The sequence below is a fragment of the Bufo bufo genome, chromosome 1, assembly GCF_905171765.1.
Source record: "Bufo bufo chromosome 1, aBufBuf1.1, whole genome shotgun sequence".
In the NCBI taxonomy this organism is placed as follows: Eukaryota; Metazoa; Chordata; class Amphibia; order Anura; family Bufonidae; genus Bufo; species Bufo bufo.
This window is the reverse complement of record NC_053389.1, coordinates 718,656,979-718,917,715: the sequence shown is the minus strand read 5'-3', so window position 1 is coordinate 718,917,715 and position 260,737 is coordinate 718,656,979. Positions and strand designations below refer to the sequence as shown.

The window sequence follows — 260,737 nt, the reverse complement described above, 5'->3', positions numbered from 1 at the left end:
CTTTGCATGCACTTCAGCCATTCGTACACCGCAAAGCACACCCTCCTTGAGCTGCAGCGGCAGAACGGCACCCCCCAAAATAGGCTGATATGCAACGTTTCCACCCCTTGGAATTCCACCCTCCATATGTTGGACCGACTATACGAACAGAGAAATGCCATGAACGATTTCTTGATGATCCAAGCGGACAGGAGTACTCCCCTGTGTAACTTCGAAGTCAGCCAGTGGCAGCTCATGTGTGACACCTGCCATTTGCTCAGGCCCTTTGAGGAGGCCACGTTATTTGTCAGTCGCTAGGACTCTGGGATGAACAACGTCATTCCACTGCTTTATGTCCTGGAAGAGATACTGGTAAATTTGGCTGGTCAGGGGACTGGAGACGTGGTGCCTAGATCTCAAGGCCACATGAGCCCTGTGGGGGCTGAACTAGAGGAGGAGGAGGACATTGGAGCACAAGCAATGTGTAGCGAAATGGGTGATTTTTCTACACAGGTGACAGGAGAGGAGGAGCCAGAGGAGCGACAGGGCCATCAGGCAGGGGACCCAGACACACCGTGGCAATATGCAGTGGAGATGGAGGCAGGGTGTCCCTCCGAGTCACTTGCACAAATGGCCCGATACATGCTCACTTGCTTGCGTAGTGACAGCCGAATTGTCACCATTCGGCAGAGGGATGACTTCTGGCTCTCCACCTTGTTGGACCCTCGCTACCGGTCCAAAATGGAGGCCTTTTTGACACCCGCTGAGAGGGAGGACAAACTGAACTACTATAGAGACATCCTATGTAGTGAGTTGGCCGCTGCCTATCTGCGCCATCGTCCATCCTCTCGCAGGTCTGACCGGGGGGCCCTCTGCACTCACGTTCCTCTGCCATGGCTGCTGTGGCAGGGTGGGGGGGGGGGGGGGGAGCAGTTCCAGCTCCATCAGCAGCAACTTGAGTCGCTGATGAGCAGCTTTCTTCACCCGCCTAGTGAACAAACTACTCACCAGCAGAAACTAGACCTGGAGCAGGACCTGAACCAGCAGGTGGTGGAATACTTGGACAGTACACTGCCACCCCACATTGAAGATCTGCTGGACTACTAGGCAGCCAAACTGGATTTGTGGCCGCAACTAGCAGAGTTTGCCCTGAAAAATCTGTCCTGCCCGGTCAGTAGTGTGGCATCTGAGTGGGTGTTTAGTGTGGCGGGGGCCATAGTTACCCCAAGAAGAACCTGTCCACCCAAAATGTGGAGAGACTGACATTTGTCAAGATGAATCAGGTGTGGATCAGCCAGGATTTCCACCCACCAATACCTGATGCATCAGACCAGATCATCCATGGTGCCACTCCAACACAGTTTTTTTCTGGCTACCTGCCTCAGCTACTATTCTTATGCTGCCCCCCGCCTGATGCCACACATCTGATGCCAAGTGCTTCTTCTTTCACCCACCATCTTCAGCTGGTACTCATATTGCCACCCATCTACCCACTCTATCACCGGGTCACTCTGTGGTCTCCTGATGCTGCTGCCACCTCCCCACTCTTTCACCGGGTCACTCTGCGGTCTCCTGATGCTGCTGCCACCTTCACACTATGTCACCTTGCCACTCTGTGGTCTCCTAATGCTGCTGCCACCTCCCCACTCTGTCACCGGGTCACTCTGTGGTCTCCTGATGCTGCCGCCACATCCACAATATGTCACCTTGCCACTCTGTGGTCTCCTGATGCTGCTGTCACCTCCACACTATGTCACCTTGCCACTCTGTGGTCTCCTGATGCTGCTGTAACCTCCCCACTCTGTCACTGGGTCACTCTGTAGTCTCCTGATGCTACTGTCACCTCCCCACTCTGTCACCTTGGTCACTCTGTGGTCTCCTGATGCTGCTGCCACGCCACACTATGTCACCATGCCACTGTGTGGTCTCCTGATGCTGCTATCACCTCCACACTATGTCACCTTGCCACTCTGTGGTCTCCTGATGCTGCTGTCACCTCCACACTATGTCACCTTGCCACTCTGTGGTCTCCTGATGCTGCTGCCACCTCCCCACTCTGTCACCGGGTCACTCTGTGGTCTCCTGATGCTGCTGTCACCTCCACACTATGTCACCTTGCCACTCTGTGGTCTCCTGATTCTGCTGTCACCTCCACACTATGTCACCTTGCCACTCTGTGGTCTCCTGATGCTGCTGCCAACTTCCCACTCTGTCACCGGGTCACTCTGTGGTCTCCTGATGCTGCTGCCACTTCCACACTATGTCACCTTGCTACTCTGTGGTCTCCTGATGCTGCTGTCACCTCCACACTATGTCACCTTGCCACTCTGTGGTCTCCTGATGCTGCTGCCACCTTCACACTATGTCACCTTCCACTCTGTGGTCTCCTAATGCTGCTGCCACCTCCCCACTCTGTCACAGGGTCACTCTGTGGTCTCCTGATGCTGCTGCCACTTCCACACTATGACACCTTGCCACTCTGTGGTCTCCTGATGCTGCTGTCACCTCCACACTATGTCACCTTGCCACTCTGTGGTCTCCTGATGCTGCTGTAACCTCCCTACTCTGTCACCTGGTCACTCTGTGGTCTCCTGATGCTGCTGTCACCTCCACACTATGTCACCTTGCCCCTCTGTCCTCCTGATGCTGCTGCCACCTCCCCACTCTGTCACCGGGTCACTCTGTGGTCTCCTGATGCTGCTGCCACTTCCACACTATGTCACCTTGCCACTCTGTGGTCTCCTGATGCTGCTGCCACCTCCCCACTCTGTCACCGGGTCACTCTGTGGTCTCCTGATGCTGCTGCCACTTCCACACTATGTCACCTTGCCACTCTGTGGTCTCCTGATGCTGCTGTCACCTCCACACTATGTCACCTTGCCACTCTGTGGTCTCCTGATGCTGCTGCCAACTCCCCACTCTGTCACCATGCCACTCTATGGTCTCCAGATGCTGCTGTCACCTCCACACGATGTCACCTTGCCACTTTGTGGTCTCCTGATTCTGCTGTCACTTCCACACTATGTCCCCTTGCCACTCTGTGTTCTCCTGATGCTGCCACCTCCACACTATGTCGCCCTGCCACTCTGTGGTCTCTTAATGCTGCTGCCACTTCCCCAGTCTGTCACCAGGTCACTCTGTGGTCTCCTGATGCTGCTGCCACCTCCACACTCTGTCACCTTGCCACTCTGTGGTCTCCTGATGCTGCTGTCACCTCCACACTATGTTACCTTTCCTCTGTGTGGTCTCCTGATGCTGATTCCACCTCCACACTATGTCATCTTGCCACTCTGTGGTCTCCTGATGCTGTTGCCACCTCCCCACTCTGTCACTGGGTCACTCTGTGGTCTCCTGATGCTGCTACGACCTCCAGACTCTGTCATTGTGCCACTCTGTGGCCTCCTGATGCTTCCGCCACCTCCACACTGTCATTGTGGCACTCTGTGGCTTCCTCCTGATGCTGCTGCCACATCCACACTCTGTCATTGTGCCACTCTGTGACCTCCTGATGCTGCCGCCACCTCCACACTTTGTCATTGTGCCGTTCTGTGGCCTCCTGATGCTGCCGCCACCTCCACACTGTCATTGTGCCACTCTGTGGCCTCCTTCTAAAACTGCCGCCACCTCCAGACTCTGTCATTGGGCCACTCTGTGGTCTCCTCATGCTGCTTCCACCTCACCACTATGTCATAGGGCCACTCTGTGGACTTCTCATGCTGTTCCCACCCTCCCCACTTCATGACTGGCCCACTATTTTGCCTTTCGGCCTGGCTGACATCATCATTTTTTTGACCCTTCTGATCTGTCAGAAGGAAGGAAAAATCAGACGCACAATGGATCCTGTCTGTGTAGAAGGTGTAAGGCCTGTATGGTCCCATCAGAATTGGCTGGTGATTTGGTAGCCAAAAGCAGGAGTGGGTACAAAACACAGAAGACATGCAAATATTCCATTCACGTGTCATCTCTGTTTTGGATCCACTCCTGTTTTTTTTGGCATTAACAATACTGATGGATTACAAATGCTGACTGAGTGAAGGCAGATGCTCAACAGACAGGATCCGTTTTTTTTGGGGTTATTGTTCTGACGGATCAGAGAAAGGGCAAAATAATCAGTGATGTCTACACAAACTTACTGCTGACACCCTCTCCACTCTGTTGGGGGGGCTCTACTTGTATAAGCATTTAATAGAACAGGTTCTGTAGACATCTATGTGGAATCAGCTGACAGTGTAAAAGGAGTGCGCTTCTTTTTGGTGCTAACATCGACCTGTAAGGCCTCATGCACATGACAGTTGTTATTATCGGTCCGCAAAACGGGGTTCCGTTGTTCCGTGATCCGTTTCCTTTTTTGTTTCCGTGTGTCTTGCTTTATTTTTGGAGGACCACCAGACATAAAGGAAAGTAAAAAAAGTCTAAGACAGGTTTGCCATGCAAATGATAGGAAAAAAACGGAAAAAATGACAATCTTGTGTGCCTCCGCGTTTTTTAGCGGTCCCATTGACTTGAATGGGTCCGCAAACCGTTTTCCGCGAAAATATTAGGACAGGTTATATTTTTTTGACGGACTGGAACCGCGGATCACGGACGGCAAACGGTGCATTAGCCAAGTTTTTAACGGACCCATTGAAAATCAATAGGTCCGCAGAAAATCAGGAAAAACTGCGCAACGGACACGGAATAAAACAACGGTCGTGTGCATGAGGCCTAAGGCTGGGTTTTAGCAGCACCTGGCTGTCCTTTAAATAGGCAGCTGGGCTCAGAATCAGAGTCTCTGTCTTGGGATCTGAGGCATGGTGCCGTACTAGAGGGCTGAGAGACGCATGCGGGGAAACAGGCCCCCTAAAGCCTGTTGTGGACGCTGAAAGAACCTGCTAACAAGGTGACTGTTTTTGTGCTTTGCACTTTCCTTTGTGTGAACGAACACTAAGACTGTCAAGGTTGCTTTGTTTTTTCCTCCTGTGTGAAAAAACACCGAAGTTTTGTTTTACAAACTGTTTCTTTTGCTTCTGTTCTGCGTCCGCTTACCCTGCCTACCAGAGTGAATCCTCACAAGGGATTAAAGGGTAAAGACAAGAGGGCTGCTAGGATAACGCCTTAGAAATAGCCCAAAGTCAAACCTGTTCAGTGGCACTATGGATTCACATCCACTTCCATAACAGAACTTTTCTAGAGGTTTAGAAAATACAAATTTGGTGATTCTAGCAGTCAGATTCCCTTTGATATGGAGGGAAAGTGACAGATGGATAATATTGAAGTTTGTGTAGCAGCATAACTGTACAAGAAAAAAAAATATGTCTCCTGCAAAATTGAAACTATTTGATCACAATGGATGACCACTAACCTTCCATCAGACAATCATCTGCTCTATCAAGCAGTGTAAAGGGGCCTTAATGATTATTGCACTGGTCATTAGTGATTATTGCACTGGTCATTAGTGATTATTGCACTGGTCATTAGTGATTATTGCACTGGTCATTAGTGATTATTGCACTGGTCATTAGTGATTATTGCACTGGTCATTAGTGATTATTGCACTGGTCAGTAGTGAGTATTGCACTGGTCAGTAGTGATTATTGCACTGGTCAGTAGTGATTATTGCACTGGTCAGTAGTGATTATTGCACTAGTTAGTAGGGATTATTGCACTGGTCAGTAGCGATTATTGCACTGGTTAGTAGTGATTATTGCACTGGTCAGTAGTGAGTATTGCACTGGTCAGTAGTGATTATTGCACTGGTCAGTAGTGATTATTGCACTGGTCAGTAGTGATTATTGCACTAGTTAGTAGGGATTATTGCACTGGTCAGTAGCGATTATTGCACTGGTTAGTAGTGATTATTGCACTGGTCAGTAGTGATTATTGCACTGGTGAGTAGTGATTTTTGCACTGGTCAATCCTGGTCCGTATGCCACTGAATCAACAAGGATAAAGGTAGATGACAAAGATTTACACTGGATATAAAGAGACAGAACCGATATGAATGAACACGAAACCACTAGATAATCATTTAAAGGAGACTGCACCACTGACAGCAGGAGACTGGGCACTGTACTACCGGATCACAAGAGACTGGGTACTGTACTACCGGATCACAAGAGACTGGGTACTGTACTACCGGATCACAAGAGACTGGGTACTGTACTACCGCATCACAAGAGACTGGGTACTGTACTACCGAATCACAAGAGACTGGGTACTGCCTCAATGGGTCAACAGATAGTAAAAACCCACCAATGGAACACTCGATTTTGCTAGACTCCACACTACAGGATAAGCAGGACCCAACAAGTGTCGTCATCTTTTGGCTTAATCAACAATTGTGAATAGCCAAAAATGTGTTTTGGGTTTGCTGGTTAGTAATAAGCTGAAAGTTCTTTGTAATATAAGGAATGATTTTTCATGGGTAAACTCATTCCCACTGTTGCAAATATTGTTATGAGCATTCCTGCGCTCTATTGTCTAAAACAAGAATTCTACAAATTTAATTTGGTTGGAGCCATGCGATTTTTCAATAAAGAATGCCTTTTACATTAATAATTGCTTTGTTTCTGGCTAGCTTCATGTTCCCCCTGCCAAAAACTTGGAGACTGTTCAATACCTGGGACTGACGATTATTCTCTCTATTGTTCATATGCTGACAGAGTAGAAAAAAGAATAACAATTTATTATTTTATGAAAATGTATAATTTATAAGACTCATATGGGTCAATTAAAAACTGCAAATGTTAACAATGTAACCAACTTCTTAACTAAATATTTGCATGGGAGCATTACAAGGATATTCCGGTCTACCGCATTTTTCACCTATCCACAAGGAAGGCAGAGCCGTTTCTCTTGTTCCCCCCCAGCCACTCGACAGCAGCTAGGAGGACTTTCAATGGAGCATGTGCCCAGCTGGTCAGTTTAAAGGGGTTCTCTGGGATTTTCATATTGATGGCCCATCCTCAGGATAGGTCATCAAGATCAGATCAGTGTGTGGGATGAGGGATGTCCAACTTCCTGCACCCCCGTGTGTTTTCTTATTACTATAGGAGCTCTGAGAACAGTTGAGTTGGTTTGCATGTTGGGAGCTGTAGTTTCACAACCGGAGGAGTGCCGGAGGTTGCTGACGCCTGCGCTAGTACGTGAAGTCGTACAGGCTCAATGTGCTGCAATAAGGCCTCTTTCACACGAGCGGGTTTGCTGGTCCATTCATTTCAATTTAAAAAAATCGCAGCATGTTCTATATCCTGCGTTTTTCACGCAACTCTGGTTCCATAGAAGTGAAGAGGCTTCCGTGAAAAACTGATTGCATCTGGATGCAATGTATTTTTCACTGATGGTTGCTTGGAGGTGTAGATTGTTAGGCCCCATTCACATGTCCGCAATTTCGTTCCGCAAACCTATTCATTTCTATGGGGCCGCACGATGTGCATGGATCCGCAAAACACACTACAGACGTGTGAATGGACCCTTATTCTTAATTATTTTTTTCACGCAAGTGAAAAACTTATCAAAAACTGATTGCAACCGAACGGAAAACACTGAAGCACTGAAAGCAATCCCAGACAAAACTGACTGAACTTGGGTGCAAAACCGTCAGATTTTTCCTGAATGGACCAGGAAAGAATCCGTAACGCTCCTGCCTAAAGCCTCATTCACACGTGTGTCACATGTGTTTGGTCAGTGATTTACATCAGTGATTGTGAGCCAAAACCAGGATTGGAGCCGCCACAGATATAAGGTATAAGGGAAAGATCTGCACCTGTTCTGTGTTTAGAGCCGCACCTGCTTTTGGTTCGCAATCACTGATGAAAATCACATGTAATCATGGTGAGCGCGGTGACGTCAGCGCAGGTCCTGCTGAATGAAGATAGAAATCATCTATCTTCATTCAGCAGGACCTGCGCTGACGTCACCGCGCTCACCATGATTACATCATCAAAGGTCAATTTTGCAGGTCCTGAAAGAAGAAGAAAGAAGAAGATGCCGGATGCGCAAACAACAGGATGAGGTGAGTTAATTTTTTATTTATTTATTAACCCCTAAAGCCACATTTTAGTTAGCATTCTGTATTAAGAATGCTATTATTTTCCCTTAAAACCATGTTATACAGAACAACTAACCCAAACCCGAACTTCAGTGAAGAAGTCCGGGTTCAGGTCTAGGTACCACAGTCAGTTTTTTATCATGCGCGTGCAAAACGCACTGCAATTGCGTACCTACTCGCACGATTTTCCCTGATCGCAGACGCAACGCATCCGGACCTAATCCGGACACGCTCGTCTGCAAGGGGCCTAAGAGTATGACTACATGGCGCACTCATCTCGTGGTTGTGACACTGCCACGCTCCGGTTGAGTAACGCGTGGCTCCGCGGGTCACAATGGGCTCTAATTAAACAAATGAAATCCTCAGTGTTTAGTCGGTCGGCATTGTTAATGGCCGTGGAGCAACTGTGATACAACTGCGCCATGCAGCAACTGTCAAGAACGAGCATTCAGGCAGAACGGTGGCTCAGTGGTTAGCACTGGCGCAATGCAGTGACGGGGTTCGAATCCGACCAAGGACAACATCTGCATGGAGTTTGTATGTTCTCCCCGTGTTTGTGTGGGGGTACTCCGGTTTCCTCCCACACTACTGATAGGGAACATAGGCTACATGCACACGACCGTAGGTGTTTTGTGGTCCACAAAAAAAACGGATGGCATCCGTCTTTTTTTTGCGGATACATTGTAACAATGCCTATCCTTGTCTGCAAACCGGACAAGAATAGGACATGTTATATTTTTTTTGTGGGGCTACAGAACGGACATTCGGATGCGGTTAGCACACCGTGTGCTGTCCGCTTTTTTTTGCGGACCCATTGAAATGAATGGGTTTGCATCCTATCCGCAAAACAAAAATGGCACGGACACGGAAACAAAATACGTTTGCGTGCACGAGGCCTTAGATTGTGAGCTCCACAGGGGCAGCAAGTGATGATAATGTCTGTAAAGATACAGATGTGGGAGAGCTACATTTCGAATTCACCTGTTTCTTTTGTGCATTGAGATCCTTTGTAAAACCATTGATTACTCATAGTGTTATCACAGCACATTGTGCCAAATGACAAAATCATCTCTGCTACTACATGTTTACCGGATTCTGTGTTTATGCAAGCTAGTAGATGTGGTTGGGAGGGTACAGCCACACAATCAAGTTTCCGGATACAGTTTTGGAAGCCAGGAGGGAATCATGAAAGGAAAGAAAGTTTAAAGGACAGATAGGACTTCTCTTTTTTTAATTCATTCCTGTTTTGGCTTCCAAAACTGCATCAGGAAACCTGACCGTGTGGGCGTCCCCTGAGTGGCATGCTGTATAATGCGAGCAGGCTTATGCAGGAGGAAGGCTGCTGGACGCTGTCTTGCAGTAATGAATGAGTTAACGCCCTGGTAGCTCTGGAGTCAGAATGACTGGCTCCGCCTCCTCGCTGTGTTTACTTGTCCATGGTGGCAAAAGTTCAGGCTTCTAAACCTGTCATTGGGTGTATGTGAGCCTGGCCACGCCCCCTCCTGTGATTGGTCCTGCTGGTAAAGAAAAGAGCAGTTGTCAATCAAAGCTCCATGTGCCCACAGTGAGTCCTGATGCCGCAGGGCTACAGCTATGGGACACATGACACGGGAACAGACATCGCGGGGGGAGGCAGAGGCTGGGCAGCGCTGTGTAGCACCCCAAGAAAGGCTTTGTATATGGGTATTGAATAATGATATGGCTGCACAGAGCCTTCTGCAAATGGGTGCAGTGCAATGTGGCTACAACATAATGATGTGCAACATTTCATCCTGTTACTGCAGCATCAATTTCTGTTATCTTTGCATTGTCGCACCTTAAAGGTAGGGATGCAGTAAACTATTATTTTAGTAATTGAGTATTCTATCGATTATTTTTTGCGATTAATCGAGTAATTTAATAAGAAAAAATGAATTAATAGACTGTTTTCCTTTATAAAAACTCATCAGACCCCCTGCCATCAGTCCCCAACACCCTTTGTTCACCCCTGTGCGATCAGCCCAAATACATCAGTTCCCCCAGTGCCATCAGCTCCACTATCTATCCCCCAGTGCCATCAGCTCCCCCCCACCTTAGTGCCATCAGCTCTGTTCCCCCAGTGCCTTCAGCTCTCTCCCACCCCAGTGCCTTCAGCTGCACTCCCCCAGTGCCATCAGCCCCTCCATGCCATCCACTGCCATGTTCCCCACTCCCCCAGTGCCATCAGATCAGCCCCTCCATGTCCCCCAGTGCCATCAGATCAGCCCTTCCATGTCCCCCAGTGCCATCAGATCAGCCCTTCCATGTCCCCCAGTGCCATCAGATCAGCCCTTCCATGTCCCCCACTGCCTTCAGCTGCACTCCCCCAGTGCCATCAGCCCCTCCATGCCATCCACTGCCATGTTCCCCACTCCCCCAGTGCCATCAGATCAGCCCCTCCATGTCCCCCAGTGCCATCAGATCAGCCCTTCCATGTCCCCCAGTGCCATCAGATCAGCCCCTCCATGTTCCCCAGTGCCATCAGATCAGCCCCTCCATGTCCCCTAGTGCCATCAGATCAGTCCCTCCATGTCCCCTAGTGCCATCAGATCAGTCCCTCCATGTCCCCCAGTGCCATCAGATCAGCCCCTCCATGTCCCCCAGTGCCATCAGATCAGTCCCTCCATGTCCCCCAGTGCCATCAGATCAGCCCCTCCATGTCCCCCAGTGCCATCAGATCAGTCCTTCCATGTCCCCCAGTGCCATCAGATCAGTCCTTCCATGTCCCCCAGTGCCATCAGCCCCTCCATGCCATCCACTGCCATGTTCCCCACTCCCCCAGTGCCATCAGATCAGCCCCTCCATGTCCCCTAGTGCCATCAGATCAGCCCTTCCATGTCCCCCAGTGCCATCAGATCAGCCCTTCCATGTCCCCCACTGCCATCAGCTGCACTCCCCCAGTGCCATCAGCCCCTCCATGTACCCCAGTGCCATCAGATCAGCCCCTCCATGTCCCCCAGTGCCATCAGACCAGTCCCTCCATGTCCCCCAGTGCCATCAGATCAGTCCCTCCATGTCCCCCAGTGCCATCAGATCAGTCCCTCCATGTCCCCCAGTGCCATCAGATCAGCCCCTCCATGTCCCCCAGTGCCATCAGCTCAGCCCCTCCATGTCCGCCATTCCCCCAGTACGATCAGCTCAGCCACTCCATGTCCGCCATTCCCCCACCGCCATCAGTCAGCCCCTCCATGTCCCCCACTCCCATCTGCCCCTCCATGCCATCCATTGCGGGCTGTCCCCCTTCAGTGCCATGTCCCCAGCGCCAGTGAAATAAAATACTTACCTTTCCTGTAGGGGCGCCGCTCCACAGCTCCTCCATCTTCTCTGCGCGCTGCACTGGATCCTGACATCAGACAGCGTCGGGTCATAGTGCGCGCTTACGTGCACTATGACCTGACGATGTGTCAGGATCTAGTGCAGCGCGGTACGGGCCAGCGGGTGACCATGGAGCGGAAGGTAATAGCAAGCGCTTCACTCCCGCTCCGTGGTCACATGACACAAATGAATCCTTGCATCAATGATTTTGTAGCCTTAGGCATTAGTTTGGGTTCACACCGGAATTATCATTTTCTGTTGCTCTCTTCTGTTAGGAGCAGAACAACAAAAATAAGTGAAGAGCCAGATTCAGCACAAAACTAAAGCATACGAAGCTGAGCAGACTCCATTGACTACAATCAGGTCCAATCAGTTTCTGTTTGGGATGCTGCGTTTTTTTACTGTACAAAAATGTCCTGCATGCCGATCCACCCTGAATCTTGATGGAGGCCCCAGAGTATAAATCACTGTAGTACGGAACGCTATAGGGATTAGATAAAACTAATACTTTATTAAATTTACAAAAAATATGTGAGGAAAGGAAACCTACTAGCTATATAAAATTCTAAGTGACCAGATCTATCCACGGATCCTGAGGCGGATCGAGGTAACACATGGAAAACCACGATCAGCGGTACCGCTCAGGTGTGGATAAGGTCACTAAGAAATCCACTTCTGGTGCACTACTAATGGTTGCAACACCATGCCTGCCGGCCGTAGTGATCTAACACAACCAAAAGTGTGTACCGTGGCACGGACGAGGTGCTCTGCTCAATCACCCAGTTTAGATGGCCCTGGACTAAATTAACAAACTAATCCATTGATAAACATCTACTCATTGGATCTGACCTGATCAAGAACCACCTGTTCAGGGATATGAACCAGATGTCTGAATGTCGGCCCTGTGAGCACGAATCAAGGGACACTAACTACCTGGGTGTGAGCAAAAAAGCTTGAGTGCACCTGTTCACATACTACAGAGGGCTGGATTGACGCAGACCACTTCTGTTGTGTGAACGCAAATCAAGCGTAGTTCAAAAAACATGGGTTTGCCCCCACTAATCGCTTGACGCGTTTCGCCATGTTTGGCCCGTCAGGAGCATAAAATATGGGTAGAAGGACAAACAAACAAGTGAGCTGCTGACCTCCGTTACCGAGGCTGCAGCTGTCAGCACTGAATGGCTGTACACGGCCGCAAGGACACGCGCTATATAAGGAGAGAACTCCTCCCCTCTTCTGGATCAAGCCCCTGGGGCGGCCAATAAGGAAGTAGGAGGCGTGGCAATGCCGCAACAACCAACCCGTCCCACTTACCCGCCCCCTCTATGAGACGATCACAGGCGAATGTCAAAACACTCGCATACTTAGTGTTGGAGTGACCAAACGGCGGCTTCAAATCAATAAGGCAGCATGGCAATGCAGGAACAGGGATCATTGTCTTATTATGGTAGGTGGTCAAGTGTAGTAATTATGATAATTAACTACTGTAGTTGTTGTTACCGAGTCAGGATAACCCCAAGACCTAAAAATTCCTGGATTGTCTTGAAAATGTAGAGGTGATGCATCCTGTGACTTGCCATAATGTTACAAAGTGACGCACAGCGTATCCAGTTCTCAGATGAAAATATATGATTGAGCAGGATATATTGTTTCCTCATTTAAATACTACCCAAAAGCACTCCCCAATTTAGTGTGGAACAAACTATATGCATCAGGACTCAAAGAAAGCAAACAAAAGAGTTATACTCATTGAGTCCCTGCGGTTGGAGTGTGTGCAAGCGGTAAATCCACTGTGTCTCTTTTTGCAACAATCGCTTGTCAAAGTCGCCTCCTCTTGGAGATCTTCTCACCACCTCTATGGCCTGAAATTTAATCACATCCGCATTGCCACCATGTAAGGTGGATGTATGTCTCGCAATTGGGGTGTCGGCACCCTTGCGAATGTCATTAAGATGTTCTGCGATTCTTCTGCGAATTCCGTAACGGTTTTCCCCACATACTGTTTTCCACAAATACAAGTGGCCAAATATACCAACCCTCTAGCCCTACAATTGACAAAGGATCTAATGGTGAACGTTTGCTCTGTTACACTTCAGGTGAATGTAGCACCTAACTGGACAGCAGAGCACGCCACACATCCTCCACAACGGAAGGTCCCCTTGAGGTTGGTACTCAGCCAAGTGGTTGTAGTGGGGGCCTGAAAGAAACTGTGGACCAGACGATCTCTTAGATTGCGTCCACGTCGGTACGTTATAAGAGGTGTATCTCCTACCAGATGGCCAATATCGGGGTCAGATGTTAAAATCCCCCAGTAACTGGTAAGTAACTCTCTTACCGTATCGTGTGCCTCGTCGTAAGTGGCCACAATGCGCAATTGTTCTGGCCCAGATGGTCCTGATTTGGGTTTCAGCAAGGTATCCCGATTCAAGGCCAAGGAGTGTTGGTAGGCCTTGGCTAACACATGTTGCGGGTACCCCCAGCTTCTGAATCTCAACTGCAGATCATTAGAAGCAGCCCTGAAATCAGACATCCTAGAACAATTGCGCCTCACCCTAAGGTATTGTCCTTTGGGAATTCCCTTCTTCAGGGGCAAGGGGTGGCAAACTCTCCCACCTAAGGAGACTATTTGTGGCGGTCTTCTTCCGAAATAGACGTGTGCCAACGTTGCCATCACAGTCCCTGAAGATGGTAAGATCAAGAAACGTGATTTGGGATTCCTGAATCTCAGAGGTGAAAATAGTCCCATTGTGTTGTTATTCAGGTCTGTAACAAAGCTGTTAAACTCAACTACACTTCCTGACCACAAAATCAGCACATCGTCGATGTAACATAGCCATAAATTAATATGGTCAGCCCATTTCTGGTTATTCTCAGCAAACACAACTTCCCGTTCCCACCAGCCCAGGTAGAGGTTGGCGAAAGTGGGCGCACATGGGTTCCCCATCGCCACCCCCCTGAGCTGGTGGTACATACGGTGGTCGAAAATAAATACATTGTGTTCAAGTATAAAACTCAAGAGTTCAAGAACAAATTCGTTATGCTGCCAAAGATGGATGCCACGTTGGTTTAAAAATAAGGCTACAACTCCACACCCCTTGTCATGGAGTATGGAGCTGTAGAGTGCCTCCACATCCAGACTGGCCAGCATAACGTTTTCACCAATATGGATTCCCTCCAATTTCTTGATCACATCCATTGAATCATGTACGTACGAGGATAGGGCCACCGCGAACGGTCGCAAAATCCGATCCAGGTACGTACTGATAGGATGTGTCAAGCTCTCTATCCCAGAAACAAACAGAGACTCCAATGCAGATGTGAATAAAGAGTATCAGATCAAAGCTTAACACACAAATACAGAACCAGAACCAGGACCACTACATGAATACAATACATTAATACAGCACCAGAACCAGGATCACTACATGAATACAACACTGGAACTAAGCATAGTACATTAATACAGCACCAGAACCAAGATCACTACATAAATACAACACTGGAACTAAGCATAGTACATCAATACAGCACCAGAACCAGGATCACTACATGAATACAACACTGGACCTAAGCATAGTACATCAATACAGCACCAGAACCAGGATCACTACATGAATACAACACTGGAACTAAGCATAGTACATCAATACAGAACCAGAACCAGGATCACTACATGAATACAACACTGGAACTAAGCATAGTACATCAATAAAGAACCAGAACCAGGACCACTACATGAATACAACACTGGAACTAAGCATAGTACATCAATACAGAACCAGAACCAGGATCACTACATAAATACAACACTGGAACTAAGCATAGTACATCAATACAGAACCAGAACCAGGATCACTACATGAATACAACACTGGACCTAAGCATAGTACATCAATACAGCACCAGAACCAAGATCACTACATGAATACAACACTGGAACTAAGCATAGTACATCAATACAGCCTCAGAACCAGGACCACTACATGAATACAACACTGGAACTAAGCATAGTACATCAATACAGCACCAGAACCAGGATCACTACATGAATACAACACTGGAACTAAGCATAGTACATCAATACAGCACCAGAACCAGGATCACTACATGAATACAACACTGGAACTAAGCATAGTACATCAATACAGCACCAGAACCAGGATCACTACATAAATACAACACTGGAACTAAGCATAGTACATCAATACAGAACCAGGACCAGGATCACTACATGAATACAACACTGGAACTAAGCATAGTACATCAATACACCACCAGAACCAGGACCACTACATGAATACAACACTGGAACTAAGCATAGTACATCAATACAGCACCAGAACCAGGACCACTACATGAATACAATACATTAATACAGCACCAGAACCAGGATCACTACATGAATACAATACATTAATACAGCACCAGAACCAGGATCACTACATGAATACAACACTGGAACTAAGCAATAGTACATCAATACAGCACCAGAACCAGGATCACTACATGAATACAACACTGGAACTAAGCATAGTACATCAATACAGAACCAGAACCAGGACCACTACATAAATACAACACTGGAACTAAGCATAGTACATCAATACAGCACCAGAACCAGGATCACTACATGAATACAACACTGGACCTAAGCATAGTACATCAATACAGCACCAGGACCACTACATAAATACAACACTGGAACTAAGCATAGTACATCAATACAGAACCAGAACCAGGATCACTACATGAATACAACACTGGAACTAAGCATAGTACATCAATACAGAACCAGGACCAGGATCACTACATGAATACAACACTGGAACTAAGCATAGTACATCAATACAGCACCAGAACCAGGATCACTACATAAATACAACACTGGAACTAAGCATAGTACATCAATACAGAACCAGGACCAGGATCACTACATGAATACAACACTGGAACTAAGCATAGTACATCAATACAGAACCAGAACCAGGACCACAACATGAATACAACACTGGACCTAAGCATAGTACATCAATACAGCACCAGAACCAGGATCACTACATGAATACAACACTGGACCTAAGCATAGTACATCAATACAGAACCAGAACCAGGATCACTACATGAATACAACACTGGAACTAAGCATAGTACATTAATACAGCACCAGAACCAGGATCACTACATGAATACAACACTGGACCTAAGCATAGTACATCAATACAGAACCAGAACCAGGATCACTACATGAATACAACACTGGAACTAAGCATAGTACATCAATACAGAACCAGAACCAAGATCACTACATAAATACAACACTGGAACTAAGCATAGTACATCAATACAGCACCAGAACCAGGATCACTACATGAATACAACACTGGACCTAAGCATAGTACATCAATACAGCACCAGAACCAGGATCACTACATGAATACAACACTGGAACTAAGCATAGTACATCAATACAGCACCAGAACCAAGATCACTACATGAATACAACACTGGAACTAAGCATAGTACATCAATACAGCCTCAGAACCAGGACCACTACATGAATACAACACTGGAACTAAGCATAGTACATCAATACAGCACCAGAACCAGGATCACTACATGAATACAACACTGGAACTAAGCATAGTACATCAATACAGCACCAGAACCAGGATCACTACATGAATACAACACTGGAACTAAGCATAGTACATCAATACAGCACCAGAACCAGGATCACTACATAAATACAACACTGGAACTAAGCATAGTACATCAATACAGAACCAGGACCAGGATCACTACATGAATACAACACTGGAACTAAGCATAGTACATCAATACACCACCAGAACCAGGACCACTACATGAATACAACACTGGAACTAAGCATAGTACATCAATACAGAACCAGGACCAGGACCACTACATGAATACAGCACCAGAACCAAGCATAGTACATCAATACAGAACCAGAACCAGGATCACTACATGAATACAATACATTAATACAGCACCAGAACCAGGATCACTACATGAATACAATACATCAATACAGCACCAGAACCAGGATCACTACATGAATACAACACTGGAACTAAGCAATAGTACATCAATACAGCACCAGAACCAGGATCACTACATGAATACAACACTGGAACTAAGCATAGTACATCAATACAGAACCAGAACCAGGACCACTACATAAATACAACACTGGAACTAAGCATAGTACATCAATACAGCACCAGAACCAGGATCACTACATGAATACAACACTGGACCTAAGCATAGTACATCAATACAGAACCAGAACCAGGACCACAACATGAATACAACACTGGAACTAAGCATAGTACATCAATACAGCACCAGAACCAGGACCACTACATAAATACAACACTGGAACTAAGCATAGTACATCAATACAGAACCAGGACCAGGATCACTACATGAATACAACACTGGAACTAAGCATAGTACATCAATACAGAACCAGAACCAGGACCACAACATGAATACAACACTGGACCTAAGCATAGTACATCAATACAGCACCAGAACCAGGATCACTACATGAATACAACACTGGACCTAAGCATAGTACATCAATACAGCACCAGAACCAGGATCACTACATAAATACAACACTGGAACTAAGCATAGTACATCAATACAGCCCCAGAACCAGGATCACTACATGAATACAACACTGGACCTAAGCATAGTACATCAATACAGAACCAGAACCAAGATCACTACATGAATACAACACTGGAACTAAGCATAGTACATCAATACAGCACCAGAACCAGGATCACTACATGAATACAACACTGGACCTAAGCATAGTACATCAATACAGCACCAGAACCAGGATCACTACATAAATACAACACTGGAACTAAGCATAGTACATCAATACAGCCCCAGAACCAGGATCACTACATGAATACAACACTGGACCTAAGCATAGTACATCAATACAGAACCAGAACCAAGATCACTACATGAATACAACACTGGAACTAAGCATAGTACATTAATACAGCACCAGAACCAGGATCACTACATGAATACAACACTGGAACTAAGCAATAGTACATCAATACAGAACCAGAACCAGGACCACTACATGGATACAACACTGGAACTAAGCAATAGTACATCAATACAGAACCAGGATCACTACATGAATACAACACTGGAACTAAGCATAGTACATCAATACAGAACCAGGACCACTACATGGATACAACACTGGAACTAAGCAATAGTACATTAATACAGCACCAGAACCAGGATCACTACATGAATACAATACATTAATACAGCACCAGAACCAGGATCACTACATAAATACAACACTGGAACTAAGCATAGTACATCAATACAGAACCAGGATCACTACATGAATACAATACATTAATACAGCACCAGAACCAGGATCACTACATGAATACAACACTGGAACAAAGCAATAGTACATCAATACAGCACCAGAACCAGGACCACTACATGAATACAACACTGGAACTAAGCATAGTACATCAATACAGAACCAGGATCACTACATGAATACAACACTGGAACTAAGCATAGTAAATCAATACAGAACCAGAACCAGGACCACTACATAAATACAACACTGGAACTAAGCATAGTACATCAATACAGCACCAGAACCAGGATCACTACATGAATACAACACTGGACCTAAGCATAGTACATCAATACAGAACCAGAACCACTACATAAATACAACACTGGAACTAATCAGTGGGGTCCCAGTGATAGGACCACCATTAATCAGAGACTTATCACCTACCTGTATATAGGGAATAAATCTTGGGACCCCCCCCCATAAGGCTACTTTCACACCAGCGTTTTTGCTGGATCCAGCAGGGTTCAGAAAAAATGCTTCCGTTACTGATAATACAACCGTCTGCATCCGTTATGAACGGATCGGGTTGTATTATCTTTAACATTGCCAAAACCGATCCGTCATGAACTCCATTGAAAATCCATAGAGGATGGACCCATTTTCTATTGTGTCAGAGAAAACGGATCCATCCCCATTGACTTTCCATGACGGAAAGAAAACCACAGCATGCTGCAGTTTGCTCTCCGGTATGCGAACGCAATTAAATGGAATGGAATACATTTTGCTGCATTCCGTTCTGTTCAGTTACGTTTTGTCCCCATTGACAATGAATGCGGAAAAAATTGAAGCGTTTTTTTCCCCGGTATTGAGACCCTATAACGGATCTCAATACCGTAAAATAGAAATGCTAGTGTGAAAGTCCTACTGTCATAAGCTGGGCTTACACATTAGATGTGCATCCCCTTAAGGCCTCATGCACACAACCGTATATATTTTGTGGTCCGCAAAAAACAGATCCGCAAAATATACGGATGACATCCATGTGCATTATGTATTTTGTGGAACGGAACAGCTGGCCCAGGGAACCTGTCATCTGGATTTTGGGTATAGAGCTGAGGACATGGGTTGCTAGATGGCCGCTAGCACATCCGCAATATCCAGTCCCCGTAGCTCTGTGTGCTTTTATTGTGTAAAAAAACCTATTTGATACATATGCAAATTAAGCTGAGATGAGTCAGAGCTTCAAAATATGACTCTTCTCTGGTCACACAAGTAAGATATGACTCTTTTATGGTAATTTGCATATGTATCAAATCAGTTTTTCTACACAATAAAAGCACACAGAGCTATGGATGGGGACTGCGTATTGCGGATGTGCTAGCGGCCATCTAGCAACCCATGTCCTCAGCTCTATGCCCAAGATCCAGGTGACAGGTTCCATTTAATAGAACAGTACTATCCTTGTCCGTAATCCGGACAATAATAGGACATGTTCTATTTTTTTGCAGAACGGAAATACGGAAACGGAATGCACACGGAGTAACTTCCGTTTTTTTTGCGGACCCATTGAAATGAATGGAACGGACAAGGAAAGAAAATACGTTTGTGTGCATGAGGCCTAACCCACTGATTTTGTCATGTTTGGCTGACTATCAAATGTGTATGGTTGCCTCCTCACTCTAGTGGGATTCAGTTGCCCGATCCTTGTGTTCGCAGGGACCAGAGGAGTCTCCCCTCGCCCCATTCACTACATTTGACTGCTCTGGAGGATAACTGTTGGCTGTCTAATGTGTATAGGTTTTGAAACTTAAGATAGAGGATTTATTTTCCATAATTCGTTGAAAAAATGGGGATTACAAGATGTAAGTATGTCATCTAGTCATCCCCATGACGACAGCCATCACCGAGGCCCGGTCTTATCAGAAGCACTGATTATACCCTTGAGGTCTAAATGCATGAAAGAAAGTATGCATGTTAATTGTCATGTAGGCCTGAATCCCCCATAAACACGAGTCTGTGCCTGGGGCACCGTTTAGTCATGAAGTCCCTTGAAGGGTCTGTAGCTAAGAACAGGCATCGAGCCTACAGCTTTCAGTAAAACCGTATTCATTACAGGAATGGAATATAATTAGTATTTCTCATAAAACCCTGACCTACAGAAATGTGCTGGTAGGTGTGGGTTCCAGAGCTTTTCCCGCTAGTCAGCAATGACCAGTAATTATCCTCGTCTATCACACTGCTAACAATTAGGCTAGGGCTACACGACGACATGTGTCGTACGACAATACGTCACAACTACACTGCTACATGTGTCGCATGACTTTGATGTTGCACCAATGTCGCGCGACAATTTTTATAATGATAGTCTATGGTGTAGCACTGCGACACCATAGACTATCATAATTGTCAGCCATTTCAGAACTATAGGAAGTTGCTTTAGGCCGGTGTCACACTTGGGGTTCGGCTACACCGTGATCTTGGTCGCGCAACAGCTGTTGCGCTGAAGGATTGCAGTATAGCGATGCTAGCATAGAAATGAATCTGGGTAGTAGCGCGACTCGCATGTGTGCCGCAACCGTGACCCCAGAATCGAATAAAAATCCAAGTTCCAAGATCTGCTGTCCGCATCTTTTGCTCCCCCATTGAAGTGAATGGGTCCGCATCTGAGCCGCCAAAACTGCGGCTCGGATCCGGACCAAAACAACAGCCGTGTGCATGAGGCCATATTCTGCGTTTTTCACGCAGTCCTGGCCCCATAGAAGTGAATGGGGCTTCAGTGAAGAACGCATTGCATCCGGAAGCAAGTGTGGGTGCGATGCGTTTTTCACTGATGGTTGCAAAGAGATGTTGTTAGCAAACCTTCAGTTTTTATCACGCGCATGAAAAACGCATTGCACCCGCATGGAAAAAACTGAACAACTGAACGCAATCGCAGACAAAACTGACTGAACTTGCTTGCAAAATGGTGCGAGCTTCACTGAACGCATCCTGAGCCAATCCATCACGCTCGTGTGAAAAAGGGCTAACACGTATGGCCAGCTTAAAGGGGTACTCTGAGACCAGTAACCAATAGGCATGGGGCCAGGTATGGTGCAGCCCAACACTGGCTCCATGTCTGGTTCCCTGAGCATTGGTTCCTGGTCTCAGAGAGCCCCGTTAAGGCCTCATGCAAACGGCCGCTGCCCGGCCATGGCCGTATTGCGGCCCGCAGTATGCGGGCACCGGCCGTGTGCTCCCCGCATCACGGATGCGGACCCATTCAATTGAATCCGGAGCTGCGGTGCGGAACAGAGGCACAGAACCCCACAGAAGCACTAAGGAGTGTTTCCGTGGGGTCTCTCTCCGTGCCTCTGCACCGCAAAAAAATCGAACAATATTTTTTTGCTGTGCGGACGGATCATGGGCTCATTCAAGTTGACGTGCTTTGGGGACCGCAAATTGTCAGCATATAATCCGTGTTAGGGTCCATTCACACGTCCGTAGTGCATTGCGGATCTGAAAATTGCAGATCCGCAATACCCCCGGCTGGCACCCCCATAGAACTGCCTCGTCTTGTCCGCAATTGCCGCGCTCCGGAAATGCAGATGCGGAGAGCACATCGTGTGCTCTCCGCATCCATTCCGTCCCCATAGAGAATGAATGGGTCCGCACCCGTTCCACAGAATTGCGGAACAGGTGCGGACACATTCACGGACGTGTGAATGGACCCTTAGGGCTCACGTACACAAACGTATTTGAGCCCGCAAACAGCGGGTCCATAGTGTACGGGCACCAGCCGTTGTGTGCACGAGGCCTTAGGTTCTGTTCACATTTCTGTCAGAAACATTGGGGGAGATTTATCTAAACTGGTGTAAAAGAAAATTGGTTTAGTTGCCCATAGCAACCAATCAAGATTGATCCTTTTCATTTCCAAAGGAGCTGTGAAAAATGAAAGGTGGAATCTGATTGGTTGCTATGGGGAACTAAGCCGGTTCTACTGTACACCAGTTCAGATAAATCTCCCCGGTTGTCTTATGTGATAGGAATAATTGTGCAATGCCAGTCACTATGATGGAAACCGAATGGACCCAGGTGCCATTGGTGTCCACCACAGGACTACTCCAGAGCTCTTATTTTTGTTTTTCTGCTCTTGTGATGGAGGTGTGAACACAGTGCCTTATTCACTTCAGCAGTCAGTGATCTTATATCCACAGCCGTGCTCCTTTCAATAAACTTTATTTGCAGTAACACTATTCTTCTACCACTTTTATGATTCATCCCCTCCCAGGTTTTCTTTCATACTTTTAACACTTCCCAGAGCAGAGACCGCTGGCAGCAGCCCGGCAGTGAGAGGGTTAACGGAGTGGCGCGCTCGTCTCCAGAGACAGCGCCGTCCGGTTTGCGGAGCCGTTATCAGCGGGCATCTGTGCAGCGTCTCCTCAGCCAGTGGGACTGACCCCGCGTCAGTGAGGGGTGACACGGGAGGAGGAGGCGGCGGCGCTGGCGGCTTTCCCACACCAAGAGGGGAGCCCGCCGCTTATCTCAGGAGCATGTCTCCAGGCTGCTCCCACACACTGATAACTCGGCAGTCTCGGGAATTCCAGTGTCCCTCTGAAGAGGGCAACCAGGCGCCAGCCTCATTAACCTCCTCGCTGCCATGCCCGGGCTGTTATTGCAGGCACTGCTTCCCCCCCTTACTCCATGTTTGTTTTCTCTTTCTTTTCTGCTTCCATGATCTGTCTCCAAGATGCAAAAATACCCAGGGGCTCCTGTATAAAGAGAGCAAGGGAGGGAACTGGCTTTAAAAATGGCGCAGTTGCTTGTACTGTATGCCTGAAGTGTGAGGTTGGCGTCACACGGTTAGGCCTCTTTCACACTACCGTTTTTCCATTTTGCGGGCCGTTTTTTTGCGTTCCGTATACGGAACCATTCATTTCAATGGTTCCGCAAAAAAAATGGAATGTGTTCCGTATGCATTCCGTTTTTCCGTTTCGTTGAAAGATAGAACATGTCCTATATTTGGCCGCAAATCACGTTCCGTGGCTCCATTCAAGTCAATGGGTCTGCAAAAAAAACGGAACACATACGGAAATGCATCCGTATGTCTTCCGTATCCGTTCCGTTTTTTTCTGAACCATCTATTGAAAATGTTATGCCCAGCCCAATTTTTTCTATGTAATTACTGTATACTGTATATGCCATACGGAAAAACGGAACGGAAACGCAATGGAAACCAAAAACCGGAACAATGGATCCGTGAAAAACGGAACGCAAAACACTGAAATCGACATACTGTAGTGTGAAAGAGGCCTTAGGGGGCCATTCACACAGAGTTTCTGTTTGTGCACTGCATCACTGATGCGGACCCATTCAAGTGCAATTCGGAAGGTGCGGAGCGGAGGCACGGAACCACTACGGAGTGACTCCACTTGCAGACGGATCACGGATCTATTTAAGTTGAATGGGTCTGCATCCATATGCGGTCCCCAGTGCACGGAACGGGCCACATGTGTTTGTGTGCATGAGCCCTAAAGCTGCGACCGTGCCGAAGAGAGACATACTGGTCGCAGAGTTTCAGCATAATGGGAGACATAAATGACACGTCCGCTGGTCTAATTTCGGTGTAGTGTCTGAACCAAAGTTCCACCGGGAAAAAAAAACCGCAGTGTGAACTGCATTTTTGGGTGATGAAACTCAAGATGCAAACATTTTTTGCCCCAAAGTACGGTTTTTAGTTAAAAAAATAAAAATGCCAGCTCCAAATTACATGGAAGTCTATGGGAAATATTAAACACACTGGGAAAAAAACTTTTTTTTGTAGTGGCATTTTTTCATCTTTGTGATGTGTTGTTTTTTTAACCACCTCCGGACCGCCTAACGCACAGACGCGTCCGGAAGGTGGTTGATTCATTCCTCCTGGACGCGCCGGCGCGTCATCTCGCGAGATGCGAGATTTCCTGTGAACGCGCGCGCGTTCACAGGAACGGAAGGTAAGCGAGTGGATCTCCAGCCTGCCAGCGGCGATCGTTCGCTGGCAGGCTGGAGATGTGATTTTTTTAACCCCTAACAGGTATATTAGACGCTGTTATGATAACAGCGTCTAATATACCTGCTACCTGGTCCTCTGGTGGTCCCTTTTGTTTGGATCGACCACCAGAGGACACAGGCAGCTCAGTAAAGTAGCACCAAACACCACTACACTACACCCCCCCCTGTCACTTATTAACCCCTTATGAACCACTGATCACCCCATATAGACTCCCTGATCACCCCCCTGTCATTGATCACCCCCCTGTAAGGGTCCATTCAGAGGTCCGTATGTGTTTTACGGATCCACTGATAGATGGATCGGATCCGCAAAACACATACAGACGTCTGAATGGAGCCTTACAGGGGAGTGATCAATGACGGAGGTGATCACCCCATATAGACTCCCTGATCACCCCCCTGTAAGGCTCCATTCAGACGTCCGTATGAATTTTACGGATCCACTGATAGATGGATCGGATCCGCAAAACACATACGGACGTCTGAATGGAGCCTTACAGGGGAGTGATCAATGACGGAGGTGATCACCCCATATAGACTCCCTGATCACCCCCCTGTCATTGATCACCCCCCTGTAAGGCTGCATTCAGATGTCCGTATGATTTTTACGGATCCACTGATACATGGATCGGATCCGCAAAACACATACGGACATCTGAATGGAGCCTTACAGGGGGGTGATCACCCCATATAGACTCCCTGATCACCCCCCTGTCATTGATCACCCCCCTGTCATTGATCACCCCCCTGTAAGGCTGCATTCAGATGTCTGTATGATTTTTACGGATCCACTGATACATGGATCGGATCCGCAAAACACATACGGACATCTGAATGGAGCGTTATAGGGGGGTGATCAATGACAGGGGGGTGATCACCCCATATAGACTCCCTGATCACCCCCCTGTCATTGATCACCCCCCTGTCATTGATCACCCCCCTGTCATTGATCACCCCCCTGTAAGGCTCCATTCAGACATTTTTTTGGCCCAAGTTAGCGGAAATTATTTTATTTTTTTCTTACAAAGTCTCATATTCCACTAACTTGTGTCAAAAAATAAAATCTCAAATCAACTCACCATACCCCTCACGGAATCCAAATGCGTAAAATTTTTTAGACATTTATATTTCAGACTTCTTCTCACGCTTTAGGGCCCCTAGAATGCCAGGGCAGTATAAATACCCCACATGTGACCCCATTTCGGAAAGAAGACACCCCAAGGTATTCCGTGAGGGGCATATTGAGTCCATGAAAGATTGAAATTTTTGTCCCAAGTTAGCGGAAAGGGAGACTTTGTGAGAAAAAAAAAATATATCAATTTCCGCTAACTTGTGCCAAAAAAAAAAAATTTCTATGAACTCGCCATGCCCCTCATTGAATACCTTGGGGTGTCTTCTTTCGAAAATGGGGTCACATGTGGGGTATTTATACTGCCCTGGCATTCTAGGGGCCCTAAAGCGTGAAAGAAGTCTGGGATCCAAATGTCTAAAAATGCCCTCATAAAATGAATGTGGGCCCCTTTGCGCATCTAGGCTGCAAAAAAGTGTCACACATCTGGTATCGCCGTACTCAGGAGAAGTTGGGCAATGTGTTTTGGGGTGTCATTTTACATATACCCATGCTGGGTGAGATAAATATCTTGGTCAAATGCCAACTTTGTATAAAAAATGGGAAAAGTTGTCTTTTGCCGAGATATTTCTCTCACCCAGCATGAGTATATGTAAAAAGACACCCCAAAACACATTGCCCAACTTCTCCTGAATACGGCGATACCACATGTGTGACACTTTTTTGCAGCCTAGGTGGGCAAATGGGCCCACATTCCAAAGAGCACCTTTAGGATTTCACAGGTCATTTACCTACTTACCACACATTAGGGCCCCTGGAAAATGCCAGGGCAGTATAACTACCCCACAAGTGACCCCATTTTGGAAAGAAGACACCCCAAGGTATTCAGTGAGGGGCATGGCGAGTTCCTAGAATTTTATATTTTTTGTCACAAGTTAGCGGAAAATGAATATTTTTTTTTTTGATTTTTTTTTTCCTTACAAAGTCTCATATTCCACTAACTTGTGACAAAAAATAAAAACTTCCATGAACTCACTATGCCCATCACGAAATACCTTGGGGTGTCTTCTTTCCAAAATGGGGTCACTTGTGGGGTAGTTATACTGCCCTGGCATTTTAGGGGCCGAATGCGTGAGAAGTGGTTTGAAATCAAAATCTGTAAAAAATGGCCGGTGAAATCCGAAAGGTGCTCTTTGGAATGTGGGCCCCTTTGCCCGCCTAGGCTGCAAAAAAGTGTCACACATGTGGTATCGCTGTACTCAGGAGAAGTTGGGCAATGTGTTTTGGGGTGTCATTTTACATATACCCATGCTGGGTGAGAGAAATATCTTGGCAAAAGACAACTTTTCCCATTTTTTTATACAAAGTTGGCATTTGACCAAGATATTTATCTCACCCAGCATGGGTATATGTAAAATGACACCCCAAAACACATTGCCCAACTTCTCCTGAGTACGGAGATACCACATGTGTGACACTTTTTTGCAGCCTAGGTGGGCAAAGGGGCCCACATTCCAAAGAGCACCTTTAGGATTTCACAGGTCATTTACCTACTTACTACACATTAGGGCCCCTGGAAAATGCCAGGGCAGTATAACTACCCCACAAGTGACCCCATTTTGTTAAGAAGACACCCCAAGGTATTCCGTGAGGGGCATGGCGAGTTCCTAGAATTTTATATTTTTTGTCACAAGTTAGTGGAAAATGATGATTTTTTTTTCCTTACAAAGTCTCATATTCCACTAACTTGTGACAAAAAATAAAAACTTCCATGAACTCACTATGCCCATCACGAAATACCTTGGGGTGTCTTCTTTCCAAAATGGGGTCACTTGTGGGGTAGTTATACTGCCCTGGCATTTTAGGGGCCGAATGCGTGAGAAGTGGTTTGAAATCGAAATCTGTAAAAAATGGCCGGTGAAATCTGAAAGGTGCTCTTTGGAATGTGGGCCCCTTTGCCCACCTAGGCTGCAAAAAAGTGTCACACATGTGGTATCTCCGTACTCAGGAGAAGTTGGGTAATGTGTTTTGGGGTGTCATTTTACATATACCCATGCTGGGTGAGAGAAATATCTTGGCAAAAGACAACTTTTCCCATTTTTTTTATACAAAGTTGGCATTTGACCAAGATATTTATCTCACCCAGCATGGGTATATGTAAAATGACACCCCAAAACACATTGCCCAACTTCTCCTGAGTACGGAGATACCACATGTGTGACACTTTTTTGCAGCCTAGGTGGGCAAAGGGGCCCACATTCCAAAGAGCACCTTTCGGATTTCACCGGCCATTTTTTTACAGATTTTGATTTCAAACTACTTACCACACATTTGGGCCCCTAGAATGCCAGGGCAGTATAACTACCCCACAAGTGACCCCATTTTGGAAAGTGGACACCCCAAGGTATTTGCTGATGGGCATAGTGAGTTCATAGAAGTTTTTATTTTTTGTCACAAGTTAGTGGAATATGAGACTTTGTAAGAAAAAAAATACATAAATCATCATTTTCCGCTGACTTGTGACAAAAAATAAAAAGTTCTATGAACTCACTATGCCCATCAGCGAATACCTTAGGGTGTCTACTTTCCAAAATGGGGTCATTTGTGGGGTGTTTGTACTGTCTGGCCATTGTAGAACCTCAGGAAACATGACAGGTGCTTAGAAAGTCAGAGCTGCTTCAAAAAGCGGAAATTCACATTTTTGTACCATAGTTTGTAAACGCTATAACTTTTACCCAAACCATTTTTTTTTTTACCCAAACATTTTTTTTTATCAAAGACATGTAGAACAATAAATTTAGAGAAAAATTTATATATGGATGTCGTTTTTTTTGCAAAATTTTACAACTGAAAGTGAAAAATGTCATTTTTTTGCAAAAAAATCATTAAATTTCGATTAATAACAAAAAAAGTAAAAATGTCAGCAGCAATGAAATACCACCAAATGAAAGCTCTATTAGTGAGAAGAAAAGGAGGTAAAATTCATTTGGGTGGTAAGTTGCATGACCGAGCAATAAACGGTCAAAGTAGTGTAGGTCAGAAGTGTAAAAAGTGGTCTGGTCATTAAGGGTGTTTAAGCTAAGGGGGCTGAGGTGGTTAATCTTTTTTTTTTTTTTTTTTTTTTTTTTTATATATATATTATATATTGTACCAGCTTTCAAACCAGCACCTGGATCTGAATACTTTTGTAATTGCATGTAATTAAAAATATAGCATAACCACTGAGTTATTCAATAAAATATATCTGTATAGCGCCACCTGCTGTTTATTCTTTTTCTTTGTCTGGCTCACTGAGAAGGCCGCATATGCTCAGTTTCATTAGCCTCCTGGGTTGTTATAGAGAGAGAGCGGTAGCAGAAAGGACACGCCCCCTTAGCTGCAGCAGAAAAGACACTCCCCTGAGCTGTCAGCTTGATATAAATCTAGCAGAGCAATGAATGGGGAGATCTCTGGATCCATGTGAGGTACAGGGCTGGTTCTAGCTTTGTAAGGGCTCATGCACACGAACATATTTTCTTTCCGTGTCCGTTCGGTTTCTTTTGTGGACCGTATACGGAACCATTCATTTCAATGGGTCTGCAAAAAAAACGGAAGTTACTCCGTGTGCATTCCATTTCCGTATAGAACATGTCCTATTATTGTCCGCATTACGGACTAGGATAGGACTGTTCTATTAGGGGCCAGCTGTTCCATTCCGCAAAATACGGAATGCACACGGACGTTATCTGTATTTTTTGCGGACCGCAAAATACATATGGTCGTGTGCATGAGCCCTTAGAAAGAGATTGTTATGTACTATATGATGTCTGATTTTCAGTTTTTACATTAGTCATGGCGTAACCCCTTTAAATTGCAGCATGTTCTGAGTCCGACGTGTTTTTTTTCTCTCATTGCCTGGCATCCGTAGACATCCATTGTTTTGTTTTTTTCCGCTCCTACAAAAACCACAAGTGTCCATGTGTGTTGCGTTTTTTGAGGTTGCTTTCACGCATAGTTTTTGTTGGCGTTTTGTGTTTTTTTCTTTTTTACATCTGCATTTTTTTGTGATAAAAACACCAGCTCCAGACATTAGCTGAAGGTCTTTGGGGCAATGACACTCCGGACACACAAGAGTTGTTTTGCTACTGGTGTTTTTTTGGTTTTAAAAAATGCATGCCCTAGCTCTTGCCGCTTTTTTTTTTTTTTAGGAGTTTTTACATCTTTTTCACTATAAGAAAAAAGGCAAAAAAATGCAGTTTACAGAAAATGCCACTGAAAAAGCCACAGTTGCCTTAAAAACCATATATGAGTATATTTTGGGATTTTTTACTGGCAAAAAAAAAGTCAATGCAAAATTCATGTGTGCAAAGACCCTAATTTTTGCATATCTTTTTTTTTGTACCACTGTTTTTAACCCTAACCCCAAATGGTTGTACGGAGGAAATTACATCTTAGGGGGTACATACTTTTCCTTTTAAAAAAAATGCAAGAAATCTAAAAAAAAATATATATATATAAAAAGTGCATTAAAAAACACTTTAAAAAATGTGATTTGAAAACGCTCCAACATGGAAAAGCATACTGCATTTTTGAAAAGCTAGAAAGACCAAATACCTCCTCATTAACTTAAACACAGGAGAAGAAAAAACTTGTGTCCCGCTTTTCCTATAGACCTTCAGCTAACATCTTGAGCTGCCATTTAAATTCCAAAAAACAGATGCACAAAAAGAAACTAAAAACACGCAAAAGTGCCAGGAAAAAAGCACCATCAAAATTCAAAAAACACAACACATGGGCACTTGTGTTTTTTCTAAAAGGAATAAATAAGCACCAAAAAAAGCCACTCGTGGCCACCACTTTCATGCAGAAAATCTCAAAGACCTATGTGTGAAAGCACCTTATGCCCCATTCGCATGGAGCCTTTTGTTGGTGGAATTTGGCGTGGGAGGCTGTGCTGCAATTCACGTGGCTTCTTGGTGTTTTGTCTACACAGAAACCTCTGCGGGTGTCCACTCGTGGTTTAGCTGCATTCAATGGGGCTAAACCGCTAGCAGGTACGTGGCATCAAAAGTGGGATTTCTGATGCAGAATACCTGCAGATTTTTTGTTTGCATTTATTTTTTATAAACACAGCTCCAGATGTTAGTAGAAAGTCTATGGGAAATATGAAATGCTGGACAGACATGCATTTTTTTTATTAGTGCCATTTTTATGTGTTTTTTCTGAACACCCCTTCCCCTATGGAGAAAAAAATACCTGAAAAAAAACAAACACAAGTTAACAAAACTGTACTAAAAAACAAGAACCCCCTACACAAATTATTTCTACCATAAAAAGTGCTATAGAAATCACTTGCGGTTTTTCCATACTGCTTACTTTTTATGGAGTGGCATTTGTTTTCAACACAGATGTGTGGATGATATTTTTTCAGTTTTTTCTCTACTATAGAGAAGGGGATGGAAGGCTCCATTGCTTCACCTTATATAAAAAAAAAAAACAACACAAAAGATGCCACCAGATTAAAGAAAAAAAAAACACAGCTAGGCAAAAACGCTTGTATGTCCTGCATTTAACATGGACTCATTTTTGCAACAAAAAACACACCAAAAACGCAGCAAAGGACTTTTGTCAGCAGATTAGTGCCTGTGAAACTGGGTGACCCTGGGGTGTTGCCGTTACTCCTTGAGGCTCAGATCTGCCTACAATGACTGATTGACTTTTGGAGAAGTCAGGGTCAGATGTGATGACGTTTTCACTGCCTAGCTCTGTCAATCAAAGTGGAGAGGGCACAGCAGTTGCAGAAAGGGCAGAGCCTCTAGGAGTAACGACAATGCCCACGTTGCTCTTATAGTCTCATTTGCATATATTAAAACATAATTTTTTTTCAGAAACATGGGACCAACACAGGTGCCTTCACCTACCAGGCACACATGCAGAAGGTCAGCCAGTTTCATAGGTAGAAATCTGCTGATAGATGCCCTTTAAAAGTGCAAAAGTTCTGAAAAACGGCACAAAATACCTCTGTGTGAATCCACCCTGAAAACTACACGTGATGTGCAAAACAACATGTAGTTTTAATGGCTTTTTTTTTTAGCAGTAAGAAAATGCCAAATCAAATTTGTGTGTGCGAAGGGGATCTTAGAGGAACATGTATCACAGGGTTATACAGTATGCGTTAATGTAGTCTGAACCAAAGTTTAAAAAGTCAAACTTTTTCTTAGGATGGGGCACAGCAGGGTACAGTGAACAAGGGGCACGTGTTGCAGCCAATGCCTCCATGCTTCTGTCTTCTTGAACTAATTCAAGACCAGGTCTTCCACATGCACACCACCTTCCCCCATCCTGACACATTTTACGTATTTTTTAGTACATGTGTCTTTGAAATCCATTTTAAAAAAATCCATTCGGCTATGCAACAAATTTTTGCGCTTTTTTTCGATGATACATGGAGATTTATTTTATTTTTATTTAATTATTTCTTTGTCACTTTTGTATACCTTTGAAAATATATTTAAAAAAAAGGAAAAATAGTTTTCACATTTTTTGTTCTTTTGTTACATCAAAGTGGTTACCAGCTCAAAGTGCAACTAGAATATTTTTTTTTAAATTATTTCCCCTTTGTATAAGGGCTCGTTCACACGAATGGTGTGAAGCCCATGCCCGTGCTGTGGACTGCAAATTGTGGTCCGCAATGCACGGGCACTCTCCGTGGGGCAGGCGCATGGGGATCGCAGACCCATTCACTTGAATGGGTTTGCGATCCCTCCGTTCCGCAAAAAGATAGAGCATGTTCTATCTTTTTGCGGTGCGGAGAAACGGAACTCCAGAAAGCACTCCGTAGTGTTCCATTCCGTGCTTCCGTTCCGCATCTCCGGATTTGCGGACCCATTGAAATGAATGGGTCCGCATCCGTGATGCGGAATGACAACGGAACGATGCCCGTGTATTGCGGATCCGCAAATGAGGTCCGCAATACGGGAACGGGACACCAACGGTCGTGTGAACGAGCCCTAACACTTATTTTGATATATGGTATGTATGTGTTATGGTTTCTATTAGTGGGGCTAGAAACTGTATTGTGGCCTTTTTTTTAATAATGTACTGTATTTTTGCCCTATAAGATGCAACGGCCCATAAGACGCACCAAGGTTTTAGAGAAGGGCAATAAGAAAAAAATATTTTTTATTAAACCTCAAGTCAGACCACCAATCAGACCCCCAATGTTAATCAGACCTCAGCTGACAGCCCCAATCAGACCCCCAATATTAATAAGACCCCAATCAAACCTCAGCTCAGACCCAATGTGAATGACCCCCAATCAGACCGATAAGAGCCCTAAAATAAATAAGACCTCAGATCAGCCCCCATGCCTCTCATCATCAGCCCCCATGCCTCATATCACATAAAATAAAACACTTACCTCTCCTGCTCCGGACGCTGCCGCTCCTCACCTCCAGCGATCTTATTCCTCCTGCCGTTGACTGTGCTGTGACCTGATGGGCATAGAGTGAGGTCACAAACTGCCCTCACGCTGTGCACAGCCAGAGCACAGCCGGCAGCCGAGGACCAGGAAGTGGTGAGTACAGAGTCTTCCCGGTCCTCCGCTCATTAGTATTCGCCCCATAAGATGCTGGGACATTTTGCGCCCACTTTGGGGGGAAAAAAATGTGTCTTATGAGGTGAAAAATATGGTATTTTTAAATTTTTGTCTGGAATGGGCTGTCGTCTGCCAGGTCAGTACATGAGCATACCGTTGTATATGTTTAGGGCATACGTTCAGCACAATGTTTTAAATGGTCTCACCATATGTAATTCACATTTTGGCCTCATGCACACGACAGTTGTTTTTCTCGGCCTCCATTCCGTTTTTTTTGCGGATAGGATGACCTATTCATTTCAATGGGTCAGCAAAAAAAATGCTGATAGTTCATCCGTCTGTGTCCCGCGTCCGTTGTCCGTGTTTCCCTTAAAAAAAAAAAAAGTGCATGTCCTACTTTTTTCACATTTGCGGACAAAGATAGCCATTTATTACAAGGGATATGTGGAAAAAAACATCAGTTTTTTTTGGCGGACGCACAATTTGCGGATGCAAAAAACAACTGTCGTGTGCATGAGGCCTTATTGTGTGAACCTAGCCTTAGGCCAGTGAGGCAGAAGCATTAGGTTAGGCAATGAAAAGAATACAAAGATGTCCAACCTTCTGAAGAGGTTACAATAGAAAACAAAAGGATGTACTGTACTTCATAGGGCATCACCTATGGAGATAATGTACTTACCTTAGGGTGTTAATGCTTGTGGGCACAACAGACTATCACAGTTTGCAGGAAACTAACCTGCAAATGGTTTTTGTTCTAGGTAAAGGCACAGCCACTTAGCACCAACTACAGGTTTAGGCGGCTGCCTCTGCTCTGCCGTGGGAAAGAAGTAAGATCTCACGAGACCACTCTTGGTCAGAGAGATCTTACGAAAGTCTCACAAGAGCAATCACTTTCTTCAGAATTTTTTCCCAGAGAGGCATGATGGCTTGTCCCGTCTCCCCATCAACTGCACATCTAAGGTATGATCGATAAAACAAAACTAGAGTTATGAGGTTTACTAAAACAGAAAAGAACTGCAATAAACTTTGAAATAGTGAAATAAACTGTGAAATTGTGTTTTTTAAAGTTTCTAAATAAATGCAGTTTAAGTAAAAACTCAGGAAGAATTCTCTATGGAGAATTAGTCTTGTGGCATTGGTAGTTGCCTCTACTTTTTGGACTCAGATTGAAGTTGAGGACCTTGTTTCTGATTCCTTTGTGTAACAGCGGCTTCTGTGCGCCGCTGTTCCCCTGCTTACCGCCGCGGTTCCGGGTGCTGTGTTCAGCGGTTGTCTGCGGCCGGTGCTTCTCATTTCACCGCTGCAGTCCTGGGCTCTGTCTGTGTGGGTGCTGTTGTTCTGGATCCGCTCCACAGTTTGCTCTCAGCCCTGGCCACAGCATACTTACTGTTTGTTCCTGCTGCACTTCCTTAAGGGCCGGCGCGCGTCACTTCCTGGGCTTTGTGGCTTAGGTCATGTGACCTCGCTGACCTATCCTAGCCCTCCTGTGCATATATAAGTGGCTCAGCCCCCTTCCCAGATGCCTCAGCGTCAAGGTCCTTGTGTCCTGCTAAGGTTCCTGATAACCACTTGTGTTCCTATGTTACTGACTCTTACTTGTGTTCCTGGATTCTGCTACCCGACTGATCCCTGCCTGTTTGCCTTGACTCTCCTGTTGCCGATCCGGATTGTCTGACCTGTACCTGTGCTGCCTGCCCTGACTTTTTGCCTGTCTGACTTCTCTTCTGCCTCATCCTTCGGTCCTGCACTGTTGATCCTGGTAACGACCCTGCCAGCTGACAATGCCTGTGCCTCTGGTACCTTTCTCCGGTACCTCCTGATCTGCCTGGACCAGTTGCCTTGTGTGCCTATCCTCCTCAAGAGGTAACGAGCTGGTGTTCCCCTCGGGGAGGTCTATCCCCACCATCAGGGGTACTGTGAAGAATCAAGGGGTTCACTTAGACAACGCCCTTAGAGGAGGTGGGACTCGTGGCACAGTGGGTTCACACCCGCTGATTCATGACACTGTTGGCCTAAGAGAAAGAAAGTGCTGGAAAAAATTAAGAGACCACTCCATGTGTATGGCAGCCACATGTATAGCAGCCATTCCATTACAGTGTGTTTTAAATTCCATCACAGGCACACGTCATTCTACTTTTTGAGGTGCTGATCAAGTGATCACCTACACCAAATCTTACTTAATGAGCAGTAGTATAAAAACCACTCCTGTGGTCATCACTATTCTCTTGTTATAGAACCAGCTAGATGGCAAAAGAAGTGTTAATAGTACCCAAAATGTAAGTGTAATAAAAAAATAACTACAGACCATGCCAAAAGAGTTGAAAAGAAAAGTTCTGAGTGAGTGAAAGAAAGAAGGGTTCAATTCTAGCTTTACTGACAGAGGCATACAGTAAGCGACAGGTTGCTTCCATCCTTAAAATTCCAAAGTTTAATAAGTTTATTAGAACAAGGTCAGGCAGCAAACATTGGGGACAACAAAGCTGCAGAGGGCGGAAATGACTCTCAACTGACCGTGATGACCGCCACCTGATCCGAATTATATCAAGTGACCTACAAAAAGAATGGCAAGGGGGAGCTGGGATGAAATGCACATCCAAGACGGTTCAAAGCTTCTAGTGGCAGGGCTTACGTTGTCCAAAGCTAGAAAAAAAGCCTTTAATCAATGAGAAGCAAAGAAGAGCCTAGCTAAATTTGTAAAAGATCATAAGGATTGGACTATAGAGTAAGGTCATCTGAACTGTCCTTTCACCCCTCATTCTGCTCCCTCTTTGACCGCCTACAATCTGGATTCGGACCCCACCACTCGACTGAAACTGCCCTTACCAAAGTCACCAACGACCTGCTAACTGCAAAAGCCAAACAACATCACTCTGTCTTCCTTCTTCTTGACCTGTCCTCTGCCTTTGACTCCGTCGACCACTCCCTTCTGTTACAAACTCTCTCATCTCTTGTTATCACAGACTTGGTGCTCTCCTGGATCACATCATACCACACAGACCGGATATTTATATTCCCACTCGCACACCACTTCCTCGTCTCATCCACTCTCTGTTGGTGTCCCTCAAGGCTCTGTCCTAGGACCCCTGCTCTTCTCATTCTACGCCTTCGGCCTGGGATAGCTCACAGTCTCATGGATTTCAGTATCACTTTTGGCTCTTCCTGAGGCTTGCTCTACTGAGTGGGCTTCTTATTAAGTGGAGTTAAAAAAAAGGAGTTCTAGTGCTGAGTGTGATTTTGTGGGAGTGATTGCAGGTGGCTGAGTGTGGTTTGAAGCAGAGATCCTTGAAAGTTAAGTTTTTGCATTTTAGTACTGCCATTTAAAACTTTTTTTTTCCTCTGCTGGGTGTTGCCATTTAAACCCATTTTTTTTCCTCTGCTTGATTAAGGGGAGTGGCCTGAGCAACCAGGTGCTATAAATTAAACCACTAAACTCCCTGAGCTTGCTCTTCCTGAGGCTTGCTCTACTAAGTGGGCTTCTTATTAAGTGGAGTTTAAAAAAAAAGGAGTTTAAGAAAAGGAGTTGGAAACTAAGGTTGGATATAATTTCCTTGTGTGTTGTTGGCTTAATTATAGGTAGTCCTTCAACTACAGCAGACAGGGTCTAATTCTAAATCATATTTACTGTTTTACTTTTTTACTGTTGTAATCCCCATTTAGTATGTGTTGCACAATTGACAACGCAGTCCAGTGCACATCTTGCATGATGTATGCAGTCCTGGAACAGCCGTTCGAGGGTGTATATCTTTGTTCAAGATGTGAGCAAATTACCCGTCTGGAATCGCAAATCGAGTCTCTAAACGGGCAAGTTGCAACACTGAGAGGCATTGACAATTTGCAAAAGAGTTTGATTCTCACCGAGCAAGCACTCTTTGGGTTAGATGAGGGGGAGGATGACAGAGGAGGCTGAGGAAAGTGAGGTAGCTAGCTGGGTAACAGTTAGAAAGCGGGGTAGAGGGAAGAGTTCCAGGGAGGCTAGCCCTGATCTGACACACCCCAAAAAGTTTGCACGTTTGGCAAATGAGGAGGATGTCAGTTCAGGGATAGCACTGCTGCAGCCAGACACTTCCTCTGCCAGTCAGGGGAATGTCAGCTCCGGTAAGCAGGGGACCAGGAGAGCAGGGCAGGCCATACAGGTGATGGTAGTGGGAGACTCCATTATTAGGGGAACAGATTGGGAAATCTGTCACAAAGACCGTGATTGCCGAACAGTGTGCTGTCTTCCTGGCGCTAGAGTTCGACACATCGCGGATCGGGTTGACAGATTACTGGGAGGGGCTGGAGAAGATCCAGCGGTCATGGTCCATATTGGAACCAATGACAAAGTTAGAGGTAGGTGGAGAGTCCTTAAAAATGATTTCAGGGATTTAGGTCAAAAGCTTAGGGCAAGGACCTCAAAGGTAGTATTTTCCGAAATACTGCCTGTACCACGAGCCACACAAGAAAGGCAGTGGGAGATTAGGGAGATTAACAAGTGGCTCAAGAACTGGTGTAGGAAGGAGGGGTTTGGGTTCCTGGAGAACTGGGCCGACTTCTCTATCGGCTACAAGCTCTATCATAGGGATGTGCTGCACCTCAATGGGGAAGGGGCAGCTGTGCTGGGGAGAAAGATGGCTAGAAGGTTGGAGAAGTGTTTAAACTAGGGACTGGGGGGGGGGAGGGAAATTACATTATAGGAGGGGAAGATAGTGCAGATAGAGACCGGGGGCAAGGTAGTGGGACTGGGGGAGGAATGGAAGGAGGGACTAGAACAGTTCAGAAGGAAAGGTGTAGGGTAAAAAATATACATAAACCTCTCAAATGTATGTATACTAATGCCAGAAGCCTGACTAATAAAACTGGGGAGCTGGAATTAGTGATGTGTGAGGAGGACTATGACATAGTGGGAATAACTGAGACATGGCTGGATGATAGCTATGACTGGGCAGTTAATGTACAAGGTTACAGTCTGTTTAGAAAGGATCGTCAAAACCGGAGAGGGGGAGGGGTCTGCCTTTATGTAAAGTCCTGTCTAAAGCCCACACTCCGGGAATATATAAGTGAGGGACATGAACATGTGGAGTCACTGTGGGTAGAGATACATGGAGCTAAAAACAACAATAAATTACTAATAGGAGTTTACTATAAACCACCTAATATACCAGAGTCCACAGAAAATCTACTACTAAACGAGATAGACCAGGCGGCAAATCATAATGAGGTGGTTATTATGGGGGACTTCAACTACCCAGATATAGACTGGGAAACTGAAACTTGTATATCTCATAAGGGAAACAGGTTCTTGGCAATAACCAAAGACAATTACCTCTCCCAACTGGTTCAGGACCCGACTAGAGGGACGGCCATACTGGACTTAGTATTAACCGATAGGCCTGACAGAACAACAGACGTGCAGGTTGGGGGACACCTGGGAAATAGTGACCATAAAGTAATAACCTTCCAATTATCATTCAAAAAGAGCGTTTCTACAGGGAGGAACAAAAATACCAGACTTCAAAAAAGCTAAATTTAGCCAACTAAGAGAGGCCATAGGCCTAACTAACTGGGACAAAGTCCTCAAAAATAAAAATACATCTACAAAATGGGATATCTTTAAAAACATCCTAAAATCTCACTGTGAGAGGTAAATACCGTATGGGAATAAAAGGTTAAGGAACAAAAATAAACCAATGTGGATAAATAGAACTGTAAAGAAAGCAATAAATGACAAAAAGAAAGCATATAAATCACTAAAACAGAAGGGTAGCACGGAAGCACTGAAAAACTATAAGGAAAAAAATAGAACATGTAAAAAACAAATAAAAGCGGCCAAACTAGAGACCGAGAGATTAATTGCCAAAGAGAGTAAAACTAACCCTAAAATGTTCTTCAATTATATAAATGTTAAAAAGTATAAATCTGAAGGTATCGGCCCTTTAAAGAGTAATGAGAGGGGAGTCGCAGAGAGCGACGAGGAGAAAGCAAAGCTGTTAAATATTTTTTTCTCCAATGTATTCACTGAGGAAAATAAACTGTCAGATGACATGCAGAATGTAAAAATAAATTCCCCATTAAAAGTGTCCTGTCTGACCCAGGAAGAAGTACATCAGCGACTTAAAAAGATTAAAATAGACAAATCGCCAGGATCGGATGGCATACACCCCCGTATCCTAAGGGAATTAAGTAATGTCATAGCCAGACCCTTATTTCTGATATTTGCGGACTCTATACTGACAGAGAATGTCCCACAGGATTGGCGCATAGCAAATGTGGTGCCAATATTCAAAAAAGGGTCCAAAAACAGAGCCTGGAAACTATAGGCCGGTAAGTTTAACATCTGTTGTGGGTAAACTGTTTGAAGGTTTTCTGAGAGATGCTATCTTAGAGCATCTCAACGGAAATAAGCAAATAACGCCATATCAGCATGGCTTCGTGAGGGATCGGTCATGTCAAACTAATTTAATCAGTTTCTATGAGGAGGTAAGTTCTAGACTTGACAGCGGCGAATCAATGGATGTCATATATCTGGACTTCTCCAAAGCATTTGACACTGTACCACATAAAAGGTTAGTATATAAAATGAGAATGCTCGGACTGGGAGAAAACGTCTGTATGTGGGTAAGTAAATGTCTCAGTGATAGAAAACAGAGGGTGGTTATTAACGGTACACACTCAGATTGGGTCACTGTCACTAGTGGGGGTACCTCAGGGGTCAGTATTGGGGCCTATTCTCTTCAATATATTTATTAATGATCTTGTAGAAGGCTTGCATAGTAAAATATAAATTTTCGCAGATGACACCAAACTGTGTAAAGTAATTTACACTGAAGAGGACAGATTGGAGGCTTGGGCAGAGAAGTGGCAAATGAGGTTTAACACTGACAAAATGTAAAGTTATGCACATGGGAAGGAATAATGCAAGTCATCCGTACATACTAAATGATAAAACACTCGGTAACAATGACATGGAAAAGGATCTAGGAATTTTAATAAACAGCAAACTAAGCTGCAAAAAACAGTGTCAGGCAGCTGCTGCCAAGGCCAATAAGATAATGGGTTGCATCAGAAGGGGCATAGATGCCCGTGATAAGAACATAGTCCTACCACTTTACAAATCTCTAGTCAGACCACACATGGAGAACTGTGTACAGTTCTGGGCTCCTGTAAACAAGGCAGACATAGCAGAGCTGGAGAGGGTCCAGAGGAGGGCAACTAAAGTAATAACTGGAATGGGGCAACTACAGTACCCTGAAAGATGATCAAAATTAGGGTTATTCACCTTAGAAAAAAGACGACTGAGGGGAGAGCTAATTAATATGTATAAATATATCAAAGGTCAGTACAGAGATCTATCCCATCATCTATTTATCCCCAGGACTGTGACGAGGGGACATCCTCTGCGTCTGGAGGAAAGAAGGTTTGTACACAAACATAGAAGAGGATTCTTTACGGTAAGAGCAGTGAGACTATGGAACTCTCTACCTGAGGAGGTGGTGATAGTGAGTACAATAAAGGAATTCAAGAGGGGCCTGGATGTATTTCTGGAGCGTAATAATATTACAGGCTATAGCTACTAGAGAGGGGTCGTTGATCCAGGGAGTTATTCTGATTGCCTGATTGGAGTCGGGAAGGAATTTTTTTATTCCTCTAAAGTGGGGAAAATTGGCTTCTACCTCACAGTTTTTTTTTTGCCTTCCTCTGGATCAACTTGCAGGATAACAGGCCGAACTGGATGGACAAATGTCTTTTTTCGGCCTTATGTACTATGTTACTTTTATGCTGATGACACGCAAATGTACCTCTCGGGTCCAAATATCACCACTGTACTATCCAGAATCCCATAATGCCTATATTCTATATCTTGTGCTCTCACTTTCTAAAACTTAACATGGATAAAACAGAATTTATCATCTTTCCCCCTTGTCACTCAAACCCCACAACAGACCTATCTATCACGGTAAATGGCTGCACACTCTCCCCTGTCAACCAATTCCACTGCCTTGGAGTAACCTTTGATTCTGCTCTGCCCTTCAAACTGCATATCCAAGCCCTTTCCACCACCTGTCACCTCCAACTAAAAAATATCTCTTGTGTCCGCACACTCCTCAGCCAGGAGTCTGCAAAAATGCTTGTACACACCCTCATCATCTCCCACCTAGACTACTGTAACATCCTCCTCTGTGGCCTTCCATCTAGCACTCTCGTACCCCTCCATTTTATCCTCAACTCTGCTGCCCGACTAATCCACCTCTCCCCCCTTTACTCCTCTGCCTCTCCCCTTTGCCAGTCCCTTCACTAGCTCCCCATTGCCCAGCGCCCAAACTGAATGTTTGATTTATCTTTGTGAATAGGTGTTGTTTGAATGCTACAGTTGATATTTTCTCTCTAGACTAGGTATCTGCTACTTTGTTGCATTGTCCAGGTACATATTGTGCCCTTAGGTTTAGGTTTTGATCTATAGCCCATCTCTATGTCTCTAAAAAGCTCTAGAGATATGGAGATTGGCTCTGGATCAAAATCTAGACTTGCAAAGGTTCATTGATTTTGTGCGCTGCTTGGACTTTTTAAGAGGATGATGTGGAGGTTTAATCTCTGAAATCTTCCACTTCCCTCTCACTGCTGTCTGTCCACCCTTTTAGGGATGCATATGAGGTTATAGTGATGTCTACTGTGTCTTCTGTGATAGGATAAGAGTTTGGAATGGGAAGATGTAATAATTCTTACATTTCTTTTCTGACTCCTGAAATTAAGTGTATCTTTGAAGTCCCCATTTTAATTGCGTTTCAGAAGATTGCCTAGTCAGATCTGTGTCTGCCAACACAATAAAGGTTCCATTTTGAAAGCTGGCTGCATCACTGTTAGCTTCCCTATTGGACTGTCTATTTTTCTCTGGATAGTGTGTGTTGCACCGATGTCAGTATTTTTAACCATTTCTCTCTTGGAACCTGAACCTTAGAAAAGTTAGATACTTTGTAGGGACTAGTATGGGTTTTTCTATGTTTATGCAAAATCTTGCTTCCTCAAATAGTGTCAGTATTTTACCTTTTTTGATAAATAGTATTTTTAAGTCTGTAGGAATGACTAGAAGATTGTCTAAATAAACAATGCATGTTATTCCTGACGTTCTTAAGTCAGAAATTAGAACTTCCATTACTCTCAGAAAAGTGTAAGGGGCATTGGAGAGGACAACACATGTCATTCCAATTGTAAATGTCTTCAATCTATTTTAATTGCAGCAGACTCGTGTGTTTTAGCTATATATATATATATATATATATATATATATATATATAAAAAAGAAAAAAAGAGATGGCAGCACCGTCACAGATAAAAGTAGATGAAGGGTGCAAAAAGCCCAATATGGATACAAGCCAATCCAATGTAATATAAGCGAAGAAAAGAAGGGCAGCACTCCAATAGGTAAAAAATGAAAAACTTTATTTACCCATAAGGCTGTAGCGACGTTTCGGCTCTTACACAGAAGCCTTCCTCAAGCCAGGCTCCTGTGTAAGAGCCGAAACGTCGCTACAGCCTTATGGGTAAATAAAGTTTTTCATTTTTTATCTATTGGAGTGCTGCCCTTCTTTTCATCGCTTATATATATATATATATATATATATATATATATATATATATATATATATATAAAACATGGAAGGCATTTTTATAGCTATCTTTATGAAATACATGTCTTTTTGGAGAATAAAACATAAGTCTGTCATAGTCCCTATATAGAACTTTTTTGGCTTTAAGAATTTGTTTAGAGCCTTAACATTTAATGCTGGTCTGATCTACCTGTCTAGTTTTGAAACCAGTAAAATGTGACATACCCAGCCTCTTTCCCTTTCAAGTGTTTAGGATATCTTTCCTTGAGTGACGGCAGTGTCCAGTCTAGACACTGTTTTGTATGGAAAGACAGAGGGTTTTTCTTGAAAAGAAATATCACCAAACATTACCAAACAGTGGTCCGTGAAGATCTTTTCTTATAATTCGACATAATGACAGAAGGAATGGATAATTCTATGCTTAGCTGAATAGTTTCTTGAACGTATTTGGCTTTGTCGAGGCTCCTTTTCCCGAATTATATGTCCTAAAAGTTTTTCAGGATTGTCCTTGTAAATCTTGAGCCTGCCTCTGGGACTTGTTGACTTGTTTGAGAGACCCTCTGAATTAAAGGGTTTCTTAGGTTCTTTGGGCCTCTTTAATTCTGCAAGGAAATACGCTCTATTTTGACTTTGTGAATGAATTCTGAACCAAATCGATTACTATATTTCACATTAGGGTATTCATGGGATTTCAGGGCTAAATCTGCCATTCCTGTTGAAGTAAGCTAACAGACTTCTGATATTTGTAATATAGTTAAATGATTGTCCAGGATGACTTTACGCACATCTTTTAGCAAAGCTAATTTAGATGATAGCAGAGATTCACATTTTGTGAGGATGACACCTCATCTTCTGCCTTTACCAACATAAATAGTAGTGGACCTACGTCATCTGCTACCTTAAAGGGGTTGTCCGGGTTCAGAGCTGAACCCGGACATACCTCAATTTTCACCGCGGCAGCCCCCCTGACATGAGCATCGGAGCAGTTCATGCTCCGATGCTCTCCTTTGCCCTGCGCTAAATCGCGCAGGGCAAAGGCATTTTTTGGAGATCCGGTGACGTACCGGGCCTCTCCATGGGGCTGCCAAGAACCACGGTGACGTCACCGGCACTGATGGGCGGGATTTAGCGCTGCCCTAGCCAGTAAAACGGCTACGGCAGCGCTAAAGCACGCCCATCAGAGCCGGTGACGTCACCGAACACACTGCCGGGCGGAAGTTTACGCCAGGCAGCGTGTTATTGAAAACAAGAGACCTTGCCCTGATGCTCCGATGCTATCCTCAGGGGCTGCCTGGGTGAAAATAAGGGTATGTCCGGGTTCAGCTCTGAACCCAGACAACCCCTTTAAAGGGGTTATCCGAGACTATAAAAAGCTCCCTCATATGCTGGGCCCCTCACATTGAATATACTTACCTTGCTCCCCGCTCCCAGTGCCACTCCTGGTCCCCGCACTGCTGCTGCAGCTTCTCCCTGTGCAAAAACATCCGGTGTCAGGGGGGAGCAGCCAATGGCAGGCAGGGACAGCCTCCTTAGCATCGCGGGTGACACTAGGGAGGCTCCGCCTGCCATTGGCTGCTTCCCCCCGATACTGGATGGTTTCACCCGTGCACGGGGAGAAGCTGCTGCGGCGGTGCGGGGACCACGAGCGGCGCAGGGAGCGGGGAGTCTGGTAAGTATATTCAGTGTGAGGGGTCCGGGCATATGAGGGAGCTTTTTATAGTCTCGGATAACCCCTTTAAATTATAATAATAATCTTTATATAGCGCCAGCATACTTCACAGGGCTTTACAATCAGGGGGTTCAAGTACAAACACAGTCATAAATAACATTGCAACAAACAAGTCAACAATTAAAACAAGAGGAATGAGGGCCCTGCTTACAATCTATGAGGAAAAATTGAGAATTTTTAAGCATTTGGTCAGTAAAGTCATTAGGCAATGACGTTCCAGTAATAGATAGCAGAGAAGGGTCTTTCTGGGGCAATAATGGCCTGAATGTTGAGTACGCCGGTAAAATTTCTGAGAACCAAATCATCCTAAACAAAGAGAAACAAAGGGCCAGTTGTGCAAATTCTCTTCAGAAGATTCCGATCTGATCCATCTGTGGGAGAATCATTTTGATAGTAGAGTTTTACCTGACAGACCCACTCTCACTGTTTGCAACTCACAGAATTTTCCATGTTCAGAGGATGCTGGGGAGCAGTCTACCTCAGAATGAGACCCACAGCAGGCATCTATAATAATAAAATCCCTGTGTGAGTGCGCTGTGTCCGTGTGTGTGTCACCAGTTTTGCACTGGGCATGCGCGGCGCCCAATCAGGACACAGCGCTCCACACAGACACAGCGCTACACACAAGTTTCCCTGCAGCCTGACTGCCCATAGATACCTCTGAGGCCACAGCAACCCCGCCGCCGTCCGCTCCTGCCACAGCAAACCCGCCGCCGTCCGCTCCTCTCTCGGCTCAGGAGATGAAGAGCGCCCAGCACAGCCCCCCCTCCCTTTCAGGATGGCAGAGCGGCAGAGTGTTAGCTGTAATGTCCAGCTAACACTCTGCTGGCACCGATGTCGGCCGTTTAACCCCTTCCATGCCGTGATGCTTAGGGACATTTGTATGGAGGGGCTAACCATCGGGCCGCTGCTCTGCCCTGGCAGCGGCCCGATGCTTCAAGGGTTAATGCCCCCCCCGCACACAACACCCCCACCCCCGTTCAAGATGCCAAGATGCAGAGCACGCAGCACCCCCGCACCCCCTTTTAAGATGGCAGAGCGTGCAGCACCCCCCCCCCCACCCTTTCAGGATGGCAGAGCTGCAGCGGGGTAAAGTGTTAGCTGTTAACACTCTGCTTGAAACCCCTTCCATGCAGTGGTCCTTAGGGACCGCTGTATGGAGGGGTTAACCATCGGGCCGCTTCTCTGCCGGCTTGCTGTGGCATATCTAAGCCTGATCAGGCTCCTGCTAAAGGCAGGAGGCTGATCAGGCTTAGTGTGAGTTCAATACACTGCAGTACACTATATAGTGTACTGCAGTATACTCTAAGCCATCAGACCCACTGGATCTTCAAGAACCAATTGGGTCTGGGTCCCAAAATCTCTTTTAAAAAGTGAAAAAAGTAAAAAAAAATAAAAATAAAACCTTCCTATATCCACACATAATTGATTAAAAATGTAATAAATAAAAAACACTAAACATGTTTGGTATTGCCGCGACCGTCAAGACCTGATCTATAAAAGGATCATGTTACTTTTACCGCATTGTGAACACCATAAAAAAAAATGAAAAATTATGATGGAATTGCAATTTTGCCCACCGAACTGCTAACATGGTTTCACAAGATTTCCCTTCTTTTCTGATGGCAGAGGAGAGGTAGCTGCCTGCATCTATAGCTGGTACTAAGTGGCTGTCTCCTGAAGAACAAAAGTCCTATCCCCAAACTGCTTCCATGGAGGAAGTCACTATTACATTATTCACCAGAAAAATTTAGAGAAAATCGGATCTTCATATTGGCACTGCTTGTTAGCAGTTGTAAACTCCAAGGTCAGTTTCAGGACCACACCAGTTCCTTCAACAGGGATGTGAATCTTTTTAACTGCTGAGGTAAATATGGCAGGTTTGTGTGAGCTTTGGTATTTTGGCTATTCTTAGTTTTGCAAAGCACCAATTTATACACCTGTTAAGGGTTATGTACACCTTCTGGGACAATTTTTTTTAATGTTTTTATTTGGGGCTAAAAATCTTTTTTTCATTTGGTCTTTATTAAAAATATTGACCCGTTCTGTCACAAAGGATTAACTGTTTTTGTAGCTGTGTATCTAACTTTCACTTTCACTTTGTCATCTAATAACCATTATCTCTAAATTACTAAGAGGTCATAAACACTTATTTAAAGAGGACCTTTCACCGATTCTTACCCTATGAACTAACTATACAGATAGGTAGAGCGGCACTCGGGGATCTCTCTGCACTTACTATTATCCCCGGGCGCCCTGGCAGTGGCTGATGCTTGAAGGGTAAACTGAGGGATGGTTACCATGGCAACCGGACGCCTTCATAGACATCCGACTTGCTGTGGCATATCTGAGCTAAAGGCAGGAGGCTGATCAGGCTTAGTGTGAGTTCAATACACTGCAGTACACTATATAGTGTACTGCAGTATACTCTAAGCCATCAGACCCACTGGATCTTCAAGAACCAATTGGGTCTGGGTCCCAAAATCTCTTTTAAAAAGTGAAAAAAGTAAAAAAAAAATAAAAATAAAACCTTCCTATATCCACACATAATTGATTAAAAATGTAATAAATAAAAAACACTAAACATGTTTGGTATTGCCGCGACCGTCAAGACCTGATCTATAAAAGGATCATGTTACTTTTACCGCATTGTGAACACCATAAAAAAAAATGAAAAATTATGATGGAATTGCAATTTTGCCCACCGAACTTCCAAAAAAACGGTATAAAAAGTGATCAAAAAGTCATATGTATCCAAAATTAGCACCAATTAAACCGTGACCTCATCCCACAAAAAATGAGCCCCTACATAAACCAATCTTCCAAAAAATAAAAAATATATGGCTTTCAGAAAATGGAGACACAAAATGATATTTTTTTTCAAACATGCTTTTATTGAATAAAATAAAGTTAAAAAAATGCACATATTAGGTATTGTCATGTCCGTAAAAACCTGCTCTATAAAAATAGCATGTGATTCAACCCATCTGGTGAACACCATAAAAAAAAAATATGTGCCAAAAAAAAATATATTTTTATCACCTTACATCACAAAACCTGTAAAACCAAGAAATCAAAAAGTCATATGTGCCCCATAATCGTACCAATCAAACCGTCATCTCATCCCGCAAAAAATGAGACCCTACCTAAGACAATCGCCGAAAAAATAAAAAAATATGGCTTTCAGAAGATGGAAACACAAAAACATGATTTTGTTTTCAAAAATGCTTTTATTGTGTAAACTAAAATAAAAGAATGCACATATTAGGCATCGCTGTGTTGGTAACCACCTGCTCTATAAAAATAGTATGTGATCCAACCCATCTGTTGAATGGCGTAAAAGAATAAAATAAAAAATGTGCCAAAAAAGCCCTTTTTTATCACCTTACATCACAAGAAGTGTAACACCAAGCGATCAAGGCCAGCAGTCTCAGCCGCAGTGACTGGCAGTCTCAGCCACAGCCACCAGTTAGTGCCAGCAGTCTCAGCCACCAGCCGCAGTCAGCAGTTTTAGCCACAGCCAGTAATCAGCGCCAGCAGTCTCAGCTACAAGCCACAGCCAGCAATCTCAGCCATAGCCACCAGCCACAGGTCAGTGCCAGCAGTCTCAGTCACAGCTACCAGTCAGTGCCAGCAGTCTCAGCCACAGCCGCCAGTCTCGGCCACCAGTCAGTGTGGTCAAGTTCCCTTGCCATTTAATATAGACTGTTCCTACTAATGTTTATGCACTACTGTTCTAGCGCCCGTTATTGTAAGGGGCTTAATGTCTAGTATTGTAATAAATCCTCATTGCTGCTATGTGGAACGTTACTGAAATGAGTTTTGTTGCTGTAGGTGGGTGTTGTGTTTATTTGTTCAAAAACACCCTCATGCCCCCCTTCATAATCTCTCAAATGAGGTGTTAGTTTCTGAGGGGAATTTACCTCAGAATTAAAATGTAACTGATGAAACACATTTACCTTGCATTTCTTCCTAAATATAATTTCCTCATCTGAGGAAGATGGGGATGGTTCCCTCAATTGGTTTTGGGTACCGTGAATGAGTTGTAGGGACCTCCCAACTGACATAGGTGCTGCTTTTTGCAAGCATCTGCATCCATTGCAAATTCTGAAGACAGTGCACTGCTAACATGGTTTCACAAGATTTCCCTTCTTTTCTGATGGCAGAGGAGAGGTAGCTGCCTGCATCTATAGCTGGTACTAAGTGGCTGTCTCCTGAAGAACAAAAGTCCTATCCCCAAACTGCTTCCATGGAGGAAGTCACTATTACATTATTCACCAGAAAAATTTAGAGAAAATCGGATCTTCATATTGGCACTGCTTGTTAGCAGTTGTAAACTCCAAGGTCAGTTTCAGGACCACACCAGTTCCTTCAACAGGGATGTGAATCTTTTTAACTGCTGAGGTAAATATGGCAGGTTTGTTTGAGCTTTGGTATTTTGGCTATTCTTAGTTTTGCAAAGCACCAATTTATACACCTGTTAAGGGTTATGTACACCTTCTGGGACAATTTTTTTTAATGTTTTTATTTGGGGCTAAAAATCTTTTTTTCATTTGGTCTTTATTAAAAATATTGACCCGTTCTGTCACAAAGGATTAACTGTTTTTGTAGCTGTGTATCTAACTTTCACTTTCACTTTGTCATCTAATAACCATTATCTCTAAATTACTAAGAGGTCATAAACACTTATTTAAAGAGGACCTTTCACCGATTCTTACCCTATGAACTAACTATACAGATAGGTAGAGCGGCACCCGGGGATCTCTCTGCACTTACTATTATCCCCGGGCGCCGCTCCGTTCTCCTGCTATGCCCTCCGGTATCTCCGTTCCCTAAGTTATGGTAGGCGGAGTCTGCCCTAGCGCTGGCCAATCGCACTGCAGAGCTCACAGCCTGGGAGAAAATAACCTCCCAGGCTGTGAGCTCTGCGCTGCGATTGGCCAGCGCTAGGGCAGACTCCGCCTACCATAACTTAGGGACTGGTATCTCCGCCTACTATAACTTAGTGAGCGGAGATACCGGAGGGCATAGCGGCAGAACGGAGCGGCGCCCGGGGATAATAGTAAGTGCAGTGAGATCCCCGGGTGCCGCTCTACCTATCTGTATAGTTAGTTCATAGGGTAAGAATCGGTGAAAGGTCCTCTTTAAAGGGATTCTGTCACCAGGATTATGCCTATAGCGGCATTTAATACGTTCTGATAGTTTTCCCAGAGCAGGAGGAGAAGCACCATAATCTTGTGCGTGCGCATGGACACCATACAGCTTTCATCCCTGTGCTGGCAACAGCCCCAGGGAATGGACTGCGCGTGCACCAGCTGTCTGCACACTCTGCTTATGTGCGACACCCGTGCACATGCACAAAATCGCTCATGTCAATAACTAAGGTATATTGTCAACATGCTCTGGGAGAACTATCAGAATGTATAAAGGCATAATCCTGGTGACAGAATCCCTTTAAGCCACATGGTGCCATACTCGACAATATAAACCTTACCATTATAATAAATACAACAGACTACTAATGTGGATAAAAATGGTTGCGGTCTGTACTAAACTGGGGGGGGGGGGGGGGGGGGGGTAACCATAAATATAAAAATTCCATAAATTATTAAACCATTAAAATTCCCACCAATATTAACTCAAGTCCATTAGTGCACTACTCATCAAGAGTCCACCCAGTAAGGCTGAGCGACTACCACTCCCACCTCCCCCCTTTTTGAAAGACCGCGTCTAAAGCCTTGGGAGGGCAGGCGGGACATGTTCTTCTTTCTTCTGTCTTCAGCCGCTGACAGAGCTTCTACCGGTGAGTGTCTTCTATAAATACTTGTGATTCCCGCCGAAACTTTCCCATGACCAATCCATTGTCCAGCTAAAAATAGTCCTTTGCCCATCAACTGGGCAGCAACCCTTTATGCTAATCACTTTATACTTCAGTTGCCGGCTAACATCAAGGTTTACCTGAGGAGAAATAAATGGCGGGAAAAGGAGAGAAAGAGGGGGGGGGGGAGAGACATGGCCACCAAAAGGACACAACATATGTCTCAATGACACCATGAGGGGAAAATGCTGATTACTGGCTCTGCCCCTTTCATGGTGCCATACTCGACAATATAAACCTTGCCATTATAATAAATACAACAGACTTCTAATGTGGATAAAAATGGCCGCGGTCTTTATTAAACTGGGGGGGGGGGGGGGGGTAACCATAAATATTAAAATTCCATAAATTATTAAACCATTAAAATTCCCACCAATATTAACTCAAGTCCATTAGTGCACTACTCATCAAGAGTCCACCCAGTAAGGCTGAGCGACTAACCCCCACCTGCCAAGCGCGGCATTAGCCGTTCTTGGCCCCCCCAACAAAACCGCGGCTTTCTCAATAATTGAATGCAATCCCAAATTGAAAATATCAAGGCCAATGTCTGATAAATGGACCAAATCCTCACGATAAAGCCCCATTACTGAGCCATCTAATTCAAAATGTCTAAATGACCCACCGTTTAATGACGGTAAAAAAATTTCAAAACCCCTGTTTATTCTTTTCCGAATTTTCTCGAAAAAACGCAGCTGGGGATTGTTCCACACAAAACGTGGAATGATTTCCGAAAAAACTAGTAACACTCCTGGAAACAATTGCTTAATATATGACAGGTCCCTCTTCATATCTGCTAATAACTCTGTTTTCTTTTTTCCCAAATCATTACCTCCTGCGTGGAAAATAATAACCTGAGGATGTGGCCGAGCATGTAACTCGCCTTTTAATAATCGGAATTACTTGGTTCCACCTCAACCCTCTAAATCTTAACCAATAAATATAAACTGATGGGATATCAAAAAACAATTGCTGACCATAGTTACGCTTTGAAGCCCTCTTCTCTGCCCAAAAAACAAAGGAATGCCCGAAAATCCAAACATTGATCAGTTCGGAACCTGAAAGAAAATTAAATTACAATAAAACTAGATTAGGCCTGATATAAGACTTATATCGGTCAGAATCCCATCTTCCAATTTTTTTTAATTACAGCATTATCCAAACCCATCCTAGACGCTTCAGTTGCTGCGCCAATCCGAAAGGAATGAGATGAATAATGCTCACCTTCAAGCCCTAACAATGACAAACATTTTCTAAAAACTGCATTAAACTGAAACTTAGAAAGTGACCCACCATTACAGTGTATTAAAAAGGAATTCGGTCCATTAGGCCTCATCTCCCAAAATTCTCTAACTGCTAAAACCGGACAAATTGGGGAGTCAACAAACTGATTCAAATAAACCACCGTCCCTTTCCCTAACTGATCAGTTTTCGACTTTCTTATAGAAACTATTACGCAGTCCGACAATAACTGAACATCCGAACATAACAATGCAGAACAGTTGCGAACATTCTTAGCAACCAACTCGCTGATTCTCAAAGCACCGAAAAACGCTACCACAAACGCAGCTCTAGACAAATTAAACTCGTACAGAGAAAAACAGCACTGCTCTAAAACAGATACTAACTTTACTAGTAACTCCACTGTGACAGGTCTACGAGAATCCTGAATAATACTGTCTTGCTAACCCCTTCAAACATTGTTTAACCGCAAGCGAGTTGTTCATAGGAGCCAAACCTGCTAACTTAAAAAAGAAAGATACTCCCGCCACAGTTTTCTTTACTGCTGAACATCCTAGACCTAACCTAACTAAACTGCCAATAAACTCCAAAAAAGAGCCTACATTACCTTCAAACACATTTATATGATTAATTTTGCAAAATACTGACCATTTCTTCCAAGATAGCTCATACCCACTCCACGTATTAGGTGCCAGCGAGTTTCGTATCTGCATACACATCAATGCCAGATTAGACTCCACAGGTAAAGAGGACACGGAATCCCTTCCTTCTCTGCATTCGGTACCAAGGCGTAAAACTTCTCCCACTGTACGCGAGAAAGGGCATCCGCTATTACATTCGACTTACCAGGAATATACTTGGCTTTAAGCCATATATTCTTAACTAAACAGCACCGCACTACAAAACTGAGTAACTTCACTACTTGCTCGTTATTTGACGACAGACAATTGACCGCAAATAATACCCCTTTATTATCTGTATATACTAAAACTCTTCTATTTGCTAACTCATGACCCCATATTACTAAAGACACCACTAACGGAAATAATTCTAATAACACTACATTTTTTTATGACATCTCTGCTCTTCCAAGACTCATGCCATGGTTCTGCTGACCACTGTCCCTTAAAAAATGCTCCATATCCCCATGAACCTGACGCATCTTTGTTACAAGGCCTAACGCCTCTGCTTCAACTAATTCACTTTGCCAAATACTAGCCCCATTAAAATGAATCAAAAATTCCTCCCAGATCTTTAAGTCGTCTTTCAAAGCTTTACTTAACCTCATGTAAGAAAACGGAGCCTTAACACCTCTGGTCGCCATATATAGCCTTCTAGAAAATACTCTACCAATAGGAATTACTTTAGAAGCAAATACAAACAATCCTAATAAACTCTGCAATTCCCGCAGAGTAGTTTTCTTAACTGCTAACATACGCTTGATCAGCTCTAACATTTTTTGAACTTTCTCAATTGGTAACCTGAATTCCATTGATACCGTATCAATAGTTATACCTAAAAAGTCTATTACCCTACATGGTAAAACCGTTTTCTCTTCTGCCAAGGGGATGCCAAAACGCTTACAAACTTCCACAAAACGATTCAACAATGACAAACAAATATCTGACTTATCAGGACCTATAAACAAAAAATCGTCTAGATAATGTAACAAACCACCACTGTTAACTGAAACCATAGTAACCCAATGAACAAATGACGAAAACGACTCAAAATACGAACAAGATAACGAAAAACCCATCGGCAAACATTTAGCAAAATAATAAAACCCTTCAAACTGAAACCTAGAGAATTAAAACCTTCTGGACAGACCGGTAACAATCTAAACGCCGACTTTATATCAGCTTTTGACACTAAACAATTTTGGCCAAATTCGTTCAACAAACAGACAGCTTCATCAAATGAACTATACGAAACTGAGCATAATTCTCTATTTAACTCATCATTGAAAGAATGTTTCTCTGGAAATGACAAATGGTGAATTAACAGGATTTCATTAGCTGTTTTTTTCGGAATCAAGCCCAATGGAGATATCCGAAAATCTCTAAATAGCGGCTGTTCAAACGGTCCAGCCACTCTATCAGCCACAACCTCTTTCTCTATCTTTGACCGAACTGTCTCAATATTCGCATTAACTGAGCTTAGATTCTCTATCCACATACACCCTGTACCTTTAAATTTAGGAACAAAGAAACCGTTCTCAAAACCATTACGAATTAACTCCGCCTTCTCCCGATTTGGGTAGATGTCGAGCCATGGAACCATGTTTTCCAGATTCACTGGTGTCACTGCTTTTTTGAAAATCACGAGTGGTAACAGCCTGTTGGGGTCCTGACATTCTTTTGAAACAACGAAACATAGGATGAGGACCCAAACAGACCGAACACTCGTGCTTATATTTACACGAATTTAACCACTTGCATGCCGACTCATTGAATGCAAAACATAATCCTTTCTTTATATCATTCTGAGACGGATTCACATGCTGCCTAAACCCTTCGTTCGATTTCTGCGGAAGCATTAAACTTAACCACAGCCCCACATCTTTAATACCCCATTTTAAAGACTGATGTACTGCAAGCTTCTGCCTAAATGTCTCATCATATTGGAACCATGAGATACCTCCAAAATTACGGTATGCTTCCAGTATGGTATCAATATGCCGAAACAATCCTGAACAATATTGCGGATACTTAACTCCCAATATTGACGCATAAATGCAAAAGGCTTGAAGCCAATTGTTGAATGATCTAGGGGCACTCCTCTTTCTGTCTTCCTCTGTTTTATCTTCTGCTTTCTCAGATTTGAAAACTTCTTTTGACGACGGGAGCAACGACAGAATGTCAATATAATCCATACACCAAATTTTTCCCCTCACTGAATTAGGCAGATGAAACCCTAGAGGTGACATCTTGCAAGCTATTACTTCTTTAAAACAAGTTTCAGCCACCCCCACCGCATTGGCCAAAACCGGCCCACCCCCAACAGGTGCAACAACTGTCGCCGCTGAGGGCTGGTCGGTCCAGACCACTGCTGGCGAGGGCGATGCCGAACTAATACTATCAGCTGCTCCATTGGCCAAGTCAGAAAAAACCTTGGCTAACCCCTGTAAAAAGGAAACACCATCATTAGTATTAAACACATTTTTAGTAGGCAGCAATGCCTGCCCACCAAAGTTCTCACCCATCTCTTGTCCTGTTGCGTCTTCAGCTGGCTGCCTAGCTATCACCTCAACCTCAGGCTGCGAGATCGCCTGCCTGGGGAAAGACCGCTGGCACCCGCATACTCCTTGCTCCCTTGATGGGGAATAAGCGATCCTGGGCCTCTTCTGTCTTCTTGATGCACGGACCGTCGCTTCCTGATGACGTAGTCCCGGCTGCCGCGATACTTCCAGGTTCGCGCCGTCAGCGCATGCGCTGTTTCTTTTAGACCTCAGCTGAAGTCCGCGTCGCTCCTCTACTTGAGTCTCGCCGCCTGCTTCTGTTGCTGCCGCTTGAGAAGGACCCGGCTCCGGAAGCACAGGAACTGCATCAGCCAGACATCTTTGAAGCCACTACTTGCCACCACAGGTTTTAGCTCTTTCTAGAAGCTGGCTGAGCAGGGCCTCCATGACTCTCCGGTTCTTCCGATCGCTGCTGGGTTCAGGTCTTCTTTCAGACGTTGCTCCGCTTCTTCTCACTACCGGCGATACTTTTCTTCTTCCAGGATTCTTTCTTCGATATTCCTTTGAACCGCTGCTTCTTCACAGCTACCTCGTCTGCAGCTGCCGCCGTCACTGCAGCTTGACCCGCAGAGTGTCACACGTTCTTCTTTCTTCTGTCTTCAGCCGCTGACAGAGCTTCTATCGGTGAGTGTCTTCTACAAATACTTGTGCTTCCTGCCGAAACTTGCCCTTGACCAATCCATTGTCCAGCTAAAAATAGTCCTTTGCCCAGCAACTGGGCAGCAACCCTTTCTGCCAATCACTTTATACTTCAGTTGCTGGCTAACATCAAGGTTTACCTGAAGAAAAAATAAATGGCGGGAAAAGGAGAGAAAGCGGGGGTGGGGTGGGGGGGAGAGACATGGCCACCAAAAGGACACAACATATGTCTCAATGACACCATGAGGGGCAAATGCCGATTACTGTCTCTGCCCCTTTCATTCTTATCAGTAAGATAAGAACTGAGCTATAATGAGTGTTTATAAGGTCAGAGAGCAAAGATAAGGAGCTCCTCAGATTAGCTGGCTGACGGAGCAGAGAGAAAATTCAGATCCTGCTAGTATAGCATCTCAGCTCTGTACAGAGAAAAGGACCCCATATTTTTAATAAAGACCAAAAAAAAAAAGATTTTTAGCTCATAATGAGTACAATGTACTAATAAAAAAATGCCCCAAAAGGTGTACATAGCCTTTAAATAAAGTTAGTAATTTTGTACCACATGCATAAAAAATATAAAAAATGTTGGAAGTGTACAGCAAAAATGGCTGTCATAAGTTCTCAAATGCAATTCATCCCCATAGGTCAGGAGATATTTTTATACACGTACACAGCTCAGACACATTTTTATAATCTTCTGTCAGAAAATGTTGTCTAGAAGACATTTTTATTCATGACCCCATAAATTCATCTGACAGAAGGTGGATTAACACTGATAACCTGCCAGGAGTTGTGAGTACAGCGACACTGGATACAGGGTGGGATCCCTGGGGGAGATTTGTATTACCTGGGCTGCTCTGTCTACTCAAGTAACATAACAAACTCTGCTATACAGACCTGAAGTTCATGAAAACTAACTATTATCTACAAGCAGGGGTTTTCGGCAATCCCGCAAGATCCATGAGAAGTGTACAGCCTACAGCCAAGTTGGTTGTACAAATTCAATAGTTGTTGGCTGAACAATCGTTTGGCCGACAGTTGACTCTACCGATTCCCTATTGGCTCCCCCATAATGGCCGATGCCCAGGGTACCACCAGAGCCCTCCTCACGGCTGCCAGCTGGGTACATAATGTTCTGATGCTCTAAGAATTAATTAATGCTAGGAGTACTATTAGGTACGTATGCACCTGGCCAACAGCCGAGGAGGCCTCCTGAACTCAACTGTATCCCTGTCAGGGATGGACTGGGAACTAAAAGTGGCCCTGTTTTGTATTTGGGATCAAATTGATGGAAGGCAGGGCCAGCAATACCATATTGTGGCACATTATGCCACCCCAACATAGCCAAATACCACAGTCCATCACTAAATACTGCCAGCAGCACAAAATACATCCCCAAAAACTTCCACTGGTCGGCCGTGAGGAGGGCCCAGGCGGCCCCCTGGGAAACATAGAGTGCTAACCACTGAGCAGCATGGTGGCTTGCAGCGCTGGGTTCCTTGGTTCAAATCCAACCAAGGACAACATCTGCATGGAGTTTGTATGTTCTCCCTATGTTTGGGTGGGTTTCTTCGGGGTACTCCGGTTTCCTCCCACACTTAAGAGACATACTGATAGGGAACTTAGCTTGTGAGCCCTATTGGGGGACAGTGTGATGTCTATAAAGCTCTGCATTTTTCTCTTTCCCATCAATAGAAAGGATTATTCTTATTTGCAATGAGGACAAGAATAGGACATGTTATGTAAGTTGCAGAATGGCCGCATGGATCTTCTAAAAACACAGATATGTGTATGGCCCCATAGAAATGAATAGGTCAGTGTTCTATCTGCACATGGATGAAAAATATGGTCATGTGCATGAAGACTTACTTTGCCTGTGGCAAAGATCCGGCTACTACTGTAGTCTTATACCTGAATACCCTCTCCGATGTTGAATTGCTTGTTGTAACCACAGAGGCACACTGCTCCATGGGCACATACCCCACAGCCACCTAAGCTGCGCACTTGCTAAACAGCAACAGCAAAGGATATGAATGCCCTATAGCACTGCAGTTGTTATAATTTGATAGCTCCATATTGTAAATGGGTGTATACAAATAACATTATTGTGTTCGGGAATTGCCAGTTATGCACTTACCTGTGCCATGCCCTCCTACACTGACATGTGAAACCCATGTGACTCTTAGGCCCCTTTCACACGGGCGAGTATTCCGCGCGGATGCGATGCGCGAGTTGAACGCATTGCACCCGCACTGAATCCCGACCCATTCATTTCTATGGGGCTGTTCACATGAGCGGTGATTTTCACGCATCACTTGTGCGTTGCGTGAAAATCGCAGCATGCTCTATATTCTGCGTTTTTCATGCAACGCAGGCCCCATAGAAGTGAATAGGGTTGCGTGAAAATCGCAAGCATCCGCAAGCAAGTGCGGATGCGGTGCGATTTTCACGCACGGTTGCTAGGAGACGATCGGGATGGAGACCCGATCATTATTATTTTCCCTTATAACATGGTTATAAGGGAAAATAATAGCATTCTGAATACAGAATGCATAGTAAAATAGCGCTGGAGGGGTTAAAAAAAATAAAAAATTATTTAACTCAAATTAATCCACTTGATAGAGCAGCCCGGCATCTCCTTCTGTCTTCATCTTAGCTGTGTGCAGCAACAGGACCTGTAGTGACGTCACTCCGGTCATCACATGATCTTTTACCATGGTGATGGATCATGTGATGGATCATGTGATGACCGTGAGTGACGTCACCACAGGTCCTGTTGCTGCACATAGCTAAGATGAAGACAGACGTCCTGTTCAGGTCCTGTTCAGCAAAGAAGGAGACAGACGAGAAGCCGGCAGCGCGATCAAGTGGACTAAGGTGAGTTACATTTTTTTTTATTTTTTTTTAACCCCTCCAGCGCTATTTTACTATGCATTCTGTATTCAGAATGCTATTATTTTCCCTTATAACCATATTATAAGGGAAAATAATACAATCTACAGAACACCGATCCCAAGCCCGAACTTCTGTGAAGAAGTTCGTGTTTGGGTACCAAACATGCGCAATTTTTCTCACGCGAGTGCAAAACGCATTACAATGTTTTGCACTAGCGTGGAAAAAACGCGCGTGTTCCCGCAACGCACCCGCACATTTTCCCGCAACGCCCGTCTGAAAGAGGCCTTAGAGTTTCAATTCTTTTCAGTGGAAATCACAACCTGGGAGAAAACAGCTGTAAAATATTGTAAACTGGAGCATTTTTAATCTTGTTCTGCTCCATTTACAACAGTCTGTATTCTGACACAGTCTGTCATTATGCGTGTCTGTTGCACGTTGACAGAGTACAGACTTGCATAAAATACACATGTATTTAGCTGATGGCTCCTGTATAGCGTCTACTTGTAATATGGATTTCCTACAGAGTTGTTATCAGATTTCCTTTTCATGTATTTAGTAGATGAAAAGCATGGCTTTATATTCCTAGGCTTAAAGGGGCTGTCCCTTTAGCAAATAGCATTTATTATGTAGAGAAAGGTAATACAAGCCACTTACTAATATATTGTTATTATCCATTTTACTTCCTTTGCTGGCTGAATTCATTTTTCCATCACATTACACACTGCTCGCTTCCATGACACTTTTTTCTATAGTGTGCAATCACAGCCACCGCTGACAGATTTGCAGGGTGGTCATAACCATGGAAATGGGCAGTGTATAATTATATGGTAAAATGAATCCAGCCAGCAAAGGAGGCGATATGGATAATAGCAATACATTAGTAAGGCCTCTTTCACACTACCGTTTTTTTTTTCCGTTTTGCGGGCCGTTTTTTGAGTTTCCGTATACGGTCCGTATATGGAACCATTCATTTCAATGGGTCAGCAAAAAAAAACGGAATGTACTCCGTATGCATTCCGTTTCCGTGTTTCCGTATCTCCGTTCCGTGCAAAGATAGAACATGTCCTATATTTGGCCGCAAATCACGTTCCGTGGCTCCATTAAAGTCAATGAGTCCGCAAAAAAACGGAATGCATACGGAAATGCATCCGTATGTCTTCTGCATCCGTTCCGTTTTTTGCGGAACCATCTATTGAAAATGTTATGCCCAGCCCAATTTTTTCTATGTAATTACTGTATACTGTATATACCATACGGAAAAACGGAACGGAAAAACGGAACAGAAAAACGGAAACACAACGGAAACAAAAAACGGAACGGATCTGTGAAAAACGGACTGCAAAACACACGACCGTATGGCTTTTTCAGTGTTTTGCGGTCCGTTTTTCACGGATCCGTTGTTCCGTTTTTTGTTTCCGTTGTGTTTCCGTTTCTGTTCCGTTTTTCCGTATGGCATTTACAGTAATTACATAGATAAAATTGGGATGGGCATAACATTTTCAATAGATGGTTCCGCAAAAAACGGAACGGAAACGGAAGACATACGGATGCATTTCCGCATGTGTTCCGTTTTTTTTGCAGGCCCATTGACTTGAATGGAGCCACGGAACGTGATTTGCGGGAAATAATAGGACATGTTCTATCTGTAAACGGAACGTAAATACGGAAACGGAATGCATACAGAGTACATTCTGTTTTTTTTGCGGAACCATTGAAATGAATGGTTCCGTATACGGAACGCAAAAAATGGCCAATAACGGGGAAAAAAAAAACGATCGTGTGCAGGAGGCCATAGCCATATGGTAGTGTGAAAGAGGCCTAAGGCCTAGTTCACACGAACGTATGGCTTTTAGGCCTAGTTCACACAAACATTTTTTTTGCGAGTGTACGGGCTGTTTTTTTGTGTTCCGTACACAGTCCGTATACGGAACCATTCATTTCAATGGTTCTGCAAAAAAAACGGAATGTACTCCGTAAGCATTCCGTTTCCGTATTTCCGTTCCGTTGAAAGATAGAACATGTCCTATTATTGCCCGCAAATCACGTTCCGTGGCTCCATTCAAGTCAACGGGTCCGCAAAAAAAAGGAACACATACGGAAATGCATCCGTATGTCTTCCGTTTCCGTTCCGTTTTTTGCGGAACCATCTATTGAAAATGTTATGCCCAGCCCAATTTTTTCTATGTAATTACTGTATACTGTATATGCCATATGGAAAAACGGAACGGAAAAATGGAACAGAAACGGAAACACAACGGAAACAAAAAACGGAACAACGGATCTGTGAAAAACGGACCGCAAAACACTGAAAAAGCCATACGTTCGTGTGAACTAGGCCTTATAGTTTTTTGCGGTCCGTTTTTCACGGATCTGTTGTTCCGTTTTTGAGTTCCGTTGTGTTCCCGTTTCCTTTCCGTTTTTCCGTATGCCATGTACAGTATACAGCAATTACATAGAAAAAATTGGGCTGGGCATAACATTTTCAATAGATGGTTCAGCAAAAACGGAACGGATACGGAAGACATACGGATGCATTTCCGTATGTGCTCCGTTTTTTTTTGCGGACCCATTGACTTGAATGGAGCCACGGAACGTGATTTGCAGCCAAATATAGGACATGTTCTATCTTTGAACGGAAAAACGGAAATACGGAAACGGAATGCATACGGAACACATTTCGTTTTTAATGCGGAACCATTGAAATTAATGGTTCCGTATACGGACCACAAAAAAACGGCCCGTACACTCGCAAAAAAAAAACGTTCGTGTGAACTAGGCCTTAAAGTGATTATCCCATGAGTAAATCAAATAGTACATGGCAATCTTTTTCTAACACCTTAGAACCAGCCCTGTCCCTCACATTGATCCAAGATCTCCCCATTCATTGCTCCAATGGGTCTGCTAGATTAATTAAAATTTTTGGCCACCCTATTTATTCCCTAATTTCAAAGTCCCTTGAGGAGTTCATTAACGTTGGGCATTGGCATGTTGTGCAGGATTAGGATGCATTAGGGTATAGGTCCAAACACAGGGCGAGGTTCCAGATGGGGTCGCCCTTATGAGGGCAGGTGCTCTGTGATTAGGACTTGGTAGGGATAACTTGCCCTTTCCCCTCACTGTTAGGGCTCAAGCACACAAACGTATTTTCTTTCAGTGTCCATTCTGTTTATTTTGCGGACCGTATGCGGAACCATTCATTTCGATGGGTCAAAAATGAATTTATTCCGTGTACATTCCGTTTCCGTATGTCCATTCCGCAAAAAAATAGAACATGTCCTATTATTGTCCGCATTACGGACAAGGATAGTGCTGTTCTATTAGGATACAGCTGTTCCATTAATCAAAATATGGAATGCATGTGGATGTCATCCGGATTTTTAGCGGATCAGTTTTTGCGGACCGCAAAATACATACGGTCTTGTGCATGAGCCCTTACGGTCACACTAAGGGTACTCAAGGCAATTCTCCACAGGGGATCTGACCTGGAAAGCCTGTAAGAAATAACCTCTACCATCAACTACCAGACGGCCCGTAGTAACATAACCTGATCAAAACTGCAAACGGGACATGGTCCAGGGTACAAGCAATGTGGCACATTTATATAATAAGGCCCTGCGCTGGTGATAGATCCGCTAGAGTTATGAAGAGGCGCCGGCCTCTACATAACTTCGGCGGATCTACGGCTGCTTCCTACGCATAAACCACTCCACGGCCTGTTTTTTAGACTTGGCGTGAGCAGAGAAAAGTCGCAGATTACGGCGCAAAGGAACTTTGCACCACAATCTGAGCCAGAAATACACCTAATATAGGCGTACTTCTGTTTAATAAATGACCACCAATGTGTACATCTTCTGAAAGAAGACTAGTACGACCATCTTGACTACTAAGGTTGCCTCTCTTGTTTATGGCTAAACATGTCCATATCACTAGAATGCTCATTACTAAGGGCTTGTGCACACGGCTGTATATATTTTGCAGTCCGCAAAAAATACGGATGACGTTCGTGTGCATTCCGTATTTTGCGGAACAGAACAGCTGGCCCCTGATAGAACAGTATTATCCTTGTCTGTAATGCGGACAATAATAGGACAAGTTCTATTTTCTTGCGGAACGGACATACGGAAACGAAATGCACACGGAGTAACTTCGTTTTTTTTTTGTGGACCCATTAAAACGAATGGTTCCCATTCTATCCTTTATCGTAATGTGGACAATAATAAGACATGTTCTATTTTTTTGCGGAACGGAAATACGGACATACAGAAACGGAATGCACACGGAGTAACTTCCGTTTTTCTTTTTTGCGGATCTATTGAAGTGAATGGTTCCGCATACGGTCCGCAAAAAAAACCGGAACGGACACAGAAAGAAAATTGTGTGCATGTATTTTTTACTTATATTAATATTAAAAGTTAACTTTTAATAGACCCCATACTAGTTACTGTTGGACTCAGGATAGAGCAAGACGGAAAGTCGTAATATCATGGAATCCCACATTCATGGGGCCCCCTGAACCAGGCTTTATCCAAGTCCCTTTGTAAGTCATATGGTGTTTATTATCCGAAATCTCAGCATGCAATCTGTTCCTGTTGTCACATTAGTCTGGTGATACACTGAGGGTTATATCTGCCATAAGCCCCTGTTTTCCCATCCCTGGCCCTGTCTGAACTAGCCTCAGAGCATACCCTTGTCGAACGCGTATTTATGAAGAACAGAAAGGAAATCTGATATTCCAAACAGAGATTATTAACATTTTTTTCTCTTTCGCTCCACTCCAGATTGTGATGAGGAAGAGCACACGATTGTGTTTTGCTGTCACTTTAGTTCATATCCCAGAGCAGGAATCTGGAGTTGGGCAGTAGCTGAGTAAGAAGGTTTGCAGATTCCAGCAAGCACCGCCAGGCCCTGAGACCTCTGAAGAGAAGCAGAGTTTAATGTGATTTCACAGGCTGCATTCCAGGCAGGTTAAATAACCAGAAGAAATAATCAGAAATAGATGGAGCTGGAACTGCCTGTGGCTGTGACCGTGACAGAAAGCAGAGGAGTTCCTGGGGGGTAGAGAGGAGGGGGGATGAGGTTTGGCTCAGAAGACTTCTCCTTCTTTTGATGTTTGAGATGTTCAGAAGACGCTGATTCTGCTCCTGTAACCTGCCTCATCACTGAATGTCTGCATTGTTCTGCTGATCCAAATCATTTCACTTTGGTTTCTGTGCACAATCCCAACAATCTTGTTCTCTCGGTACACTGCCAGAGAATTCCAGAGTGCAAAGGAAAAGGGTCAGCGTTAAAAACAAAGCTTTGCTGTGACTGGCAAGGGTGGCGCACTTTATTTTATGCACTTATTTACAGACCAATGACTGTTCTCGGGTTGCAATGTTATTTCTTAGTTCCGTTGGGGATGTATGTACTTATTCCTCAAGCTTTTTGGAAGTTACAGTAAATATGGGCAGCCTAATCCAAGGCCTCTTTTTATGCAGGCATCAGTAGCAAGCTGAATTTTGGCAGTGTACCTCAAACCCTTCCTCCCCAGGTTTTTGGCCTGTTCACCTCCGCTCCCCAGGTGCAGTGGTTGGGATGAGGTAATCCGTAGTTCTGAATGGGACGCTCAGTTCTATAGGAAACGGCAGGAATTTCTGTCATTTTGGCACCGACTGCTGTGCCAGAGCACTGAGCTCATGCTGGAATCTACACTGACCACGTTGACCGATGTAGAAGTTTACATTTTCTCATTCTCATGTTCAAATTTTAAGTAGCAATTCAGAGTAGTAAGACGGATCAGTTTACAGGATATAGAGTCTGTCAATGTAAGTTGCTACCAGGGTCATACAGTGGACCACCTCTCATGTTTAGGAATTACAGGTTCACAATACCCATAAAGAAGGCAAATGGGCTAATCTATGTAGGGTCATCTGACACTGTAGGAAAATTCTGTTGGCCTCATGGAACAAGATATTAGAAAGTTTTTATTTTATCTCTAAACAAATGAGGGGGCCTCATACCAAACTGGGCTTCCCATTATGCTGCTGGGTTTCTCCCTCCATGCTCTTTGTATGACCAAGCAGGTCTGGGCCCCTCTCTCCAAGGGTCCCATAACAGTCACATAGGTTCCCACAAATTTATGGGTATGTACGTTTTTGTCTCAAGTTAGCTTCTACACGTCAAATGTATAAACATGTTGCTACTGCTCTGCATAGAATAATTTTAGCTGATATGGACAGTGGATGTGGACCCACTGTGCAAACCAACCGGGTTTACTTTGGACTAGTCTTGAGGGTGTTATCCTGGCGGTCCCCTGATTTTCACAATTTGACCACTATGCAGGAATCTGACCTTCACTGCAGAGGAGCCACCAGGCTGCTACCTCTTTGAATAGTCTTGGTATGGTTGGCTGCTGACCCACAGGAATCAGAGACACTGGTGCGTGGCATTGAGGGAACAGACAAACTCGTAGTCAATAACAGGCCAAAGTCAGGGCAGGTGGAGTTTGTCCGAATCCGTGAAACAGTCCAAAGGTCATGGCAGGCGGCACAAGATCAGTACAGTGAACAGGCCAGGTTAGAAGGCAGAGGTTCAAGATTCAGGAAACAGGCAGTCATTGGCAGGGGCAGACTGGGAACTTAAAGTGGCTCTGGAAAAAAATACTAAAAGTGGCCCTGTTTTGTAGTTGGGTCTAAATTGATAAAAGGCAGGGCCAGCAATACCACTTTGTGGTACATTATACCACCTCAACAGAGCCAAATATCACAGTCCATCACAAAATACTTCCAGCAGCACAAAATACATCACCAAAAACTTCCACTGGTTGGAGGAGGGCTCAGGCGGCCCCTTGGGCATCAGCCCATGGGGAGATTTCCCTGTAATGTCTATGGCCAATCCGTCCCTGGTCATTGGTACACTGGCAGACAAAAGGACAATCTCTTTACAATAACTAGCAAGCTACAGAGACCTAGCAAGATCTGTAGAGACCAGTTGCTCAGGCAAGGAAGTGGGGTCAACAACACAGCTATATAAGTAAGTTGATTAGCTCATTGGTCAAGCAGCTAAGCACAGGAACAGAAACAGAATTAAACCCTGCAGTACTGCAGGGAAAAGTCTAATACACACACATTAAGAGGCCTTGCAGCCAGACTGCGGCCTGCAACGTGGAATTGGTTAGAACCTACGTCCACACTTTTTGCAAACCCGTTTATCTTCTATGGTCTGTATGTCCGTTCCTCAAAAAGATAGAACATGTCCTATACTTGTTCGCAAAATGTGGACCGTGGATCCATAAGTGTCACTTATCCAGAAGTGGAGGTGTCGGTGGTATCACACACAGTGGAGGAGCCGGCAGGATGGAAAGGTAAGCATTATCTTTTTCTGCATAGTGCCTGCTTTGCTGCCACCAATGACTTCATATGGACCACCAATGATTATCAGTATGTCACAGTGGCAGGCACCATTAGACAGGGCTATTAGCTCTGTCAATCAAAGCTGAGGGGGAGTATAATGAGTACTAGGGTCGTAGCTGGAGTAGTGATCGAATTCTACAGCCCGCCCCTTGGTGCTCCAACTGCTGATTTTCATAAAAATAAAAGTGCTTGTTTCTCCACAACCATGCAAGCTACAAAGGAAATAAAGTAGTTCTTTTCTTCAGCATGATCAACCCTATCAGGCAATATGCTGACAGAGGCTCTTTAACACTGATTAATGTAAGGTTATGCACATGGGAAGGGTCATCTCACCAGTACATACTAAGCGGGGAAAAACTGAGTAAGGATGACTTAGAAAAGGAATTTTAGTTGACAGTAAACTTAACTGTAACAACCAGTGTCAGGCAGCTGCTTGCAAAGGCTATTAACAAGCAAAAAAGCCATAGATACACATTAGAGATGAGCGAATTTCCGCTTATGAAATTCATTTACACTTCGTTTGGTGGTAAAAGGTGAATTGCGTTATGGATTCCGCTACCACGGACCATAACGCAATTCTATGACGGAATGCATAACGGAATGCAAGTACGCTGTGGAGTACTTGGACGCGTGTGATGGAGCATTGTCCTGCATGAAAATCATGTTTTTCTTGAAGGATGCAGACTTCTTCCTCTACCACTGCTTGAAGAAGGTGTCTTCCAGAAACTGGCAGTAGGACTGGGAGTTGAGCTTGACTCCATCCTCAACCCGAAAAGGCCCCACAAGCTCATCTTTGATGATACCAGCCCAAACCAGTACTCCACCTCCACCTTGCTGGCGTCTGAGTCGGACTGGAGCTCTCTGCCCTTTACCAATCCAGCCACGGGCCCATCCATCTGGCCCATCAAGACTCACTCTCATTTCATCAGTCCATAAAACCTTAGAAAAATCAGTCTTGAGATATTTCTTGGCCCAGTCTTGACGTTTCAGCTTGTGTGTCTTGTTCAGTGGTGGTCGTCTTTCAGCCTTTCTTACCTTGGCCATGTCTCTGAGTATTGCACACCTTGTGCTTTTGGGCACTCCAGTGATGTTGCAGCTCTGAAATATGGCCAAACTGGTGGCAAGTGGCATCTTGGCAGCTGCACGCTTGACTTTTCTCAGTTCATGGGCAGTTATTTAGCGCCTTGGCTTTTCCACACGCTTCTTGCGACCCTGTTGACTATTTTGAATGAAACGCTTGATTGTTCGATGATCACGCTTCAGAAGCTTTGCAATTTTAAGAGTGCTGCATCCCTCTGCAAGATATCTCACTATTTTTGACTTTTCTGAGCCTGTCAAGTCCTTCTTTTGACCCATTTTGCCAAAGGAAAGGAAGTTGCCTAATAATTATGCACACCTAATATAGGGTGTTGATGTCATTAGACCACACCCCTTCTCATTACAGAGATGCACATCACCTAATATGCTTAATTGGTAGTAGGCTTTCGAGCCTATACAGCTTGGAGTAAGACAACATGCATAAAGAGGATGATGTGGTCAAAATACTCATTTGCCTAATAATTCTGCACGCAGTGTAGAGGCAACGGGACGGATCCGTTTTGCAGCCCATAGACTTCTACTATGACGGAATGAATAACGGAATGCCTCTAAAGACATTCAGTCATAGAATTGCGTTATGGTCCGTAGTAACGGAATCCAGAACGCAATTCACCTTTTACCAACAAAGTGTGAATACATTTCAAAATATGAAATTCGCTCATCTCTAATACACATGATGAGAACATAGTTCTGCCACTTTATGTCACTGGTCAGACTGCATATGGATTATTGTGCACAGTTTTAGGCCCCAGTACACAAGAAAGACATAGTAGAGCTTGAGCGGATTCAAAGGAGAGCAACTAATGAAATGGGTGGACTACAGTATCCAGAAAGATTATCAAAATAATAATTTTTAGCTCATTAGATAAAAAATCATCCCCCTAGGGGGGCTGAGATTACCAGATATGTATTTATACTATATCGCTGCCCAATTAGTGTATGCCTCTTGGTGGATTAAGGCAGATGCTAATAATCCTGCGGTGGTATTAGAGGCGGCTTTAGTGGGCTCCTATGAGGCGTTGGCTAACTTGGTGTATCGGGGAGGGGCGACCTCAGTGTTGCATTATACTGAAGCGATGGCTGCAGTAGTGACGGCCTGGAAGCAGTTTGTGGAGACACACTGAGGGTGAGGGGGGGGATACTTGGTCCTCGTATATACCCCTGTGGCGCAACAAGCAGCTGCAAGAACTGTTTCATTTACCTGATTATGAATTTTGGCCTCAAAGGGGGTGTGAAGTATCTTACCCAGTTGTATGTGGATGGTGTCTTCTGTTCATTTGAGAGCCTTCGAAGAGAGTAGAAATTGCCTCATACATGTTTCTATCGTTACCTCCAGCTGAGACACACCTGTGAGGCCCAGTTCAAATCCTTATCCTTGTGTTTGAAATGTGGCCCCCTTGAATCTGTGGCTCGGTGGAAGCAGCCATACGAACCTATTTCATCGTTCTATGTTGAAATTATGAAAATTCACAATTTGCCGCTCCGACGAGCGTTGGAGGGTTAATATCCCGGATCTGGAAGCGTCTCACCTGGAGGAACTAGGCTCTGTCTGGAAGACCACGGTAATAAGCGCCCGTGACCAGCTCATTCAACTCAAGTGGGTACACAGGGTATATCTCACTCCAGTGCGCCTGCACCATATGCGTAGGCTCTCAGACCCTTCTTGTACCAGGTGTGGAGAGCCGAGAGGATCTTTATATCACATGGTATGGACTTGCCTTGCTATGCAGCGGTACTGGAGTGAGATTTGTGATTTTTATCTCCACGAAGCTAGGGCTCCCGGGGATACTCTCTCCTATAGTCTGTTTGCTGGGGTTGATAACGGAGGTAGTTCCTACCAAATATGGCAGGAAGTTGCTCCGACTACTCATGTTTTACGGAAGGAAAACAATCCTTTTGCATTGGAAACCACCCAAGGCCCCTACCCTTGGATCCTGGATCCAACTGATAAACGCTGACCTGCTGATGTATAAACTCACTTTTGTAGCGAGGGGGACTCCTGATAAGTTTGATCAGATTTGGGGCCTTTGGCTATGTGTACAGGATACTATCTGAATTCATGGGCGGAGTTCTGGGACTCCAGGATGAGTGAGTGTGTGAATGGTTGTCGTGTCCTGTACTCGTAACAACGCCGTGATGTAATATGGTACTGCTTATCTGTTTAGTGGCAAGATATAATTGCTTTATCCTGATGTATTTCCCTCTCAGGGATCCTTGTATGAGTACTGGATTATGGACTTATAGTCCAAACCTTCGGGATTTGGTGGATGTTCAAAAATTTCAATAAATAAAGTGTTAAAAATAAGTAAATAAATCATCCCCCTATTTTTCTTAAACAGGCCCAAGCCTATCCCTATATCATATAATATATATGTTAAACCCATTTTAATGTACAGTATAAATGGTAATATCACTTATCTGTAACTTTTCTCATTATGATTGAATTACATCTTATTGGTTCATAGTGCCCTCTGCTGGACTGTATAAAGCATAGCGCTGTCACTCTATAGTATTTCATAGTGGCTTGCACATTCTTGTTTTGCTTGTAGAACTAGCTTTTATTTGTGCCAGTTGTGCAAGTGTATTATATTCATCATTGTTGAATAATAACGTCTTTCCTATTCTCCTATATTATAATAGTAAAGGAAAGGCTGTACATCATTTCTACCTATGTTTGAATAAAAATACAGTATGTGGCCGGGGCTGTGTGTGTACGTACCAGATGAGACAGTCCATTTATAATGCATATACATGCTATCTACACTGACCTAAAGAATTATTAGGAACACCTGTTCTATTTCTCATTAATGCAATTATCTAGTCAACCAATCACATGGCAGTTGCTTCAATGCATTTAGGGGTGTGGTCCTGGTCAAGACAATCTCCTGAACTCTAAACTGAATGTCAGAATGAGAAAGAAAGGTGATTTAAGGAATTTTGAGCGTGGCATGGTTGTTTGTGCCAGACGGGCCGGTCTGAGTATTTCACAATCTGCTCAATTACTGGGATTTTCACGCACAGCTATTTCTAGGGTTTACAAAGAATGGTGTGAAAAGGGAAAAACATCCAGTACAGGGAGTGCAGAATTATTAGGCAAGTTGTATTTTTGAGGATTCATTTTATTATTGAACAACAACCATGTTCTCAATGAACCCAAAAAACTCATTAATATCAAAGCTGAATATTTTTGGAAGTAGTTTTTAGTTTGTTTTTAGTTTTAGCTATTTTAGGGGGATATCTGTGTGTGCAGGTGACTATTACTGTGCATAATTATTAGGCAACTTAACAAAAAACAAATATATACCCATTTCAATTATTTATTTTTACTAGTGAAACCAATATAACATCTCAACATTCACAAATATACATTTCTGACATTCAAAAACAAAACAAAAACAAATCAGTGACCAATATAGCCACCTTTCTTTGCAAGGACACTCAAAAGCCTGCCATCCATGGATTCTGTCAGTGTTTTGATCTGTTCACCATCAACATTGCGTGCAGCAGCAACCACAGCCTCCCAGACACTGTTCAGAGAGGTGTACTGTTTTCCCTCCTTGTAAATCTCACATTTGATGATGGACCACAGGTTCTCAATGGGGTTCAGATCAGGTGAACAAGGAGGCCATGTCATTAGATTTTCTTCTTTTATACCCTTTCTTGCCAGCCATGCTGTGGAGTACTTGGGCGCGTGTGATGGAGCATTGTCCTGCATGAAAATCATGTTTTTCTTGAAGGATGCAGACTTCTTCCTGTACCACTGCTTGAAGAAGGTGTCTTCCAGAAACTGGCAGTAGGACTGGGAGTTGAGCTTGACTCCATCCTCAACCCGAAAAGGCCCCACAAGGTCATCTTTGATGATACCAGCCCAAACCAGTACTCCACCTCCACCTTGCTGGCGTCTGAGTCGGACTGGAGCTCTCTGCCCTTTACCAATCCAGCCACGGGCCCATCCATCTGGCCCATCAAGACTCACTCTCATTTCATCAGTCCATAAAACCTTAGAAAAATCAGTCTTGAGATATTTCTTGGCCCAGTCTTGACGTTTCAGCTTGTGTGTCTTGTTCAGTGGTGGTCGTCTTTCAGCCTTTCTTACCTTGGCCATGTCTCTGAGTATTGCACACCTTGTGCTTTTGGGCACTCCAGTGATGTTGCAGCTCTGAAATATGGCCAAACTGGTGGCAAGTGGCATCTTGGCAGCTGCACGCTTGACTTTTCTCAGTTCATGGGCAGTTATTTTGCGCCTTGGTTTTTCCACACGCTTCTTGCGACCCTGTTGACTATTTTGAATGAAACGCTTGATTGTTCGATGATCACGCTTCAGAAGCTTTGCAATTTTAAGAGTGCTGCATCCCTCTGCAAGATATCTCACTATTTTTGACTTTTCTGAGCCTGTCAAGTCCTTCTTTTGACCCATTTTGCCAAAGGAAAGGAAGTTGCCTAATAATTATGCACACCTGATATAGGGTGTTGATGTCATTAGACCACACCCCTTCTCATTACAGAGATGCACATCACCTAATATGCTTAATTGGTATTAGGCTTTCGAGCCTATACAGCTTGGAGTAAGACAACATGCATAAAGAGGATGATGTGGTCAAAATACTCATTTGCCTAATAATTCTGCGCACAGTGTATGCAGCAGTCCTGTGGGCAAAAATGCCTTGTGGATGCTAGAGGTCAGAGGAGAATGGGCCGACTGAATCAAGCTGATAGAAGAGCAACGTTGACTGAAATAACCACTCGTTACAACCGAGGTATGCAGCAAAGCATTTGTGAAGCCACAACACGCACAACCTTGAGGCGGATGGGCTACAACAGCAGAAGACCCCACCGGGTACCACTCATCTCCACTTCAAATAGGAAAAAGAGGCTACAATTTGCACAAGCTCACCAAAATTGGACTGTTGAAGACTGGAAAAATGTTGCCTGGTCTGATGAGTCTCGATTTCTGTTGAGACATTCAAATGATAGAGTCCGAATTTGGCGTAAGCAGAATGAGAACACGTATCCATTCTCTGATGGCTACTTCCAGCAGGATAATGCATCATGTCACAAAGCTCGAATCATTTCAAATTGGTTTCTTGAACATAACAATGAGTTCACTGTACTAAAATGGCCCCCACAGTCACCAGATCTCAACCCAATAGAGCATCTTTGGGATGTGGTGGAACGGGAGCTTCATGCCCTGGATGTGCATCCCTCAAATCTCCATCAACTGCAAGATGCTATCCTATCAATATGGGCCAACATTTCTAAAGAATGCTATCAGCACCTTGTTGAATCAATGCCATGTAGAATCAAGGCAGTTCTGAAGGCAAAAGGGGGTCCAACACCGTATTAGTATGGTGTTCCTAATAATTCTTTAGTGGACCCCCTTTTGCCTTCAGAACTGCCTTTATTCTACGTGGCATTGATTCAACAAGGTGCTGATAGCATTCTTTAGAAATGTTGGCCCATATTGATAGGATAGCATCTTGCAGTTGATGGAGATTTGAGGGATGTACATCCAGGGCACGAAGCTCCCGTTCCACCACATCCCAAAGATGGTCTATTAGGTTGAGATCTGGTGACTGTGGGGGCCATTTTAGTACAGTGAACTCATTGTCATGTTCAAGAAACCAATTTGAAATGATTCGAGCTTTGTGACATGGTGCATTATCCTGCTGGAAGTAGCCATCAGAGGATGGATACATGTTCTCATTCTGTTTACGCCAAATTCAGACTCTACCATTTGAATGTCTCAACAGAAATCGAGACTCATCAGACCAGGCAACATTTTTCCAGTCTTCAACAGTCCAATTTTAGTGAGCTCGTGCAAATTGTAGCCTCTTTTTCCTATTTGTAGTGGAGATGAGTGGTACCCGGTGGGGTCTTCTGCTGTTGTAGCCCATCCGCCTCAAGGGTGTGCGTGTTGTGGCTTCACAAATGCTTTGCTGCATACCTCGGTTGTAACGAGTGGTTATTTCAGTCAACGTTGCTCTTCTATCAGCTTGAATCAGTCGGCCCATTCTCCTCTGACCTCTAGCATCCACAAGGCATTTTCGCCCACAGGACGGCCGCATACTGGATGTTTTTCCCTTTTCACACCATTCTTTGTAAACCCTAGAAATGGTTGTGCGTGAAAATCCCAGTAACTGAGCAGATTGTGAAATACTCAGACCGGCCCGTCTGGCACCAACAACCATGCCACGCTCAAAATTGCTTAAATCACCTTTCTTTCCCATTCTGACATTCAGTTTGGAGTTCAGGAGATTGTCTTGACCAGGACCACACCCCTAAATGCATTGAAGCAACTGCCATGTGATTAGTTGACTAGATAATTGCATTAATGAGAAATAGAACAGGTGTTCCTAATAATTCTTTAGGTGAGTGTATAAGTTGTATAGATATTGTATTTAGGGCCAACATTTTCAAGGTATAAATACAATATTTTTCAGTTGCTCTATATGAAGGGCATCTGTCAGCAGATTTGTGCCTAAGAAACTGGCTGACCTGTTACCTGTGCGCTTGACAGCTGAAGGCATCTGTTCTGGTCCCATGTGCACTTTGACAGAGCCAGGCAGTGAAAACATCATCACGACTGGTCCTGTCAATCAAAGTGGTGCAGGGTGCAACAGTTTTAAAGAGAGCAAGGGCCTCTAGGTGTAACGGTAACGCCCCCGTTGCTCTTAGAGGCTCATTTGCATGTATCAAAACTTCATTTTTCTCAGCAATGGGGGCACATATGAACATGGCACCAACACAGATGCCTTCAGCTGCCAAGTGAACATGTAACAGATGAGCCAGTGTCATAGGAACAAATCTGCTGACAGATGTCCTTTAAAAGCAACCTAAAAGGATGGCTCTTCATGAAAATAACTGCATTGTAGTGATGTACCTGATATCAGGTTTACGTCCTTCAAGGTTTCCCAAGCCCCATAGAGGAGGCCATACGTTGGAAAAATATGATATGGGATAAATTTGGTGAAGATCTGGTATGTGTCCCCTGTGTATCAAAGCAGTTAACATGGGTCAGTATGTCGGAGCAAAACTCATTAGTTCTATTCTCAAAAGGCAGAACTTTGGCATTTCTCTTATTACAGCTTCCAAGGGCCCCTAATTGAGTCTGTTTCCATCAACAATATGTGCTCTACAACAGGAAAGTTTTAATTATAAGTTCTGGGAGGGTGGCCTGGGACCCCCGCACTCTCAGACGTCCTGTCCATTCAACTCATTCCTTGCAACACTAATCACACGGTTTTCATGATCCCCTTGGATTGCCCTGCCAGCTTCTGGATAACTTGTTTTAGTAGCAGCAATGTCCATCTCTCTGAATTCTGAGCCGTAAGTAGTAATCACTCAGCAGGGATCTCATTCTGCATAGTACATTATTGTATGCTTATATAGTATTGCTAATATTTCTGTTTTTCAGTTTAGAAGTATTTACTGTGCGCCATGAAAAAAATCCACATATTATAAAGATTGCTTATATATCTGGTCAGAATGCATTGTTTGCACTGTCTGTATACTTTGCCATTGTGCCTTTGTACATTTCTGTTCAATATCTTTCTAGATTTTATATACTGTGTGCCAATGTTTAAAAAAAAGTTTGTTTTTTGCTTAAATGGTTAACCTTTCAACAAACTTTACATAAATCAATAGTACATGTGAATAAAAAAAAACTTTGTAAAATATCGTATAAGAAAAATATGCCTCTTTCTCTCTCTAGCACCTCACTCCCCTTCCACCCTCCATTCCATTGACTTCTATGGGCAGTTGTACTCAGACCCTTTAAGGGTAACTGAGTGTTAGAGCTTTGTGCTGGGGACCGTGTGAGTATCAATTCTAGTCTGCTCACACAGACTACTCCCTCAAGCCGTTTCATAGACTCTATGCCCTCTTTTCTCATATACTTCCTTTAATGGCTGTTTTACCTATTCATCAAAAGCACTACAACAGTCAAACTTTGCGCTGACTGCTCAAATTATAAGGTATCATAGGAATTCAGCTTTTAACCTCTATACAAGGATCTGAACTTCACTGCTGGGAATTCCTAAGTTGCATCTTCAGAGTAATCGCTAGTGGAGCACGCAGGAAGAAGTCAGTGGTGTACCTGTCTTGGAGGAAGACCACTCAGCTGCTATGGGGTCTGGAGGTAGGGGAGGGGGCGCTTGGCGCTGAACTTCTTCACTTCCAAATATAAATCCACTGCATTTTCCAGCAGCTGTCACTAGGGGGAGCTCAGTGCATAAAGATTAAATTTTTTACAGCTTCCACTGGGTTAAATGCTGACTGTACAAGTTTCTATGGCCTTAGCTCCCGCTATTGGTGACTGCAGGCAGCCAGTTTTATAATATCCTATGTGAAGGGAAGTAAGGCTTTAGAACTGTAAGTAGGAGATTTATCAATGTATTTATGGCAATTGTCTGGTGTAAATACATTGAGAAATATGGTATTCAGAATGAGCCATATTTATGAAAGACCAGATCCACCTATTCCGATATAAAGTGGATGAGCTGGAGCAAGACTTTCTCTTTAATTACAATTTTTTCCAATTTTTAATTCATTTATTCTACTTAATGAAAAATTGCAAATTTGTCAGAAATCTGGGTAGCTGTGCTTTATTTTTTGTGTTGCCTGGGAGTGTTTGATACACAGGTACAAAGAGAACATCAAAGCCAGACGGAGTCCAAGTAACTACATGATGATACTTTCCATGCCTTCCTCTGTCGCACAGGCAGCTTCCCCTCCACACATACTGATGTTCATGCTCCCCTATCTCAGGCTGCTCCACCGTAAATGCAGACTGATCCGTGTCCTTCTAAATTCTATGATCCATAGCAGGAAACTGAATGATGGTTTAGCTTTCTGTTTCCTCCTTCCACTGATCATAGAGATGAGGGGAGAGATCACTGTTTACAGCTGGCAGGGCAGAAAGCTTCACCGCCAATCTCCTCATTCATTAAATGGCTTCTGTCACCCCACTAAAGTACTTTTTTTTTGGCTACTTAAATTCCTTATACTGCGATATATCAATCTATAATGCTCTTACTCATTTTCGTTCAGTAGTTTAATAAAAAAACGTACTTTTATAATATGTTAATTACCTCTCTACCAGCAAGTAGGGTGGCTACTTGCTGGTAGCAGCCGCATCCTCCTCTCATAAAGACGCCCCCTCCTCATGTTGATTGACAGGGCCAGCGAACGCGCTTGTCCTCTGACTGGCCCTGTCTGCAATTCAAATCCCGCGCCTGTCTTCATTCGTTGCAGGCGCTCTGAGAGAAGGAGATTATTTGTTTTATTTTCAATCATCTTATCAGGCAGTGCGAGCCTCTAGGTCAGTGGTTCTCAACCTTTCTAAAGCCGTGACCCCTTAATACAGTTACTCATGTTGTGGTGACCCCCAACCATTACATTTTTTTCCTTGCTACGTCATAACAAATTTTGCTACTGTTATGAATTGTAATGTAAATATCTGATATGCAGGATGTATTTTTATTGCTACAAATTGAACATAATTAAAGCAGAGTAATTAATCACAAAGACAAAATGTTATATATTGTCAAATATTTATTTCTAATTACAAATAAATGAAATTTTGTATTGAAGCATGGTGTAGCATGGGTAACATACTTAATATAACAACAGTAAACAACATCGCTACATTTTGCAACAGTATACATAAAACAGCCAACGTTAGTGCGAAGGTTGAGATTGCTTCCTTCTCACCAGATCAGAAATTCTTGGGGCAGTCTTTGCAAGAGCACACCGAAGATCATCTTCCACAACAAGTCTACTTCCGTATTTAGACTTGATAACCAACAAGCTGGAAAACCCTGTTTCACATAGATAAGTTGTTGGAAATGGAAGAAGAAGGCGCAACACAGTCTCAGACAGAACAGGATATGACTGCAAATGCTTGATCCAGAATTTTGCAACTGGCATTGTAGAGAAATCAGTTCTCGCTGCATCGTTGTTAATAAGTTCAATGAACTCCTCTTGTGCTGTCTCAGGAACATCTTCAACTTCGACTGAGAATGGGCCTCTGGCCAGAGCAAATGGGGTGTCCGGTAGATTTGGAAAGTACAATGAAATTTCATCTTCAAGCATATGCAAGTGTTTTTTCACAGAAATTATCATTGTAATTCTTTTGTCTGGTTCAATGCCATGTTCCTCAAAGAAAGCAGCTAAGGTAGGCAACATGTAAATATTATTGTTATCCAATTTTTTGGAATGATCGAACCTTTTCAGACAAATCAAGGCACGTTGCATTTGGTCCTTGCAGTGATAAATTTAAATAAGCTATTTTCTGCAGTTCACTTTTATCGCTGAAAAGTGCCTCAAACTGTGGTTTTGCCTTCTGATTAAAAAACATTCTGAGTTCATCACGAAGATCAAAAACACGTTTTAAAACTTTTCCTCTTGATAACCATCTTACTTCAGTATGAAATAACAAAGCATTGTGTGTCGCATCCAACTCGTTGCACAGATGCGAAAACAGTCGACTGTTTAAACTGCTCGCCTTTACAAAATTGACACAACTTACGACGCTTTTCATAACTTCCTGTAAATTTTGTGGCAGCGTCTTCGTTGCTAATATTTGCCTATGAATCATACAGTGAGTTCCAATGACTTTTGGTGACTCATTCAGTACCAAACGTTGAAATCCAGATCGACATCCTAGCATAGCTGGAGCACCATCAGTACAAACACCACAAACCTTTTCCCAAGAGATCTGATGCTCTTTCAGAAATGATCCAACTTTGTCAAATACATCATGTGCAGTAGTTGTCGTTTCAAGAGGTTTGCAAAAAAGAAACTCATCTTTAAAGTCGCCGTCATTAATATACCTCACAAAAACCAGTAACTGTGAACAGTTTGCCACGTCTGTAGATTCATCAAGCTGGATACTAAATATTGGAAGTGGAGCAGATTTAATTTCCTGTACTACCTGACTAAGAATATCAGCCGACATGTCATCTAATCGTCTGCGAACAGTATCGTTAGATAAGGAAATTGCATTAAATTTCGTAACATATTCGTCTCCGATCATAACAATGTCATTTTCACAATGTCCTTTGGCCACTGGCAACAGTAAATCCTCACCAATGGTGTGAGGTTTCATAGCTCTGGCAATTCTACGTGCCACCAAATATGAAGCTTCAACGGCTGCTACGTTTTGTTTGTAATAATTGCCACCAGTGTCAAGTCTGGCTTTTTTGAGTGCATCAGCTTTGCTTCTAAAATAGTTGGTATCCCTGCCGGCAAAGCTCGGATGCTTGCTATCAAAATGGCGTTTTAGTTTGTTTGGCTTCATAGATTCAGCTGATAGAACTTCACACATTGTGGTTTCTCAATGCCTACTGTAATTATTGAGGTAAAACCATACTGTAAAAAATCCTCACTATATTTTCTTATTTTAGGGTTCTTCTCTACACGATCCATTGTCATGGGATGGTTTGTTATCTAAATGAAAATAATATATGACAATAGCTGATGAACAATAATTCAAGTGTTGCCCTGTCTTACCTCCAATGCCTTTAACACACCAGCTGCTTTCTACAATACCTGCTCTCTGCAGATGTGTGACCAGTCTGCATAAATACAATGGCGCCAACCCCAGTGTCGGACTAGAACTCCCGTGGCCCACCTGGAGAATTGGGTCTGATGACCCACCAAAAACACGCACAGACACCAATACACCAAATGTTAATTCAAATACACAAGTATTCATTCATAACCACAGAACTTTAGCATAAATACTTATTTTCTTCACATCCCCCCCCCCCCCCCCGTATCTCCTTCCCCCCTGTTTTCCAGCCCTTGTCTTGGTCTTATTTGTTCAGATTCGTCACACTTCTTTGCATACTTATGATAGTCATGTTTCCTTTATAATTGGGCACAGGTTATATTGCCCTTTTCCTCACTTGTTATGTGACTTTGTAACTCATTTTCATTTTTGCTTCAATAAATATGATTGAACCATAAATACAAAATATTTGTAAACCAAATAAATAACTTTAAAATAAATAATAAACAACAAATACCCCCTAAAAAATAAATCAGTGGTGCTCACCCCACCCCCCCCCCCCCAAAAAAAAAAAAAAAAAAAAAAAAGTGGTGCTCAGGGTACCCCTCAAATAAATAAATCAGTGGTGCTTCAAGTCCCCCCCAAATAAATAAACCAGAAGTGCTCAGGGTCCCCCAAATAAATAAATCAGCGGGGCTTCAGGTCTCCCCCAAATAAATTAAGCCTTGCTCAGCCAAATAATTAAAATAAAATTAGCCAGGCTCAATTAAATCATTGGTGGCAGTGGTGCTCAGCGGCGGTGTCATTAACGAAAAAACTCGGACCTCAGCAGACAGGCGGCCCGACTTACCCGTCCAGACATCAGGCTCCTTCAAGCACAGGCAGTGCTAGGACATCACTTCCTGTGCGCGAGGATAAGGGGCCGCTGCCGCTGTGCGGGCGACCCACAATAGGAAGTAGGGCTGCACGATATGGGAATTTTGTGCGATTGTGATTAGGGCCCTAAAAATTGCGATAACGATATGCGATGCGATATTTTAAAGGGAATTGTACTAGAGGTCTATTTGCTTGGATTTTCCCATATGAGCCACTGGCGCGGCTGGGTATGACATAGTTATGGGGGATCTGTGGATGACGCTGAGTTATGGGGGATCTGTGGATGACGCTGTTTGTGGGGGATCTGTGGATGGCGCTGTGTTGTGGGGGGATCTGTGGATGGCAATGTGTTGTGGGGGATCTGTGGATGGCGCTGTGTTGTGGGGGGATCTGTGGATGGCGCTGTGTTGTGGGGGGATCTGTGGATGGCGCTGTGTTGTGGGGGATCTGTGGAGGACGCTGTTATATGGGGGATCTGTGGAGGACGCTGTTATGGGGGATCTGTGGAGGACAGTGTTATGGGGGATCTGTGGAGGACAGTGTTATGGGGGATCTGTGGAGGACAGTGTTATGGGGATCTGTGGAGGACAGTGTTATGGGGGATCTGTGGATGGCACTGTTATGGGGTGGATCTGTGGAGTACGCTGTTACAGGGGATGTGTGCTATGACACATAGGGCCATGAGGGGGGCCAGCATAAGACATATAGCATCTTATGCTGGTCCCCCTCATGGCCCTATGTGTCCCCTCATGTGTCCTAAACTGCGCACATAACTGGCTTTGCGTGTAAAGTATGTTACTCCTGTGTGAAACAATCTCTCTCCTATTTGTAGCGTTATACTACCCTACCTCGTGAGATTTCCCTACCTCCCGACTTCCTGTCGCACTGCTAATGACGTGAGTTTTGACGATCTGCGGCATGGCATGCGCAAACCGACAGTTTATGGAAAATCTCAGCGGAGTTCAGCTTTACATCGGGACACTGCGCATGCGCAGGAGAGCCTTAGTGGGGAAATATTACGGCCCAGTGCGCAAGCGCGGCTAACTCCGGCCGGCGCATGCGCAGTGTCCCGGTGTGAAGCTGAACTCCGCTGAGATTTTCCATAAACTGTCGGTTTGCGCATGCGCAGATCGTCAAAACTCAGGAACGCCTCCTCACGTCATTAGCAGTGCGACGGGAAGTCAGGAGGTAGGGAAATCTCACGAAGTAGGGTAATGTAACGCTACAATCGTGCAGCACTAATAGGAAGCCTCAGGCGACCCCCCGGAAAGGGCCGATCGACCCCCAAAGGGGTCGTGACCCCTAGGTTGAGAACCGCTGCTCTAGGTGTAATGGCAATGCCCCTGTTGCTCCTAGAGACTTATTTGCATATATTATAACTTCTCAGCAGTGTGGGCACATATGAACATGGGACCAACACAGATGCCTTCAGTGGCCAAGTGCACATGTAACAGGTCAGCCAGCTTCATCGGTACAACTTCATTTTCATGTCTGATGGAGGAATGGTAGTGGGTGTGTTGAAGGATGCCTCAATTAAGTAGATGACTTAGGCTACTTTTACACTTGCGTTTACATTTTCCAGTATTGACATCCGGCAGAGGATCTCAATACCGGAGAAAAACGCTTCCGTTTTGTCCCCATTCATTGCCATTGGGGACAAAACGGAACTGAACAGAACGGAGTGCACCAGAATACATTCTGTTCCATTTGGTTGCGTTCCCATACCGGTGAGCAAACCGTTTTCTTTCCGTCAACGGATGCGGAGACGTTTAACTCTGCCACAATAGAAAACGGATCCATTTCCCACTGACTTTTAGTGGTGTTCGTGACGGATCCGTCTTGGCAATGTTAACAATAATACAACTGGATCCATTCATAACGGATGCAGACGGTTGTATTATCAGCAACGGAAGCGTTTTGCTGATCCCTGCCGGATCAGGCAAAAACGCTAGTGTGAAAGTAGCCTTATCTTGTTGTAGAGCATAATTACAAACATTTTTGATATCCTACCTGGTCGTGTATGGCCTCCCATTCTGTGATGGTAAATACATTATCTATACCTGAATGGATTGTCATAAGGTGTCAAAATTGTTGCACATGATGTAATAAGCAAAGGAAAGTGACATTGTCTTCTCCACTGTTTCTTCTATACTGTGGAGTACAGTGGACTGAGAGACACGTTATATATACAAGGACATTTGTTGTGATTGTTCTTATAACTGGTTTCAATTTATGTTATACTGTAAGTACCACATCTATATTACATGATATAGACTGACACAGACAGACAGATACAGTAGATAGATAGATAGATATCCAAATAGTATTCAAAAATAGAGGCAGCACTCCAAATAAGTGAAAAGGGTGGTGGACCTGCTTTATTCAGCCTACACAATGTTCTATTTTTTGGCGGTGCAGAGGCACAGAGAGAAACCCCACGGAAGCACGGAAGTATTTTTTCAATGTGAACAGTTAGATTTTTTTTTATAAACTTTATTTAACTTTAAAGAGTTAGGCTGAGTTCACACTTCCGTTATTTGGTCAGATATTTTGATCAGTTATTGTGAGCCAAAATCAGTAGTGAAGCCTACTCAGAGATCAGCTATAATGGAAAGATCTGCGCCTGTTCTGTGTTTCTGACTCACACCTGGTTTTGGCTCACAACTGATAGAAATAACTGACCAAATAACTGAAGTGCGAACTTGGCCTCAGGCTGAATGCACACGGCCGTGAGCGGTCCGTTGTATCCCGGCCTGTCATCCTGCTGACAGCAGGAGCGCACGGCGTCATTGGTTGCTATGACGCCGTGCGCTTCATGCCACCGCTGCACTACAGTAATACACTGGTATAGATCATACGAGTGTATTACTGTAGTGCAGCGGCGGCATGAAGCGCATTCGGCCTTACTGTGCATTCAGAAAATGCTTGATATGTTATAGGGACATATCAAAAATTTGGATTGGTGGAGGTCTGAGTGCTGAGACCCTCACCGATCTTTAGAACGAGGGAAGAGAAGCAGTCACATGGCATGTTCTCCTTCCTTGCTGCAGGACAGGAAGCAAGACAGAATCAATAGAAAGTTTATGGGCCAGTTAGAGGTTCTGCTCTCTCTCTGTAACTGCCAGGCAGTGATCACATTTACGCTACCTGACCCTGTCAATCAAAGTGGAGAGGGTGCAGCAGTTGCAGAGAGAGCAGAGCCTCTAGGTGTAACAGCAACACCCCCATTGCTCCTAGAAGCTAATTTGCATATATTTAAACATCATTTTCTCAGCAATGTGGGCACATAGGAACATGAAACCAGCACAGATGCCTTCAGCTGCCACGTGCACATGTAACAGGTCAGCCAGTGTGATAGGGACAAATCTGCTGACAGATGCACTTTAAACTGTGCAGAATATCCAGGGTAATATCCATAGACCCTTCCTCTAGGATATTGTACTAAACCCCTCTGATATGACCATTGCTGTATTTGCACTGGCCAAGCATCCCTCCCAGCAGCCTCCGGACTGCATTCTGTGGGCTTCAGCTGATTTATCCACCCTGGATAGTTCTGTTTTGTTTGGGGTTTTGCTGCAGCTAGAGGGCAGAGGGACGAGATGCTTCTATGGGATTTTGCTAGTTAGGGCAGAAGTGGGACTCTTTGCTGTTGGTGTAATTCATTGGATGTGAATTCATGGGAAGAACTACATGAAGTATCCCTGAAGACTGGAGGTAAGGGAATGCTCAGCACATACGGAAACTACTTCGCCAACTAGACTGTTGTCATAGGATAGACAATGTCTCTGCTCATACACATTGTAATCTGATGAGCGAATAATGCAATCAGTGACTCTCTATATGCAGACCCCCCTCCATATAGGGGTCTGCTCTGAGATAGGAATACCCCTTTAAGGAAATGTATATTATAACCATTACCCCCCTGCTACCTATATACATATATTAATATCATTTACATTCAATTTTCCTAAATCCTCAGCTTTCTTTCACATCCTATATGGTCATGGAACAGTCGTTCAGTTTAAAAGTCCTGACATCTTAACCTAATTCTTTGTTAAGTAATGAGCTTTTGGCAATAGTAAGTAAAAATAATTATTCATTTTCCCTTGCTAATCCTGCGAGAGAGTAAATATTCACAGACATTTCTGTATTTCAGGCTGTGTAGATTATCTGTAGAAGCTCAGGTGGAAACACGTCAAGAATACAGTCTAACCTCATGGACATCAATAAGGTAAATACATTCCTCAAACTTGTATAAGTAACGTATATATATATATTTTTTCATAAATAGTTTTCATAATTTATATTAAAAGGCATTGTTTTTAGTTCTTTTTGGCTACAAATGATAACTTTAAACCAAGAGGTCATAAAATAATCATTGACATCTCTAATTCGTAAATAAAGCATATCTTATACTATGTGTTTTCTAACACTTCCACATTTTTGTAAATTGGATCTATCAGAAAATACATAGCATAAAAGCAGAAATTAAATGAACAATTCCCATCCTCAATGTCATGCAGAACAAGCTCAATGGATGACAAACGGATCCTATACAATCCTATGCATAATTGATGCAACAGGATCCGTTTTTTTTTTTTTTTTTACAGGATCCTGTTTTTTTCTTTCTCTCTCTCTATTCTTCTGACGGATCAGAAGAGCGGAAAGCTAAACGGTGATATGAACTCAGCCTTACCTAAACTGTCTTTTAATGTCACAGAAACGGAATAACCAAAAAGTGTGCTGTTGAAGAGATTGTGAGCTGACCATTACATCTGCCATAGAATGAAGTTTCCAGTCATCTGTGTGGCTCAGCTGCTGCTCCTGGCACTGTTTAGCTGGGGCGAGGAGGAATTTCAGTGGACACAGACTGATCGGGGATCCTTTTATTACAGCACTTTCCCACCCAGTGAGTTTTTAGTCATATTTTTACCTGTGGGAAGCATATTATATGTACTCATGAGTCGGACAAGCTCTGTTGGTTCCCAGGGTTGTGGATTCAGAAGCTACCCTTTCTTACTTCTTGAACTTCAGCATGATAGTGTTGAATTTAAATCTCCAGTGTTCTTATCCATACAGAGAAACTGAATGGAAAATAAATGTAAAGGTAGAACGTTGCTTTATTTTTCTAAGATCCATAAATGACACCCCTTCAATGGTGCCCTAGAGTACTGCCTTACACACCCGTGCCTGTATTATTTGACTTTGTATTTGTTCCTTATAGCTTTCACATGGGGAGTGGGCAGCTCTGCATACCAAACTGAAGGTGCCTGGGACAAGGATGGAAAAGGACAGAGTATTTGGGATGTGTTCACCCATAAAAAGGGAAGAACGTTCAGGAACCAGACTGCAGATTCCTCATGTGATGGGTATTATAAAGTCAAGGTGAGAACAGTTTATGCTGCTCCACTCATTCGACAATTCAATGGAGAGTTACTAAGGCTACTTTCAAACTAGCGTTTCTATTGAGATCCGTCATAGGGTCTCAATACTGGAATAAAACGCTTCCGTTTTGTCCCCATTAATTGTCAATGGGGACAAAACATAACTGAACAGAACGGAATGCTCCAAAATGCATTCCGTTCCATTTGGTTGCGTTCCCATACAGGAAAGCAAACCACAGCATGCGGGATGCGGAGCAAGACGGATCCGTCATGACCCACAATGCAAGTCAATGGGGACGGTTCCGTTTTCTCTGACACAATCGAAAACGGATCCGTCCCCATTGACTATCAATGGAGTTCATGACGGATCCGTCATGGCAATGTTAAAGATAATACAACCGGATCCGTTCATAACGGATGCAGATGGTTGTATTATCAGAACGGAAGCGTTTTTGCTGAACCCTGACGGATCGAGCAAAAACGCAAGTGTGAAAGTAGCCTAAGGAAGGTAAACACCCCATCATCTTATCTGAGGCACCAATGACCATAGACAGAAGACTAGCATAGATACATCCGGACAATTTCCTATTTCTAGATAATACTCTTACACATATACCGTTAAGAGGAAAATGTTTTAATATTTGACTGTTTGATTAAAGGGGTTTTCTAGGATTAGTAAAACTTGACAGTTTTCTTTCCAAAACAGTACAATACCTGTCCACATGTTATTGGTGGCGTTGCAGCTAAGCGCCATTCACTTCAATGGTACCGAGCTTTATTTCCAGATACAAATCAGGTGTGGCACTGTTTCTGGAAGAAAGAGGCCGTGTTTTTCCAATTCTGTACAATCCCTTTAGGGCCAAAGGTTCCTTTTGTTAATGGCCACAGTGAAAACATATTACTTTGGTTCTGCTCCAGCCAGCTTTACTTTCCACCATGTACCAGTGTTTGTCTGCCATCTTTTTAAGAAATCAATGGGAGGAGAAGGAGTGCAGGCCTGGGGCTTGGTCCTTCTCATGAGGATTTCAGAATTCTCTCTCTTCAATGGGGTCATACTGTATGTTACATATTGCAGGAGGACATAGAATTGCTAAAGGAACTGAAAGTTTCTCATTACCGTCTTTCTATTTCTTGGCCTCGTTTAATTCCTACTGGCATTAAAGGTGAGAATTTACTTAGTACACTGTTGTAAAATTGTTATCCCATTATTATCTTTTAGGCAAATGTAACCCATTAGTAAACTTAGAACGTGGAGATTACATCGCTATACTGTCTGACCACTTTGCACAAGCTCAGAACTCTTTTTATTAGACAGATAAGTAAAAGCAGCTCTCACTCCGATGGACTCAACCAGCCCAGTGTAATCTGGTCAGTGATTCAGTTAAAAGGATACCATATAATTAGGGATGAGCGAATTCGAATGACACATCTGAAGTCGATTTGCATAAAACTTCATTTCAATACTGTACGGAGCGAGCGCTCTGTACAGTATTAGAATGTATTGGCTCCGATGAGCTGAAGTTATTGCTCCACGAAGTCTCGCAAGACTTTACGTAATAACTTCATAAATTGATTTCTACTGTAAAAAAACATTTCCCGAACTTGGGTTTGATTCCAAGTGGTACCTTGGAGGCGAACCCAAGTTCGGTAAATGTTTTTTTTACAGTAGAAATCTATTTATGAAGTTATTACGCAAAGTCTCGCGAAACTTCACGAAGTAATAACTTTGGCTCATCGGAGCCAATACATTCTAATACTGTAATAGAGTAATGAGCGAGCACTCATACACTTGGCAACCAGATTGACATGTGCAGAAAATATTTATTATATCCCCATAAAATACAAGTAATAAAATTTATAAGAACAATGTAGCAATAATATACAACATTACAGTCACATATATTGTGGTAGATATGATCAACACTATATTCATATGACTCAATAGTGTCGATAAATTCAATAATATATATCACACCAAGAAACTTCAAGTATATGCTGTTATTTGGGAAAGAGGGGGTATTATCTTCTAGCGCTCTATCCCAATTTGGGAAACTGAATGTCACTGAAAATGCTGTAGGTGTATTCACTGGGAGCGCAATATGTTCATAAAGTGTCCACAGGAATCCTGATAATGTGAAAAGTCTCTTATAGCATATCCTTTTATGGTCGATATGAGCTTTGGATTGAAGAAAACTTTAAATCGATATTTGGCTTACCGTCTAGCGTCTGCTTTCTCCTTATTGCTTCAATGGAGCTTTAAATATTTGCCGGCTTATTCAGTCGCTCCATACAGCAAGCTGGTTTAAATTTCGCGGGAGTTCCAAAGATCGCGGGAGTTGCCACTCTGTTCCGCAATTTCCTTTGGTGCAGCTTTCGACGATAAGAATAGTTAATCCTTTACTGTAGAGATTTTCTTCTGTATGGCCACACAGTATTATCGGAGGCTTTTCAATGCAGGTACATCACTTGTTTCACCATACGCGTTACGGGTAGATTCACTCTCCCTTCCTCAGTGGTCCACTGAGGAAGGGAGAGTGAATCTACCCGTAACGCGTTCAGTCCGCCCCACCGCAGTGACAGAATATATATTTTTTCTGATCACTGCAAAAACACCGTAAAATCGCTGCGGCGCTATAAAAAGATCACTTTTGAGGGGCATGGCGAGTTCATAGAAGATTTTTTTTTTTTGTCACAAGTTAGCGGAAATTGATTTTATTTTATTTTTTTGTTTTTTCTTACAAAGTCTCATATTCCACTAACTTGTGACAAAAATACCATACCCCTCACGGAATCCAAATGCGTAAATTTTTTTAGACATTTATATTCCAGACTTCTTCTCACGCTTTAGGGCCCCTAAAATGCCAGGGCAGTATAAATACCCCACAAGTGACCCTATTTTGGAAAGAAGACACCCCAAGGTATTTCGTGATGGGCATAGTGAGTTCATGGAAGTTTTTATTTTTTGTCACAAGTTAGTGGAATATGAGACTTTGTAAGGAAAAAAAAAAAAAAAAAAAATCATCATTTTCCACTAACTTGTGACAAAAAATAAAAAGTTCTATGAACTCACTATGCCCATCAGTGAATACCTTAGGGTGTCTACTTTCCGAAATGGGGTAATTTGTGGGGGTTTTCTACTGTCTGGGCATTGTAGAACCTCAGGAAACATGACAGGTGCTCAAAAAGTCAGAGCTGCTTCAAAATGCGGAAATTCAAATTTTTGTACCATAGTTTGTAAACGCTATAACTTACCCAAACCAATAAATATACATTTATTGCATTTTTTTTATTTTTATCAAAGACATGTAGAACAATAAATTTAGAGAAAAATTTATATAGAAATGTAGTATTTTATAAATTTCTAAATTTATAAATTTCGATTAATAACAAAAAAGTAAAAATGTCAGCAGCAATGAAATACCACCAAATGAAAGCTCTATTAGTGAGAAGAAAAGGAGGTAAAATTTATATGGGTGGTAAGTTGTATGACCGAGCAATAAACCGTGAAACTAGTGTAGTGCGGAATTGTAAAAAGTGGTCTGGTCATTAAGGGTGTTTAAGCTAGGGGAGCTGAGGTGGTTAATCAGCATAATGAGCCCTACCAGGCAGTACGCCTGGTTTAATAGGGTTGATCCTGGTGACAGAGCTGCTTTAATACAGATGAAAAAAGTCTATCAAGTTCAACCAAGGGATAGGTGGGGACGTGAATTTTAGAAAAAGGGGAGTGAGACTCAGATTTCTTCGCATTTTCATAAGCATTAATTTAATTTACTTTTAAGAATTTATTTAAGCTCTTTTTAAAACTGTCCACTGTTCCTAATGTGACCACATCCTGAGATAGAGTATTCCACAGATTCACAGTTCTTACTGTAAAGAAACTTTGACGCCTCTGGAGACTGAACTTTTCCTTCTCCAGACCGAGGCAGTGCCCCTTGTCTTTTGAGGGGATTTTAGAACATCTTTTCATCATATTAATAATAATTATTTTAGTCTTTTCTCATAACTAAGACCCTTCATTCCCCTTATCAGTTTATTCGCTCTCCTTTGTACTTTTTCCAGCTCTAGAGCATCCTTTCTATGCACTGGTGCCCAGAACTGAACTGCATGTACCAGATGAGGCCGCACCAAAGCTTTGTAAAGTGATAGTATTACATCCCTTTCCCGCGAGTCTATGCCTTGTTTAATACACAACAATATTCTGCTAGCCTTAGAAGCAGCTAATTGACATTGCATGCTGTTATTTAATCCATGATCTACAAGTACACCCAAATCCTTCTCTAGAGAGTGACTCATAAATAGAGAGGCATCATACATTTGTAGCATCTTCAGGTTTCCTGATCTAAAGCCTGTATTAGACAAGCAGATCAGCAAACGATTGTCAGGAGGGAAGTGTTCCCTCCCAGTAATCGCTTGCTAGCTAGCGGAGGAGACCACTGAAATTACATGCAGCGATTTCCTCTGCAGCATGGGGAGGAACGATCGATATGCCATCGCTCGTCTCCATCCTGTCTAGTGGATTGCATGCAGCATATCGCTATTAGACAGCATGGTCTACTGCCAGCAAGCACTGATTTTTAAGCATGCTTAAAAATCAGAATTGCCCAATAAACGAGCATTTGCTCGCTCATCGGACATTCGGCGGCAGTATTAAACTGCAAGATGGTTACTAACGATCATTCATGCAAACGCTTGTTAGTGAATATTGGCTGAAATATCGTCCAGTGTAATACAGTCTTTAGAGTACGCTATCTAAATATTGTACATGAAAAATCTGTTGAAATAATAAATCATAACCAAAGATAGCATAGTAACTAGTGATTGAGCAAATTATATGTTATTTTCCCACAGCTGAAAGTGTTAATGAGAAGGGAATAAAATACTACAGTGATTTAATGAATGTTCTTCTGGGAAATAACATCACACCAGTCGTCACCTTATATCACTGGGACTTGCCACAGGTACGTCTATACTGCACTCTATTCTGGACAACTTATCAAAAAATGGTGGACAGTTAACAACTTTTATGACAAATTGGAAAATGAATCATAGAGGTGATAAGTAATTTATGTGTATCAGATCCTAATATGAGCACATCAGCAGACTGGGAAATGCATAGATGGTGGGCCACCCTGATGCAGTAGTACTCTACACTACATACACAGATAACCCACTGTTGTATTAAGCATAATTGAGCGTGTCAAAACTTTGTACACTACCATATAGACTATGAGTATTATTTACCACACCGTAGGCCAGTGTTCCGCAACCAATGGCTCTAGGTCCCCGGCATGATCTTATTTCAATACACCCAGAGGCAACTGGCCATAGAACCTACAGGGAAATTTCCGGGTGGGTTGATGCCCATGGGGCCGACTGAGCACTCCTCACAGCCATCAGGTAGAGAAGTAATGTTCTGACGCTCCCACAATTAATGCTGGGAGCATCAAGCGCTTATGTACTTGGCCAGCGGCCACAGGTGCCCTCCTGACTCCAACTGAGGCAACATGAGTAGGAGGAGAGAAATTAGCAGCTGGCAATAGCCAAGGCAGTGGGATAGATTCTTGGAGGTATTTTGTGCTGCTGGAGCAGTATATTGTGCTGCACTGTGGTATGTGGTTATGCTGGTGCAGTATATTTTGCTGCACTCTGGTATTTTGCTGGGGCAGTATTTATGGCATTGCTGGCACGGCCTTCTGTCAATTTGAACCCACCTACAACATGTGACCACTTTTAGTTTTTTCTAGGGGCTTATTTCCTATGGGAACAAAGTATCAAGGAAAATCAACACAACCTTCTTTCCCCGGATAGCAGATGCTGAGGAACTGTCATACACAGTAGATTTTTGGCAGTGTTAATCCAGGGATCTGTCCATTAGTAGTACCAGTAAGGCTCTGTCTCTCCTTCTTATTGCCTTCCACTGGAGGCATACATTGGATTTGCCTATGTGTACCTCCGAATGAAGGCTGTGATGTGCCATGCTGTACATCTTTTTATACTGTACACCTCTGCATGGAATAGCATAGTCTACTGCGCTGATCTATAGAGTGAAGCAATGTACATCAATAGGGCACTTTTGGCATATGCCAACTGAATGCTGCCCTATGTATGCGATTGTCATACACACCAAACATAGGAACAAGTGTGAACAGAGCCTCACCCTGTATTTGTGTATTCTTGAATAAAAATGTTAAACTTTATTTCAATCTGTCAATACTTTATAATTAGAAATTCATGTGAGTGGTGAGAGTTTTGAGAACTTCTGCACATGAAAACAGAAAGGATGGAGTATTGACAGACTGTAGAGATTGTCCTAATGACATTTCATATTATTACAATCACCTGTTTTAATAGCATTCAGAAGAAATGAGAACAATTTACAATGTACAAGCTCCATATCTTGATCAGGACAAGACATGCATATTATAGTCAATTTACATCAATAGGTTTATGATGTCTAATATTTTGTATGCAATCTGGTAGCCCCTACAGGAGAAGTTTGGGGGCTGGCAGAACATCACCATGATCACTTACTTTAATGATTATGCCAACTTGTGCTTTGAGAAATTTGGTGACCGAGTGAAACACTGGATCACATTCAACAATCCCTGGGTGAGTAATGTAAAAAATAAGAGTGGTAACAATATGTTCTTCTTATTTGCGTTGCCGTTTTGTTACATCACTATTGTACGGCCATGAAATTCAGATCATGCAGTGTTATAATCCACCTGAGGGAAAGAGATTATTTTATAGAAAGTGTTTTTATCATTTAGTCAGTCGCTGTTGAAGGATATGAGACCGGAGAACATGCACCAGGCATGAAGCTAAGAGGCACTGGAGTATATAAGGCTGCCCACCACATCATTAAGGTTAGTGACTGGCCATGTATAGATGTCATGTGGTTAACCTTCTATGAACATATACTGCTGACGGCTATAGGAATACAAACACAAGATGCATCAGCACTCTGCAAAATATTGAATATATGGATTGTACATTTTACTTATGCTATACTCACTATAAAATGAATATAAGATATTTATATTTTGATATGCAATCTTTTGATGGAACCTCACACTAAAATGACTTTTCCTTGAGACTAGGACGCCAAATGAATTTAGACAAAGTAGAATCCAGCTATATTCTAAATGAACACATCAAAGATGTAAGGAATAGCAAGATAAAAATGATACATTCGTCTCTATATAATTAATACAGTAGTCTGGGATCTCCTTATACTAAATAATATAAAACTTAAAGGGAACCTAGCACCAGGATTTTGGGTATAGAGCTGAGGACATGGGTTGCTAGATGGCCGCTAGCACATCCGCAATACCCAGTCCCTAGAGCTCTGTGTGCTTTTATTGTGTATAAAAACTGATTTGATACATATGCAAATTAACCTGAGACGAGTCAGAGCTTGAAAATATGACTCTTCTCTGGTCACACAAGTAAGATATGACTCTTTTATGTTAATTTCCATATGTATCAAATCATTTTTTATACACAATAAAAGCACACAGAGCTATGGGGACTGGGTATTGCTGATGTGCTAGTGGCCCTCTAGCAACCCATGTCCTCAGCTCTATACCCAAAATCCCGGTGACAGGTTCCCTTTAACTTTTACTTGATTATTTAAAACATCTAACATGGATACAAAAAGTACTCAAAATATTCAGTAGTCCAGGTACAGTAAAGGTTCAGCTAGCTCCTGCTGGGTATAACCAATTGTATTTCAAATAGATCAGTGGCGGTTTTTAAGTGGAAGGACAGCTTATATCACTATTTACCTAGGTACCCTGACCCTATAGATACTAGTCTTATCAGCAGGGACCACCTCAAGTGGCTGTCGTTGGAGCACCCGCCCTGAAAAGAGCGACCCCCCAGCCTGCTGGAACCTTGGACCTGTGCTAGATTACCCTGTTGCTTACTAGACCCTCATAGTCCCAACGCGTTTCGCTGGGTCCTCCGGGAGCAGCTTTGGACTGAAGTTTGTCTGCCCCTGCCATGCATGTACGTGTATTTCTAGACGAATAAAGGACTTTTTTCTACAAATGGTGAGTGCCGCCTTGCAATTTTCTCTACGTTTTGGGATCTATTGAAGACTATTTTGGCTGAGCACCACATGATTTATTTGCACGGATATACAGGATTGCCAGGGTGTATGGACTCTTGAGGTTTAGGCAGTGCCGCCCGATTTCTACTTTGTGTATATCTCATCATGGAGCAGTGTCACGGGTAGTTGCAGTACAGAATGGCAGTGGCAAGTGAACTCTGCAAACCACTTCCTTTTAAGCACCAAGTCCCGCCCATAATGAGGACTCGTCAACGCGGGCGTCCAATCTGGGGTGGAGGGCTGCAACTAGCTAATTTGCACAAACACCCTCCCACCTCACTCACTGAGTAGCAGCACCAGCGTCACGAGGATGACTGACGCTTCCCCAGCAGGTTTGTTTTTATTGTTTATGCAGTGCCTAACTAAAGCCACACATGAGGCATCTCTTAGTTCAAGCTAAAAATACTTATTAATACAATTCTAGAGACGCTCCACCAGCAGACTACTGGAGCAGTGGCGTCGCCAGGAGGGGGCCACAGGCCTTCCTACATCACGCTATGCCCCCCCAACTAAAATGCCCCCGCAAGTGAGCCGCCGCAGTCGGGCACAGGTAGATGAGCGCTTCCATTGCGCTCATCTCCATAGTCATCTGCCTGTGCTGCGGCGGGGCAGGGGAGGGAGAGGCGTGTCCCTTCCCCTTCCTCTGATAGGCTGCAGGCACTAGGCCGGCAGCCTATGAGAGGCCGGCGCAGGCGGCGCGATGAAGTCATCGCGCCGCCTGAGCCATACAGCGTGGGACACAGGCCGGAAGAGGCCTGCATCGCATCGCTGACATTGAGGTAAGTATAAGTGCTTTTTTTCTTTACAATAGTTTTACAGGCACATTAGGGGGGCTCTTGTTACTGGCACATTGGGGGGGCTTATTACTGGCACATTGGGGGGGGGGGGGGGCTTATTACTGGCACATGATGGGGTGGCTTATTACTGGCACATGATGGGGGGGCTTATTACTGGCACATGATGGGGGGGGGGCTTATTACTGGCACATGATGGGGGGGGGGGCTTATTACTGGCACATGATGGGGGGGGCTTATTACTGGCACCTGATGGGGGGGCTTATTCCTGGCACCTGATGGGGGGCTTATTACTGGCACCTGATGGGGGGGCTTATTACTGGCACCTGATGGGGGGCTTATTACTGGCACCTGATGGGGGGCTTATTACTGGCACCTGATGGGGGGCTTATTACTGGCACCTGATGGGGGGCTTATTACTGGCACCTGATGGGGGGCTTATTACTGGCACCTGATGGGGGGCTTATTACTGGCACCTGATGGGGGGCTTATTACTGGCACCTGATGGGGGGCTTATTACTGGCACCTGATGGGGGGCTTATTACTGGCACCTGATGGGGGGCTTATTACTGGCACCTGATGGGGGGCCTATTACTGGCACGTGATGGGGGGCCTATTACTGGCACGTGATGGGGGGCCTATTACTGGCACGTGATGGGGGGCTTATTACTGGCACGTGATGGGGGGCTTATTACTGGCACGTGATGGGGGGCTTATTACTGGCACGTGATGGGGGGCTTATTACTGGCACGTGATGGGGGGGCTTATTACTGGCACGTGATGGGGGGGCTTATTACTGGCACGTGATGGGGGGGCTTATTACTGGCACGTGATGGGGGGCTTATTACTGGCACGTGATGGGGGCTTATTACTGGCACGTGATGGGGGGCTTATTACTGGCACGTGATGGGGGGCTTATTACTGGCGCATGATGGGGGGCTTATTACTGGCACATGATGGGGGGCTCTTGTTACTGGAACATTGGGGGGCTTTTATTACTGGGACGTGATGGGGGCTGGGCTCTTATTACTGGCACATTGGGGGGCTCTTGTTACTGGCACGTGATGGGGGGCTCTTGTTACTGGCACGTGATGGGGGCTCTTGTTACTGGCACGTTATTGAGGGCACTTATTACTGGCACAATATTGGTGGGCACTATAGGGGCATCTACTTAGGCCACAAAGAAGGGGTATTTTATATGGGGGGCTCTGTACAGTAGCATTTTATACTGGGACACATTATGGTGGGTACTATGGGGAAGGGGGGAGAGGAGTACTATGGAGTCATCTACGGGGGGCACTAAGAAGGGTTATTTTATACTTGCAAATTATGGGGGACACTGAGGGCATCTACTGGGGCACGATATATGGGGCATTTTATACTGGTACATTATGGGGGGCACTAGGAGGAAGGGGGGAGAGGAGCACTATGGGGGCATTTACTGGGGGCACTATATAGGGGTATTTTATACTGGCACATTATGGGGGACATTAGCTCAACTGGGGACATTACAAGGGGGTATTTTTTGCATTGTCACATTATAAGGAGAATTATTTCTACTGGGGGGGCATTATGGTGGGCTTTATTACTCCCCCATGGTATAACCCCCTAGTAGCAGCACCAGCCTCTCTCTGCTCTCCCTCTGCCCCTTCTCCAAATCCTTATTATGAAATCTTTCTCATTAGGATAAAACACAACATCAGCTCCGCCGAGCCCCCCAGCCAAGTGTTGAAGTGGTGTCCGAGATCCCCAAGGGCCAAGCCAAGTAATTGTAAGTTTTCATGTGAAATATGTTTATGTTATACACATATAGCATACACTGTGCCACACAATGTACAGTATACCTCTACACTGTGCAACACAATGTACAGTATACCTCTACACTGTGCCACACAATGTACAGTATACCTCTACACTGTGCCACACAGTATACCTCTACACTGTGCCACACAATGTACAGTATACCTCTACACTGTGGAGTCTGTTCTATAAGCACCTTGTTCTGTGGCGGCGGACAGAAAATAATCTGGAAGTGCCCCTCCCGAGACCAGGCTCTGGATCCGCCACTGGTCTGGACCGCTCCCAGGAGTGTACATTTCTTCTAAACTGTAATCCGTATGCTCTGACCTGCAGAAATCAGCACTCGCTCGGTAACAACGAACAGACAGTACCTGTAGGCTGTAGCCTGGCCCTGTTACCGAAGCTAGCCGAGTGGTGTAAGGTTAAGGTACTAGTAGAGATGAACGGCCGCTTAATCCTGATTTAAAGTTAAAGTTACTGCAGGATATGGATTACAGTTTAGAAATGTCAAATGTACACTCCTGTGAGCGGCGGGGAGGGAGATCTGTGGATGACACTGTTATGGAGGGGGAAATGGGGATGACACTGTCATGGGGTGGATCTGTGGATGACACATATAGCATAAGATGCTATATACGGTATGTGTCATCCACAGATCCCCCCATAGCAGTGTCACCCACAGATCCCCCTCCCTAAAAAAAATGTCATCCACAGGCAACTAGGACATGTTGAAATCTGCGTGATTTTTATATATTTTTTAAACCACAGACAGCAGGACTTTTCTTCCCTGTTGCGGTTTTAGGTATTGGGTAAAGTATCGCAGCATTTCTAAGCGTACTTGTGTAAATGTATTGTTGTTATAGCTGCCCCCCCCTACTTTTGTCCTGGCCCCCAGTGTGCCCCCCCAAAATTTGAAAGCCACTGTACTGGAGCCCAGCCTATCAGTTACCAGCTGACCAAAATATAAAATAAATCAATAATAAATTAGGCTGGCTCACAGTATATTTGCATACACAAAATGAGAGCGAGGCATTCACTATCTGCAAGCGCTGCTTGAGCGTAGCCGGTATAGCGGAGTTCAATTGGCGTGGCCGATGTAGCAGAGTTCTATTTAGTGGAAAATTCGATTAGATGTAGCAGAGTCAAATCGGTACATAGGAAATACCGGCACAGACAGATCGGCTGAGATGGTGTTTTCGCCAACCTGGTATTACTTGGTAGCCAAGTAATACCCGTTTGGCGAAAACACCATCTCAGCCGATCTGTCTGTGCCGGTATTTCCTATGTACCGATTTGACTGTGCTACATCTAATCGAATTTTCCACTAAATCGAACTCTGCTACATCGGCCACGTCAATTGAACTCCGCTATACTGGCTACATCAGGCATCAGCGAGTCGCGTATTCCAGTGTACCTATCTGGGTCAGCGAATCCTTTCCCTGGTCCGTCAAGTAGACCGACACGTGTGAACATTGGGAACGAGGAGGCAGCGGAGAAGCGCTGGATGAGAGCGAGGCATTCACTATCTGCAAGCGCTGTTTGAGCGCGAATTATCCACCATTTAAAAGTTCTCATAAATCGCAAAAAAGGAAATAATCCTTTGAACCAAGAAGGTTCCAACTAGCGGTAAAATCGCACATTAGATATACGATTGTTACAGTATCAACTTAACATATTTGGTGAAATACTCTGCATATGGGAGAAAAATCGATAATATCTGAAAGCAAAGAGGTCACATATATTGGAGTACTCCAGTTTTATATATATATGCATGAGCTCCGCATTATATTTATCTATATATGTATATGCTAATATGGAATAAGGTCATGTACTAATTGATTTTAATATTTTTATCAATACATTTATTGGGGTAATGAATTTTGTGTATGCAAATATACTGTGAGCCAGCCTAATTTATTATTGAAAAATACTTATTAGTCTGCATTGCTTATAATATACAGACAAACGATTACTGTATATAGAAGGGGAGGCTGTTAGCCACCGATCCACATAGGCAAATAAAGAAATACATATATATGGAAGACATGCTAGGGGTCATGGAAGGGCGACATAGAAATGCCGCCAGCATTCGTTTCTATATATCCTTATAGGGGTTGGTCCATCTCATACATTGGTGGCATATTGCTCGGATGTCTGATAGGTGCGGGTCCCACCCCTATACTTAGAACAGAGCCCGCAAAGTGAAGGAGAGCAGACCGTGCATGCACGGCTGCCCTCCACTCATTTCTATGGGACTGCCAAAAATAACGCTCATGCACAATGGCTGTAGGCTCATGCGTCCTTTTGCGGAGGTGAGTCCCGAGTGCTGGCTCGGCTATTTTTGTCACCCCCATCAAAGCGAATGTAGTGGTGGTCGCGCTTGCACTGTGCGTTGCTCGGCTATTTTCAGTACCCCCCCATAGAAATGAATGTGGGCTTCTTTCTAGAGATAGGGGCGGGTTCCAACCCATAGGAAGAAACTTATATGAATTATAGACATTGTATACAAGGAACATAATAAAAAAAATATATATATAGAATATGGCTTTGTCTGCTTTTAACCAGATTTTTATATATTGCAGGCACATGCCAAAGTATGGCACAGTTATAACAAGCACTGGCGCAGCAGACAGAAAGGTATGAACCATTTACTGTTACACTATACTAAAAATGAACTGGACTGTTCTCACCCGATTACACAATATGGTTAATACAGCTGATTTGTTGCTAGGGACACTCTGCCTGACAGCCCTATTGAAAAATGGGTTGTTAGGAAGTGTATACCTAGCAACCGGACTATGAATCCAGCTCATAGGCGAGTGATATGTTTCTTATGCTGCAGCATTAATTTGAGTAAAAAAACTCTACCACTATTTCGAGAAAAGAAAGAGAATCATTTTCATAAATATAGAAGATTAGATTAAAGGGGGTTCCAGGTATTTATTACTGATGACCTCGTTAGTGATGATGTGTTCAATTCTCAGACCGCATAAAGGGAACTTAAGGCAGAACCAGGAGTGTACGTTAAAGGGGGTGGCCACTCTCTGGCTGCTTGTGACGAAGCTGTATGTAAGATGACACTAATATAGCCTTTTTAAAATTCTACACCATTTTCTATATTTCATAAGTTATGCTCCTTTGTTTGCCAATTATTTTGTGCTGTCCACACTGAGGTCTTGTCCACAAAATGGCTGCTGATGGAGGGTCATGTGACCAGGTAAGGCTACTTTCACACTAGCGTTCCTGGGTCTGCTTGTGAAATCCGTTTCAGGGCTCTCACAAGCGGCCCAAAACGGATCAGTTCAGCCCCAATGCATTCTGAATGGATAAGGATTCATTCAGAATGCATCAATTTGGCTGCGTTTTTGGTCTCCGTTGCGTTTTTTTAAACGGTCACTAAAACACAGCTTGCAGCATTTTGGTGACCGTCTGACTATGCGGAGCCAAACGGATCCGTCTTGACTTACAATGTAAGTCAATGGGGACGGATCCGTACTTCAATGACACAATATGGTGCAATTGAAAACGGATCTGTCCCCCATTGACTTTCAATGTACAAGCGTTTGCATTATTGGTGCGGATCCGTCTGTGCATATACAAGACGGATCCGCACCAAACGCGAGTGTGAAAGTAGCCTAAATTACCATCATTTGATGTCTCCTCTGTTCAATAGCACTGCAACTGCACTAAACTCACAACAGTGCAAGTACGGATGACAGGCGCAGTGTATTTGAACAGAAGAAACATCACATTGAGGTGATTTGCTTGATCACATGACCCCCCCCCCCCCCCCCCATCAGCAGCCATTTTATAGGTAAGACCTATGTGTGGACAGCACAAAAGACTTGGCAAACAAAAGGGCATACCTCATGAAATATAGAAAATGTGGGGCTTACATAGTGGAAACCCTCCATAAATGATCCCATTGTAGAAACTACACCCCTCAAGGTATTCAAAACTGATTTTAAAAACTTTGTTAACCCTTTTTGGCAGATTTTCCATTTAATCCATTTTTTTCTTTAACACATCGAGAGTTAACAGCCAAACAAAACTTTATATTTATTATCCGGATTCTGCGGTTTACAGAAACACCCCACATGTGGTAGTAAACTGATTTTTTTTTATTTTTCTGCCGATCGTCTGGCTCGTTTTTTGTAGGAAGAGTTGATCATTCATTATTTCACTTTATGGGGAAAGGGGACCAAAAAATTTGTTGTTTTAGCACAGTTTTTATTTATTTTTACAGCGTTCACCTGAGGGGTTAGGTCATGTGAAATTTTTATAGAGCAGATCGTTACGGACGTGGCAATACTTAATATGTATACTTTTTCTTATTTATTTAAGTTTCACACAATAGCATTTTTTAAACCAAAAAAATTATGTTTTAGTGTCTCCATAGTCTGAGAGCCATAGCTTTTTTATTTTTGGACCGATTGTCTTAGTTAGGATCTCATTTTTTGCAGGATGAGGTGACGATTTGATTGCTCCTATTTTGGGGGGCATACGCCTTTTTGATTGCTTGGTGTTGCACTTTATGTGATGTTAGGTGACAAAAAATGTTTGTTTTTTTTGGCACTGTTTTTTTTTTTTTTACGGTGTTTACCTGAGGGGTTAGGTCATGTGATATTTTTTTTAGAGCTGGTTGTTACGGATGCAGAAATACCTAATATGTATACTTATTTTTATTTCACTTTAACACAATAATAGCATTTTTGAAGAAAATGTAAGATTACACTCACCGGTAATCACTTTTCCATAAGCCCATGACAGCACCCTTGAGAGACCGCCTCCATCCAGGACAGGAAACAGGAACTTTTGTGGAGCGCTCTTAAGGAGGAGAATGGCCCCTAGACCACCAGTTAATCGCGAGAACTTGTCCTAAAACACACTTTTTTTTTTAATATATATTTTGTGTATATATATATTTTTTTTTATTGTGTATATACATATATAAAGATATTTATACATTTTATCTATATAGGGCGGGAATAAACCCCGGGTGCTGTCATGGGCTTATGGAAAAGTGATTAGCGGTGAGTGTAATCTTAAATTTCCCTTACGCCCATGACAGCACCCTTGAGAGACGACTAGAATAGTAATACTTTTTAGGGGGGGACTACTGCCTGGAGGACTTTCCTACCAAAAGCTAGCTGCTCTCTAGAGCCTAGGTCTGGTCTGTAATGACGAAAAAAGGTACCCAGAGACTGCCATGTGGCTGCTCTACAAATCTGTTCCAAGGAAGCATCAGCCCTCTCTGCCCAAGAAGTAGAAACTGATCTGGTGGAATGAGCACCAAAACCTTCCGGAGGAGTTTTCCCGGCTGAAGAATAGGCCAAAGTAATGGCGCTTACAATCCATCTGGAAAGTGATTTAGGAGAGGCTGAGAGACCCTTATTTTTTCCACTAAATTGAATAAAAAGCTTAGAGGTCTTTCTCCATCGACTAGTAACGTCCAAGTAATGGGATAGACATCTTTTCACATCTAAGCAATGGAGCTTCTTCTCTTTTTCATTGTTTGGATTTTGGCACAGAGAGGGAAGGAAAATGTCCTGTGTTCTATGGAACATAGAAACTACCTTCGGCAGAAAGGAAGGGTCTGGTTTAATAAGTACCCTGTCATCCAAGATGTTAGTATAAGGTGGGGATGTTGAACAAGCTGAAATTTCCCCCACTCTTCTGGCTGAGGTGATCTCCACCAGGAAGGCAGTTTTGAAGGAAAGTTTTATAGATAAGTCCTGTAACGGTTCAAAAGGAGGCTCCATGAGGCTAGTGAGGACTAAGTTGAGGTCCCAGGGGGAAACCGAGGGTCCGAGTATCGGTCTGACTCTTCTGATCGCTTTAAAAAAATCTCCTAACCCAGGGATGGTTAGCGATAGGGAAGTTAAAAAAGGCACTTAGGGCAGATACCTGTACCTTGAGAGTGCTAGGCCTCAAATTCTTCTCATGACCGGCTTGTAAAAAAAAGATCTTACACATAGGAGGAGGATTTAAGGGATTCACCGGATCCTTAGAGAATTTTTGGAAGGTCTTCCAAATTCTGAGGTAAATTGAGGAGGTAACCTTTCTGCAAGATAGCAAGGTAGAAACTACTTTCTTGGATAGGCCTCTTCGCTCTAGGATTTCCCCCTCAAGAGCCATGCTGTTAGATCCAATTGTTTTACATTCGGGTGGACGACAGGGCCTTGAAACAAAAGATCTTGCCTCTCCCGGAGAATCCAAGGGTCTGCTAGGGAGAGTTTCCTCAACCAGGTGAACCAGGTTCTTCGAGGCCAAAATGGAGCAATCAGGATCACTCTCGTCCGTTCTTGTCTTAGTTTTTGAAGAAACCTTGGAAGGAGCCTTAACAGAAGAAAGGCGTAGAGTAGCTGATCCAGCCAATGGAGGGAGAAGGCATCTATCCCCGTTGGTGAGTCTCTTGACCTGAGGGAAAAGAAAAGTTGGCATTTTCTGTTCACCCTGGTTGCAAACAAATCTAGTTGTGGACGACCCCAGAGGCGAGTTATTTGGTCGAAGATTTTTTGATTCAGACACCATTCCCCCTGGTCCAGTGTGTTTCTGCTTAAGAAATCTGCTACCTTGTTTTCCGTTTCTTTTAGATGTACGGCCCTGCTAAACGGAACGCAAGGTATTATAAGAAAAACAATGTCTGCGGCCAACAACATAATACTTTCTGATTTGGTTCCTCCTTGTCTGTTCAAATAGAATACGACTGTGGCGTTATCCGAAAAAATCTTTAGAGCTTTCCCCTGAAGTAAAGGAAGGAATTATTTTAAGGCAAAAAGAACTGCTCTCAGTTCTCTCATGTTTTGAGAGTCTTGACTCTCCTCCTTTTTCCAAACCCCTTGTCGTAAGTTTCCCTGACAATAGGCCCCCCAGCCGAAAGGACTTGCATCTGTGGTAAGGGTTACAAAATTCTGTGGATTGCAAGGGAGACTTTGGGACAGATTTAAAGGATTCAGCCACCAGCGTAAAGATTGAATTACCTGAGGTGTGAGTGGGAGTGGTGCACCGCCATTGACTGCCTGATAGTACGGTTCTTTGCCACTATCAGGGATTGAACTCCTTCTGTTAATTTCTGTATCTTGTTCTGGGGAAGGGTACAACATGATTTCTCTGAGTCCAGGATCATTCCTAGAAAAACACATTTTTGGGAGGCTATTAGCTGCGATTTTCCCCAGTTTATTCGCTAACCGAGTTTTTCTAGGATCCGCACCACCTCTTTGAGATCCATGTCCAGACGATTCTTTGACTCTGCTACCACCAAAAGATCGTCTAGATACGGAATTACTAGAATGTCTCTTTCTCTTATGTGGGCCATGACTTCTGCCATTACTTTTGTGAAGAGTCTGGGAGCCTGAGAAATTGCAAATGGAAGAGCTGTACACTGCGTGCAGAATTATTAGGCAAATGAGTATTTTGACCACATCATCCTCTTTATGCATGTTGTCTTACTCCAAGCTGTATAGGCTTGAAAGCCTACTACCAATTAAGCATATTAGGTGATGTGCATCTCTGTAATGAGAAGGGGTGTGGTCTAATGACATCAACACCCTATATTAGGTGTGCATAATTATTAGGCAACTTCCTTTCCTTTGGCAAAATGGGTCAAAAGAAGGACTTGACAGGCTCAGAAAAGTCAAAAATAGTGAGATATCTTGCAGAGGGATGCAGCACTCTTAAAATTGCAAAGCTTCTGAAGCGTGATCATCGAACAATCAAGCGTTTCATTCAAAATAGTCAACAGGGTCGCAAGAAGTGTGTGGAAAAACCAAGGCGCAAAATAACTGCCCATGAACTGAGAAAAGTCAAGCGTGCAGCTGCCAAGATGCCACTTGCCACCAGTTTGGCCATATTTCAGAGCTGCAACATCACTGGAGTGCCCAAAAGCACAAGGTGTGCAATACTCAGAGACATGGCCAAGGTAAGAAAGGCTGAAAGACGACCACCACTGAACAAGACACACAAGCTGAAACGTCAAGACTGGGCCAAGAAATATCTCAAGACTGATTTTTCTAAGGTTTTATGGACTGATGAAATGAGTGAGTCTTGATGGGCCAGATGGATGGGCCCGTGGCTGGATTGGTAAAGGGCAGAGAGCTCCAGTCCGACTCAGACGCCAGCAAGGTGGAGGTGGAGTACTGGTTTGCGCTGGTATCATCAAAGATGAGCTTGTGGGGCCTTTTCGGGTTGAGGATGGAGTCAAGCTCAACTCCCAGTCCTACTGTCAGTTTCTGGAAGACACCTTCTTCAAGCAGTGGTACAGGAAGAAGTCTGCATCCTTCAAGAAAAACATGATTTTCATGCAGGACAATGCTCCATCACACGCGTCCAAGTACTCCACAGCGTGGCTGGCAAGAAAGGGTATAAAAGAAGAAAATCTAATGACATGGCCTCCTTGTTCACCTGATCTGAACCCCATTGAGAACCTGTGGTCCATCATCAAATGTGAGATTTACAAGGAGGGAAAACAGTACACCTCTCTGAACAGTGTCTGGGAGGCTGTGGTTGCTGCTGCACGCAATGTTGATGGTGAACAGATCAAAACACTGACAGAATCCATGGATGGCAGGCTTTTGAGTGTCCTTGCAAAGAAAGGTGGCTATATTGGTCACTGATTTGTTTTTGTTTTGTTTTTGAATGTCAGAAATGTATATTTGTGAATGTTGAGATGTTATATTGGTTTCACTGGTAAAAATAAATAATTGAAATGGGTATATATTTGTTTTTTGTTAAGTTGCCTAATAATTATGCACAGTAATAGTCACCTGCACACACAGATATCCCCCTAAAATAGCTAAAACTAAAAACAAACTAAAAACTACTTCCAAAAATATTCAGCTTTGATATTAATGAGTTTTTTGGGTTCATTGAGAACATGGTTGTTGTTCAATAATAAAATGAATCCTCAAAAATACAACTTGCCTAATAATTCTGCACTCCCTGTATATTGTAAGTGATGAATCTGATTCTCTATTGAAACTGCGACTCAGATATTTTTGATAGTCTGTGTGAATTGGGATATGGTAATATGCATCTCTTATATCTATTGTGGCCATGAAGCAGCCCTCGAATAGATGTTTTAAAACTGACTGAAATTGACTCCATTCTGAACTTTTTGTAAGAGAGAAACTGATTTAGATCTTTTAAGTTTATAATTGTTCTGAACGTGCCATCTGGTTTGGGAACCAGAAAGAGGGAAGAATAAAAACCTTTTCCTTTCTCTGACTCTGGTACTGGAACCAGGGCATTTTTCTCTAAAAGAGAAAGAATCTCCTGTTGCAAAGCTAGGTTTTTTACCGAATCTCTTAAGATGTCTGTGACTTTGAATCTCACCGGTGGACGAGAGACAAACTCCAGATGAAAACCTTCCCTTATAATGCCCAAAATCCAGAGGCTTGAGGAGATTTCCTCCCAAGTGTCAAGGAAACGAGAGAGTCTGCCGCCCACAGGAGAGAAACCGTCATTGTTGAGTGGGTCTGGAAACTGAGGAAGATTGGGAATTGAACAGGAAAGCTTTGTCTTTTCTATTTTTATTTCCTCCTCTGAAATCCTTTCTCTGCCCGTTATAAAATTCCCTTTTGTTCTTCCGAAAAAAAATGCTGCTTTTTAGGGGGTCTGGAGACGGGGAATCCTTTTTTTTTTTTTAACTATCGGACGCCTTATCCAAAAGGTCATATAAAACAGACCCAAAAAGATAACAAGGTACCTGACAAGGTATGGCACAAAGTTTATTTTCAGATCCTGTGTCTCCAGACCATCCTCTAAGCCAGATAGCTCTCCTTGCTGAGTTAGAGAGTGCGGCTGACCTAGCATTCAATTTCAGCGCATCTGCGCTGAGGTCTTCCAAACTTTTTTCAGGTAAACGTCAGCTCGTTTATCCATAAGGTCCTTAAGGGTGCCAAGGTCCTCAAATGGTAAGGCCGACTTTTTAGAGATTTTAGCAACAGGTGCATCCAGTTTAGGAGGCCTGTCCCAATTAACAGAGTCCGCCTCATCAAAAGGATATTTCCTTTTTACATTTTTTGGAACCAAAAATTTTTTATCAGGTTTTTTTCCACTCCTTTTGGATTAAGACTTTTATGTTTTCATTTACGGTAAAAACTCTGGATTTTCTCTGTCCTAGATCGCCGAACATAATATCCTGAACGGATTTCGGATCTCTGGATTAATCAACCTTCATAGTAGCACGGATTGCCTTTAGTAAAGCCTCCGTATCATCAGGAGAAAAAAGTGGCCTGCCTGTGGTTTCCTCATCCTCCGACGAGTCCGAGCTATCTAAGATTTCTCCTAGCTTACTTTCTTCTGACTAATCCGAATCTGACGCCTTAGTAGCCGTGCCTTGTTTGCCCGAGATTACGGAAGGGAGGCTCTTTTTAAATACTTTCATGGAATCCGATACTTCAGATTTCACCATATATCTAATATTTTGAAGTAGGGATGGGGACTCCTCTTCCACCACCTTGTCGACACAATGTTGACATAACATCTTTGTCCAGGAGGGGGCAAGCTTCTTTTTACACATGGCACATTCTTTCCCTCTGGTCTTTGAGATAGCCTTTCTAGGCCCCTCTTTTACTGTCTAAAAATCAAGACGAGAAAAAGAATGCCTTAGCATCATAGGGAAATAAAAAAGGCTGGGGAACGATCCCCCTTACCCCACCAGGAGTACTTGTCTGACTTCATGACCCTCCTGCAGTTCAGCGCGCTGTCCACTCTCATCCTCCATAGTAGACATAGGATAGAGAGTCTTCCAGAGGAGAAACCGGGCCCTCTGTAGGCTGGCTGGCCTGCTTCTGACCGCGCGCTCCAGGGAGTATGGATTCGCTCGGTCGGGTCCCTGTTGGTGCTTGTTACGGCCTATTTGTAGGGAATTCACTTCCTACTTCCGGAAAGCATGCTGCGTGCGTTCCAAACATTGGAAGTCGTGTCAGGCACTTCCGGTTCTCGCTTGTCGCGCGAGATTTCGGCCCTCTTGGATGCCCGTACCAGCTAGAGGAAGGAGAGGGAGGCCCCGGCCCCCCTGAGCACTGCCAGGAAGCGTCGGCGTGCCGGTCGCACCTCACAGTGCGACCGGGACTGCAGCAGAGCACCAGCGTGAAAAAATTTCCAGGACCCCAGAAGACAGCCCAGACTTACTTCAGCGGCTCCTAGAGGAGGCTTACGCCGAACCAGGTAACCCTTCTCGGCCTCAATACGGGGGCCCTGCAGCCTAATATCCTTTTCTCTTCACAAAGCTGTCCTATCCCTAGGACAGGAAACAGGAACTGGTGGTCTAGGGGCCATGCTCCTCCTTAAGAGCTCTCCACGAAAGTTCCTGTTTCCTGTCCTGGATGGAGGCGGTCTCTCAAGGGTGCTGTCATTGGCGTAAGGGAAAAAAAAACATTTTAGAGTCTCCATTGTCTGAGTGTCAGTTTATTTACCAATTGTCTTACGTAGGATCTCATTTATTGCGGGATAAGGTGACTGATTGGTACTATGGTCATGCAATATTTTTTATAGAGCTGGTTGTTACGGATGCAGCGATACCTAATATGTATACTTTTTTTTTATTTATTTCACTTTAACACAATAATAGCATTTTTGAAACAAAAAAATTATGTTTTAATGTCTCCATGTTCTGAGAGCTATAGTTTTTTTTTTTTTTTTAAGTGATTTTATTATGTAGGGGCTCATTTTTTGCGGGATGAAGTGACGGTTTTATTGGTACTATTTTGTGGGACATACGCCTTTTTGATCACTTGGAGTTGCACTTTTTGTGATGTAAGAAGACAAAAATTGCTTTTTTTGACAGTTTTTTTTTATGGTGTTTATTGGACGGGGTGGATCATGCAATATATTTATAGAGCCGGTCGTTACGGACGCGGCAATAACAAATATGTCTATTTTTTTTTCTATTTTTAACTTTTTATTATTTATTACTTAATTGGGGAATTTTTCTTTTTTTATATGTGAAACCTTTTTTTTTTTTACACTTTATGTCCAACCAAAAGGTCATGCAAGACCTCTGGGGGACATTTACGTTCACTTTTTTTTCACCATTGATTTCTCCTGTAACTGGAGCTGACATAAGTAGCCCCAGTTACAGGGGAAATACAGCCCCCAGAGAGGCTGTACAGCAGAACACAATGCTGTACAGCCTCAGTGCAGGGCTGATCGAGGTCTGTAGAAGACCCGACAGCTCCTGCACTCTCCCGACCCCGACGGTCACATGACCACCAGGCCAGGAAGTGCATAGCGCTTCCTGATCTGTATACACAGCGCTCGTTGAGCGCTGTGTATACAGCGATTTAGTAGGCAGGGACACCTGGGAACTGTCCCTGCCTTCTCCCTGGGTTGCCCTGCCGTCACTTACTGTCGGGATTCGAACCCGTGACCAGCCACATCCCAGGCGGTAGCCCTGCTTACTAGGCTACCGTCCTCTCTGGACATTCCTCCCTGAAGCCTATTAGTTAACCTCAGTCTTGCCAAGCCTTGCTCATTACCCTTGATTCCCCACACCTGGTACTTCCCTATTTAAGTCCAGCCCCTTGCACTCCAGTTTGCTGAATATTGAGCTCCTGAGCCTTGATCAAGCTTCTCCTCTTCCGCTGCTCCTGCTACAACTGGAAGTCCACTGCTGACCAGGAATTGCCTACCGACTACTCTTCTGCTTGACCCTACCTACTGAACTGCTACCACCGTTGCCATCCGGATTGTCTGACTACGCTTACTGCCGCCTGCCCTGACCCACCGCCTGCCTACCGACTACTCTTCTGCTTGACCCTACCTACTGAACTGCTACCACCGTTGCCATCAGGATTGTCTGACTACGCTTACTGCCGCCTGCCCTGACCCACTGCCTGCCTACCGACTACGCCTCTGCCAGACTTCCTGCACCTACTACCTGCCTGCGGTCCTTGCCACTGGGCTCCACTCCTACCTCCAGCCAGCGGTCCTCTGACTCAGGTGAGCCTCAGTACAGGACTGTTACAGAATAATCAGCCTCACTATGGAGTCCGCAATGGCCACTCTGCGTAAGCAGGTCTCCGAACTTCAAGATTTTGGTACTACATTTCAGGAGAAATTTGCCCAGCTCCAAGGCGTAGTCCAAAGCCAACAGAGGGAGATTATTGAACTACAGAGGCAACTCCTGGACGTTCGCGGCGCGCCCGCAGACACCCGCATGCCACTCCCATCAAGATTCAGCGGCGACAGACGCCAGTATCGGGGGTTTCTAAACCAATGCCGCATCTATTTTCAGATGTACCCGGCCCCCTTCACCACTGAGAAAAAGAAGGTGCTATTCGTGGTCAATCTCCTGACGGATGAAGCATTAGCATGGGCATCACCATACGTGGAGACTAACAGTCAGCTCCTGGACAACCTAAACAACTTTATCACCGCCATGAGCCAAGTCTTCGATGACCCCAACCGCTGTGCGACAGCCGAGGCGCGACTACATGGTCTGCGGCAAGGGAGACGCTCCGTCGCCGAATACACCGCCGAGTTTCGCCGTTGGGTCACGGACACCACCTGGAACCCAGCGGCACAGAGAAGCCAATTCCGGCGAGGCCTGTCAGAATTAATAAAGGACGAACTCGCCAGAGTTGAGGCCCCGGACGATCTGGATGACTTCATTCAGTTATGCATCCGGATAGATCAAAGACTCTCCGAGAGGAAGAAAGAAAGACTCTGGTCCTCGGACCACAGACCCACTTACTCCTTCTCTTCCACCGCCCAGCGCGACCCCCAGTCAGTAACTGAACCTATGCAGGTTGACGCTCTACGTAGGTCTCTATCCACAGCTGAGAAGGAGAGAAGGCTGGCCGAAAACCTCTGCCTCTACTGTGGGGAGCCGGGTCATTTTGCCATCAAATGTCCTCATAAGATCCGAAAGACTATTGCCGTCACGGAGCTAAAGGAGCAACCACAGACTCCAACCCCGCCAGCAGCCCCGGAAAATAACAACACGGCGGCTCATGGATCCCACTTCATCGTCCCCATCCTCATCGACATTGAGGGGCGACAACTCCCCTGTTCAGCGATGTTAGACTCCGGGGCGGGAGGCAACTTCATGGACCTAACCTTCGCCCGCGAAAAGAACATTCCACTGACAATCAAGGCAGCCCCCGTTGACCTGGAAACCGTCGACGGATCCCCACTCTCCTCGGGGCCGGCCACTCACGAGACCACCGAACTACAACTCCTCATTGAACCTGATCACCGTGAAAAGATCCACTTCTCTCTGATCGCCTCCCCGAAGTTCCCAGTGATCTTGGGCATCCCATGGTTGACCACCCACAACCCCTCGGTGGACTGGGAAACCCGCTGCATACGATTCCCATCCGAGTTCTGCACGCTAAATTGCTCCCACAAACCCGTCCTTCCACCCGAAGACACCACCATCTCAAACTATCCGTCAAGGATCTGCTACCCCCTCAATACCGTGAGTTCCAGGATGTCTGCGACAAGAAAAACGCAGACAAGCTGCCACCACACCGACCCTATGACTGCCCTATAGAACTGTTGCCCGGGGCCGAAATACCCTTTGGCAGTATCTACTCCCTCTCAGAGCCTGAACTCAAGGCCCTGAAAGAGTACCTGGACGAGGACCTGAGGAAGGGGTTCATCCGGCCCTCCACCTCCCCCGCGGGAGCCCCCTTTTTCTTCGTAGAGAAAAAAGACTCCTCCCTGCGTCCCTGCATAGACTACAGAAAGCTTAATGACATAACCGTAAAAAACCGGTACCCACTCCCACTGATTTCCGAACTCCTTGAGAGACTCCGGGAAGCGAAGATCTTCACCAAACTCGACCTTCGAGGGGCCTACAACCTCGTCCGAATCCGCCCTGGGGACGAATGGAAGACCGCCTTCCGGACACGTTATGGTCATTTCGAGTACCTGGTCATGCCTTTCGGACTCTGCAATGCTCCCGCCACCTTCCAGCACTTCATTAACGACGTCCTCAGGGACATGCTGGATCTGTTTGTAGTCGTTTACCTGGACGACATCTTGATCTTCTCTGAAGACCTCGAGCAGCACCGCGAACACGTCCGCAGGGTACTGCAGAGACTCAGACAGAACTCTCTCTATATCAAGCTAGAGAAATGCGAGTTTGAGCGAACCACCACTCAGTTCCTCGGATACATCATCTCCCCAGAGGGCCTAAGTATGGACCCGGGGAAGGTCCAAGCTGTGATGAACTGGCCCATTCCGAAAAACGAGAAGGAGATACAAAGATTCATTGGCTTCGCCAACTTCTATCGGAAGTTTATCCGGAACTTCTCCAAGGTCATATCACCAATCACCCAACTCACCAAGAAGGCAGTCCCCTTCTCCTGGACACCCGAGGCCCAGGAGGCCTTCACCAAGTTGAAACTCCTCTTCACTTCTGCCCCAATCCTAATCCACCCGAACCCCGAGCTCCCATTTACAGTTGAAGTGGATGCATCAGACTCTGCGGTGGGGGCAGTTTTGTCACAACGGACAGGGGAGAGGATGCTATTACACCCGTGCGCATATTTCTCCCGCCAGATGTCCCCCTCCGAGAAGAACTATGACATCGGGAACAAAGAACTGCTGGCGATCAAGGATGCCTTCTCCGAGTGGAGACACCTGCTGGAGGGAGCCACCAACCCCATAATTGTACTAACTGACCACAAGAACCTCGAGTTCATCCGCAGCGCTAAGAGACTCTCAGCCAGACAGGCCAGATGGAGCCTATTCTTTTCCCGCTTCAACTATCTCATCACCTATCGCCCTGGATCAAAAAACGTCAAGGCTGACGCCCTCTCCAGAATGTTTTCCGAGCCCTCACAGAGTAACAAGGGCCAAAATAACATCTTACCCGAGAGAAGGGTCGTAGGGGCCACCTACTCTAAAGAACTCCTGGGCACAATCAAAGAAGGATACGAAAATGACCCCTTCCTCGCCCACCCCATAAGGAATATCAGCCTTACGTTTAAGAACGGTCATTGGTTTCATCAGAACCTACAACTATATGTACCAGAAATCGCACGGCTCGAAGTGCTCAAATTCAACCATGACTCCAAGCTGGCCGGCCATTTTGGCATAAAAAAGACCCAGGAGCTTCTCTCCCGCTCCTTCTGGTGGCCAACATACAAGGAGGACATCAAGAGGTACATCTCCTCGTGCGCGGTCTGTGCCCGCAATAAGACTCTTCGTTCCTCCCCTGTGGGTCTGTTACAACCCCTCCCTATTCCCTCCCGCCCCTGGGGCTCGATCTCCATGGACTTTGTGGTAGACCTTCCTCCTTCAAAAGGGATGAACACTATCCTGGTCGTGGTCGACCGTCTCACCAAGATGGCCCATTTCATCCCCTACAAAGGCCTACCCACAGCCAAACAGACGGCCGATCTTATTCTCAGAGAGATCTTCAGGCTGCATGGGATCCCGGACGACGTGGTCTCCGACCGAGGCGTACAATTTGCCTCAAAGTTCTGGAAGAACTTCTGCCTGGCGCTCGGGGTTAAAGTGAACCTGTCCTCTGCTTTCCACCCTCAGTCAAACGGGCAGACGGAGAGAACTAATCAGACCCTAGAGCAATACCTACGCTGTTTCAGCTCCCACCTGCAGGATGACTGGCTGGATCATCTCCCCACGGCCGAGTTCGCCTACAACAATGCTGAGCACAGCTCAACCAAGCACAGCCCCTTCTTTGCTAACACAGGCTCGCACCCGGTGTTCATTCCCCACCTACCCGTCGCCTCCACCCTCCCAGCTGTGGCCGAACGCCTAACAACCCTACAGGAGGCACAAAAGAACATTATTGACAACCTCCAGCTTGCCCAGAGGCGCTTTAAACAGGGAGCAGACAGACGTCGCAAACCCACCCCGGGCTTCCATGTGGGAGACAAGGTGTGGCTGTCCACCAGGAACCTCAGATTGAAGGTCCCCTCCAAAAAATTTGCCCAAAGATACATGGGTCCGTTCCGGATCACTGCACAAATCAACGAGGTCACTTTCCGTCTCGACCTTCCGGACTCCATTAGGGTGCACCCTGTCTTCCATTGCTCTCTCCTCAAGCCATACGTGGAGAACACCTTCACAGGCCGCCACTCTCCCCCTCCACCACCCGTGAGGGTACAGGGTGAAGAAGAATATGTTGTCGCAAAGATTCTCGACTCCAGGATCCACCGGGGAAGACTACAATACCTAATTGGGTGGAAGGGTTACCCTCCTGAGGATAACTCCTGGGAGCGAGAAGAAAATGTCCACGCCCCCAGACTGGTAAAAGAGTTCCACCAACGGCACCCCGGTAAGCCTGCCCCTGCGGTGCCCGGAGGTCACCTTGGAAGGGGGGGGAGTACTGTCGGGATTCGAACCCGTGACCAGCCACATCCCAGGCGGTAGCCCTGCTTACTAGGCTACCGTCCTCTCTGGACATTCCTCCCTGAAGCCTATTAGTTAACCTCAGTCTTGCCAAGCCTTGCTCATTACCCTTGATTCCCCACACCTGGTACTTCCCTATTTAAGTCCAGCCCCTTGCACTCCAGTTTGCTGAATATTGAGCTCCTGAGCCTTGATCAAGCTTCTCCTCTTCCGCTGCTCCTGCTACAACTGGAAGTCCACTGCTGACCAGGAATTGCCTACCGACTACTCTTCTGCTTGACCCTACCTACTGAACTGCTACCACCGTTGCCATCCGGATTGTCTGACTACGCTTACTGCCGCCTGCCCTGACCCACCGCCTGCCTACCGACTACTCTTCTGCTTGACCCTACCTACTGAACTGCTACCACCGTTGCCATCAGGATTGTCTGACTACGCTTACTGCCGCCTGCCCTGACCCACTGCCTGCCTACCGACTACGCCTCTGCCAGACTTCCTGCACCTACTACCTGCCTGCGGTCCTTGCCACTGGGCTCCACTCCTACCTCCAGCCAGCGGTCCTCTGACTCAGGTGAGCCTCAGTACAGGACTGTTACACTTACGCAGCAATATCAAAAAGATACGTGAACATTGAAATCAATGGGTACGTGTTTACGTTAGTGAAAAATGAAAATGTGACCGAGGCCTAAGGCTATAAGTAGGTGTCACATTATGGTCATCTGAAACCAACCTAAGGCGAATTTCACCTGGCAGTAGTGCAGCTACAACAGTCAGACCTGTACTGTACAATTTGATTGAACCAGCCTCAGATCCACATAGAAGCACAAGCCCTTGCATTATTACATAGGTATAAATTCATATGTTTACAAAACCAAATCTAACATATGTGAAATAATAAATGCAAAAAAAATCATACAGTATTGTCAATCCATTGTACTCCATACTGTTTTTCGATCCCTCTTCTTTAGGATTTATAGGGATCTCGCTGACTACAGAGTGGGGAGAACCAGTGGACATCTCTAGCCAGAAGGACATTGAGGCTGCAGAAAGATTTGTGCAATTTAATTTTGGATGGTTTGCAAATCCTCTTTACAATGGAGATTACCCACAGATCATGAAAGAATATATAGGTAAGAGTTGAGCGAGAGGCAGTAGACTGGAAAAGTCCTGTGTTCTGTTATTTCAATTATAACACATTTCCATAATAATATATATAATTGTAAGTGTTCCCATTGTAATGTATGACATGTCTCTGACATGCAGGTCAGAAGAGCGCACAGCAGGGTCTGGGGTTGTCAAGGCTTCCTATCTTTACCTCTCAAGAAAAGGCTTTCATTAAAGGTACAAGTGACTTTCTTGGGGTAGGTCACTTTACTACCAGATATATCACAAGCAGAAACTTCCCATCCACACAGGGGCCAAGTTACTTCACAGATCGAGACCTGTCAGAGCTGGTAGACCCCAGGTGGCCTGAGCCAGAGTCAAAGTGGCTGTATTCTGTCCCATGGGGCTTCCGGAGACTGCTCAATTTTATAAAGGTAATTTATAAATGTTATAATCCTCTGAGATCTAAGAGATTCAACCCAATTTTCAGCATATTTTATAGGCAATTCTATTTAAAGGCTATGTACATCTTCAGGGGCAATTTTTTATGATTACATTTTACCCATTTGGGCTAAAGATATTTTTAATAAAAATCGGTTGAAAAAAAACTAACGAACCTGTCACAAAGAGTTAACTGTCTAGCAGTGTGAATTATACTTTTACTTTGTGCCGGTCATCTAATAAACCTTATCTCTAAATTACTAAAAGGTCATAAACACTTAAGCCACATTCTTATCAGTAAGAGTCTTTAGGAGGTCGGAGATCAGGAGTCGTCAGCTGAGATGCCTGACAGAGTGAAGATTCAGACCCTGCTACTAGAGAATCTCAAGACTGCACAGAGATAGAGGTTAAACATTTTTAATAAAGACCAATTGAAAAAAAATGATTTTTAGCTAAAAATGAGTACACTGCAATAATAATAATAAAAAAAAAATGGCCCCAAGGGTGTACAAAGCCTTTAAGAAAAAGTAGAAGAGGATAACACTTTCCTTTTGGGAAGCATTATCCACCATCCTGGCATTTATTTCTGCTTCTGAAATCCGTATGTTAAAAATGTTGTTCAAAACCAGCCTAAGGCATGCATGGGACAGAGTATAAAGAATATATGGATACATCCATATAAAGGATATAAAAATTTGTCATATTACAGAAATAACCTTCTGTAGAAGTGATTTCTTATGGTGCAGTATAGAGGCAGCATATGATAGCATACATAGTGCACATGGCACTTCAGTATGAAACGGTATGGACTCTGTGCCATGGCCAGGCTCCCAAGACACGGCTCTTCTGTTCCATGAGATCTTAAAGTGACTCTCACCACCATCTGCTCAATATCCTTCAATATTTAATAATCTAGAACATTGCGCCGAATACAAAGAATTTTATTGCAAATTTTCTCTACTAGACCCAGTATGGAAACCCAATGGTGATAGTAACAGAAAATGGAGTATCAGAGAAAATGCAGTGTGCCGAGCTGTGCGATGAATGGAGAATACAGTACCTCAAAGGTTACATCAACGAGATGTTGAAAGGTGAGACAAACATGCCGAGAAATTGTAGAAATGTACTTTTTTTGCCTTCATATATTTCACCCAATTTTCGGACTAATAACACAGATAGTGTGTAACTAATGACCACAGTGAATATGCCATAGAAAATGCAACCATTAGCACAGCAATACCTTGCATTTGGAAAATCAAATTCTCTACACAGCCCAAATAGGTTCCATGCACAGGGACATAACTGGGTCTCCAACCATGATAGATTGTAATAGGACCAGTAGTAAACTGGTTAGTGAGACTACAACACACTACCTACCGCCATGAGCTGATGTAACGCTTGTGGTGCAAGTTTTGTAACTTATTAAAAGGGTTGTCTCTCTTCAGCACATGGCATTTATCAAGTAGACAAAGTTAATACAAATCACTTACTGATGTATTGTGATAGTCTATATTGCCTCCTTTGCTGGCTTGATTCATTTTTCCATCGCATTATACACTTGTCATTTCTATGGTTATGACCACCCACCATGAAATCCAGCAGCGGTGGCCGTGCTTGCACACTATAGGAAAACGTTCCGGCCTGTGCACAATGCCGCAGTCCCAGCCACCAAAAAGGCCGGCTCACTTTCCTATAGTGTGCAAGCACAGCCACCGCTGATGGATTGCAGGGTGGTCGTAACCCCGGGATACGAGCAGTGTATAATGTGATGGAAAAATGAATCAAGCCAGAAAAGGAGGCAATATGGACAATAACAATACATTAGTAAGTGCCTTGTATTAACTTTCTCTATATGATAAATTCAATTTGCTGAAGTGAGACAACCCCTTTAAGTCAATTTCACTGAAGACTTCAGGAGATTTTTTTTTTTTGTGACAGCTATAAAGGATGGCGTTCACATCCAGGGGTACACAGCTTGGTCACTACTTGATAAGTTTGAGTGGGATGAAGGATTCTCAGAGAGATTTGGACTGTATTATGTTGAATTCGAGAGCAAAAGCAAACCACGTTATCCAAAGGCATCTGTACAGTTCTATAAAAAAATCATTCGAGCCAATGGATTCCCAAATCTCAGAGAGGTAAGTGTATAAACAGTCTTGTCACACAAGGAAAATGTCAAGCCAAAATAAATTACCTAGAAGCAATAGTATAACTCATTTCACAGAAAGATATAACTAAAAGAGACAAAATACTATCTATCTCTATCTTGATATAAATACCATCAAGAACTTGTAATGACCCTGGTGCCATGTTCTGCTAACACCATAACCTACTTGGTTCCATAATGGTAGCCCAAGCTGCAAATATCCTGAGAGCCACATGCAGGAAGCCCAAGAACCATACAGTCAGATCTATAAATATTGGGACATCGACACAATTCTAACATTTTTGGCTCTATACACCACAATGGATTTGAAATGAAACAAACAAACAAGATGTGCTTTAACTGCAGACTGTCTGCTTTAATTGGAGGGTATTTACATCCAAATCAGGTGAACGGTGCAGGAATTACAACAGTTTGCATATGTGCCTCCCACTTGTTAAGGAACCAAAAGTAATGGGACAGAATAATAATCATAAATCAAACTTTCACTTTTTAATACTTGGTTGCAAATCCTTTGCAGTCAATTACAGCCTGAAGTCTGGAACGCATAGACATCACCAGACGCTGGGTTTCATCCCTGGTGATGCTCTGCCAGGCCTCGACTGCAACTGTCTTCAGTTCCTGCTTGTTCTTGAGGCATTTTCCCTTCAGCAAGTGAAATGCATGCTCAATCGGATTCAGATCAGGTGATTGACTTGGCCATTGCATAACATTCCAATTCTTTCCCTTAAAAAACTCTTTGGTTGCTTTTGCAGTATGCTTTGGGTCATTGTCCATCTGCACTGTGAAGCGCCGTCGAATGAGTTCTGAAGCATTTGGCTGAATATGAGCAGATAATATTGCCTGAAACACTTCAGAATTCATCCTGCTGATTTTGTCAGCAGTCACATCATCAATAGATACAAGAGAAACAGTTCCATTGGCAGCCATACATGCCCACGCCATGACACTACCACCACCATGTTTCACTGATGAGGTGGCATGCTTAGGATCATGAGCAGTTCCTTTCCTTCTCCATACTCTTCTCTTCCCATCACTCTGGTACAAGTTGATCTTGGTCTCATCTGTCCATAGGATGTTGTTCCAGAACTGTGAAGGCTTTTTTAGATGTCGTTTGACAAACTCTAATCTGGCCTTCCTGTTTTTGAGGCTCACCAATGGTTTACATCTTGTGGTGAACCCTCTCTATTCACTCTGGTGAAGTCTTCTCTTGATTGTTGACTTTGACACACATACACCTACCTCCTGGAGAGTGTTCTTGATCTGGCCCACTGTTGTGAAGGGTGTTTTCTTCACCAGGGAAAGAATTCTTCGGTCATCCACCACAGATGTTTTCCGTGGTCTTCCGGTGTTGCTGAGCTCATCGATGCGTTCCTTCTTTTTAATAATGTTCCAAACAGTTGTTTTGGCCACGCCTAATGTTTTTGCTATCTCTGATGGGTTGGTTTTGTTTTTTCAGCCTTATGATGGCTTGCTTCACTGATAGTGACAGCTCTTTGGATCTCATCTTGAGAGTTGACAGCAACAGATTCCAAATACAAATAGCACACTTAAAATGAACGCTGGACCTTTTATCAGCTCATTGCAATTGGGATAATGAGGGAATAACACACACCTGGCCATGGAACAGCTGAGAAGCCAATTGTCCCATTACCTTTGGTCCCTTAACAAGTGGGAGGCACATATGCAAACTGTTGTAATTCCTACACCGTTCACCTGATTTGGATGTAAATACCCTCAAATTAAAGCTGACAGTCTGCAGTTAAAGCACATCTTGTTCATTTAATTTCAAATCCATTGTGGTGGTGTATAGAGCCAAAAATGTTACAATTGTGCCGATGTCCCAAAATGTATGGTCCTGACTGTATGTGACTTCAGAGCTACCAAATGCAATGTTGGTGAAATCACGGCTATTGAAATATAGACATAAATGTGACAATAAAGGGTCTTACACTATAGAAGACAAAACATGAGACTTTACAGAAGCTGCTCTGCCTAATCCAAGAAGATGGAACACATTTTAACAATGACTGAAACTTGATTTTGTCAGGTGGAAAACTGGCACCGTATATCTACTGAGACATGTTCTACTACCAACCAACTCCTAGCTGCAGGTAAACAGACATGTGAGGTGTATGCCTGTATGTTTGCTGTGCCTTTAATCTGTAGTGTGGAGGCTACAAAATGGTCACTTATCAGTAGAGTAAATTTATTTCAAACTCTGGAAGCTAATCATCATACACAAGCTTTATAAAGCTGGAGATGCACACTGTCGGCCACCAGCAAATTTTCTGCCTCCATAGCAAAAATGCACGCTCAGCTTAGTCAAGTGTGTATGTTTTTTTACGACTTTTTTCGAAGTCAATAAGCACCTACCTAACCCTTCTGATCTCCCATGGGAACAAAGCATTTCAACATGCTCAATCTTTAGTCAATGGATCCCCATACACTTTAGATTATTGGCTGATCCCAACAAAATAAGCAGGTGCAGCTTACTTATCTGAAGAGTATGTTCCAACAGCCAGTGTTTTATTCATGTCAGTACAATGCCCAGACGGAGGAGACATTCCTGATAATTGCCTGCTTGTCAGTGAAGGTGAGAGTGGACAGCTACAGCATTCACTCGTCCCCATACAGATTCACGTATGGGGTGAATTGATGCAACCAATTATAAGAGTACATGCAAAGAATGGCGCTATTGTTTGCATGTGCTCTGTCTTATAATTGGTTGCAGTGCTCTTGCACATGAATTGATGAGCGTTTGCTTTTTCATTAGGTAGTCAACAGCACCTTTACATAGGGAAATAATCGGGAACCAGTGTTCCTAGGAACACTCCTTCCCAGTAAATGCCCTAATTGTTGGCCTCTGTAAAAAAGCATTACATTTCACTGAACTTCAAAAAAGTTGTTTTAATTCTTCATAGCAACATATGAAAGGTTTTGATTGGTGGGGGTCTGAGTGGTAAGACCCACATCGATCACTAGAATGAGGTGTATAATAACTCTGGGTCACTTAGCTCTCCAGGATCGCTGTCTTCTCACCTTAGGCCGTTGGCAAACCTCAAGAAGCCACTCCAACGCTTCAGATTTGGGTGCAAACTGGCCACGACCAGCTTTATTGTCACTTTTACATAAAACAATCATAAATCCTCGCCCGTCCGGCCCCTTACTACATTATAGTTTTTCCCTCTCTAACGGGATCTGGGTCTACCACCCAGCTCCCCAAAACACCACTCAGTGCTTACCCCACACAGGGTTAGAGGGTCCTGGCTCCCACAGGCCTTGGCGCAGCCTGCTCCTTCCCCAGACAGGGAGCCCTGATTGAGGAGCTCAGCCCACATTTACCTGAGCTCTTCAGCTGGTTGCTAATTACCTTCATTACTAGCCTGGCTGGTACACACAGAGGGAAAACCCTATTTCCCATGTCTTTCTTGTTCTCACCCAACTTCCTCTGGGTGAGATACAACATTTTAATGTCCCTCATATGGTCCTCTGGCAGCTGCACTGCCACAAGCAATATAGTCTTGCTGCAGAAGATGGGCTCAACAGAAAGTCTATGAGCAAGTCTTGATTCTGTGTCCTGCAGCACGGGGAGAGAGCACACTATGTGAGCTCTCCCCTTTTCCTAGTGATCAGTGGGGGTCTCAGCGCTCATACCCCATCAATCAAAACCTTTAAATATGTTGCTGACATATTAAACATTTTTTTTTGCTGTTTAGTGACACTTTACAGGTTTTGTACACCTTCGGAGGCAATTTATTTATGATTGCATTTGACTCATTTTGGGCTAAATAATATAATTTTTAATTGGTCTTTATTAAAAATATTGAGCCTCTCTGTCACAAAGTGTTAACTGTTTTTCTAGCTGTGAGAATTGTATTTTTTACTTTTACTTTGTCTCTCTCATCTAATAAACCTTATCTCTAAATTACCGTACTAAATCGTCATAAACACTTTTCTTATCAGTAAGATAAGAATTGAGCTATAATGAGTGTTTATAAGGTCAGAGATAAGGAGTTGTCAGCTAAGCTGGCTGATGGAGCAGAGAAAATTCAGATCCTGCTACTAAAGCATCTCAGCAGTGTGCTGAGAAAAGGGCTCAATATTTTTGTTAATAAAGACCACTTTAAAAAAGGATTTTTAGCTCAATATCAGTACAATGCATTAAGTAAAAAAATGCCCCCAAAAGGTACATAGCCTTTAAGTCTGACCATTCGGGAGGAAGGGAATTTGGGGGATTTTCACGTGTTTGGCATATTTTTGGTACCTCTTTTTTACCCACAAAAAGCACCATGAAAAAAACTTAAAGAGGACCTTTCACTACTGTACAAACTAAAAACGAACTATATCGGAGGGTAGAGCGGCGCCCAGGGGCCCCCCTGCACTTACTAGTATGTCTGGGCGCCGTTCCGTTCGCCCGGTATAGGCTCCGGTGTCTGCGCTCCCTCTGCTGTACTGGAGTGATTTTTTGTATGAGGCGTGTCCCTTGCTGCAGCGCTGGCCAATCGCAGCGCACAGCTCAAAGCCAGGCTATAGCTGTGCACTGCTATTGGCCAGCGCTGCAGCAAGGGACACGCCTCATACAAAAAATCAGTCAGAGGGAGCGCAGACACCGGAGCCTATACCGGGCGAACGGAGCGGCGCCCAGACATACTAGTAAGTGCAGGGGGACCCCTGGGCACCGCTCTACCCTCCGATATAGTTAGTTTTTAGTTTGTACAGTAGTGAAAGGTCCTCTTTAAACACCAAACAAAAACAGTCTTAAAGATGTTTGTATGGTGTTTTATATAGCCATACAGTGCTTTTCTTGCTAATAAAAAAAGCTGAGAACAGTGTTTTTAAAACAAAACAAATGTGTCAACCACCCTAAGCCTAACAGATAAATAAAAGGCTTGAGAGACAAAGATTAAAGGTACTTGATGATGAAGTTTGAGTTGATACTAGAATAGTAGTGTATGAATTTTATATTACTACCTTTTGCAATCAAACGCATGAGACTTTATTTATTCGGCCTTTATTAATATTTCAAAAGTTGTGCTGGATTCATATGCTGTAAAACTTTTAGAAAAATATGAACAGAGTGTAATTGACATAGAAACAGGAAAAGCAACTTAAAACTTAAAGGGTTGTAAGCAGTTAATATACATACAGCTACATATACTTATGTAACAATTCAGCCTTTCCTACTTATGCACTATGACTTGCTGTATCCACATGGATCAATCGTCATATCCTTCTATTCACATCCATCTGCTATAAAACAAGACGACAAAAACATGGAAACCGGCAGTAAACATCTCAAATTCCAAGTCAGGATTGGGCTGCATTAAATGGTCATATTTTCAGACCATGTAGGGATCTGTATATTTCTTGCAAAAACTGGAGTGACTCCCAAACATAGGGCTAATTTCACACGAGTGCATCCAGTCAGTGCGAGAGGTTTTTTCTTGGGCTTAAAGCTGCTCCTGTGACACAATCTCAAGGAATTATAATGATTCATAATGCTGTGTCCCTTTCCAACCTTGGCTGTACTGAATTGTCCCGACACCATTATTTCAGTAAAGTTCAGTACATCCGAGGTCGGGCCTGAGCACACAGCATTATAAATGATTATATGTTACAGGAGCAGTGTTCAGCCCAAGAAAAAAAAACTCTGACACACAGAGCATATTTCACGGACTGGATGGGCTGATGTAAAATTAGCATATGAATGGTTGTTGAAGACTTTCCTATTTTACTTTGATGAAATCTGCTCCAGTTTCTGGTATGAAACATACTGATATTTTGAAAAGCGCAGTAATAACATGGGTCCTGCAGCTGACATATATTTGTTTTAGTGTCTCTACAAAACTTTTGCAAAGTATACTGTGTGCTGTTTGGAGCTGTACTCCATGTGAATTCACCACAGAAATCATTGTAGATGGCTTTGAGAGATTTAAGTGCACCTTTAGGTCCAGTTCACACAGTGTTTTTTTGCAGTGGAGTTTTGAGGCTGACATCTATTTAATCAAAAATAATTTTTATTTATTTTTAAATAAACTATCAATAAAATACACATTTGTACATAATGATCAAAATCCTGTCAGCCATTTACATGGACAAATATCTAATGCGTTGACATTACAGAGTAATACAAAGTTTGTTAAATAACAAATTTAACTTTCACCCAACTCCCCCTCCCTACCCCCCCCCCCTGGTGCGGCAGTGGCTTTAAACCACTCTGCAATCTTTAGCACTGCTTCCCTGGGAGACAGAAACAATGCGGTTGGCGGCGAAATTTCGGCATGGGTGTCTGTGCCAAAAATCTGCCGACAAAAAATGCTGTGTGAATGGGTCCTTAAAACTAGCAGCACACCAAACTGTGTGTCGTGGAGATGTAACAATTTGGGATCGTGCAGGACTTCATGTCATCAGATTTTCATGCTCACTCCACTTTTGTCTGTTTTCTTCTTGAAAAATCAGAGGAACAGAGGATTGCGGCTGCAAATTTACTGCGGCTAATTTATGGTAAGATGTGCTTTTAGAAACCAATATGGTTATGTGGCCTTACTGAAAATTAACATTTTATGCGCGCATTTAATAATTGTCCAAGAAAATCCATTTACATGAAAAATGTGCAGAAAACGTAATGGAAAATGTGTGGAATAGGCACATGAAAGCTTAAAAAAAAAAAAAAAAGTTTGCAAAACTGCCCACAGATCTTACATATGTCTAGGAGGGTTGACGGACGCTTGCTGGTTTTGCAAGGAAAATAGGCTGGTTAGAATATGATCTAGTGATAATCCATTTCTAGAGTTTTCACATGTGATAAGTGTTCATAGATTCAGGCCAGTCACACAAATGTGCTCGGTCCTAAAAATACAATGCGTGTGACAGCCACTCATCTGACCAGAACTCCATGAAACATAGTGACCTATGATGCTGCGAGTTACTACCCAACCATAGGTCTACTATACCATACTGGAATGTTGCCGTTTCTACAGTACAGTACACCCGTGGTTGGACAGGAGCTCACAGCAGCATAGATCACTAGATCCAATGAGTTTCAATGAGATGAGCAGTGGTCGGTTCAGGAAATGCGGACTGTATTTTCAGAACTAAAGATGCTTGTATGATACTGACCTAACAATCCCGCTTGAAAGTAATCACAAGCAAGTTAATGGGGAAGGGGGGGGGGGGTGGCTGTCTTGCTTGTAAGCAATTACAGCATGTTACCTTTAACCAGGTCTCTTTTATAGCATCTGTCATATCAAGTAATGTTACTACTGACACGCTCTCCTTATGGAAAAACAGAACCCCCTGACATTGTAATTGATAAAACCGTCAGGAATATCTGATGGAGTGATTTTATAATTAAAAGAGAGCTTGCAAGGCTGAACCATCCAATACAGTGCACTGCACACAGGAATGTTCTTATGGTGGGTTTGTCTCGTCCTAGACCCACTGATCACCCACATGGAGATGGTGACTGAGATCGTGGTGCCTACAGTTTTCACATTGTGTATTCTCATCAGCGCTGTGCTTTTGATGATCCTTTTGCGCAGAAAGCAATAGGACTAAGAACGTGGTACACCGATAAAATCACCATCTGATAAGTGATGTCAACTGTGCCCACAGCAAGGACTTTCACTTGAAGACCCCCTCTTCTGGTTCTCTACAAAGAAAAGGGCATGCTATGATAAATGTACCTCCTACATGGTGTTTACAGAGGATTGTGAGTACACGCTTTATAGGTAGTGATTTTTATATTAAATTGTGCTCATTTAATTAACCTTTTGGCCCTGATTAGGTCTTGTTCACCTCATGTTTTGGCCCTCTGTTTGATGTATACCCTGGGAAAAGTTCCCAATGTATACTTCGGAAGGCTGTGATGTATCCCACTGCAATGGCGTACAGTAGGACACATTGCCATTGGGTCCCATTGTAATAAAAATAACATATACCTTGTGTCATACACATTTATTCTGATCTACTATGCTATTCGAAACCTTTTTTTTTCCGTGGTACACTCCTTTGACCTCCGACAAGTGATCTGGATAGGTCATCAATATCTTATTGGTGGGGGTCTGACACCCAGGACCCCCGTCGATCGGCTGTTTAGTGAAGGCACTGGCGCCCCTGTGAGCACCACTGCCTTCTCGCACAGCGCCGTACATTGTATAGCGGTTCTGCTTGGTATTGCAGCTCAGCCCCATTCACTTGAATGGGGCTGAGCTTCTCCTAGGCCACGTGATCGATGAACATGTCGTCACTGGCCTAGGGCATAGAGAAGGACGCGGTGCTCACAGGAGCACTGCTGCCTTCTCAAACAGCTGATCAGCGGGGGTCCCGGGTGTCAGAACTCCACCGATCAGATACTGATCTTGGAAAACCCCTTTAAACATACAACACTAAACAGGATGTGAACAGGACCTTATACTGCCCTCACTGAGGACATTAAAACCACTACACAGTTAGGCTACTTTCACACCTGCGTTAGGTGCGGATCCGTCTGGTATCTGCACAGACGGATCCGCACCTATAATGCAAACGCTTAGATCCGTTCAGAACGGATCCGTTTGCATTACCATGAACAAAAAAAAATAAATTTTTTTTATTTTTTTTGTTCATGATAATGCAAACGGATCCGTTTTGACTTTACATTGAAAGTCAATGGGGGACGGATCCGTTTGAAAATTGAGCCATATTGTGTCAACTTCAAACGGATCCGTCCCCATTGACTTACATTGTAACAGGTGTATAGGCTCAAAAGAATAAAAAACATACCACAAATAATAAAAAATTATGAGTTTGCAGGAAAGGATGCCATTACTGGTCAGCAATAGCATAAATAGTAAGTGTAAAATAGTATCAAATATATAAGTACCGGTATGTAAAAGCACATGGCATGACATATAAATGAGTATATATAGTGAATAATATATTTAAAAATCTCACAGAATATCATTACTCCTCAATGGTTATGCTTGACTAACTGGCAGATTGTCGGGAATGATGCAGACACTCCCGATATCTGTCAGATCATCAGCGGAGATGAGGGCTGAATTTACATAAAGCAATCACTGCCGCTGTATTGGGACAAGCGATCGAAACAGTGATTGTTTGTTCTTATAGAGAATTACTATTCTTGCATAGTAAATCGCTTTTTTTACAGAACGATCTGCTGCACAGGAATGATGATTTTCCGTGCCGACAAAACAGGATCAATCAATAAACGTTCATTGGGTGACTGCCAGCACCTTTTACACAGGCAGATGATACAAACATTTATCCCCGAAAATCGGCCCGTGTAAAAGACCCTCAAAGAGAAAAGTACCAATCATCAGTAGGTGGGTGGGTAAAGGAGATGCTCATGAATAACCATGGCTCTTCTCAGGCAGCCGTGACTCTTTTCCAGGCCCAAGCTGCGATTAATTATAAAGGTTCAGGTTCATTTTGAAGAGAGTCTTCGGGGGCAGACTGGCCATAGTCCCCACAGGGAAATTTCCCTGTGGGCTAAAGTCCAGGGGTCCACTCAAACCCTCCTATGAGTACATGATGATCTTATGCTCCCAGCATTAATTAATGCTAGGCGCATCAGGTACTTACGTACCTGGCTAGCGGCAGAAAGTGCCCTCCTGCATTCAACTGTACTGCTGTCCTCAGGATGGCAATACAGTTGAATACTGTAGCTGGGGTAGCAGTATTTTACGCTGAACTGTGGTATTTGGTTCTGTTAGGGCGGTATTATGTGCTGCACTACAGTATTGCTGGCCCCGTCTACTTACGTTGGCCTTGTCTTCTTGGACCCACCTACAACATGGGGCCACTGTAAGTTCCCAGTCTGCCCCTGTGCATCATGCACAGTTTACCTAACTCGCTAAATGTTTATGACAATAAGGAAGGAGGGAATATTTCATAGGTGTTGTATAAGACCCTCAACTACATGTTATATTATCAAACATGGCAAAACCACCCCAGTACTGAAAAGGTGTACAGGAAAACTTTGAGAGGCAGGGGAAAACACTGCTGGATGTTTTGTTTGCAATTCATTGGACTGATCTTCGTGATTCTATAGCCTATGATTAAAAATCTTTGGGTGAGGACTATGGACACTGCAGCTGGAGGAGTCCATACAGACAACATGAAAAGATTTTTATTTTGCAAAACGTGTTAATAAATTTACAGTGAAATGAAGGGTAGCATGTCATTTTTTGTAAATACACAGTTTATCATATTCCTAAGGATAAAGAAAAGTGGGTGGAAGGTGGTTTGGCCTTAGTGCATTGTATTGAGGTGCTCACCCTGTATTTACATATAGCAATCAATGAAACACAGTATCTACATGGTATACAGACATCACCTGCACAAAAATATACAAAAGAAAAGTATACCGGTAATTACCTTCCGACACAATGATGAAACCCCAAGGACAGGTAGCACTCAATCAGAACACAGGTACAGAAGCCATCAGTGGTCAGTACAACGGTACAGGTCATATTTGGAAAAGGTTATTCCAGTTTGTGGGACTAGAGCTATCAATAAAGGTCCGAAGACACCATTGACATATGATATCGCACTGGGAACTGTGTGCCATTACCTGACTGGTCACCTTCACAAGAAGTGCACTTGACTGCAGCTGATCTGTGCTTGGTAATAAAGAATCTCTTCACTTTCTCCAGTCATTGTCATGTCAGTCTGGATATCTAGCAAAACAATAACAATATGGTGTTATGTCCATTCCAAGAGTAAACCTGCTCAAGACATTTATCATTTCAAAGGATGTACAGAAAAGATATCCTTAAATTACACTCTCACAGTTGCTATACTAAATTTACAAATGTGTGGCAACTATGCACTTAAAGGGACCTCCTTACTAATACTAATTTGCCTCACTATATCTGTGGCAGTTAACTGATGTCTACCTCTTTCTCACTGGTGGTTCAGTTACCTGTACTTTATAAGGCTTCTTTCACACTAAGCACAGGAGGCACAGCCGCAGCAGCCTGAACCCATAATTAAACAGGGGCATGTCTTGGACTACCCCAGACATTTCTGTAGACACTGTAGCTAAATTGTAGTCACAGATCACAGCTGAGCTAGAAAGCAGCCAAGGAGAAGGTTCTGATGAAAATAAACAGCAGATAATCATTCCCTGACTTAGGCTACTTTCACACCTGCGTTCGGTGCGGATCCGTCTGGTATCTGCACAGAAGGATCCGCACCTATAATGCAAACGTTTGTATGGTATCCGGTACTGAAATGGTACTATTAACGGATCCCTATCCATTCAGAATGCATTGGGGCTGAACTGATCCGTTTTGGGACGCTTGTGAGAGCCCTGAAACGGATCTCACAAGCGGACCCAGAAACACCAGTGTGAAAGTAGCCTTACATATAATTTCTCAACTTTTGACAGTTGACTTTTTGGAAGCTTGTCGTTTTGTAACTGAGGTTTTGAATATGCACATGCCAGTAGAAACAATTCACTTATTGAATACAATTCATTTATGTTGTACAGTCAAGTCCTCACTTCTTGCATTATATGCCTAATCATGTCACAGTTTTAGGTCATGGGCACATATTGGATAAAGCACAGATTGTATTCAGTACCTGGAACATCAAACGACACGTGGTCTATTGGAGGTCGGGCACTTAGCTGCCACATAGTTTTGACTTCCTTCTGCCCATGTCCACTAAGGATCTCCACTTTCCATATCTGTGGGTGAGAACTGCAAAAATACAATGGATATTTACTCAACAATTAACGACTAGATCTATTATTCATGGTACAGCACAACCCCTAAATTACTACCTTTAGATGCACCTTCACTTATTCAGCATTATACCTCCAAGGACAACACTGTGGACACAGAAGCACCAGTGCTACAGCACAAAGGCTTATCGAACTTCCAACAAGACTATAGAGAGTTTAGGAAGTTATCTACTAAGGCATGGGGTACTATTAAAGGTTGGTTTGGAATAAAGGGGTCTCTTAATTGTATGCCCCTTTGGCACAATGATCACCTACAGGAATTAGATCATTTAGATGGGGATAGGTATTGGCAAAAAAAATTTTTTTTTTAATATGTGGCACAGGTGGTTAGAAATGGAGCTATACTCCCGTTCTTGGAATTGCCACAAAAGGAATATATTGTTAATTTATCTTAGTTTAGGTATTTTCAGTTACGTTCAGCACTTTCTAGTGTAAAGGGAAAGTTTATGTTTGAGATAGATACTTCTACACCTTTGAATGATTTGATAGGAAACTTGGGCCAACTTTATAAATTGTTAGTGGAAACACTATTTAATAATACACGCTCCCCCGGACAAAGGGCTTGGGAAGCGGATTGTTCATAGATTCAATTGGGTGATTGGGAAAATATATTAGCTAATTTAAGACTAGTGTCTCACAATTTCAATCACGTGGTGGTTCAAATTAATATTTTACATAGAATATATGTCACACCAGCATGGCTAAATAAACGTGGTTTAAGAAATAATTCTAACTGTCCACGGTGTGACTCACCTGGAGCTGATTATTTACACATGTTTTGGTCCTGTAGAGAATGAATAGAATATTGGAGGGGAGTCAATAATTGCATTACCCAAAAACTGAAAGTAGTGATTCCGTTTACAGAACAACGTTGGAGACTTGCCGATCTTTCCCAAGTTAATTGTTATAAGTATAAAAAAAATCTGTTAACTAAAATATTGTTTTTGGTGAGACTCTTAGTTACAAGAGTCTGGCTTTCACATAATACACCTAGCGTATATAAATGGTTAAATTTAGTTAATAAGATCAAGAGATATGAAAATATCCTATATAAACAAAGAAATATTGAGGAGAAATGGAATAGGATATGGGGGAAATAGAAGCCTTAAGCTTCCTGGCCTTCACCTCATCAATATCCCATCTCTGTCTTGTTGATGGAAGGGACAGGAGACGCATCGCAATGGGGAGAGAGGGGTAGGGTTAAGGGTGGGGGGTAAGGCTTAAATGAGGGGAAAATAATAATGTTGATGACTAATTTTTGTATGGTAATTATTGTTTGTTCTTTTTCTTAATTTTCGTTCTAATAAATTTTGTTAAAAAAAAAAAAAGGCTTATCCAACTTGCAGTGAACCAGATTTGAAGTCTTGCCGTTTCCAGAATATATTGTGACCATGCGCAAAATCTTCAGATCCTATTAGTATTATATGGCTCTCATTTATATGAATAGCTATCCATGTAATGCATGCTCCTCTATCTCACAGGTGTAAGGGGGTCCTAAGAGGAGACAAATCTTCATGGGACAACCTCTTTAATATCTTTGTTTCTAGAATGTATTTTTTAACTTAAACATCTCAACTTACTTCTGGTAGAATCTGCTGACGACACTTGGTCGAATTGGAAGCTTGAACACATGCTGCTCATTCCATGGGTTCTCCTTGTAGTACTTTAAACAAGACCTGACCAGAAAGAGATAAAGTTGGGAGATTTATCAAAACTGTTATAAAGTGGAACTGCATTAGTTGCCCATAACAACCAATCTGATTCCACCTTTTATTTTTCAAAGCCCCTTTGGAAAATGAAAGGTGGAATATGATTAATTGCTATGGGCAACTAGGCCAGTTTTCCATTACACCAGTGTTGATAAATCTCCCCCAATGAGTCTTTAGTAATTACTGAAGGAAAAAAATGCAAATGGAACAATGTATAGCTATATAACAATGTATATGTATATATAAAATCAGGTTTAGGCTCCATTCACACGTCCGCAATGTGTTTTGCGGATACACGGATCTGCAAAACACGGAAAGCGGCAATGTGCGTTCCGCATTTTGCGGACCGCACATTGCCAACATAACAGAATATGCCTGTTCTTGTCCGCAATTGCGGACAAGAATAGGACATGTTCTATTTTTTTGCGGAAACGGAAGCACGGATGCGGAAGTGCGGATCCGCAAATGTGGATGCGGACAGCACATTCCGTCCCCATAGAGAATGAATGGGTCCGCACCCTTTCCGCAAAATTGCGGAAAGGATGCGGACCCATTTTGCGGACTTGTGAATGGAGCCTTAGAGTGGTTTCATAGATAGCGCTTTTTAGGGGGGAAAAGCTGCATTTTTTTTTTTTTTTTTTTAACAAAAACCAGACGTGGATTCTTAAGGAAGGGGAAATATAAAGGAAATACTTATATTTCTCTTTCCTGCTTGATCTGCTTCGGCTCAAAAAAACTGCAGTTGCTTTAAAAAAAAAAAAACGCTGTGTGAAACCACCCTTCTTAACCCCTTAGGGACACAGCCTTATTTCACCTTAAGGAGCAGGCCATTTTTTGCAAATCTGACCAGTGTCACTTTAAGTGGTGATAACTTTAAAACGCTTTGACTTATCCAGGCCATTCTGAGATAGTTTTTTCGTCACATATTGTACTTCATGACACTGGTAAAATTAAGTAAAAAAAAAATTTTTTTTTTACATAAAATAAATACCTAATTTACCAAATAATTGGAAAAAATTTTCAAATTTCAAAGTTTCAGTTTCTCTACTTCTGTAATACATAGTAATACCCCTAAAAATTGTGATGACTTTACATTCCCCATATGTCTACTTCATGTTTGAATTATTTTGGGAATGATATTTTATTTTTTGGGGATGTTTAGAAGCAAATCTTGAAATTTTTCAGAAATTTACAAAAACCCAATTTTTAGGGACCACTACAGCTCTGAAGTCACTTTGCGAGTCTTACATAATAGAAACCACCCAAAAATGATTTTACAAACTTCGTTAACCCTTTAGGTGTTGCACAAGAGTTATTGGCAAATGGCGATGAAATTTGAGAATTTCATTTTTTTGCCTAATTTTCCATTTTAACCCATTTTTTCCACTAACACAGCAAGGGTTAACAGCCAAACAACTGTATCTTTATTGCCCTGACTCTGCCGTTTACAGAAACACCCCATATGTGGCCGTAAACTACTGTACGGGCACACGGCAGGGCGCAGAAGGAAAGGAATGCCATACGGTTTTTGGAAGGCAGATTTTGCTGGACTGTTTTTTTTGACACCATGTCCCATTTGAAGCCCCCCTGATGCACCCCTAGAGTAGAAACTCCATAAAAGTGACCCCATCTAAGAAATTACACCCCTCAAGGTATTCAAAACGGATTTTACAAACTTTGTTAACCCTTTAGGTGTTGCACAAGATTTAATGGAAAATAGAGATACAATTTCAAAATTTCACTTTTTTGGCAGATTTTCCATTTTAATATTTTTTTTCCACTTACAAAGCAAGGGTTAACAGCCAAACAAAACTCATTATTTATGGCCCTGATTCTGTAGTTTACAGAAACACCCCATATGTGGTCGTAAACTGCTGTACGGGCACACGGCAGGGCGCAGAAGGAAAGGAATGCCATGCGGTTTTTGGAAGGCAGATTTTGCTGGACTGTTTTTTTTGACACCATGTCCTATTTGAAGCCCCCCCTGATGCACCCCTAGAGTAGAAACTCAAAAAAAGTGACCCCATTTTAGAAACTACGGGATAGGGTGGCAGTTTTGTTGGTACTAGTTTAGGGTACATATGATTTTTATATTACACTTTTTGTGCGGCAAGGTAACAAGAAATAGCTTTTTTGGCACAGTTTTTTTTTTTTTTTTCTTATTTACAACATTCATCTAACAGGTTAGATCATGTGGTAATTTTATAGAGCAGGTTGTCACGGACGCGGCGATACCTAATATGTATATTTTTATTTATGTAAGTTTTACACGAGGATTTCATTTTTAAAACAAAAAAAAGTTTTAGTGTCTCCATAGTCTAAGAGCCATAGTTTTTTCAGTTTTTGGGCGATTATCTTGGGTAGGGTATGATTTTTGCAGGATAAGATGACGGTTTGATTGCTACAATTTTGGCGTACATGCAACTTTTTTGATCACTTTTATTACCTTTTTTGGGAAGTAAGGTGGGCAAAATTTCAATTTCATCATAGTTTTTTATTTTTATGGGGTTCACCTTTCGGGTAAAGTAACATGACCGTTTTATAGATCAGGTCGTTACGGACGCGGCGATACCAAACATGTGTAGGGAATTTTATTTTTTTCATTTTAATCAGTGATAAATGTGTTTTTTGACTTTTACTTTTTTTTCTCTTTTTATTTGACCCAGACCCACTTGGTTCTTGAAGATCCAGTGGGTCTGATGTCTGTATAATACAGTACAGTACAATATATAGTGTACTGTACTGTATTTTACTTACACTTTGTCTGAACAGATCTATGCCTTTAGCACCATGGACAGCAGGATGCATGAGAAGGCGTCCTGTTGCCATGGGAACCTTCCCCGTCTGCTCAGTAGTGGCCAGAACTGCGCAGACGGGGAAGGGTAAGGAGGTGGGCTGTTTGGGGGCTCTCTCCCTCTCCATTAGGGGGCTGCAAAGGCACAGCAGCCCCCCGATGGGAGAGGGAGGGAACTCCCTGAGCTGTTAACCTTTTCCATACAGCGGTCCGTACGGACCGCGGTATGGAAAGGGTTAAACGGCTGACATCGCATCACAGATGTCAGCTGTTTATACCAGGGTGTCAGCAATGTGCTGACACCCTGGTATACCCACTGTACACCAACGGTTATTCAAGGGGAGGCGGGCGGGGGATCGCGATCCCGCCTGCCGCACCGCCCGCAACCCTCCCCCTGCACCTCCCACCGCCATTTAGTCAAGGTGCCTGCTCAATGATTTGAGCAGGCACCTTGTTCCGATCACAGCCGGCCGGGCACCGGTACGTCATGTGTCCTGAAGAGGTTAAAGGGGTTATCCCATCTGTATATTTATGGCATATCAGCAGGATATCCCATAAATGTTCAATAGGTGCAGGTAGCTGCTCCCATCTCAAGGCCCTGTCATGTGCCGCCAGGAAAAGTGAGGAGGCCACGCACGTACGACTCTCTCTATTCACTGCTATAGGACTTCCAAAAATAGCCGAGTATGGGTTTGGCTATTTTTGGAAGTGCCACACCAGTGAATAAAGAGAGTCGCGCATGTACAGCTTCCTCCCCATTCTCAGTGAAGTGCAACGGGGCCCCGGTTCTTTAGATAGAAGCAGGTCCCTACTGGACATTTACAGCATATCCTGTGAACATCCCATAAATGTTTGGATAGAACAACCTCCTAAAAATCAAACTTAACTTTTGTTTTAGGCATTATGTGAGCATTGTTCTAGTACAGACTCACTGTATAAGCGGAAAGAGGTTCTCATGCTCCAGGCTCAAGAAAGCATTGCAGTTTGCAACCACTTCCAGCATATGATGCAGCTTCTTGACACGGTGCACCTGCTCTTGTAGATCCACGGATGTGCTGATGAAGTAATCCTGAGCAGGAAAGTACAGTATTATAACAGGTCTTATATATAAAGCAGACCAAAGGAAAAAAAATATGTACTTTCTGCTTACAGAAATCCATCATGGAACTAATACAGATTACATATTTTAAAGTCACGAAGTGATGTGGAAGAGCTAGTTTACCTTGAAGAAATACTTGAATTTTTATAAAAAGCACTTATTACCCAAAAAAGTTAGGGAAATGTGACGGTGCATCTTATAGTCCAAATGCTAATAACTGCTTCCATTGTAGAAGAGGTCATCAGCTTGTGGGAGGTTCGGGAAACGCTGTGCAGAACTCACCTTCCCTGGTCTTCTTCCAATGTCAGGTCACAGTGCAGCGCGGGTCGGAAGAAGACCAGGCAAGGGTCTGATCTAAGGTCTGATGGGGGTCTGATCTCAGGCTGATGGAGCTTGGGGGTCTGATTTTGGGTCTGGTCTGATGAAAAAAATGTTTTTCTTATTTTCCTCCTCCAAATCCTAGGTGTGTATCATAGTTCAGTGCATCTTATAGTCCGAAAAATACGGTATGTACATTGTCAAAGTCACATGAGGGAAAGAAGTGATATCATCTTGTAAACTTACCAAGTAATTGAATGTTGCAAGTTCTCGACCTGTTAACACAAATGGTCTATTAGTCTATTAAAATTGAAGTCTACCTTTGTGTAACATAGGCTATATAGTCTTAGTCATCTTTACTTTTGGCCACCAGTTCACAAGAAAGACATAGCAGAGCTTGAGAGGGTTTAAAGGCAGGTAGCTAAAGTAATAACTGGAATGGGTGGACTACAGTACCCAGAAAGATCAAAATTAGGGTTACTTAGTACAGAGATCTATCCCATCATCTATTTATCCCCAGGACTGTGACAGTGACGAGGGGACATCCTCTGCGTCTGGAGGAAAGAAGGTTTGTACACAAACATAGAAGAGGGATTCTTTACGGTAAGAGCAGTGAGACTATGGAACTCTCTGCCTGAGGAGGTGGTGATGGTGAACTCACTAAACGAGTTCAAGAGGGTCTTTCTTGTGTTTTGCCAATATTAAAAGTTATAGTTATTAGATTTCTAGGTTAATGATCCGTGGGGATCAGAAGATTTAGTCCACCCCCCACAAGATGAGAATAACTGATTTCTGCCTCATGAGGGTTTTTACTTCAACTGGATGGACATATGCCTTTCTTTCAGCTTCAAAAACTATGTTATCATTATATGACAAAAACGTCTGACTAGCAGGGATCTGAATACTATACCCTGGTCCTACCTATACATTTTTGAAAAAACCCCTTCAAGATAAATCAGTTGCTTCATTACATACTGGGAGGAATTCAAGACGCTGTAGAATATGTTGGAAGTATATACATTTTACCACTATTATCTAAATAGTGTATGTAATCTTACTAAAAGTGTGAATGAAGCCAACGTTTAATTTTAAAGGGCTTCTCTCATCTGAGACACTTGTGGCATATCGCTACGGTAGGTTATGCCACGAATGTCAGATAGGAGCGAGACCAACCTCTGTTCCATAGAAGTGAAAGGAGCGGTGGCCGCATTTGTGCGGTGCACTCTCAATTTATTTCTATGAGATTTCCGAAAAATAACAGAGCACCAGGGCTGTGGAGTCGGTAGATAAATGATCCGACTCCAACTCCGACTCCTCAGTTTTTGGTACTTCCGACTCTGACTCCCCGACTCCTCTGTATTTAATATGCGAATGTATTTTATACATTCCTTGAAGGAGAGAAAGGCAACATACATGTCATTACCACAGAACTACTGGCTAGGAAGCCGCTGCCTTCTTGTTTAAAGTTTAAGCTAACAATCTGAGTTTACAAGTTTTTATAGCCTTAGCTGAATGACAGCAGTTTTTCAAATGGTTTACAGCTTCAGTCTTGAACTATTGACTATCCATTCCCTTCACTTAGACAAGTGTCTCTAGTCCTGCAAAAAACATTTACTTAATCAGTTATCAGTGAGAGGCTAGGTTAACCATGGGTGTTGCGTTCCCTGTAACAGCGGAACACAACACAATGGAAATATAAGTATTAACTGTGCATTGCGTGCCATATAGTGAAGCATATGAAAAGCATGCTTCTTCACGGTCACTTAACGTGTTCATTTTGCGGTAACGTGACGCACTGCATGCATTGGCCTTTATTCTTACAGTAGAGAAGTACCGTATTTTTCTCCCTATAAGACGCACTTTTTCCCCCCAAAAGTGGGGGGGAACTAGCAGTGCGTCTTATGGGGCGAATGCTGCGACCGTCCGGTGAATAGGCTGAGAGGGAGGAGGGGCTGGGGGCCGGCATCTGTTTCTGTAATGGCAGCGGGGCCCGATGCAGTCACTGTATTCTACTACACCGGGCCCCGCTCACTGTAGTATAGGGTAATCATATCTAACTTGCGGGTATTGTTATTAAGGGCGCTCATAGCTTAGCTCACTACGTCACGCGCCTGCTCCGCCCACTTTATGAATGAAGCAGGCGGCGCAGGCGCCTGACATAGTGAGCTACGCTACAAGGGCCCGCCCGCTCGGCCTCCTGACTGCCAAGAAGTTAGTAGTAAGTAGTACAGCGCTAGATTTAAGATGATTGGAATATTTTAACAATACCCACAAGTTAGATATGATTACCGTATACTACAGTGAGCGGGGCCCGGTGTAGTAAAATACAGTGACTGCACCGGGCCCTGCTGCCATTACAGAAACAGATGCCGGCCCCCATTCACTACATAGGGACACTGTTATGGGGGATCTATGGATGAGACATAAGATAAGATGCTATATATGTGTTATCCACAGATGCCCCCACAATGATCCCCCATAACAGTGCCATCCACAGATGCCCCCATAACAGTGCCATCCACAGAGGCCCCCATAACAGTGCCATCCACAGAGGCCCCCATAACAGTGCCATCCACAGAGGCCCCCATAACAGTGCCATCCACAGATGCCCCCATAACAGTGCCATCCACAGATGCCCCCATAACAGTGCCATCCACAGATGCCCCCATAACAGTGCCATCCACAGATGCCCCCATAACAGTGCCATCCACAGAGGCCCCCATAACAGTGCCATCCACAGAGGCCCCCATAACAGTGCCATCCACAGAGGCCCCCATAACAGTGCCATCCACAGAGGCCCCCATAACAGTGCCATCCACAGAGGCCCCATAACAGTGCCATCCACAGAGGCCCCATAACAGTGCCATCCACAGATGCCCCCATAACAGTGCCATCCACAGATGCCCCCATAACAGTGCCATCCACAGAGGCCCCCATAACAGTGCCATCCACAGAGGCCCCCATAACAGTGCCATCCACAGAGGCCCCCATAACAGTGCCATCCACAGAGGCCCCCATAACAGTGCCATCCACAGAGGCCCCCATAACAGTGCCATCCACAGAGGCCCCCATAACAGTGCCATCCACAGAGGCCCCCATAACAGTGCCATCCACAGAGGCCCCCATAACAGTGCCATCCACAGAGGCCCCCATAACAGTGCCATCCACAGAGGCCCCCATAACAGTGCCATCCACAGATGCCCCATAATAGTGTCATCCACAGACCACCATTAGTTCAAAACCCACCAAAAGCACAACTTTTGGTTCAAAATATTTTCCTTATTTTCCTCCTCAAAAACCTAGGTGCGTTTTATGGGCAGGTGCGTCTTATATGGCGAAAAATACGGTAATTAATTATAACTTTTTGTGAATTGGGACATTTAAACTTGCTTTTTTTTTTTTTTTATTCCAATTTAAATTTAGTAGGAGTCGGAGTCGGTTCATTTTTTGCCGACTCCAGGTACCCAAAATTGCCTCCGACTCCTCGACTCCACAGCCCTGCAGAGCAAGCGCTTTTATCTTTTTTTTTTGGGACTCCCATAGAAATGAACGGAGAACACGCCATGCATGTGCTCTCCTTCCCATTCGAGGGCCCATTTTGGAACTAGGTGCAGGTATCAGAGGCGGGATCGGTGCGGGATCTGACATTCGTTGCATAATCTAGCAATATGCCAGCAATGTCTCAGAGGAGACAACCCCTTTAAGTGACTGATCTAACTTCAGATTACTTCTAGTGATATACAGAATAAATCATGCTGGCCTTAATTTCTCTCAGCCATCACAGAAGAAACATAACTTACAGTGATTATGATCTTAAAAAGAAACCGTAGGAACAAAAAGTACGCAAAGCAGTTTATATTAATTTTAAACATGACGGCTGTATTATGTGTTAATAATGTCACAGTAGGAGATCTCAGAAGCTGCGAACCTATAAAGCAGTTGATATAATCTTTTTTCATCTTGTCCAAACCAATCTCTAGCAGCATGCGGATGGGAGTGAGGCCTGAAAGGGAGACACTTTGCATGTTTCCGTGGTAGGACTGCTGAATTAGCTTGCTCAGTGTGCTGCTGCTCCCACGATGGATCTAGAATAAGCAAACAATTATTCAGTGCCAACAGGAGAAGACCTCACCCGTCAACAGTACAGAAATCTTTACTGATGAAGTATTAACTGTTAAAGTTATCTCACAGGTAAAAAAAAAAAAAAAAAAAAAAAAAAAAAAAAAAAAAAAGCGACCCTCCAGGCTCATTCCCCTCGGTATATGTATGGCAGTTTCCTGATGATCTTTTTCTATCTGGTGGTTTAGTAATTTGCATTTTGCAAGAATATAAATTTGCTTTCCACACACAGACTACCGGGTGAGGCTACTTTCACACCAGTGTTTTTGCTGGATCCGACAGGGTTCATCAAAAACGCTTCCGTTACTGATAATACAACCGTCTGCATCCGTTATGAACGGATCCGGCTGTATTATCTTTAACATAGCCAAGACGGGGACGGATCCGTTTTCTATTGTGTCAGAGACAATGGATCCGTCCCCATTGACTTGCATTGTGGATCATGCCAGGAGGGAAAGCAAACCGCAGCTTGCTGTGGTTTGCTCTACGGTATGAGAACGGAACGGAATGCATTTTGGAGCACTCCGTTCTGTTCAGTTATGTTTTGTCCCCCTTGACAATGGATGGGGACAAAACAGAAGCATTTTTTTCCAAGTATTGAGACCTCATGACAGATCTCAATACCGGAAAATATTAATGCCAGTGTGAAAGTAGCCCAAAACTGTGATCTGTGGGGGAAGGGGGGGGAGAGCAGGGAGGGGGAGGTGTAACAGACTACCGGTAGTGACTGAAGCTGTAGTCACAGGTTACAGCTCTGCCCTAATATAGCTCAACTAAAAAGTAGCTAAGCTATGAAGAAAATAAGTATCCTATATGCATCACCTATACTATACTGTAGGTACTGACCAGCATATCATCTTTGAGTTGATGGCCGGAGAGACACTTTAAAGGGATGTTTGAGACTAGAAAAAGGTTTTTTTTCCTAGAAAGAGTGCCACTCCTGTCCATGGGATGCGCCTGGTATTACAGGTCAGCAGGGGTGGATTGGTCATTGACTTACAGGGAAATTTCCCGTTGGGCCAATGACCAGGGGGCCGCCCAAGCCCTCCTCTCTGCCACTGGCTGAGTACATAATGAGCTCTCAGCGTTACCTAAAGCAGTGAGAATCAGGTACTCAAATCTGGCCAGTGGCTGCACATGCCCTCCTGATTTTAACTTCTGTGACCCAAACCTCTAGCCCCCTGCTACATATCTTAATCAGAGACAACTGGTGGAAGAGGACAGAAAATGGCATCTATTGAAGGACACCACAAAGGGGAAGATTTGGGGGCAATATATTGTGCTGCACTTTGATATATGGTTCTAATGGGACGGTATTTAGCGCTATGGTATTGCTTACCCAGCCTACTTCTGTCGCACCTCCTATTAATTAGGACCCGCTTACAACATGGGGCCACTTTTAGGTTTTTTTCCAAGGCCGCATTAAGTTCTCAGTCTGCCCCTGCAGGTCAGCTGAAACAACTCTTTAAAAGTTGTATTGGACTTCAGCAGTGAACTAGAAAACCAGTGCATTTATCCTGTGATCAGCTATATAAGATCCATGTTTCTAGTTCTGGTAATGTTTTTCAGCACTCAATCAATTTCATCTGACAATTACTGATATCAATCCTTCCCCTCACCAAAATACTTATACAGCATGCAGGATGCCTAAACAGCTGCTAGCACTGACATATGGAGAAGAGGGGCCTAAAATCAGAGGGCATCACATTCTCCTGTGCTGGCAGCCGGGCGGTCATCTGCCGACCTGCAGACTGTATACTGAATTCTGGAGAAAAAAGCACCTTGATGAACGCCATAATAAGTGATGTGATCAGTGTAAGAATGCAAAACCACGAGGATGACCTAAAATGGGACTATCATAAATACCAGTATATCTTTGGAGACAGTTTTAAAACAATATTAGGGAGGTGTCTACCATTTCTGTATACATGAGGCTGTTGCCTGCACCTGCCTATGATCCTACTTTTGTTTAAGGAACTATATTCCCAAAAAGACTAATGGGAAAATATTTCCAAATAGAATCTTACCCAGGGGTGCACATCGCCATGTCTCAGGGATTGTACGACGAGCGAGAAGCAGTTTACAACATCCTGATAAGAAGCTACACCTGCATAAAACAAAGATAGCAAGCTAGCATTAGCGCTTCATTGAGGATCATCAGATGATATCTCTACATTGATGAATATCCATAGATAGTGTTTTTCTACAGCAATTATCTAACCACAAAGAACGATATTCTCATCCTGCACCCTGTCTTCTGTACCCATTTTATGTCCAGGTGTTTGGAGCCTGTGAGTGTGGTATGTAGTGTGTGAACTCAGGATGGCATCTCAACCTGACGAGGGAATTCTGGGCAATACGTGTGTTAACAAGTGAAAGGAGTGGTTGGTAATGTTTTCTTCCATTTTTAAATGTTGAATATTATAATAATGTTCAGAAAGGCGGTCCTGCATTTTAGTACATTGTTAAATGTTATATTACCCCTGACTGAGGATTTTCTACTATGGTGCTGTGCAGCAAAGAAAGCATCATTTATGGTTTAAAAAAAGATCTAAGATAGATTATTTTTTACATTGACTATTTGGTCTCTCTGACTTGGTCAGCAGCGATTCTCCTTGAAACCAGACCCTGACTACCTTGCGTTACTCCCCCTGAATGGTTGTGCTACAGAAGAAGCCAGACAGGCTCTGTATAACATCACACTTGGCCTGTTCAGCTTTAATGTTTTGAGGGGTGATCATGGTGACAGATGCCCTTTAATGTTCATGCTACTTTGTCTGTGAGATGGTGGCGCTGGATATGTATGCTTATCATGGTCCTTTCATTAAAAGGGGTTATCCAACCCCTATAATGCCCCCCAAAATTCTTGGGCACCACATACAGGTTATACTTACCCCTCTCCCCAGCACCCGTGTGGTCACCAAGGCATCTCCTCGTTGCGCGGATCAAAACATCCCGTGACGGGGGAAAGGTAATAGCAGGCCACGTCACCTGCGATGCTAGGGAGGCTGGTTCCTGTCGCGGCCTGCAATTGGCTGCCCCCCACCCCCCGTAGGTTTTGATCCGCGCAATGGGAAGATGCAGCCTCGGCCGTACAGGCATCAGGAGTAACCTGTTTGAGGTGCCGGGGCATTTTAGGCGTTGGATAACCCCTTTAAGAATGGAACTAAAACTATATATATATTATATATATACACACACACACACAATACATGAACCACCTACTTTTTCTCATTTTACACCACAACACCTCAGCAAAGTCCAAATCTCCACGTTCGATGATAAAAGACTGGATGGAGCTGTCCACCGCTGCAGCATCACTCTTTACTTTCTAGAAATGAATAATGAGGAGCGTCAGCCTCACAAGCTGAAGTCATTCATACCCCGCTCCACATCAGCGTCACACAATGCAGGCACTACAAAGAAACTTGTGTGATTGATCATCGGTCTGCTGGTTACTATTCAATCAAACTGTCTCTCCTTGTTGCCAGTCTGGCTACATCTTCTTACTAATTTCAAGACTACAAAAAAAGAAGAAAAAAAAAAAAAGAAAGTGCCTACATAGGCAGAATATTTGCTCAGACGTGACAATATAACCAATTCATCCATCGTATGATTAATTAATTAAGAGCTGGAACAAACCCTCCAGCTCTAGACCAGGTACGGATGACAGCTGAGCGTGACAATAATGTGTAAATACCCATAGCTAGACTCTTAATACAATTGACTGCCATTCGTATAGCACTGCAAGAGTTAACAGGCCCCACTCAGCACTTAAATGGCTTAGTCACCTGTTCAAGAGTCATACATATGAAGAATGGCTAAAAGAAATTAAGTGTCCACATCCATCATGCGTGCAGCGAGACTGCCGTATAAATAATACATGAGCGGAGCAGAATGACTGGGAAATCATTTTATCGAGGCTGTTTGGATACCCTTCAAGCCTCGGGAGTAAATCCTCAGCAGTCTACAAGCAATAGACCTCGACATGAAACTATTTCCCCTCAGGCCCGCTTGTTGTTCGTGGCTTTCTATCAATTTTTATTTAGGTTTCCTTTTTATTTTATGCACCCTCAGGCAACGCAGCTGAATTGTGCAGTCGGAATGTGCATCACTCAGTGTAATTGCCATGTTTAATAATTGCAATATTACTCCTGAGTATTACCTACAATGTGCAGCCAGGAGAGAAATAGCTTTATATTGACCTTGTCAAAGCACACACACCTTCTGGGTGCTGGAGGAATAAAATCGGAGGCATTCGGTAAATCATATCACGCGGACTCACCTCTGCATCCTTTTTAGGAGCTGAATTATTAACTCCGTCTAGTTTATTCTTAAGCTCTGGGGGAAAAAAACAAAACAATTGTTTCTCGCATTGTACAGCAAATTACAACATGAACATTTTACAAATATTACAGTAAAATAGAGAATTTTCTGGATTTTAAGCAAAAGGATGGATCAACGTTAATCAAAGTTAATCTGAATGTGTTACATAGGAAGGACATGCTTTCTTTTGTACCCTTGTGCTTTGTATAGGCCAGAGGTTAACAACCCTCATCTCAAGGTTGCGTACCAGATACATAAAATGAAACGGATGGTGGCGGTTACATTAAACATGTTGTGAGGGGCTGTAAATGAATACAGGAGCAATCCCCTGGTATGCCGTAACTGGCAGGGATGTAACATTCAGCAGGGCAGCAGTGCATACAGGGAATCTGTCAGCACTTCCTTCCCAGTGAACGAAACATAGTCCTCTATCAAATGCTATGGGTTACCCCACTCCTCATTTAAGAGACTGAGGGCCACCTTTTTTTATTTTAACCCCTTCAGTAGCGAGCCACTTTTCATCTTAAATCCCAGCCCGATTTTTGCAGATCTGACATGTGTCACTTTATGTGGTAATTACTTTGGAACGCCTTTACTTATCCAAGCCATTCTGAGATTGCTTTCTCGTGACACATTGTACTTCATGTTAGTGATACATTTGTCAATATGTTTTACCTTTATTTAGAAGAAAAAAAATCCAAATTTTACAGACAATTTGGAAAAATTTGAAATTTTCTATTTCTCTGCTTTTAAGGCAGATAGTGATACCTCATAAAATAGTTATTACTTTACATTCCCCATGCAGTATGTCTACTTTATGTAGGTATAATTTTGTAAATGTCATTTTTTTTTTTTTAGGATGTTAGAAAGCTCAAAACTGTAGAAGCAATTCCTAAAATTTTTAAGAAAATTTCCAAAACCCACTTTAACCCTTAGGATACCAGAGGTTTTTATGTTTTTCATTTTTCTTCCCCATCTTCCTTGAGTCATAACTTTTTTATATTTCTGTTCACATAGCTGTATGAGGGCTTATTTTTTGCGGGACAAGTCGTACTTTTTAATGCCACCATTAAATATGGCATAAAATGTAGAGGGAAGAGGTAAAAAAAAAATTCCAAATGGGGTGGAATTGGAAAAAAAACAAAAACGCAATTCCTCCACGGTTTTACGGGTTTTGTTCCCACTGCGTTTCGTTTGCGGCAAAACTGACCCATGCCCTTCATTCTCTAGGTCAGTACGATTACAACGATACCCCATATGTATAGGTTTTTTATGTCTAAATAGTGTAAAAAAGAAATATTTTTTACATGACCATATTCTGATCCCCATAACTTTTTTATACTTATGTCTACTGAGCTGTATAGGGGCTTAATTTTTGCAGGACAATCTGTAGTTTTTATTGATACCATTTTGGAGTGTGTGTGACTTTTTGATCACATTTTATTTAAAAAAATTGGGGTAAGAGAAGCAATGAAAAAATGGCAAATCGGCCATTTTGACTCTTTTTTTCCGTTACGCCATTTGCCGCATTAGAAATTTTTTAAAATGTTTTAATATTACAGGCGTTTTTGATCGCGGTGATACCCATCATGTTTATATTTTTTATTATTTAGGTATTTATTTTTTTATTATACGGAAAGGGGGGTGATTTTAACTTTTATATTTTTTTATTTTTTATATTTTTTAACATTTTTTGTAATGATTTCAAAGCTCATATATGAGCCTATAAATTCTGTTTTTAAATTTTGTACAATCAGGGATTTTTAACATGAGTTTATGACAATTGCTCATTTCTTATGTTGGCCTGCCATCTGGTGGCCAAAATAAGAATTGCAGCATGAATACTATGAGCTTTGTCAGCGAGGCTCATAGTATTTACAGCAACTACCGACATCCCCATTGGCCGAAGGGGGTGTCGATAGGAAGCCCGGAAGTGCAAGCTTCCGAGTTTTTGCGCATTTACATGCCGTGATCACACTTGAACACTGTGTCTAAAGCCTTTAAATACCACGATCGGCATTATTGGCGGTCACGGTAATTAGCCGCAGGTCTCTGCTGTTTGAAACAGCAGACCTGCCAGGCATGTCGCCCGCTGCACGTGCGAACGGGCGCCATGTTCGCACATCACTCCAGCGCCGTACATGTACGGCACTGGTAGCAAAGGGGGTTAAGGACCAGTTCAGTTATAAAGTCACTTTGTGGGACTTACGCAGTAGAAACCACCCATAAATGACCCCATTTTAGAAACTACACAAGGAGATGTTATACTGTATGGGGGCAGCCACAAGGAGATGTTATACTGTATGGGGGCAGCCACAAGGAGATGTTATACTGTATGGGGGCAGCCACAAGGAGAGGTTATACTGTATGGGGGGCAGCCACAAGGAGACGTTATACTGTATGGGGGCAGCAACAAGGAGACGTTATACTGTATGGGGCAGCCACAAGGAGATGTTATACTGTATGGGGCAGCCACAAGGGGACGTTATACTGTATGGGGCAGCCACAAGGGGACGTTATACTGTATGGGGCAACCACAAGGAGACATTACACTGTATGGGGCAGCCACAAGGAGACGTTATACTGTATGGGGCAGCCACAAGGAGACGTTATACTGTATGGGGGCAGCCACAAGAAGACGTTATACTGTATGGGAGCGGCCACAAGGAGACGTTATACTGTATGGGGGCGGCCACAAGGAGACGCTATACTGTATGGGGGCGGCCACAAGGAGACGCTATACTGTATGGGGGCGGCCACAAGGAGACGTTACACTGTATGGGGGCAGCCACAAGGAGACGTTACACTGTATGGGGGGCAGCCACAAGGAGACGTTATACTGTATGGGGGGCAGCCACAAGGAGACGTTATACTGTATGGGGGGCAGCCACAAGGAGACGTTATACTGTATGGGGGGCAGCCACAAGGAGACGTTATACTGTATGGGGCAGCCACAAGGAGACGTTATACTGTATGGGGCAGCCACAAGGAGATGTTATACTGTATGGGGGCAGCCACAAGGAGACGTTATACTGTATGGGGGCAGCCACAAGGAGATGTTATACTGTATGGGGGCAGCCACAAGGAGATGTTATACTGTATGGGGGCAGCCACAAGGAGATGTTATACTGTATAGGGGAAGCCACAAGGAGATGTTATACTGTATGGGGCAGCCACAAGGAGATGTTATACTGTATGGGGCAGCCACAAGGAGATGTTATACTGTATGGGGCAGCCACAAGGAGATGTTATACTGTATGGGGCAGCCACAAGGAGACGTTATACTGTATGGGGGCAGCCACAAGGAGACGTTATACTGTATGGGGGCAGCCACTATTATACTGTATGGGGGCCACAAGGAGACGTTACACTGTATGGGGCGGCCACAAGGAGACGTTACACTGTATGGGGGCGGCCACAAGGAGACGTTATACTGCATGGGGCGGCCACAAGGAGACGTTACACTGTATGGGGGCGGCCACAAGGAGACGTTATACTGCATGGGGCGGCCACAAGGAGACGTTACACTGTATGGGACGGCCACAAGGAGACGTTATACTGTATGGGGGGCCACAAGGAGACGTTATACTGTATGGGACGGCCACAAGGAGACGTTATACTGTATGGGACGGCCACAAGGAGACGTTATACTGTATGGGACGGCCACAAGGAGACGTTATACTGTATGGGACGGCCACAAGGAGACGTTATACTGTATGGGACGGCCACAAGGAGACGTTATACTGTATGGGACGGCCACAAGGAGACGTTACACTGTATGGGGCGGCCACAAGGAGACGTTATACTGTATGGGACGGCCACAAGGAGACGCTACTGTAAGGAGTCAGGAAAACAATTTTTGAAGCCCCCCCTCCTCAGTATAATAGTCTTGTGGCCATCATACAGTAATGTATATTTCTTCTTGCCCTAATGCCTGCTTTTAGAGATCAATGTGCAGCTTGCAGGCAGGAAGGGAGGGACCAGGGCCATAGAAGACAGACACTATCACCTTTGGAGGGACTCGCTCCTGGCAAACACAGCTCTGCTGCAGTGAATGCAGTGGAGCAGACTGATGTAATTACAATGTATAGTTATTGCAGGGACTCAGAGAATCGTCTGAGAGTTTATTAGTTAAAAGAATCTAATGAGTCAGAGACTGTGTCACCGAGTCCCTGCCAGACTTCCTGCTCTGCTACATGCACCCTGTACACACCCAGCTCCACTACATGCTATGCTAATAATGCCCCCCCCTTCCCAACTTACAGGGAGCCGCAGAGCAGGAGGCCTGGCAGGGACTCTGTGACACGGTCTGTGACTCATTAGATTCTTTTAACTAATAAACTGTCAGACGATTCTCTGAGTCCCTGCACTACGCTCCCTGTGCTGTGAGTCCCTGATTGGTTGGAGGGCGGGGAGGGGCGGGGCGGAGCGGAGCTAGCTTCCACTGTCGGCTCCTATTACACAGTGCCTGCTGCTGCCCTCTGAAGCTGTTAGCTGTGCGAGGTGCAGGGGCAGGCTGCGGACGGACACAGACACATAGAAGCGGCGCACAGGTATCGGCAGTGGTATCGGGGACATTTGCACGAGTACATGTACTCGTGCAAATGCCCGGTATCGGTCCCGATACCGATACTGGTATCGGGACATCCCTAGTTGACACAATATGGTGCAATTGCAAACGGATCCGTCCCCCATTGACTTTCAATGTAAAGTCAGGAGTCCCTATTAATATACCATCGGATCGGAGTTTTCTCCAATCCGATGGTATATTTTAACTTGAAGCGTCCCATCACCATGGGAACGCCTCTATGTTAGAATATACCATCGGATTTGAGTTAGATCGTAAAACTCAGATCCGACAGTATATTCTAACACAGAGGCGTTCCCATGGTGATGGGGACGCTTCAGGTTAGAATATACTAAAATAACTGTGTACATGACTGCCCCCTGCTGCCTGGCAGACCCCCCTCCCTCCCCCTCCTAATTAAAATCTCCCCCCCTTTCATTGGTGGCAGCGGAGAGTACCGATCAGAGTCCCAGTTTAATTGCTGGAGCTCCGATCGGTAACCATGGCAACTGGTTGCCATGGTTACTTAGCAATTTTTAGAAGCATTATACTTACCTGCGATGTCTGTGACCGGCCGGGCGCTCCTCCTACTGGTAAGTGAAAGGTCTGTGCGGCGCATTGCTCATAGCACAGACCTGTCACTTACCAGTAGGAGGACTGCCCGGCCGGTCACAGACATCGCAGGTAAGTATAATGCTTCTAAAAATTGCTAAGTAACCATGGCAACCAGGACTGCAGTAGCGTCCTGGTTGCCATGGTTACCGATTGGAGCCCCAGCGATTAAACTGGGACTCCGATCGGTACTCTCCGCTGCCACCAATGATAGGGGGGGGGGGGGGATTTTAATTAGGAGGGGGAGGGCCCACTGGCCACCAATGAATCTACAGTACTACAGCGGAGGAAGGGGGGGGGGGGGCGGCCGCACTGGCCACCAATGTGATAAATACAGGGGAGGGAGGGGGGGCCGGCCGCACTGGCCACCAATGTGTTAACTACAGGGGAGGGAGGGGGGACCGGCCGCACTGGCCACCAATGTGTTAAATACAAGGGAGGGAGGGGGGGGGGCCCACTGGCCACCAATGAATTTAAAACTGGGGAGGGAGGGGGGGTGCCCCCTCCTGCCTGGCAGCACATGATCTCTTACAGGGGGCTATGATACGCACAATTAACCCCTCGGGTGCTGCACCTGAGGGGTTAATTGTGCGGATCACAGCCCCCTGTAAGAGATCGGGTGCTGCCAGGCAGCAGGGGGCAGTCATGTACACAGTTTAAAGTATATTCTAACTAGAAGCGTCCCCATCACCATGGGAACGCCTCTGTGTTAGAATATACTGTCGGATCTGAGTTTTCACAAAGTGAAAACTCAGCTCTGAAAAAGCTTTTATGCAGATGGATCAGCGGACCGGCCGGGCGCTCCTCCTACTGGTAAGTGAAAGGTCTGTGTGGCGCATTGCTCATAGCACAGACCTGTCACTTACCAGTAGGAGGACTGCCTGGTCGGTCACAGACATCGCAGGTAAGTATAATGCTTCTAAAAATTGCTAAGTAACCATGGCAACCAGGACTGCAGTAGCGTCCTGGTTGCCATAGTTACCGATTGGAGCCCCAGCGATTAAACTGGGACTCCGATCGGTACTCTCCGCTGCCACCAATGATAAGGGGGGGGGGGGGATTTTAATTAGGAGGGGGAGGGCCCACTGGCCACCAATGAATCTACAGTACTACAGGGGAGGAAGGGGGGGGGGGCCGGCCGCACTGGCCACCAATGTGATAAATACAGGGGAGGGAGGGGGGGCCGGCCGCACTGGTCACCAATGTGTTAACTACAAGGGAGGGAGGGGGGGCCGGCCGCACTGGCCACCAATGTGTTAACTACAGGGGAGGGAGGGGGGGCCGGCCGCACTGGCCACCAATGTGTTAACTACAGGGGAGGGAGGGGGGGCCGGCCGCACTGGCCACCAATGTGTTAAATACAAGGGAGGGGAGGGGGCCCACTGGCCACCAATGAATTTAAAACTGGGGAGGGAGGGGGGGTGCCCCCTCCTGCCTGGCAGCACATGATCTCTTACAGGGGGCTATGATACGCACAATTAACCCCTCGGGTGCTGCACCTGAGGGGTTAATTGTGCGGATCACAGCCCCCTGTAAGAGATCGGGTGCTGCCAGGCAGCAGGGGGCAGTCATGTACACAGTTTAAAGTATATTCTAACTAGAAGCGTCCCCATCACCATGGGAACGCCTCTGTGTTAGAATATACTGTCGGATCTGAGTTTTCACAAAGTGAAAACTCAGCTCTGAAAAAGCTTTTATGCAGATGGATCAGCGGATCCGTCTGTGTGAAAGTAGCCTACGGCCACCGACCACGGACGTGGATGCCAATCTTGTGTGCATCTGTGTTTTTTCACGGACCCATTGACTTGAATGGGTCCGTGAACCGTTGTCCGTCAAAAAAATAGGACAGGTCCTATTTTTTTGACGGACAGGAAACCCTGATGACGGATGCGGCTGCAAAACGGTGCATTTTCCGATTTTTCCACGGACCCATTGAAAGTCAATGGGTCCGCGAAAAAAAACGGAAAACGGAACGTGTGCATGAGGCCATATTGGTACTATTTTGAGGTGAGGTAACAATAAAAAATGGCTGTTCTGGCACAGTTTTTATTTTTTACAGTATTCAACTGACCGGATAGATCATGTAAATATGTGTATTTTTATTTTTTTATTACAGTTTTACACAATAAAGCGTTTAAAAAATAAATAAATCATGTTTTTGTGTCCATTTTTTGAAAGCCATATATTTTGTTTATTTTTCTGCCGATCGTCTTGTGAAGGGGCTCATTTTTTGCGGGAAGAGCAGATTTTTTTATTGGTACTATTTTTGGGTACATATGATTTTTTTGATAGTTCAATATTACATTTTTTGGCACTGTTTTTATTTTAATTTTTTTACAGCATTCAGGGGATAGGTCATGTGATATTTTAAAAAAAAACAGGTCGTTATGGACACAGCAATACCTAATATGTCTATTTTTTTTTTTTTTTTTTTACACATTAACCCTACGATTTTCCATTTTTGCATTTTTTTTTTTCGTTTTTCACTCCCCGCCTTCCCATAGTCCTAACTTTTTTATTTTTCCGTTCACATAGCCTTATGAGGGCTTATTTTTTGCAGGACAAGTTGTACTTTCTAATGGTGCCATTTACAGTTGCATACAATGTAGTGGGAAGCGGAAAATAAAAATTCTAAATGGGGTGGAATTGGGAAAAAACGCAATTCTGACAAAGGTTTTTTTTTAACCCCGTTCACTATGCGGTAAAATTTACCTGTTATCTTCATTCTCCAGGTCAGTACGGTTACAACAATACCACACTTGTATAATTTTTCTTGTGTTTTAATACTGAAAACAATTAAAACAATGAAAACTTTTTTGTAAATAGGGAGGATCAGCACTCGACTTAACGTTGTGTCCGCACGAGAGAAGAGCGAACTCCAAACAAATGGAAAAGAAATCTCAGTGGACCGTGGCTTCTTCAATTCATATGCTTTGTGTTTATTCCATTATTTGCACTTTGTTATTAAGTTGTTATATTTATATATGTGTGTTTACTTACTAGTTTATTTGGCCGGTTTATACGCCCACTCGTTTTGATCGATAGATATTGCTATAGCCGCCTCTACCTGGGCGTCTGACGTCATCCCACGTGTTGGTGGGGTAGATACTATAACTTGAGATATGTATTAGTTTGTTAATGTTTGTTGACGAAGGCTGGAGGGGCCGAAACGCGTCCAATTATTGTAAGGATTTATGGAATAAACACAAAGCATATGAATTGAAGAAGCCACGGTCCGCTGAGATTTCTTTGCCATATTACTTTTTTGTAGTTATGTGTACAGGGCTGTGTGAGGGCCAATTTGAAGTGCGTGCAACTTTTTGATCACTTTTAATTAAAAAAAAAAGTTGTTGAGGAGTTGAAGTGACAAAATTAGGCAAATTGGCTGTTTTTATTTTTTTTCTTGTTATGCCATTTGCCGTATGCCATTAATATTGTTATATTTTAATTGTATGGGCATTTTCGCACTTTTATTGTATTGGACTTTTTATTGGTTGAGTATTTTTATTTTAAGGAAAGGGGGGATTTGAACTTTTATAATTATTTTTTTGTAAAATCATATTTTTTTTACTTTGTTTAAGTCACCCTGGGTGACTATTACTGGCAATCATTAGATTGCCCATTATGTTCATTGATGGCTATATCACCCAGAGGCTCCATCCTCTCACCGTTTAGAACGCCCTTGTAAAGGTGATTGACATCCTCGGTCTCCTCCGTGCCCCGCAAATCCTGCGCCGTCCATTTTAGTATTAGGCGCAGTGAGTGAAGGACGCTCGCCTGCTGCCGTCCTTCACTCACTGCGCCTAATACTAAAATGGACGGCGCAGGCGAGACGGTGAGAGGACGGAGCCTCTAGGTGCTGCAGCAACGCCCCACCAGCACCTAGAGGCTCATTTGCATATTATAAATGTCATTATTTAGCGCGAACGGCGGCAGGCAGGGAGATATAAGTCATACAGTTATGTTCTGCTGACATTAGCACATCGTTAATGTCAGCCAGATACATAACGATTTTTCTGATGACAGAAACCCTTTAAGGCTACTTTCATATCTGCGTTTTTGCTCGATCTGTTATGGATAAGCAAAAACGCTTCCGTCATGATAATACAACCGTCTGCATCCATTATGAACGGATCCGGTTGTATTATCTTTAACATAGCAATGACGGATCCGTCTCTAAAACCATTGAAAGTCAATGGGGAACGGATGTTTTCTTTTGTGTCAGAGAAAACGGATCAGTCACCATTGACTTACATTGTGAGTCGTGACGGATCCGTCTTGCTCTGCATCCCAGGATGCACTCAAAAACGCTGCTTGCAGCTCTTTTGTGTGTGTCATTGGAACGCAATGAAACGGAACGGAATGCATTCTGGTGCACTCCGTTCCCTTCAGTTCAGTTTTGTCCCCATTGACAATGAATGGGGACAAAACTGAAGTGTTTTCCTCCGCTATTGAGATCCTACGACAGATCTCAATAGCAGAAAGGAAAAGCGCAAGTGTGAAAGTAGCCTAAAATCTTGTTTTTGTGTTGCCATTTTCTGAAAGCCATATTTTTTTGGGGGCGAATGTCTTATGTAGGGGCTGTTTTTTAAGGGATCAGGTGATGGTTTGATTGGTACCATTTTGGGGTACATAAGACTTTTTGATCTCTTGGTATTACACTTTTTGTGAGGCACGGTGACCAAAAAATGGCTGATTTGGAAAATGTTTTATTTATTTTTTACGGTGTTCACCTGACGGGGTGGATCATATTATATTTTATAGAGCTGGTTGTTACGGACGCGGCAATACCTAGGTTTTACACTTTTATATGTGTTTATTATGGCAAAGGGGTGGATTTTTTTTATTATGAAAATCACTATTTTTTACTTTTTATTTTTGTCCCACTGTGGGACTTTTGGGGGTCTGATCCCCTCTGCAATGCATTACAATACATTGTGTATTGTAATGCAATGCCTGACAGTATATTACACTGACATCGTGCCTATGCGACCCAGCCTGGGGCTGGATTTCACAGGCTTCCGTTGAAGGCAAGCCCCGATGTCTGTGTAAGGCATCGGGCTGCTGTTCCTGCCATTAGGTCCTCGTCACCACAGCACAGGGACCCGATGGGGTGGGGGAGGGTGTCCGTACCCTCTGAACACCCTGTGCATACCGTGGTCAGCTCTGACCGTGTCATACAAGGGGTTAATACACAGGCAGGCATCAGTGTACTCACCTATGCTGGCGTATACAGCAGGCGCTCGTCTGTCAGGAACAGCCGGACCCCTGCTGCTGATCGAGCAGGCGCAGCTCCTGCAACCTCCCAATAAGAGCGCCGTACATGTATGACGCTGGGATTCTACGGATTAAACAACCCTATGCGCCTTTTCAATGGCCATGTTTCATATGATTGACGTAACAGATCTGTGAGCAAACTGATTTCAGCCACCTGGAGTACATGTTCTGAACTGGAGACCAAAGTGATTAGTTAATTGTCACCTTATGGTCAATCAAGAAGCAGTGACCCAAGCTGTCCAAAAAATAGTCACATTAAATAGGATGGCACTACTATGACCACTCAATAGGGTAATGCCAACCCAAGCTGGATTCACAAGATCTCTTATTTACATATATTGCCATTCAATACCCACAACTGGTGGGGAAATCATAAGGGTAAACTCACATGCAGCAGATTCCAGGTCTATACATGTGAACTGAGATATTTTGGTGGAACAAAATATTGGTGCAACAAGTCTTCCGTATCTGAATACACCATAACCATTTAGGTGCATATATGGATAGAAGATAAAATACAAATCACAGTCATATGAAGTTACCATTAAGAAGCTCTTGAACAAGCTCAGCGGCTGACTTGGTTTCTAAAGTCTCTGGCCATTCTGTTACACCAGTTTTCAAGCCTTCAGCTAAAACCTGTCAGAAATATCACAAACGGTAATTAGTCATCCTTCATTTATTAAGTATGTTGATATTAAACAGATTCCTTAGGGCTTATGCAGATGAACATGGGTGGCCTGTGCCCGTGCTGTGGACTGCAAATAGCGGTCCGCAATGCACGGGCACCGGCCATATGTCCGCCGCTTGCGGACCCATTCACTTGTCCGCGAGTGTATTAATGTACAGCAGCGGCGGCACAGCGCATACGGCGTCATAGCAACCAATGACGCCGTGCGCTCCTGCACTAAGGAGGATGCCAGTCCGGTATCTCACGAACCGTGTTCCACGGACGTCTGCATGAGGTTTAAAGGTCGGTTTACATGAGGTTTTATGCCTCCATCTGACTTATACATTAGAGAGAAAAAAAAAAAAGGAATGCAAAAACGCAGCACACCATGTTCTTATATCAGTCTGAGGCAACCATAATGTATATGTTTTTGGTATATGTTAAAAGCATGGGAAAAACATGATGTGAACAAGGCCTAAGGGCGAGTTCATATCACCGCCATATATTTCCATAGTTCGGATCCGTTAGAGAAGCAGAACAATAAAAAATAACGGCAGTGCAGGATTCACCACACAACTGAGACAACTTGAGCTGAACAGACTCGACTGACTACAATGGAGTCTATTCAGAATTTTGTTTTTTACTGGACAAAAAATGTCCTGTATACAGGACTTTTGTCTGATCTTTTTTTTGACGGAATCTGTGACAGAGGCTCTAACGCATGTGAACAAGCCCTTAATTCTGCATTTTCATTTGAATGCCCAGCATGTAATTCCATACTTCCTATGGTCAACCACAGCTTCTCCTGATGATACTGGCTGATTGCTGGGATTTCTTCAATATAAAAAGGGGTTCTCCTCCTGACACAACTCCCTGAATACCAGTTATCATTAGTATCACTACATTAAAGTATTTTTCCATGATAGACATTTATTGTAAATCGATTTGATATCAATATCTGAGGGGTCCCAGTGGTGAACAAAATGTATAGCGCAGCATGCAGGGAAGTCTACAGTAAATAGTATTAGAAAAGATGCACAATTCTCTGGGGGGGAAATGAGCTAGGATACCTTCGAAATATATAACCTTACACCCCACTAAAGGAGGGCTAGGTATCCCAGACCTATATAGTTATCACAGGGCTATTTTATGTCTTAGATGTCTGGAATGGTTGCGGCCATACACAGGTCGATTAGATATACTAGCGGAAGAAGCTATGGCTAATCTCCCGTTAAGATCCCTGATCTTTTTGGACCGCTCTCCCAAAGACAAAATGCTACAGACACACAGCTCTATAACCAGATGCTCCATCGAACATTGGATCGACTCAAACCTTCTGGAGCACTTGATGCCCAATCGTTTAGCTCTCATACAAGTCAGGCTCCATTCACACGTCCACAAAATGGGTCCGCATCCGTTCCGCAATTTTGCGGAACGAGTGCGGACCCATTCATTCTCTATGGGGATGGAATGGATGCGGACAGCACACAGTGTGCTGTCTGCATCCGCATTTGCGGTGCACGGCCCCCGATCTTTGGGTCCGCAGCTCCGCAAAAAGATAGAGCATGTCCTATTCTTGTCCGCAGCTTGTGGACAAGAATAGGCATTTCTATGGGGGTGCCGGGCTGGTGTGTTGCGGACCCGCAATTTGCGGGTCCGCAACACACCACGGATGTGTGAATGCAGCCTTAGAGATATACTATGCCATTCCTCCATTTACTTTTGGAAAACACTTTCTGAACAGGCAAAATTAATAGATACCCCGGTTCTGTCTCTATGCCCGGACGATGATACCCCCTCTTACGCGGACTTAAGAAATCACCCAGGGTTAGCCAGTCTATCTACGTTTCAGGTTGCCCACTGCTTGCAATTTATCAAACAACATCTGAAAAATGTTCCTAGTCAAACTGATCACTCTGTGTTTGAAAAAATGATATTGAAAACAAGAGAACCGAAAAAGAAAATCTCTCAATTATATACCCTCATTCTCTCCTTAACGTGCCCCAAAAGTTACCCATTCATTTCCAAATGGGAACAGGAACTAGATATCCGGTTCTCTCAGCAGGAACTAAACAGCTTATTGATTGCTCCATGGAGGGTATCCAGGTGCGTCAAGCTACAGGAAAACAGCTACAAAGTCCTCACTTAGTGGTATTATACACCACAGCGTTTACACCGTATGTTCCCAGAGGTTAGCCCCATATGTTGGAGATGCGGCACGGATACCGGGACACAGAGCCATATATGGTGGACATGCTCAAAAATCAAACCATATTGGCAAAGTGTCTGTAAGTCACACATCCCAGTCTCTACGAGAGTATGTCTATTTGGTCAACCTTAGACACAAAGAGCCAAAAAAAACATTAAAAAAAAATAAAATTGTACGACTACCAGGAGCCACAAGCTATACATTAACACACAAGTCACCGTATTTTCCGCCCTCAAGATGCACCTACGTTTTAACAAAGAAAATCATCTGATCTGAGGTCTGATAAAAATATTTTTTATTTTTTTTTCATTAGCAGAGAAAAAAGGAAAAAATATATATTTTTCTTCAGACCTCAGATCAGACTTCGAAATCAGATCCCCAATCCTCATCTGACCTAAAATAAGATCCCCAAACCTCATCAGACCTCCTAATCAGACCCCCAAAATAAGACCCCAATGCTCGGATCAGACAACACAAATCAGACTCCCAGTGTCAGACCCTCAGTGTTCAGACCCACCCCCCCTTAATGCTCAGATCTCTCCCTTTCAAGATCTAACCCCCCAATGCTCAGGACTGACCAAACCATGCTCAAATCTGACCCCCATGCTCAAATCTGACCCCTATTGCTCAGATCAGAACCCCCCCCCATGCTCAGATCAGAACCCCCCCAACATGCTCAGATCAGAACCCCCCCAACATGCTCAGATCAGAACCCCCCCAACATGCTCAGATCAGAACCCCCCCAACATGCTCAGATCAGAACCCCCCCAACATGCTCAGATCAGAACCCCCCCAACATGCTCAGATCAGAACCCCCCCAACATGCTCAGATCAGAACCCCCCCAACATGCTCAGATAAGGACACCCCCATGCTCAGATCAGGACCCCCCCCACCCCCATGCTCAGATCAGGACCCCCCCCCCCCCATGCTCAGATCAGGACCCCCCCATGCTCAGATCAGGACCCCCCCATGCTCAGATCAGGACCCCCCCATGCTCAGATCAGGACCCCCCCATGCTCAGATCAGGACCCCCCCATGCTCAGATCAGGACCCCCCCATGCTCAGATCAGGACCCCCCCATGCTCAGATCAGGACCCCCCCATGCTCAGATCAGGACCCCCCCATGCTCAGATCAGGACTCCCCATGCTCAGATCAGGACCCTCCATGCTTAGATCAGGAACCCCCATTGCCCAGATCAGGACCCCCATTGCCCAGATCAGGACCCCCATTGCCCAGATCAGGACCCCCATTGCCCAAATCAGGACCCCCATTGCCCAAATCAGGACACCCCCCCCATGCTCAGATTAGAACCTCCCATGCTTAGATCAGACCCCCATGCTCAGTTCTATAATTAAATAAAAAATCTCTTCCTTCTCCTGATCAGGCACTGGGCTCCTGCTCGGGCACCTGCTACTCTGCAGGTCTGACACACTCTCCACTGTGACCTGATGAGCACAACGTCAGGTCATAGTGCGTGTCTCCACATACTACGTTCTCACACTGTGTGCATCAGGACATAGTGGAGAGTGAGCTGGACCTGCAAAGTACACAGCTAGAGCCGCACTTGAAGAAGCAAAGAGCCGCATGCGGATCAAGAGCCACAGGTTGGCCACCCCTGCTCTAAACAAACACTAAATCTATGTAAAATTTTACTTGCATCAGCTAGATTACTTGTTGCGGTGCACTGGAAAAAAACGGACCCCCACCTATGCAACAATGGTTTCAGAGATGCGATCAACTCTATCGATTGGAACTAATTGCTCACTGGGATTTCCGAACACCCCAAAAATTCTTAAGCATATTGAGTCCTTGGCAAAAATTTTGAGGTTTCACTGTATGACGAGATCAACTATGACTATAAGTCCCTTGATTCACTTAGGTACTTTAAATGTTGCAATACATATGTTACATATGCGGTCATAATCTCTACTTGTACCAAAGGTTCTGACACTGGTTAGCTTCTACAGTGGTCCCCCCGCCCCCACCTCCTATCTTCCCCTCAGACTTTCCTCGTAACCCCTCTGTTCTTTTGTTCTATTGTAACGATTTATTTTCAATGATATATGGCAAGTTATTACAGCACAGTGATGGGAAGGTATTGTTTATTCTACTCGCCGTGTAGACCTCATTCAATCCTGTATAAGGCCTCTTTCACACTTGCGTTGTCCGGATCCGTCGTGCACTCCATTTGCCGGAGGTGCCCGCCGGATCCGTAACAACGCAAGTGAACTGAAAGCATTTGAAGACGGATCCATCTTCAAAATGCGTTCAGTGTTACTATGGCAGCCAGGATGCTATTAAAGTCCTGGTTGCCATAGTAGAAGTGGGGAGCGGGGGAGCAGTATACTTACCGTCCGTGCGGCTCCCGGGGCGCTCCAGAATGACGTCAGAGCGCCCCATGCGCATGGATGACGTGATCCATGCGATCACATCATCCATGCGCGTGGGGCGCCCTGACGTCACTCTGAAGCGCCCCAGGAGCCGCACGGACGGTAAGTATACTGCTCCCCAGCTCCCCACTACACTTTACCATGGCTGCCAGGACTTTACCGTTCTTGCAGCCATGATAACCATTCAGAAAAAGCTAAACGTCGGATCCGGTAATGCGCCGAAACAACGTTTAGCTTAAGGCCGGATCCGGATTAATGCCTTTCAATGGGCATTAATTCCGGATCTGGCCTTGCGGCAAGTGTTCAGGATTTTTGGCCGGAGCAAAAAGCGCAGCATGCTGCGGTATTTTCTTCGGCCAAAAAACGTTCCGGTTCGGAACTGAAGACATCCTGATGCATCCTGAACGGATTTCTCTCCATTCAGAATGCATGGGGATAATCCTGATCAGGATTCTTCCGGCATAGAGCCCCGACGACGGAACTCTATGCCGGAACAAAACAAGGCAAGTGTGAAAGAGCCCTAAGTTGATTACTGTACCAGCACTGTATACCCCACCCTGCAACTTACCGTACTCACTTTCACTAAGGACAACCATGGGCACCATGCAATACTACATTACACAGACGCTGCAAGGAGAACATTTCTGTAACTGGGTAATATGTATATACAGTATATTAGGGTTGTTTCGATACCAAAATTTTGATTCGGTTTCGATACCATAAAAAAGTATTGCGATACTCAAGACCATTCGATACCACACGAAAAAAATAAAACGCCAAAAAAAGGCACGTGCATTCCGCATTTCATGGAATGTCCGGCCCATAATCGAACAGTCCTATCCTATTTTTTGGGGGGACAAGGTGACTAAAAACAAATGGCGAATCGCGCAGTTTTTCTTTTCTGGCGTTCATCACATAGTGATATATTTTTAAATATTTTAATAGTTTGGACTTTTCGGACGTGGCGATATGAAATATTTTATTTATTTATTGTTTATATATTTTATATGTAAAATTGGGAAAGGGGTTTAATATTTTGTTGTGTTTTTTTTTTAAACTTTTTTTTTTTTTTTTTTTACAGTTAAGGCTACTTTCACACTGGCGTTTCTGGGTCAGCTTGTGAGATCCGTTTCAGGGCTCTCACAAGCAGCCCAAAACTAATCAGTTTAGCCCCAATGCATTCTGAATGGATAAGGATCCATTCAGAATGCATTAGTTTGCCTCCGTACAGTCACCATTCTGCTCTGGAGGCGGACACCAAAACGCTGCCTGCATCGTTGTGGTGTCCGCCTGACGATGCGGAGCCAAACGGATCCGTCCTGACTTACAATGCATTATCATGAACAAAAAAAAGATATATATATTTTTTTTTGTTCATGGTAATGCAAACGGATCCATTCTGAACGGATACAAGTGTTTGCATTATAGGTGCGGATCCGTCTGTGCAGATACCAGACGGATCCGCACCTAACGCAGGTGTGAAAGTAGCCTTATTTAATAACTATTTCCCCCCTTAGGGGTAGAACCTGGGATATTTTAATCCCTTGTCCTATTCACCCTAATAGAGCTCTATCAGGGTGAATAGGACTTTACACTCTCCCTGCTGCCCTGTGCTTTGTGCACACAGCAGCAGGGATGTTACCATGGCAGCCAGGGCTTCAGTAGAGTCCTGGCTGCCATGGTAACCGATTGGAGCCCCAGGATTACACTGCTGGGGCTCCAATCAGAACTGCCACTGCCACCAATGAGTAGGGTAGGGGGGACCCTGTGGCCACTGCCACTAATGTTTTTAATACTGGGGACGGGGGGAAGGGCGCACTGCGTCACCAACGATAACTAACGTTTAATATACAAATAAAGCCCGCGGCAGAAACACATTGCTGGCACCTGACCTCTGACAGGGCACTGCGATCAGCGGCAGTTAACCCCTCAGGTGCAGCACTGTGTTTCTGCCGCCGCCTGCATTTGTAATGTATTAAACGTTAGTTATCATTGGTGGCGCAGTGGCCACAGCCCCTCTCCTCCGCCCCTCTGCGCTCTCATTGGAGGGAGCAGCACAGGGGGAGGGAGAGTTTGCTTCCTTCTTCCCTGTACTGCTGAGGGAACATGGTGCACGCTGAGAGCAGCGTGATCCATAGTCTCTGATACTGGGCTGTGCAGTGGCGCAGCCTAGTATCGATAAAATACAACTCCCGGTATCGTATCGATACTGGGCTAAAAGTAACGATTGGGTATCGAAAGTTCGATACTCGAAAAAACCCTACAGTGTGTATGTGTATATATATATATATATATATATATATATATATATATATTTCCATAACTTTTGTCCCCTTTAACCTCCTTGCATAAAAGACATATCACAATACTCAGCTGTACCAGAAGGAAATCCAGCTCTTTATACACAGGGTACACAGGACTTCGAAGATCTCCAGACTCCACTCTGATATTCTAGGAATTTACAACAAAAAATATCAAGATTTATAACAAGCAAAAGTGCAAATAACCAAATAATAATAATAAAGACATTTTGTTCCTAATAAGTAAAAATAGATAAAAGTTCAAGACATACCAGTGTTGACGCAGACGTCAAAGGTGGCATCTGAGGGATATGGTCTACTCCATTCCACACAAAGTCCACAGTGACATTGGTTTGTGATTCTATAACTGAATTCTCCAGTGCGGTGCAGCTAAATAAATCATATCGAGCAAATCCTCTTGTCTGCATCTAGTAAAAAGTAGAGTTGGGTTAAAGGAAATCTATGACCAGGTTTATGCTGCCCCATCTGATGGCAGACTGATAGCATGTTGTCACTTTTTGCAGTAGTTTCCATTAAATCACACTTAATTTGTTGCAGCACGAGCCAACTCAGGAGTCGTCTCAATGATGTGCACGCTCTCTGGAGTCCTGACATTCATGAGCTGCTGACTCCCACCTCTGCTGATTGACAGACTTCTCTCTACCAACAGTAATAGGGAGAAAGTTGTGAATCAGCTGTGGGTAGTCAGCAGCTCATGATGAGCCCTGGTTCGGCTTGTGCTGCACCTAATAAAGTGTGACTTTAAAGAAACTATTGCAAGAAAAAAAAATTAAGTGACCCAGTGCTGGAATCAGGTTTTATTTTATGTTGTCCTCAGATGGGGCAGCATAAACCTGGTCACAGATTCCATTTCAGAATTGACTTTACAGGTCTATGTTAATGAATGATCCCACAATCAGCAGGACTTCTTCACTTGTGGGGGGCTTGTTCCTGCAGGTGAAAAAAAACGCCCACCTGCCGCAAGATTGACATGGCCGGACATTTAGCCTGGCCCTGACAATTTCCTGCCTGTCCTGCTGCTCTGATTCGGAGAGCAAAGGTACAAACTCTTCTTCGGCTAAATGTCTGGGCCTGTCAATCTTGCAGGTAGGTGAGCACTTCTTCACCTGCTGGGACAGCACCCTACAGGTGAAGAAGCGCTGCTGATGAGACCAATCAGTTTATTAGAATGGATTCACTCCACTCTAACAATAACATTCTCATATGAAAAGGTCAAATACATAGTTCTAAGTGGGCTGTATGTTTCTTCATGGTGGTCACAGGTTGTGGCATTTAATGTTACAATTACCCAATACATTAAAATGAAACTGACTAATCTGATTCACAAACTTACTGCGGAAGAATGATGTCTTTCCTTGTGGGATTTCTTTAATGCTTCAAGACTTGGAAAACAGGATTTGTCAGAAGTCGGACCTGTGATAAATAACAATAGCTGCTGAAAATGCTTCTGCAACCGATGCATTTCTGAATGTGGTAGCCTTCAGTGACACTACATCTACGAGGCAGTCACCAGTGCAAAGGGGTCAATAGTGCTGCTGTCTCCATTAGATTTAATAGGGTGCTTCCACACTTTTTGGGGGGTTTGTAAAAAAAATGCAATGAAATTCATGCTTCATGCATCTCTTTTGGGGGGTGGTGTTTCTTAGTTGCATAACATTTTTCTTGGGACACCCAAGAAAACCCACAGCCACAGGAAAAAAACAAAAAACGCTAAAGGACATAAAACACAATATGGTCTTAATTGCTGTGTTTGTAGGGTATTTTAGAATTTCCTATTGGCCAACGTGTAACATCTGGCAGCTGTGCCCATACACTGCAAAAAAACATCTGAATAGAAACGGTGCAGAGTTTAAATTCACAGCAATTCTTTCTGCAGTTTTTCACCACTGAGTTCACACTTTTTCAATGTATCCTTAGGCCCCTTTCACACGGGCGAGAATTCCGTGCAGGTGCAATGCGTGAGGTGAACGCATTAAACCCGCACTGAACGCAACGCAGGCCCCATAAAAATGAATGGGTTTGCGTGAAAATTGCAAGCATCTGCGGATGCGGTACGATTTTCACGCATGGTTGCTAGGAGATGATGTAAGTAAATTGATAAAAGTCAATTTACTGTATTATTTTCCCTTATAACATAGTTATAAAGGAAAATAATAGCATTCTTAATACAGACTCCTTACTTTAGGAGTAAAAAAATAAATAAAAATAATAACTCACCTCATCCTGTTGTTCGCGCAGCCGGCATCATCTTTCTTCTTCTTTCAGGACCTGCCAAAGGACCTTTGATGACGTAATCGCGCTCACCACGTCATCAAAGGTCCTTTGGCAGGTCCTGCAAGAAGAAGAAAGATGATGATGCCGGCTGCGCGAACAACAGGATGAGGTGAGTTAATTTTATTTATTTTTTTAACCCCTAAAGCCACATTTTAGTAAGCATTCTGTATTAAGAATGTTATTATTTTCCTTTATAACCATGTTAGGAGATGAGCCATGTTCCCTCTCCTCACTTTCCTGGGTCTGGCTGTAAGAAAAATGGCTGAAGCAGGATCCTCCCTTCTCTGCCCAAGGCCAAAAAGATCATTAAGGCCCATCCCTTTTGCTCAGTCACAAATGGACCAGCAACAGATTACCTCATGCAGGATTTCTACATGACTGTCTATTTCAAGAACATGCAGACTAATAAATAGTGGTTGTAAGATTATCTCTTATTAGGGTCCATTCACACGTCCGTAAGTGTTTTGCGGATCCGCAAAACACGGACACCTGCAATGTGAGATCCGCAATTTGCGGACCGCACATCACAGACACTATAATAGAAAATGCCTTTACAATTGCGGACAAGAATAGGACATGCTCTATTTTTTTCAGGAACGGAATTGCGGATCCAGAAAAAACGGATGCAGATCCCGAAAATGCGGATTTGCATCCGTTCCAGCCCCATTGAAAGTGAATGGGTCCGTAAATTGCGGAATGAATGCGGACCCAAATTACTGACGTGTGAATGGACCCTTACTTTCATAATATGTTATAATTTGCTCTTGAATAAAGCTACTATATTCTACAAGATTGCATTACAGATGAATGGAAACTATTCAATTATTCATAAGCTTTAAGGCCTCTCTACACAAGACGACACAGCAGCGGATTATCAGGACAGAAGCGTTCCTTCTCGGCAATCACCTGCTCATCATTGGAGGAGACCGCTAAATTTACATGCAGTGATCTCCTCGACATTATGGGGAGGAAAGATCGCTAATGCCATCGATCGTCCCCATACAGACTCGTTGTTTGCCGGTAGCAGATCATGTTTACACAGCACGATCTGCTGCTGGCAAATGTCGATTTTTGTGTCCGCATGAAAGATCTATTACCCAATGAATGAGTGTTTAGCTCGTTCATCGAGTAATCAGCGGCACTTCTACAGCGCCAGATAATCGCTACCGAGCGTTCCTATGAATGCGTGTTAGTGATTATCTTGCGGATTCTCTGCCAGTGTAAAGGGCCCTTTTACAAAGTACCAATGAACAGGGCTAAACCATAGCAAGTAGTATCACTGCCAATATAAGACCAGTTCAATGACCAGCACTTATTTCATACCAGGAGATTAGAGAACTTGCCCAGCTGTAACGACTGCACTGACCTGCACAGGTTACCTTATGGAAGCTCATTCCTGAGATCTCATTCCTGCTGGTTTTGATAGGCTCCGCTCCAAGCCAACAGGTACTTTCTGCATCCGAGCTATCACATCTTACCCACAACTGAGGAAGAACCTCCACTGGTTTTCCATTCCCAAACTGTGCCATGTTGGGGTTGTGTGTCAAAGTATAGCTTGAAAGGAGCTGCCTAAAAAGAAAAACAAGGGTTAATCCATAATTACATTGGTGGATCTGATACTGTTTCTAAGAAACGCCTTGACCACTTGATATAGTCTACAGCAGGGATGTTCAACCTGCGGCCCTCCAGCTGTTGTACAACCACAACTCCCACCATGCCCTTCTGTAGGCTGATAGCTGTAGGGTGTCCAGGAACGATGGGAGTTGTAGTTTTGCAACAGCTGGAGGGCCGCAGATTCAGCATGCCTGGTCTAGAGTCTAATCTAATCTAATCTCATCATATCGGTGATGGCTAACCTCCGGCACTCCAGCTGTGGTGAAACTAGGACTCCCAGCATGCTCCATTCATTTCTGTGGAGTTCTGAGAACAGCGAAGCAAGTGTGCATCTTGGGAGTTGTAGTTTTACCACAGCTGGAGTGCCGGAGGTTAGACATCACAGGTCTAGACCATCTAACCTCCAGAAACAGCCACTTTGTTATTTCTTGTAACCAACAGATCCATCCATTGCAGGGAGAGGTTGGGGTTGACTTGCTTGTACAGTGAATCCTTTGTCCTACAACCAGTCCTAATGTGAGCATGCACATTCACTTCCTGCCTGCCAGCTCCAACACATAGCAGAATGGCTCTGGGCTTGTGTTGAAGCCTGGAGTTGCCCTGTGTGTAAGAACATGGACAGCCAGCCTTGCCTCCGATCACCTAGGAAGAGGAGAGCTGCAAGTTTTGGCACATGCACAGATGCCCTGTTGTCCTCTACAAGGCCGGGTGCACACGCAGTGAAAATCTCTGCAACCAATTTCACCTCGCTAAACTGAAAAGGGTGAAATCCGCAGCAAATTTGCAACATAAGGCTGGGTTCACATGAGCGGATGCCGTGCGTGGCATCCGCTCCGTGAAAGAGTGCCAAGACCCGATGCAGACTGCAGAGGCACGGAGCATTAACATGACTGATAATGCTCCGTGCCTCTCTGTGACCTCTTTACTACGAAATCACAGTGACAACTGTGATTTCGTAGTAAAGAGATCACAGAGAGGCACGGAGCATTATCAGTCATGTTAATGCTCCGTGCCTCTGCAGTCTGCATCGGGTCTTGGCACTCTTTCACGGAGCGGATGCCACGCACGGCATCCGCTCGTGTGAACCCAGCCTAACTGACACGCTGGGGATTTGAAAACCCACACCATGCTCAAATTCTGTACAAAAAATAAAAAATAATATTCACGGCATGTTAATGTTTGTAAACTCTGATCCACTTGATGAATTTGTGTATAAATGGCCAACTGGGTTACTATTTCCCTTGCCAAATGGGTGTGTCACAACACATTCACGCATAGGCAACACTGATTGCACAATGTTAGGCCTCATGTACATGACCGTACAGATCCTCATATAATACGGATGACGTCCGTGTGCATGCCGTATTTTGCGAAACGGAACAGCTGGCCCCTAATTGAGCAGTCCTATTCTTGTCCGTAAAGTGAAAAAGGAATGCACACGGAGTAACTTCCGTTTTTTTGGCGGACCCATTAATGTTAATGGTTAAAGTTAAAGGTTCCACATATGGTCCACGAAAAAAAAAAAAAACGGAATGGAAACTGAAAGAAAATACGTTCGTGTGCATGAGCCCTTAGACGATAAAAACACAATGTATACATTTCTAGAATGAATAACAGAAATAATGAATAACAATTGTCTTAGTTTTCCATAGCAACCAATCAGAGCTCAGCGTTAATTTTTTCTGAGCCCTTTAGGAAATGAAAGCTGAGCTCTGATTGGATGCTATGGGCAACTAAGACAGTTTTGATAAATGAGGCCCAAAGTTCTTAGGTTGTAGAATAATTATTTAATAGGGAATATAAATATTTATTAAAACAGACATTTTAGGGGTGGCGACAGGTCACTTTTAAAATATTTTTTTTTTTTTACAATTTTTGACAGTTTTTTATTTTGGCAGTACTATGCCACTGAAAATTAAATAGAAATATTGTCCTTCACAGTAGTCTGCACAGAGAGATAAAACTCCTATATAGCTAGGTAATCCATATTTCGTTGACTGCGGCTGTGAGGACGAGATGTTATCCGCTGGTATAACAGTAGATGTAGAATTTAGGATAACAGTGTGGCAGCTCTATAGTTCTCTTGATAAACATAATTAAAGAGGCTCACAAAAGAGCATTGCCCTTATCAGTTTAATTTGTGATGCACTGAGTCACTCATCCACTTCCCTCTCTGGTCCCAGTGATGGCCTGACTGAGAAAGTCAAATGAGAGTGCCTCCCATGCTAGAAGTCCAAACAAAGAGGAAGTTCTAGAACAAGGACAAGTAAATAAAATACATGGAGTGACTTCCAAAATGATATCCAGAAAGCCATCCATCTGTTAAATTACATGGTAATAAGTGAGAACAAAACTGATGGTAATGTCCCTTTAATAGAAAGATGTAGACACGTCAAGCAGCCTGAGGCCATAGATCCCCAAAGCTGAATGCAGAGGACACGTACCTGGCTTGCATGGTTGAGACAGGCAGCGGCGCACAGGATTTTTCTACAGAAAGATCAAATAAGTGGCTGTCGCTAGCCTGGGATTCTTCTATGATGTCTTCCTCCAGTTTCAAAATCTGCAAGTCGAAAGTTACATATGTTATACCGATGTATTCACAGGGTCTTAGCTCTGTCATTTGCATTTAAGACATGAATAGAATTGGTTGGCCTTCACAGGGCCAATTTTCATTAAAGGGGCATTCTAAATCTTTTTAGTATCTGTTCGGGGGGGACCAATGCTGATCAGCTGTTTGAGGCACTGGTGCTCTTGTGTGCCTCCTCGCAGCTTATCAAGCTCAGTGCTGTACACGGTATAGAAGCTCAGCCCCTTTCACTTGAATAGGACTGAGCTGTGCCCAGGCCATGTGACCGATGAATGCGACATTACTGGCTTAGGGTAAGCTGCGAGAAGGCGGCGGTGTCAGACCCCCACTGATCAGATACTGATGACCTATCCAGAGCACAGGTCACATCAGTTAAAAAGTGTGCGAAACCCCGTTTAACTTTGTGTACGATGTATAAATAACGCCACCTAGATAAGCCACAGGTCCAGCACAGAGAAGGTGAAGCATCACAAAAAAGTAATACCCACTTACCCATCCCAGACTTTTGTCATCAGAGTGGCTATCAAATCAACTATTAGGGGGTGGGCTACACACGTTGTGGGACATAAAAGTAACCTGACACCACATCTAATGATTGTCAGTCATGTCGCAATTAAACATGCAACTTTTACTCCATTGGCTTTGATGTATGTTGCGTGTGCTGTGACTCGCCTGCGACTCCATGTTGCGGTGTAGCCCCAAGCTTTAGGTTATATTTACGTGAGTTGCTTTAGACCATATCAAATACGGTGTCTGAAAACGACTTATGTAACCGTACCTCGGACAGAGCGCTGGACTTCCGTCACACTCCTCTTTTGTAACGGCATGCTGATGAGTACACTGCTTTTTGGCTTGAGGACCACAATATACAATGTAAATAACAAAGCTTAAGTAATGTGCTCATTTAGGCTCCATTCACACGACCGTATTTTTGGTTTGCATATGATCCGCATTTTTTTGGACTGGATGCAGGCCCATTCAATTCAACGGGGAAGCAAAAGATGTGTGCTGCCCGCATCCGTATGTCCGTTCTGCAGTACCACAAAACAATTAGAACATGTCAGTTTTGTGGACAAGAATAGGCATCGTTACAATGGGTCAGCAAAAAAAAAAAAAAAAAAAAACAGATGCAACACGAACGTCATCGATGTGAATGCACCCATATGCATTTTGCAGTCCGCAAAAGATATGACATCCATGTTGCATCTGTCTTTTTTTGCAGATCCATTGTAACAATGCCTATCCTTGTCTGCAAAACGGACAAGAATAGGACATGTTCTATCTTTTTTGCGGGACAGCAGAACGGACATACGGATGCGGACAGCACATATCTTTTGCAGCCCCATTGAAATGGGCCCGCACACAATGTGCTATCCACATTTTTTTTGCAGACCCATGGAAAGGAATGGGCCCGCATCTAAATCACAAAAAATGCGGATCAGCACATGTACTCATTGATTTGAACGTCTGTTCACACATCAGTATTTCTTTTTACTAACCATGGCACAGTGAAAAAAAATCACGAAGACATGCACTACTTTGGTCCGTGATGCAGACCAAACACGTCCAATGAAGTCTATGGGTCTATGTTGCATTCGTGTTGCATCCATTTTATCACTGACCACTGATAGATGCTCTGGAAATTAATTTTCAGCTGAGCAGCATCCGTGGAATACTGATGACACACAAAGGGAAACAAACAAAAACACGGACCAAGCACGGATACTTCATGGACATCTTTACAGATGAAACAAGGACAGACATGGAAATGTAGCTTATAGGCAATGGTTGCAGAGAACTGTCAGGACCCCTGTACAGACAAATGCAATGGAAACTACCATGTTCCTGTTGTGTATATTAACGCACAAGTAGGAGTGGGCGATATAAACTATATTAATTTGGCCAACGATAGAGATTTTGTCTATATCGCCCTACCGCGATAGAACAAGGCATGCACCGCTTTCGGCACGCACCATGTTAGCCTGAGCCGGCACAGTGGAGAAGGAGGGAGTCCCTCCCTCCCCACTGTGAGCAGCTGCCGCTGACCACCAATGAGAACAGAGAGGAGTAGGAGGGGAGGGACTGTGGCCACTGCGCCACCAATGAATATAGGTAATGCCTGAATACAAACGTAGCCTGCGTGTGCTGGCCATATCTCATACCCGGCCTCTATGACTGCGCGCTGCGATCCGCCGCAATTAACCCCTTATGGATGCACCAGCACACGAAGGCTACGTTTGTATTCAGGCATTAATTATATTCATTGGTGGCGCAGTGGCCCTTCTACTCCCCCTCTTCTCAGTATTATAAGTGAGGTCCCCCCTCCCCAGGGCCTCCCCTCTTCACCCATTGGTGGCAGTGGCAGCTTCTGACCGGAGCCCCAGCAGTGTAATCCTGGGAATCCGATCGGTTACCATGGCAGCCAGGACGCTACTGAATCCCTGGCTGCCATGGCAAGCTCCCTGCTGCCGTGTGCACTATGCACAGGGCAGCAGGGACAGTGTAAAACTCCTATTCATCCTATTAGGGTGAATAGACAAGGGGTCTAGCCCCTAAGGGGGCTAATAGTTAGTAAATAAAAAGTAAAAAAAAAAAAAAAAAAGTTTAACCCCCCCTCACCCCCCCCCAAAAAAAAAACATTTTTTACATTTTAAATCACTTCTTTACTAATTTTACATATAAAAATATAAACACAATAAAAAAAATATATATTACATATCGCCATGTCCGAAAAAGTCAGAATGATAAAAATATCAAAAATATCTCCTATGCAGAGAAAAAAAAGAATAAAAAAACCCCACAATTTTTTGGTCACCTTGCACCCCAAATTTTTTTTGATGTTTTGAAGGAGGCACCTGTGATTTGAAGAGGCTGATGGCACTGGCTTGGGGACATGGATGATGGCAAATGGCAATGGCATGGGGCTAGGAGTGGGCGATAAAAACTACCATATTTTTCGCCCTGTAAGACGCATTTTCCCCCCAAAAAATGGGGGATAAATAGCAGTGCGTCTTATGGGGCGAATGCTGCATTTTTCCGAATTTTCAATGATACACCCGCCACGCGGCGGGTGTATCAGCTGAGAGGGAGGAGGGGCTGGGGGCCGGCATCTGCTTTTATAATGACAGCAGGGCCCGTGCAGTGACTGTATTCTACTACACGGGCCCCGCTCACTGCATATAATCTTATCTATAATTGTAGGCATTGTTAATATATAAAAGTTCAGGGTAATCAGCGCCTGTATACCGTACAAGCGCTCGTAGCAAAGAGAAGGGAGGAGGCTGGCTGGGAGGACGGGCGCTGGCAGCGTAAATCACTACGTCACGTGCCTGCGCCGCCCGCTGTCATTATAAAACCAGATGCGACCCCCACCCCCTGAATTGGGGGTCATTCACACCGCAGGGACACTTTTGTGGGGGGGGGGGGGGGCTGTGGATGACACATAGCATAAGATGCTACATATGTGTCATCCACAGATCCCCCCCATAACAGTGTCACCCACAGATCCCATAACAGTGCCATCCACAGATCCTCCATAAGTGTCACCGACAGATCCCCCATAACAGTGTCACCCACAGATTCCCATCAGATCCCCCATAATAGTGTCATCCACAGACCACCATTAGTTCAAAACCCACTAAAAGCACACATTTTGGCTCAACATTTTTTTCTTCTTATTTTCCTCCTCAAAAAATTAGGTGCGTCTTATGGGCCGGTGCGTCTTAGAGGGCGAAAAATACGGTGTATGCAATATAAACAATATGAATTTGGGCAACGATATAGATTTTGTCTATATCGCCCTACTGCAATAGAGGACCACAGAATAATATATTGGGATATACACTGCTCAAAAAAATAAAGGGAACACTTAAACAACACAATGTAACTCCAAGTCAATCACACTTCTGTGAAATCAAACTGTCCACTTAGGAAGCAACACTGAGTGACAATCAATTTCACATGCCGTTGTGCAAATGGGATAGACAACAGGTGGAAATTATAGGCAATTAGCAAGACACCCCCAATAAAGGAGTGGTTCTGCAGGTGGTGACCACAGACCACTTCTCAGTTCCTATGCTTCCTGGCTGATGTTTTGGTCACTTTTGAATGCTGGTGGTGCTTTCACTCTAGTGGTAGCATGAGACGGAGTCTACAACCCACACAAGTGGCTCAGGTAGTGCAGCTTATCCAGGATGGCACATCAATGCGAGCTGTGACAAGAAGGTTTGCTGTGTCTGTCAGCGTAGTGTCCAGAGCATGGAGGCGCTACCAGAAGACAGGCCAGTACATCAGGAGACGTGGAGGAGGCCGTAGGAGGGCAACAACCCAGCAGCAGGACCGCTACCTCCGCCTTTGTGCAAGGAGGAACAGGAGGAGCCCTGCAAAATGACCTCCAGCAGGCCACAAATGTGCATGTGTCTGCTCAAACGGTCAGAAACAGACTCCATGAGGGTGATATGAGGGCCCGACGTCCACAGGTGGGGGTTGTGCTTACAGCCCAACACCGTGCAGGACGTTTGGCATTTGCCAGAGAACACCAAGATTGGCAAATTCGTCACTGGCGCCCTGTGCTCTTCACAAATGAAAGCAGGTTCACACTGAGCACATGTGACAGACGTGACAGAGTCTGGAGACGCCGTGGAGAACGTTCTGCTGCCTGCAACATCCTCCAGCATGACCGGTTTGGCATTGGGTCAGTAATGGTGTGGGGTGGCATTTCTTTGGAGGGCCGCACAGCCCTCCATGTGCTCGCCAGAGGTAGCCTGACTGCCATTAGGTACCGAGATGAGATCCTCAGTCCCCTTGTGAGACCATATGCTGGTGCGTTTGGCCCTGGGTTCCTTTCTAATGCAAGACAATGCTAGACCTCATGTGGCTGGAGTGTGTCAGCAGTTCCTGCAAGACGAAGGCATTGATGCTATGGACTGGCCCGCCCGTTCCCCAGACCTGAATCCAATTGAGCACATCTGGGACATCATGTCTCGCTCTATCCACCAACGTCACGTTGCACCACAGACTGTCCAGGAGTTGGCAGATGCTTTAGTCCAGGTCTGGGAGGAGATCCCTCAGGAGACCGTCCGCCACCTCATCAGGAGCATGCACAGGCGTTGTAGGGAGGTCATACAGGCACGTGGAGGCCACACACACTACTGAGCCTCATTTTGACTTGTTTTAAGGACATTACATTAAAGTTGGATCAGCCTGTAGTGTGTTTTTCCACTTTAATTTTGAGTGTGACTTCAAATCCAGACCTCCATGGGTTGAAAAATTTGATTTCCATTTTTTTATTTTTGTGTGATTTTGTTGTCAGCACATTCAACTATGTAAAGAACAAAGTATTTCAGAAGAATATTTAATTAACTCAGATCTAGGATGTTATTTTTGTGTTCCCTTTATTTTTTTGAGCAGTGTATATCATCATCGCACATTCTTCAAATATAATCGCAATATAGATTTTAGGCCATATCGCCCAGCCCTACGCACAAGGTACATAAAAAGGCAAACAATATGATTCTGTAGTACTAAGTATACCTTTTTCTCCACCACAAAAGACATTTCGTTTGCGCTCCAAAAACTCTCCAATGACTGGCATTGGCCAGGACTGAACAAGTGAACCTGTAGCTCATCCTTGTGGGAGAGGAAAAAAGAACATTTAAAGCAGTCAAATCTGTACCACTCGCCGAGATACAAAGCAAAGCCATTCATTAGGGTGTTTCATTTTTCCAAAGATGTGATTTTCATATGACTTTGTAAGGCCCCGAGTCTCAGTGATGTAAAAGATATATATGTCAAATTTCAAGAAGATTGGATCATATTTAGGGGTTGCACACATTGATTACTATTCTCACTCCTGTACCTAGGAGGTTGGTCTAAAAACTACTTCAGTTTCAGGATCCCAGGAGCTCTGCATCAAGCAAGGTGGACGGCAAAGGCAATATATGCCCTTACAATTGTCCTCTTCACTAAACAGTTGAATATTCCTCAACGAGAATTGGAAGGAATTAGGGCTGCACGATATGGGAATTTTGTGCGATTGCGATTAGGGCCCTAAAAACTGCAATAACGATATGCGATGCAATATTTTAAGGGAATTGTGCTAGAGGTCTATTTGCTTGGATTTTCCCATATGAGCCGCTGACGCGGCTGGGTATGACAGTTATGGAGGGGATCTGTGGATGGCACTGTTATGGAGGGGATCTGTGGATGGCACTGTTATGGAGGGGATCTGTGGATGGCACTGTTATGGAGGGGATCTGTGGATGGCACTGTTATGGGGGGGATCTGTGGATGGCACTGTTATGGAGGGGACTGACGTCACTTAGTAGTAAAATACTTTACACACAAAGCCAGTTATGTGCGCAGGGCCCCTTCATATATAATCGCAGCTTTTTCGGGTAGGCCAAATCGCCATATCGCATTTGCCGATTATCGCGATTCGATTATATTTGCGATTTATCGTGCAGCCCTAGAAGGAATGAAACAGGTTGCACATTTTGTCAGCTTCATATATGTTCGCTTTTTGCACGAAGCAATTGTAAGTCGATGGGCTCCAAAGAATGATTTGGATATGCTACAGCTGCTGAGCACTTACGCAGACGTTAAAAAAAAGTGCTCTCACAGTTGCTAAAAGACACCTTTGGTATCTGTCAGAAACAAACATAGGATTGGCTTTTTTGGACGAACGTATTACTCAGAGTGTTAAGGAAAAAATGACTAAAAATTTAGAAACCAAACCTGCAAAGAAAAAGGAAATGAAACAATTAGAGGGTAAAAACCTAGTTTTTGAATGAAAAATACCTGAGCCATTTAGTTACTAATAAAACAAAGACGTTCTTTGAATTGTTTGGGATCCACGACGTGACAGAATACTGCAGTGATTCTCTAAGAAGTCATGTGAACGCTGGTAAGGTGGTCCATGATACCGCAAAAAGAGGAATTGCTCTGATAAAAAAGTTTAACAATTCTTGTTGAGGGTAGTTGAGCATCACAGAAAAGTTGTCACCAAGCTAACAAAAGAAGGGATTGCATCGCTCAAAGTTGATTAATATAACACATGTTTTGGCTATCATACTACCTATTAATCTTAGTGTCTAGTTTTAATATTATTTTAAGTTTACGATTTCTAGTTTTCCCAATAAAAGCAATTAACATTGAAAAATCTTATTTTTTGCCTACTTTTACAAAACTGATCAAAGTGTGCAACCTCTAAATATTATCCAATCTTCTTGAAATTTGGCATATATATCTTTTACATCAGTAAAATTTTACATTTTATTTTTTTCCAATTACAAAATGAAACACCCTACCATGCACATTAGATTTTTCTCAGCAAAATGCGACAAATACAACAGGGTCCAGCAAATGTTGAGTGCATATGGACACAGCCAGAGAATCCTTGTTGAAATATCTGACCTTGTTGAAAGATTTTGACCTTTTGTCCCCAAAAAACAAAGCTGGCCATATACATTAGATAAAAGGGGTTTTCTGGGATTTTAATATTGATAAATGAAAACTCAGAGCTTGCTACTAGAGAATTTCAAGGCTCCACAGAGACAGGTTCAATTTTTTTTTTTATAAAGTGCAATTGAAAAAAAGATTTTTAGCTCAAAATGAGTACAGTGCAATAATAAAAACAAATTGTCCCCAAAGGTGTACATAGCCTTTAAAGGGGTTTTTCATGAGGATAACTCCTGTTTATATTTCCTATTACAACATACAGATATCACTATTTCTTTAGTCAAAAGATTAAAGGGCTTCTGTCAGCCCACTAAACGTTTTTTTGTCTTTTTTGTTTAATAATAATCCCTATACTGCCACTCACTCGGCCGCTCGCTACTCAATGCGCCTGCGCCAGGTGTAGATGTGACGTCATCGGCGCAGGCGCATTGAGGATGGAGCGGCCTAGTGAGTGGCCGCCTCTCAGTGCGCCTGCGCAGATTGAAGATAGGTACGGCCGCGGCGCAGGTGCCAGATATTGAATGAAAACAGGCAGGGCCAGCAGAGAACGATTCCGTTCCCTGGCCCTGTCAATCACAATGCGGAGGGGGCGTCATTAGGATCGGAGGATGCGGCTGCTACCAGCAAGTAGCTGCCCTACTTGCTGGTAGCAAGGTAATTTACATATTATAAAAATAGCGTTTTATCAAATTCTACTGAACGAAAATTATTATTTTACTTATGTATGCAGAGATCGCAGTGTAGGGATTATTATTAAACAAAAAAAAAAAAAAACGGTTTAGTGGGCTGACAGAAGCCCTTTAAATTGGACAACTGCTTTAGCAAACCTAGCACCATTGCAGGGTTTGCTTTGGATGTAAATAAGGTCTTTATTCACCGACACCAAGCAGAGATCTTGAAAATAGTGAGGACTTGAAACACAAAGTATTGTAAGTTAGATTACATACCTTATAAGAAAAGGGACCAGGATCACCTTTCTTGACAAGCTCCCGAATGCTGGAAGAAATAGAATAACGGGAGACCCTTAGCTACAGAGACAACACAACTGGTCCATATTATACCTTATACAGTCAGGTCCATAAATATTGGGACATCGACACCATTTTAACATTTCTGGCTCTATACATCACCACAAAGGATTTGAAATGAAACGAACAAGATGTGCTTTAACTTCAGACTGTCAGCTTTAATTTGAGGGGATTTACATCCAAATCAGGTGAACGGTGTATGAATTACAACAGTTTGCATATGTGCCTCCCACTTGTTAAGGAACCAAAAGTAATGGGACAATTGGCTTCTCAGCTGTTCCATGGCCAGGTGTGTGTTATTCCCTCATTATCCCAATTACAATGAGCAGATAAAAGGTCCAGAGTTAATTTCAAGTGTGCTATTTGCATTTGGAATCTGTTGCTGTCAACTCTCAAGATGAGATCCAAAGAGATGTCACTATCAGTGAAGCAAGCCATCATTAGGCTGAAAAAACACAACAAACCCATCACAGAGATAGCAAAAACATTAGGTGTGTCCAAAACAACTGTTTGGAGCCTTCTTAAAAAGAAGGAACGCACCGGTGAGCTCAACAACACCAAAAGACCCGGCAGACCATGGAAAACAGCTGTGGTGGATGACTGAAGAATTCTTTCCCTGGTGAAGAAAACACCCTTCACAACAGTTGGTCAGATCAAGAACACTCTCCAGGAGGTAGGTGTATGTGTGTCAAAGTCAACAATCAAGAGAAGACTTCACCAGAGTGAATACAGAGGGCTCACTACAAGATGTAAACCATTGGTAAGCCTCAAAAACAGGAAGGCCAGATTAGAGTTTGCCAAACGACATCTAAAAAAGCCTTCACAGTTCTGGAACAACATCCTATGGACAGATGAGACCAAGATCAACTTGTACCAGAGTAATGTGAAGAGAAGATTATGGAGAAGGAAAGGAACTGCTCATGATCCTAAGCATACCACCTCATCAGTGAAGCATGGTGGTGGTAGTGTCATGGCGTGGGCATGTATGGCTGCCAATGGAACTGGTTCTCTTGTATTTATTGATGTGACTGCTGACAAAAGCAGCAGGATGAATTCTGAAGTGTTTCGGGCAATATTATCTGCTCATATTCAGCCAAATGCTTCAGAACTCATTGGACGGAGCTTCACAGTGCAGATGGACAATGACCCAAAGCATACTGCAAAAGCAACCAAAGAGTTTTTTAAGGGAAAGAAGTGGAATGTTATGCAATGGCCAAGTCAATCACCGGACCTGAATCCGATTGAGCATGCATTTCACTTGCTGAAGACAAAACTGAAGGGAAAATGCCCCAAGAACAAGCAGGAACTGAAGACAGTTGCAGTAGAGGCCTGGCAGACCACCACCAGGGATGAAACCCAGCGTCTGGTGATGTCTATGCGTTCCGGACTTCAGGCTGTCATTGACTGCAAAGGATTTGCAACCAAGTATTAAAAAGTGAAAGTTTGATTTATGATTATTATTCTGTCCCATTACTTTTGGTCCCTTAACAAGTGGGAGGCACATATGCAAACTGTTGTAATTCCTACACCGTTCAACTGATTTGGATGTAAATACCCTCAAATTAAAGCTGACAGTCTGCAGTTAAAGCACATCTTGTTCGTTTTATTTCAAATCCATTGTGGTGGTGTATAGAGCCAAAAATTTTAGAATTGTGTTGAAGTCCCAATATTTATGGACCTGGCTGTATATGTGTATCCCTCAAAGGGGTTGTTCATGACTGACATGCTTCTTGAATACCACCCACTCTATGCTGGACTTGTCAGGGAGAGCATACTTACCTGCTCCCCGCCGCTCGGTTCCATCTAGGGTTGTCTTCACTGCGCTTCAGTGCCCACATATAAATGTACGGTACAGACATGGTCACATGTGCCACAGCAGCCAATGATCGGCCTCAGTGGTAACATGTCGCCAAGTTACACATCACTGCTGGGTCATGTGCCACCTGGGGATATGTGATGGCTGAGGCCAGTCATTGTTTGCAGTGACGCACGTGACCGAGTCTGTGTCGGAAGTTTATATGTGGGAACCGAAGTGCAGTGAAGAGCAGCAGGGAGCAAGTATGCTTTCCTTGACAGGTCCGGCATGTAGGGGGTGGTATTTAAAAAGCATTTAGTTTGTGGACAAACCGTTTGAGCTGGTCATACACATTAGAGAAATATCGTCTGAACCTCCAGATTTAGTCAGGATTGGCCAACCATCTCAGGCTACTTTCACATATGTTCACATATGCGATTTCCTTTCCGGTTTGGAAATCCGGCAGAGGATCTTAAAACCGGAGGAAAATGCTTCAGGTTTGTCTTCATTAATTGTCAATGGGGACAAAACTGAACAAACCGGAACGGAGTGAACCCGAATGCATTCCGCTCCGATTTGTTGCGTAACCGTTCTGAGACCAGACACAAATACGCTGCACGTAGCAGTTTTGTGTCCAGCATGGGAATCTGAACAAGCCGGATCAGGCACCAAAAACCATGTAAGTCAATGGTAGGGATCGACCGATATTGATTTTTTAGGGCCGATACCGATAATTTGTGAACTTTCAGGCCGATAGCCGATAATTTATACAGATATTCTGGGAATTTTCATTTTTGAAACTTTTAGCCCCCTTAGGGACTAGAACCCTTGTCCTATTCACCCTGATAGATCTCTATCAGGGTGAATACGAGCTCACACTGTCCCTGCTGCTCTGTGCTTTGTGCACACAGCAGCATGGAGCTGAACATGGCAGCCAGGGCTTCAATAGCGTCCTGGCTGCCATGGTAACCGATCGGAGCCCCAGGCTTACACTGCTGGGGCTCCGATCGGAGGAGCAGGAGAGAGGGGATCCTGTGGCCACTGCCACCAATGATTAATACTTGGGAGGGCTTGGGTGGTGGGGGCGCACTGCGCCATCAACGTTTTTAATACTGGGATGGGGGTGGGGTGCGCACTGCGCCACCAATGATTAATACTGGGGGGCTTGGGGGGGGGGGGGGCACTGCGCCACCAATGAAGATAAGTCTTTCATTAATTCATATACAGGGGGCGGGAGCTGGCTGCAGAATCACATAGCCGGCTCCTGACTTCTATGAGCGTTAGCTGCGATCCGCGGCACCTAAGGGGTTAACTACCGCAGATCACAGCTACCGCTCATAGAGGTCGGGAGCCGGCTATGTGATTCTGCAGCCAGCTCCCGCCTCCTGTATATGAATTAATGAAAGACTTATCTTCATTGGTGGAGCGGTGGCCACAGCTCCTCCGCTTTTTTTGTCCTCTCTCCTCTAATTGGCGGCAGCAGCATCACAGGGGGAGGGAGACTCTGCTTCCTTCTCCCCTGTGCTGCTGAGGGAACACAGAGAGCGCTGAGAGCAGCGCGATCTGTGTTCCCAATACGTTATCGGTATATCGGCAAAATAGATGCCGATAACGTTTAAAATCCTGAATATCGGTAAAACCGATAATCGGTCGATCCCTAGTCAATCGTGCCGGATCTGTTTTTTTTGGACACAAAAAAGCGGACCTGGTTTTAGTACAGGATCCGGTTTCTTCATTTTTGATATACTACAACCAGATCCATTCTGAATGGATGCAGCCAGTTGTAAAAAGGACGGCCGCTCCTTCCTCAGTGCGCCTGCGCCGATGAGGTCAGCCCTACACCTGGAAGAGAAGACCTCTCTTCCGGGTGTAGGGCTGACTTCATCGGCGCAGGCGCACTGAGGAAGGAGCGGCCGTCCTTCTCTCAGAGCGCCTGCGCCGAATGACGACCGTTACGGCGCAGGCGCAGGATTTGAGGCTGCAGGCAGGGCCAGCGAGAGGAGGAGAGCGCTCGCTGGCCCTGTCAATCAAGTGGAGGAGGGGGCGTTTTTTCAAACAGAGGATGCGGCGGCTACCAGCAAGTTCGCCCAACTTGCTGGTAGTGAAGAAATTTACATATAATAAAGTTTTTTACTGTAATTACTGCACAGCCCGAGGTAAGAGGGACATATATGGAATCTGCTTACATTAACAAATATAATAAGTCAAAAACTGAAAATTGGGGGTTGGGGGGTGACAGAAGCCCTTTGAAAGTACATTGCGGCGCGGTAGGAACACAACGCCGGGTGATCGCCGCAAACCGCAGCTCAATTCAGACCTGCGGTTTGCGGCTTTTGCCTGCGTTTGCGGCGGGTGGTGCCATCGGGTCCCCATGCGGCTGTAGGGGGGACCCGATGGCATGGAAGGCAGCGCGATGTCTAAGGAAGGCATCGCGCTGCCTTACGGTGACGAGCCTGTGAGATCCAGCCCCCAGGATCTCACAGACCGGAAGCTGTATGAGTAATACACACAGCATTACTCATACAGCCAATGCATTCCAATACAGAAGTATTGGAATGCATTGTAAAGGATCAGACCCCCAAAAGTTCAAGTCCCAAAGTGGGACAAAAAATAAAGTGAAAAAAATAAAGTTTTCCCCGAAAAAAATTAAAAGTTTCAAGTAAAAATAAACAAAAACATCATTTTCCCCAAATAAAGAAAAATAAATAATTGGTAAAAAATAGGGAAAGAAAGAAAAGTATACATATTAGGTATTGCCGCGTCCGTATCGACCGGCTCTATAAACATATTACATGACCTAACTCCTCAGATGAACACCGTAAAAAATAAAAACTGTGCTAAATAAACCATCCTGCAAAAAATGAGCCCCTACCTGAGGCAATCGCCCAAAAAATAAAAAAACACTATGGCTCAGAATATGGAGACACAAAAACATCATCATTTTTGTTTTAAAAAAGCGGTTATTGTGTAAAATTACATAAATAAAAAAAAGTATATATATTTGGTATCGCCGCGTTCGTATCGACCGGCTCTATAAAAATATCACATGACCTAACCGCTCAGATGAACACCGTAAAAAATAAAATCTGTGCTAAATAAACAATTTTTTTAATAATTCTTTTTCATGAATGAAATTCATCTGTGGGTGGCGCTGTTATGGAGAGGGGGATCTGTGGGTGGCGCTGTTATGGAGAGGGGCATCTGTGGGTGGCGCTGTTATGGAGAGGGGGATCTGTGGGTGGCGCTGTTATGGAGAGGGGGATCTGTGGGTGGCGCTGTTATGGAGAGGGGGATCTGTGGGTGGCGCTGTTATGGAGAGGGGGATCTGTGGGTGGCGCTGTTATGGAGAGGGGGATCTGTGGGTGGCGCTGTTATGGAGAGGGGGATCTGTGGGTGGCGCTGTTATGGAGAGGGGGATCTGTGGGTGGCGCTGTTATGGAGAGGGGGATCTGTGGGTGGCGCTGTTAAGGAGAGGGGGATCTGTGGGTGGCGCTGTTATGGAGAGGGGGATCTGTGGTTGGCGCTGTTATGGAGAGGGGGATCTGTGGGTGGCGCTGTTATGGAGAGGGGGATCTGTGGGTGGCGCTGTTATGGAGAGGGGGATATGTGCACTGTTATGGAGAGGGGGATATGTGCACTGTTATGGAGAGGGGGATCTGTGCACTGTTATGGAAAGGGGATATGTGCACTGTTATGGGCATAACAGTGCACAGATCCCTTTCCCCATAACAGTGCACAGATCCCCCCTCCCCATAGCAGTGCCATAGACCGATCCCCCTACCCATAACAGCCCCGGCTCTGCTGCTCACAGCAGACTAATCACTCACTGCATCTTTATTTTACCTTACAATCGTGACGCTCCAGTAACAACTCTGCAGGCAGAGCGGAGGGCGGCGTAACGTCACTTACTCACGTGACGCACCTGCTCCGCCCACTTTATGAATGAAGGAGGCGGAGCAGGCGCGTCACGTGAGTAAGTGACGTTACGCCGCCCTCCGCTCTGCCTGCAGAGTTGTTACTGGAGCGTCACGATTGTAAGGTAAAATAAAGATGCAGTGACTTAAAGTAAACCGCCCGCCCGGCGCCCGCCCGCAGATGGTGAGCTACTTGGTGGGTGACAAATCCCACACCCCATATTTTCGGCCGATATGTAACAATATCGGCCGAAATGGATTAGGTGCATTTTCGGCCGCCGGAATTTCGGTGCACCCCTAGTATCTACACTAGGGGTGCATCAGAGGGGCTTCAAATGGGACATGGTGTCCAAAAAACCAGTCCAGCAAAATCTGCCTTCCAAAAGCCGTATGGCATTCCCTTTCCTTCTGCGCCCTGCCGTGTGCCCGTACAGCTGTTTACGACCACATATGGGGTGTTTCTGTAAACTACCGAATCAGGGCCATAAATATTGAGTTTTGTTTGGCTGTTAAAGGGCTTCTGTCACCCCACTAAAGTGATTATTTTTTTTTGGGCTAGTTAAATTAGTTATATTGCGATATATGAAAATATAATGGTGTTACTTTGATCCAGCAGTTTCTTCCAAAAACGAAGTTTTATAATATGTAAATTCGGTCTCTACCAGCAAGTAGGGCGGCTAATTGCTGGTAGCTGCTGCTGAAAACCGCCTCCTCGTCGTGTTGATTGACAGGGCCAGCCGGGATCTCCTCCTCCGGCCAGCCCTGTCGGCATTTCAAAAATCACGCGCCTGTGTTCATTCGGCGCAGGCGCTCTGAGATGAGGAGGCTCGTCTCCTCAGCACTCCCTCAGTGCGCCTGCGCCGATGACATCACCGAAATAGAAGACGTCAAAAAATTGAAATTCAGAAATTTCATCTCCATTTGCCAATAACTCTTGTGGAACACCTAAAGGGTTAACGACGTTTGTAAAATCAGTTTTGAATACCTTGAGGGGTGTAGTTTCTTAGATGGGGTCCCTTTTATGGAGTTTCTACTCTAGGTTTGCATCAGGGGGGCTTCAAATGGGACATGGTGTCAAAAAAAACAGTCCATCAAAATCTGTCTTCCAAAAACCATATGGCATTCCTTTCCTTCTGCGCCCTGCCGTGTGCTCGTACAGCAGTTTACGACCACATATGGGGTGTTTCTGTAAACTACAGAATCAGGGCCATTAATATAGAGTTTGGTTTGGCTGTTAACCCTTGCTTTGTAACTGGAAAAAAAAATATTAAAAATGGAAAATCTGCCAAAAAAGTGAAATTTTGAAATTGTATCTCTATTTTCCATTAATTCTTGTGGAACACCTAAAGGGTTAAAGTTTGTAAAATCAGTTTTGAATACCTTGAGGGGTGTAGTTTATAGAATGGGGTCATTTTTGGGTGGTTTCTATTATGTAAGCCTCGCAAAGTGACTTCAGACCTGAACTGGTCCCTAAAAATTGGGTTTTTGAAAATTTCTGAAAAACTTCAAGATTTGCTTCTAAACTTCTAAGCCTTGTAACATCCCTAAAAATAAAAGATCATTCCCAAAATGATCCAAACATGAAGTAGACATATGGGGAATGTAAAGTAATAACTATTTTGGGAGGTATTACTATGTATTATAGAAGTAGAGAAATTGAAACTTGGAAATTGTTTACAAATTTTTGGTAAATTTGGTATTTTTTTATAAATAAAAATTGATTTTTTTGACTTCATTTTACCAGTGTCATGAAGTACAATATGTGACGAAAAAACAATCTCAGAATGGCCTGGATAAGTCAAAGCCTTTTAAAGTTATCACCACTTAAAGTGACTCTGGTCAGATTTGCAAAAAATGGCCAAGTCCTTAAGGTGAAATAGGGCTGAGTCCCTAAGGGGTTAAAGGGGTTGTCTCATCATGGACAATGGGAGCATATCGCTAGGATATGCCCCCATTTTCTTATAGGTGTGGGTCCCACACCTATATCGAGAACAGAGCCCCGCACGTGAAGGAGGGCGCACTACGCATGCGCAGCCGCCTTCCAATAATTTTCTATGGGACCCACGAAAATAGCCAAGCGCTGGCTCGGCTATTTCTGTCTGCCCCATAGAAATGAATGGGAGTGGGGGCCGCGCATGCGCGGTACGCTCTCATTCACTTTTATGGGGAGCCTGCATGGTGTTGGCCGGACCGGAGTCCTCCAGCCACTACCTTGCGGGGCTCCATTCTCGATATAGGTGCGGGTCCCAGCGGTCAGACCCGCACCTATAAGACAATGGGGGCATATCCTAGCGATATGCCCCCATTGTCTATGATGAGACAACCCCTTTAACCACTTCAGCCCCCAGTGCTTAAACACCCTGAAAGACCAGGCCACTTTTTACACTTCTGACCTACACTACTTTCACCGTTTATTGCTCGGTCATGCAACTTACCACCCAAATGAATTTTACCTCCTTTTCTTCTCACTAATAGAGCTTTCATTTGGTGGTATTTCATTGCTGCTGACATTTTTACTTTTTTTGTTATTAATCGAAATTTAACGATTTTTTTTGCAAAAAAATGACATTTTTCACTTTCAGTTGTAAAATTTTGCAAAAAAAAACGAGATCCATATAGAAATTTTGCTCTAAATTTATAGTTCTACATGTCTTTGATAAAAAAAAAAATGTTTGGGTAAAAAAAAAAAATGGTTTGGGTAAAAGTTATAGCGTTTACAAACTATGGTACAAAAATGTGAATTTCCGCTTTTTGAAGCAGCTCTGACTTTCTGAGCACCTGTCATGTTTCCTGAGGTTCTACAATGGCCAGACAGTACAAACACCCCACAAATGACCCCATTTCGGAAAGTACACACCCTAAGGTATTCGCTGATGGGCATAGTGAGTTCATAGAACTTTTTATTTTTTGTCACAAGTTAGCGGAAAATGATGATTTTTTTTTTATTTATTTTTTTTCTTACAAAGTCTCATATTCCACTAACTTGTGACAAAAAATAAAAACTTCTATGAACTCACTATGCCCATCACGAAATACCTTGGGGTCTCTTCTTTCCAAAATGGGGTCACTTGTGGGGTAGTTATACTGCCCTGGCATTCTAGGGGCCCAAATGTGTGGTAAGGAGTTTGAAATCAAATTCTGAAAAAAATGACCTGTCAAATCCGAAAGGTGCTCTTTGGAATATGGGCCCCTTTGCCCACCTAGGCTGCAAAAAAGTGTCACACATCTGGTATCTCCGTACTCAGGAGAAGGTGGGGAATGTGTTTTGGGGTGTCATTTTATATATACCCATGCTGGGTGAGAGAAATATCTTGGCAAAAGACAACTTTTCCCATTTTTTTATACAAAGTTGGCATTTGACCAAGATATTTCTCTCACCCAGCATGGGTATATATAAAATGACACCCCAAAACACATTCCCCACCTTCTCCTGAGTACGGAGATACCAGATGTGTGACACTTTTTTGCAGCCTAGGTGGGCAAAGGGGCCCATATTCCAAAGAGCACCTTTCGGATTTGACAGGTCATTTTTTTCAGAATTTGATTTCAAACTCCTTACCACACATTTGGGCCCCTAGAATGCCAGGGCAGTATAACTACCCCACAAGTGACCCCATTTTGGAAAGAAGACACCCCAAGGTATTCCGTGAGGGGCATGGCGAGTTCCTAGAATTTTTTATTTTTTGTCACAAGTTAGTGGAAAATGATGATTTTTTTTTTTTTTTTTTTTTTTCATACAAAGTCTCATATTCCACTAACTTGTGACAAAAAATAAAAACTTCCATGAACTCACTATGCCCATCAGCGAATACCTTGGGGTCTCTTCTTTCCAAAATGGGGTCACTTGTGGGGTAGTTATACTGCCCTGGCATTTTCCAGGGGCCCTAATGTCTGGTAAGTAGGTAAATGACCTGTGAAATCCGAAAGGTGCTCTTTGGAATGTGGGCCCCTTTGCCCACCTAGGCTGCAAAAAAGTGTCACACATCTGGTATCTCCGTACTCAGGAGAAGGTGGGGAATGTGTTTTGGGGTGTCATTTTACATATACCCATGCTGGGTGAGAGAAATATCTTGGCAAAAGACAACTTTTCCCATTTTTTTTATACAAAGTTGGCATTTGACCAAGATATTTATCTCACCCAGCATGGGTATATGTAAAATGACACCCCAAAACATATTCCCCAACTTCTGCTGAATACGGAGATACCACATGTGTGACACTTTTTTGCAGCCTAGGTGGGCAAAGGTGCCCAAATTCCTTTTAGGAGGGCATTTTTAGACATTTGGATACCAGACTTCTTCTCACGCTTTGGGGCCCCTAAAATGCCAGGGCAGTATAAATACCCCACATGTGACCCCATTTTGGAAAGAAGACACCCCAAGGTATTCAATGAGGGGCATGGCGAGTTCATTGAAAAAAAAATTTTTGGCACAAGTTAGCGGAAATAGATTTTTTTGATTTTGTTCTCACAAAGTCTCCCTTTCCGCTAACTTGGGACAAAAATTTCAATCTTTCATGGACTCAATATGCCCCTCAGCGAATACCTTGGGGTGTCTTCTTTCCAAAATGGTGTTATTTGTGGGGTGTTTGTACTGCCCTGGCATTTGAGGGTCTCCGCAATCATTACATGTATGCCCAGCATTAGGAGTTTCTGCTATTCTCCATATATTGAGCATACGGGTAATGAGATTTTTTTTTTCCGTTCAGCCTCTGGGCTGAAAGCAAAAAATGAACGGCACAGATTTCTTCATTCGCATCGATCAATGTGGATGAAAAAATCTCTGCCAAAAAAAGAAAAAGGAGGGGAAAGGCGTCTGCCAGGACATAGGAGCTCCGCCCAACATCCATACCTACTTCAGCTCGTATGCCCTGGCAAACCAGATTTCTCCATTCACATCAATCGATGTGGATGAATAAATCATTGCCGGGATTTTTTTTTTTATATATACAAAGTGTTTGCCAAAGTATATGAACACCGCCACCTCCTCAGCTCATATGCCTCGGCAAACGTATCTTTTACTGCAGAGGAGAAATCTCGTCTTGCAGCGCCGCATACACCGACTTGCGTGTAATCTGACAGCAGCGCAATGCTTCTGTCCGAATGCACATCAGTGCTGCAGCTAGTCGATCGGTTGGTCCACCTGAAAGGTAAAAAAAACAAAACAAAAAAGAAAAAACCAGGCCGCAAAGCAATAACTTTATTAACTGTTGAACAGAACATAGAAACTTTTTTTAAACTTTTTTAACTGAACATTTAACTTTTTTACTTACCGGTATTTTTTTTTTTGTTTAGTTTTTTTTACCTTTTATAGAACAAACCTCTCCTTCCCCATGGGACAATGTGCAAAGCGCAAATCGCCCAAAGATGTGGCGAAGTACGTTATGCACTTTATCCCAGGTGAAAGGAGAGGTTTGCAGCAGCTGTGAGTGAATGGGCCCTAATAGCCCTGTGTGCCTGTCCTGGTGAGATGTGATCCCTATGCTAGGTGTACCTGTGTGTGGTACTTCCGGAAACACTCTCCATAGCATAGGGCAGGGTGGTCAGCACAGTCAGGACAGAAATAGCGGGTGTCACGCCTTATTCCACTCCTGCTACAGACACGACATCTTTTTCGGGGTGACGGTTGGGTTGAGGTACCAGGAACGACACTGGGGAAATGTCGCTCGTGTAGACGGCTAACTACACTGGTGGATGGGGCCACGGAACCTCCTGGGTAAAGGAGGTTCTCGATGATCTCTTCCTGGAATTTGAGGAAGGATCCTGTTCTCCCAGCCTTACTGTAGAGAACAAAACTATTGTAGAGCGCCAATTGAATTAAATATACAGACACCTTCTTATACCAGCGTCTGGTTCTGCGGGAAACTAAATACGGAGACAACATCTGGTCATTGAAGTCCACCCCTCCCATGAGCGCATTATAGTCGTGGACACAGAGGGGCTTTTCAATGACACGGGTTGCTCGCTCAATTTGGATTGTCGTGTCTGCGTGAATGGAGGAGAGCATGTAAACGTCACGCTTGTCTCTCCATTTCACCGCGAGCAGTTCTTCGTTACACAAGGCAGCCCTCTGCCCCCTTGCAAGACGGGTGGTTACAAGCCGTTGGGGGAAGCCCACGCGACTAGTTCGCGCGGTGCCACAGGCGCAAATCCGTTCTAGAAACAAATGCCTAAAGAGGGCCACACTTGTGTAGAAATTGTCCACATAAAGATGGTACCCCTTGCCGAATAAGGGTGACACCAAGTCCCAGACTGTCTTCCCACTGCTCCCCAGGTAGTCAGGGCAACCGACCGGCTCCAGGGTCTGATCTTTTCCCTCATAGATCCGAAATTTGTGGGTATAGCCTGTGGCCCTTTCACAGAGCTTATACAATTTGACCCCATACCGGGCACGCTTGCTTGGGATGTATTGTTTGAAGCCAAGGCGCCCGGTAAAATGTATTAGGGACTCGTCTACGCAGATGTTTTGCTCAGGGGTATACAAATCTGCAAATTTCAGGTTGAAATGGTCTATGAGGGGCCGAATTTTGTGGAGCCGGTCAAAAGCAGGGTGGCCTCTGGGACGGGAGGTGGTATTGTCGCTAAAATGCAGAAAACGTAGGATGGTCTCAAATCGTGTCCTGGACATAGCAGCAGAGAACATGGGCATGTGATGAATTGGGTGCGTTGACCAATATGACCGCAATTCATGCTTTTTTGTCAGGCCCATGTTGAGGAGAAGGCCCAAAAAAATTTTAAGTTCGGAAACTTGGACTGGTTTCCACCGGAAAGGCTGGGCATAATAGCTTCCCGGGTTAGCGGTTATAAATTGTGTGGCATACTGGTTGGTCTCTGCCACGACTAAGTCCAAGAGCTCCGCAGTCAAGAACAGCTCAAAAAATCCCAGGGCCGAACCGATTTGAGCCGTCTCAACCCGAACTCCAGACTGGGCGGTGAAAGGGGGAACTACTGGTGCGGCTGAAGTTGGTGACTGCCAATCAGGATTTGCCAGCACCTCAGGGACTCTAGGGGCTCTACGGGCCCGTCTTTGCGGTGGCTGCGACGGGGTAACTATTGCACGTGCCACCTTACCAGCTTCAACTGCCCTTCTGGTGCTCGCTACTTCACCATGTTGTACGGCAGTGCTGGTACTAGGTCCAGGAAGGGCTGCGCTGCTGGTGTATGCCTCACCACGTGATCCGGCAGCGACAGCCCCACTCTGCTGCTCTTGAAGCGGATCCTGCGTAACCTGTGGTCTAGCGACATGGGGCCGGGTACGCCTGGTGCTGCCAGGGACCTCCACCTCCTCGTCCGAACTTTGGGTCAGAGAGCCACTGCTTTCCACAGGTTCATATTCTGACACGCTAGATTTGTCAGATGAGGGTTCCCACTCCTCATCCGACTGGGTCAGAATCCTGTAGGCCTCTTCAGAAGAATACCCCCTGTTTGACATTTTGGACTACTAAATTTAGGGGTATTCCCTGAGACTACCCAAGAAAAAAAGCAAGCCTGTCTTACAAAGGGGAGGCTAGCGAAGTACCGGAGGCTGCTGCGGTTGATAAAAAATATCAAAACTGATTTTTTTTATCGCCGCAGTGTGTGTAAAATGAATGTGCAGTGATCAAAAAATATATATTTTTTGTCACTGCGGTGGGGCGGGCGTGGGTGAACGCACGTGTGGGCGACCGATCAGGCCTGATCGGGCAAACACTGCGTTTTGGGTGGAGGGCGAGCTAAGGTGACACTAATACTATTATAGATCTGACCGTGATCAGTTTTGATCACTTACAGATACTATAAAAGTACAAATGCTGATTAGCGATACGCTAAACAGCGAATAAAAGTGACTGCGGTGCGGTGGGGTGGGCGCTAACTGACGCTAACTACCTAACCAAGGGGCCTAAACTATCCCTAAAACCTAACAGCCAATACCAGTGAAAAAAAAAAAGTGACAGTTTACACTGATCACTTTTTTTCCTTTCACTAGTGATTGACAGGGGCGATCAAAGGGTTAATTGGGGTGCAGGTGGGTGATCTGGGGCTAAGGTGTAGTGTTGGTGTACTCACAGTTCAGTCTGCTCCTGTGCTGGATCCAACCGACGAAAAGGACCAGCAGAGGAGCAGAGAAGCCATATAACAGATCATATTTACTAATATGATCTGTTATATGACTTTGGATTGGATTTTTTGAAAATCGCCAGCCTGCCAGCCAATGATCGTTGCTGGCAGGCTGGTGACGAAATACTTCTTTTAATTTTGCCGGCCCGCGATGCGCATGCGCGGGCCGGCTTTGAGCGAAATCTCGCGTCTCGCGAGATGACGCGTATATGCGTGACTCTGCGCAGCGCTGCCACCTCCGGAACGCAATCCTGCGTTAGGCGGTCCGGAGGTGGTTAAGGGCTCTTTCACACGAGCACGTCCCTTGCAGGAATCACACTCCGTGTAAGAGAGAGATTGTGCGTTCTGGACTTGAAAATCTGTCAGTATGATTCTGTTACAGAAAGGTCATGCAAAGGCACACACAACAAAATGTGAAAAAAGTAAAAGGTTCTGAAAACTTTCCTAATGCACTGTTTCACAGGGGCTCATGGTGGATGATAAATGTGGTGCAGGGATAGACACTTTTCTCGTACTCTATACCAGCTATTGGTTGGCTTACTTCGAGACAGAGTTTTATGCCAGAATTTTGGTGCAAAATGGCGGCTTCTCAGGCCTCTAGTAGAGCATGTCAGAAAAGAGTATAGAAACCAAAGATGTGCTAAATTGTGCCATGAATCTGCACCAATATTTTTAGACAGATTTTTTTGGTGCAGACATTATTCTGGACATTTGTTAGTCTTGATAGGCCCACTGGACACTTGTATACAGCACAGAAGTTCTTCAAAGTTCATTTAAGACTAATTTCTAGAATTTTAGAGAAATATTCTCAGGTCGGACGATGTGGTGGAAACAGCTTTATAGGTGTGAATACTGGGGACAGGTTCTAAATGAACGCAAATATTATATTCCTCCTCAGCCAAAACGTCAATAGGATATAGTTAAAGAGGTTGTCCGGGATCAAGATTTAAAGGGACACTGACAGGCCCAATTAGCATATTTAGGCATATATATGTCAGTACAGGTCTTATAAAGTCTATTAAAATCATCTAAGTATCCCCCCTGTCCACCTTATAAATACCGAAATATTAAGTTTTATAACCTGCTTGTCCGGTCACCAATCTGCCCAAGGGGCGGCGTTTCATCTGAAAATGCGCCCAGCCATCCGCTCCCAACTGCCGTCTGCAGCCCCGGCCAGCTCATCAATATTCACTTCGCTGGGCGGCGGCTACAACTCTCCCGACTCAAGATTCTGCGCACAGCCCATTCGATCCTCTGGGCACGTCCTCCTTCCAATCTTCAGCGCATGCGCCCGGCCGGGGTCACATCGCACCTGCGTACAGAGCGCTGCAGCCCCTGCTTTATGCGCAGGGCACTTGAGTTGGGAGAGTTGTAGCCGCCGCCCAGCGAAGTGAATATTGATGAGCTGGGCGGGGCTTCAGACGGCAGTTGGGAGCGGCTGGCTGGGCGCATTTTCAGATGAAACGCCGCCCCTTGGGCAGATTTGTGACCGGACAAGCAGGTTATAAAACTTAATATTTCGGTATTTATAAGGTAGACAGGGGGGATACTTAGATGATTTTAATATACTTTATAAGACCTGTACTGACATATATATGCCTATATATGCTAATTGGGCCTGTCAGTGTCCATTTAAGAAAAAAAAATAAAAAATGATAAATCACTACTAATCGCGGTTTGAATGTCCCCCCAGATGTTTGTAGGTATTTTTACACTTCAGCAGGGCTCCTACAGTCCCCCACTGATTGTTTACCTCTCTGTTTATGTGTGCGGTAATTTCCTGACGCTTTCTGGGTCCCAGCGCAGCATCGCGTTGTTTCAAGTGTGTGTCTGCTTCTCCGTGCAGCCACCCCCGCCCCTCTAATTCATATGCTGCAATTATTCCTCCCCATTAGTCACGCCCCTAAACGCCTTGCTAAGAATTCGCCCTGTCCGGTGACGTCAACGGACCAGAGGGGCGTGGCGTGTTGCCGCCTAGTTACCGCCCCTCCATGCACTCAGAATAGTTACTGAGGCTGACGGTGACGTCACCGGGCTCCTTGCGAAGCAGAAGAAGAGGCTTCGCAATGCAGAAAGGACCCGGTACGTCACTGACTGTCATAGAAACTGCACTTCCGGCTGAAAATTTGTGAAGTGACAAAGGGCCATCAGAAATGTCTGGTAAGGGAAGGACAGGCATGAATGTAATATTTAGGAGACCATTGTACACATTACACCAATGTCCCCAATCCTGGACAACCCCTTTAAAGATTACGTGCACCTCTGAGTGCTCCTGGCTGATGACCTTTTTCTTCTGGATATAATGCTTGATCTTAAAGGGAACCTGTCACAATGAGCACGGTGTCTGGGCTGAAGACATCACGTTACAGAGCAGTAGGAGCTGATCAGATTGATGTATAGTTATATAGGAAAAGATTCAGTAAAACATGTAAATAGGGTTGAGCGAATCGACGTACGTGAACTTTGATCCGAATTTCAGGATAAATTCAATTCGCCGCAAAGCCGAATTTCCTCGTGCTTCGTGGTAGCGAATCGATTTAACCTGAAATAGTGCAAAAAAACAAAACAAAAGAAAATCATATTTACCTGCTTCATTTGCTCATCACAGCCCGACCTCCGCCATCTTGCTTGAAGATCTCAGCTGAAATCCCCTGGGCGGTGATGTATGATGTCACCACGCCGGCTGACGTGATGATGTCATCTCGGGCTGGGCGAGATTTTGCACCAGATCTTCAAGCAAGATGGTGGCAGCCGACCCGTCACGAACAAATGGAGGTGGCAAGTATGATTTTGAGCAGATTATTGGTATCAGTTGCCGCAGTCATGTATGAACGCGACATCTAAGGGGTACAATGATGGGGGGCGGCGCAATCACCGCTCCGTGTCATTGCACCCGCTACTTACAAAGAAATGCGCTTTGTGACAAAGTAATTTGTCATGAAGCAAATTTTTTTGCTCTTCTCTACTTGTAATTTATACATTTATATTCCTGCTCATTCTGTGCTTTGACGTCCAGGAGGCGATCCTATCAGTGATTGACAGCGATCTCTGTATACACACTCATAGAGGGAAGTCTGTCAATCACTGATAGGACCGCCTCCTGGACTTCAGAATGAGCAGGAATATAAATGTATAAATTACAAAGTTTTACTGAATCTTTTCCTATAAAACTGTATATCAATCTGCTCAGCTCCTCCTGCTCTATAACCTGCTGCCTGCAGCTCAGACACCAAGTTCAATGTGACAGGTTCCCTTTAACCAATCATCAGCAGATGGGGGAGAGAGCAGGAGATTATAATAACCAGGACTCTTCTCAGGTAGATCTGACTCTTTCCAAGGCCTGTGCTGCAATGATTATGATGATGGTTCTGGGCAACCACTTACTTTTAGCTCATGACTGACACACCGCTGACATCAGCATTTCTGTCACTACTTTATGCTGCCCTCAGTGAGGTCAGTATAAAGTTGATGACAGGTTCCCTTTAAGAACTGGAATAGAGACTAATTTGCAGGAAACATCATTATTGTGTGTGAATGAGGGCAATAAAAGAACATGCGGCACAGAATGCGGTCACTGGTGCGGTGATATTGATGAACACACACTTGGGCCCTTGCTAGGACCCTCGGGATAATTACTGACAACAAACAAAACAGTCCTCTGACAAAAAAATCCCTTTAGGGGTCCTAACTATATATGTATCCAAAACTACATCTTTTATTATATTCACTTAAAACTGCTATTATAGAAAAGAAAAAATGTGTATGATTAAAACTATCAGGACTAAGCAGAGGGTATCAGTTTTAACACCAGTATATGGCCGTACTAAAATATGTGCTTTTTGTTGTAACACTGTGTTTGATAATAAATGCTGCTTGTTGAAAACGGAGTGGTGTGTAGTTTTTTTTTATTATTATAATATCAACACCTCCATATATAACCTTTTTGTATATTCACTTTTGCACCCTATATGGTATTGCGGTGTATAGTGTAATGTGTTGCTGGTAACAGCAACAATATGTTCTATGGGTGGTTATTGGCAGTGTGATACAACTGCGATATTGATCGTTCGATGTACTATCACCTACACATTTGTAATCCACTACTATGTTAGTATAACAGTAGTCCGTTCAGTGCTTTATTTTACAGCACTATTTTGTTAATAAACACTCTTTTCAATTGACGAACAGTGTGTTATTATTATATGATATCAACACCCCCACATGTAGCCTTTTAATGTATTGACATTTGCAGCCTGTTTAGACTTGCAATGTATGACCCGTTGTGCTATGGGGGCTTAGAGACTCATAGTATAATGCTTCTGCGGTATTCACCACTAAGGCCTCTTTCACATGGGCGAGAATTCCACGCGGGTGCAATGCGTGAGGTGAACGCATTGCACCCGCACTGAATCCGGACCCATTCACTTTAATGGGGCTGTGCCCATGAGCGGTGATTTTCACGCATCACTTGTGCGTTGCGTGAAAATCGCAGCAAGCTCTATATTGTGCGTTTTTCACGCAATGCAGGCCCCATAGAAGTGAATGGGGCTGCGTGAAAATCGCAAGCAAGTGCGGATGCGGTGTGATTTTCACGCATGGTGGCTAGGTGACGAGCGGGATGGGGACCCGATCATTATTACAGGGAGTGCAGAATTATTAGGCAAGTTTTATTTTTGAGGATTAATTTTATTATTGAACAACAACCATGTTCTCAATGAACCCAAAAAACTCATTAATATCAAAGCTGAATATTTTTGGAAGTAGTTTTTAGTTTGTTTTTAGTTTTAGCTATTTTAGGGGGATATCTGTGTGTGCAGGTGACTATTACTGTGCATAATTATTAGGCAACTTAACAAAAAACAAATATATACCCATTTCAATTATTTATTTTTACCAGTGAAACCAATATAACATCTCAACATTCACAAATATACATTTCTGACATTCAAAAACAAAACAAAAACAAATCAGTGACCAATATAGCCACCTTTCTTTGCAAGGACACTCAAAAGCCTGCCATCCATGGATTCTGTTAGTGTTTTGATCTGTTCACCATCAACATTGCGTGCAGCAGCAACCACAGCCTCCCAGACACTGTTCAGAGAGGTGTACTGTTTTCCCTCCTTGTAAATCTCACATTTGATGATGGAGCACAGGTTCTCAATGGGGTTCAGATCAGGTGAACAAGGAGGCCATGTCATTAGATTTTCTTCTTTTATACCCTTTCTTGCCAGCCACGCTGTGGAGTACTTGGACGCGTGTGATGGAGCATTGTCCTGCATGAAAATCATGTTTTTCTTGAAGGATGCAGACTTCTTCCTGTACCACTGCTTGAAGAAGGTGTCTTCCAGAAACTGGCAGTAGGACTGGGAGTTGAGCTTGACTCCATCCTCAACCCGAAAAGGCCCCACAAGCTCATCTTTGATGATACCAGCCCAAACCAGTACTCCACCTCCACCTTGCTGGCGTCTGAGTCGGACTGGAACTCTCTGCCCTTTACCAATCCAGCCACGGGCCCATCCATCTGGCCCATCAAGACTCACTCTCATTTCATCAGTCCATAAAACCTTAGAAAAATCAGTCTTGAGATATTTCTTGGCCCAGTCTTGACGTTTCAGCTTGTGTGTCTTGTTCAGTGGTGGTCGTCTTTCAGCCTTTCTTACCTTGGCCATGTCTCTGAGTATTGCACACCTTGTGCTTTTGGGCACTCCAGTGATGTTGCAGCTCTGAAATATGGCCAAACTGGTGGCAAGTGGCATCTTGGCAGCTGCACGCTTGACTTTTCTCAGTTCATGGGCAGTTATTTTGCGCCTTGGTTTTTCCACACGCTTCTTGCGACCCTGTTGACTATTTTGAATGAAACGCTTGATTGTTCGATGATCACGCTTCAGAAGCTTTGCAATTTTAAGAGTGCTGCATCCCTCTGCAAGATATCTCACTATTTTTGACTTTTCTGAGCCTGTCAAGTCCTTCTTTTGACCCATTTTGCCAAAGGAAAGGAAGTTGCCTAATAATTATGCACACCTGATATAGGGTGTTGATGTCATTAGACCACACCCCTTCTCATTACAGAGATGCACATCACCTAATATGCTTAATTGGTAGTAGGCTTTCGAGCCTATACAGCTTGGAGTAAGACAACATGCATAAAGAGGATGATGTGGTCAAAATACTCATTTGCCTAATAATTCTGTACAGGGTGTATTTCCCCTTATAACATGGTTATAAGGGAAACTAATAGCATTCTTAATACAGAATGCTAAGTAAATTAGGGATAGAGGGGTTAAAAAAAATAATTAAACTCACCTCATCCACTTGTTCGCGCAGCCTGGCTTGTCTTCTTTCTTATTCTTTGATGACCTGGGAGAAAATGACCTTTGGTGACGTCACTGTGCTTATCACATGGTCCATCGCCATGGTGATGGACCATGTGATGAGCGCAGTGACGTCACCAAAGGTCCTTTTCTCCCAAGTCCTCAAAGAATAAGAAAGAAGACAAGGCGGGCTGCACAAACATGTGGATGAGGTGAGTTTAACCACTTAAGGACCACAGGTTTATACCCCCCTAAAGACCAGGCCCTTTTTTACAAATCGGCACTCCACAACTTTAGCGGTTTTTTGCTCGGTCATGCAACTTACCACCCAAATAAATTTTACCTCCGTTTCTTCTCAATAATAGAGCTTTCATTTGGTGGTATTTCATTGCTGCTGACATTTTTACTTTTTTTGTTATTAATCGAAATTTAACGATTTTTTTGCAAAAAAATGACATTTTTCACTTTCAGTTGTAAAATTTTGCAAAAAAAACGACATCCATATATAAATTTTGCTCTAAATTTATTGTTCTACATGTCTTTGATAAAAAAAAAAATGTTTGGGTAAAAGTTATAGCGTTTACAAACTATGGTACAAAAATGTGAATTTCCGCTTTTTGAAGCAGCTCTGACTTTCTGAGCACCTGTCATGTTTCCTGAGGTTCTACAATGCCCAGACAGTACAAACACCCCACAAATGACCCCATTTCGGAAAGTAGACACCCTAAGGTATTCGCTGATGGGCATAGTGAGTTCATAGAACTTTTTATTTTTTGTCACAAGTTAGCGGAAAATTAAGATTTTTTTTTTTTTTTTCTTACAAAGTCTCATATTCCACTAACTTGTGACAAAAAATAAAAGCTTCCATGAACTCACTATGCCCATCAGCGAATACCTTGGGATGTCTTCTTTCCAAAATGGGGTCACTTGTGGGGTAGTTATACTGCCCTGGCATTCTAGGGGCCCAAATGTGTAGTAAGGAGTTTGAAATCAAATTCTGTAAAAAATGGCCAGTGAAATCCGAAAGGTGTTCTTTGGAATATGGGCCCCTTTGCCCACCTAGGCTGCAAAAAAGTGTCACACATCTGGTATCGCCGTACTCAGGAGAAGTTGGGGAATGTGTTTTGGGGTGTCATTTTACATATACCCATGCTGGGTGAGAGAAATATCTTGGTCAAATGCCAACTTTGTATAAAAAAATGGGAAAAGTTGTCTTTTGCCAAGATATTTCTCTCACCCAGCATGGGTATATGTAAAATGACACCCCAAAACACATTCCCCAACTTCTCCTGAATACGGAGATACCACATGTGTGACACTTTTTTGCAGCCTAGGTGGGCAAAGGGGCCCATATTCCAAAGAGCACCTTTCGGATTTCACTGGTCATTTTTTACAGAATTTGATTTCAAACTCCTTACCACACATTTGGGCCCCTAGAATGCCAGGGCAGTATAACTACCCCACAAGTGACCCCATTTTGGAAAGAAGACACCCCAAGGTATTCGCTGATGGGCATAGTGAGTTCATGGAAGTTTTTATTTTTTGTCACAAGTTAGTGGAATATGAGACTTTGTAAGAAAAAAATAAATAAAAAAAACTTGTGACAAAAAATATAAAATTCTAGGAACTCGCCATGCCCCTCATGGAATGCCTTGGGGTGTCTCCTTTCCAAAATGGGGTCACTTGTGGGGTAGTTATACTGCCCTGGCATTTTCCAGGGGCCCTAATGTGTGGTAAGTAGGTAAATGGCCTATGAAATCCGAAAGGTGCTCTTTGGAATATGGGCCCCTTTGCCCACCTAGGCTGCAAAAAAGTGTCACACATGTGGTATCGCCGTATTCAGGAGAAGTTGGGGAATGTGTTTTGTGGTGTCATTTTACATATACCCATGCTGGGTGAGAGAAATATCTTGGCAAAAGACAACTTTTCCCATTTTTTTATACAAAGTTGGCATTTGACAAAGATATTTCTCTCACCCAGCATGGGTATATGTAAAATGACACCCCAAAACACATTCCCCAATTTCTCCTGAGTACGGCGATACCAGATGTGTGACACTTTTTTTGCAGCCTAGATGCGCAAAGGTGCCCAAATTCCTTTTAGGAGGGCATTTTTAGACATTTGGATACCAGACTTCTTCTCACGCTTTGGGGCCCCTAGAATGCCAGGGCAGTATAAATACCCCACATGTGACCCCATTTTGGAAAGAAGACACCCCAAGGTATTCAATGAGGGGCATGGCGAGTTCATAGAATTTTTTTTTTTTGGCACAAGTTAGCGGAAATTGATATTTTTTATTTTTTTCTCACAAAGTCTCCCTTTCCGCTAACTTGGGACAAAAATTTCAATCTTTCATGGACTCAATATGCCCCTCACGGAATACCTGGGGGTGTCTTCTTTCCGAAATGGGGTCACATGTGGGGTATTTATACTGCCCTGGCATTCTAGGGGCCCTAAAGCGTGAGAAGAAGTCTGGAATATAAATGTCTAAAATATTTTACGCATTTGGATTCCGTGAGGGGTATGGTGAGTTCATGTGAGATTTAATTTTTTGACACAAGTTAGTGGAATATGAGACTTTGTAAGAAAAAAATAATAATTTCCGCTAACTTGGGCCAAAAAAATGTCTGAATGGAGCCTTACAGAGGGGTGATCAATGACAGGGGTGTGATCAATGACAGGGGGGTGATCAGGGAGTCTATATGGGGTGATCACCCCCCTGTCATTGATCACCCCCCTATAAGGCACCATTCAGATGTCCGTATGTGTTTTGCGGATCCGATCCATGTATCCGTGGATCCGTAAAAATCATACGGACATCTGAATGCAGCCTGACAGGGGGGGGGGTGATCAATGACAGGGGCGGTGATCAATGACAGGGGGGTGATCAGGGAGTCTATATGGGGTGATCACCCCCCCTGGAAGGCTCCAGGGAGACGCCTGTATGTGTTTTGCGGATCCGATCCATCTATCAGTGGATCCGTAAAAATCATGCAGACGTCTGAATGGAGCTTTACAGGGGTGTGATCAATGACAGGGGGGTGATGAGGGAGTCTATATGGGGTGATCAACACAGTCATTGATCACGCCCCTGTAAGGCTCCATTCAGACGTCCGTGTGCGTTTTGCGGATCCGATCCATCTATCAGTGGATCCGTAAAAATCATGCGGACGTCTGAATGGAGCTTTACAGGGGTGTGATCAATGACAGGGGGGTAATCAATGACAGGGGGGTGATCAGGGAGTCTATATGGGGTGATCACCACAGTCATTGATCACGCCCCTGTAAGGCTCCATTCAGACGTCCGTGTGCGGATTAGTCACATACACAGTCCACTACACACACAACACACTATCCATCTAAATTTTCCTATTAATTCCAATTGGTGCCCTCTGCAATTCCATGTCTAAAATATACAGCAATGCACTAGATACGGACCGCGCGTCATCAATGCTCGCGCACCCCGTCTCCTCCCCCCTGTGTCACTCACCTCCTCTCCCAGCGGGCTGGACGAACTGTATGTCCGTGAGAGGAGAGAGAGATCGCGATCACATGACCAAGCATGCAATAACACTTGCACTGTCGCCTGTATGCTCAATGTCATTAGATGCTTTGTAACAGTTGGCCATGTCATTATCAGTGGTATGGGGACATGGGGCCAGTCAGAGCTCAGCATCAGAGAGACTAGCCTCATAATAATATTAATAGGGGTAAATGAGAGGAAAATTATGATTTTAGCTCTGGTTCTCAGACCATATGATTATGGTGGCATAAACCTAATATACGACGTGAATATAATGGCATGATCCTAATATACAAATATAAATCAGTGAATTGAGATATACTATAAACATTATATCTAAGTACTACATATGTGGTTTGTGACTAAAATTAGATTTCATTTATATTACAAGCTACAATTTATGAAATTACGTAATTCTACAATATATATTCAATGGCGTATACGCATTGTAGATCATATATCTACTGTCCCTACTTCATTGCTGTGATATTGATGATGCCCGCAGGAAAGTAGCACCACTATCTAGAGCTCAGGTGTGTCATATATAACAATATATACAGCAGTATACCATCACGGCAGGCGGTACAATGTGTACAGCACTAAATAGTAGATAATCTTTATTCATATTAACAAAACAAACATATGTCCTATCATGTCCAAACAAAAGCGTGTCCACCAATATGGGGTATAACACGGTTAATTCTGTGTCATTTTTTTAGGTGTCATCAGTGTTATGTAGTCTCTTGCACTGTGTACCTTTTGGTATCCTTACCAGGAGGGGTGTATACACTGTGAATTTTTTATCCTTTTGTGTCCAAACTTGACCTGTCCACCAATATTTTTAATATCTACCGTTTTTTAGGGATAACTAGGAGTTGCCAGTGAGGTTCGAGGACGGGGGGTCTCCACCTTTAGGAGTCGCCCCTGGGCACAGGGCCTAGTGTTTAGTATCATTATCAGGGTCATCGGTCCCCCATTATAATTTTTGGTGGACACGCTTTTGTTTGGACATGATAGGACATATGTTTGTTTGTTAATATGAATAAAGATTATCTACTATTTAGGGTTATACTTTTGCTGGACTTTCTATTTCTAAATTTAACCCAAGTTATTTGATATATCCAATTACGCTGGTTTTTGAGTTACAATGTGTACAGCACCCTGCTTCACTCGTGTAGGACTACAAACCCCAGCAAGACAAGCAGCATCACAACTCACTGCTCTACGCTCATCACTTGTGTAGGACTACAAATCCCAGCAACATCACCACTTACTATCCACTCCGATCTAGTCTATAGGACTAGCAGCGCCACATTACAGGAAAGAGAAGCCACGTGCAGAACTACAAGTCTCAGCAGTGCATCTCCTCTGACCTGATAAGAAACGCATGCAGCTCCTCCGCCGCCTGGTGTCTTTCCATCCACATTATCCTCCTCCGGCCCCGAACCAAACTGCGCGGGCTGTCGCTGTCACAGGGGTCACCGCCCCCGGAAGTACAACCCCGGCCTCAACCGGGCTAAAAATGAGAAAATAACTCAAAATAACCGTGTGCTCTCCCGGAAGCCACCTGACATGAAGTAAATCCCGTCCTATCAGCGCATTTACTGTTTTATTTCACTGGTTGTAATAAGCGCCGTCGCCACTCCTCTCCCCGGCGGGAGGATATAGCGGTGCTGTGCTTTGTCTCCTCCCTTTTCTGTCTGTGGCCGCCATCGAGCAGCAACCAGGAGCCGGCGGTCAGCATGGTGAGACTGATTTGGGGCTGTTACTTTAGGTTAGGCACCCCAAAAACCTGGGTGGCAGGGGTCGAGTGTTGTGTAGGGTAATACTCCGGGGTGCCTCGGTCAGGTAACCCGCCTGGACCCCATAGGCCGTAGCCGCGTTGGTGCCGCATGTGGGGAGGCCTGGGCTCCTCCATACTTGTAGTCAGGCCGTGAGGGGCCGGCTCATAGACGGCCGTGCTGGCACATGTGGCATCCACTAGCTGAGTGCCCACTCCACTTATTCCCTATGTCAAGGCTCTGCTTCACGTCCCATGCACTGTAATACCGCTCAGTGTGAACGATGCCTTATATATGATTAGTATCTTTATTAGTGACATGACTTTAAGTAGTTATGCTGGGTTATAATAGTTATATACACTTTATCCCAAGTGTAGTTTTTATTTAATACCTACGATCTGATACCTATGTAGCAGAGTTGGTTTCTCATCAGTTTACACATGGCTACCAGGATAGTGTATCTCATACATATAAGCTCCATATGTAACACTTGTAACTTCCTCCTCCTTTGTGCAATGATGGTGTAATTTGCGTCTGACCTGTTGTCCAGTGACGGTTGCCTGCCGTCAATAAGCTGGTACCACGGACTGACGACATCTGAGACTGAGCATAAAGCGGTGTCTTCTGTATGTCACTAGATGTGAGATGATGTGGACTGACCCACGTTTATGTCCCTCTCTAGGCCTGTGCTCGTCCTTTGATATCGGTGTACTCTGAGAAGGGGGAAGCTTCTGGCAAAAATGTGACTCTGCCTGCAGTGTTCAGGGCCCCTATACGCCCCGATATAGTAAACTTTGTCCACACCAACCTGCGCAAGAACAACAGGCAGCCGTACTCCGTCAGCGAACTTGCAGGTATGTAAGATGGTCTGTGAAGCTTGGTGCTGCTTCTAAGTGCGTATCCATATAACCGCATACAAAACATACTAATTATTTTATAGCCCCTAAAATATATATGGTAACTTTTAAATAATTAAAATAATGCCTACAAAAGTTTTTGTGCTGTCCCGCCATTCCCATTAACACAAGGGCTGGCCTCACCTGCAAAACTGAATTTGAGTAGGGCCTGCAGTGAGGAACCTGGAGCCATTAACATAATTGTGTGAACAGCCCCATTGACTTGTATGGGTCTGTGTGCGCACTGGTCTAAAAGCAGAGAGCACACTGAAAATAAATGCATTCGTGTGTATAAGGTGGAATTTAGGTAGTTATATTATCCTCCTGTTTGACAGAAGTGTATATATAGTAGAAATAAATGTTCAGCAAAAGGGATAGCGGGAGTCCTAGTGTTGAGACCCCCACTGGTCTCTAGAACTAGGATTCTGGAGCGCTCTGCCAAGAGATGCTTTTCTTCGCTGCCGAGCGCGATACAGAAGATGGTCTCCTTCTTTCTATTGAGGCCGTCTTCACTACAGCGCTCAGCAGTGGTGCCGGGACCCCTGCTAAAGCGGCACACTGCCCACCACTGGGACACCAGGGACCCCTGCTAAAGCGGCACACTGCCCAGCAAGGCTGCTTACCTGGCTGTCTCCCTCCACATCGTCAAGGCTGTGTGCAGAATGGTCCGGCAGCCGACCAGTAACAAAGCTCCTTGCTTTGTTGGTAATTTCAGGCACAGGCAGCATCGCTGCTCTGCCTGTGCCATTCACAACACTCCCTGTGCTGAGTATGGCAGGGAAAAGTCTGAGTATTGGTATGCCTTAGACTGTTTTCAGGGAATAAAATGTCCTGTACAGGCGTCTGATGCTTGTACAGTCATTATTGTGACCTGTGGAGAGAGCAATTGTTCTAGTGATCCTCTGTCACGACTTAGAAATCTGACACAAATTAATAATTTCAGTTGTTTTGAGTGATCCATTTTGAACAGTGTAATTTGACACCGGATATTAAAGAGTACCTTTCACCAGAATAAAACATCTAAACTGACTATACAGACGTGTAGAGCAGTGCCCAGGGATCCCCCTGCACTTACTGCAGAAAAAAAACTTACTGAAAAAAAATGCCTCTCAGGCTATGAGCTGAGCTCTGCGATTGGCCAGCGCTACAGCCTGGGAGAATGAGACGCTGTCAGGTTCCCCTGGGTGGAGCCGAACATATGAAGATACCGGAGGCTATAACGGGAGAAAGGAGCGGCGCCCAGGTATAACAGTAAGTGCAGGGGGATCCCTGGGCGCCGCTCTACATGTCTGTATAGTCAGTTTAGATGTTTTATTCTGGTGAAAGGTCCTCTTTAAGCCTTATGAATGTTTAGGTCTGACTGCTTCACAAGCAAACGTCTGTTAAAGGGGTTGTCAAGATAATTAGCCACCCTCTAACATTCTCCTTATCTGTAATGACTCATATTTGGTCATGGCCAGTGTTTAGATGTCTTCTATTTTCTTCTGTCCAGGTTTATGCTTCCCAGCGTCTGCGTGCTGGTATGGGTAAAATGAGAAGCCGCATCCAGCGTAGAGGACCTTGTGTTATCTACAATGAAGACAATGGCATTGTTAAAGCCTTCAGAAATATCCCAGGTACTAAGAACTCCTTAAGATGTGAACTGAGGAATGATGATCTTCCACTTCATTGGTCCGTGTTTCTGAAACCTGTGATTTCATGGAAGTTCTGACCTTTGCTATGTGACATTAACAACATCCTGAAGCCTATGTCCAAATGGAGTAATGGATTTGTTCGCCTTCTAGGAATCACGCTCCTCGGTGTAAAGAAACTGAACCTTTTGAGGTTGGCTCCTGGTGGTCATGTTGGACGGTTCTGCATTTGGACCGAAAGTGCCATCCGCAAGCTGGATGCCCTCTATGGCGCAAAGCAGCTACCCTGAAGGCAGATTACAAGTATGTACTTATTCTTATGGCTGTTTGAGCTATATTGCTTCTGGCTGAATCAAGGGTCTGCTTGCATGTATCTCAAGTGCTTTATAAGGCTGTTTTTGTGATGAGCTACACTTCTGTGGTCCGTGTTTCTGATACTCCATGATATTTGTAGGAGTTCTGAATAACAGCAATCTGCCATCTCTTCATAGAAGTCTCGAGCTACGCTCTTTCTAACATGCAATTTTATTTTTTTCCCATTTGTAGCCTTCCCATGCACAAAATGACAAATACTGATCTGGGCAGAATCCTGAAGAGTCAAGAGATCCAGAAGGCTTTACGTGCTCCAATGTAAGTCTTTATACATGTAATGCATGGAGAATTAGTTATAAAAGTAACATAACGTTTTTATGATGATTTCCACTTCATTGGTCCGTGTTTCTGAATCTGTGACGTGAATGGAAGCTCTGACTGCCATAATGTAGATTAAGGTGTAGTTTCTTTATGTAAAAAATGATATAGCTGACGTTGTGTGCACTTGACTTACAGTAAGAAGGTGAAGCGCAGAGAACTCAAGAAGAACCCACTGAAGAACTTGAGAATTATGTTGAGGCTCAATCCATACGCAAAGACGGCAAAACGCAATGCTATCCTGCGCCAGGCTGAGAACGTGAGTGTTGGATCTTCTCATTTATCATTTTGCTAGGGTCTGTCGTAGCCTGATACACTTCACTATTTAGGCTACTTTCACACTTGCGTTTGGAGCGGATCCGTCTGGTATCTGCACAGACGGATCCGCTCCTATAATGCAAACGCTTGCATCTGTTCAGAACGGATCCGTTTGCATTACCATGAACTTTTTTTTTTTTTTTTTTTTTGTTCATGATAATGCAAACGGATCCGTTTTGACTTTACATTGAAAGTCAATGGGGGACGGATCCGTTTGAAGATTGAGCCATACTGTGTCAACTTCAAACGGATCCGTCCCCATTGACTTACATTGTAAGTCTGGACGGATCCGTTTGCCTCCGCACGGCCAGGGGGAGACCCGAACGCTGCCAGACTGATGCATTCTGAGCGGATCCGCCTCCACTCAGAATGCATTAGGGCAGTACGGATCCGTTCGGGGCTGCTTGTGAGAGCCTTCAAACGGAGCCTCGAACGCTAGTGTGAAAGTAGCCTTACACTACTTGTGATCGCTGCATAAGTTTTTATATTGAGCATTGAGTCTATACATTCCAATTAAATTCCATATCCAACAGTCTTCATAATCCATAACTACTTATTGACAACTTAATTTATTGTTTCAGATTAAGAAAAAACAAGATAGGCGGGCTGCATTGGCAGCAAAAACTGCAGCAGCCACCAAGCCTGAGGAAGCCAAATCTGAAGCATCTGCCACCAAGCCTGCAGAAGTCAAAACTAAAACAGCTACCACCAAGCGAGCAGCTAAAGCAAAAACTGCAGCAGCAAAGAAAGCCTAACTTTGACTTGCTGAAGTTCAGCACTTTGGATTCCTTCTCAATAAATGCTGTTTAATATTGAAGAGTTTCTGGTTTTCATTTCTTCTAACGAGTGTCACATGGCTCCATTACTTTGAGCTTGTGTTCAGTAAAAAAAACTAAGATAAAAAGGGGTTCTTGGAGACTGATTAGGATGTGTTGAAGTAGCAGAAGATTCCTTTAAATTTTATTTTCCCTTTCATCCTCCATGACTGCATACCATGAGAGATGACCTGCCTCCAACCAGGTAGGAACAGGAAGATAAATTTGACCCTCCTCCAGCTCCTCCTGAGTGTCTTCCTGTCCCTCCAGGTGGAGACTAATTATCCTCATTGCACTTGCGGTGAGGCCGCGCTCTGTTTAAGGGAGGCGGATAAAAAAATAAATGCCTTCCACATGAGGGAAGCAGGCAGCACCCGTGCCCTAGTTTGGTATGAGGTGCTGATTATCACGGACATCACTGCTCCTTACCTCCTGCTCTGCACGTCAGGCGTGGAGGTCTGTGTGGACCGGACACTCAAGGAGTCCCTCAGGTCATGTTCGAGCTCCGCATCGTAGCCCGATACTTTCGGAGCTTGCGATGTCAGGTGTGTTCCATGTGCGTTCCAAGAGGTACTTCCTGTCTGTGGAACGCACACTGAGGGGGCGGAGCTAGAATTGGTGTGCAGGTTCAAGGCGGATGGCGCCCTCTGATCTGAGGTCTGCAGGTAAGTAGTTAAAGGGGTCAGAGGTAGAAATAAGGTAAACTTGTCTGAACCTGGTGCAGTCCAAATGGAGACCTCACAGGGGCCAACTATTGTAAGTTACAGCATTCTCCCCAAGAGACTTTGTGTATATTATTACATATGCTAACCCCCTTGTACCTTTTTGTCTCTTCCTGTATGCGTGCAGAGTGATAAGGATGGGGCTCAGAGCTAAGCCTAGTCAGGTTATATGCTCAATAAAGTTACCTGATTCATATACAAAAAAACTCATGGCAAAAGATTTGGTTCAGTCTATTAGAGAGGAATTAAGAGCTGTAATCAGGGAAGAAATGCGGGCAGCCTTGTCTGAAAATTCTATGCCTACCCCTGGTCCATCTACGTCAAAACAGAGAACCAAACCAGAGAGAACCAAAAAGAAGTTACTCTAGTTCTTCATCTTAAGAGTCAGATCAAGAATCTGATTCAGAAGGTCTTGTTTCCGCTGATTCTTCTGGGTCTGATTTCACAATTTTTAAAAGGTTTTTGTTCTCCTCTGAGGATACTAAGGAGTTAATTAAGGCAGTCAGGACGACCATGGATATCTCAGATGAAAAGATCCAGAGGTCCGTGCAAGATTAAATGTTTATTGGACTTACCAGGGTTCTCTCTATACAGGAAAGACAGAAGGCAAGAAGGGGTGGCCCTGTATGTGAAAGATAGCATAAAATCTAATTTGATACAAGTTAGCGAGAACAATTGAGTCAGTTTGGGTTACCTTGCAGCTTGATAATCATAAGGTAACTCGTGTAGGTGTGATATATATAGACCACCTACCCAAGTCAAAGAATTAGATGATCTACTAGTTGAGGAAATAGCTAAAATGACATTGAAGGGGGAAGTTATCATTATGGGAGACTTTAATCTTCCTGATGTAAACTGGAAAACCAAAAAAGCTAGTTCTGCCAGGAGTACAGATATTCTAAATTCCCTACTGGGATTATCTCTACAGCAAGTAGTTGAGGAGCCAACCCGGAAGGAGGCCATTTTAGATTTAGTATTCACAAATGGGAATTTGGTATCTGATATTACTGTAGGGGAAAGCTTGGGATCTAGTGATCACCAGTCAGTGTGGTTTACTATAAGTACAGTGACTGAGTCACACCACACAAAAACAAAAGTTTTAGATTTTAGAAAAACAGACTTTTCTAAAATTAGATTAGTGGTATACGAGTCCCTATCAGACTGGAACAGTTTAATTGGAGTCCAGGAGAAATGGGACTACTTAAAAGTGGCACTATTGAAGGCAACAGAAGATTGCATTAGGCTTGTCAGTAAAAGCAAAAAAAAGAAAAAACCACTGTGGTACTGAGCAGAAGTGGCCAAAATCATTAAAAACAAAAAGATAGCATTTAGGAATTATAAAAAAAAAAAAAGGATGACAGACAAATTTATAAGATTAGGTAGAGAGAGGCCAAACAAGTTATAAGAGCTTCTAAAGCACCGGCAGAAGAGAAATTGGCTCAGTCAGGGGAAAAAGGCGATAAGGCATTCTTCAGATACATAAATGAAAAAAGGAAACTAAAACAAGGAATTACCAAATTAAAAACTAAAGAAGGAAGGTATATGGAAGAAGATAAAGAACTAGCTGACTGCCTCAATGAATATTTCTGTTCAGTTTTTACCAAGGAAAATGAAGGAGAAGGACCTCAGTTGGGAAAGAAGACTAATGAATCTTTTGACGCATGTGTCTTTACAGAGGAAGAGGGTCTAAGTCAACTGTCTAAAATTAATACAAATAAGTCACAGGGGCCTGATGGGATACACCCAAAGCTATTAAAAGAGCTCAGCGGTGAACTAGCAAAACCATTAACAGATTTATTTACCAATCACTGGCAACAGGAGTCGTCCCAGAAGATTGGAAATTAGCAAATGTTGTGCCCATTCACAAGAAAGGTAGTAGGGAGGAATCTGGCAACTATAGGCCAGTAAGCCTGACATCAATAGTGGGGAAATTAATGGAAACCATACTTAAGGAGAGGATTGTGGACCATCTAAAATCCCATGGATTAAAAGATGAAAACAGCATGGGTTTACTTCAGGGAGATCATGTCAAACTAATCTTATAGATTTTTTTTTTTGATTGGGTGACTAAAATAATAGATGTAGGAGGTGCAGTAGACCACTTATCTAGACTTTAGTAAGGCTTTTGATACTGTCCCACATAGAAGGCTTATCAATAAGATGCAGTCATTGGGCTTGGACTCCCATATTGTTGAATGGATTAGGCAGTGGCTGAGGGACAGGCAACAGAGGGTTGTAGTCAATGGAGTATATTCAGACCAAGGTCTTGTTACCAGTGGTGTACCTCAGGGATCTGTTCTGGGACCCATATTGTTTAATATCTTTATCAGCGAAATTGCAGAAGGCCTCAATGGTAAGGTGTGTCTTTTTGCTGATGACACAAAGATTTGTAACAGGGTTGATGTTCCTGGAGGAATACACCAAATGGAAAAGGACTTAGGAAAACTAGAGGAATGGTCAAAAATCTGGCAACTAAAATTTAATGTTGATAAGTGCAAGATAATGCACCTGGGACGTAAAAACCCAAGAGCAGAATATAAAATCAGTGATACAGTCCTAACCTCAGTATCTGAGGAAAGGGATTTAGGGATCATTATTTCAGAAGACTTAAAGGTAGGCAGACAATGTCACAGAGCAGCAGGAAATGCTAGCAGAATGCTTGGGTGTATAGGGAGAGGCATTACCAGTAGAAAGAGGGAGGTGCTCATGCCGCTCTACAGAGCACTAGTGAGACCTCATTTGGAGTATTGTGCTCAGTACTGGAGACCATATCTCCAGAAGGATATTGATACTTTGGAGAGAGTTCAGAGAAGAGCTACTAAACTAGTACATGGATTGCAGGATAACACTTACCAGGAAAGATTAAAGGACCTTAACATGTATAGCTTGGAAGAAAGACTAGACAGAGGGGATATGATAGAAACTTTTAAATACATAAAGGGAATCAACAAGGTAAAAGAAGAAAAACTGCTACAAGAGGACATAGTTTTAAATTAGAGGGGCAAAGGTTTAAAAGTAATATCAGGAAGTATTACTTTACTGAGAGAGTAGTGGATACATGGAATAGCCTTCCTGCAGAAGTGGCAGCTGCAAATACAGTGGAGGAGTTTAAGCATGCATGTGATAGGCATAAGGCCATCCTTCATATAAGATAGGGCCAGGGGCTATCCATAGTATTTAGTATATTGGGCAGACTAGATGGGCCAAATGGTTCTTATCTGCCGACACATTCTGTGTTTCTATGGACTGTAACAAGAGTTTTTCCGGTCCACAAAAAACATGCAGGAGCTAATAAAAAGAGAATGGGAAAACTCCAGATAGGAAGGAAGTTGTCCCAAAAATGATGAGACGTCGCCTTCATTTAGGGAGGAGGATGAGGTGTTTTCATCTTGTCCAAAGGTAGATGTTTCTTTATCAAACAAAATTAGTCAAAGGGACAAATGCCCTACCGTTTGAGGACATGGGGTCCCTTAAAGATCCCATGAACAAGAAAACCGATTCAAGTTTAAAGAACCTGGGAAGCTGCAACAGCTTTATTTAAACCAAATTTAGCTGCCACATCAGTTTCTAGATCCCTTTAAAAGATGGTTCTCACAGTTAGAATCGCTTCTAAAAGAAGGGGCAACTTATGACTCCCTTAAAGATTCCTTTCCCCTCTTACTATAAGCAGTGGACTTTCTGTCTGATTCCACAGCAGAGTCGGTCAGATTAGCAGCAAGAACCTTGGGTCTAGCAGTAGTGACCAGAAGGGCGCTTTGGTTAAAATCTTGGACGGGTTATATCATTTCCAAGATGAAACTATGTAGTTTGCCCTTTCACGGGAAATAAATGTTTGGCCAGGATTTAGAAAATATTTTAGAGAAGGCTTCGGACTCTAAAAAATAATTTCCTAAGGATACTAATAAAAGAAAATTTCCCTTTCGGAGGGTCAAAAAAGGTAGTTCCTTCCAGGCCAAAAGATCCAATGGAGAAGGGCAGTGGTCCAGGGGAAAAAGCCAAAAAAACGGAAACGGGTTTCTTGTTTAATCCCAAAATTACAGAATCTACAAAACAATGACGCCAGGCTTCCGGTAGGAGGGAGATTAATATTTTTCATAAAAGCATGGGAAGAGATTACCGTAAACTCGTGGGTCTTAAATGTTTTATAAAGGGGTTACGATATTCCCTTTCGTCTTCCTCCTCCCATAGACGTTTTTAGAGTAACTCCTATTCAGAAATCAACGATCCTACAAGAAAAATTAGAAGGGATTCAGAATCTATTAGCTCAAAAAAGCCATTGTATCAATTCCCTGTGGGTGAGGCGAGTTTAATTGTTATTTTTTTTTAACCCCTCATGCCACATTTTAGTAAGCATTCTGTATTAAGGATGCTATTATTTTCCCTTATAACCATCTTATAAGGGAAAATATTAAAATCTACAGAATACCTAACCCGAACTTCCGTGAAGAAGTCCGGGTTTGGGTCTGGGTACCACATCAAGTTTTTTCTCACGCGCGCGCAAAATGCATTGCACTCACGTGGAAAAAAAAATTAAGAACACAACGCAATCGCATACAATACTCACGCCACTCGCAGGCAAAAATCGCACACGTTTTTCCCGCGACGCACCCGCATTCTATCCGGCCCTCACACGCGGCGCCCGTGTGAAAGAGGCCTAGGTGTGCTATTACATGCGCACTGATTGTACACTCTGCTCGTTCACATATGTTACGTGGATTGTGATTTCAAGCACTGAGCGGATTAGTCACATACACAGTCCACTACACACACAACACACTATCCATCTAAATTTTCCTATTAATTCCAATTGGTGCCCTCTGCAATTCCATGTCTAAAATATACAGCAATGCACTAGATACGGACCGCGCGTCATCAATGCTCGCGCACCCTGTCTCCTCCCCCCTGTGTCACTCACCTCCTCTCCCAGCGGGCTGGACGAACTGTATGTCCGTGAGAGGGGAGAGAGATCGCGATCACATGACCAAGCATGCAATAACACTTGCACTGTCGCCTGTATGCTCTATGTCAGGGATGGCCAACCTGAGGCTCTCCAGCTGTTGCAAAACTACAACTCCCAGCATGCACAGACTGCCTACTAGGGATCGACCGATATTGATTTTTTAGGGCCGATACCGATACCGATAATTTGTGAACTTTCAGGCCGATAGCCGATAATTTATACCGATATTCTGGGAATTTTCATTTTTGAGAAAAAAAAAAATTCCTACAGAAATCTGCTGAAAATTAATATGTTTATTGTTAATGTGTATTTTTTTTGTTTATTGTTAATGTGTATTTTTTTTTTATAAATCTTTTTCATTTATACTTAATATTTTTGTGGTTTTTTTTTTACTAACTTTTAACCCCCTTAGGGACTAGAACCTTTGTCCTATTCACCCTGATAGATCTCTATCAGGGTGAATAGGATCTGACACTGTCCCTGCTGCTCTGTGCATAGTGCACACAGCAGCATGGAGCTTATCATGGCAGCCAGGGCTTCAATAGCGTCCTGGCTGCCATGGTAACCGATCGGAGCCCCAGGCTTACACAGCTGGGGCTCCGATCGGAGGAGCAGGGGAGAGGGGATCCTGTGGCCACTGCCACCAATGACTAATACTGGGCGGGTGGGGGGGGGGGGGGGGGCGCACTGCGCCACCAATGTTTTTACTATTGGCCGGGATTGGGATGGGGGTGGGGGGCGCACTGCGCCACCAATGATTAATACTGGGGGGCTTGGGGGGGCGCACTGCGCCACCAATGAAGAAAAGTCTCTCGATCATTCATATACAGGAGGCGGGAGCTGGCTGCAGAATCACATAGCCGGCTCCCGACCTCTATCAGCGGTAGCTGCGATCCGCGGCACCTGAGGAGTTAACTACCGCGGACCGCAGCTATTGCTCATAGAGGACGGGAGCCGGCTATGTGATTCTGCAGCCAGCTCCCGCCTCCTGTATATATGAATGAATGAAAGGCTTATCTTCATTGGTGGCGCAGCGGCCACAGCTCCTCCCCTCCTCTTATGTTCTATCCCCTCATTGGCGGCAGCGGCAGCAGCAGCACAGGGGGAGGAGACACTGCTTCCTTCTCCCCTGTGCTGCGGAGGGAACACAGAGAGCGCTGAGAGCAGCGCGATCTGTGTTCCCCATACGTTATCGGTATATCGGCAAAATAGATGCCGATACCGATAACGTTCAAAATCCTCAATATCGGCCGATAATATCGGCCAAACCGATAATCGGTCGATCCCTACTGCCTACAGCAGGGCATGGTGGGAGTTGTAGTTTTATAACAGCTGGAGAGCCGCAGGTTGGCCATCCCTGCTCTATGTCATTAGATGCTTTGTAACAGTTGGCCATGTCATTATCAATGGTATGGGGACATGGGGCCAGTCAGAGCTCAGCATCAGAGAGACTAGCCTCATAATAATATTAATAGGGGTAAATGAGAGGAAAATAATGATTTTAGCTCTGGTTCTCAGACCATATGATTATGGTGGCATAAACCTAATATACGACGTGAATATAATGGCATGATCCTAATATACAAATATAAATATCAACCAGTGAATTGAGATATACTATAAACATTATATCTAAGTACTACATATGTGGTTTGTGACTAAAATTAGATTTCATTTATATTACAAGCTACAATTTATGAAATTACGTAATTCTACAATATATATTTAATAGCGTATACGCATTGTGGATCATATAGCTACTGTCCCTACTTCATTGCTGTGATATTGATGATGCCCGCAGGAAAGTAGCACCACTATCTAGAGCTCAGGTGTGTCATATATAACTATATACAGCAGTATATATTGTGTAGGACTACAAATCCCAGCAAGACAAGCAGCATCACAACTCACTGCTCTACGCTCATCACTTGTGTAGGACTACAAATCCCAGCAACATCACCACTTACTATCCACTCCCATCTAGTCTATAGGACTAGCAGCGCCACATTACAGGAAAGAGAAGCCACGTGCAGAACTACAAGTCTCAGCAGTGCATCTCCTCTGACCTGATAAGAAACGCATGCAGCTCCTCCGCCGCCTGGTGTCTTTCTTTCCACATTATCCTCCTCCGGCCCCGAACCAAACTGCGCGGGCTGTCGCTGTCACAGGGGTCACCGCCCCCGGAAGTACAACCCCGGCCTCAACCGGGCTAAAAATGAGAAAATAACTCAAAATAACCGTGTACTCTCCCGGAAGCCACCTGACATGAAGTAAATCCCGTCCTATCAGCGCATTTACTGTTTTATTTCACTTTTACAAAACTATCTCCCACGTCATGTCACAGATATACTCTTATGTATATGTCCTTCCGCGACGTAAAATAGTTCCATTAGAAGTGACTGGGTAGGGCAGGTTCTTTGCACTGTATCGTTATAAGCTGTGCTCTGTGGCGATAGTAGGACGTTTATTGTATTTATCGTGGTGTGGTTTTACTTTCTGGCTCGGTTATACCGCCTGTGACCGAGTGGTAATAAGCGCCGTCGCCACTCCTCTCCCCGGCGGGAGGATATAGCGGTGCTGTGCTTTGTCTCCTCCCTTTTCTGTCTGTGGCCGCCATCGAGCAGCAACCAGGAGCCGGCGGTCAGCATGGTGAGACTGATTTGGGGCTGTTACTTTAGGTTAGGCACCCCAAAAACCTGGGTGGCAGGGGTCGAGTGTTGTGTAGGGTAATACTCCGGGGTGCCTCGGTCAGGTAACCCGCCTGGACCCCATAGGCCGTAGCCGCGTTGGTGCCGCATGTGGGGAGGCCTGGGCTCCTCCATACTTGTAGTCAGGCCGTGAGGGGCCGGCTCATAGACGGCCGTGCTGGCACATGTGGCATCCACTAGCTGAGTGCCCACTCCACTTATTCCCTATGTCAAGGCTCTGCTTCACGTCCCATGCACTGTAATACCGCTCAGTGTGAACGATGCCTTATATATGATTAGTATCTTTATTAGTGACATGACTTTAAGTAGTTATGCTGGGTTATAATAGTTATATACACTTTATCCCAAGTGTAGTTTTTATTTAATACCTACGATCTGATACCTATGTAGCAGAGTTGGTTTCTCATCAGTTTACACATGGCTACCAGGATAGTGTATCTCATACATATAAGCTCCATATGTAACACTTGTAACTTCCTCCTCCTTTGTGCAATGATGGTGTAATTTGCGTCTGACCTGTTGTCCAGTGACGGTTGCCTGCCGTCAATAAGCTGGTACCACGGACTGACGACATCTGAGACTGAGCATAAAGCGGTGTCTTCTGTATGTCACTAGATGTGAGATGATGTGGACTGACCCACGTTTATGTCCCTCTCTAGGCCTGTGCTCGTCCTTTGATATCGGTGTACTCTGAGAAGGGGGAAGCTTCTGGCAAAAATGTGACTCTGCCTGCAGTGTTCAGGGCCCCTATACGCCCCGATATAGTAAACTTTGTCCACACCAACCTGCGCAAGAACAACAGGCAGCCGTACTCCGTCAGCGAACTTGCAGGTATGTAAGATGGTCTGTGAAGCTTGGTGCTGCTTCTAAGTGCGTATCCATATAACCGCATACAAAACATACTAATTTTATAGCCCCTAAAATATATACGGTAACTTTTAAATAATTAAAATAATGCCTACAAAACAGTTTTTGTGCTGTCCCCCCATTCCCATTAACACAAGGGCTGGCCTCACCTGCAAAACTGAATTTGAGTAGGGCCTGCAGTGAGGAACCTGGAGCCATTAACATAATTGTGTGAACAGCCCCATTGACTTGTATGGGTCTGTGTGCGCACTGGTCTAAAAGCAGAGAGCACACTGAAAATAAATGCATTCGTGTGTATAAGGTGGAATTTAGGTAGTTATATTATCCTCCTGTTTGACAGAAGTATATATTGTAGAAATAGATGTTCAGCAAAAGGGATAGCGGGAGTCCTAGTGTTGAGACCCCCACTGGTCTCTAGAACTAGGATTCAGGAGCGCTCTGCCAAGAGATGCTTTTCTTCGCTGCCGAGCGCGATACAGAAGATGGTCTCCTTCTTTCTATTGAGGCCGTCTTCACTACAGCGCTCAGCAGTGGTGCCGGGACCCCTGCTAAAGCGGCACACTGCCCACCACTGGGACACCAGGGACCCCTGCTAAAGCGGCACACTGCCCAGCAAGGCTGCTTACCTGGCTGTCTCCCTCCACATCGTCAAAGCTGTGCGCAGAATGGTCCGGCAGCCGACCAGTAACCAAGCTCCTTGCTTTGTTGGTAATTTCAGGCACAGGCAGCATCGCTGCTCTGCCTGTGCCATTCACAACACTCCCTGTGCTGAGTATGGCAGGGAAAAGTCTGAGTATTGGTATGCCTTAGACTGTTTTCAGGGAATAAAATGTCCTGTACAGGCGTCTGATGCTTGTACAGGCATTATTGCGACCTCTAGAGAGAGCAATTGTTCTAGTGATCCTCTGGGATCTAAGCACTCGGACCCCCACTGATCAAAACCGTTGATGCCTTTATTAAAGGTACACTTTAAATATAATGTAGTTCTGGACATTTATGACTTTTATCTGAGCTTTACAGATAAAAGTGTGTTCCTTACTTGCGCTAAATTCGAATGCAGACAGCACTCCAAGTAATAGTATGGTGGGTGCCAGTCTCCCAGGGAGTATAGGTTCAATCCCCTACGTGAACAGGTAATCCAAATAAAATCCTGAGAGCAAGAAGCAAGAGACGTGCTGTGTGGAATTTGGTGAGCATCTATGGTGTCTTACTTTCCTCTGAATACATCAGTATATCCATTGAGGGGAGGTGTCTGATACATGTGCACTACTGTCACAATTCACCTGTGTGAATGGGGTCTAACACTGCTTATATAGCTCTTCGCTATGTGATTAAATTTCTGCATGCCTTCATCATGATGAGATCCACTTCATTGGTCCGTGTTTCTGAAACTAATGATAATTGTGGAAGTTCTGATGTGAAATAGTTGATGGTAAAGAGGATAATTTTCTGTGTAGAATAAACCCTATTGACACTGCTCCTTACCTTTTTTTTTTTTTTTCTTTTTTTTTTTTTTTTTTTTTAGGTCATCAGACCAGTGCCGAATCATGGGGAACAGGCAGGGCTGTTGCCCGTATTCCCCGTGTCCGTGGGGGTGGAACGCACCGCTCCGGTCAGGGTGCATTTGGAAACGTATCCTTAGCAAGTTGAAGTTGTTAATAATATCCCGCTCACAATGATGTCGTAATTTGCGTCTTACCCCCCACTGTGCGACAGTTGCCTGCTGTCATAGTGCCAGTGCGGATGGCTGATGAAAACACAAATTCTGAGTGAGATGGTTTGAGGGGGATGTTTAGTTATTTATTTTTTCTGGACTTTGTATGCAATATGGTTTTACTTAACTAATACTATAGATGTGCCGTGGAGGACGTATGTTTGCCCCCACCAAGACCTGGAGGCGCTGGCATCGTAGAGTCAATTTAACTCAGAAGAGATATGCCGTTTGCTCTGCACTGGCTGCTTCAGCCCTTCCTGCCCTTGTCTTCTCCAAAGGCAAGTAAGAGCTGTTTGGTTTAGGGTTTAGAAATAGTAATATCCACGTTAAGACTATAGGAGTTTTGACGAGATTAAAATTATTGTATCGTATTACCGGTGATTTCTTTGTGCAAATACTCTCCTAGTGTAATATCGTGTTTTAGCACCACTTGAGATATGTTATGTTGCAGCAAACTTGGATAATGGTGTTTTTGATACCTCTGCTATACCGGAGGATATACCTAATGTATCATGAGGCGCAGGCCTCGTAATAAATTGGGCGCATCCTCTTCCAGTCTGTGGACCTAGATTGAAATATACTTCAACCCCTGACTGGAGTAGATTTTCGTTTACCTCAGGAAACTGGCTTAAATCTTGGTGTATTTGCCGGGGCTGAGGGCTTGACCCCCCACACCACCCCTGCCACTCCCCCTTTTCAAGTGCAGCGTAAAAACCTACATTAAGGCACAGGTGTTAGTCGCAGGAGGGGTTATGTTACTTTTATTTGTATGCCATAACCTGGATTAAAAGGGTATAATCTCAGACAATGGGGGCATATTGCTAGGATATGCCCTTATTGTCTGATAGTTGCGGGTCCCACCGCTGGGACCCGCACCTACAAAGAGAACGAAGCGGTGGAGCGCTGTGGCTGCAGGACCCTGGATTTCCCAGGGTCAGTCCACCACCAAGTGCTGCTCCCATAGAAGTGAAGGGGAGTGCACCTCGCATGCGCACCCCATGCTCCCAATCATTTCTATGGTGCAGGCGGCAATAGCCGAGCCAGCGCTTGGCTATTTTCGGCGGCCCCGTAGAAATGAATGGAGGACAGTTGCGTATGCGCAGTGCGCCCTCCGTTCATTTCTTGGCTCTGTTCTCATTGTAGGTACGGGTCCCAGCAGTGAGACCCGCACCTTTCAGACAATGGGAGCATATCCTAAGCGATATGCCACTATTGTCTGAGATGTGAAAACCCCTTAAAGTCATGATGACCCCCAATGTCTACCTAGCCAAGTCTGGCTGAATTAAAACCACCTGGTCAGTTAATAAATATCATACAAATTGTAAATCGACACATTTCATTGTGCTGCTTGCTCCAGCATCGCCTTGCTTTCATGGTTTTATACAACTGTGACCGTACACTTTACGATGATGGAACGCTTAGTGACTGGTAACTACAAGCCAGCCACCTCCTGTAAGATGGTGCAGTAAAGTGGCCATAACACCTAGAGTATTCACACTTTGCAGGGTTAGATACGCTATCTACCCTGAGGATAGGCAATCAATATAAAAATCCCAGACTGTCTCTATAACTTCGTCAGTTTCCAGACAATTGTTAGACTTGAAGTGTTTACGGGTATCTGTGCTTATCCCTGCTTGAAGACGTGTTTACTGTACGCCTAGTTTATGGGTAATAAATGACTTGCATGTGTTTAGGTCACCGTATTGAGGAGGTCCCAGAGGTCCCCCTGGTTGTTGAAGATAAAGTTGAAAGCTACAAGAAAACAAAGGAGGCAGTGCTGCTCCTAAAGAAATTAAAAGCCTGGAATGACATCAAGAAGGTGAGAAAATCTTGGTGACAGAAATGACCTTCATGCTATGGTGTTCCTGGTGGTAAATATCTTCTCTGGAGATCTGTGCTGCTAGGTGCCTTGGATTCATGTGATTAGGCTATGGGGGAGCATAAGAGCCATTCTCTAACGAAAACTTTATCAAAGGATTAAATTCTTGATGTGAGGTCTCATTATATGCTGCCAAAGTGATGTATTCAGGTAATAAAAAAGATGGGTGGGGTGCCCATTATTGTTTATACTTGTGGGCACTGTGGTGCTCTGTTAAATCTGATATAGGGTGATCCGTTGCAACAACCTTCTGTCACGACTTAGAAATCTGACACAAATTAATAATTTCAGTTGTTTTGAGTGATCCATTTTGAACAGTCTAATTTGACACCGGATATTAAAGAGGACCTTTCACCAGAATAAAACATCTAAACTGACTATACAGACGTGTAGAGCGGCGCCCAGGGATCCCCCTGCACTTACTGTTATACCTGGGCGCCTCTCCGGTTATAGCCTCCGGTATCTTCATAGTTAAGCTCCACCTAGGGGAACCTGACGGCGTCTTTCTCCTATGCTGTAGCGCTGGCCAATCGCAGCGCTCAGCTCATAGCCTGAGTTTTTTTTTTTTCTCTCAGGCTATGAGCTGAGCGCTGCGATTGGCCAGCGATACAGCATAGGAGAAAGATGCCTGGAGGTTCCCCTGGGTGGAGCCTAACTATGAAGATACCGGAGGCTATACCGGAGCGAACGGAGCGGTGCCCAGGTATAACAGTAAGTGCAGGGGGATCCCTGGGCGCCGCTCTACATGTCTGTATAGTCAGTTTAGATGTTTTATTCTGGTGAAAGGTCCTCTTTAAGCCTTATGAATGTTTAGGTCTGACTGCTTCACAAGCAAACGTCTGTTAAAGGGGTTGTCAAGATAATTAGCCACCCTCTAACATTCTCCTTATCTGTAATGACTCCTATTTGGTCATGGCCAGTGTTTAGATGTCTTCTATTTTCTTCTGTCCAGGTTTATGCTTCCCAGCGTCTGCGTGCTGGTAAGGGTAAAATGAGAAACCGCCGCCGCATCCAGCGTAGAGGACCTTGTGTTATCTACAATGAAGACAATGGCATTGTTAAAGCCTTCAGAAATATCCCAGGTACTAAGAACTCCTTAAGATGTGAACTGAGGAATGATGATCTTCCACTTCATTGGTCCGTGTTTCTGAAACCTGTGATTTCATGGAAGTTCTGACCTTTGCTATAAGTGACATTAACAACATCCTGAAGGCTATGTCCAAATGAAGTAATGGATTTGTTCGCCTTCTAGGAATCACGCTCCTCGGTGTAAAGAAACTGAACCTTTTGAGGTTGGCTCCTGGTGGTCATGTTGGACGGTTCTGCATTTGGACCGAAAGTGCCATCCGCAAGCTGGATGCCCTCTATGGCACATGGCGCAAAGCAGCTACCCTGAAGGCAGATTACAAGTATGTACTTATTCTTATGGCTGTTTGAGCTATATTGCTTCTGGCTGAATCAAGGGTCTGCTTGCATGTATCTCAAGTGCTTTATAAGGCTGTTTTTGTGATGAGCTACACTTCTGTGGTCCGTGTTTCTGATACTCCATGATATGTGTAGGAGTTCTGAATAACAGCAATCTGCCATCTCTTCATAGAAGTCTCGAGCTACGCTCTTTCTAACATGCAATTTAATTTTTTTCCCATTTGTAGCCTTCCCATGCACAAAATGACAAATACTGATCTGGGCAGAATCCTGAAGAGTCAAGAGATCCAGAAGGCTTTACGTGCTCCAATGTAAGTCTTTATACATGTAATGCATGGAGAATTAGTTATAAAAGTAACATAACGTTTTTATGATGATTTCCACTTCATTGGTCCGTGTTTCTGAATCTGTGACGTGAATGGAAGCTCTGACTGCCATAATGTAGATTAAGGTGTAGTTTCTTTATGTAAAAAATGATATAGCTGACGTTGTGTGCACTTGACTTGCAGTAAGAAGGTGAAGCGCAGAGAACTCAAGAAGAACCCACTGAAGAACTTGAGAATTATGTTGAGGCTCAATCCATACGCAAAGACAGCAAAACGCAATGCTATCCTGCGCCAGGCTGAGAACGTGAGTGTTTGATCTTCTCATTTATCATTTTGCTAGGGTCTGTCGTAGCCTGATACACTTCACTATTTACACTACTTGTGATCGCTGCATAAGTTTTATATTGAGCATTCAGTGTATACATTCCAATTAAATTCCATATCCAACAGTCTTCATAATCCATAACTACTTATTGACAACTTAATTTATTGTTTCAGATTAAGAAAAAACAAGATAGGCGGGCTGCATTGGCAGCAAAAACTGCAGCAGCCACCAAGCCTGAGGAAGCCAAATCTGAAGCATCTGCCACCAAGCCTGCAGAAGTCAAAACTAAAACAGCTACCACCAAGCGAGCAGCTAAAGCTAAAGCAAAAACTGCAGCAGCAAAGAAAGCCTAACTTTGACTTGCTGAAGTTCAGCACTTTGGATTCCTTCTCAATAAATGCTGTTTAATATTGAAGAGTTTCTGGTTTTCATTTCTTCTAACGAGTGTCACATGGCTCCATTGAGCTTGTGTTCAGTAAAAAAAACTAAGATAAAAAGGGGTTCTTGGAGACTGATTAGGATGTGTTGAAGTAGCAGAAGATTCCTTTAAATTTTATTTTCCCTTTCATCCTCCATGACTGCATACCATGAGATGACCTGCCTCCAACCAGGTAGGAACAGGAAGATAAATTTGACCCTCCTCCTGTCCCTCCAGGTGGAGATGAATTATCCTCATTGCACTTGCGGTGAGGCCGCGCTCTGTTTAAGGGTGGCGGATAAGAAAATAAATGCCTTCCACATGAGGGAAGCAGGCAGCACCCGTGCCCTAGTTTGGTATGAGGTGCTGATTATCACGGACATCACTGCTCCTTTACCTCCTGCTCTGCACGTCAGGCGTGAAGGTCTGTGTGGACTGGACACTCAAGGAGTCCCTCAGGTCATGTTCGAGCTCTGCATCGTAGCCCGATACTTTCGGCGCTTGCGATGTCGGCTGTGTTCCATGTGCGTTCCAAGAGGTACTTCCGGTCTGTGGAACGCACACTGAGGGGGCGGAGCTAGAATTGGTGTGCAGGTTCAAGGCGGATGGCGCCCTCTGATCTGAGGTCTGCAGGTAAGTAATTAAAGGGGTCAGAGGTAGAAATAAGGTAAACGTGTCTGAACCTGGTGCAGTCCAAATGGAGTCCTCACAGGGGCCAACTATAGTAGGTTACAGCATTCTCCCCAAGAGACTTTGTGTATATTATTACATATGCTAACCCCCTTGTACCTTTGTCTCTTCCTGTATGCGTGCAGAGTGATAAGGATGGGGCTCAGAGCTAAGCCTAGTCAGGTTATATGCTCAGTAAAGTTACCTGATTCATATACAAAAAAACTCATGGCAAAAGATTTGGTTCAGTCTATTAGAGAGGAATTAAGAGCTGTAATCGGGGAAGAAATGCGGGCAGCCTTGTCTGAAAATTCTATGCCTACCCCTGGTGCATCTACGTCAAAACAGAGAACCAAACCAGAGAGAACCAAAAAGAAGTTACTCTAGTTCTTCATCTTAAGAGTCAGATCAAGAATCTGATTCAGAAGGTCTTGTTTCCTCTGATTCTTCTCGGTCTGATTTCACAATTTTTAAAAGGTTTTTGTTCTCTGAGGATACTAATGAGTTATGTTAGGACGACCATGGATATCTCGGATGAAAAGATCCAGAGGTCCGTGCCAGATTGAATGTTTGTTGGACTGTAACAAGAGTTTTTCCGGTCCACAAAAAACATGCAGGAGCTAATAAGAGAATGGGAAAACTCCAGATAGGAAGGAAGTTGTCCCAAAAATGAGACGTCGCCTTCATTTAGGGAGGAGGATGAAGTGTTTTCATCTTGTCCAAAGGTAGATGTTTCTTTATCAAAATTAGTCAAAGGGACAAATGCCCTACCCTTTGAGGACATGGGGTCCCTTAAAGATCCCATGGACAAGAAAACCGATTCAAGTTTAAAGAACCTGGGAAGCTGCAACAGCTTTATTTAAACCAAATTTAGCTGCCACATCAGTTTCTAGATCCCTTTTAAAAGATGGTTCTCACAGTTAGAATCGCTTCTAAAAGAAGGGGCAACTTATGACTCCCTTAAAGATTCCTTTCCCCTCTTACTATAAGCAGTGGACTTTCTGTCTGATTCCACAGCAGAGTCGGTCAGATTAGCAGCAAGAACCTTGGGTCTAGCAGTAGTGACCAGAAGGGCGCTTTGGTTAAAATCTTGGACGGGTTATATCATTTCCAAGATGAAACTATGTAGTTTGCCCTTTCACGGGAAATAAATGTTTGGCCAGAATTTATAAAAAATTTTAGAGAAGGCTTCGGACTCTAAAAAATTTCCTAAGGATACTAATAAAAGAAAATTTCCCTTTCGGAGGGTCAAAAAATGTAGTTCCTTCCAGGCCAAAAGATCCAATAGAGAAGGGCAGTGGTCCAGGGGAAAAAGCCAAAAAAAACGGAAACTGGTTTCTTGTTTAATCCCAAAATTACAGAATCTACAAAACAATGACGCCAGGCTTCTGGTGGGAGGGAGATTAAAATTTTTCATAAAAGCATGGGAAGAGATTACCGTAAACCCGTGGGTCTTAAATGTTTTATAAAGGGGTTACGATATTCCCTTTCGTCTTCCTCCTCCCATAGACGTTTTTAGAGTAACTCCTATTCAGAAATCAACGATCCTACAAGAAAAATTAGAAGGGATTCAGAATCTATTAGCTCAAAAAGCCATTGTATCAGTTCCCCTCTCACAACAAAAAAGGGATGATATTCAACGGTCTTTTTAGTAAACAAAACCTGATGGGGGATATTGTCTGATAATAAACTTAAAGAGCCTGAACAGATTCATAAAAGGCGACAAATTTCAAAATGGAAACCATAAAATCCACCATAAATCTATTGAAGGGGATTTCTTGGCATCAATAGATCTAAAAGATGCGTATTAACATATTCTGGTATGCAAAAAAGCTCAAATTCCTTCGCGTAGCAGTCTTTCTAGGAAAGGAGCTATGTTATTTCCAGTTCGAAGTTCTCCCTTTTGGCATTACCTCCGCTCCGAGGGTATTTACCAAATTAATGTTGGAAGTTGTGGCTCACCTAAGGAGAAGGAACATTAATAATTCCCTATTTGGATGATTTATTCATCGTAGGAAGTTCAAAAACAGTCCTAGAAAACAATCTATCTATAACCTGTTGGACACTATATCAGACAAGCTGGATAATAAACTGGACAAAATCAAAACCCTGTCCATTCAAGAGTTTAATATTTCTACTGGTCTGTCTAGACCAGTGTTTCCCAACCAGTGTGCCTCCAGCTGTTGCAAAACTACAACTCCCAGCATGTCTGGGCATGCTGGGAGTTGTAGTTTTGCAACAGCTGGAGGCACACTGGTTGGGAAACGCTGGTCTAGACTCAATTGTTCAGAAGACTTTTCTTCCAACCCAGAAAGTGATAGGGATAAGCGGAAAGGTCTCACAATTCCAAAGTCGGCCTGTATGCACAATCAGAGAGGCTATGAAGCTATTAGGCTCATTGACATCTTGCATTCCTGCAGTAAAATGGGCCCAGTTCCACACTCGGACTCTCTACCAATGGATACTAGAGAGTTGGAACAGAAATCAGGACAAATTAGAGGAGACTATTCAAATTCCCTTAAAAGTGAATCAGTCCTTACAGTGGTGGAAAGATACAGACCGTCTGATGAGGGGACTTGGAATCCCGAACATCTGCAAGTTATTACCACAGACTTGAGTCTTTGGGGATGGGGAGCGCATTGCTCTCCTCTTTCCAAGGACAATGGTCCGAGGATCAAAAATCTATCAAATCAGAGAGAATTGTCCGCAGTCTGGGAAGCTATAAAAGCATTGTCCCATCACCTAGAAGGAAAGGACATTCAATTAAGGACAGACAACACGACGGTAGTCGCCTACCTAAACCATCAAGGGGGTACAAGAAGTGTAGGTCTAAGGCCTCTTTCACACGGGCGTCGCGTGTGAGGCCCGGATAGGATGGAAAATCGTGCGATTTTTGCCTGCGAGTGGGGTGAGTTTTGTATGCGATTGCGTTGCGTTCTTCAGTTTGCAATGCACTTTGCACGCGCGTGAAAAAAAACTGAATGTGGTACCCAAACCTGGACTTCTTCACTGAAGTTTGGGTTAGGTATTGTGTAGATTTTAATATTTTCCCTTATAACATGCTTATAAGGGAAAATAATAGCATTCTTAATACAGAGTAAGTAAATTACAAGTAAATGCTAAGTAAATTAGGGATGGAGGGGTTAAAAAAAATTAAACTCTCCTCATCCACTTGTTCGCGCAGCCCGGCTTGTCTTCTTTCTTCTTCTTTGAGGACCTGGGAGAAAAGGACCTTTGGTGACGCCGAAAGGTCCTTTTCTCCCAGGTCCTCAAAGAAGACAAGCCGGGCTGCGTGAACAAGTGGATGAGGTGAGTTTAATATATTTTTTTTTTTAACCCCTCCAGCCCTATTTTACTTAGCATTCTGTATTAAGAATGCTATTATTTTCCCTTATATCCATGTTATAAGTGAAAATAATAATGATCGGGTCCTTATCCCGATCGTCACCTAGCAACCATACATGAAAATCGCACCACATCCGCACTTGCTTGCAGATGCTTGCGATTTTCTCACAGCCCCTTTTACGTTTATGGGGCCTGCGTTGTGTGAAAAACGCTCAATATAGAGCATGCTGCGTATTTGCTTGCTGCATCACTTGTGCGTTGCGTGAAAATCACAGCTCATGTGCACAGCCCCATTGAAGTGAATGGGTCTGGATTCAGTGCAGGTGCAATGCGTTCACTTCACGCTTTGTACCCGCGCAGAATTATCGCCCGTGTGAAAGGGGCCTAAGTCTAGTGACAGAAAAAATATTTTCATGGGCAGAAGTTCACTCAAGATCCTTATCGGCAGTGCACATAAGGGTCACTAAATACAAAGGCGGACTTCTTAAGCAGAAATTATCAACAGAATGGAGTCTAAAAAAGGAAGTGTTTTTCCAGATCACAGAATTATGGCATAGTCCCCTAGTGGATCTGTTTGCTTCAGCAGAAAACACAAAACTAACAATTTATCTCCCTAAATCCCTTAGATTGGAATATAGGAGTAGACGCACTGTCGCAAAAATGGGACTTCAAGCTAGCGTACACCTTCCCCCCCTTTTCAGTTGATTTCCAGGGTGCTAAAAAAAAGATCCGCATAGACAAAGCACATGTGATTTTAATAGCTCCTCTGTGGCCAAAAAAGCCATGGTTCCCTCTGCTAAAGCTCTTGTAAATCCGTGGGTTCTTCCATGGAGTCAAGATCTGTTGTCACAGGGTCCAGTCTATCGTCATAAAGTGGAAAGACTACATCTGTCAGCTTGGAACTTGAGAGGGTAACATTAAAGTCCAGGGGCTTATCGGATGCCATAATTGACACCATGTCAGCCAGCAGGAAGGAAGTAACTTCCAAGATTTACTCCAAAATCTGGAAAAGATTCTGTGGTTCGTGTAATCAGTCGGGGAACTCCTCTCAGAAATTCTCTATCCAGGCAATTTTAGGATTCCTGCAAACAGGATTTGAAAAAGGGTTCCGTCCAAATACCCTAAGGGTACATGTATCAGCATTGAGTTCAGTGTTTGATGAAAAAATTGCGGACCATCTATGGGTTGTTTGGTTTTTGAAAGTGGCAGATAGATTAAGCCCCTTCTTAAGACCTACTTTCCCTCCCTGGGATCTTAATTTAGTTTCTCGTACTTTTTTCCATTGGGGGACACAGACCATGGGTATAGCTTAGAGGTATTAGTAGGAGGGACACTATACAAATACAAAAGAGCTCCTCCTCCTCGGGCTATACCCCCGACTCCACCAGGAGGAACTCAGTCTTTGCTTAGTGTCTGGTGAAGGAGGTTGACACTTTTTCATTCGTCTCCCTTTTGTTATTTTTCTTCCAGCTGGGGACGCAGGTCGGCATTGCGCCTTCCTGGTCCCCCATGGAGTGCTCGCCGCCATTTGTTGGACGTTGCCAGGCTGCCTCCATTATCCCCCCAAAAAGGCAAGTGGATCCGGGCTCGACCTGTCAGCTCCGGCATCCCACCAGCTCCTGGGTCACCTGCTGCTGCCCTCCTCCAGAGCACTGCACTCCTGAGCAAGGAGTCAGATGTCTGAAGAGGTGCATCCCTGCTGGTCCTGGAGTCGAGGGAGAAGATCTGCAGGAGCAGATTAGTATGAAGCTGCACCTCTGTGTGTCCCTCCCTCTCTGCTCTGAGGCCTATGGGCCTCCTGGGTGAATGGGGATCTAGGTGGCATTGTTGTTCTGTCTGGGGCGCAAGGGTCATGGAGGCACTTAACAGGACGTCCCTGCTCCTTTTCTGGCGGCATATCATGTCTTTCCCTCCGGTCTCTGCTTCTCTGGGCTTGCCATCCCCTTGCTGGGGACGCCTTACTTTAGTTTTTTCCACGCTGACCGGCGCCGGGGGCCATTTTATTTCCCTTCTTTAAACAGAGAGCTCTTTTCGCGCTCCTATGACGCGATCTGGGGGCGGAGCCTAATCGCCGCGGGGGGGGGGGCGGAGCCTAATCGGAACTCCGGCTCCTTCCTGCTGCTGCTTCTCACACTGAACAGCTGCTCCTCTCTGGATGCCTGAGCGGTAGGATTTTTTCTCTCTGTACTGATTCCAGTCACTTTTGTGAAGTCCGGTAAGACCTCTTCTCAGACCCCAATAGGGTCCTGTTGGAGTGTCTGCTCCCACTTTTGGTCACTGGTGCCTCCTGCCCTGCCTCTGGACAGAATCACCTTTCTCCCCCTTCTCTTGCCCAGTCCAGCCCCCACCCCCCCCCCCCCGGTCACTCCGGAGCCTGCGGCCCCCGCTTGGGCATCTGCCATGTCCAGCGCGGCCACTGATTTGGCCCTGTTCGCCAAGGCAGCCATGTCTTTCATGGAATGCATGTCCGTTTCCAATCCTGTGGCGCCAACAACTCCGTCCCCTCATAGTGGTTCCTGCAGAGGACGCCTGACTACTAAGAGGCAGCGTGAGCGACCGCATCCCTCCTCGGATGACTCTGCTTCTCCCCCTCGGCTAGAAGCTTGCTCAGACTCCTCTCTCCCCCCCCCCCTTAGGGAGCGCAGGTCTGAAGGGGAATTGTCCGGCTCGGACGAGGTCACGGAGCGGGACCTTCCGCCAAAGCTCTCCACCATGGTGGCTGATCTAGTAGCGGCTGTCCATAACACCTTTAATCTCCAAGGGGATTCTCCTCCTTCCACTAGGAGGGAGTTCGCCCTTTTTCCTCCCAAAAAACCAGAGGCTGCTGTCTTTCTGGTCCGTGAGGAATTTTCCGCTGTCATAGCCAGGGCATGGAACCGTCCTAATCAGAAGTTTTCCGCCACAAAACGCATGGATACTCTATCCTTTTCCGGCAGACAGCGTGGAGAAGTGGTCTTCTCCCCCTAGGGTGGACCCCCCGGTAGCCAGGTTGGCCAAAAACACAGCCCTCCCTGTCCTGGACGGCTCCTCTCTGCAGGACGCTGTGGACAGGCGCCTAGATTCTCTGGCAAAATCCATATTCTCACTGGCGAGCACGTCCCTGCGACCTGCCTTTGCCTCGGCATGGGTGGCCAGAGCTCTCTTAATGTGGCTGCAGCGCCATCACCAGGACCTGGCGGACAAAGGTGCGTCGGCGGACACGCTGGATTTGGTTCTCCAGATGTCTCAGGCCTCCAAATTCCTGTGTGAGGCTTCCATGGACATCGGTCCCCTTTTTGCCCGCATTTCGGCCCTCTCGGTCATTCAACGCAGGGAGGTCTGGTTGAAGGTATGGGATGCTGACGCTTCCTCCAAGCGTTCCCTTGCGTACCTCCCCTTTGAGGGTTCCAGACTTTTTGGGGCTCAACGGGATGAGTTCATCTCTGCTGCTACTGGGGGCAAGAGCACTCACCTTCCCCCGGGCGAGGACTTCCGGTTCTCGGTACCAGTCCTTTCGCCGCTTCTCTGCGAACAAGTCGTCGCCTGCTTCCTCTGCAGGAGGGTCACAGGACGCCCGCAAGCAGCCCTCTTTCAAACCCCAGCCTACCTGGCGCCCGAGGACACAGTCGACCCGCCCTGCCGCTCCCAAGCAATCTTCTGCATGAAGTGGCGCCCCCACCCCTCGTGGTGGGGGGCCGCCTGCTTTCTTATCAGCAGGTTTGGACTCATGTTGAGGACGCATGGGCTCTAGAGATTGTAACGTCTGGTTACAAGATAGAGTTCGCGTCTAGACCACCGGAACGTTTTTTCTCCCTCTGCTCCGTTATTGTTTCTTTTCTTCCAGGGGAGTTCCTCGCGTCCGTGGACATCCAGGACGCTTATCTGCATGTTCCGATCGCAGAATCTCACCAACGATTCCTGCGCTTCGCCATTGGGGCTCATCACTATCAGTTTGTCGCCCTTCCTTTCGGGTTGGCAACCGCCCCTCGGGTCTTTACCAAGATCCTGGCACCGATCATGGCGCTTCTTCGTACCAGGGGCATTCCTTTGCTGCCCTATCTGGACGATATCCTGATAAAAGCCCCCTCACTTCCGGAGGCCGAGGACAGCGTCCGGATCACTGTTCAGACTCTGGAACAGTTCGGCTGGATAATCAATTTTCCAAAGTCCTCTCTGCTCCCATCCCAGAAGCTCCCCTTCCTGGGAATGATTTTGGACACCTTGTCCGCCAGAGTGTTCCTGCCACCCTCCAAGTCCTCCCAGATCCAGGGGGCAGTGTCGAATCTACTGCGATCCCAGTTCCTCTACAAACGGGAATGCATGCGGGTCCTGGGTCTTATGGTGGCCTCTTTCGAAGCCGTTCCATATGCCCAGTTTCATACTCGCTTGTTACAACAGGAGATCCTTTCCCTCTGGGACAAAACTTCTCGGGGTCTAGACGATCGCATCCGCTTGTCTCAGCGGGTTCGGGCAGCTCTCCGTTGGTGGCTATCCTAATTGAACCTGAGGTCGGGGAGATCCTTTCTCCTGGATGGTCGTCACCACCGATGCCAGCCTCCTGGGTTGGGGCGGCGTTCTCCAGTCTCGCACGGTTCAAGGGATTTGGTCGGCGGCAGAGTATCGCCTTCCAATCAACATTCTGGAACTGAGGGCGATTTTCCGCTCTCTCTCTCTCCCATTGGACCCCTCTCCTTGCGGGCCTCCCAGTGAGGATTCTATCGGACAATGCCACGGCCGTGGCCTACATCAACCATCAGGGCGGGACCCGCAGCCGGATGGTGATGCAGGAGGTGACGAGAATTCTGACGTGGGCGGATACGCATGTTCCGGTGTTGTCAGCAGTTTACATTCCAGGAGTGGACAACTAGACAGCGGACTTTCTAAGCCGCAACAAGGTGGATCCAGGCGAGTGGTCTCTGCATCCAGAAGTGTTCGAAGAAATCTGCCACAAACGGGGCCGTCCGGATGTGGACTTAATGGCGTCCAGGTTCAACAACAAGCTCCCAGTGTTCCTGGCTCGCGCCCGAGATCCGAAGGCGTACGGATGGACGCGCAGGTGTCTCCGTGGCAGGACTTCAGCCTCCTCTATGTTTTCCTCTCCTACCAAAGGTTCTACGCAAGATCGAGGCGGAAGGGATCCCGACCGTTCTCATCGCCCCAGAGTGGCCTCGCCGTGCGTGGTTTTCGGACGTGGCTCGGATGATGGCGGACACCCCATGGCCTCTTCCCGACAGACAGGACCTACTGTCTCAGGGCCCGCTCTTCCACCAGAATTTACGGTCTCTTCGTTTAACGGCGTGGCTGTTGAAACCGCCATCCTGAAGAAGAGGGGGTTCTCGGATTCAGTGATTAGGACCATGATCAGAGCGAGGAAGTCTTCTTCCTCCCGGATTTACTATCGTACCTAGAAGGCCTTCCTGTCCTTTTGTGAGAGTTCGGGGTTCCCTCCCCTTCGCTTTTCCATCCCGATGGTACTGTCTTTTCTTCAGTCCGGGCTTGAGAAGGGACTGTCGCTTAGTTCCCTGAAAGGTCAGGTTTCGGCGCTGGCCGTCTTTTTTTTTTTTTTTTCAGAGGTCCCTTGCTCTTAAGGTGAAGACCTTTCTTCAGGGGTGGCACATTCGGTTCTCCCGTATGTTCCCTCTTTTGTCTCCTTGGGATCTCAATTTGGTCCTGCGCGCTCTGCAGTCGGCCCCCTTCGAGCCTTTGAGGGAGGTCTCTCTGACTGTTCTCACCTGGAAAGTGGTCTTCCTTGTGGCCATAACTTCTAATACAGCTACATAGCGTAGTGATTAAAGTTCTGGGCTATTATGCAGAAGCTGTGAGTTCAAATCCCATCACAAGCTTTTAAATCAGACTGGTGTCGGAGCTGGCCGCTCTTTCCTGTCAGGAGCCTTTTTCTGGTTTTCCACCAGGATAAGGTTGTGCTCCATCCGGTCCCCTCCTTTTTGCCCAAGGTGGTCTCTTCCTTCCACCTTAATGAGGATCTTGTCCTGCATTTCTTTTCCCCTTCTCCGGCTAACCCCAAGGAACGCACTCTGCATTCCCTGGATGTTGTACGGGCCCTGAAGGTGTATCTCGCGGCTACTGCTTCCGTCCGCCGTTCATGACGCGCTGGATCTGCTCGGCTATTTCCGCGGCTTATCGCGCTTGTGGTAGAGTTCCCCCGGCTAGGATTACCGCTTACTCCACTAGGGCGGTGGGGGCTTCCTGGGCAAGACGCAATCGTGCCTCTGCGTCTCAGCTGTGTAAAGCGGCCACCTGGCCGTCCTTACATACCTTTACAAATTTTTATCAGTTGCATTCACTGGCTTCGGCTGATGCGGTCTTTGGCCGCAGGGTTTTGCAGGCTGTGGTTCCTGTTTGACCGTTGGACGTTCCTCCTGGCGGTGCTGATATTTTTTCCCACCCCATGGACTGCTTTAGGACGTCCCATGGTCTGTGTCCCCCAATGGAAAAAAGTATGAGAAAAGGAGATTTTTTGTGAAACTCACCTGTAAAATCTTTTTCTCGTCTTTTCCATTGGGGGACACAGCTCCCACCCATTCTGCCTGTTGCAGGAGGGGTCTTCAATTCAGTTTCTGTTTATGGTTGGACCTTATGGCTTGGTCCGATGGTTTCCATAATTTTTTCTTGCTCCTTCTCCTACTGCTTGTGCAACGCCTGAGTTCCTCCTGGTGGAGTCGGGGGGTATAGCCCGAGGAGGAGGAGCTCTTTTGTATTTGCATAGTGTCCCTCCTACTAATACCTCTAAGCTATACCCATGGTCTGTGTCCCCCAATGGAAAAGACGAGAAAAAGATTTTACAGGTGAGTTTCACAAAAAATCTCCTTTTTGTCAGGCCTGACGAGTTCCCCCTTTGAACCCCTTTCGGAGGCCTCACTAAAATATGTTGCCCTAAAAACACTATTTCTCGCTCGTATCATTGGGGACACAGGACCGTGGGTATAGCTTCTTGCTGACACTAGGCTGAAAAGTGTTAGCTCCTCCCCTGCAGGCTATACCCCCTCCAGCCTGGAGAGAGCATGTCAGTTTTTAGCTTAGTGTCTGTAGGAGGCAGACCTCCCTGCTTAATGCAGGGCGCCTTACTTTACTTTATTATTTTTTCTTTTTCCCTTTTAGGTTTTGGGAAACAGAGTAGCCTAGCCACTCTGTCTACTCGTGGAGCGTGGCCGGTGTCGGTTTCCCTCACCGCCCAACCTCTCCCAAGAAGAAAAAGAGGACCAGGGCAGCCTCGCTCCCCTGCTTCCCGCCAGCCAAGGGGTCACCTGAATTCGGCGAGACACTCCCCCCTTCCCCCAGGATGAAGATGGGGTGAGTAGTCCGGATTGAGTGAGTATTCTCGGCACCATTCCCCCCCCCACACACACACCCTTTCACCCTCCCCTCTTCACTACAGTTTTGGCCTCTGCGAGTCCATGTCTGGGGGGAGCAAACACAGGGCCTGGGTCCCTTAACCCAGGGCTTGACAAATCCCAGGTCGCCATGGCGATCAGGAATTTTGTCCTGGCGCCTTGGTATTTGCCCTCACATGGCTGCCCCCCAGTAATCCGGTGTTCCGTTAGATTTCCCTACCTCGTTAGATTTCCCTACCCTCGTCAGATTTCCCTACCCTCGTCACTTCCGGCCGCACCGGACATGACGTGTTCGGTTTACGCGTATTAGCCTGAGAAAATAAAAACAGCTCCCATTAGGTTTGCGTATTCTGTAACATACGACTGACCGTCTCGTACAGCACGATGAGGGGAATCTTTATGGATCATGACCGAGGCGGGTAAGAATATATTTGTTGGTGCGCGGCCTCAGTAAAAATTGAGGTAGGCTTATCGCTGTTGTGAATAAGAGAGTCTACCATCTCCGTGCCGGGGAAGGGTTAATCCGGCCAACCGAATCACATGATGTTACCCCCGGTGGGCCTAATAGAGCTGCGATGTGTGGAGCAGTAGATGACATAACCTGCGCTTCAGCAGATCCCTGCTGCCAAATCTCCGTGGGTGACCGAAAGTGATTGAACTTTTATAGTAGTTGTTGGAATAAAAAATAATCATACACAACAATCCCCAAGTTTTCTTCTTATTTTTTTTAAAATACTGATGACCTATCCTCAAGATCAGTATCTGATAAGTGGGGCTCTGACTGGTTGGCCATAGCCTCTTCAAGCCGCTGATAGTTGATGGTCCTGGGTGTCCGACCCCCACTGGTCAGAGGGTAAAAAAACACTTGGACAACCCCTTTAAAGGGATTTTCTGTGACTTTATAAGTCTCAGGATAGTTAATCAGTATTTGATCTGTGGGGCCCCCACTGATCAGCTGTTTGACCGTGCGGATGTGTGTGTGGTTCTGTACACTGCCACTGTATGTGTGTGTTCGGTTCTGTACACTGCCACTGTATATGTGTGTGTGGTTCTGTACACTGCCGCTGGATACATATACATACATATTTTTGAGGATTAATTTTATTATTGAACAACAACCATGTTCTCAATGAACCCAAAAAACTCATTAATATCAAAGCTGAATATTTTTGGAAGTAGTTTTTAGTTTGTTTTTAGTTTTAGCTATTTTAGGGGGATATCTGTGTGTGCAGGTGACTATTACTGTGCATAATTATTAGGCAACTTAACAAAAAACAAATATATACCCATTTCAATTATTTATTTTTACCAGTGAAACCAATATAACATCTCAACATTCACAAATATACATTTCTGACATTCAAAAACAAATCAGTGACCAATATAGCCACCTTTCTTTGCAAGGACACTCAAAAGCCTGCCATCCATGGATTCTGTCAGTGTTTTGATCTGTTCACCATCAACATTGCGTGCAGCAGCAACCACAGCCTCCCAGACACTGTTCAGAGAGGTGTACTGTTTTCCATCCTTGTAAATCTCACATTTGATGATGGACCACAGGTTCTCAATGGGGTTCAGATCAGGTGAACAAGGAGGCCATGTCATTAGATTTTCTTCTTTTATACCCTTTCTTGCCAGCCACGCTGTGGAGTACTTGGACGCGTGTGATGGAGCATTGTCCTGCATGAAAATCATGTTTTTCTTGAAGGATGCAGACTTCTTCCTGTACCACTGCTTGAAGAAGGTGTCTTCCAGAAACTGGCAGTAGGACTGGGAGTTAAGCTTGACTCCATCCTCAACCCGAAAAGGCCCCACAAGCTCATCTTTGATGATACCAGTCCAAACCAGTACTCCACCTTGCTGGCGTCTGAGTCGGACTGGAGCTCTCTGCCCTTTACCAATCCAGCCACGGGCCCATCCATCTGGCCCATCAAGACTCACTCTCATTTCATCAGTCCATAAAACCTTAGAAAAATCAGTCTTGAGATATTTCTTGGCCCAGTCTTGACGTTTCAGCTTGTGTGTCTTGTTCAGTGGTGGTCGTCTTTCAGCCTTTCTTACCTTGGCCATGTCTCTGAGTATTGCACACCTTGTGCTTTTGGGCACTCCAGTAATGTTGCAGCTCTGAAATATGGCCAAACTGGTGGCAAGTGGCATCTTGGCAGCTGCACGCTTGACTTTTCTCAGTTCATGGGCAGTTATTTTGCGCCTTGGTTTTTCCACACGCTTCTTGCGACCCTGTTGACTATTTTGAATGAAACGCTTGATTGTTCGATGATCACGCTTCAGAAGCTTTGCAATTTTAAGAGTGCTGCATCCCTCTGCAAGATATCTCACTATTTTTGACTTTTCTGAGTCTGTCAAGTCCTTCTTTTGACCCATTTTGCCAAAGGAAAAGAAGTTGCCTAATAATTATGCACACCTAATATAGGGTGTTGATGTCATTAGACCACACCCCTTCTCATTACAGAGATGCACATCACCTAATATGCTTAATTGGTAGTAGGCTTTCGAGCCTATACAGCTTGGAGTAAGACAACATGCATAAAGAGGATGATGTGGTCAAAATACTAATTTGCCTAATAATTCTGCACTCCCTGTATGTGTGTGCGGTTCTGTACACTGCCGCTGTATATGTGTGTGCGGTACTGTACACTACAACTGTATATGTGTGTGTGCGACTGTACACTGCCACTGTATATGTGTGTGCGATTCTGTACACTGCCGCTGTATATGTTGTTAATGCCCATGTTGTTTGGTTCTAGACTTGTTTATATGTTCAAATCTTTGTTTATTAAGGCAAGACAAGTTTGTACAGGGTATACATTCAAGTTGGTGTACATACAGCACAACAATATAACATCACACATGACAATGTTACTTCCCTGTACATCATATGCCTGATACATCTGGAAAGGCTATAATACATAAAGACATTCAAACAAACAAACAAACAAAAAAAATAAACAATAAGCAAAAAATACATAACCTGGATCACATATATATGGGCAAGGCAGTATCACTGCATCTGGTATGGTGAAGTTAGATGAGCAATGTCACTAAGACAAAAAAAGTTAGGCCGGTTGTCAATATAAAGGGGCCTATTTGTTAGAGCTGTCGGAAGACCATAGCAGTTGGGGAGGTCTGGGTCTAGGTGAGAATGTAGAGGCAGCAAGTTATTTTAAGTTAATTTTAAGGTAATTTAAGGCGCGGGAGTCAACCCATTTGAGACACACCAGGTAAACCAAGACGCCCATTGTTTGAGATATCTATCGTGAGTGAAAGTTTCCCAGCTGGATAGCTCCTCAAATCTACCTATTTCTCTAACTCTGTCTATCCACTCCCCTCTAGTCTGAGATTCTGTCGAGAGCCAGTGGCGTGGGACAAGGATTTTAACTGCCGCTATTAGGTGTGGAACCAGCAACATTTTGGAAAGAGGGTAATCTTTAGTTGGTAGGTTCAGGAGGACTATCTTGGGAGTTAAGGGAGTACCTATAGAACAGATAGACTGTATGTCCTTTGACACCGTTCCCCAAAACTCTGATTTCCGAGCATGTCCACCACACGTGGTAATTCGTGCTCAAATCTCTGTGGCCTCTCCAGCAATATGGGGAGACGGTGGGGTCCATTTTGTGCAATATAGCGGGGGCTCGGTACCAATGGGTTTACTAGTTTATAATTCTCCTGAATACGGACACATTTAGAATAGCTGTGGGAATGACAAAGAATTTCCACTTTGTCTAATGCCATAAGAGGGGCACCCATATCCTTTTCCCACTGAGAAATAAAAGAGGGAGTGATCTCGGAGTTAGTCTCCAGAGTTTTGTTATATATCAATGAAAGAACTTTCTTCACTGGTGAATATGAAGTCAAAAGGACATCATACCAAGAGGGGAGGTAGCTAGTGTGTGTCATATCCAAATATCGCCTACAGAAAAAACTAAAGTGGGCATAATGTAATGTGGTTGCAGCTGAGAGGGTGAGTACGGCGGCACTGCCTACAATGATTAAAAGTCCACAGTTGCAGAGAGCCGATATTGTGGTTTAAGCGTGCTTCCTGTGTGGTGCTCAGCGTAATAGAAGGGAGATTCACAATGTATAATACAGGTAGAAGAAGGAACAAAGTTTGCGGCACTCACTGAAGCTGTGATAATGTTGCGGCTTTATTTGTACTTCAAAGAAGAAAGCGATACATCGGATCCAGGGGCAGACACACTGTGGCAAGTAGCGGCTACGGCCGTTTCGTGCGGCAGGCGCGCTTCTTCTGGCCGCTGTCAACGTCATGGCGCATACTTGCGCTTTATAAAGGGCGGGCTTAATGCGGCCTGTACTATTGGCCACAGCTGTGCGCCGCTGATAAGTGACATTCTAAAAACATGTGAAGCAGGAAAACAAATGCTCAGTTATGCATCAAACAGAAAGGAAAAGAGGTATAATGCAATTATTATAATGTCAAATATGATGAGTACAGGAGTCATAATAGAGCCCAAAATAAGCGCATACGATATTTAAGCAGTATACATTAGGGGCTAAATTAATCAAATGTCCAGAGGAATAGCTTATAGGAACACTGACATATCGTTCCTCTCATTTAACCCCGCAGCTCCCATGGCCTCAGTGAGCATAATCCACCTTGCCCCCCTCTGCAGGAGCAGGCGATGTCGGTCCCCACCCCTTGGGATAGGTCGGACATGCTCTACTCCTGCAAAGGAGAGGCACCGCGGATGGGCATCATGGGCAGTGCGGATATGTTCAATTAAGCGTGGGCAGCCTCTGCCTGATCGTATGGAACCCACATGTTCGCGAATCCGCTCAAATAGGGGGCGGATAGTTTTGCCAATGTAGAAACATTTACAGGGGCAAAAAACAACGTACACCACATAGGGTGTACGGCAGTTAATGAAATCTCGTACAGTGTGGTTAATTCTTCCTACCTCTACCCTTTTGCTACATGTGTTTAGTGTACAAAAAGAACAATGGCCACATCTATAATTGCCTCTAGGTTTCCTAAGCCATGTCACTTCCTGCGGTTCACTGTACACGCTTCTGACCAGCTTATCCTTGAGGGTGGAGCATCTTCTAAATGTAACTAAGGGTCTTTGGTTGGACAGGCTGTTCAAAGATGAGTCCCCCTTGAGAAGGTCCCAATTATCATAAATGGCCCGTTTTATTGCAGTCGCAACCGGGCTATACTTAAAAGAAAAACGAGGAGGTGTTATGTTACTTCTTCCCTGGGTGAGCAAGGAATTGCGATCCAAATTGGCCGCCCTGTGCAGAGCCGCTGAGACACTACCCGATGGATAACCCCTATCCAGCAGCCTACTCTTAAGTTCACCGGCCTGTTGAAAAAATCCAGCATCAGTGTCATTGATCCTCCTTAACCGGACAAATTGCCCGTACGGGACCGCACGCTTCACTGAGGGCGGGTGGAAGCTGGTCTGGTGGAGGAGCGAGTCAGTCACCGTGGGCTTACGAAAGCCCTTGGTGTGTACTACACCATCTATAACCATGACGCGCACGTCCAGAAAGTCAAGGGATCCACCACTACTTTGCAGGAGTAGAGCATGTCCGACCTATCCCAAGGGGTGGGGACCGACATCGCCTGCTCCTGCAGAGGGAGGCAAGGTGGATTATGCTCACTGAGGCCATGGGAGCTGCGGGGTTAAATGAGAGGAACGATATGTCAGTGTTCCTATAAGCTATTCCTCTGCACATTTGATTAATTTAGCCCCTAATGTATACTGCTTAAATATCGTATGCGCTTATTTTGGGCTCTATTATGACTCCTGTACTCATCATATTTGACATTATAATAATTGCATTATACCTCTTTTCCTTTCTGTTTGATGCATAACTGAGCATTTGTTTTCCTGCTTCACATGTTTTTAGAATGTCACTTATCAGCGGCGCACAGCTGTGGCCAATAGTACAGGCCGCATTCAGCCCGCCCTTTATAAAGCGCAAGTATGCGCCATGACGTTGACAGCGGCCAGAAGAAGCGCGCCTGCCGCGCGAAACGGCCGTAGCCGCTACTACTTGCCACAGTGTGTCTGCCCCTGGATCCGATGTATCGCTTTCTTCTTTGAAGTACAAATAAAGCCACAACATTATCACAGCTTCGGTGAGTGCCGCAAACTTTGTTCCTTCTTCTACCTGTATTATATAATGTAATGTGGACCAGCTATCCAACTTGAGTGACACCAGAAGATCATCTTCATGTGGTACACATTTGTCTTTCAGTATGTCACCAGTAGTGTGGTTTCCTAGACGCGACCACATGTTGTATGTATCTGAGTAACCATTTAGCATATAATATGGGAGGAGTTTAATCGGCATGAAAGGTGATGGGTGTGACTGGAGATCAAATAGATACGACAGCTTCTGCCATGCAGAAAGGACACCTTGGTAGAAGGGTGAAGAATTCGAGAAGACCCAGCGATGACGTTGTGTGAGTGAGGCGGTGGCCGTCTTGACCTTCCATAAGTTAGCTATTTCAGTAGGGGTGAGAACTTGTCTCGCTATTTGACAACCTAATTTGTGATTATTAGGGTTTATTATTTCTGAGTGTAGCCGAAGGAAGGAGGATAAATAGTAGCATTTAAAATCTGGCAAACCGATTCCACCTTTATGTTTCTGGCGTATCAGCATATTATGAGATATTCGAGGTTTGGTTTGTTTCCAGATAAAGGAAGAGAGAGTTTTGCGCAGAGTTGTGAAGAATTGTTCGGGTACATACACCGGGAGTGTCTGTATAGTATAAAGGATTTTAGGGAGAACATAGGTCTTTATCATGTGCACCCAGGGCCGGTGCAAGGATTTTTGCCGCCCCTCCTGTCACTCACTCACTGACAGACAGACATACACTCACTGACAGACATGCACCTACCCACTGAAACACACACACACACAGAAACTCACTGACAGACACTCACTGGCAGACAAACACACACATATACTCACTGACAAACATACACATACTCACTGACAAACACACAGACACTTACTGACCGACAGACATCCACACTCACTGACATACACTCACTCACTGACATACACACACAGACACTCAATGACAGACACACATACATTTACTGACAGAAAGACAGACATACATACACTCACTCGCTGACATAAATACACAGGCAGACACTCACACAGTTAAACACTCACCTCCCTGGGGTCCAGTGTGGTGCAGCTCCTCAGTCCTCCAGTGCGCCGTTTAGTATGCCAGGGCCGGAATGACGTCATATTCCGGCATCACAGAGGGCGCATGAGGGAGGAGTGGGGAGCTGCTAGAACAGCCTCCCTTGCTGTCCGCCTCCTCTCCTCTGGTAATTTACTGGCAGAGCAGGCACCTGCCATCAGGGTAAGCAGATGCCTGCTCTGCCATATTTAAGAAGGACCTCCACCTCCTCGCCCCCCTGTAACGGCGCTGGGGGCGGCTCAAGAGCCGCTCGCCCAGGGCTGCAGCCCCAGTTAGGGGGAGCCCACCATGGCGCCCCCAGCAGGCCGGCGCCCTAGGCGAACGCCTAGTTCGCCTATATGGTTGCACCGGCCCTGTGTGCACCCTACCTAGCCAGGACATAAAGGGGATACGCAGATCATCTAATTGTTTTTTAACCTCTTTCAGGATAGGGGTATAATTGAGATCACAAAGCTGCGAAGGCTTAGAGGTGATATTTATTCCCAAATAACTAATGTGTGTAGTAGCCCATTTAAAAGGGAAATTAGCGGCTACGTTTGAGACGGTACTTTGGGGGAGATTAATGGCGAGAGCGTTGCATTTGGCGAAGTTTATTTTAAAATTGGACATGTCCCCAAATGTCTCCAGCAAGTTAAGTAGAGCTGGGAAAGCTTCAGTAGGTTTAGACAGTAGCAGGAGCATGTCGTCTGCAAATACCGCCACTTTATGTGGCACCGGGCCAACTTGTAGTCCCGCCACTGTCTCCTCCTGCCGTATTGCCTGTATCAGTGTTTCTAGGCATAGAATGAAAAGCGAGGGGGAGAGTAGGCAGCCTTGCCGAGTCCCATTAGTTATAGGGAATGAGGGGGATAATATCCCATTTACTCTTGCATGGGGGGAGGAGTACAGAGAGAGCACAGCAGAAATGAAGATCTGGGGAAAGCCGAACCTTTTTAAGGCGGCCTGCATAAAACCCCAATCCACTCTGTCAAATGCTTTTTCAGCATCTGTACTGAGCAGAGCGAGATGGGTCCCATATTTCAGAGCATAATCAATTGCCTGCAAAACTCGGAATGTACTGTCTCTGCACTCTCTACCCCCCACAAAGCCTGTTTGCTCAGGAGACACTAATCCAGGAAACAGCAGAGCCACCCTATGAGCTAGGATCTTCGCCCATAACTTAAAATCTGCATTTAGCAGGGAAATCGGTCTATAGCTTGCTGGAGATTCGGGGTTCTTATCAGGCTTCGGTATGACGACTATATAAGCTTCCAAATTTTGTTTCGCTGGTAGGGCTCCTGAAAGCAATGAGTTAAAATACTTAACTAGATAGGGGCCTATGGTGGGGAAGAATTTCTTATAGTAATTAACAGGTAGCCCGTCAGGGCCCGGGCTTTTTCCCTTGGGAACAGTGGATAAAACTTTGCTCACTTCTTCCAAAGTGATTGGAGCTACTAGAGAGGTTTTGGCTTCCTCAGGCATTACCGGCAAATCGAGGCCATCCAGAAAGGTTTTTATTGATTGGGATCTAAGAGTAGGTTCCCCCTCTCGTTCTCCTGGTCTAATGTTATAGAGGGATTGGTAGAATCTGGCAAAGATTCCTGCTATGCCTGAGGAAGAGGTATGTTTTTTGCCCTTTTCATCAACCATTTGACTGATGAAGGAGCGTTGGATCTGTTTTTTTACTAGAATAGACATGAGCTTGTTGCCTTTATCGCCGTGGGCATATTGTCTGTGCCTGAGTCGTAAGTAGGCTTGAGCTGCTTTCACGTTCAGAACAGATTTTAATTCATTCCTCAGATCAGTCAATTTGTTGAAAATATCAGAAGTCAAGGAACTTTTGTGGGTTGCTTCTAATTCCGCTATTTTAGTAAGTAGTGAGGTGACTTGCTCCTGTCACTTCTTTTTAAGATATGAGCTAAGTGAAGTCATTTCTCCACGAATAACTGATTTATGAGCCTCCCAAACAGAAGTTGGGGAGACCTCGGGAGTTTCATTAATCCTAAAATAATCAGACAATTTTTCGCTTAAAGTTGTGACCTGTGAGGTGGATTCCAAAATCGTGGGATTCATCCGCCAGGTCCACTCAAACCCCTCTAATTCTGGAATAGCTACTACACACACTATAGGAGCATGATCAAAAACCGTGATCCCAAGTATGTCTGACCTAGATACATTGATAAGTGACCTGTCAGGAATAAATATATAGTCCAACCTATGGTAGGACTTGTGAGGGACCGAATAGAAAGTATAATCTTTAGTGTCTCCATGGGTAGATCTTCACACATCCCCATATCAAGCAATTGCTTATTTAATCTCCTCAGTAATGAAGATGGAACAACTGATCTCCCCGTCGAGGAATCTAGTGCCGGGTTTAGGGTAAGATTGATATCACCTCCTATTAGTAAAAGGCCTGATGAAAACTGTGAAATAATGGTGAGCATTTTGCACAACCACTTTGCCGTACCACTATTTGGTGTGTACAAATTGCAGACTGTAATCTCTCTTGAGCCCAATTTACCTCTCAATAAAATATATCTCCCCTCCAGATCTGATATAATAGAGGCTTTATCAAATAGAAGCTTTATCAAAACAGGCGTGATAACAAGTGGAATAACCTGACTTGTTGATACTGGGAATGCGCCCTTTTTTGAAATGGGTCTCCTGTAGTAGCAGGATGTCTGCTGACTCCCTCCTGAGCAACTGCATAAGGCTACTTTCACACTTGCGTTGTTCTTTTCCGGCATAGAGTTCCGTCACAGGGGCTCTATACCGGAAAAGAACTGATCAGTTTTATCCCCATGCATTCTGAATGGAGAGTAATCCATTCAGTTTGCATCAGGATGTCTTCAGTTCAGTCGTTTTGACTGATCAGGCAAAAGAGAAAACCGCAGCATGCTACGGTTTTCTCTCCGGCGAAAAAAACTGAAGACTTGCCTGAACGCCGGATCCGGCATTTTTTCCCATAGGAATGAATTAGAGCCGGATCTGGCATTCAGAATGCCGGATCCGTCGTTCCGGCATGCGCATGCGCAGATTGGTAAAAATGTGAAAAAATGTACAAGACGGATCCGTCTGTCCGCATGACAAGCGGAGAGACGGATCCGTCCTTGCAATGCATTTGTGAGACGGATCCGCACCCGGATCCGTCTCACAAATGCTTTCAGTCAGCGGCGGATCCGGCGGGCAGTTGCGACGACGGAACTGCCCGCCGGATCACACTGCCGCAAGTGTGAAAGTAGCCTTATATGGCTCCTTTTGACGGGGTGGTTACAACCCTTCACATTAAGGGAGGTTATTGTTAAGTTCACTGGGGCCATAATAGTTTCTCAGGAGGAAGTCCGCCTATTAGCGACCCGCTCACCCCAAAAATGATCCAGAGTTGTGTTAACACATAAGTAAACATAATGAACAATAAAATGAACAAACAGTAGGTATACAAGGCTCCAATGGAGCTGGGGCAGATAAAACAATAAAGAGAAAAAAGCCTGATCCGCCCAAACTCTCCACACATAAGCCTGCTTATGTTAGGCATAAGGAGAGTTCACCTCTATGGTGTATGTAAAATGCACTTAGAAAGGCGTTTAGAACAGATCAACCTTAGTTTAAACGTTAAAGGCTAAGTAACTACCTTGCCTTGTACCATATAAGCCTTGTCACGTCTGAACCTGATAGCTAGTTAGGCAGGTCTAAATTACAGCCAGCATAAGAAGCTATCAAGAATGGACCTTATCACAATTACCTTCATCCATGAAGAAACTTATACGATGGGCAAGGAGTATTAAGGCCAGCAGTACCTCCGCAGATTAGCTAACACATAAATGCATAAGAAAATGAGAGTCCAACCAGGTAAAGCAGACCCCAGGAACTCTTAGAACTTGTAAGAAGATGAACGTAAGTGACCTCCGTCCCCCTCTCAGTCGTTGGAGTCAGGCTGGAAAGAGCGGTGTTGTTTGTGGGACTTTTGTCTTCTGACCGTGGACCAGCTAGACGGAGTCTTGACAGCAGGTGAGTCGGGTACTATAGAGACTGGGAGCCACGAAGGGAGCTTAATCGGAGTTAGGCCCAAGGGTTCCCATATTTGCTCCATTCGCTTGGGGTACGAATGGTATATCTCTTATTTCTTGTGGTAATCAGGAGACCAAATGGGAACAACCAGCGGTAGTTAATCCCAGCTTCTCTCAGTGCCGCAGTTAGGGGTTTCATCACCCTTCTCTTTTGTAGCGTGGCGGGTGAGATATCTTGAAACACTTGGACTTCTGCACTTCCAATAAAGATATCAGGTAGATCCCGCGCTTTCTTCAGTAAGACCTCCGTTTCTCTATAACTAAGAAGTCCACAGATGATATCTCTCGGATTCTCCGAGGGTAAGGGCTTGGACCTGAGGGATCGATGTACGCGCTCCACTATTATGGAAGTGGCACGATCAGCTCCTACCAAAAAGGTAAAAAGTTCTTTCATAGTGCTGACCAAATTTTCTTTGTCGGGGGCCTCTGGGTAGCCTCTTATCCGTAAGTTCTTCCTACGACTCCTATTTTCTTGGTCTTCTATCATTGTAATGGAGTCGTTAAGAGCCGTCTGACATGAGGTCAAGGATTGTCTGACCGCGACATTGAAGATTTTTGATCCTCACAACGTTGCTCCAGGGTTTCAACCCTGTCGCCAATATGGCGGATGTCAGCTTTAATGTGAGAGAGATCCGCAGCCAACGGGGCTAAGGCCTTGCTCAGGGCTATGTCTAGGTAAGCTGCAGTCAGCGGAGATTCGACATTCGCCCCTGAAGAGACAATATTATAATTCTCTTCTGCATCTGAACCATCTACCCGGCCTCTCCATCTCGTGGCTTCGCGCCGGCCTGCGCCATCTTAGGCTGCACTGTATCAGCGCGAGGTCTCGGTTTATTCAGGTATTTTTCCATAGATTTGTCCAGTTTAGCGTTTTTACTCACGCTGGACAATTCCATCATAAGTCCAGGAATAGATCAAGAGCTCCTCTGCATGCAGCCTGCTAGATCCAGGAGCAGTCATAAAATGGAGGAAATACAGTTCCAGGTTAAGGGAGCATTCACACGACCGTGTTGGTTTTGCGGTCCGTAAATCACGGATCCGTGTGTTCCGTATGTCTTCAGTTATCTTTCCGTTTCAGTTCCGTAAGTCCGTATAATACGGACGTGGTGCTTCCGTGTGTCATCCGTTTTTCACGGTCCGCAAAAAAAACAGAAGGGTTAAAATTAAATGTCCATTCCTCATCTTCGCTAATTCTACCAAGTCAACCATAGTAAACCAGGTCTAAGTTGAAATCGCAATGCGATTACTTCAAGTTATATTAATCGCATTGCGATTTCAACTTAGAGCTGTGTTTCTAATGGGTCAGCTAGCTAGAATTAGCGAAGTTAACGAATATGTAATATAGCAGTGCTAAGTTAAAATCGCAATGCGATTAATATAACTTGAAGTAATCGCATTGCGATTTCAACTTAGCACTGCTATATTCCATATTCGTTAACTTCGTTAATTCTAGCAAGCTGACCAATTAGAAACCCAGCTCTAAGTTGAAATCGCAATGCGATTACTTTAAGTTATATTAATCGCATTGCGATTTCAACGTAATTCTCAAATCCAACAGTACATTCTAGTATGGAGGCGTTCCCATGGTGATGGGTACGCTCCATGAGCACGGAAGTCGGCATGAAATGGGGTTTCCTAGAATGTTTTCAGTCCAGGGGTCCGCAAAAAACGGATGACATACGGATGCATTTCCGTGTGCTATCAGTTTTTCACGGACCCAATGACTTTCTATGGGGCCACGGACCGCAATTTGCGGCCAAGTATAGGACATGTTCTATTGTCCGCAAAAATTGCGGAACGGACACGGAAGAAAAACACGGTCGTGTGAATGCTCCCTAAAGGTTACTGCCTTTGACTCTGAGAAAAATACACTTCCTGTAAAGTTCTGGCAAAGTAGAAACTAACTGACCACTAGATGGCAGCAACGTCAAACATAACATTTCAGTATAATCTTTACAGCACATTACATACATTTATTATGCACAAAATGGGCAGAACACTCCCTGTCTGGCATAATTATTATGTCACTACCTAAATAACTACTGCTATGCAGAAAAAACATATAAACAGGAAATGGAATCCTAGCTAATCTGAAACTAAAACAATAATGTCAGTTATAGGTCTAAGATAAATTTTGGAAGTCCCATTCTTTGCAATCTTGACCTCCACCTTCCTAACATTGCCATCCCTGCTTGGTAGAGCATTGACAATAAGTCCTACGGGCCACTCGTTCCTGCCCTCTTGGCTGTCCTTCAACAGAACAACATCACCCACTTTTACATTTGGGCGATCCTCAGTCCATTTCCTACGGCGTTGCAGATTTGACAGATACTCCATCTTTTCCAAAAGGTGTCTGCCAAGCATTGTACTTGCTTCCATTGTTTCGCATGAACTTGTGCTGTACTTATGGTTCTGGATGGAGCAAAGTTCACCTTTTGAGTCAACAACATTGCTGGGGTAAGGACCATAGGTGTATCTGGGTCTGAGGACACAGGAACTATAGGCCTGGCATTCATAATAGCTGTAACCTCTGCCATAAAGGTGCTTAAAGTCTCATGGGTCAAGTGAGCAGTTTTGGTTTGTAGCAACATAGCGTCCAAGATTCGCCTGGCAATACCTATAAGTCTCTCCCAGACACCACCCATGTGTGAGGAGTGTGGAGGATTAAAGACCCATGTACATCCTCTGTCTTGGAGAAAGTCTTGCATTTGTGATTCGCTGGCACAAATGTTAAGTTCCTTGCAGGCTCCTACAAAGTTTGTTCCTCTGTCAGAACGGAGCAGTTTTGCTGGGCCACAAATTGAGAAGAATCTCGTCAAGGCATTAATGAAGCTTGATGTTGACATGGTTTCAAGTAACTGTACAGCTCGGGTGGACAAACAAGTGAAAAGGACTGCCCATCGTTTACTGTCTGCGCTGCCTCCTCTAGTGCGGCGGGTTAAAATAGACCACGGACCAAATACATCTAAGCCCACATTGGTGAAAGGTGGTTGAGCAATTACTCTGTCCTCTGGTAGCTCTGCCATCTTTTGACTTTGTAACCTTCCTCGCAGCTTGCGACAGATGACACATTTGTGTATAACAGCTGATACCAAGCGTTTGCCACCAAGAATCCAGAAACTTGCGGATCTAATTGCACCCTCTGTGATGTGTCGCCCTTGGTGAACTACTTGTTCATGATAGTACCTAACAAGCAGTGTCGCAATGTGGTGATCATAAGGTATAATGACAGGCTGTTTCTCTTCCTCTGAAAGTTCTGCAAGAGACAAACGTCCACCTACTCTCAACAACCCATTTTTGTCTAAAAAGGGGCGAAGCTTCCTAAGATGGCTTAGATTTGGGAATGTCTTTTGTTTTTTAATGCAGTCAATTTCCTTCTGGAAATGTTTGTTTTGAACAGAAGAGATTATAACAGACTTTGCCTGAGCAAGTTCTTCTAGATTGACTTGTTCATGGAAACTTTCCCACCTTCTGACCTGATTTCTGCTGGTTTCCCTCTGGAAGGTTTTAGCGACAAGGATGAGTCTGGCTAGGGTCTTAACTAATATCTTCCAGCAAGAAAATCTATCAAAGCAATGTGAGTGAAGTGTTGCTTCAGAAGCTCTGGTGCTGAAGCTTGTAATTTCAAATCTGATTTCAGGGTCAGCTTCAGGCTCTATGAGTGGATAAACATTAGCAGTGTCTATCTGCTCACAGTGTGGTTGGTACACACCAAACATTGGTAGATACCAGTGTTCCCTGTCTGTCTCAAGTGGCCCTGCAACTTCAGCGTGATCATTGTCTAGCATCCCCTTAATGAATTCAGTGCAAACGCTTCATGGCTTGCTCCCTGTTACTAGGCAAAATACGTCTGGGTGTGCGAAAGGGGAGAGGAGCCACCCAACTGTGATTGTCTTCTTGGTAAGCCTCTTTATCCATAATCTGCAAGAAGATCTGATCCGCTATAGAGAGGGCCTGTTTATCATCATCTTTAGTTTTCTGAAATACTGTTATCCTTAGATTGTCTATCTCAATGTTGGAATTGACTTCTTCTTTACCATATAGTGTAGAAGAGTCATAGTGTTGTGTTGACCTGCCAAAGCTTTCCTTGACGATGAAGTTGTTGTGACAGGGACTGAGAAGGGATGTACGTCCATTTGTTAACACAGACGTCTTCAAAGTGCTAATGTCAGGCTAGTGCACTGTCCCCAGGAAAACTTCTACAATAACCCACCCCAGGTCCAGTCTCTGTGCATAGGGGGCATTATAAGGTCCATTGATTTGCTGGCGTACCTTGTGTACCTGAAGGATATCTCTTCCAAGAAGTAGAAGGATAGAAACATCTGGCTCAACAGCTGGGATAAGGTGAGCAATTGAGCGGAGGTGGGGGTGGTGATGAGTTACTTCTGGAGATGGAATCTCAGTTTTGTCGTCAGGTATCATGCCACACTCTATTAGGGTAGGAAGCGGGAACTGCACTTTCTTATTGAAGGATTCAATGGTAAAGTCAGTAGCTCTTCTCCCTGTGATTTCAATTGTCCCCGCACATGTCCTTAGAGTGTATGGAACTGCACTTGCCTTAAGGTTAAAGATATCAAAGAAATCTGACTTTGCACTAGAACTGCATACATTTTCACTGCCCTTTCTCTCTTGCCAGTGGGATAGACAGTCACTAGACAAATTTTAGAGCATGATCGTGCACTCTTGCCTTGTTCACATACTTCGGTGCAATTAGACATTACAGAGCAGAGTGGGGTCTCTTGTTGCTCCCTGCCCTGATCTTTCCTGGGTTCTACAGTCTCTAGTGGGGCAGGAGCAGGGCCAGGGTGCAAAGCTGCAATATGTCTCTCACTGCCACATTCTGTACATTCTACTGGTATTTTGCAGTCTTTGGCAATGTGATAAGTAGATCCGCAGCACTTAAAACAGATGCCGTTTTGTTTAAGGAAGGACATCCGCTCTGTAATGGGTTTGCTTCTAAAGCCTTTGCATTTCTTTAGTGGATGTGTTTTTTTGTGTATTGGCCAATGTCTATCAGGGTTTTCTATGGTGTGTACCTTGTGGGTGCTTTGGTAGTCTGTGACTTCTGAAGGTACAGCTGTTTTGTGTGTGGATACATAGGTCCTACCGTGAGGTCTCTCAGGTCTGTGTGATTGATTGCCGCTGGTGGTGAAGGCGAAACTGGAATCACTTCGGATTTTCGCTTGCTATCGGACAAGCGACTCCATAATCTTCTTTGAATTTACCTCCCACAGACATCCACTTGTCTTGCAGATTTGAGGGTAGTTTCTCTACTATGGGATTAGTGCCTCTAGCTGTATCTAGATACGAAAGTCCTTGCAAGTAGCCATCCTCTTTGGCATATTCTATCTCTAGTAGAAGATCACTTAGTTCTTGTAGCCGCACGTTGTGTCTGTAGCCCACCTTGGGAAAGACTTCAAGTTTTTTCAACAGTGCTCCTTCTATTACCTCTGGGGATCAATACGTTTCTTCTAGTCTTCTCCAGGTCATGTTGAGTCCTGCTGCAGGGTTGAACAGGTTTGCTCTTCTCATCCTCTTAGCATGCTCTGCTGACTCAGTACCAAGCCATTTTATCATTAAATTAAGCATTTCTGCTGGTGATAAGTTCAGACCTTCAGTGGCATTCAGAAAGGAAGATTTCCATGCCCAATAGTTTTCAGGACAGTCATCAAATTGGAGAAAGCCTGAGCTAACCATTTCTTTGCGGATGAGATATTTGGTGACATCCACTGCACATTGTTGTTCGCCATGTAATCTATAGGTTGAGGTGATGGGAAAACTTGTTTTTTGTTCTTAGGGGTTTCTGGTGCTTCATTCTTGGTTTGCTGGCAGCCGCTGACCTCATGTGGTTGATTGGGCCTGCTCAGGGGGGTATGTTGATCTCGGCCTGAATTCCTTTGCTTCAGGTTTAAGAGACTGTTCCTTTGTATGCGCATCAGTAAGGTTCTGGACGTACTCACTTGTACGATCTGCAAAGAATAGAGTTTTTTCTGGAACCTTTAAATGATTTTTCACTTGCTGACCTACTTGTTCCCATGTAGGCAGCGGCCTCTGCTTCAGCAGCTGCAGTCTGTCGCTGCAGGATGAGCATTTTTAATTCTAAACCCGCTTCTTCTTGTGCTACGTTAGCTCTCTCTTGTGCTATGGCAGCTTTCTTTGCTGCTAACTCCTGCATCATCATGGCTGGACGCGGGCAGCATCTGCCTTGGCACAAGCTCTAACTGCTGAGGAACCTCCTGAGGACATCTTGCTAGCCCGTGAAGTTCTGGACACATGCGACTTTGCATCGTCTTGCTGGGCACTAGGAATGTTCTCCCTGCCTTGCTGTGTCGGCGGTAGCGTGGCATCAGCCTGGTACTTTGTTCCTGATCTTAGACTCATGCTGCAGTAATGGCTTCTCAGTTTTTATCCAGACGCCACGTGGGTTGTCTTTTTACTGTTCTGCTTCACGTTATTGAACTGTTGTATAACACTAGTCAGACAGCTTAACAATAATTCAGAAGTCAAGAAACGTGAGACATCAGATCTGTATGTATTCTTTTTTTCTGAATAACTTTGTAAAACTACAATATAAACATAAACAAAACATATGTGTCAATACATTAAACATAATACAGCAGCCTCACTCCATCAGTGAGAGTACTCACAGACAATTCCATAATAAGTCCAGGAATAGATCAAGAGCTCCTCTGCATGCAGCCTGCTAGATCCAGGAGCAGTCATGAAATGGAGGAAATACAGTTCCAGGTTAAAGGTTACTGCAAAGTAGAAACTAACTTTGACCACTAGATGGCAGCAATGTCAAACATAACATTTCAGTATAATCTTTACAGCACATTACATACATTTATTATGCACAAAATGGGCAGAACACTCGGTAACTGCAAGGTGGCGCCTTCCGCGCTCCATTTCGGGTCTCCCCGTTCTCTGGCCCACTGGGCGCCGCACTTTATTTGGCCGGCTGAACGGACATCCCGGGCGCAGCAAAATTTAGGCCTCGGCTTCACTTTGGGCCTACCTTTCATTCCGGCCCCCGCTGTTTTCTTCCCGGCCCGCGGCTGGTCCCACTGTGCTCCAGCCGACTGGCAGTGCTTCCCGGTCAGCCGTGCGCCAAAACTTTAAGCACCGGCTTTGTGGCCTACTGGGCCGCAATTTTCATTCTCAGGTATGGAAGGTGGGTTCATCTCTCTGGCGTGAATTCTTCCTGCCTAGCTGAGCTCCGTTCCCGGTCCTCAAGGCAGTTTTAACCCTTCCTGGCCAGCCATATCTTTGAGGCCGGCAATAGATTATCTGGGGTTTCTATCTGCAGGCAATGTGCCTTAATATTGAAGAATTCATCACCATTCCTGCCTCTTGTCCACTCGAGGCTGGGGCATCACAGTTTCATAAAAATAAAAAAATTCTGTGTGCCCATACAGGTCCTACCCCCCTCAGCCCATATCACCGCAGGACCACCCTGACTGTGTGGTACCAGACTGGGCCCGTGCCCTATCCCGGACAGTGGAGGATCTCTCGCAGTTTCCCAATCCGCCCTCCAGGGCCATTTGTTTGATAATGCTCCACCTGCGTAAATACAGTGGAGGACATCTGAAGGATTCCCAATCCACCCTCTGGGGTCGTTTGGTTGATATTTCTCCTTCTGCGCAATCCAATGGAGGACCTCTGGAAGTTCCCAATCCACCCTCCTGGGTCGTTTGGTTGATAATTCCCCACTGTGCAGTCCAGTGAAGGACCTTTGGAAGTTCCCAATCCACCTTCCGGGTCGTTTGATTGATAATTCTCCACCTGCGCAATCCAGTGGTTGGACATTTAAAAGTTCCTATTCCACCACTTAGGTAGTTTGGTTGATAAATCCCCACTGGTGCAGCCTGCAACTGCCATGGGCAAGATTCTGAGGGGTAAAACTGCTTACAAGTGGGCCAGAGCAGGACATATTCCTCCTCAGTCACTTCCGCACCCCCACCCTTCCTCCCTAGGGTCACGCTCAGACGCACTCTCTCTCCCTGACACGGACAATTCTGTCCGTTACCCCTGATGAAGCCAGATTAGCTGGCGAAACATGTTAGGGGACAGTATTTTGTGTTTTAGACTCTGTCCGTGTCAGTTCCAGCAATTAGTGTAGTACCAAATTAGCGGAGCTTGTCCAAGAGTGAACAGTGTCTGCTACATAGAATTATCTATAGCAATACATATAGGACAGTGCTGTACTGGTCTGCTAATACAGAGTTAAAGTGTGTGACGGCACGGGGAGTGCACCCCCGGCTGACATTGCAGTTACAACATACATGCTTCAGAACTGACAGGGTATCAGATAGTTTTAACCCTTTCTGTAGCTCACATTCACTTATACTTTGTAATTCTTAGCAAAGATAGTAAAAGTTAAGTTTTAATATCTGGGACAAGTGAGGTTATTAGCCTAAGTAGGCTTTATTTTGTTACTCCCATATTGTATCCTTCTTTTCTTCTGATGCTGGTTGGGGGCGCAAATATGTCCTCTGAGGGGGGTTACCCAGCAACACTTGTGTCCTAGAGACCCCCCATTCCCATGGGCCTCCACTGTTCAGGTCGGTCAGGGTATTGGTCCTCGATAGCATGTAGTGCGTATGCCATTGCACAGAATATTGTGATTATGATCCAGCGAGCCGAGTGCATTGATTCTGTATTCTCTGTCCACCACTCCTCCTTATCTAGGTGAAGTGGTTATGCTGGCACTCTGGATTAGCTACTACTGCGTGTTCTCTTCCGCATGTGAAGTTTTCACGCTGGTGCTAGAGATCGTAGTCGCTGCAGTGGGGCAGCCCCCTCAGGTAGGGGTTCTGCACTGGCTTCGGCGGTTTCTCCTGTTCAGCACCCTTCCCAGGTGGAGTGTTTAAGGTTAGCTCTACTCAACTGGGGCAGTATGGTACCATTGCTCCTACTGGATGTCCTCAGGCCTCCCCCTCAATTTTGCGCTGGCGGGCATAATGTAGCTACTACTGTATAAGGGGTATTTGCGTTACCACTACATACTAGGGTTCCTACTGCACAGCTCCTTCGTCAGGTGACGGATTCTTCTAGAGCGGGACGTTGTCACGCCTTGCCACCGCTGGTAGGGGTTTCGTTCCTGCACGCCCCTTTCTATTTCTTGTTCCTCCTCGAGCTGAATGGTTGACCACCTTCGCCTTCTGTCTACCTGACCAGTAGCCATGTGTGGTACGGCTCTGGAATCCCAGCTCAGTTTTTTCCTACATGACCAGGGTTTCTTGGGTACGGTGGGGGCGTTGGACGTCATCATTGCACTTCATCCGGCAGGAATATTTCTCTCATCTTGGTCCTGCTCATTTGCCCCTTCAGGCAGAGTTGCCACACTGTCAATATATGGTCACTGACGAGGCTTCCCATCGCCAGTGATTCTCATCTGCTTTCTCCAAGGTTTTGGTTCTTTGGCCTGCTGTTGGGCAGGTGCTTTCTTAGGCATCGGCGGAAGCTGCTCTGGGCCGCAAAGTCTTGCAGGCGGCAGTGGATTACGAATCTTCGAGGGCGTTTTTTTCCATGGCTGTGTGATTTCCCCCCCCCCCCCCCCTCCCTGTGGACTGCTTTGAGGCATCCCACGGTCCTGTGTCCCCCAATGATACGAGCGAGAAAACAAGATTTTTGTGAACTCACCTGTAAAATCTCTTCCTCGCTTAGTTCAATGGGGGACACAGCACCCACCCAGTATTTATTATTATTGTTGGTGGTGGTGGTTGGTTGCCGGTCAGGTATTCAGCTCGGGTTCGCACCCGCCGGCATTTGTTGCGTTCTCTTTTGCGTTGCACATGTTTCTACTGCTCCTACTGCTTGAGCACAAACTGACATGCTCTCTCCAGGCTGGAGGGAGTACAGCCTGCAGGGGTGGAGCTAACACTTTTCAGCCTAGTGTCGCCTCCTAGTGGCAGCAAGGAGCTATACCAACGGTCCTGTGTCCCCCAAATAACTAAGCGAGAAAGAGATTTTACAGGTGAGTTCACAAAATCTCGTTTTCAAGTTGCAATTAACTCAGCACGTAGAGTAAGTGAGGTCCAGGCTCTAAAAATAGTGGAACTATGTTGCGTGGTCTTTCCAGACAGGATTGTTTACTCTGGATAATTCCTTCCTAAAGTGGTATCTAATTTTCACAGACAGGGGGAGATCGTTGTTCCATCTTTTTGTCCAGACCCAAAATCAGATGGAGAGGAGAGATTTCACAGATTAGACGTACGTAGAGCTATCTTGTACTACTTAGAGACTGTTTGTGCAGTTCAGTGGGGCACATAAAAAACACAAAGCCACAAATAATTCTTTGTCCAGATGGATAAAAATGGCCATATTGGAATCCTATAAGTCTTTGGAGGTATCTCCTCCAAAGTCATTCATAGCTCACTACAAGATCTGTCGCAACATCCTGGCCCGAAAGAGCAAGCGCTTCGTTAGTGCAGATCGGTAGGGCAGCGACATGGTCAAGCCCTCACACGTTTACTAAACACTACAGAGTAGATACTATGGCTAGTCAGGAGCTTTCCTTTGGTAGGAAGGTATTGCAGGCCATAGTCCCTCCCTGAACAAGATTAATCTGTTATATCTCATGGTATGCCGTTATGGAGGATGAAAGGAAAAAAACATATTACTTACCGGTAATTTCCTTTTCAAAAAACCTCCATGACGGCATGGGTTCCCCCCCAATCCCCCGCCCCCCCCCCCCAAAAAAAAGGGTGTGTGTATATATATATATATATATATATAAAATCCCAAATATTGCAGCAGCACAGTCAGACATTGTGTACTGGGTGCAATTCCTCACAGAGGCCGGCCCCTCCTCCAAGATATATACTTTACAAATGACGAGGCAGCACTTCCAGCTTTAGGTGGCAGGGTGAAGACCCCAAAACTTTAATCCCAGCAACGTTTCGGCCTACTCAATGAGGCCTTTATCAAGCTTGGGCTTGATAAAGGCCTCATTGAGTAGGCCGAAACGTTGCTGGGATTAAAGTTTTGGGGTCTTCACCCTGCCACCTAAAGCTGGAAGTGCTGCCTCGTCATTTGTAAAGTATATATATATATATATATATATATATAATGTTATATAATATAAAAAAAATTATAGATATATAAGTGTAGGATACTATATAGGTGGAGGTATGTATTGGTGTGAATGGAAAAAAAAATGGGAAAAGACTCGAGTCTAGGCTGTCAGTTCAGAAAGACACTGAAGAGGAGCCGGAGGAGGGTCAAATTTATCTTCTTGTCCCTACCTGGTTGGAGGCGGGTCATCTCTCATGGTATGCCGTCATGGAGGATTCATTAAAGGAAATTACCGATAAGTAATATGGTTTTTGTACAGAGATGCAGCATTATCTGCCGGCAGGATAAGTTGAGTACATGTAGTTTTGTGAGGTTCAGAATAATTAGAAATCATAAGCTTAAACAGCACTCCAGACTCAAATCTGTCTACTTTGGGCTTACAGTTGTGTTCCAAATTATTCAACCCCCAATGCTGTAAAGGGTTTTAGGGAATTTAGTGTACATTTGTAATTGTGTTCAGAATGAAATCTTACAAGGACTTTTTAAAGAACCAAATGCAACTAAAATGACATCAATTGTTTTTGTAATACAGTATTAAATGTCTTTTTTGTGATTTCTTCATTGACACAATTATTCAACCCCTTAAAGACTACCACTCTTAAGAACAGAGGTTCATTCAAGTGTTTTCGATCAGGTATTGAAAACACCTGTGGATGTCAAGGAGCAGCAATCAAGCATAATAAGCACCAATTAGGCAGATTTAAAAGGACTGTGATACTCAGCTCCTTCTAGACATTTACTGGTGTGTTTACAAACATGGTGAAGTCAAGAGAATGGTCCAGAAAGACAAGAGAAGAGGTGATTTCTCTTCACAGGAAGGGCAATGGCTATAAGAAGATTGCAAAGATGTTAAACATACCAAGAGACACCATAGGAAGCATCATTCGCTAATTCAAGGCAAAGGGCACTGTTGAAACGCTACCTGGTCGTGGCAGAAAGAAGATGCTAACTTCGACTGCTGTGCGCTACCTGAAGCGCAAAGTGGAGAAAAGTCTCCGTGTGACTGCTGAGGAACTGAAAAAAGATTTGTCAGATGTAGGTACTGAAGTTTCAGCTCAGACAATAAGGCGCACACTGCGTAATGAAGGCCTCCATGCCAGAACTCCCAGGTGCACCCCCTTGCTGTCTCCAAAGAATAAAAAGAGTCGACTGCAGTATGCCAAAAGTCATGTGTACAAACCACAAAAGTTTTGGGATAGTGTTCTGTGGACTGATATAACAAAAGTAGAACTGTTTGGGCCCATGGATCAACGCTATGTTTGGAGGAGGAAGAACAAGGCCTATGAAGAAAAGAACACCTTGCCTACTGTGAAGCATGGTGGGGGGTCAATCATGCTTTGGGGCTGTTTTGCTTCTACAGGTACAGGGAAGCTTCAGCGTGTGCAAGGTACCATGAATTCTCTTCAGTACCAGGAGATATTGGATGAAAATGTGATGCAGTCCGTCACAAACCTGAGGCTTGGGAGACGTTGGAACTTTCAACAGGACAATGATCCCAAGCATACCTCCAAGTCCACTAGAGCATGGTTGCAGATTAAAGGCTGGAACATTTTGAAGTGGCCATCGCAGTCACCAGACTTAAATCCGATTGAGAACCTCTGGTGGGACTTAAAGAAAGCAGTTGCAGCGCGCAAGCCTAAGAATGTGACTGAACTGGAGGCTTTTGCCCATGAAGAATGGGCGAAGATACCCGTAGATCGCTGCAAGACACTTGTGTCAAGCTATGCTTCACGTTTAAAAGCTGTTATAACTGGAAAAGGATGTTGTACTAAGTACTAAGATTGAATGTCATATGGGGGTTGAATAAAACTGATAATGATGTGAGCACAGAAAAGACATTTGTGGTTATTTCATTATAAATTTTATGTTATATTTGTCTGACTTACAAGTGCCTCTTTGATTTAATTGTAAACAAGATGACTGAAATGATCAAAATCAATGTCAAACTGGCCAAAACACTCAATTTCAGTGGGGGTTGAATAATTTTGAAAACAACAGTAAATTGTCAAATGTAAAGAAATGTGAAGTCTTAAGGAAGTATTGATTTGTACTATTGTCCAGTCATCTGTACTGGGACACTATGCTCCAAGAGCCAGCAAGCAAATATGGTGCGAACAGCGAGTACGGTTCCTCAGAACCTGATCACTTCAACATAATGGAGCATTTTAAAAGTAACGGACAACAGTAACGGATGCCATATTAGTAAATAGGATGGACCTCCTTAAATCTTTAATGACATGCTTGTAATCTTGGTAGCGTATTCTAGAAAACATTCAATTTAAGAAAAATCTTGACAACTGTTGAGGTGCAACACTAGCGTTAAGGGCGTGGTTCTGGCCATGCTGTGGTTGAGTATCGTTCAACTATACGAGCCGCAGTGGACTCTAATTGGGGTTGAACTGTTTAGTCAGTCTATTATAAGCTGTGGGTTCTTTTTTTATTTTGCCGTCTATATGGCTTTATGAGGGTTTGTTTTGTTGTAGTTTTTAATGGCGCCATTTTGGGGTACACATAATTTTCTGATTAACTTTTATTAACTCTTTATGGGAGGGCGATGGGGGAAAACAGCAATACTGCCACTGCGTTTTTACATTTTACGGCGTTCATTTTTCGGTATAAATAACATAATATCTTTATTCTCTGGGTCAGTACGATTACAGTGATACCAAATACTTAGGTTTTTTTTGTTTTACTACTTTTTATTTGCAATAAGAACCCTTTTTTTTAAAGAAAAAAATGCTTTTACATTGCCACTTCCCAAGACCCATAACTTTTTTATTTTTCTTTCTATGGAGTTGCATGAGGACTTGATTTTTGCGGGACAACTTGTATTTTTCATTGGTAACATTTTGGAGTAAATGGAGCTTTTTGATCACTTGTTATTATGTTTTTTTGGTGGCAATTAAGAATAAATTAGCAATTCTGTTTTGTTTTTTTTATTTTTTTATTTTACGGCGTTCACCATAGGGGATAATTTGTGATATTTATATAGTCCAGGTCGTTATGGACGCGGCAATACCAAATATACGGGGGAATTATTTTTTTGCAATTTTTTTTCATTGAAAAGTGTATTTTCAATGGAAAAAAAGTAATTTTGTTTAATGTTTTTTTTTTCTTTTTTTTTACCACTTAATAGTCCCACAAGGGACTATAACAGACAGTATTTTGATTGCTTTTAAAATGCAATGCAGAGGAGCGCTTGCGCACGGCTTACAGGGAGGACATGTCTCTGTGAGCTCCGCACGCCAAAAACATCCCGACATTAGCGCCGTCCATACGGCTCCAACAGCTCACACATGCAGGGGACCCTGAAGATGACCCGCAGCAAAGGAAGACCTAAGATTACCGGAACGCCTGCCCCATCGCAGACTTTGCCCGAGATGTTCAGGCACACCAGACAAACCAACATGGCGGATCCCGCTTCATCCTCCTGCACCCTCCACTGACGTTGGACACTTGTCTGATCCTAACATCCTGGACCCAGGTCAGGCAGACTTATATAAGAACATAGCCTCCTTATTTCGCTCTGAACTCTCTCAGGCGGTTGAAGAGTTTTTTTCCGAGGAATAGAGTCTGATCTGGAGACGCGAGCTGACGACCTCTCTGATGCACTAGTCGCTGACCGTGAGAAAATTAACTCCCATACAGCGCAGTTAGCTGCTATGGAACTAAAAATAGAAGACCTGGAAAACAGGTCCAGAAGAGGGAACTTGCGAGTCAGAGGCCTCCCTGAAACCTTCCTAGATTTGCAAACTACCATGAATAATCTGTTTGGGGCCCTATTTCCCCAGGCAGAGCCGAACCAGCTGCGGATGGACAGAGTTCATAGGGCGTTGGGTAAACCCCGCTAAGCTGACCCACCAAGGGACGTCGTCCTCAAGTTTCACCACCCAGAGGTGAGAGACCAAGTACTGGCAGCAGCCTGGACTCAACCCGGGCTCCCTTCCTCTGTTCATTTGCATTCGGATTTAGCACCTTCCACACTCCGCAAACGCAGACAGATGAGGCCAGTGAGCCTTGCAGAAGGCGCAGGTGCGCTATAGATGGGGGTTCCCTTTCACCTTATCCTTTCAGCTGAATTCCAGTAACCATATGGTCCACTCGCCAGCGGAAGGCTTTGGAGCTCTACAACAGGCAGGGATTCCATTTGAGAGAACTAACATTCCAGCAGCCCGACCAAGGCCGCAACGACCCGCCAGAGTCTGGACCAAGGTTCCCTCCTCTTCTTCTCATGCGACCAGATCACCAAATACCTGTGTCTATTCAACTACAAGACAAACTTTACCTTCTAGCGGAGATGGAGGACTGGCCTCATCTACGGATTTAGACGCAAGTGTTAACCTTTCTATAATTGGAGTACCTCCTGCTCTAGCCCTATCTTTTCTATATTCCACTTTTCTCTCCCTATGGATTTGGCGCGGCAGACTTTCATGTTGCTCCCTATGCCAGGGTTGCTTGGAGTGGAATCGATGGCCACTTTTGGGCCCCGTCTCCCTCCACCTATCCCATTTCTACTTGCTGGCCGTGACAGGCGCAGCCACATTAGATGTTATTTAGTGCTTGCAGGCACAATGTTAATGTTTTGCTGTTTTATTGTTCCTTTTTGGGGGGTTATTCCTACTATCTCTATGGAGGTCCGCTGGGTCAGTTCGATAATAGGTGGTGGGGATGGCCCTGGGGTGGGTAGCTTCGGGCATCACACTATAATTTGGCATCTTCCTATATTACCTCATTATGTGTAAGATATTAACCCATAATGTGAGGGTTTTAAATTCCCCCAGGAAAAGTAAATCAGCTTTTCCACATACCTTAAACATTTGCCCGATGTGGTCTGCCTGCAGGAGTCACACTTTATCCCTACATCCCATCCGAAATACTTTCACCCGCAGTATACAAGGTTCTTTTCCTCCACATATTCTGTGATCATTCTGTTAAAAAACTCATTCCCATTCTCCATAACCCAGTCTATTATTGAACCCAATGGGAGATACGTGATGCTAGTGGGCAATTATAAGGAGGAGACCTTATGTATAGTTACACCCGATTGATCAAACTATTGCCTTTTTCAGTGAGATGAGCCTCATTATTGAACCCCTCTCCTATCATAAGCTTTTGTGGTGTGGGGACTTCAATTTTGTTCTCAACCCTATATTAGACCGCTCATCCCCCCTAGCCACTCTCGCCCATCTTCCCACACAGCCAAAATACGACAGGTATTAGAATCACTATCTCTGGCTGATACATGGAGAGAACATAACGGTCCACAAAGGAGCTATACAGTGAGGAACAGAAGTATTTGAACACCCTGCGATTTTGCAAGTTCTCCCACTTAGAAATCATGGAGGGGTCTGAAATTCACATTGTAGGTGCATTCCCACTCTGAGAGACAGAATAAAATAAAACAATTCAGAAAATCACATTGTATGATTTTTAAAGAATTTATTTGTCTTGCACTGCTGAACATAAGTATTTGAACACCTAAGAAAATCAGTGTTAATATTTGGTACAGAAGCCTTGGTTTACAATTACGGAGGTCAAACATTTCCTGTAGTTCTTGACCAGGTTTGCACACACTGCAACAGGCATTTTGGCCCACTCCTCCACACAGATCTCCTCTAAATCTGTCAGGTTTCGTCGCTGTCGCTGAGCAACAAGGAGTTTCAGCTCCCTCCAAAGATGTTCTATTGGATTTAGGTCTGGAGACTGGCTAGGCCACTCCAGAACCTTGATATGCTTCTTACAGAGCCACTCCTTGGTTATCCTGGCTGTGTGCTTCGGGTCGTTGCCATGTTGGAAGACCCAGCCACGACCCCATCTTCAATGCTCTGACTGAGGGAAGGAGGTTGTTGCTCAGAATCTCATAAATGGCCCCATTCATCCTCTCCTTAGTACAGTGCAGTCGTCCTGTCCCCTTCGCAGAAAAGCACCCCCAAAGCATGATGTTACCACCCCCATGCTTCACAGTAGGGATGGTGTTCTTGGGATGCAACTCATCCTTCTTTTTCCTCCAAACACGATGAGTGAAGTTTAGACCAAAAAGTTATACTTTGGTCTCCTCTGACCACATGACTTTCTCCCATGCCTCCTCTGGATCATACAGATGGTCATTGGCAAACTTCAGACGGGCCTGGACATGTGATGACTTGAGCAGGGGAACCTTCCGTGCAATGCACGATTTGAAACCATGACGGCGTAGTGTTCTACCGACAGTGACCTTTGG

The 260,737-nt window shown here is 44.4% G+C and overlaps 4 protein-coding genes, 2 long non-coding RNA genes, 10 other non-coding genes and 1 pseudogene across 17 annotated transcripts; 14 read left to right on the top strand and 3 right to left on the bottom strand.

The window, feature by feature from the left end:
* Nucleotides 1-76,760: 76,760 nt before the first annotated feature.
* Nucleotides 76,761-80,390, bottom strand: LOC120986942 (zinc finger BED domain-containing protein 5-like). Its single transcript, XM_040415628.1, is given in 4 exon segments — nucleotides 76,761-77,295; nucleotides 77,297-78,401; nucleotides 78,404-78,530; nucleotides 80,319-80,390. Coding segments are annotated over 4 exon segments (1,839 nt in total).
* Nucleotides 80,391-83,649: 3,259 nt separating this feature from the next.
* LCTL (lactase like) lies at nucleotides 83,650-124,189 on the top strand. Its single transcript, XM_040414301.1, has 14 exons — nucleotides 83,650-83,701; nucleotides 84,191-84,379; nucleotides 84,695-84,855; nucleotides 85,930-86,017; nucleotides 89,703-89,812; nucleotides 91,335-91,463; nucleotides 91,625-91,720; nucleotides 98,144-98,198; nucleotides 113,861-114,022; nucleotides 114,156-114,430; nucleotides 115,402-115,528; nucleotides 116,376-116,575; nucleotides 118,652-118,715; nucleotides 124,040-124,189. The coding sequence occupies exons 2-14, from the start codon at nucleotides 84,256-84,258 to the stop codon at nucleotides 124,153-124,155; spliced, it is 1,707 nt and encodes a 568-aa protein (XP_040270235.1). The 5' UTR covers nucleotides 83,650-83,701; nucleotides 84,191-84,255; the 3' UTR covers nucleotides 124,156-124,189.
* On the bottom strand, nucleotides 124,124-200,896 carry ZWILCH (zwilch kinetochore protein). 2 transcript variants are annotated; one of them, XM_040414300.1, is made up of 19 exons: nucleotides 200,742-200,895; nucleotides 175,647-175,695; nucleotides 172,774-172,869; nucleotides 167,099-167,214; nucleotides 164,407-164,609; nucleotides 162,100-162,179; nucleotides 161,018-161,173; nucleotides 160,825-160,896; nucleotides 153,720-153,813; nucleotides 142,681-142,736; nucleotides 141,621-141,726; nucleotides 140,423-140,502; nucleotides 138,205-138,361; nucleotides 134,523-134,551; nucleotides 133,792-133,928; nucleotides 129,937-130,032; nucleotides 128,194-128,312; nucleotides 127,181-127,286; nucleotides 124,124-124,255 (listed from the first exon to the last, which is right to left on the bottom strand). In XM_040414300.1, exons 1-18 carry the CDS (start codon nucleotides 200,792-200,794, stop codon nucleotides 127,195-127,197), a joined length of 1,791 nt encoding a protein of 596 aa, XP_040270234.1. In that variant the 5' UTR covers nucleotides 200,795-200,895; the 3' UTR covers nucleotides 124,124-124,255; nucleotides 127,181-127,194. The 2 variants fall into 2 exon arrangements, 1 of the variants encoding a protein (XP_040270234.1); XR_005775628.1 differs by having other exon boundaries at nucleotides 124,184-124,255; nucleotides 126,985-127,286; nucleotides 200,742-200,896.
* A 129-nt stretch (nucleotides 200,897-201,025) lies between these two features.
* Nucleotides 201,026-201,968, top strand: LOC120986025. Its single transcript, XR_005775627.1, has 2 exons — nucleotides 201,026-201,113; nucleotides 201,832-201,968. It is a non-coding gene; the product is annotated as an uncharacterized LOC120986025 (long non-coding RNA).
* Nucleotides 201,661-201,759, top strand: LOC120987463. The gene has a single exon (XR_005776062.1). It is a non-coding gene; the product is annotated as a small nucleolar RNA SNORD16 (small nucleolar RNA).
* Nucleotides 201,969-203,465: 1,497 nt separating the features above from the next.
* On the top strand, nucleotides 203,466-205,501 carry LOC120986024 (annotated as a pseudogene).
* On the top strand, nucleotides 203,690-203,760 carry LOC120987438. The gene has a single exon (XR_005776039.1). It is a non-coding gene; the product is annotated as a small nucleolar RNA SNORD18 (small nucleolar RNA).
* LOC120987439 lies at nucleotides 204,072-204,143 on the top strand. Its single transcript, XR_005776040.1, has one exon. It is a non-coding gene; the product is annotated as a small nucleolar RNA SNORD18 (small nucleolar RNA).
* Nucleotides 204,361-204,430, top strand: LOC120987442. Its single transcript, XR_005776043.1, has one exon. It is a non-coding gene; the product is annotated as a small nucleolar RNA SNORD18 (small nucleolar RNA).
* Nucleotides 205,502-209,058: 3,557 nt separating the features above from the next.
* LOC120986023 lies at nucleotides 209,059-220,701 on the bottom strand. Its single transcript, XR_005775626.1, has 3 exons — nucleotides 220,571-220,701; nucleotides 215,796-215,800; nucleotides 209,059-209,069 (listed from the first exon to the last, which is right to left on the bottom strand). It is a non-coding gene; the product is annotated as an uncharacterized LOC120986023 (long non-coding RNA).
* LOC120986022 (60S ribosomal protein L4-A-like) lies at nucleotides 213,724-220,840 on the top strand. The gene is made up of 10 exons (XM_040414298.1): nucleotides 213,724-213,830; nucleotides 214,549-214,720; nucleotides 216,282-216,388; nucleotides 216,610-216,748; nucleotides 218,165-218,289; nucleotides 219,302-219,431; nucleotides 219,602-219,758; nucleotides 220,002-220,085; nucleotides 220,284-220,404; nucleotides 220,599-220,840. Exons 1-10 carry the CDS (start codon nucleotides 213,828-213,830, stop codon nucleotides 220,776-220,778), a joined length of 1,218 nt encoding a protein of 405 aa, XP_040270232.1. The 5' UTR covers nucleotides 213,724-213,827; the 3' UTR covers nucleotides 220,779-220,840.
* On the top strand, nucleotides 214,378-214,476 carry LOC120987462. Its single transcript, XR_005776061.1, has one exon. It is a non-coding gene; the product is annotated as a small nucleolar RNA SNORD16 (small nucleolar RNA).
* Nucleotides 216,106-216,176, top strand: LOC120987436. Its single transcript, XR_005776037.1, has one exon. It is a non-coding gene; the product is annotated as a small nucleolar RNA SNORD18 (small nucleolar RNA).
* Nucleotides 216,428-216,528, top strand: LOC120987464. Its single transcript, XR_005776063.1, has one exon. It is a non-coding gene; the product is annotated as a small nucleolar RNA SNORD16 (small nucleolar RNA).
* LOC120987437 lies at nucleotides 219,460-219,530 on the top strand. Its single transcript, XR_005776038.1, has one exon. It is a non-coding gene; the product is annotated as a small nucleolar RNA SNORD18 (small nucleolar RNA).
* On the top strand, nucleotides 219,851-219,922 carry LOC120987440. Its single transcript, XR_005776041.1, has one exon. It is a non-coding gene; the product is annotated as a small nucleolar RNA SNORD18 (small nucleolar RNA).
* On the top strand, nucleotides 220,140-220,209 carry LOC120987441. The gene has a single exon (XR_005776042.1). It is a non-coding gene; the product is annotated as a small nucleolar RNA SNORD18 (small nucleolar RNA).
* Nucleotides 220,841-260,737: the final 39,897 nt, after the last annotated feature.

Bases quoted from the DNA above. Each gene is read 5' to 3' on its own strand.
- LCTL (XM_040414301.1), top strand. From the start codon at position 84,256: ATGAAGTTTCCAGTCATCTGTGTGGCTCAGCTGCTGCTCCTGGCACTG. The intron at 91,721-98,143 runs GTTAGTGACTGG...TATATATTGCAG, and splicing joins CTGCCCACCACATCATTAAG to GCACATGCCAAAGTATGGCA. The intron at 116,576-118,651 runs GTAAGTGTATAA...TGATTTTGTCAG, and splicing joins GATTCCCAAATCTCAGAGAG to GTGGAAAACTGGCACCGTAT.
- ZWILCH (XM_040414300.1), bottom strand. From the start codon at position 200,794: ATGTGGATGGAAAGACACCAGGCGGCGGAGGAGCTGCATGCGTTTCTT. The intron at 167,215-172,773 runs GTATACTTAGTA...TTCGACTTGCAG, and splicing joins CTTTTGTGGTGGAGAAAAAG to ATTTTGAAACTGGAGGAAGA. The intron at 128,313-129,936 runs GTAAGTTGAGAT...GTATTTTTGCAG, and splicing joins GTCAGCAGATTCTACCAGAA to TTCTCACCCACAGATATGGA.
- LOC120986022 (XM_040414298.1), top strand. The intron at 219,759-220,001 runs GTATGTACTTAT...TCCCATTTGTAG, and splicing joins ACCCTGAAGGCAGATTACAA to CCTTCCCATGCACAAAATGA. The intron at 220,405-220,598 runs GTGAGTGTTTGA...TTATTGTTTCAG, and splicing joins TCCTGCGCCAGGCTGAGAAC to ATTAAGAAAAAACAAGATAG.